This window comes from Protomyctophum bolini (genome assembly GCF_963924005.1).
Source record: "Protomyctophum bolini genome assembly, chromosome: 1".
In the NCBI taxonomy this organism is placed as follows: domain Eukaryota; kingdom Metazoa; phylum Chordata; class Actinopteri; order Myctophiformes; family Myctophidae; genus Protomyctophum; species Protomyctophum bolini.
In genome coordinates this window covers 7,840,389-8,090,314 of record NC_137862.1, presented here as the reverse complement: position 1 = coordinate 8,090,314, position 249,926 = coordinate 7,840,389, and the positions used below count along the sequence as shown (strand labels likewise).

The window sequence follows — 249,926 nt, the reverse complement described above, 5'->3', positions numbered from 1 at the left end:
AGTGATTGCTGATGCAACACACTCCATATTTGGATAGCGGGACAGACACACGGACACACGGACACACAGACAGACAGACAGACAGACATGATCTGCTAGGTCTCATAGTAAGTGCTCACTGCGTTCGCAATAAAGTGCTATGACTACATAAAATGCAATTCTAGTGCTGTCTACGTAACGAGCTATAAGTCTGTCTAAAATACTATCTAAGTCGACATAAAATTCTATCTAAGGGGCTAAGGCAAGTGCTACAGGCCATGGTGGAGTCTGAAGAGGTGGGTTTTCAGACTACGGCGGTGTATGTATCTGTTCTCACAGTAGTTGATTTTCTATTTGTAGCTGATTGAGCATGACGTGTTCTCAATATCTTAAGTTGCATCTGATCAGCTTTTTATGGGAATGGTGCAGTATTCCGTGTTTATATCTCCATAGAAGTCATTTGATAATGTGTTTGTCATTTGTTACTGTAGTTCATTATGTGGTATGGTTTCACCCGTTTCATTTCATTCTGAAACAACAAAAAGGTAATACAACCAATTTTCAATGTATGGTCATTTTTCAATGTCATCTGCGTTAGGTGATTGCTCTAATAGTCTTGCTCATTATATTTCCCTGCATGCGTGAGATGAAAGCATGATGGAGGTACAATGCTATTACACCCAATGACAAAGAAAAACATTAATCAATGGGAGTATGACAGAACTTTTCTCCATACTATTAAATACAGCAAGTCTATTATCATGCACGCACGCACTCACTCACTCACCCGCACCCACACATTTAACATAACATTATTGGACACAAACAATACAGATGCTCAGACTTGGGAGGATACAGACTGAGATAACGGATGCAGGAAGCATCATTTCCTCCATACTGTATGTGGCGACTGCCAATTATCACAGAATCTTGCCAATGGTCTATAGCTTTCGGCTCAGGCGTTCCTGAAATCTGCAGGCATCTCACAACAAATTCATGAACGTCACTAGGCTTCCAAAATATGAACATAAACAGTTTACAGAGGCTTCCAAATATGAACACAAGCTGTTTACATTAACCAAGCTGTATAATAGCATCCTTAAGGGGTGAATTGAATTTAATTCAAGGATATCTTTAGTTTTTGTATAGCATTCCTAAGCCAAGAATGTGATAACCGCGGCAGCTGTTCAATAGACATAATAGCATCCTTCTTCACCTGTACCACTCGATATAATAAGATCAGATTATGGTAAAAGGGTTAGAAAATGCTATTATGGGTTAAAAAAAAGTTTATTTAAAAATTAACAGCAACATCTGGTGTATTAGCTGTAACATCTGAAAAGGCATCATTTCCATTATTGCACAATGGCATGGCAGTTACAACATGAGTGCTTACATTTGACAGATGGAAACATATAACTTGTGTCCTTACCTAATAGATCAAAATCCTGTCATGTCTATAGAGTATAGCGCATGCACTTACAGCTTTACAGCTTTTTATTGTATAGCCATCATCTCAGCCCTGAGACTATGGTTCACGAGAGGATCACTTAGTTCTTTCTAAGTGATCCTCTCACTGTACATCAGGTCACCATGATGTGGTCAGTCCTCCAATCTCCTCCACTGTTGATTGGAGATGTGGAGAAACTCACATTGCACGCACGCACGCACGCACGCACGCACGCACGCTCTCTCTCTCTCTCTCTCTCTCTCTCTCTCTCTCTCACACACACTCACACTCTCACACACACACACACACACACACACACACACACACTACTAACGGCCGGGCTACACCGGACGATTTTGGGCGCGTTTGTGCGCGCAGTGCGTATGCGTTTACTGCACGCGTATACAGTGCGTTTGGATATAGGACCAATATGTCAATGATACCAGCTACACCAGACGCCACGGATACGCGTGTTCTAAATTTTTCTCACGTGCGTATGCCCCATAGACTGTAAAAAAAAAATAGGGTATGCCCCCATGCGTCCTCCCGGAAGGTCCCGCACAAATCTGCCGCGCGACACAGATCTGGTCACTTCTGGACGTAGCCGGGGCATTTCGCACGCATACTTTGTGCGCGCAGTGCGCTTATACGTCAAACGCACACATGCCCGTACTCTTGGTACCACAGCACCTAAAACAAGGCTCCAGACCTCCCAAAACAAACTGGACAGGCTCCTACTTGGCCTCACCCCCGGAACCCACCTCACCCCTGCCCACTTTGACAAGCTGGAATGGCTTAGGGTCGACGACAGATCGAGTGCAGAATCTTGCTGCATGGTCCACAAGATACCCATGTACCTGTCTAAATACTTCACTAAAGATACCCATGTACCTGTCTAAATACTTCACTAAAGATACCCATGTACCTGTCTAAATACTTCACTAAAGATACCCATGTACCTGTCTAAATACTTCCTTAATGTTAACGACTTCCACATCCACAACACCAGAGGGAGTGCAACAAACCATGTACAACCCAGATTCGGCACAAACAAGGGACTAAATTATTTTCGCTCCTTGCTATGCCACCAAAATGTGGCACGCCCTACCAACAGTCATTAAGACATGTGAATCCCTTGACTCCTTCAAAACAGCTCTCAAAGGGCACCTACTGCTGGCTGCAATTCGAAACTGGCCCCCGTAAAATCTGAATTGATTAATTGAACATGGTGGACCCTCTTGTAAACAAGTGTAATGCTTAATTGGGTCGTCCACTCACAGTTAACAGTCTTTGTATTGAGTTTGTGCTTGAAATGTACTGTAATTCTGCAAACTGTTAATAAATATTTCAATCAATCAATCTAGAGTAAATATATCAAACAACCTCTAGTCCTCTGCCCTATACAGTATAATGTCCTCTGTCCTCATGGGAGAGTGATGTTGGTTCCTCAGATGATCAATGAAAGAGTGTCCTGCTCATTCCTCTTTGCTATAACAGGCATGCATAGTGTGTAGGTTGTCTTTATGATTTACAGGGAGAGAATGCTTTTAGTGTAAGGTTTCTGGGATGTCTACAAAATGCATATTTCATTTAGTCAATGAAAATCAATAATGCTCGATGACTCCTGTAACATTATGCTGTCAGCTATTCCTTGGATTCCGTTGAATGGCAGTAGCCTACTGTAGGATGTTAGAATATTGATTCAACAATATCTTTTTTTACCTTTTATTTAACCAGTAAAATCACATTGAGACCATAGTCTCTTTTACAAGTGCGCACTGGCTAAGAGAAGAGGCAAATAAATGTTACACAGCTCTGCCAGTAACAACAAATACAGGACATGACAAACATTATGACATCTGTAATACCAAGAACCTACTACCAGGGAGGCTCAGAGAGAGTCTAAATAGCTATAACCAAAATACAGACAAAAAAAAAAGACTAATAAGAATAATACATCATGAAACTACTAAGCTAATATAAAACTAAGATCACAGCTACTCATCAAAGCAGGATCAATGGCTGGAGAGTGTGCCAGAGGCAAACCTCTTAAAAGTCACTAGGGGGATCAAGGAAGCCAATTTTTATCTTGTCTCTAGATCGTTCCACGCCCAGGGCCCAAAAAACACATGTTTTTTTTTCCCCCTGCCTCAGATTTGGTGTTGGGTACGACATAGCACATCCAGGCGTTTGATCTGAGGTTAAGCGAGTTTTGGACTAGTTCAAATTTAGAACTAATGTAAGAAGGGGAATTACCAAGAATGACTTTGTATATAAAAGTGTACCAGTGTAGCAGCCTGCGAGATGCTAAGGAGGACCACCCTACTAATAGTCCTGTGACGAACAGCTAAAAAGTGCTTTAGTTTTCGAGATACCCCTACCGGAGGTATAGAACCAGACACAACATAGTTTTCCCTCATCTCTAAGGCCTCCCACACAAGAAATGGATTCTAGTGAAAAAATATTTTGCTGCAAAAGTGGTGAAATTGATAATATAGCAGCATGAAAAAGGGGATCAAGTCTGCCCAATGCAGAGGAACAGGCCAATCGGTACACAACATCGCCGTAATCAAGTTGCGACATGAAAAGGCCAGTGAGTGACCAGCCTTTTCCGTGAGGCAGAAGAAAAACAGGACTTCATTCTGTGAATTTTATTTTTTCACAATTTAAAAAAGAATAGCAGACCTACAAGCTCGTAGCGTGGCACTCTGTGCCGCACTTTGAGCTTGTAGATCTGCTATTTTTCAACAGCTTAAAAATAACATTATGCTAGAAACAGCAAAAGGGATTCCCACCCTGAATGAGATAAAATAGACAAAAAAACAACCGTCTTTGTCCTGTGGCTTAAACCTCAAATTATCTTAGCTTCTTCCCTTACAGATCAATTTGTTTCCATGAAATTAAAGAGAAAAATATGTTCCAATGGACTAATAGTAACTCTTAGTTACAAGCTCTAATTGTTGTTTTGAGAATTGATTTTTAAAGTTATTTTACTTGTTTATAAAGGTTTAAATGGTCTTTTGCGCCCACCTATCTCCAGGACTGCTTGCCCAGGTATGTCCCAAACCGCCTCCTTAGATCCTGGCCTGCTTGAAGAAATATTTAAGAAATCTTTTTTTCAAAAACTTCAACATTTTTCAAGACCAGTAGATTTGTTTTTGCAAGGAAAGCGGTAAAATGAGACTTTCATGGTTGTCTCAGATTTAGTCTGACGGAGGGACACAGTATAACTCTATGGGGACACAAAAGCGACACAAAAGTGTGACCCGGAAGTATCTCTGGAGGGGGCGCTTATATCACAGCTAAAATACAGAATAGGCTGCCTCTAATCCAATGGGAGACATAACCAAAAGACTAAAGGACTAAAAACCCATACTCTGAAGTCTGAACGCCACAACGTGAAGCCGTGAGCTGAGGCAAAGGCTGCGACATACAAACTGATTATAGATGTTCATTATTCATAAACGACAGCTTGCTCCACCTATAGCAGTTATGACTGAGTCATTCTTGTTATTGAGTGCTGTGGGAAGGGGTTAAATAAGAATACGAAAATCAATGAAATCATGCTGAACACTCACTCAAGAGTCAAGACAGATAATGGTCTAAATAATTTAGACATTGACCTAAAGCTCCGGCTGTGTGAGCTCGTCTGTGTGAATGTGAACCCAATTACTTCGAAATGCATGGGCGGATTTTCATGAAACTTATGAAAGTTATTTATCTCTTCTGGGCACCCCACTGCTCTGAAATCAGAAGACATAAATATATTCATGGGTGAAGTTACTGATGTTGCCATGGGACTATTGAAAACTGTTTGGAAGTGTGGCATTTACAAAGAAGACGAAGAATATATAATAATATAAATCTTTTCACTGTTACAGTAGTGCAGTCTATAACACATTCTGCTGACCTATTAGATGGGTGGCCATGAGATGTGATAATATTAGAGCGGAACAAAGATATACAATTTCAAATCCCTGCCATCAGATTACTGCAGAGTATATAAATGACCTCAGAGGATTGTTCAAAACAGAGGGAACACACGGTCACTATAGGTCATCATGGATTGCTTCTATTTTCTCACAGTGCAACATGCTGGAAAAGAAGGATTTAGTTACATCATCCGACTGCCATCAGACTGTTGACCAAGACATGACCATCCAAGCATCCAAGCTGGCCTTGGACTTTTTCTTTCCTCATGGACCTACTTGAGGATTATACCAGTAAAGCAACCTTTTGTGGACTATGTGGTCACTTGCCAATACTCTGCATGTACAACACACTGACACTCTTCTTGCACTAGTGTGTCAGGACTCATGAACAGCATAGCTGATATGCTCATGTTGTCTCTTTTTGATTCCTTAAAGCTGCCAGACCACTGGCACGGTCCAGTGATTCCTTTACAGCTCTATGGCCATTGGTCACAGCATTCTGCTTCCTGACACACTGTCTGACATATTCAATAAATAACATACACAGAAGGAACATTCACCATGTCATAGTTCACAGTCATATTTATGTCCTAGTAAGAGATGAGTGAGGACTAAGTTATGCTCATCATGGCATAACATATTATACTTTGACCTTGTAGATCAGCTATATAATTGTATTATTATTATTATTTATTTTTGCCCTTAATGAGTGTTCAAGTTTCTTCATTATAATAAACCCCTTGAGATGTACCATCTCATTTTAGAGGTGATCCCAACATAAAGATATGTCACAGTCGGATGTACTGTACAGAGGAGACAAAATCAATTACACATACTGTACAATGACCATGTGTGAACCTTGAAAAACATCACAGCCTTAGGATGGCATGAAATTAATCCAGTAATTGAACACATTTTAAAACGCTATGTTCAATACAGTGTGGAAATAAAATAATAAAATAATATATGATGATGGTATTATGGCAGGTTTAACAATAACAAGAACATCTAAGTAAGCAGTTTGTGCACATTTAAAAACTGGGAATGTTGGGTCTGATGTTAGCCGGTAAATGATTCCAGTCTGAAGGAGCTTTGAAAATAAACTAAAGGCATGTTTACCTATTTATTAATTTAATACTGAACAAAGGATCAGAAAAATCTGACACCTGAGAGTATCTGGTTGTGTTGTAGGAATGGGGACTAATAGCGTTTACAGAGGCTAACTGACATTATGAATACATGTTGAAGCCAGTGTGTGTGTCTTCTTATGGCCATTGAAGTATGTCATACATTATTCAATGATGCGTGAGAAAAGGACAACCAAGGACAGATCTGCAGTGTATTGTATGCTGTGTTAACCCATTTTGGGGCGGGAACCCCTTTTGGTGTTAGCATTATGTTATGCTTTAGCTATTGAAAAATAGCAGATCTACAAGCTCATAGCGCGCCACCGAGTGGCGCGCTACGAGCTTGTAGGTCTGCTATTTTTGAAAAATCGAAGAACCACTGACATAGAAACATAGCTTTTTCAGAAAACTGTCAGGATTTAGAAGACATTTTTAGAATCTGATCTCAGGTGAAAATGTGTTAAGTGGAACAAGATCTGATTTCAAGGCACTTTGATAAACCATGTCACAATAATCAAACAGAGTATTGATTGCAAAGCCAGTTACTTACGGACAATAAGTGAAAAGCAGTTTCTAGATAAAACATTTATTCCCAAACTTAATAATTTAAATGTATTAAATTAAATTAAATTAATCTGAGATTTGAATGTGAGTTCTGGGTCCCAAAATAGGGGATGCCAGCTTGAAATTGTTCTAAATGTACATCACAGATCTTGATCTGATTGAACTCCATATAAGGAAATAGATTATAGTAAAAAGAACAGCAACACTTGTCTGACTGCTGTTACTATCTCAACCATTTTCCCACAAGGGACAGGTGTGTTTGTATGGAAATGGTGTCTGAATAACAATAGCCTAGTGGGAATATACTGTATGCTGTTATTGTGTAGTCTGTAAAGATTAAGTGGACATGGATATGATAAAAGCCATGACAATAACTCAAGTCCTTATTGCCACATCAAACTTTTTTTTTTACCTACCTCTACACACCTAGAGCATCATTTGCTGAATGGATTTAGCGGTTAAAAAGACAAGGCTTTTAACAGCATTTGCTGACTTGTCTGTTGCTTAATCTCTCTCTCTCTCTCTCTCATTTGTCACTGTCACTTGTTTTCATGTTTCTGTGTAGGTGACAGGATGTGAAATGAGGTTTTATCTCTGATGTGATTATATATATATATATATATATATATATATAATTTTTGGGGTTCCTTGACATGAAAATGTTTGAGAACCACTGACATAGAAACATAGGGTTTTTCAGAAAACTGTCATGATTTAGAAGACATTTTGTAGAATCGTTCTCACGTCTAAATGGGTTAATGTATGCATGTCTGAGTAGAAGAAGCTGCATTCATGTCCTTTGCTGTATTGTGTACTGTACTAAGCCTGAGGTTAATGAATTGAAAATGTGTCATGTTTTCATTAATTTCACACAGAAGTTGTTGATGGAAACTACAGTTTAAGCCTATATCCCAGCCTCTTACTGCCATACTCTTTTACATAAAGAGACATCACACCTGTGTGAAGTGAGGGGCTAGCACCCCTCATAAAAACAATAAAACTAAATCATTCATCCTCTCCAGACGACAGTCAAGTAGGATTCGGCATGATTACAGTCATGTGATAGGATTTACTGTACCAATATTCCACTGTTAGGTTCTTAGCTTACGTATGATATTTTTTATGTATTTGATGAATTACGATGTTTTGTTCTTGCTTTACTGTAAATCGCTCTGGATTAAGAGCGTCTGCTAAATGCCTACATTGTAAATTGTACCAATGATGCTATATATTAAATAAATATTATCAGTGTGCCAAAGACCAAGATGTCTGACCAGAGCCACAAATAATACATGGGTCAGGAAAATGTAATGCGTATTCTAGGGGGTTGAGTCCACTGTCGTCCATTTACAGTGCAACAGAGAATTAAAGGCATACTAGGTAGAATCCCAGATCACACACGCACGCACGCACGCACACACACACACACACACACACACACACACACACACACACACACACACACACACACACACACACACACACACGGTGAGGACAGTAAAAGCCAATAGCCATGAGAAAGGTACTAAGGTACAGTACAAGCCTATAATCCCAGTTTGAATTTAAACCCTAAATACTTGACCAGGGTCTCCCAGGGGTCTAAACTGCACAATGGGAGGGGTGGCAGTGGCTCAGAGGTAGAGTGACCGGATAGGAACAGTAAGGTTCCCAGTTCAAACCCGGGCCAAAGTGTCCTTGAGCAAGACTCCGAACCCCTAATTGCTCCCGATGTGAAGGTTGGTGCCTTGCATGGTTTCCTCTGGCATGTGTGTGTGTGCGTGTGCGTGTGCGTGTGTGTGTGTGTGTGTGTGTGTGTGTGTGTGTGTGTGTGTGTTAAATTTACCATTTAAGGGGGGTTTCACCGCCCCTCAAGCCAAGTTCAGCCAAGTTTGTTCGGTCCAGTCAAACTCATACAATTGATTCCAATATTCACAGGGTGTATAGGCAAATATAACACTACAATGTTTCCATGTCAACACCCCTTTGTCTGGTCATGTATTGACAAATTTGACATCGACAAAGATGCAATAACGGTTTATACATTTTGATGTTTTTGCATACTACTGTATATTTGTATGTCATTTTGTTCAGATGAATGTAATATAAATATTTGTAAATGAGACAAATGATACACTGTAACTGCAAGGACTATTTAATGTTCTGTCAGTTACTTTAAGTAACACCTTATTAATGGATGAGATGTTAGAACCTGACTAATGAAATACAAAGACATGGAGATATAGTTTAAGTTTGTGCAAAGTAGGCCTACTGAAAACAGTAAGTAGCTCTAAAGACAGATAGCTAAAACATATTTTAGACATTACTATAGTGTTAGTAATGCGTGGTGCATTTGTAGTATGGAGTTCTTGTTGTCAATGGCGTTTTCAAACTTCCAGAGGATGATTAATCTCTTTTAATGTCTCTACTAATGTCCCTCTGAACATTTGCCGATGATTGTATACAGTGAAAAATTAGAACACCAGGTGGTCCCAAATTGTGTGTCAGATACGTTTATGCTGGAGACCTCAGACAGGTAATGGTTTGCAAGCAAAAACGGAGACAGTCCAAGTCTGGCTGGACTGTCCCCACAAAGGAGACAGTCCAAGTCTGGCTGCACAGTCCCCACAAAGCCTTACTATGAATATGTTTCTTGTTTTTGTTTCATACTTTCATCATGTTAGGTTGACCAATGGAAAATGAAAAACCAAAGAAGAAAAAGAAGAAGAAAAGGCTTGCTTAAATGCCTGACATTTGGTGGTAGTTTATCACCGTTTATCCAATAGTGCAATAACGTTATAGGCACATTATAATGAGGCAATATGATTACGTTCTGATCAAGCAGCTATAGGTCACCAGTTTATTGTTATAGAACCTTGGAAAAAAATGCATTATGCATTCAGAATAATATTCTCTAGACAGCAGACACAGCTCTGCAAGTGGTGGTAGAGGTGAGTTACAAACACAGCATTGTGATGAAAAGTTCAGAATCGGTTCACACATTCTACAGTATCAGTGCTGTAGACTCTATAGTGCTGTAGACTCTACAGCACTGATAGCACCTGTCATATTGATGCAATACTAGATAGCCATGATGAATTACTGAAATGTATCTACTATCTACAGAAACAAGCAGCTGTGCCAGTGACAAATAAATACAAAGATATTCAGGAAAGAAATGAATTATCTTGTGCATTAGAAGAGTGCATTTCTGTCTTTGTCAAAGGCTTGAATAATGAAACCCCCCTCCCTCTCTCTCTCTCTCTCTCTCTCTCACACGGTAACTCTGTCATTTCTTAACCGTTTCGGACGCAGGGTGGCTCGCCTGAAACGGCCCGAAAACCCGTCCCGTGTGCAGCGACCTTAACTCTGTCATTTCTCGACCGGCCGGCACCCTGTTTCCTCTGTATTGGCAAGTACACTAAACCTCTTCCAGAGTGACAGATAAACATTAGAAACTCTGCTGGACAGTGCCATTGCCCTTCCATATCACCCCACTCCTCCACGCACTTCAATGGCTTGTGGATCAGCTGCCCAATTCAATTGATCTGATTTCTGATTGAACTACATTCATTGTAGAACACTTTCCCTGCAGCTGCGGTTCACGAGTTGCCTGAGTTATGTTTTCATTGTTTAATCGATGTTTTTAATCAGTTTTAAGTCAAAGGGTTATGGGAAATTGAGTCCCTATTGTTTACAATGGAGAAGCTGCCAGAGGAGGAAGCTCTGTTGTTGTGGTCGCCACTATGGAATACTTTTCTACACTACAAGTGATTACACCGTTTTAAAGTGGATTTTCATGACTCAGCGGTCGGTGCAGTGGCTGTTCAAAGGTAAATTTAACCAACTCAGCGGTCGATGCAGTGGCTGTTCAAAGGTAAATTTAACCAACACAGCGGTCGATGCAGTGGCTGTTCAAAGGTAAATTTAACCAACTCAGCGGTCGATGCAGTGGCTGTTCAAAGGTAAATTTAACCAACACAGCGGTCGGTGCAGTGGCTGTTCAAAGGTAAATTTAACCAACACAGCGGTCGGTGCAGTGGCTGTTCAAAGGTAAATTTAACCAACACAGCGGTCGGTGCAGTGGCTGTTCAAAGGTAAATTTAACCAACACAGCGGTCGGTGCAGTGGCTGTTCAAAGGTAACTTTAACCAACACAGCGGTCGATGCAGTGGCTGTTCAAAGGTAAATTTAACCAACACAGCGGTCGGTGCAGTGGCTGTTCAAAGGTAAATTTAACCAACACAGCGGTCGGTGCAGTGGCTGTTCAAAGGTAAATTTAACCAACACAGCGGTCGGTGCAGTGGCTGTTCAAAGGTAACTTTAAACATAGGCAGTCTAGCCTGAAAGACGGCCGCAAATGGTCCGCAGTCAACCTGTTAACATTCTTTCATACTAAAAGTAAAATACATCGCATGGATGTACCTGGGACGTATCCTCAGTGATGTATCCCAAGGTCAACAGGGTTTCGGGTCTCCCAACATCATACCCTTCACTCAGGTGACCCAGCCGGGGTGATCAAGTCCCGACTTACGTCCCAGTAGCTACCCTCGATCAGTCCCATTAGGGAAAAACCATGGCCGCACAATCCGCTCTTCTGGAACTACTCTGCCGGGACTGGGTCCGGTTCCTCCTACGTCTCACCAGGTCCACTCCTGCTCTCACCAGGTCCAGCACCTGTAACGCACAGGTGCTGGACCTGGTGAGAGCAGGTGTGGACCTGGTGAGACGGCACCAGATTCCCAGCACCAGGCACTTCATTCAAGAGTGGTGGAAATACACTGAGAACCACATTTTGAAATGTTGTGACTTTGTCTACCTTTGCTCCCACAATTTCCTTCCTCCACTTTGTGACACGTGGCGCTAGGATGAGTGTACCGAAGGTCTGCAAAATTCTAGTGTGTATATATATATACGGTATATAATATAAAAAAAAATCTTTAATATTTTTCGGGGGCCCACCCTAGCCCAACGGTAAATCCGGCTCTGGGGGTCCACCTAGGGCGCTATATACTCGGTCCACTATCCTTTTTCACCAAATCTCTTTTTCAAACTATATTCACCAAATGTTCGTCTGGGTTCATGTGGTTAAAATGTTACCTTTTTTTGTGAGCGTTACATATACGCCAATGTGTGACATGGAAACTGAAGTCCACAAGACCCCGTCCAAACCACTTGAACATGGTACAGGACAGGTACAGTATGACATACTGCACATGTCATACTGTAAGTGGGCCATCAACCTTTAGAGCAATTTTGTCAGTTCTATGAGCCCTGGTATAGAGCGCCGCAGTCCCTCCCCTTTTCAGAAAAACGAGTGGCCCAGGAAATGAAACCCCAATGCATTCTCCCATCGGCACTTCTAATATAATTTATTTAAAGACGGTTACGCCGCGGACAAAGCTAACTCGGATCGTGACAAATCATGACAATGAACACAATGTTTTGGGCCGATCAAATCATTAGAAAGAAGAAAAGAAAGTCAGGAGACAACACTATTTGTTTTGTTTTTCGTCTTATAAATTATTTGATCGGGCCAAAACATTTTGTTCATTGTCATGATTTGTCACGATCCGAGTTGGCTTTGCCCGCGGCGTAACCGTCTTTAAATAAATTAAATAAAGAAGTGCCGATGGGAGAATGCATTGGGGTTTCATTTCCTGGGCCACTCGTTTTTCTGAAAGGGGGAGGGACTGCGGCGCTCTATAGCCATTGACCTATTTTGCAGGTCTCTATGAGTGGGAGTGGTAGGTGTGTCGGTGCATGAGGGCAGCAAGGTGTGAATGCAGTCCAATAACCTTTGGATGGGCATGTATTCAAATCCACAACATGTGCAGACATTCACCGCAAAGTTCAAAGGACCTTCTCTGCTTGGCTGGCTTTAATACTCCAGACTCAGGTCAGGGGATTCAGGATTGAAGAGGAGAGGGGAGTAGCCAGGTAAATGAGACCGTGAAGGTCATGGAAGTTCAGAGCTGAACAATACACTGCTCAGTCAGACACAGGGTACTGGCAGGCAGTACACAGACGGAACAGCTAGTCCTAGAGGAGTATCACTGGAGTCCTGGTAATGTAAGACTGCGTATAGATAAGCCGGTATAATGAAAGATAGTGAAGACAGTTTTGTTACTATAGGAACAGCAGCAATGTGAGTTTTTGATATCCTGGACCTGGATTGTGTCATTCCAATTCTATGGCTGTGAATTCAATAGATTATTTGTCAAATGTAAATGGAGTAAAATGGCTTTAAAATAATATTTTTTCATCAATAAAAGTTAAAAGAATCACACTCTTGTGAAGTGAGGAGCGCCGACTCTGGCTGCCACATGACGTCACTGCTTAAAGCAAACATTAAAGTCCATAGACTTGGCTGCCACATATGACATCACGAGTAGTGCTGTTTTTTTATACCTTTTCTTTTTCAATAGACTTGGCTGCCACAAGACATAATTTATGAAGTCAAGTTTTGGAGAGGCTATAGCGACCCTCAAAAAAGAAAGAAAAAAGAACAATTATACATGCTAAGATAATACAACGGTAATAGATTAAAAGAAATGCAGAGCAGGCTATACTGAAAGCATTTTTAAATAAGTGTAAGAAAGAATGTACTGAGACTGAGTTTCTGCCGCTCTGATATTGCCTGATAGGGTATTCAAAAGCCGAAGGGCAATGGAATATAAAATCTGTCTCAACATTTCTCTTGATCAAAAAGAAGAATGTAATGACAAAATTATGCTGAACAGAAATTCAATGTTTGACCCCACTGAGAGTAATATAACAAGTTAAACAATCAATTTACTTAATAGTGATATCATATACTATAGGCTAAATGTCACTAAGGGAAATGGTGAGATGTACCTGAGGCAGGAGATCAAATATTCAGACCATTTACAAAGCTTTCTCTAGAGCTGCTGTGTGACAGGATGTGACAGGATGTGACGGGATGTGACGGGATGTGACAGAATGGGACAGGATGTGACGGGATGGGACGACCCAGAATCTCAGACGCCACACACTTTCTGTTTATGATTGACTATTAACGTTTACATTTCTGCTTCATACATATCCTAGGAAAATCACAATGCCTACACATGCCCATGACTGTCGGTCAAGTGTGTTCATAGATGATAGATGGCAGAGCAAAGGTGGTGATGAACTGTTGACTGTACATTGATATAATGTTGGTCACATTGTTTAATCTTCATGAGCTCACTGCCAAATACTAGTATCATGTTGGGGGTCCTTGGCACAAACAAACGAATTTGTAGAATCAGCTATCCCTCTATTTCTGGGAGATTTGGTGAAGAGGGAGGAAAAGGAGGACAAGTATAGACCCCATGTGGGTCCACAGTCAGCTCACTGTTAAAGTGGTTAATGACAGAGCAAAGTAGCAGGTCTGCAAAACCACTGAAAGAAACTGTTAAAGAGGAAAGAGTATAGAGAACTGTGCAAACTAAGCATCCATGAGGAAGGGTCAAGACTAAAACTGCCACATTTTGCTGTCAAGCGTTCTGAACAGTGCCAGCCAATTTCATAGTCAACGAGACAGCTATACCACTGGCTGAGCCAACTGGCCCCGTGCAGAAGGGCTAATTGGTCATGGTTCCAAAGAGTTATAATAAAAGCATCCCTCCTCACTAACCTACTCAGCAGAAAAAGTGGCTCATCTGTAAAGAAATACAATGCAGGCTATAAATGTGAAAATGTCAAATATAGTCATTCACTTTTTCATTTCATATACTGAAATGCATCCACGGCAGGTTGATGGTTTTCTGGTTTCTTTTTTTTTTTCCTTTTTTTATCAGCAATTCTATATGGATATAATACTTGGTTCACTGTCTTCTACTACCCGGCTGGAAGTGACATGTTGATTTATGGGACATGGAGAAACAATAATGGATTAATTAGGTTCTGAAGATGTACTGTTCAAGGTCACTGTCCAGTGTTTCCATCTAACTGCAGTATACACTGCCCTAGTGGAACTATCCATGTGTCACTGTCCAGTGTTTCCATCTAACTGCAGTATACACTGCCCTAGTGGAACTATCCATGTCTCACTGTCCAGTGTTTCCATCTAACTGCAGTATACACTGCCCTAGTGGAACTATCCATGTGTCACTGTCCAGTGTTTCCATCTAACTGCAGTATACACTGCCCTAGTGGAACTATCCATGTGTCACTGTCCAGTGTTTCCATCTAACTGCAGTATACACTGCCCTAGTGGAACTATCCATGTGTCACTGTCCAGTGTTTCCATCTAACTGCAGTATACACTGCCCTAGTGGAACTATCCATGTGTCACTGTCCAGTGTTTCCATCTAACTGCAGTATACACTGCCCTAGTGGAACTATCCATGTGTCACTGTCCAGTGGTTCCATCTAACTGCAGTATACACTGCCCTAGTGGAACTATCCATGTGTCACTGTCCAGTGTTTCCATCTAACTGCAGTATACACTGCCCTAGTGGAACTATCCATGTAGTGTTATGCTATTACAACAACTGAGAAGAAGAAATCAGGGTGCAATTATTGTGATACAATTAAACAGTATTTAAGATTATCTGTCAATCAATCAATCAATCAATCAATCTGTATTAGTGTTGGACAGACAGAATGGCATGCCATCCTTTGTGGGGCTTAAAACACAAGTTGGACTGATGACTTTAAACAAATCAAATGCAGCTCATCGTTAATGCATTCCTGAAATCAAGAAGAAGATATGATATTTTAATGCTTTACTTGTTTCATTGCAGGATCTATGATAGATTTTTAGTAGTAGTAGATTTGATTGTCTCAAAATGATGCCCATACAGGATGTATTATTTTAATACATCTTAGTGTTGAAAATAATAACAGCTTTCTCTTCGTTGCGGCAAACCCGTTGTCCTCCTACATTAATTTGACAGCCATGCCGTTGGGAAATGAGAAATAAGGGGTGTTCAGGTCTGTTGCTCTTTCATTCTCTTCTCCCACTAGTGATCCTTCCACTCCCACACGTTACCTCTCCAGGAGAAACTGTCACCACTAGTAATCAGTCCACTGCCACAGTTAAAGAAAGATCTAATGGCTGTGGAAATCTCAGTGACAAATTAAGACCTACTGTAGGAATACATGAAGACTTTAGTTTGATGTCTCATCTCTCTCAGTGAGCCATAATATCCCTCCTGCAGATGCAATTTGCACCCTGATCTTAGGAAGCATGGATACTTGGATAGGAATGTCTTCAGGGGGGCTGAGAGAGAGAGAGAGAGAGATGGGTCTGGTTTTAAATACATGTGACCTATGCTGTCCAGTATTTGTGCTATTGGAGATGCTCAGACGTTGTGCAACACGTCTGAGTGACCCAGCAGGGTGCTCTGAGGGAGAAGCTGTTTAGCTGGCACAGCATGTCTACCAAACAGCCACCATTACATCCCATTTGTAAACACAGGCACTTGGAATTGATGTTGTTATGTCAGGGAGCCAATTTAGCTCGGCTGCAAAGTGTGCCTCAAGGACAATACCATTTAGTTTGTCGACATGGATGTCTTTGCTATGGCTTTTCCGCGGCTGTATTTCTGTGATGTTTTTATTTTTTTCCTCCCTTCAACTGTTCTGTGTGAATAATGAGCTATCAGTTGCCCTGAGGACAACATGAGCCAAGCAGCTAAGACTAAGAGAGGGGTGAATATTCATCTGAGGAAAGAGACAGGGATGAACATTACACTCTGCCATCTGTAACAGTGGGAGATGCTTATCCGAAGTGCTGTCCTTGATGAAAGGCGATTGTGTCAGCGTAAAACGGTCCTAATCAACAACATTTCCAGAGTGTGATCCAGGATGAGGCCTCGACCAGACAAGGCTCTGCACAGGGAGGCACCACAGTGGAAAGGAGCTCCAGAAGCTGGCAGGGTAATTGAGAGTCCCTCGGTGGGCTGAAATGTGAACAGAATTACATTTCTGTTGTGATTTAGAATCCTCTGTTGTGATCCTGATCGTCCTCTGCTATAGTCGGAGGTGGTGACTGGTCATTCCATTGAATTACCCTTCTGCAAGCAAGTGTGAGCTTGAGGAACAAGATGACAGCAACATGGCAGTGTTACATGACATGATATTGTTGAGGGGCTCCTATGTCCAGCTTTGAGGGTTTGTGTAAACACAAACATTGAATGCCACATTGAAATTGAAATCAGACCTGTCTGAAGTGAGTGGTGCTGTACTGTACTGTACCTCCTCCCTGGCCTCTGTGTGTGTGTGTGTGTGTGTGTGTGTGTGTGTGTGTGTGTGCGCGCGTGTGTGGGTGCCTGCATGTGCAGTTCACATATTCACATGTGCGGTCGGGGTCATGACTTGCCCAACTGAATTGCGCACAAAGTGTTCACTCACAACTTATTAACTTATCAAATGTAATAATATATATAGAGCTAATAGACGATCTACAAGTGCACAATGTGTCACATCTGCTATTTTTTACAGTTTTTCAGACATTTTCTCTATTTTCTGAAAAAGAAAACTTCCAGAAAACCAAATCTGATGTCCTATGTAATGTAGGAACAATATGTTTCCAGTATTATTTGTATCATATACAGTATAATATCTTGGATTGACAAACTAATGAAACCATTGAACTTCACCTTCCAGTCCAGGCTTGTGTAGAGACATCTTCAGATCATTACTTGAATCAGTTATACCTTATATTCATTATTCAAATCACACTGTTACTGCCTTTGATTTACAAAGACCCTACTGCCTTCTATCACTACCTCTTAGTCTTATCCCACTCTAAAAACTCAATTCAACCCACTTATCTTTGTCAACCAGTCGACTTTGAGGCTGTAGTAGCCATGGGTAATCTAAGTGGTGGACATTGCTGTTGTCTTCATGTCTTTATGTATGTAATATTGCTTTGTTCTTTGTGCTATGTCAATTTTGTCAAATGTGTGTGTGTGTATACAGTGTATGTGTTCTATACTTGGTTGCTGGGTCGACAATTTTCAGTGTGAACTGACAATAAAGTACTATATCATATCATATCATATCATATCATATCAACAGAAACAGAATAGAAAAGGTACTCGTAGGAGCACAGGTTTCCGCCAGGTCAGGTAGGTTATTGTGGGCCAGCAATGTTTGGAATATAGAGACTATAGAGATATTGTGTACTGATTCAGGTGATGTTTAAATTGGACAAAATCTGTAGGAGTAATTTAAAAAACATTGTCTTGCAAAGCGCTATAACAGGACAATGTGAAATGTGTAATAGTAGTGGAAATGTGCATGCGTGCAAAGTTTCAGAGCAATCGCACACCTTTGAAATAGAAGCGAATCTTAGGTAATTAGGATGAAATGTTCCATAAAAGAATACATCGACAAGATCACGTCAGTACTGAAGAGCTGCCAGAAAGAGCTGAGATGAAACCGCTGAGTGAGGAAGTGAAACTGCCTAGATGGAAGATGACATACTACCACAACACAACAACGACTGCAACATAGCATCAATAACACTTCTGGCACCAGAAGGGGAAAAGGAAGACCAAAGGCCACCTGGAGGCGTACCATTAATAAGAAAGAGAGGATGCGGGATGGATCTTTCTCTATCTCTCTCTCTCTCTCTCTCTGCATGCCAGTAAGTAAGTAAGTAGCCTTGCCGAGCCATGAGGCCCATAGAGGCTGGAGCCTATCTCCTGTTTCTGTAGCGTGAGGCAGCTTGATGATGAAGTACACCCCCTGGACATGACGCTAGTAGAGTGTCAAGCAGGGAGGCACTGGGTCCCATTTTTAGAGTCTTTGGTGTGACCCGGCTGGGGACTGAACCCCAACCTCCCAGTCTCAGGGCGGACACTCTAACCACAAGGCCACTGAGCTGGATGCATGCCAGCACCAATGTGAATAGATGTAGTTTCAGTGTTTGAATGGCTCTTGCTAGTACTGCGGACGGACGGACGGACGGACAGACGGACAGACGGACAGACGGACAGACAGACCAGACAGAGCTACTCCACCTTGCCTTCAGCCAGGCGAAGATATGTCATTTATGTACGCTTATCAATTTAGGTGACATAATGACATTAAATAGCTTGGGATTCAAATTGGAAAATCTTGACGGTAAACATGCTCAATGGATTCACCTCACCAGCACTAAATTGGAACATGACAATGATGCTCCAGCAGCTCTTAAGACATTAAACTGTGGGGATGTTGTGCCAGAGGAAGCACAATGTGTACCTTTACTTTTATTCTGGACAATGAGAAGCTTACAGTCATTACAGCAGCATTCTCTAACTTTTCAATAATTAAGCCCAACAACAGACAGACAGAAGCCCAAATAAAAAAAACTTTCTGAAAGATATACCTATTCAAAGATTTGTGCCGCATTTTTACGATTTTTCAAAAATAGCAGCTATGAGCTTGTAGTTCTGCTATTTTTCAATAGCTAACGTATAACAAAATGGGTTAAAGTGTAATGTCACTTATTTGTCTTATAAAATTAAACAAATTGCCTGTAAATGAGCTTATAATGGCAATATATATACAAGTTAGAAAAAAACGAAATCTTGATGAAAAACAAAAACAGGTATGTTTAAAGAACATTGGTAGTACAAGTATATCCATAAAAAAGAGGGATGTCATTAAGGGAGTAAGGGAGGTGGTCAAATGGAGTTGTTTTGGAGTTGTTTTGTAAAAACTGTAAAAACTGTTAAATGCCCGGATGCAAACTGTAACCCAGATGAAACCATAGAGAACCTGCTAGTGGACTGTCAGAGGTCTAGAGATGTATGGGAGAAAATGCCACAGATCGGTTTTTAACATTAACGTTATACTTATAATGCAGTATTGTATGGAGTCTTTGATGAAAAACATGTCTGCTATGGAACAAGACTTTTATTGGGCTGTGGTTTGCACTGTGGTCAATAAGATCTGGAACACCAGGAGTGATCAGGAGGGCCATCTCTGGAGAGGTGGTCTTCATACAAATAGTAACTGAAATGAAAAGACAGAGAACCCTGGACTCAAGACAGAAAAACTGATACCAACACTCTGTGTGTGTATTGCAATTCCTTACTACTGTACTGCCAAACTCAATGTAATATGAGTGCCATGAATAATTTAAATAAAGCATATTTAAAAAGGAAAGCAGGACATGGGTTTAAAATGTATTTCGAAACTTAATTGTAGGATGGCATTTTGTATTGCCGCTATGTTTTGTATGTTATTTCTTATTCCTCAGGTACCCACACTTTCTCTCCATAAGGACACACGCTCTTACACCAAATGGTAGGGCTGTAACGATTACAAATATAAGTTTATGATTAATTGTCACACATAATTGGGTGCTTGGACATGTATGAACTCACGCATCACTAACATGTCCTACACATACAAGACAAAGGAAGTGTCCCTCTCTCACAGAGAGAGAGAGAGAGAGAGAGAGAGAGAGAGAGAGAGAGAGAGAGAGAGAGAGAAGGATGAGGCTACATGCTTGGCAGGACTTAAGAAAAGGCCTACATTGACAGAGGTGTTGACACAAGCCAGCGTCATATGAACCAACCAGAGAGAGAGCGAGAGCAAGAAAATAAATAAATAATTATGGCCACGGCGGGCCATGAGGAATTGACCAGTACATAGAGATAAGTTTTGCCAGTCATTAAACAATAGCCGTCACAACACACAATCTTCAACACACCCACAAGGCCACAACACAGCAGCCACACACTTAGTAACACTAACTAACTATCTACTAACTGTAGTGTAGATGAACATCAGTCTTCATTTTTAAATGATGTGAAAGCCCAAAACCTCTAGCTTGAACTTAAAAGGCTAATCGAAGTGGCCAAGATCCACATGATAATACTATTCTCTGTTCCAACAACTCAGTTTGTTCAGTGGCAAACACAACACAACACAGACTGCAGCATCCACCCAATCCCAGAGCAGACACAACACAGACTGCAGCATCCACCCAATCCCAGAGCAGACACAACACAGACTGCAGCATCCACCCAATCCCAGAGCAGACAACACAGACTGCAGCGTCCACCCAATCCCAGAGCAGACAACACAGACTGCAGCGTCCACCCAATCCCAGAGCAGACACAACACAGACTGCAGCATCCACCCAATCCCAGAGCAGACACAACACAGACTGCAGCGTCCAATCCCAGAGCAGAAACACAACACAACACAGACTGCAGCATCCAATCCCAGAGACACAAACAGTCACTGACTGAACATGTTTCATTAATTGCCACCCAATCATTGCGTCCTAAAATGACAGCAACAGCTTGAAGTGTACACACAGCTTAATTTGCTTACAACACAAGCAGCAGCAGCAAAGATGGGGAAAAGCGTTCGTACCTTGAGCTGTCTTCTACTTCAGTTGTAGAAGAAGGGATGGCGGCCAGCAGGGTCAAAGTTTGGAACCCACCAATGGATAGAGAGAGATAGAGCAGTCCTCTTTTAGTTGGTCCTCAGATGAGCCCTCCAGCGGGGTCTCCAGTCCTCTCCATCCTCCATACATCCCGACTGTGGCTCAGGAGGTAGAGCAGGTCCTGGGCAAAATGTGCAGGTTGGTACCTTGCATGGCTTCCGCCGCAATCAGTGTATGACTGTGTGTGTGTGTGTGTGTGTGAATGTAATGCATATGTAAAGCGCCTTGGATAAAGGTGCTATATAAATGGCACCGTTTACCATTTAATCCCAGTGTCAATGGCACCGACCAGCCTCATTCTCCTCCTCCTGGAGGCCATCTTCTCTCACCCACCCTCGGTATCACTCCATACAGATGCATGTTGGTAACGTGTTCATCCTGGTTGGTGTTTAGCACTGCACGTAGCATTCTGGTGTAGCACAGTGGGGCCAGGGACGGTAGAGGAGGCTTCAGGGTCCAGCATTCACAGCTATATAGGAGAGCGGACATCATGAATGGTAAATGGTGCATTTATATAGCGCCTTTATCCAAGGCGCCTTACATACCGTAGATTGTGCATTACATTCACCCATTCACACATACATTCATACACAGGTGGCGGCGGAAACCATGCAAGGCACCAACCTGCACATCAGGAGCCATTAGGGGTTCATAAATCATAAATAATAATAACTTGAATTTATATAGCACCTTAAAAACTTTTACATCAACAGAAACATGCTATTTTCTTCATGAATATACTATACAGTAGTAGAGTTTTTATTTATTTACATTGTATGGTTTTATTACTGTACATTGTTTGACATTGACTTATAATAATAATTATAGTTGAATCTAACTTCAGTTATTGTTATTTTAGTATTTAAAAAAAACATTTGCACATAGCTTGTAGAAATGCCTATTCTCATACTTGTGTGACAGTCTTGTATGATGAAGTATAGGGCATTAAGCCATTTTGGGGCGGGAACCCCTTTTGGTGTTTTAAACATTAGGTTATACTTTAGCTATTGAAAAATAGAAGATCTACAAGCTCATAGCGCGCTATAAACTTGTAGGTCTGCTATTTTTGAAATAAATAGTGAAAATTTGCCTCAAATCTTTGAATATATATTCTTTCAGAGTTTCAGTTCAAATCTTTGCTTCTGGGGGGTCCCTGGAACAACATATTTTCAATGGGGGTCGGATGGCATATTACATATCATTTTTGGGGTCCTTGACATGAAATATTGAGAACCACTGATATAGAAACATGAGGTTTTTCAGAAAAAAAAATATTTTTTAAATTTTAGGCCTAAATGGGGGATATGATATTTCTGCCTAACAGCAAACAAACACAATATTATTCACTTCACAGGCACAGCACACAAACAATGCTTTATATCCGGACTAGTTCTTTCATTTTACTTTTTGTAAATATAATTAGTGACATGACATTACACACAAACGAAACAAACAATTCACCTCTATTAACCATGAACGCTAAAGCAGCTAATTAACTGTAGGTATAGCTAGGTAAGCTAACGCACCTGTGTTCTAGTTTGTCATCAGACCATGTCAACTTCAGGGGAATGGACTCCCTTTTTTTCCAAGGACGATAATTAAACTTCTCCTCCTGCTGTCACCGTCATGTCTCTGGGCAGTTTCCACTCCCTGACAACACTGACAACTCTCCTCATCTTCCATGAGGTGAAAGGGTACGTTTTAACTTGTTTATTATTGCACTGTTTTACTAACAAACACGAAGGAGTTCGAGTCGGTGGCCAATTACATATTTTTTTTTTATAAAATTGTATTGAAATCCAATTGACCAATTCAAGTGAAATGTGTGTATAGTTATTGTATTTACAGTGTCAGTAGTTGTATTATGGTTAATAATAAACCATTGAGAGCTTCTGTCTGCATGGCCTGTATGCACTGCAGTGCTCACTGCTGTGGGGTTAGGGTAGCTATAGCCGTGGAAAGCCTGATCCGGTCTAAAGCCCGCCTACTGTCTGTGTCCGCTATGAGGCCCACCCCCCCCCCCCCCCCCACACACACACACACACACACACACACACACACACACACACACACACACACACAACAACAGCAGTGACGCCACCATTTCCGTATCTCCACCCAGACCCGGAGGTGAGGTCAGTTCACCTGTCATTTAGGCGCGACATCTGTCTGTCTGTTGTGAATCTTGACTGACAATCATCATGGCGGATAATGCTAAGAAGAAGAAAGACAATGAAGGTCCGAGTCGTCCTCGTCCAAGTGGACGCCAAAAAACGAAAAAAGAAAGAAGAAAAAGACGAACGTGAAAAGGTCACACTGAGCAAAATGAGGAAACTTACGGGGTTCTTCACACCATTGAATTTAGCGACAGCTTTAGCCCTAGAACGGCTCTTGTTGTTACATACTTCAGCGGCTGTCGCTGAAGCCGCTTCTGAAGCAGCAACACTGCCGACAACAAAGCTGCATGAACGGGTGACACTGAGCAAAATGAGGAAACTTACGGGGTTCTTCACACCATTGAATTTAGCGACAACTATATCTCCAGTGACGAGGTGGAACTGGGAACAAGTCCCCTATCTGCTCCCGTCGTTCCCGATGAAGATGATGAGCAGGTCGGTGTCTATAAGTGTCTAAACCTAAAGCCTTGCTCAGAATTGTTTTGATTTGGAGCCAGGCCTGTAGGCTAATAAATGCACAAAAATGACCATTTAGGTGGCGGTGGTGGTGAATGACTCCAGCGGTGAAGAGGTGGAACTGGGAGCAAGACGACAAGTCCCTGCTTCTGATGAAGATGATGAGCAGGTTGGTGCCTGCTGTCCCCCGGTCAACTAACTACTGTATATTGTTTAAGTGATTCAATATCTGCATTGTGAGGGTATTTTTCTAGCACATCTGAAAAATTCCAAATTCATATTAACATTTCCCCCTGAATGTTGATTATAAACCACACCCTATACCATTGAAAGGTCCCAGTTTTGAGATAATTGATTTTCCAAATGATATATTGATTGTATTCTCACAAACAATCAATATGGATCTAACTTAAATGCTTGTATTGTGTGGAAATGAGCTGCAGGGGTCAACATGGAAGATATATAACTATTATTATAATTATTATTATTATCATCAACATAGAAGATATATAACTATATGGAAACAGATATTTAACTATATGGAAAGAGATATAACTACCGGTATATGGAAACCGATGAGATGCAGGGGTCAACATGGAAGATGTATAACTTTATGGAAACAGATGAATGGAAGATATATAACTGGATATACAACATGGAAGATATACAGTATAACTATAAACAGATGAGATTCCTGCGATGGGAAGAAGAGGAAGAACACTTTTAGACAATATGAAAACTGCATTTATACCATTTCACATGAATATACAGAGCTTAATTACAGCAGTCTGATAATGAAGAAACATCAACTAGATGAGCTGAAAGAATGAGCAGTGTAAGAAACTAATGGGCTATGCTGATAATTGAGGCATTTCTGTATTCATTAATTATAACTATTTTCTGTGGGAGTCAGGCTAATTAGCCATTACTTTGTAGAGGATGTAGCTGTCTTGTGTTTGGTTCCAGCACAAATTGTTAACAGGCCCTAGCTGAGCTGCTTCCCAGGACTGCGATAAAACATGACAACTATTTGATCATTATGAAGGGACCTTAGTATAACCGGGACAAACATTTTGGTTGACCATCCAAATGTTGACAAGTCGAGCCTACATTTTCAATAGAGCCACCGCTAAAAGGATTCATACCATCTGTTAAATGATAATCTCCAGATGAAGATGATGAGCAGGTCAGTGTCTAAACCTAAAGCCTTGCTCAGAATTGTTTTCATTTGGAGCCAGGCCTGTAGGCTAATATATTTGTCACACTCTGTCCTAGTGTGAAGGTAGTGTGGGCCCAAAAATGGCACTGAACCAGCTCAAAAATAGTGAAAGGTACTGAAAACAAGTCTTTTGATGAACAATCAATATGTTTTTATTCACCTTGCAGAGTTCACATGAAAGAGTCGTTCCAACAAACAGCATGCAAAAAAAAAAAGTATATACAGCCCACTGGCCAGGTTGGCTCTATCTAGGTCTGCTCTGCACCCTGTGCAATCCTACATTGATTGCCCGGGCAGTGGCAGGTGCTCCTTATAAAGGCTAGGCCCCTCCCATGGACCAAACCAACCCTGGATTGATTCCACAATCATACCAGTGCAATTGATTCCACAATCATACCAGTATACCAGTGCATTCCCAATGTCCAGAGACATCACAATTCATAACATATTTTAGTGTTCACATTATATTATAAATGATCTACATAATATGATTAAAGAGTTCTCTAAACAAACCCTCCCACTGTTGGCATGTTCCCCATACCCCACAGTAGTTGCTCCCTTCAATGAAGTCAACAATCAATTATCAATCAACAAATGCACAATAAATAATGTCAAACTAAACTCATTTTCTGCAAATTCAAACTCTGTTATCTTCAGTCTCAGTGGCAGGGTGAACTGCCACAATATTCATATAAATATTTTGGAAATGGGAAAGATGAATGGCCTATTTTCGAGTGGCACCACAACATGGCCTCCACTGCTGAAGAGGAGGAAGCAGGTTAAAGAAGGATTTCTAAACCACGAGACAATTATGATTTCTCTTCCTCTCACAGGATGAATGGACAATATACAAAGGATTTAAATTCCTTCAGACATGTGCTATAGCAGTAGAGACGAGGGAAATCATTTTATTTTGCGTGACAAATTGTCTTCCAGTTTTCTTTCCCATGTGTATAAATAATGGTCCAGCAGCTCACCAACGTCTCTCCAGCCTTTGGCAGGTCAGAAAAACACCACATTGATGGAGGAGATTAGGGGATATTGTTGTGAGTTGTGCTTGGCAACAGATGCGATGAAGCGACTTCAGAGTAGGCTACCGACAATTGGTGAAGCAATCACTCAGCGAGCTATCATCCGTGAAAATAAATAAAATTCTGGCTGAGCCGATTGCAGTAATTGGTCATTTCTCGTGAAATATTAAATATTCTTGTCATGTCTCATTATTATTGACTGCTACTGAAATTTGCCAATATTTAATCTCACCAAGTTTTGCAATATAGGCTATTGTGCATTTTGTTCATTTGAACGGTCAAAAATTGTGCCATGAAGGAGCAAGATGCATAGACTGTGCAGGAGGACAGCTTCACAATCCTGAAATCTGGCAGACAATGGTAAAATATTTATATATAACTGTGCTGTTTTGACATATACAGTACTATATCGCAAATACAATATGTAATTTATCTTGTTTGTGAGCAGTGCTGCTGGACACTAGGAGCTGCATGGTAGCAAAAGAAAAAAAGGTCTTTGTTACTTATCACCCAACTGAAGGATACTTTCTCCTGCTGCATGAATGAAGGGCTCCTCTGAGGCAGCACATTCTTTTCTATAACAGAGTTCAAATTATTTTTGCTTAATTGCATTCAAGGCATTATTGTTGGGCTGTGTGTTCAATTGTATCTGCGGTTTTTCTCTCCTTTTTTAATTCGTCCTACACCAGCTCCACAGACATGACTGCGCATTAACAATATTTATAACTCAATAAATGGTGCAAATTAGCTTTTTTGCGGACAAAGCAACGTCCGATATGGTATATATATAAACACAAATTATCTGTGTAATGGGAAACGCAGATTGATATATTTAATTTAATAATTTTCATTGGGGTCAGTTTTATGTCTACAACCACAGATTGATATGAACGTTTCCCATTAATTAAATAGCTGCTGGTAGCATCACCAGGTAGATATAGTATATACATCACACCTGAACAGGAATAACTACTGGCAAGAATACTGACTCATATTCAATTTAATATATGTCCTTGTGGAAATGGGCCATAACATTTAGGTCTGATGTAACCCAGCCTACATGGCAACCCAAAAATGGCAACCCAGTTCCTACACTCCCCACTTCAATTCAAGATGGTTGAATTGTTTTTCTCATGGCAGCAGCAGGTTCCTCTACTGTGCTAGATCCTTGGTACTCATCGGTGAGTTATTGAGGCTTGGTGTCATGTTCATTTGGATCAACTGGTTAACTGTTTTATTTGAGTTTGTATAGATAGAGGGTATGCGCGTGACGTCATCATCAAACCAGGAAGTTATGCAGGAACTACTGAGCGGCAAAAAACTACTTTCTGGCCTTGACAGCCCATACATCCAAACAGAAAAGTCCTGTCTGATTAGTGATTGCATTAAACAACGTTAAACAATGTTAAACTCACTTTGCATGTTGCTTTGACACTCGATTTGCCACTCTATGTGCCATTCACTTTAAGCATTTGTGTTTGAACTTTTGGTTGAATAATTAAGATTGATATTATAAAATACTTTGAAAGCATGCATGTAATGATATATAAACTGTTAATAGAAAAATGATTAAAGAGGTCGATACTGATCACATCGAACTCTTTACTCATTAATATTGTTATTTTATTTAAAGTTGTACAACAATGATTTTTGAACAAAAGACTGATTTAGACACCTGGCCTAGTTGCAGGTCAGGTTTTTGTGTCCTTGAAAGGAATTCCCTTTGGATGGTTCTGGTACCTGGACCTGGCGAGCCGACCCGGAACCAAAGAAATAAGGAGGCAGAAACTGGAGTTAAAGGTAAACTGAAATATTATTATTGACTTCAAAAACAGAACTTAAACAACTTGGAACATTTATAGAAAAAAAAAAAAACACAAAAAGGGGGTCCCTTTTAAAGGTGGTGACTTTGAGAGTCCCTGTTGAGTTCCTATGTTTCTAAGGGGGGAGTTGAGTGGGGAGTGTAGGAACTGATCTCATTTTTATACTGCTGTGATTGACAGTTTGACATGCGTTGCCATTTTTGGGTTGCCATGTTGGATGGGTTACAGTACACCGAGGACTCCATGGCATGCCATTTTTTGTCAAATGGCTTATGATTTTTGGAGCCCTCGTTCAATGCCACTTTCACCTGCTGGTTCTCCAACATCTCCAAGTCACTAACAATTTACAATTTAGGCATTTAGCAGACTCTATTAATCCAGAGCGAATTACAGTAAGCAAGAACAAAAAACATGGTAATAAGTCATATTCATAAAAACGTCATCATGAATCATACAGCTAAGAACAGTGGAATGTCTATATAATGAAACTATGTATATAGTGCTATGAAGTTACATAAATTGAGTGTTTGCATACCTGTAAGGTCGTCGGGGCTAGGGCAAGTTCTACGGGCTAAAATGGAGTCTGAAGAGGTTGGTTTTCAGCAGTGGAAGATTGGGAGGGAGTCTGCAGTTCTGACTGCAATGGGGAGTGCATTCCATAGTTTTGGAGCCAGAAGGGAGAAGAGTTTGGGACGTGTGGAGCGTTGTCCCGGCGTTTTTAGTGAAGGTACCTCCAGCTTCCCTGCGTTGGCTGATCACACGGGAGGTTTTGTAGTATTCAATCATACTTGAAAGATATGGGGTACCATACCTTTGAATGACAGCATCAGAGTTTTGTAGGCCTACTCCCGGTCACTGCAACATGTGCAGGCAGTGACCGGGAGGTGATGGAGGGAGTGGAGAAGGGGGGGAGACACTAAGGGCTCTGGCGGCCGGGGCCCTTTTTCATTAATTTGGGGGTTTAGTATTGTGTAAGAGGCGTTCCCCCGTAACAAATGCTATATTGTGCCACCACCTAAATCCTTAAAACACCTTCGCTACTATACATTATGCATAGGTGTGGTTTGGGCGTTACGCAACTTAAACCAATCAGTGTGCCAGGCATGCAGTGTTGTCCTTGAACGCGTTCTACAGCACTGCCATCCAAATGTGCAACACCCTGACACCATCATCCCTTAAAAAATGTGGTTCACCTAACGTCCTTTAAAACATGCCTGAAAAAGGTGACCCCACCCCCCCTCGGCCACCTCCCTCTTTCACCCATCCCACCTTTTTTCCCTACTCTGTACTAATCTGATTTCCCAGAAGTTTTTGCCGCAGCTCTCACATTACAAACAGGAGGGGCTTTACATGTTATGTTGATGAATTGAATACATAGGACCTCAATGGAAACAAGCAAGGAGTTATTTTGTGTAAATCCTTTTATGTATGACTGTACTCGTGCTGTTTTCATTGCTGTCTAATAAAGTATTCGATCAGGGGCACGGTGGCGCAGTCGGCAGCGCTGTCACCTCACAGAATAGTTCCCGGGTTCGATTCCTGCCGGGGATGCTGTGGGTGCTGGGGCCGTATTCTCTCCTCCACGTCATCAGCGCCCATGGGTGGGGTTGGCGAAAGGGCCTTTCTGTGTGGAGTTTGCATGTTCTGCCCTTGTCCCCTAGGGTAGGTGCCCTCACAAAAAACATGCAGTAGGGTGGCCTAGTGGCGCATGCCACATACAGGCTCTTGCCTGACAGCGTGTTGAGTCCCGTTCATGACGACCTTTTCTGCATGTCTCTCCCCTCCTCCCTCTTTCCTGTCCGTCTTCACTGTAACTACTGTATCAACTAAAAGTCTACCAAAATCTACTCCCCAGAAAGCCGTCATTATCAAGATGGCGTCCCAGACGGAGTTTAAAATGGCCATATCTCAAATGGGAAAACAGTGCTGTGAGTGGGACGTTTTAAATATGAACCTTTCCATACTGTGAGAGTGGGACGTTTTAAATATGAACCTTTCCCTACTGTGAGAGTGGGACGTTTTAAATATGAACCTTTCCCTACTGTGAGAGTGGGATGTTTTTAAATTAACCTTTCCCTACTGTGAGAGTGGGACGTTTTAAATATGAACCTTTCCATATAGAGAGTGGGACGTTTTAAATATGAACCTTTCCATGCTGTGAGAGTGGGACGTTTTAAATATGAACCTTTCCCTACTGTGAGAGTGGGATGTTTTTAAAATGAACCTTTCCCTACTGTGAGAGTGGGATGTTTTTAAATGAACCTTTCCATACTGTGAGAGTGGGACGTTTTAAATATGAACCTTTCCATACTGTGAGAGTGGGACGTTTTAAATATGAACCTTTCCCTACTGTGATAGTGGGACGTTTTAAATATGAACCTTTCCATACTGTGAGAGTGGGACGTTTTAAATATGAACCTTTCCCTACTGTGAGAGTGGGACGTTTTAAATATGAACCTTTCCCTACTGTGAGAGTGGGATGTTTTTAAATGAACCTTTCCATGCTGTGAGAGTGGGATGTATTAAGGAGGGGGAAGAATATTGCCATAAACCAGTGGTTCCCAAACTATTTAATGTCAATGACCCCCAAAATGACACAGCGGAACTCCCCATAGGGGAAGATTTGTTTCCCGCTCTAGCAGTGATTCTCAACCCATTTAATTTCAGGGACCCCCAGTTTGACATGAATTAGGCTACGGACCCCCATTTAATGGCATTTCTATCTGAGACCACAATTCATATTGTAAAATCAATGTTAATTTAACTCTGAGTGTACTAATGGAAACAAATGGACCCGTTACGGTCCATTTGGTTCCATTTGTACACTCTCAGAGTTACAGACCCATAAGGGTGCATTTGGTTCCTAGTTATGATTTAGCTGGGGACCTTAACTAGGGGTCCCGGGACCCCACTTTGGGAACCACTGCCATAAACCCTAGACACACACGCACACACACACACACACCACATTAATATTATGTTATGAAGTACTGTAACTACAGACTCTACAGTAAAGGTTGATTTGGTGTGTTTTCAGATGCAGTGGTATAGAAAGACCTCTACTTTCCTTGACGGCTAAAGAGAATTGAATTATTATCACGCTGAGTATATATTTACACCCTGATGTTGGGACCACCTCTGCAGTTGTCACAATAAACAATGGCTGACAGAGTGTCCTATCGTTGCCATTGCACCACTGACCTCAATGTCAACTTTCTCTATATGCTACACACAAAGTCTCCTCTGTCTCCCATATGGATCCACACAGACTAACTCTCTGTTCTCTAGCGCACGGTGGAATTCTGGAGACATGTAAGATAAACCGCCTCGATCCTCCTTAATCGTGCTTGGTGCAGGTGCAGTAACGTGATGCACATCAGATTATCCTTGTATTCCTAGCATGCATATGTCTCTGATATCACACAATTGTGCTATTCATGGCGTGGTATATCCTTATGGAAGTGGTGCATCATTAGTCAAATCTGTTTGAAAATGGCAAGGAAGGATAGACACGCACACATTTTTGCATGTGTGCACGCACACACGCACGCACACACACACAGTCAAATCTTGTTTTGGAGCACATATTTAACAATCAAAATTGACCAAAGTGCTGTACATCTCAACGGAACAGGCCTGTGCATTACAACCACATTGTCACATGCAGGACTTAAAAAGACTCAAACAACATTAAAACCTAGAGAAAAGAAATACGGTCTTGAGGAGAGACCCCGATAGTCTGAGCCCTTCTAATGGGAAGGGGTCGGCTGTTCCAGAGCCCGGGGGCAGCAGCAGCAGCAAAGGCACAGTTTTAATCTAGTTTTGGGAACCACTGGAGCAACTTGTCAGATCTCAGACTCGTAGCCGATGTATAAAAACAAATAACAGGACCATCCTTCACATTAATTCTGAAATGGGCAGGGAGCTAATGGAGCGCAGCTAAGCAGGAGTTATAGGGTCTCGCTTTGTTTTTTGCCAGTGAGAAGAATTAAGGGTAGCCACATTTTGCACCAGCTGACAGTGAATACCTGTACACGACTGTACGAAAACGAATTTCACCCACTCTTTTTTTTTTAACCATAAACCTGTGTTATGAGTCTGACAATAAACCTGATTCTGAGAGAGAGAGAGAACAATAATCAAGCCTAGAGGGATATGAATGCATGGATAGCCATTTCCAGTCAGACATGATGGAAAATAAAATAAACAAAGGATTTGAACAGGCAGAAGTCGTTTTTGGAGGTAATCCAAATAAAAACTTGCCTTCATCCACTTTCAGCCTGGCATCCCAATGTCATTATAATAAAAACATAGTGGGGTGGGGGGGAAAGAAAAACAATCTGTGACAACAGGTACTGCACTAGTGACAATAACGTATCGCCCTCTGCTGGAACAGGTTAGCATATCCAATTAATTTGGTAAGAGAATCATCAATCCAAAGTACAGTGTTCCATGTAGAAGCGCCTCACCTCTGACCTCATTATATTATGACTGCAGCCAGATCTGTCACAGGTCCCTCAATTACTGTAGAAGCTCTTCAATAGGCCCACCCATGAGCCTGCCAAGTAGGAGAATGACACAGAAGGGTACTTTAACCCATTTTGGGCGGGAACCCCTTTTGGTGTTAAGCATTATGTTATACTTTAGCCATTGAAAAATAGCAGATCTACAAGCTCAAGCTACAAGCTTGTAGGTCTGCTATTTTTGAAAAACCCGTGAAAAAGTGTGTATTCAAATCATTGAATATATATTCTTTCAGAGCGAAAGTTTTTAACTCAAATCTTTGCTTCTGGGGGGGTCCCTCATGGAACAACATAAAGAATATATATTCAAAGATTTGTGCCACATTTTCACGATTTCTCAAAAATATTTTTGTATATCTGCTATTTTTCAATAGCTAAAGTATAACATAATGCTTAGTTAAAACACCAAAAGGGGTTCCCGTACAGAATGGGTTAAAGAGTATACCCTTTTATGATGGTAGCTTACAGCAAACACACATCATGCCTCCATGGCCCTTCATTCACCCACGCATGCTGACATACCAAGGCACTGAAGGCAGGCAATGACTGAGACTAATTATTCAAGTTAGATGATGCACGTTTCTGTACATGTTCGTTGTACTGTATGATCATGCCTGTGCACTTATAGATTCTTATACTAAAGTGTGCTCATTTCTGTGATTTCCTGGGAACTACATTGAAGTGTGAACGACTTCAATTATTTTAATTGTATGCATTTTTGTAAATGTAGTTCTTGGATGTGTGCGCTTCGCTTGCTTGGATAAATGAATGCCGTTGATCAACACAGTGAGGCTCTGACAGCTGAATCTATGATCAATGTTCCACAAACGTTAAGTTCTTGACTGCCATACAGAAGACCGTGGCATTATAACGTGTGGGTCAGAGCTCCCAAACGTTGCTCAAACCTGTGATGCATGGATGGTTCTAATCATAGCATGTCACTATTTAAACCTGTGATGTCATGGATGGCTCTAATCATAGCATGTCACTATTTAAACCTGTGATGCATGGATGGCCCTAATCATAGCATGTCACTATTTAAACCTGTGATGCATGGATGGCCCTAATCATAGCATGTCACTATTTAAACCTGTGATGTCATGGATGGCCCTAATCATAGCATGTCACTATTTAAACCTGTGATGCATGGATGGCCCTAATCATAGCATGTCACTATTTAAACCTGTGATGTCATGGATGGCCCTAATCATATAGCATGTCACTATTTAAACCTGTGATGTCATGGATGGCCCTAATCATAGCATGTCACTATTTAAACCTGTGATGCATGGATGGTTCTAATCATAGCATGTCACTATTTAAACCTGTGATGTCATGGATGGCCCTAATCATAGCATGTCACTATTTAAACCTGTGATGTCATGGATGGCTCTAATCATAGCATGTCACTATTTAAACCTGTGATGTCATGGATGGTTCTAATCATAGCATGTCACTATTTAAACCTGTGATGCATGGATGGTTCTAATCATAGCATGTCACTATTTAACCTGTGATGTCATGGATGGCTCTAATCATAGCATGTCACTATTTAAACCTGTGATGTCATGGATGGCTCTAATCATAGCATGTCACTATTTAAACCTGTGATGTCATGGATGGCCCTAATCATAGCATGTCACTATTTAAACCTGTGATGTCATGGATGGCCCTAATCATAGCATGTCACTATTTAAACCTGTGATGTCATGGATGGTTCTAATCATAGCATGTCACTATTTAAACCTGTGATGTCATGGATGGCCCTAATCATAGCATGTCACTATTTAAACCTGTGATGTCATGGATGGTTCTAATCATAGCATGTCACTATTTAAACCTGTGATGTCATGGATGGTTCTAATCATAGCATGTCACTATTTAAACCTGTGATGTCATGGATGGTTCTAATCATAGCATGTCACTATTTAACCTGTGATGTCATGGATGGCTCTAATCATAGCATGTCACTATTTAACCTGTGATGTCATGGATGGCCCTAATCATAGCATGTCACTATTTAACCTGTGATGTCATCGATGGCTCTAATCATAGCATGTCACTATTTAACCTGTGATGTCATCGATGGCTCTAATCATAGCATGTCACTATTTCCGCCACAAACTTGAGTAAAGGCATAGAGTGTCGCAGTCCCGCCCCCTTTCATGACGACGCCAGGCCCAGTCCCGCCCCCCTTTCATGACGACGCCAGGCCCAGTCCCGCCCCCTTTCATGACGACGCCAGGTCCAGTCCCGCCCCCTTTCATGACGACGCCAGGCCCAGTCCCGCCCCCCTTTCATGACGACACCAGGCCCTGCAGGAAATAATTCCCAATGCATTTTTCCCCATAGACATTTCAAAAAGTATTTATTTAAAGACCTTTTAAGCGTCGTACAAAGCCAACTGGAGTTGTGACAAATCATGACGGTGAACACAATTTTAGAATTTCTATCTAACTATAAATGCACCACATCTCTGTGTGTTTGTGCGTGTGTGTGTGTGGTACGGTTGTGATGCACGTAACTCGACATATAAATGCACCACATCTCTGTGTGTTTGTGCGTGTGTGTGTGTACGGTTGTGATGCACGTAACTCGACATATAAATGCACCACATCTCTGTGTGTTTGTGCGTGTGTGTGTGTACGGTTGTGATGCACGTAACTCGACATATAAATGCACCACATCTCTGTGTGTTTGTGCGTGTGTGTGTGTGTGTACGGTTGTAATGCACGTAACTCGACAACCGTTTGCCCCACCGCGTACAGCACGTGCGCACAATTTGGGCCATTTTGGGTCCTTTTTTTATGCTGGTATATTGGCCTATTCCCGGTCGCCTACCCCTCCACAGAGTGACAGTCAGGCAGTAACGAGCACATTATTTTTTATTTCACCTGCACATAGTAAGCAAATGGGTGAGAGACTCCGCCAGTGTATTTCAGTGTTTTTACCTTTTCTGTTGAACCACCTGACACTATGCAGGCATAATGAAAGCAAAGCAATAATTGATAAAAGAATGCGCTCCTGATTTGGAGCTGCCTCGATGCAGAACATTCACAGTTCAGAGGTCTCGTTCTGTCTTAAATCTCTACAAATCTCTGTGATTGTAATTGTCCTATAATCAGCAGAGTGTCAACTCCTTGTGCTCATTGTGTTTAATTGACAATTAATCTTAGTCTATAGTCGCATTGTGGGCGATTCTCTTGTTCTGTTTCATCAGCTCATCACCCCTAAACGCAGCAAATATTTAATGAATAAAAATAATGTAATATTCCCCATAATCAGTAACACGTAGCTCATACAATGATATTTCCCTCAGTTCAGTGGAAGTCGGTTTAATAAATCCGATTTCCCGAACTTCAGTTTTCACTTGTTACCGTTTCGTACAGAGGCAATGCACCGCATGATCTATATACCAAATGGAAAGAAAAAAATACTGGGTTGCAAAATCGTGGGATAAAAATTATTTAAAAAAATAATAATATGATAATAATGATAATATAGTAATTATTGGCTCCACATCATATGTTGTTTTTGTCATGGACACTTGTACAGTTACATTAATAATTCTACTTGAGTTGAAAGCATTAAAACCCATTTTAACCCTCAATGGCTTCCTTTCTGAAAAATAAATAACGATTCACGCATTCAGGAGAAGCAGACGGGAGCTGGTGCCACTTGGACCCGGACGTAACGTACTGTAGGACTACAAAATGACGGCGGAAGTAAATACCGAAAAGGTAGCGGAGGTGTGTTAAGGATTTAGGCCTATTACACAATAGTAAATCCCAGAATTAAGGAAAAAGTGCCCCCTTAAAATAACCATTTCACTTTCACTGCTTTTCACAAATAATTTGGAACTAAAAAAATGACATTTAAAGCCTAATTTGCTATGTGAAAGGGCTTTCATGTGAAAGGGCTTTCATGATATTAGGCCAATATTACAGGATCTTAGGTGATCAGTTTCAGTTGTCTGTCTCAATAAATCTCAAGTAATGCTTAGATCTACAGTAGCTAGTTTAAACCACACAGACAAAAAAAAAGTCCCATGCACGTGCACGCACGCAAGCACACACACTCTTTTCATGTGCATAGCTTAATCTGTGTGTAGTACCCCCAGCCCAACCAAGATCATTTGAAAGTATTTAGCGGTCTTTGCCATATGTTATACATTAACATTTTACCCCAGTTTGTCAATTCTGTTTTAACTTTGTGTGCAAGCCTAAAACATTAGCCTAATTACATAATACATTACACTATGATTCATAACCTTAAACTTAAACAGCTGCCTGTGCTGCCAGTCTCATAGTCTCACAGTCTCATGTTATTTTCTAGTATTATCTATATTTTTTATTTCCACCTATGTCATCATCATTAGCCTCTATGGACTCTGAAGAGAGTAAAAGGAAGCAACTGTCATTGTACAAGTTCATCAATATTGTCTATGTGCGACTACAAAGGTTGCCTGGAGGCAGGACATATATTTTTGCTGACGGTTTCACAGCTTTGGCATTTTTCTGAACTGGGACAAGAGCCAGGGAATCTCTTAGCCTCCAAATCTCTGTCAGAGTCGCAGCATCAGTACACACAGCTAAGACCTGCCTGTCACCATCTGCATGTTAAACCCACCTAGCTACGGGTTCCTCTTTGCACAGAGACATTTTGTCTGCGGCATATAGGCTTTGGCCTAACAGCGCGTCGCGTGTTCGATTCCCGTTCATGACGACCTTTTCTGTGTGTCTCTCCCCTTCTCTCTCTCCCTCTTCCCTGCTATCTTCACTTGATACTATCAAGAAAAGCCAAAAACAAATAAAGTGCACAAAAAAAGATTATATGTTCTAAAGTCAAGGAGCCCTGTCTGGAAAAGGCCCGATTGCCTATAATCACCAGCCTAGACTTTGGAACAACCAGTAGAGCTGAATCAGAGAACCTCAGGGTTCCAGAAACTCAAGTAGATATCTAGGGTAGATATACCCTGAAGAGCTTTAGTAAAATCTTAAAATCAATTCTAAATGTGACTGACAGAGAGCTAGAACTATGTGTTCTGTAATACAATTCAATGCCTCTTCGGTGGCGTAGGGAAGGCTGCATCAGCGCGCGCACACACACACACACACACCATACGGCTGCCGTATATATTCAGATTGTTTTTCAAATTACAGTGCTCCAGTTTTAGTTTTGTGATTATACACTCTGGGCAAACTAACAAGATAAATAAATAAATAATTCAATACAGTCAAGCCTCTGCTTTAGGGTTAGGGGTTGATGGCTGAATCAGCATAATATTCCTTAGCCTCCAGCATGCTTCATTTGCTGTACAGAAATGGTTCATACTTTTGTCTCCTGTGGTACTGTAATGTATACTCATGAATACATCTTCCTTTCCATCCCTATTATCAATGAGACCTCATCAGGTCTTTGACACCGACCTGTTATAAAAAAACATTTTTGAAAAGTACAGTATCTTGCCCAAAAACACTATAGAAACTATAGAAACGGATTGCAAAACATACTCTCCCCATCCCTTCAGCCTGGTGGAGACTTACCTATACGGTCCAAGCCTGCATGGGCAAAGCTCTGTCCATAATCATTGGTGCTTGCATTCAGATCCTCATCATATTTATGCTTAGAAAACACATACCAAAAAGGCCTGTCTGCTGATGTAACCGCTGATTTTACGGGGGCCAGTTTCGAATTGCAGCCGTCCGTAGGTGCCCTTTGGCTTTGAGAGCGGTTTTGAAGGAGTCAAGGGATTCACATGTCTTAAAGGAGAATTCCATACTAAAAGATTTTATTACCTTTCTTTGTAGTTGTTACGTCCCCACCAAAGAGGTCCAGGTGTTATTTTGTGCAAAAGCTCCTTATTGGCTATTTCCCCTACCATAAGCCCTAAATGAATTGCATTGAATTGAATGGGAATTGATTGGGGCTATGGGGTGTTGTGCTAATTCGACAACACCCCATAGCCCCATTCAATTCTTATTCAATGCAATGCAATTCATTGAGGGCTTATGGTAGGGAAAATAGCCAATAAGGAGTTTTTGCACAAAAAAACACCTGGACCTCTTTGATGGGGACGTAACAACTACAAAGAAAGGTAAGAAAGATAAGAAAGCATTCTAGCATGGAATTCTTCTTTAATGACTGTATGCAAGATCAAACCATTTAACATGTGTTCATCAAGGGGTCTTCACACTGCAGAGGATGAGAGGAGAGCAGTTAAGGTGAGGTTACAGGTAAAGTGCAGTGCTAGTTGGGGCCTCAAGGTGAGGTTACAGGTAAAGTACAGTGCTAGTTAAGGTGAGGTTACAGGTAAAGTACAGTGCTAGTTGAGAGGAGAGCAGTTAAGGTGAGGTTACAGGTAAAGTACAGTGCTAGTTGGGGCCTCAAGGTGAGGTTACAGGTAAAGTACAGTGCTAGAGGTCAAATGGTACAATAGGGTACCAATATAGTACCATCAACATTAGAGGATCAATTATATGAAGATAAGGTTCAAATATAGGTGAAGTGCTACTTTAGGGCAGAGGCTGAAATGTATTGAATCAATGATTGTAATTTGTAAAACATGCCCTCTGATGGGCAACAGCCTGCAGGTGGAGATTAAAACTCCATAATAATGGTTATTGTTATTGAACTGACAGAATGACTCATCTCTCCACATCCTTGGCCAAAAAAATGTAATGGCTCTATTACTGTGTTCATTTGATAAGAGACAATTCAACTCAAATATCTATTTTAAAAAGAACTCCCTTCCTGCATGACTAATAATGCCAATACACAAAGATGATTACAGACTATCACTTACACTAAATCCACACTAAATCCTTGAATGCCGTTCTGATCGTTTGTACTGCAATATTGTAACATTTTGAGGCTAATCTCTTAAGCAAGACAAATACCACATTAAAACCACTGAATGTCTGGAGTTTGTAAGGAATTCTTCTGTCATCTCTGAGAGATGTAGAGTGCTTTATCTTTCTCCACTAAAGGATACACAATGAATAAATCCATGAGAGTTAAAGGCCTATTAAATCAAGGGCACATAAAGGTGAGGGAGATTTAATATCACTTCTCAGAGGCCTAAACATAATACATTAAAAAATATTCAGAGAACAAATTAACTTCTGCATGTTGTTGTCTATCTTGCAGTGAATGCAGTTCTTGATATTGTGTTGCAAATCTTTGCTAAGCTTTGAACAATGTAACAATTCTTAGTTTAAACTGACATTTATTAACCAGAAAGTGATGATATAATAATAGTTTGATATTACACTTCTAGAAATGATTCCAGTTTTTCATATCCTGGCAGCCTCAGGGACAACCATAACCTCATGGCCACTGAAATTTAATTCCATGCTGTCAAGTGGCCATTGATTTATTTGATCAGTGGACCTAATCTCATGGTGGTACCTGAAATGTGGGTATTGATGAGGTTGATGTGAAAGCATAGCAGGATTTCTGAGTGCTTCTGCGACTGTCTTTGGGCAAATATTATTCGTGTTCACAAAAATTAAATGTAGGCCTAATGTCCATGAGAATTACAATTACGAGTCACTATTTCTGAACAGATTTATCCCTTAGAGTGCATGCCATAGTTAATACATGACTGAGTTAATTAAATCCATAATTAACACTGCCATGTGTCCTGATTTCACTACGGCTTTGCACTGCATTGTCTGTGCTAAACCTCAAAGCAATAAGCAAATCTAAATGCTACGCTTGAGTATCAATGCAACTCTTCTCTCAATACTGAAAGTTGTGTTTTATCTTTCTCAATAATGACATTCTCTAAACATGCACTATGGTATAATGAGTATGCTGCTGCTGACTGCAAACCTATATTGAGGTTGCAATCATCTTGCATTGTGCATCTCAACAGTTTGTGCACATAAGATCTGGTAGGTGAGTTCAAACTAAAACTAATCATGACAGAGTGTTAACAGAGTATTAACTCGAGAGTGTACAAATGGAACCGAACGGACCCGTAACTCTCCATTTGGTTCCAACACTCAACTACATTAGATTAGAACTAAGGATTTTACTGGGCAGCTACCCAATAATTAAACAGTAATTAAGGTCACTTCAAAAGCTTTGGTATGGCAAATGACCTGTTATAAAACCTGCTATTATTAAAGACCAAAGACTCGAATAAAGCCTTTTATACTCTACAGCTATTCAGAATAATGTCATTGTTGAACATAATTATAGGATACAAGGTTTCTGCACAACTGTTCAAGGAAATGCAAAAAATAACCTGTGTTCAAGGATCACATGTAGTTATTATTTAGTCACAACAAAAGCTCTGATTAATACTTTACATTGATTAAATATTTATAAAATAAAATAAAATATTTTGTTTTATATTTTATTCTATTTTATATTTTGTTTGTTTTAGTTTTTCAAAAATGTAAAATATTACTTATTTTTTATACTGAGAAATTCAGATTTAAAAGCTAGATTGGCTACTTCCACTACTTTTGTAATACAACACATGCATAAGTATGAAATAGGACTTTATATAATATCACATAAATACAGAGATACCTGTAAGTTCCTGCCTGACAGCAACAATATGTGGTATTATTGTCTCCACCAAGCCGAAGGCATGGGGAGAGAGTATGTTTTGCACTCCGTCCGTGTGTGTGTGTGTGTGTGTGTCCGTCCGTCCGTCCGTCCGTCCGTCCATCCTTCCGTCCGTCCGTCCGTCCGTTACCAGCTAATCTCCGCCACCGTTGGCCCGATCCATGCCAAACTTTGCACACACACTCCCTGGATGCCAACGACGAACCTCTGCCCCAAATATTCTTCAACGGCCTGTTATAGCGCCACCAAGAGGCCGATTTAGGCAAAACACATTTCTGTAGATTACTTGTACACATTTTATCCATACATCACACAATTCGGTATACACTATGTCCATAGTCATTTTGAGGAGGGTGGTGTGTCTTCTGCAGCTAAAAACAGTGTTTTGAGGGAATTCGTTTGCTTTCTGTACCCAAAAACTGTGTTTTGAGGGAATTCGTCTGCTCTCTGTACCCGCAAACTGTGTTTTGAGGGAATTCGTCTGCTCTCTGTACCCGCAAACTGTGTTTTGAGGGAATTCGTCTGCTCTCTGTACCCGCAAACTGTGTTTTGAGGGAATTCATCTGCTCTCTGTACCCGCAAACTGTGTTTTGAGGGAATTCGTCTGCTCCCTGTACCCGCAAACTGTGTTTTGAGGGAATTCGTCTGCTCCCTGTACCCGGAAACTGTGTTTTGAGGGAATTCGTCTGCTCCCTGTACCCGGAAACTGTGTTTTGAGGGAATTTGTCTGCTCCCTGTACCCGGAAACTGTGTTTTGAGGGAATTCGTCTGCTCCCTGTACCCGGAAACTGTGTTTTGAGGGAATTCGTCTGCTCCCTGTACCCGGAAACTGTGTTTTGAGGGAATTCGTCTGCTCCCTGTACCCGGAAACTGTGTTTTGAGGGAATTCGTCTGCTCCCTGTACCCGGAAACTGTGTTTTGAGGGAATTCGTCTGCTCCCTGTACCCGCAAACTGTGTTTTGAGGGAATTCGTCTGCTCCCTGTACCCGGAAACTGTGTTTTGAGGGAATTCGTCTGCTCTCTGTACCCGCAAACTGTGTTTTGAGGGAATTCGTCTGCTCTCTGTACCCGCAAACTGTGTTTTGAGGGAATTCGTCTGCTCTCTGTACCCGCAAACTGTGTTTTGAGGGAATTCGTCTGCTCTCTGTACCCGCAAACTGTGTTTTGAGGGAATTCGTCTGCTTTCTGTACCCGCAAACTGTGTTTTGAGGGAATTCGTCTGCTTCCTGTACCCGCAAACTGTGTTTTGAGGGAATTCGTCTGCTTCCTGTACCCGCAAACTGTGTTTTGAGGGAATTCGTCTGCTCTCTGTACCCGCAAACTGTGTTTTGAGGGAATTCGTCTGCTCTCTGTACCCGCAAACTGTGTTTTGAGGGAATTCGTCTGCTTTCTGTACCCGCAAACTGTGTTTTGAGGGAATTCGTCTGCTTCCTGTACCCGCAAACTGTGTTTTGAGGGAATTCGTCTGCTTTCTGTACCCGCAAACTGTGTTTCTATAGTTCTATCTGTTCTATAGGCTTAAAATAATTGATATAAATAGGCTATATTTGTCCCATATGATATATATATATATCTCTATGGGGAAAATTAATGGCCGATTCTTCAGTGGAACCAGAAAACCACGCCCACTGCTATGCCCTGCTTGCAGTGTATCTTGCACTAAATGTATTCACTTGATCTCTAGACTTAAACTGGATCTCAGTTAGCTCTGTATTTGGATGGCTTTTTTACACCCACACCAAATCTCTTCACCAAAAGTAGCCAATATATAAGTTCACAACACATTGCAATTTGATGCATTGTGAGTTGTAGATTGCCCCCTCCCCCAGAATATAGATACTGGGTCTCAAGTTCATAAACATAATTGTTACAATTGTTTGACCCCAAATGGAAGTCAAGATGCGGGAATAGTTGTCCCCGATTGAAATTAGCTCTGATAGCTCTGACAGTGTGTAACTGTTTTACTGTCTTCTTGTGCATTGTAACTTTCCCCACAGCTGTTTAATTCATCCTAATTATATTAGTGATGGTTGCTCCAGGCCACAGCCACACTGCTATGTTAAATGCTAAATAGAAGGATTTGTAATACCCGATGGTTTAGAAGCAATCGCGAGGACTAATGATTTGTTTTCCATATTTAAGGGGGAAGAGTGAGGGTAAATGAATAAGTTACTAAACGTATGCTCTGGTTTTCCAGGTCTTGGTATTCCAACTTGAACAACCTGGTCTGAGATTGAAATTAAGAAAGAAAAAGCAAATCATGATCTTCTCTTCAAGGCATATTCAGATTATGAGATACCAGCTATACTGATATGGAAAGTTCCCGATTCTGTAAAATGTTGTTAGAACATTCGATGCACCTCACTGTGTATAGCAATATATGTCTATCAGTGGATTTATGACATCTGCAACAAGTTTAACATTGTCTGCATAAGACTTTTGGAACACACCTCAGTTAGTCAGTTATACAATACGTTTGTATTATACATTCTTTCCTAAAAACAACAAAATATATTCTTTCCACTGCATACATTAGTCTTAAGGTTGAATTTAATGAATGGAAAAACTGGCACTGAAAGCGGAACAAGCCTTTTATCCCAAACAATGAATTTTTAATGGAGAGAAAGGTTGCTTTAATAAAATACTATACAGACCAGTCAAAGAGATGTTGAACCAAAGAGTCTTCTGGGAGGCTGCTGCCTTTCTGAAAGAAAAATATCAACCTGTGAATAGTAAAAAACATAATAATAAAATAATAATGACAATAAAGCAGAGACAGAGAGAGGAGAAAGAGAGCGATAATTTACTTTACATGTATGGGGATTGGGGAAGGCTTGAAATAAACTATTTTTTTTTTTTTGCTTAGTCTATTGCGAGAAGGATGCAATGAAATTAGTCACCTGGTAAACAGTGCATTTATATAGCGCTTTTATCCAAAGCGCTTAGATTGTGCATTACATTCACCCATTCACACACATTCATATACACCAATGGCGGAGATAACCTGCATGCAAGGCACCAACCTGCACATTGGGAGCAATTAGGGGTTCAGCGTCTTGCTCAAGGACACTTCGACACTAACTCTGGGGAACTTGGGATCGAACGATTCCCATTCGGCTTTACAAAAAAACTAAACAAAAAGCATATCACTTACAGCACCTTAAAGTAGACTCAAAACACTCTAAACTCCACCTGAGCATGTACTGTAATCACAGATTCAGTATTAGTTCATGATGTGTTTCCAAACCTTGTTTCTCTGTGCATAATTAATTTGCCACCAGGAGATGACAAGCCTTGAAATGAGATGAAGGGGGATTATCTCATGAAAGGACATGCATATTCCTGACACACTATTATTGAAAAAGTATATTTTTGCACTTGGCATAACATCAACGATCATAGCATTGGTCATGCATGCTGCCTCGCTCTTGTTCCATGAATGTTTCACTAAAACCTATGAAACAATTTTATCACAGCTGTCAGAGAGATTATTATACATTCCATTTGATGGCAATCCTGGCATCTGTGATGAGCTGGGTTTGTGCTGTAACTATGATGTATATTTAATAAAGTGTCCTTCGTCAAATACTGGGACACTACATAGTTTTACAGCAAGAGAATACAGCAAGGGGATTTATTGTGCCAATCAGAGGTCTGTGCTATTGGTGGGTGATAAAAAATGTTTCTCCACATGAAATGTATACTGACTCAATGTTACTTAAATGTGGATTACTGTTGAGTGTTTGTTGACACAGCTCTGCTTAATGACACAGCTGGACGGTGACAGGAAAGAGAGCCTGTGGAAGGGATTGATTGATTGAAATATTGAAATATTTATTAACAGTTTGCAGAATTACAGTACATTTCAAGCACAAACTCAATACAAAGACTGTTAACTGTGAGTGGACGACCCAATTAAGCATTACACTTTACAAGAGGGTCCACCATGTTCAATTCATCAAAACATTTAGAGACGTATAAATAGACACTTCTATATAGTTAAAGAACAGAACAGGAATTCATCATAAAGGAAGCAAAAAGGGAAAAGAAACATATACAGTGAGGGGAAAAAGGGGGGGGGTGGGGGGGGGGGTTCAGATTTTACGAGGGCCCGTTTCGAATTGCAGCCGTCCGTAGGTGCCCTTTGAGAGTGGTTTCGAAGGAGTCAAGGGATTCACATGTCTTAATGACTGTTGGTAGGGCGTTCCACATTTTGGTGGCATAGGAGCGAAAATAATTTAGTCCCTTGTTTTTGCTGAATCTGGGAGGGGATGGGATGTATCACAGATCATGGACACATCAATATATACTGTGATTTGAAGATTGCAACCATTGCCCAAAGATGATGTGTCAAAGATGTTCATAAATAGCAAAAATAGCTGATCTATAAAGCTCAACGCGTCACAATGTCTATTTTTGCCTATTTTTGCTCAAAAGATCTACCGATTCATTCATGAATAATGGGAAGCGAGGGAAGAAAAAAAATAGAGGAATTGTATTTCATTATAATTTCAGGGCAATCATATACAGTAGATGCTGAAAAACTAAATAGCTCATACAGTAAGTATGAATATTTCTGAATACCAGCTTGAATTTTGGTTCAGTATATGCTCAGAGTAAACAAGTCTGTTTACTGTTGTTGTAGTGTACAGGTTTGTGTAACTGTAGACCGATGCAAGTGATACTGTAAGAAATCTGGGTGATAATAATGACTGTAATCTGTTTTGGAATGTCCATGTGAACTCTGTATGCACTACAATCCAACAGTGCCTCTACTTCTTGGGAAGACGAGTGTTTGGGTTTAATTGACAGTAGCCTTGCCGAGCCATGAGGCCCATAGGGCAGGAGCCTATCTCCTGTTTCTGTAGCGTGAGGCAGCTTGATGTACAAGTACACCCCCTGGACAGGACGCTATAGTATGTCACAGGGACTTACCCCCAATCCAACCCTTGATGCTGAGTGTCAAGCAGCGTCTTTAGAGTCTTTGGTATGACCCGGCCAGGTATTGAACCCCGACCTCCCAGTCTCAGGGCGGACACTCTAACCACAAGGCCACTGAGCTGGTTTAATTGTTTAATTGACAGGTAATGGTGTTATTTTATCATGCTGTTATAGAGTATATTATAGGAATATATATACATTATGGAATTTCAGCTTGGTTTTGGTAACATAACGTATAAGTCTAGTTTAAGTCACAAATAACTGGTCAACACAGCAGCGAAAGTGAATGGCGTGAGGGAGCATTCCTCCCTAAATGCTCTTCAGGCTAGGAAAAGTATTGCAGACTACTCCAATGTCCTTTCCCAGCATCTGAGCTGCTCCCTACACTCTTTTCTCATAATTCATTGGAACAACGTAGTGACTACAGGGTTATACTGTAAATACCAGTAAGACGCCCTGAAGGTGATGTCGCGCTGAGAGGTCTGGGGATGCCCACATATATATGGATTTATTTGGGCCGGGTAGGGTGATAAAAACAATAGACATTTTTGAGGGGCTTAATGTTTGTGTTTAGTTCAATGTTTGTTTTAAAAACGCCATTGACAATGAAGGGAACATTTATGTCGTCTTGTCCCTAACACAAACATTAAATGCCATTAACTTTGAATGGACAGGTATCAGTCAAAAGGGAGACATCGAACAGGAAGGACGGGTGGGGTAGGATCAACATATCGTTATTCCATTTTGGAGGTTTTGGAAATCAGTGCTATTGAACACCCTTTATGTCTGTGTGTTTCGAAATTTGTTGTTGTGAAAAGTCACAACACCAACTTTGATGAGGCCGTATTGCTTTGTTTTCAAAATATACGATTTTCTTAATTTCCCGAAAGATGTATATTTCCTGAAAAATTTACATTTTGGAGTTAGGTGGTTTCCTCCCGACAGCAGAGATATGGAATGTCAGAACAGGTCAGCTCCATGGAGATCAACGGTGGCTCTGGTCTGGATGGCACGCTTCCCCTCTCTTAGTTAGCCGCACATTTTAATTGTATTCTGCTCATATTTTTTCGTATCGCCACTTGGTTGAATTAAAGGCACTCCCAAATGATTGATAAGCTAATAAGACTGTATTGAAGAAACTATACCTCATGAGCTTGGCCACTCTCCTGTGTTGACGTTTAAAAGAAGGATATTTAAGTTCAGTTCTACCTTAAAGCCTGTGAATGAAGACAGAGACTTTGGTTCATTGTCCATAGCCCACCTCTGAGACTCAGGGTGAGTATTGTGCACAATACTAATAATATAATATCTAATAATGAGCATCAGTGAGGACCACAATGGTAACAAGCCATATAGGCTTTCTTGGGTTTTAAATCCTCTTTAGCAGACCTTGTATTGAACTGTACTTTCCTGTGCTTTCTTTTCTTCAAAATGTTAAAGTGTTCAATCAATCAAAGAACTATAATGAACTGAAACAATGTCAAGACAATTTATTCATCACTTCATCCCAATTTCAAGAATTTGTAGATCCCTTGTTATTACCAACTTCCCATCACCTTGTGATCAATCAAATCAAATCTATAATTTAATACTTATTCAAAGACTGCACATGAAGTTTTTGAGTATGTCATGGTAAGAGTAAAACATGTGTCTGTAGGATACTGACCTCTAGTGGAGAGAATATGAAGATCACAAGGCACAAATAATTGTCAGTGATGCACAAGTCGTTGTGGTTATCTTTAATTTTCTCAATGTTTTAGACTTAATCAGGGCCTATACCAAATTAACTTAAAGGAAGCTAAATATTGACCTCTAAATAGCCTCGGTACCCATAGGCTTGAGTGATAGGCTACAGCAACTTCTGAGTCTGACTTGTGTGTGTGTGTGTGTGTGTGTGTGTGTGTGTGTGTGTCGTGACCCAACCAACCACATATAGTGCTACAGAACAGAGCTTAATAGTTTCATTAGTTTTATAGTCTATGCCATTGAACAGGTTGTGAATTGCATCTACCCAGTGATCATTTGTGTTTACAATAGAGTAAAGATATTAAAGAGAACCGCCATGGTTCAGAAAAGAAGAAAATAAGCTCCAGCAAACAATGGCTTATCATATTAGCATATGTCTTATCATATTAGCATATGTCTTGTTCAACAATATAATCTCTACAGATCAACACATTTATGATTTCTGAGCCTCACCACATATGTTTTTCAAATACAATTGAGACTTTTAAGAGAGTGCCACAATTATTTTTATTTTTCCAGTTTTCCATGTGTCTATGAGGTGACAGCAGAGGCTAACTAAACAGCTGTTTAGTTATTGTATATTTATAATTATGGTTAAAACATTGAGAGCTTCTGCTCTGCTGTCTGCACTGCAGACATGAGTGACGCTGTGTTGAGGCCGGGTAGCTGTGTAAAGCCTGCCATGCATGCACAGCTGTCTGTCTGTCTGTCTGTCTGTCTCTCTCGCTCTCTTTTGGGGGGCTGGGTACCTCAAAATTACACCAAAATACCCCCAATATTTTTGCCGTAAAGCTGGCAACTGCATTAGTGCACTATTAGTGGCTTTACTCTTTATTTATTGCTCATCTCTCTTACTGTGATTTTATAATTAGAGCACATTGTGAAATATTTTGCTGTAAAACTGCATTAGTGCACTACTGTCTGTCTGCCTGCCTTCCTCTCTCTTTTGGGTAGCCCAAAATTACATCGAAATTAAAACAAAATTCCCCATTTTTTTCCAGCCCGCACCGCATCGTGCAGCCCAAAGGGTCCCTGAAATGTTATCTAGCCCGGGGGCCCTTGGGAGGGTAAATCCGGCCCTGGGTGACAGTACTTCATTAGATACCCTGGAGTCGTTTTTATGTGCAATGGTTTTATAATATATAATATATATCAAATAATTTATAAGACGAAAAACTAAACAAATAGTGTTGTCTCCTGACTTTCTTTTCTTCTTTCTAATGATTTGATCGGCCCAAGACATTGTGTTCATTGTCATGATTTGTCACGATCCGAGTTGGCTTTGTCCGCGGCGTAACCGTCTTTAAATAAATTAAATAAGAAGTGCCGATGGGAGAATGCATTGGGTTTTCATTTCCTGGGCCACTAGTTTTTCTGAAAGGGGGAGGGACTGCGGCGCTCTATTAACTTTGTATTTAGGGTTTCTTCCTAGAGGCTGATCGAACCTTTGACAGTCAAACGGGCCAATGAAATAAACAGTAATATAGTGACAGCACACTAGATTAACTCACCTCTGGGTTTTAGGACTATAGGCCTGCAAACTGTACTCCATCTCTCTTGCCCACACATGCAGTATGCATGAGTGCATGCACAAACTCTAGATGTCTAGAAATGCTGTAGAGATGGAGTAGAGATGGGCAATCAGCTCACTCTGAGCTGATTGGGTGTTCTGTATAATGTTTTCCTTTGGTTCCGTTATTCTTTTTCCAAAAAGTGAACATCAAATCATTAATGGCCTGGTTATACACCATGTGTGCGTGGACCGGTGCACAAAGATTCTAATGTGACACCACTGCCACCACCTGTGCTGGGTAGTCAGAGGGGCATCACAAAAGTACTGTAGGCCTATGTGATAGATTGATGTTGGTGTAGGTACATTACATGATGACATTTATGAGACTAGCTGTTTGAGGAGGGTTAAGTCATGACATGCTGTTGCCTAAGGGGGGTAATACCGCCACGTTCACATGATTTATTGTTACAATGGTCATTCATTCTAACTGGGGCTAAAGCTATAAATATTAATTTAAATTATATCTTGTTTGTTTGATGACAGATAAGGTGAGGCAACGAAGACACTCTAAAAATATCCTATTGTGTTACATGATACTGTATATGATACTGTATACCGTAAGTCAAGTGACCTCATTTCATGAAAAAAAGTTTAACTCCATTTATAGATGTCGAGGAAAGCATTGCTGCTGTGACCTTCCATACTTTTAAACACACAGATCCGGGTTAAAGTAGTGCATTCTCCTTAGCATTCTCCTAGCTCTGGTCCATAGCCCTAATGCTAATTCTGCCCTGCAGATATCATTAGGGCTATGGACCAGAGCAAATTCTCCTTGTGCAACATGACAATATAACGGTAAGAGAAACAGCATTTCAGATTATGAAGGAAGGCAGTGCGCACACTGGTCTAGGGCTGTATTTTGCGTGTCTTAAGTACCAGGTCTTATTCCCTAACTTGAGTAAACTAAAGACCTGGAGGCGTGATCAATGCCATTTGGATATTCTGAGTGTCCAAAGAGCATTGATCACGCCTCCAGGTCTTTAGTTTACTCAAGTTAGGGAATAAGACCTGGTACTTAAGACACACAAAATACAGCCCATAGCTCCAAGAACTAGAAATGTTATTGGTAACAAGACAACATTTTGGGTCTTTGTCAGTTCACCTGATGAAGACACAAACATTGTACACAACAGTAGAATGTCTTCTGGGAGCTATAGACCAGTGCAGTGTGCGTACTGCCTTCCTTCCATCATTGTACGTATTTTTGTTCAGCTCCTGTAGATGTGCGTGCTTCCCCCTTGGACTTTTTCCATAATAACAATTATCTCATTATGCCTATTTAGTTTAAAGAGACATGCATTAATTTTATGTGCATTGCTTACATTATGACATGGGGGTGACCCATGTAAATGATTTGTAAGCGATTCCTAACATGAATGCCTGTCGAGTTCCCCTGGCTGGCATCCTAGCAACATACCATTAGTGACATGGTTAACATTGTGACCACATGAGATAATCAGTGCGACTTAGCTGAGCATGCTACAGTATGTGCTACAGTATGTGCATGCAAACATCTTTGTCCAGCAGAAAGCCACAGGTGGTGCAAATCCTGTTTACATGCCTGATTAATAGGACAGAGAGACAGACGAGTCAGCATTGGCAAACTATATTCATAGGCGCTTCTCCCTTTGCATATATTTCCGCCATTATCAGCATGACCTGCTCCAAGAGTTCCGCACAACCTTGCACTCTGACCTCTAGATTTGCATATGTATGCATTTGCATTTATTTTGACCTTTCAGCTTTGAGTACAATTTAAAATATTAAAATGTAAGAAACAAAAAGTAAAAAGGTATTTTGATTGACAATTTAGGGACTGCGTGGCATCTTTCCTGCCTATTCGGTGTAAGGTTAACATTGTAGAAACAAACTGTTTAAGGGGATGTTAAAGGGCAGAAGACACTGTAAAAACATAGCATGTAATGTTGGGGCCCTTTATGACAGCAATATGTAGGTCCCTCTGTGGGACATATTCCTTCAGTCATGGCATAGCCATTCCTCTGCAGCCGCATTTAGAAAACGTATCTCATGGTTACCTCATGCATCTTGTGACAGTATGACAGGGTTGTCCACTACCCATACATCATCTAAAGAACAGGTAGGCCAAAATATAATGCTTCTAATACAGACACAAATGGTGTCCGTATTAGAAATAAAACCATACGGAACCTGCTCCATGTTTTCAAGTGGTGGTGATTAAGTTTTCTCCACTGACAATGATGAGTGAAACTATTGATGAAACCACTGCAGAAGTCACAATGCACACAGGTTCCTTGTTTGGAAATATGAAGCAATCTACAATTAGATTAGATATGCAGTTGCAATGGATACTGCTGCTGAACAATAGCAATATGCATGACAGGACTTCAACAATTAATACTAGTGAATACTACTAACACTAACCCTATAGTACACATTTTTGCTATCATTGCCGAGAAATTTGGAGTGATGGCACTGAGATAACCCTTAATTCATATCTAGACTATGTCATCTATTAAAAGGCCTAATTATCATTGGCTATCTCCAAGGTGATGTTCTCTGGCCAATGGAATTATAAATATTAACTTTCCCTTTGAGTTGGCCCAATGGCACTTTTTCGAGACCTTATATATTTGGCAAGCTTGCAGGACACGAACAATGAAATCAACAATGTTATTGAATTGAAGTTCACTGAATTTATTTGACAAGTATTGTAGTAGGCTTATGGCAATTTCAAATCTCACCATCAAGTATAATGAACAAACATTAAAAAACAATCAGCACGCCAGCCAGGAGCCCTGTGTTGTTCTGGTGTCTGAGGTGATGAAAGCTGAATTAGTAGTGAGTTGTGGTAGAGGTGCCGTCACCACATGCCTGTCCCCATCGAAGCATTGAAAGGGTGACATCACCATCAATAATGAAAGTGGCTCATCGATGACCAGGGGAGGGCTATGACATATAAAAAGGAAGGAGACTTTCTCAAAGTGCTCACACTTAAAGTCTGATCAACAAGACTTACTCCATTTCTACATCCAAGCGACATTATTCTCAACAAAATCTGGTAAGAATACTGTAGCCTGTATTGCTTTGTGTGTGGAAATGTTTGTAAATACACATAGTTTGATAAGATTTACTGGAATATATATATATATGTTTTAAATAATTAATTCTAACATCCTCCTTTATTTTGCAGCTGATCAAGATGTTTTGTGCCAGATACTTGAGCACGGTCCTTTTTATAGTCTTCCTGTCCAGTTTCCTGCACATGGAGGCAAAACCAGTGAGGTAAATGACCTTTTAAATTTGGAAAAAAATAACATCATATAGTAGGCCTACAGTAGAATACTCTGTGTTGATTTGCCCATTTGTACATTCTCAGAGTTACATTTATATGAATGATTTTCAAGTGCAACCTACCATTATCTTCAGTCATGTTGTATATAGTAGTATATTGAGTGTGACATGTTTTGTTTGTTCCGCTGTGTGTAATTAAGTGTTTGTCTATTTGGCTTACAGAAAGAGGTCAATCAGTGAGGTGCAGCTGATGCACAATGTTCGGGAACACAAGCAAGTGGGAGAAAGACAAGAGTGGCTTCAAGAAAAGTTAAAGGACATAACTGTCACACATGTTAAATCACAACAATCAAGGAAGATCAGAGACCTGTTTCCCTTTGATCGTTCAGGACCTGACATTAAGTGAGGTTGAACATATTATTCTGGTCCATATCGACCAGCTATGGACCAGAGCTAGGTTGAACACAACCACGGTTATCTGGTAAATAAATGGTAAATGGTGCATTTATATAGCGCCTTTATTCAAGGCGCTTTACATAGATTGTGCATTACATTCACCCATTCACACACACGTTCATACACCGATTGCAGCGGAAGCCATGCAAGGTACCAACCAGCACATCGGGAGCAATTTGGGGTTCAGTGTCTTTGCCCAAGGACACTTCGACATGTAGACAGGAGGAACCGGGATTCGAACCGCTGACCCATGGATCATTGGACGACCTGCTCTACCTCTTGAGCCACAGTCGCCCCATATTCCCACATCGCCCCACAGTCGCCACATAATTGCATTCTGCAATTATGTCTTACACACAAGAAAAGCTGCTATAACAAACCTGACTGTGATGAGATGAGCTGTTTGTCTTCATGCATTGAATATTTCTTTGTCTCGTTTTTGTCAATGTATTTATTTATTTTTATTTATGTATTTATTAACATTTTTTTATAAATGTTCTAGTGTTTATTTTATACATTTGGCAATTTAACTTTTAAGCAAAAGTTTACATTGTTGTTTGGTCTGTAAGTAGCTCTTTTGCACTATAGCTACAGATAAGGGCCTGCAGCTACGGCACGTCATCGTGTTTGTGTCCACTATTATTTATTTCTGGGTCTTTTTTCTTCCTTTTTGTAAGTACCCCCCCTCATGTTGTACTGTATAATGTTTTGAAATAAGGACCAATTTTAGTCTTACAGTAAATGTGCCTGTTCTTCTGTTCTTCACTTGTACATAATCTTTGCATTATTGTTTAATACTGCAATTTAAAAAGGAACAAATAAACTCTTATTTTTAATTACAGCATCGATACTTTTAATTTATATACCAATATTAATAATATTACATTTTACTGAATAATTGAATCAGTATTTAATTTTACATAATTGTTGCAAACAATTTCAAACATAAACACAAAACACACAAAAAAAAGCCCACAGCAGGTGATCACCGATGCGTTGTAGGCTATGCTAATACTATTGTTATTATTATTATTATTACCCTTATTATAATAATATTATTATTATTCATAATATAAATAATTATTTTTAAATATAAATAACTTGGGAAAAGCATTATAAACAGGTTATAAAGGGAGCAGCCATATAATATAAGTGCCCTTTTACAATATGGACAGTTGCAATTCGAAACTGTAAAATTTGAATCCTCCACCCCTTCCCCCTCACAATTTTGTACCTCCTCTATGATGATTTTCCTGTTTTGGGCTTTATAAAAGTGTATATTTGTACAAAAATGTTATGATGAATTGAACATGGTGTCGGCACAGACGCACATAACAGTTTTGTATTGAGTGATCGAGTTGTAACCTCGCCTCACCCTCACCAGGCTTTCCACCACCCCGGAGGAAAATTGAGTTGTGCTTGAAATGTACTGTAATTCTTCAAACTGTTAATAAAGTTACAAGCCATGTAAACACATATAGATACAACCATCGCGAGATAAGCAGAGAGTACCAGCTGCAGCTATACAAACACTAATGTCCTTTTTTGGACAAATCTAAAAGGAACGGGCCGTCCTGCCGTATACTCTAAGGTGTTTACACACTTTATATTCCTCCCGTTGCATTTATTTTAGCGTAAGTTATTGTAGTTATTTACTGTTTACTTGAATCATGTTACTTTTGTTAGACGTCAGCTGGATATATAGTGGGTGTTCCCTAGCCTAGCTAACACTAGCCGACTGTTTAAGTGTTTAGCAGGTTGTTTATTAATATCAAAGTGAGTTTTGTTTGTGTTCTGTTAGTTGTGAGGTCTATAATAAATAACGGTAAATGTTAGAACGGACTAGTGTTAACTGACTGCCCGCGTACACAGTTTTGTAACGAAGCTCTTCAGCCGTCATCGTTAACATGACTCAGAAGTCAGAATGTAACATAAGGTTATGATGTTACTGTAGCATAGGTTGACTTTAACAACGCTTAGCCTAGCTCTGGTCCATAGTCCTAATGCCCTTTGCTGCCGTTGTAATGAAGGCATTAGAGCTATGGAGCAGATCGCTTAGCCCAACGTTCATTGCGTTAGTTAAGTAAACTCTAAGCTTATATTTGCTCTTTGGATGTTCTCTATTATTAATGTTTGCTAGTCATCCCATATGGTTGTCATTTATATTGTAATTCATTATTGAAATTGATTGATATGAAATAATGCTTGTTGACAATGGTGGAAGAAGTACTCGGATCCTTAGTAAAAGTAGAAATACCACAGGGTAAAAGTCCTTCATTCAAGCTCTTACTTAAATCAAAGTATGGGCTACCAATACAACAGTATTGGTACTATAGCCCCTTTCGAGAAACTTGTTTACCTTTTCTGTATTTGGGGAGATCGACGTCCCAAATACCAAAAAGGTACACAAGGGTGCCCAAAGGTTCTACACTATTGGCAAAATATGAAAAAATATATAAATAAGAAGCTAAAGTAAATTGTACAGAATGCCCATTTTATACATGGGCTATTAAAAATAGCTAATTTACAAACTCGCAATGCTTTAGATGGAGACACATTGTGGATTATGTGGAACTTGTAGATCTGCCACTGTATTGCCAATTTGGTAAATCTAGGCTACATCGCAAAGTAATTGCAGTTGTCAAATAAATAGAGTGGAATAAAAAGTACATTTGCCTAGTCTGAGATGTAGTGGAGTAGAAGTAAAAAATATATATCAAGAAATGGCAACGCTACTAAAATAAATGCTTTGAACGTTTTGACCAGAGTTCAAGTTCGGTACTTGAGTTAAGGGCCATTCACGCTGAGCAGCACTATGACGATAACTATAAAAATGTAATTTTAAAAATAATTCTATATCACGTGGATGGCATAGGTCACACCAGCTTTATAAAAAAATAGAATGGTGAACAATGTAGTTATAGTTTAATCGTTATAGTGCTCAGTGTGAATGGTGCGTAACCCATTTTGACCTGAGATCAGATTAAAAAAAAATTCTTCTAAATCCTGACAGTTTTCTGAAAAAGCTATGTTTCTATGTCAGTCGTTCTGATGCTGGTAGATGATGAAGGTTAATTATTCTTTACATGATCACTGCTTGTGGATGATGCTGGTAGATGATGAAGGTTAAATATTCTTTACATCACTGCTTGTGGATGATGCTGGTAGATGATGAAGGTTAAATATTCTTTACTGTGGATGTTGCTGGTAGATGATGAAGGTTAAATATTCTTTACTGTGGATGTTGCTGGTAGATGATGAAGGTTAAATATTCTTTACTGTGGATGTTGCTGTTAGATGAAGGTTAAATATTCTTTACTGTGGATGTTGCTGGTAGATGATGAAGGGTGAACGATCCAGACTGGACTGATGGCAGCACGTCTACGGTCATATGATAGCAACTCCAGTGACACTGAGAACTGGACTGAACACACAACAACAACAACCAGCCGACCTCGCAAACTCTGCAGGCATTCGAGGTGAGCCAATCCAACACATGAATCTCCCTGCAGAAGGCTTGGAGTAGTAGTATAACTATTAAGTAGTAGTAACCATTGAACCAACAGAAATGAATACATTATGTACATTTACAACATTGTGACTGATGACTAGGAAGCACACGGTCTGCTGCTAACCCGTGATTCTGCTGTCGATCAAGATGTCCGTTTGGGTTCAGATAACTTGTGACCTTGGCATTCGTTTTGGACTGTATTGCCTTGTTTTATGGTCCAAATTAAACTCATACGTTAATCAAATATTTAATAATTGATAATGAAAATTAGTGTTAACCCATTAAAACCGGGAACGCTTGTGTCATTTTAGATTTAAAAATGTCACTTTGTACATCTGCTATTTCTTATATTTTTAAGATATGTTTTGGGGGATATTTCTGCCTTTATTGATAGGATGAAAGTAGTCTGACAGGAAATGGGGGAAGACACGCGGCAAAGGCCATCGGGATCGGGAGTCGAACCCGCGGCACTTCGTCAGGCTGGCTAGGTGCCCAGACGGTTGAGCTAACCGTCAGGCTGGCTCAGCAGCCTAAGTGCCCAGACGGTTGAGCTAACCGTCAGGCTGGCTCAGCAGCCTAGGTGCCCAGGCGGTTGAGCTAAACGTCCGGGCCTACATCTGCTATTGTTGAACTTTTTTGATGAATGAATCTTGAAAGTGCTACTACTACTGATTTAGAGAGGCATTTACAGTATAAAGTATAGTAGTTTAGAAACATAGGGTTTTGATTCTTGCAACCACAACATTATGCAATGACGGAGTAATAATAGATGTTTTACTTACACAAATATCCATCAGCCTTTTGCCAAAACTGGGTCCCATAGACAAAGGTTTAGTTTCCTCTACTTGTATTACACGTAATCACCATGAGGGGGCTGCGGTGGTCCATTCTCGGTGGAAGAAAGCCATAGCAAGCCAAGCAAGGATACAAGTCCAACCCAGTAAGGTGCCTCGAAAGAAGACTTTAAACAGATGATGGTCAATTAATGTAATAGAGGGTATGCGCGTGACATCATCGTACCTGGAAGTTATGCGGGAACGCCCACTGAGTGGCAAAAAACTACTTTCTGGCAATGGCAGCCCATTCATCCAAACAAACAGAAAAGTCCTGTCTGATTGCATTAAACAATGTTAAGCTCACCAACATTGCAGCTGTACGAAAAGCTTGAATTATCCTCCTTTCTCTCTGCAAAGTTTTTGTTTCATGAAAATCCACTGTAGAGGCATTCGATATCCAAACCTCTAACTCCACATGGTGCGGGCCCTGGGGTGTTTTGACTCGTACTCCATCCAACAGAAAAAAGGTGCAGAGAAGAATTGTGGCTCAACTGAAGAATATTTATTAACTCCAAATATCTACAAACAAAACATGAAATAATAAGTATATGAAATAAGTAAGCAAGTGCGGTCAAAAACTGTATGCCTTCCCAGCCTCACCAAACATTTCCTATTGTTCTCTAAATGAATGTCAAGTGACCTTTAACAAGCTACGGCCCTTCCTGGCTCCCAGTGAACCTTTCAAAATAAAAGTTACAAATCACTGCAGGGGAGCTTTTACTTTGAAGGGGAGAAATTATACAGGAAGTGCAAAAGGGCTCACTAAATTAACATGACATACCAGGGAATCTAATTTGAGGTGGAGGCTTCTAATAATCCAAATTATAACATTCTCAACAAATAAAGAAAACATAAAACTGGCTCCAACATCCACCATTATGAGCTACTTTCTGTCAAGAAATGCCCTGCATTTGATTATTTTTTAGTGTCAGAGAAGTGCTTGTTTTCAATAACACAACATTTTGCTGCCTCCTGCATTATGTGACATTTAGAAGCAGGTGGTACGCAGGACGGTTGAGTGATTTCCAACGAGCGATTCCAACACTCCATGCTGATCAATGTTTTGCCACTGTCAGTCGTTCTTCGATTTTTCAAAAATAGCAGACCTACAAGCTCGTAGCGCGCCGCGCTATGAGCTTGTAGATCTGCTATTTTTCAATAGCTAAAGCATAACATAATGCTAACACCAAAAGAGGTTCCCGCCCAATTAATATTGAGTATGTCCAGCTCTGTGGTGCATTCTTCTCCTCCACAGTGCTCAGGCCCGTTAATATTGAGTATGTCCAGCTCTGTGCTGCATTCTTCTCCTCCACAGTGCTCAGGCCCGTTAATATTGAGTATGTCCAGCTCTGTGGTGCATTCTTCTCCTCCACAGTGCTCAGGCCCGTTAATATTGAGTATGTCCAGCTCTGTGGTGCATTCTTCTCCTCCACAGTGCTCAGGCCCGTTAATATTGAGTATGTCCAGCTCTGTGGTGCATTCTTCTCCTCCACAGTGCTCAGGCCCGTGCATCTCGAGTGGAGGAAGACCAGGAGAAGATGAGCCTGCATGGCGCCAGCGGGGGCTGTGACCGCTCACGTGATCGCCGGCGCTCCGGCGACCGTTCCCGGGACTCCTCACACGAAAGAGAAGGCCAGCTCACCCCCTGCATTCGGAATGTCATCTCACCCACCCGCCAACACAACAGCGGTGAGTAAAGTGAACTGAATGAATGTTGTGGGGAAAAACAAGTACTGATCGATAGACATACAGTATGACATGTAAGATGACGATGGGTTTTTGCCCATTAGCCTATCATAGAAACGACAGAACCTTTCTAATAAGCACAATATGAAAGAGCTATTTTACGTAAAGGACAACTTTAGTTTTTTTCAACCAAGGTTCATGTTTTAGGTTGTTATTAGAGAAAGTAAAACATGAGTGTACATTTCTTTTCATTTGCTACTTTCTTTCGTTTTAGGGATTTGATCTGTTTTTGACAGGGGGGCGGGGGCATTCGAGCATGGGGCTAAATATGTATATATATATATTTTTTTTTAAACAAAAGATCACAGGATCTACTGAATGTGAAGGTAGCCTACTGGGGGAAGGCTTATACTGTGTGTGTGTATAGGCTCAATATGTCAGTTTGTCACATTCAATAGAACATCGAAACCATTAGTCTTTTCATTCGACCATTAGCCGTCAAATTCTTTCTGCATTTTTGCAAAATGTCACACACGGTAGTAAGAAATAGGATAAGTTATGTGTTTCACTACATTGGCTGTGTACACTCGGTCTTTCCGTAACCTTCTGGTTGTGCTTGTCTGTGTCCAGACCGTGACAGCGGCCCACCGTCCAGGCCCAGCAGCCCACGGCCTCAGAGGGTCTCGCCCAGCGGCTCCAGCAGCAGCGGAGTGGTCAGTAGTCGGAACAGCAGCCTGTCCAGTTCAGAGGGCACTGCCTTCAAGAGCTTAGGGGTCGGAGAGATGGTTTTTGTATATGAGAACGCTAAGGACGGAGGAGGAGGAGGAGGAGGGAGCGCTGCCGGTGGAACCCGAAGTATTAGGACCTCGGAGAGGGTCACCCTCATTGTTGACAACACACGCTTTGTGGTAGACCCTTCCATCTTCACTGCGCAACCCAACACTATGCTGGGGAGGTACAGTACGGTGCATTCGAATATTCTTTGTCGTTACATTCATCTACAGCAGAAGAAAATGCAGAATAATATGACATAAATTATACTGTATCCTGCTTTACCTTTAACAGAATGTTTGGATCTGGAAGAGAACACAATTTCACACGGCCCAATGAGAAAGGGGAATATGAGGTCGCAGAGGGCATCAGCTCCACGGTTTTCCGTGCCATTTTGGTCAGTCCCACACACAACCTTCTATCTTTTTTACCACGGATCATTATTTATGTACAAGGGCACTCAAGATCAGAGTGCATGTTGACAATCTTAGGTGTGTGCATAAGCTGCTAAGCAAGAGGGCCCATTATAACATGATTTAAGTGCTATTTTCCATTGTTTTGGGGCAAACATTTTTTCTAAATAGCCGGTCTACAGTCTGATAATGTCTTCATTCACGTTTTGAATGTTGGTCACTATTTTGGCAGGTCATTTTTGCCTATAATAACATGCCCAAAATAGTGAGGCCAGAGTCAAAATGGTGCAATAATCAGCACAGGGCATAAAAGGATGCGCTACTGCAATGCAATGCGTCTTCCATGTGTACTGTGTATACACAGTCTGCACACTCGCAATACCTCAGCACATATACAGTACATGTATACTGTATTATGCAATTTAAAAGGCAATACATGTCAATGAACTGTTACAATATCCAGTGTTCAGCTGAACTGTGCTTGAATTTCTAAATTTGTACAGGATTTACACACAATTATCACAATAAAATGTCAACTTTATGTCAAGGTTGTATCAATCTGGGAACTAATTTGGTGAAATAACACCACTGTTAAACATTGGCCATTTAACAACAAAATATACATTTTTTAGCTAAATGTGATTTTTATACTGCAGTATAAATAAACCTTAATGATTGATATGCCAGAACTCTTACAAGGAAATTAAGATGAAAATAATGATGTACAAAATGAATACTAGCAGATTGGAAGCTAATGCAGGTTTAAGCTAACGATGTCATATTTATACTTTGTCAACAATTGGCAGGATTACTACAAATCTGGTATGATCCGTTGCCCTGATGGGATCTCCATCCCGGAGCTGCGGGAGGCATGTGACTATCTGTGCATCTCATTTGACTACAGCACCATCAAGTGTAGAGACCTTAGTAAGTATCCCTGTCTGCATCACGTCATGTTTTCAATCAACGTCATGTGTCATTTTATTTAATAAGACAACATTTCCTTATGAACCAAGTTCAGTAAAGTAATTTTGTCCCTCCGTTTAGGCTACTGAGAGTCTCTGTAGGAGCAGTCATGTGACTCATGTCTTAGAATGCAATTACGGTCGAGGTGTAGAGAATCTTGTGGCTACTATACTTACCTTGGACTTATTACTGCAACTGCCTAAATCTTTCTTTTTTTCTAAATGTTTTTTTTAACTGGACATCCTTAGGGGGCCTTTGATAGATATGTCCCTGCTTCCCACCCTTTAAGGTTAATTTGCCTAAGTATAAATGCTTGTTCTGATCTTAAATCCCTTTTATTTTAGTTTTTTTGTAATATATACTAAACATAAACATTACAGAAACTTTAAATGTCACTGTACAATACTTAAAACAGTTGTCATGCCTAGAATTGGTGATATTTGCGCTATATTGGTGCTATTATGTTTGTAACCGTTTAAGAAAAGCAATAAGCCACTCGACCAGCTTATCGGGTATTTTACAATGGCTGGGGGGTAGAAGACTTTCTGCTCCACGTCGGCTCTGCCTACACCCATCTACTTGCCATTATTAAATCCCTTATTGGCCTAGAGTTTCCTCCTCCACACTGGCCTTTAATAATAATAAAAAGGCAGCCCAAGTGGCCAGTGGCCTTATAGGTTTCTCAGATCTGGACTGGACACGACAGCGTTGTATTTATTTATGTTCTGGACTTCGCAGACTCCATATACAGTAGCTGTACTAGGTAGACCCGCAGATTCATGCGTGCAGATCACGATGCGTTGTTAAATTCATAATTAAGCCTACAACAATTTATTTGTATTGTTAAATGTTGCTTTTTTTGTTTGTCTTTTAAAAGGAGCATACATAAATGTATACCATTCGTCTACCAACGTTAATTATGTATACGTGCATATTACATTTGGGGTATTAAAAAAATAATAATATCAACAACGGTTAATTCATAATGGATAATGCTATCGGCTACCCGGCTGGGAAATTAACCGCTACCCACACATCCCTAATTCATAGTGGCGTCCCTCCTGATATAATCTGTTCTTTTACCAGGTGCCCTGATGCATGAACTGTCTAATGATGGTGCACGTCAGCAGTTTGAGTTTTACCTGGAAGAGATGGTTCTACCTCTGATGGTGGCCAGTGCCCAGAATGGAGAGAGGGAGTGTCACATAGTGGTGCTCACTGACGACGACGTGGTGGACTGGGATGAAGAGTATCCCCCACAGATGGGTGAAGAGTACTCACAGAGTAAGCATGTTTTCACTTTCATATACAATCTGTATATGCTGACAATGAATAGCACGTTTTAATGTCCTGCTGCACCTTTTTTCTTTATCTCTTTGCAGTCATATACAGCACAAAATTGTACAGGTTTTTCAAGTATATTGAAAATCGTGACGTTGCCAAATCAGTCTTGAAGGAGAGGGGACTGAAGAAGATTAGATTGGGCATCGAAGGTGAGTCGCACCATTAAATAACCACATACTTTTATGATCCTAGGATAGAGTCGGCTTACTTTATGTAGTTTCTGTTGAAATGTTAAACGCCTGGAAGATCCATCAGCCACCCTTTATACTGCCCCCTCCAATGTTTCTTTAAAACGGGGATTATTTTCCAAATCAATCTGTGCTTTCAATTTGATCAAAACACAACAATTATGCAACTTTGACTAAAAGGAAGTACTTTGGAAGTAAAGTTTAGCATTGGTTAAACATACACTACCAGTACCTACCTGGTATGGTGACTTCATATCGATTGTCATGTCCTTGTTTACATGATCTAAAATAACTATTCACTCAACTAGACTCCTACAGTGTGGCGGTCACATCATCACACAGTGGTTGTTCCTCTCCCCGGTCACACATGGTCTGTCCTCTCCGCAGGCTAACCAAAGACCGTATTGTTGCTCTCCCCGGTCACACATGGTCTGTCCTCTCTGCAGGCTAACCAAAGACCGTATTGTTGCTCTCCCCGGTCACACATGGTCTGTCCTCTCCGCAGGCTAACCAAAGACCGTATTGTTGCTCTCCCCGGTCACACATGGTCTGTCCTCTCTGCAGGCTAACCAAAGACCGTATTGTTGCTCTCCCCGGTCACACATGGTCTGTCCTCTCCGCAGGCTAACCAAAGACTGTATTGTTGCTCTCCCCGGTCACACATCGTCTGTCCTCTCCGCAGGCTAACCAAAGACCGTATTGTTGCTCTCCCCGGTCACACATGGTCTGTCCTCTCCGCAGGCTACCCCACCTACAAAGAGAAGGTCAAAAAGCGCCCCGGAGGTCGTCCAGAGGTCATTTATAACTACGTCCAGAGGCCCTTCATTCGCATGTCTTGGGAGAAGGAAGAGGGTAAGAGTCGCCACGTGGACTTCCAGTGTGTCAAGTCCAAGTCCATCACCAACCTGGCGGCGGCAGCAGCGGACATCCCCCAAGACCAGCTGGTGGTGATGCACCCCGGGCCCCAGGTGGACGAACTGGACATCATCCTCCCCAACCAGCCCCCCGCTGGGGGTCACTACACTGACCCTGACTCCCCCTCCCCTGCCCTTTGAGAACAGACTGGCGGCTTTGATCCGTACAAAGTTGAGCGTGGGTGTCATTGAGAGCAGATCTACACATTTGCAACATGCATTGGGAGTCTGTAGATCAGTTCTATTTCTGCACGCAACTTAAGTATAGATCAGGCTTTACTCTTTACTTTAGCCCTCATACCCCCAGCATGCTGCAGCATGGAGCGCCAGGGGCAGCATAACCATATTGCCTTGACACCTCCTTTGCAGCCTTATCAACAACCTGGTCAACTGCACCGAATAATGAGGGACACAAGACTTGGAAAGGAAGATTTCTCTCCGTTTTCCCTTTTTTTTTTTTTTTTTTTTTTTTTTTACTTGACCAAAATGATTTATTTTTCTGTTCGTTATTTGAATGAAACTGGAGAAAAAAAACACAATGTATTAACCCATTTAGGCCTGAGGCCGATTCTAAAAATGCCTCTAAATCCTGACCTAAGTTTTCTAAAAACTTCAAATATTTATATAGCAGCATTTTTACGTTTTTGAATACTGTACATAGTACAGAACCCAAAAATGGGTTCCCGGCCTGAGGGTGTAAAACACCAAAAGGGGTTCCCGCCCAGAATGGGTTAATATTATTATAATTAACGAAGGTTATTGTAAATTATTTGGCGCGATTGGGCTGTGCACTCTTGGTGGTGTCACACTGTCTATTCTCCTTGGTTTATTTACCCTAACTGGACTGTACATGGATCGTGGGAGGTCTAAATAGTGAATTGAGATAGTGCTTTAAGAGGAACATCAGAGATTTCTGGCCATAGAGTAAAGGTGGTTGCACACCGGCCGCGTTTTTCTGAAAACCGATGGAGAAAAGCCACTTAAAAATCCGAATTCGTGCCCAGTGTGGAGACCTTAAAGCCTCTGGTATTGCTATCAACATTCAGTGTCGTGATTTCCAATCAAACTCCCCTGAAATGAATTTGTAACGGGAGATGGTCATTTGCCGGGTCTGATGCAGTTTTGCGCTGTTTCTCATAGCCAAGTACTTCAGGAGAAAACAGGATGTTGTGGTCAGAAGTGCTTGAAATCAGGTTATAATGAAAAATCCTAAAATAAAGAGACAGAAATTATGGCCTCTTGTGGATTTGTTCATCATTAATCTAAAACCTATTTTCAGTTAATTTACATAAAAAACGATATCAGAAGTTTCCCCACTGCTTGCAATAACCGTAGTTTTAAAGGCAGGGTGAGTGATATTTTTATATGGGTAAAGCACTATTTTCTGCTGGTAATCATTGGTATAGATCCAATTTATATTATATTATAATTTATATATATTTGGTTCGCACATTTCTTTGTGTCATCACTTCCAATTGAATTTGTTTAATCTGTATCCTGTCTGAGTTCTCTCCCCTGGATAGATGAAATTGGTATTTCAAGCTCTGTGACCTAGTGCTCTGATCACTAGATGTGAAGGGTATGTATAATGCCATGTATGTTTCTGCTAAGGTGTAGTGCATTCAAGTTTATTTTGCATTTGTAGCTGTACTGTACTGTACTGTACTGTACTGTACTGTAATAGCCATTTGGTTTGCCATCTGCTGCCTCTGCCGTTTGAGTTCCTCTGACACAGCTGCGGGAAGCAGTCGGAGTCGGATATAAGGTTCAAACTTCAAGCACATTTATTGTGGAGATGGAAACGGACTCTCATGAGTATGTGGGGATGACTGATTTATCCTGTGTAAGTCCGTTTGGTCACACCACTGGTCATACCTAGGATGACTGATTTATTCTGTGTAAGTCCGTTTGGTCACACCACTGGTCGTACCTAGGATGACTGATTTATCCTGTGTAAGTCCGTTTGGTCACACCACTGGTCATACCTAGGATGACTGATTTATCCTGTCTAAGTCCGTTTGGTCACACCACTGGTCATACCTAGGATGACTGATTTATCCTGTGTAAGTCCATTTGGTCACACCACTGGTCATACCTAGGATGACTGATTTATCCTGTGTAAGTCCATTTGGTCACACCACTGGTCATACCTAGGATGACTGATTTATCCTGTGTAAGTCCATTTGGTCACACCACTGGTCATACCTAGGATGACTGATTTATCCTGTGTAAGTCCATTTGGTCACACCACTGGTCATACCTAGGATGACTGATTTATCCTGTGTAAGTCCATTTGGTCACACCACTGGTCATACCTAGGATGACTGATTTATCCTGTGTAAGTCCATTTGGTCACACCACTGGTCATACATAGCTCAGAGTGTCATTTGTTTGACTCAGGCCACATGTGGCCATCACTCTCACCACAGTGTTGTCTTCACCTTCACCACCTGTACTACACTGACCAATTCATTCATCCCACACCTCTCATTCTCATTCGTACCCCGGAGCAAGGTCTGGGCAGTGATAGGGAAGCCGTAGAAGTAAAAAAGTAAGACATGCCTTCAAGCAAGTGGAACTGCACCAGAAGGCAGGAGCTGACTACGAGAAGCGTAAGTAATATATTACTTTCAGTAATATTACTTTTTTCCAGTAATATGTAACTTAACTAGTTACTTTCACATTTTGAGTAATATTACAGTTACTTTTTTCCAAAAGTAATATTATTACTATTTTCATGAGCCTTGGTGGAACTGTGTGTTTGAGTGTTTATTTATAATGGTAGACTAGGTTGGGGTGGAGTTGCTCTGCAGACTCCTGATCCGCTCTAGATGTAGACTCTAGAGTGGATGTGTGAAGTATCGGATGCAGAAGGGAGGGCCTTAAACCGTCCGGAACACGGAACAACAAACTAAACTAGTGTGTGTAACTTGTTAAGGCCTATTCATAGTCTGGATTTTCGGTGGTGAGGTGACCACCGCTCCGGTGGTGAGGTGACCACCGGAGCTGAAATAACGTTGAGCGGTGGTGAGTAAAAACAGAGAGAAGGGCTGGGGCGGTGGCGGTGGTTTGCTCTTCACCGCGGCTCGTGACGTCATGTTGTAGTTCGGTGGTCACCTCACCACCGAAAATCCAGACTATGTATGAGCCTTTAGACTGCACTGTTAGAGAGAAGAGACGTAAACAAACTAACCATGGAGGAGGTCAAGATGGCCAAGATTATATATATATATATATTCTATCTATTATATTCATTATGATCAGTAAGAATAAAGAAAACTTCTTCATCCGAGAGTATTTCATGGATGTTCAAAGCTGAGCTGTTTTGTTTGATCTGTTCCAGGACCAGGATCAGCACTATAAGAAGATGGTGAACAAAGATGGTAAGTTTGATCTGTTCCAGGATCAGCACTACTCAGCACTATAAGAAGATGGTGAACAAAGATGGTAAGTTAACTCATTGCTGGGCTTTCCTCCCAAATATAAATTTTATTGGATCCATCCATCCACTCAATCACTTTGTCCGGGAGGAGATGATTTGAGGTTTAACCATATCAATAAACACAACAGCTATTTTTAATTACAAAAAAATGTCCCCCTAATTTACAACCCATTTTCTTAGTTTAAACCAATTCGAGTTTAACGTCCTTAGTTTACTGTTTAACGTGTTCTCAGACTCAGGCCTATCTTACAAGGCTTAGATTTAGGCTTTTAAATTCCTTTAATGAGGTTTCTGCCTGATAGCGACTTTAGTAAACATGAATATGCCTACATAAGATGTGTGTGCATTGACATGCATGTCAATGTGAAGCTACTCCACTGTAGGCAGAAGCACATGCATATGATCTGTTAATAATCGGTTTATAAACCTACACAGTTTAGGGAAGTAATCACTAATACAGATATTACATTATCGTCCGCTAAGCCTCTGTTTTGAATTCACGCCAACAACAAAATGTTTAGCTTTTGTTTTAGTTGCTCTTCATATTTGTATTTGTTTTGAAGATGGGTTGTTACCTTTTAACTGCAAATATGTGTGTATCCTAGGCCTACATAGGGCAGCCTATGTGTATAGAGTGAGAACATTTTCTGGATCAAAGCAATCAAAACAATTGTACTTCTCACCACAGGCTGGCGGTAGAGTACAACAGAAAGCAGTTGACATTGAATTTTCTTTTACTACACACTCACACAGCTCATATTTGGTTTTAAACTAAATTAAAACGATAAATGTGAGCAATAGTCATTCTGAATCTGTTGCAAATGAGTAATTTGTTAAGATGAGGGAGGGTTTATTATTATATCTTCTTCCCAAAAGGACTTTCAAACAAGGAAGGGTGTGGCCTGGTCAGCCTGCAATGACATCTATCTATCTATCTATCTATCTGGAGTGTATGGCCTGGTCAGCCTGCAATGACATCTATCTATCTGGAGTGTATGGCCTGGTCAGCCTGCAATGACATCTATCTATCTATCTATCTGGAGTGTATGGCCTGGTCAGCCTGCAATGACATCTATCTATCTATCTATCTGGAGTGTATGGCCTGGTCAGCCTGCAATGACATCTATCTATCTATCTATCTGGAGTGTATGGCCTGGTCAGCCTGCAATGACATCTATCTATCTATCTATCTGGAGTGTATGGCCTGGTCAGCCTGCAATGACATCTATCTATCTATCTATCTGGAGTGTATGGCCTGGTCAGCCTGCAATGACATGCATAATATCTGGTCATCCCAGTTTAGTAAGATGTTAAAAGTAAAAAATATTTAGGACGACCGTTGAGCCGATTCTACTCTATGGCTCCAAGACATGGACACTTTCAAAGACACTAGAGAAACGGTTGGATGGCACTTTACACTACCCGCCTTCTAATGAGAGCAACATCTGTCTTGGAAGAGAAGAGCCACCCATCGACTGATCTAATATACGGCAACCTTCCCTGTGTTTCTTCACTAGTCCACCCATCGACTGATCTAATATACGACAACCTTCCTCGTGTTTCTTCACTAGTCCGATCCAGAAGAACACAGTTTTCCGGCCACTGCTACAGAGCTGACAATGAGGTTATATCTTCCCTTCTTCTCTGGAGTCCTGCCTCAAAGCAGCGTTGAACCAACGTTGAAAAAAATATCATGGCACTCTTTCATCGATCCTTTGTGGAGAGTGCATTGACATTTTGTTTTGTTTCATGGTATGGCTCATTATCATTGGTTAATAAGAACAAACTCCATAAAATCATCAGCGTGTCCAGCAAAATTGCTGGGGTACGATTTGAGAGTATGACCTCAATGTATGAGACCCGTTGGGTACTCAGGAAGGGGAAAGCTATTACTAGGGACAACACACACCCGTTACACAGCCAATACCATCTGTTACCATCAGGGCGACGGTATATGGTACCTTCCCTGCAGGCTAGGGCCTCAAGATCGATTCGTTTGTTCCCATAAGTATAGGACTGATGAACAAGCAGGCCCGTCTCAGTTCCGTGCATAAAGTGTGATGTGATGCCTCTTGGAACTATGACTGGTGGCCTTCTGTTGGCATTGTTTATTTATTGTCTATGTACCGTGTGATCTGTTTGTTTGCATGTTTTACGTATATCCTGATGACTGCTGTGCACAAAACAAATTTCCGAAAGGACAAATAAAGTATCTATCTATCTATCTATCTAAGCAGACCAGAGGTAGAAAACTGTCGTTCCCTCTGATGTCATCGCTAGGGACACATCAGCATCAGTAAGCAGGAACTGGGGATGGCAATGAAGGACCGGAAAGTCTGGCGTGGCATTGTGGAATCCATGATCTCGACCGCGGTCGAAAAATGTGGATTATTATCGTGAAAATTTGTGGAACGTTAACTTATCTCGGAGAGATTCCAACAAAAAATATATTTGATCAAATATATTTGATCTGACTATCAGTTAAACTACATTTACAGTATGCATTTTGACCTATACTTAGAATTTACTTAGTAATGAAAGATATAAGTCTTTACTCCATCCATACACATGAACAAAAGGGTATTAAAGCTGGAGGAAATATAGTACTCGTCTACCATGACAGATGTCTAATGAGGTTGTTGGTTGGTGGATATTTCAAGCTTTGAACATGAATGTGACAATCATTAGTCTAGCTTATGCCCCTGGTTCCTATCCTTTGCTGATTGACAGCCTAATAAGAGAGTTAAGCCAACGACACCCAGTATAAACTTATAGCTGTATCCATCATCAGCCATGATTCAGCATGCCTCAATTAGCCTTGAGGCTTTTCTTCCCAAATCGTTTAGGAAGACTTATGTTGACGGATTACCTGAAATGCCTTAATGTTAGCATGCATTCACTATTTAAGCTCCTCTCTACCGCTCTGCCCGCGACGGTTTGTCCCATGTCCACACCAATACCCTGAAAACCACATCACACATACACACACACACACACTTGCACGTGCACAATTGCACACAAACACATACAGATGGTGCATCATGTGTGAACGTGCCTCAATATCTGACAAGTGAAGCAATGGGAAGCGTTTTCACTGTAGATGGAATGATAACGAAGGATGCCAGGTTAGGTGCTGGATCCAAAAATATAGGGAAATGGAGACAGAAAAGCCGTACACCAAATAGCATCCCTTAAAATCTGCAGGAATGGTGACATTTTGAGCAGTGAGACTGAGGAAGAGCCTGGTTGCTCATGCTCAACATTAAACTTATTGTATGTTCAAAGTCCTTTTAACCCATTTTGGGCGGGCACCCCTTTTGGTGTTTTAAACATTATGTTATAATTTAGCTGTTGTATTGTAGCTATTTGAGCTTGTAGGTCTGCATCACGTCTCGTCTGCATCACTTTTTAAAGATTGTCTTCTTTTTGCATGTGGGCTTTATTGCAGACACCACAGTGCCCTAGAGAGATTGATTGATTGAATAGTTTATTGAACATAAATGTAAAAACGGCAACAGAGTACAGTCAAACACGCATTTCAAAAGGCGTAGCACCAACGCGGTCTTGTTTCCATTTACGCCCTCAGAGAGTCAGAAGAGTGAGAGTTGTTATTGTTGTTGTATAATTATGTTACTTGTTATAATTCAAATAATGTATGTGCATTAGGGGTGCACGATTATGAAATTATGACCCATATCGATGCATCCCTAATGTCTCTCTCTCTCTCTCTCTCTCTCTCTCTCTGGGACATGACAGGCTCTTGTATCTTCTAATTTAATATTGTTGTGAACAGGAAAATAATACCACCCATCTGCTGTTTTTATGAGATAAAGTTTCATTCTACCACTCAGTGAAATCCAGTTAAAATTGTGGAGCTTCTGTCAATATTGGATTAGCTATATCCTAGAATAACTCTGCTAAATTACATTAACAGTTAGTGCATTCCCTCAACCTGAAAGAAATGTGCAGATCAGGTCCAGTCACTTTAAATTCATGTCTATAAATTAACCTCTCAATAATAGCCCTATTTCAAATTGCAACTGTAGCTGATCTACAAGCTCACGATTCACAATTTAGGCTATAACAGTCGCTGCTAATCCAGAGCGATACAGTAACGAAGGTAAACAATGCATCATGTTGTGAGCTTGAGGATCTGCAATAGTTTTTGATTGATTTTGTGAATTATTTGACTGACATGCCCAAAATGGGGATGACATGTTAAAGTGGTTAAAGAAAGGTACATTTTTCAGTCACTCAACGATCTTCATGTGATCCAAGAGTAGGCAAACTGTTGTTAGAGGCAGTCAATTCAATTCAATGCAAAGGGCTTTGGGTTTGGTTTACATTGCCAAAGCAGAAAGAACAATAATACAGTAATACAATCAAAACAAAAATGATGTACATTTGAAAGTCAGAATCTTCAATAGATCAATTTCTATGTACCAAGATCACTCGATGCAGGTATAGTGCAGGAATATACACAATGTTTAGTCTTTAGGGTGGTTGTGTTCCATTTGATATCCTTCTCCTATCACAGCAACTCACAAATCTTGCTGCTGTGTTTGCACATTGTTGTACTTCGCCCAGCAGATATGGGAGTTTTTTGTCATGTTTTCAAAATCTCCGTGTGTGGTTGTAATCTGTGGGAAGTATGTGTCTCTGATGTCTTGGTACAATGGACAGATGGTTAGGAAGTGTAGCTCGGTTTCCACTTCATTTAGTGTGCAGTGGGTGCATAGTCTGTCTTCTCTTCGGGATACAGGTCCTCCTATGACGGCCTTTCTCCATCGCGAGACTGTGCTCGCTGAGTCTTTACCTAGTTAAGATTTGTCTTTGTTTTGTGTCGGTCACGGTGCTCAGGTATTCTGCCACTGTGTATTCTCTGTTTGTTTTGTGTCGGTCACGGTGCTCAGGTATTCTGCCACTGTGTATTCTCTGTTTTGTGTCGGTCACGGTGCTCAGGTATTCTGCCACTGTGTATTCTCTGTTTAGGGCCAGATAGCATTCTAGTTCTAGGCAGTCATTGCAGCGCTGCACAACGTGTAACCAGAGAAGAGGCAGGAGCAGAGAAGGTCAAGTGTTAAAGTTTGACAATGGTAATCTGAGACATATTCTCCTGTTTAGAATGGTCGTCTTTGCAGAGAATGAGTTGACAGAGTCAAACACGTTGAGCATTCAGGATGTCCTTTCTCTTCTCTATAAGGTTGTTTTCGTGAAAGGGAGAGAAGCCTCTAGAGGGACAGACAAAGATGGCTCTGTATGCACGTTTATTTGGTAACACCCAAATCTGAATAAAGGCTTGGCATAGTGTTGCATCAAATTAAAATAATATCCATAGTGTTGATATAGTTGATGTCAATCTCTGCATCATGTTTCATGTATTATTTATTATTATCATCATCCTTTGCCTGTATGAATCTGGTATGAATGTATGTAAAATTCTCTTGGCATTATTCAGAACAATCCTTTGTTCAATTTTGATTGATTGCACAAGCATGCTTTAATGCTTTAATGAAAGTACAGCATGCATTCCTCCATCTTTATTAAGGTGAAGTAGTGTTCCCTCATGCATGAATCATACAGGTGCATCAATAATAGTCTAATTTTAATTTTATGCATGATCCATGATGATGAAGAGATACAGGAAAATACAAGTGCATGGCTAAAATTGCATATTGTCAATATTTTAGAGACAAACGTACCTTTCACAATAATTGACATTTTAACGTGAACTCCTCCTGGCTCCGCTGTAGATCTCACCCTGGTCTAGATCTCATAGTTAGTTAGTTAGTTAGTTAGTTACTTTATTGACACAAATGTATAAAACATTGGGTCCAAACAATAATAAAAAAGCCATGAATCAAAAACTTTAAAAATGTACAATACATTAAAATATACAATACAGAATCCCTTTACAACAGGAGCTTTCTATTGCTCGTGACAGGCAGGCATGTAGCATATGCAAAGTCTCTCTGTTAGTGCCCACAAAGACTGAGCTCAAATCAATACCCTCATGTTCATATTTCACTCTGATATCTTGAGTGAGGGGACACACCAGTATGTGCTGTTCGTTTTGTATACCAGTCTCACACTGTTCAGGTATACCACCTGAACAGCGGTGGAATACCACCATCTTCCCATTTCCACACGCAGTCTATGAGCGGACAACCGAAACCGTGTAAAGGTTATCCTCAAATACATGAGAGATGGTGTTATGTCTCACAATATAGAACTAATGTATGATCAAATGCATTCTATTTATAGATATCTGCATTAACTGTGTTTTTCTGTCTTCTGACTGTGTCTTGTGTATTCGTCTGACGGTGTCTTATGTGTGCCATTTTCGCATTGCAGCACTGTATGAAATATGCAATAATAAGCTATAGAATTCCTACGTTTGTGTTTTTGCTATACCAGTAGTAGGCTAAGGTCTACTTACTACTGGTGACTGGTACTGGTTACTTACAGTAACTTTGCCCCGTCTTCTGAGCTTGTTTGCACTATTAGTTGTCAAATTGATTGTATCTAATCAACCCAAAGACAAACATTCATTCAGGGGAACCCCCCTCACTTCAGTCTGTTGAATTCCTCCTGATATTATCTTTGCTTCAGCATGGCTGTCATGGTGCATGCATTGTCTGGCTGCAGTGAGTAATCGCCAGACTCTTATTTTGGGAATTATCCATAATCCAAGGATATGTTGGGTTTTTAAGAGTAACCTGAATTTGAACCTACAGTATACCTGCCTGCTTGGTCAGGTGTAGAAATGTAAGTTTGACCTTCAGGTCAAAAGTAGTGTTAGACCAGAAATAGTTTTGTGTCAACGGTAGTTAATTGTCAAACCAGACCCAGTATCCAAATGTCTCAGTAGAAGAGCAGGATGACCAAATACAATCACCCCAATTGTGGACGAAATACAATTTATTCACAAAGAATCTACATAATGCAGCTTTAATAAAATGCTTAAAATGTGTTATAAGTTCTGCAACCGAACATATGAGGATATGAGCATACATGGTCTTTTTCCTCTTCAGTCAAAAGATACAAGACAGCAAAAAAAATTACTTTTCAGATCAGTATATTCTCTACTTAAAAATACTATATATTTTTTTTTGCGACCACCACAGGTCGCATTTACTATAAATAAAAATAAAAGTGCATTTCCCGTCAGTCGTTTGGTTGGTTGGTTGGTCCGTCACTACACACAGATGCAAAGGGTGGTCAATAGCACTGATTTATGCAAAGAAAAAAAATCTCAAAAATTGAGTTAGATGGTTTTCTCCCCACAGCAACGAATATAACTGGTGGGATAATGCTGGGCTGAGTGGGCTCCTTACACTTTGGCCAAAAGATTTAAACCACAAGTATGCAGCAATGAATGAGTAAGATTTGTCTCAATTATTATGTCTAGCTTTAGATCAGATAAGACATACACATCACCAGGTTTCCTAAAGTAGACAATAACTTACTAGCTTATGGATAATACGATGCGAGTATAAAGCAACGAATGAGTAAGATTTGTCTCAGTTTATAATACAATGTACAATTTTTATACAATGTACAATTCATTGTTTTTCATCATTATGTTTCCTAAAGTAGACAATAACATATCTTAACATGGTAATTTATACTTTGTCATAATTATTTATAATGGTTACTTATTTGTCTAAAATAGTCCTTAAATGTTATCGGAAATGTGTCACTGAGGTTTTTAACTGAAGCAAAGAATAATGTAAAGGTCCAGGTCCAAACAAGCAAATGTAATTTAGCTTGCCAAGTGGCCCGCTGGCCAAGTGGTTCATATAGGGCAGGCTTTGGCCTGACAGTGTGTCGCGTGTTCGAGTCCTGTTCATGACGACCTTTGCTGCATGTCTCTCCCCTTCTCTCTCTCCCTCTTTTCTGTCTATCTTCACTTGATACTATCAATAAGGCCGGAAAGGCAAAAAAAAAATCTAAAAAATATAGATTCAAGATTCAATTCAAGATTCAATAATTTATTTGCCATGTCAACAAGTTGATAGGAATTTGTCTTGGTTCATACTCAACATATACAGACAACCATAGATACACAAACAAGAAGGACAGTACAATACAAAAACAAAAACCAGCAGCATAGGAAGTTACATTCAGTTTTGCTATATATATGAGTTCAGATGTCTAATGGCTACGGGGTAAGTGCTATCCCTGAAGCGACATGTTGAGCTCTGGATACTTCTATATCTCCTGCCTGATGGGAGGAGATTGAAGAGGTGATGTGCAGGATGGGAGTTGTCTGCAATGATTTTATTTGCCTTCCTAATTATTCTGGTGGAATAGAGTGAGGAAAGTGTAGGGAGGCTGCATCCTATGTTTTTTGATGCGCGACGTACTACTCTTTCCAGCTTTGATTTGTATATCTTTGGCCACTCAGAATAGCCAAATGGCATTGATCACTGACTCCAGGTCTTAAGTTAAGTAATAAGACCTGGTACTTAAGACACGCAAAATACAGCCCGAGGTGTCTTCTTCTGTATTTTCTCTATGGATGGCCCTGGTGGCAGCTCATATATTTCTATAATCATACAATATGGGCACTTGTGGACTGGGAATCAAATAATAATGTAACCTTTTCTCCATTAAGTAATGCCTACATTACGATAATGTTTGACTTGAAAGAGCTTCTTCATCAGATCGCAGTGGTTCCCAAACTGTGGTGCGTGGCACCCCTTGTGGTGCGCGACATGAAAAGGCTGATGGTGGTGCTATGGTTTTATTTTAAATATATTAACATATTATGCCAATATATGGCAAGTATATGCAGAATATAGCCTATGCTGCATATATTAGGCCATATTCAGGTTCATATATGTGGATAAAAAGGAAATAAATGTCTATACAGCTTATGTTGGGGGGGGGGGGGGGGGGGGGAGTTAACAGGGGGTGCAAAGGTTTGGGAACCGCTGAGATAGAGCAGCAGGGAGGCCTACTGTAGATTGTAGCCTATCGAGTCCATCAAAGAACACGTGTGAAATTACAGTCATATACTTTAGAGGGGTGCCAAAGGGCTTAAATTCAACCTTTCTTTGGTTTATTTTTCGGTTGCTTTCTTTGTCATTTTTTTCTCTTAGTCATGGGCATATAGGTATTCACTTGCACTTACAGTATACGTCAACGCTTTTGAATTGCTATCCCCTTTGTCTTTCTGTAAATGCAGGATTTAGGTCAAGATGGCTGTCATTAATCGACCACCAAATTCAATACATCCCACCCTCCTATTCAGTCGTTAATAACCAGGAGTAATTTTACAACTATTCCATTTTGTTATTACTGTATACATCCCTCCCTCTAGCTATAATCGCTGAATGCCACAAGCATGGTAACTCCCCTTCCCCTCGACACACACACACACACACACACACACACACACACACGCAACCATAAGGAACTAATCCATCTAGACTTCGTTCTTAGGCCTTATTTGTTCGACAACTTCAATGTGTGCAACGGATGTGTTGATTAATTTCACGAACCCCCAGTTTGAAATGCAATAGGCCACAGTCCTGCATGCATAGTTTGATAAAAGTTTGTCTCTGGGAGACTGGGACCACAATCCACAAGTTAAAATCTTCAGTGTTCATTTAGCTCAGTGTGTACAAATGGAACCAAAATGGTTTGGTTCCATTTGGTTCGGGAGTTACACACCCGTAATGGCCCTTTTGGTTCCTGTACTGTAACTATCAATCATTTAGCTGCGGACCCCCACTCTGGTTGAGAACTGGTGTTTTAAGGAAAGAGATCATTGGGTGCAACTTTGGATGTCAAAGGTCGCCAAACATCAGCCATCCTGCATAGCTGCAAGACGGCTGAAGTACCGTATATCTCCTCGCTTTGCTATCTCCTCCTCCTGTCATCCCGTTAAAACCACAAAGATAAATATTTTGATGTTAGCTCACTGCTCTATGTGTAGGGAGTATCATTCCAACATGGTGATGTCAGATAACTAAAGAACACATAGTCTGACAACATGGAAGAATGTCCACTTTGTTAATTTATAGATATAGTATAGCCATGTTTTGAATGTGCTTTATTATTATTATTATTATTATATCAGCAAACGTTACAAAGGAAGGCAAAGATTTTTACGGGGGCCAGTTTCGAATTACAGCCGTCCGTAGGTGCCCTTTGAGAGCGGTTTTGAAGGAGTCAAGGGATTCGCATGTCTTAATGACTGTTGGTAGGGCGTTCCACATTTTGGTGGCATAGGAGCGAAAATAATTTAGTCCCTTGTTTGTGCCGAATCTGGGCTGTACATGGTTCGTTGCACTCCCTCTGGTGTTGTGGGTGTGGACTTCGTTAATATTAAGGAAGTATCTAGACAGGTACAGTACATGGGTATCTTGGTGCCCAGTGCAGCCTTCAGTCTCCCAACAGTGATCTTTGTTACTGGCTCTATCTGCTGTTGCCCTTAAATGTTATTTAGCATACAGTTGTCAAACGCCCCTCTTTGCGACACAGAAGGCTTTGGTTTGTCATTTCTCTTATCACACTGCAGGGGCCATCGCTTAGTGGGCAGAGGCTGTCTGGAGATCAGAAGGTAACCGGTTCACCTCCCAGGCCCACCCATGTCTACATGTCAAAGTGTCCCTGTCTGAGCAGAAAGACACTTAAGCCCTAAATGCCACACACCCCGAGCGCTCATCATGACCATCTGAGCAGCATCAGCTGGGTGGAGCTGAAACTGGATTATGGTCACCTCACCTATCATGTCCCGGCTATAAGATGATATAGAAACCTTTCAAAGCCGCTTATTCCTAGTACCATTACAGTTTTGTAGTTTGTTACATTCAATTAAGAATGTATACTAGCTGGTGATTTAGACAATTATTTTAATATTGTTTCCGACAGTTATTGAAACTGTTCCCCGTGTATATGTGGCTGGTCCAAAAAAAAAAACCTAAATACTGCTAACAACTAAAATGATTCAAGATGTTCAATGTTTTATTTCCCCAAAAATAATGACAGAAGCTTAGAGGCGTTTGTTGGATACAGCATGTCTCGCAACACCCGGGTTGACTGACTAGAGAATAATATTGCCATTGAGACTTGCCATTAAAAGATAAAGCAGGCGCCTTTAGTCTGGTCGACAGGAATCTGTGCCCTGCCCTGAGTAACACCAAGGACGAGGATGACCAGATAAGAAAAGCTGTGACTCACCCACACAGTCACAAGAGCCTCTTCTACTGCTTTTCTGTTGTCTTCTTTTGATGAAATATACTGATATTGAAGTTTGGGAAACCACCCATTTAGGCCTGACGTCGAAATTAAAAAAAACGTTCGCTCTGAAAGAATATATATTCAAAGATCGGTGCCGCATTTTCACTATTTTTCAAAAATAGCAGACCAATCTGCTGTTTTTCAATAGCTAAAGTATAACATAATGCTTAGTTAAGACACCAAAAGGGGTTCCCTTCCAGAATGGGATAAGTTAACCTGAGGAGAGTGTAAAGTGCATGGCATTTTAAGGTTTTGTGCTTTTATAAAAGTGTTTATAATAGTAAAATATATAAATCATAAAAACATAATATGTTGTTTTTATGATTTATATATTTTATGTGCATACTACATGTAAGTATCAACATGGTGAATGTTGAATACTGTAAGACATATATAATCCTCAAATGTGGTCATAAAATATTTGTTCAACTGTAGTCTTGTGATGTGACTGGCAATATTAGTCTCAATAAATTATCATAAATAGCTCAATTAATAATAATGCTTCTCTGCCAAGAGCTTTATTTTGCCTCCCCAAGCAATTTGAAGTACATGTTTCATACGGATACGTACCTGAATGCATACACCGGTAAAAAGTTTTTAAGCATTATCTTGGATGCATGATCACAAAGGCGCATACTTCTATTGTGACTAAACACATTAAAAGATGCTTCCATGATCATTCTTTTCCCCCCCATTATTACAGTTATGAACAGTTTCAACATTGTGTGTGTGTGTGTGTGTGTGTGTGTGTGTGTGTGTGTGTGTGTGTGTGTGTGTGTGTGTGTGTGTGTGTGTGTGTGTGTGTGTGTGTGTGTGTGTGTGTGTGTGTGTGTGTGTGTGTGTGTGTGTGTGTGTGTGTGTGTGTGTCTCTGGCTGTGCACACGCGTGTTCAGATCAGGAAAGAGAGTGACCCACAAACTCCTGCAACATGATCCACGTCTATTGTACGTGAAACCAACTTTCCCATTAAGTGATAAGCAAGGTGCACTACACTGACTACAGCAATTGTTAAGAAAGCGAGATCTTGTGAGTTTGGCCTCGGGCAGAATCCATTCACTTTTATGGAGAGGAAGATAATTCTATGAAGATTCAGAAACACCCAGACATTTTCATGGTGTTTTGTAACTGATCCTACCCATTAAATCCTCTGTTATGCATGATAAGAAGAATGCCTCTGCGTTGTTGGGGGAGATAACTGAGACGCCATGTGCAGCTGTAAAATACTACAGCCATGCCTTGTCTTTTTTTACTCATGGGTGTGGTACAGGTACCTTTGGTTTTGTGCATCTCTCAGCTAATTATACACCTTCCACATAATAGTTTGTAACGTAACGTGCATACTGTACGTTCAATAGAGCTCCATAGTTTTCTGTTACTGTTCTCACACTAATAGAAGCTTAAGCGGATGCAGACCGTCATGCAGACCGTCTCTAGCCCATTGGGTCACCAAAACCAGTTGGCTTTATCCATGCTGAGTGCATTTCATGACACTCTGCCAATTGACCACACATGGGTGTGTCTGTGCGTGCGTGCACCGTAGGGGGCCGCCATGATTATACCCGTGATTATTATTATTATTATATGATTATAATTTCACTGTACCTGTATCAGTGAGTGACATATAAACCCTCTACAAAGGGTTGTGTAGTTGTCTGTTGGTTTGTATCATTTATGTTGTTCTGTAAAAGTGGTGGTATTATTGTTTGTTTGTGTGTGCCTCGACGGAGCGGGCGGTAGAGTTTCTGCTATCTGCGCGCTGGTTGTGGTGGGCCGGTCTGGGCCAAATTCAATTTTTGTCCCAGTCCAGCCCTGTATGTATGTAATTTATAAATCTCTGCGTTACACATGCAGGTTTTCCATTTCTCTCACGTTAATTAATCCTCTCACACCACAGCGGAGACATGTCTGTGAATGGAGAATAAACAGAGTGGGGTTTTTTTATTTTCTTCTTTGGTAACAGAGCAACATTCCTGACGCGCTTGCTTACCCATCCCCGCATGTCAACGTTTGGGTAACAGAAATGTCCCAAATGGGATCAGGGGTCAGGGTCCGACGATAACTGCAATTTAACATGAAGATAACAAAGATTTAGCTCCTGTCCAGTTTAATGATTGTTGTAGTGGAGCAGAGAACTTAAAGATAGACTTGTATTGATCCCGAGGGTAATTAAGGTGTCTTAAAAGTACCCCAGTACGCATGGAAAGCAGATAAGATAAGCGCACACAGATAAGTGTAGAGAATAGATACAACATTAGTAAGAATATCAAAGAAAACGTCTAGCCTAGTATGGCCATCGGCACTTGACTAGTGCACTTGTGTTGTGCTTGTACTTATGTTAGGTTGAGAGTTTTTATGGGTAACCATTGATTATCCATTTCCATTACCCATACTTCTAAAGACTGTGGTTAGATATAGCTGCAGCATACTGATCCTGTTTTACTGTATACTGTACAGTAGCATGTTTGAGGCTATAGCCATCTCTTGTAATTACAAGAAAAACAACCTCCTCCAGTGGGGCCCATGCGAGGGTGATAAGCCTTTTTGTGGCAGGTCTGGGCAGTGCCTGCTAATGAATGTGACAGCCCCTGTGTGGCTGGAGGCGGGGCTGTACAGTACCCCACAGGCACGGGTCAGGGGTTGCAACCCGGCCATGAAAGATTAACACACCTGCTGCAAGCACAACAATGTCTAATGAGAGCAATCTACCGGCCCCGGTCTGTTATTGGCAGACTAAGTGCTTTCTGAGTGGCTCACTCACACCTCAGCGCTGTTATTGGACTTGAACTGAAGGTCCGGCTCTCAATCCAAAACCTTCATTAGTGACTTCATGGCAGAATTCTTTCCGATTCCTGACAAAGGCACCCGAGAGTACCAAGTGACACATTCCCGGGAGGCAGAATGTACCCTTGAAAGATGTGCAATTTAGTCTGACACACAAAGAGCTCGCTTCAACAATAGAAAAGTATTATATTTTTATACTATTATACCGTATTTTCATTAATTTGAGGAAACAGCATTTCCCCTTTCTACTGCCGTTTGAATAAGGTTAACACAACATTATGAGAACATGTGTTTTATGAATGAATCTTTATCAGAACACATTTGTGCTCTTGATAGAGGTCTGTGCAACTGAGTGCTCACTAGTGTTTAGTGGTGTGTATGATATGATATGATATCGTTGCTGTCTGGAGGAAACTTCATAACTCAATTATTTTGGTTTTTCCGTAAATCAGTGCTATTGAACACCCTTTATGTCTGTGTGTTGTTTGGGAAATATTGAACCAATGGAAAGTAGTAAACAACGCATTGGACAAAACCCTCTTAACTCCATTGGACCCTCAAACTGTCTGCTGAAACAGCTAACTCCACCACCTCTCTCCTTCTCATGCAAGTCATTGACGATATCTAAAGTCACAACACCAACTTTGATGAGGCAGTATATTGCATCGTTTAAAAAATATAAGGTTTTATAAATTTCCTTAAAACTTATATTTTTAATTTCCTGAAAAATGAACATTTTGGAGTTATGAGGTTTCCCCCGGACAGCAGAGATATAGTACTTTATTGTCAGTTCACACTAAACAATAAACCCATGCAGTAGCATGCTTTCTGTCCCCATGGGCACATTATGAGCAGACAGCCGCGGACAGAACAAGCTGCGTTTTACGTCATTTCCGAGTTTTTAGACAGCTGGTGGATGGAAAAGAAGCTCCGCCCCGCGGCTAACTGCCGCGACGGACAGATTCCCGGAAACGAGCTGTCTAAAAACTCAGAAATGACGTAAAACGCAGCTTCTTCTGTCCGCGGCTGTCTGCTCATATGTGTCCATGGGGACAGAAAGCATGTTTGGCTGCTGGGTTTATTGTTCAGTGTGAACTCACTCCCAGGGGGAATCACTGTATCTTCAGTCCTGTCCAACAGAATGCAGGAACACAGGAATTAGGAAACCTGTCCGATTAGGGTGTGGTCTGTGTGAAGGTTTCCTTCTCATCCTCACCTTTGTTGACAGCAGGAGCGCAACGTTGGCCAGTGGTTCTCAAAAGGACCCTCAAATTGACACTTATTAGCCCACGGACCCCCCCCAAGACATGTGCTGTTTTTGAATTGGAATCCTGAAAAGTAATATTTTTTTATTTAATATCAAATGCATTTCGTTAGTTATGTTAACTTGAACTATGAACTAAATACAAATTGGACTGACATAAAATAGACAATAACATTGTAATACTATATAGTCATTATACATAATTATATAGACCGATGTAATTAAAGCGTGTCATGTTTGCATGTTTGGAATTGTATTCTGATATTAACACGCGAGCCACATTAAGTGCATGGTGTACAGCATCTAGGCTAAGTGAAGAAATGCCACTTTTATAGATTATGCAGTGAAAGTCTAGAGGATATTCTTTAACCACTTTAGCCCTATACTTGTCATGCATAGCGAAGATCGCTGATTTAAAGGCTCACATCGCAAGTCAGGGCTTAAATAATTATTCTTATATTGAAAATGATGAAATTCTTTGAAATCGTCTCAAGGGTTTTGACTTTGTTTAAGATTTCTCCCATAATGGGGGAGCCCGGTTAAAAGTAATGAAGTTGACCTTTCCGCCTTAGACAGAGTAGTAGTGCATAATGGTGGGGCTCTCATTGCGGGAGTTGATCGGGGCGACTGTGTCTCAGGAGGTCGTCCAATGATCCCGGGGTCGGCGGTTCGAATCCCGGCTCCTCCTGTCCACATGTGTCCAAGTGTCCTTGGGCAAGACACTGAACCCTACATTGCCTCCAATGAGTCGGTCGGTGTGAGCTCACCACCATTGGTGTGTGAATGTGGGAAGTGAGAACGCTGGCGTCAACTGTTCGCCGCTTCACCTCCCAGTGTATGAATGAATGAACCATATTGTAAAGTGCTTTGAGCACTTGGAAAAGCGCTATAAAAATGCAATTCATTCATTATTAAGGCGACATGATGATGTAGTGGCCATGTGGAGACGTGTGGTCCCCAGAGTCCAGAGGCGTCAGTGTTCATGCAGGATGTCCATATGCCCGGCCCACAAATAGCCAGGGCGAGGGAGAACTGCCCTGCAACCCAACTGTTGGCCTCTATGACCACTCTGCATAATGAGCCAGAAGGAAGTAATGGATCATTACTATTAACCTGTGCTAATATGAACCCTGACCCCAAGAACAAAAGCCAGCTGGCTTGTTTCCTTTGTTAATTTCTTCCATGTGTTTGTTTTTGCGATGGTCATTGTGCACGTGTGTTTACTTATGAATGGAAAGTTGGTAGATTTTTCCACTTGAGCCTTATGCTGTTTGACAATTGGCTCACAATGCGTATAGCTCCTTCATTTTAAAATCTATAGATGTTTTGAAACTTTTTCCATATCTTGACTTCCTGTTTTATCAGCACAAATAGAAGACATTTTCTCCAAGCTTTCTGAAAGCTCTGGGGGCACATTTCTCCCTTGTGTCACCTCTGAACATCCTCTGGGTGCACCTACGGTCTAATTAAGGCCCCAACATCTATATATTTATAAACGACGATTCAAGGCCTATGTGCAGTACAGTACTTATTGTACTTATTATACCTATTGCCTGCATGTGGTGTAGGTAATATTTAATTTCTTAATATAGCTGTCTGTGTCCAGTACACTCAGTTTAACTCTTGTGCAGTTTCAGTCCGCGATTGAGGATGGTGCACCATAGATCGTTAACTAGATGGACCTATATTGGTCCATGACATTCCCTTGGCAATGCATGGCAATTGACAAGCTAAAACACACACATATAGAACTAGAAAAAGTGCTCCTCGTAGCATTGGTCTCCGCCAGGTCAGGTAGTTTATTGTGACCTCCTGGTGGCGCTATAATAGGTCAATGTGAAAAGGGTGGCATTTCTTCCTCGTCCTAGTCTAGTAGTGGGAATGTGCGTGCAAGATTTAACTGACATTTCACATGATTTGAGTGCAAAACGACTGCATGGTTAAGCCAGAACTGCAATTTTGGGCGGAAGAAGAAGGAGAAGAAGAAAAAAAACAGACAAATACAAATAAATGAATCACAGACTGGTACCATATTATTGTTGTCCACATTATTTCGGAGCTTATAGAAGATGATCAATGAAGAAACTCAGCTTTAGGCTGTTTGGAAGGCGTCTTGCCTCACTAAGAGAACAAGTAAGAACATGTTTAAGTCCATGGTTCAGTGGCGTTGCCATTCAGCTTTTGTGCACCTTTGCAGTTTGTCCTTGACTGTCCTGAATCTTCGCATAGTATTTCATGGCCAGCCATATCGTCACCGCGGGGAAACAGAGCCACCACATTCCCTGGAAAGGCTAGAGTAAACAACTTTTTCAGAAATAAACACTTCTCCCCCATTGACACAAAAGGTGTCCATCATCACCATGTTTGTTCTCAAAAGGTGGGGTGCCTTGGTATGTTCATAGTTATATCAATCATGTTATTGGGACAGCCAGTTGCTTCATGAAAGTAAACTGTATTACTAAGTCTCCCATGCAAGTAGACATGAAATTCAGTCGAGTTTACAAGCTTAACTGAACTCAAATGTAGAGTACAGTTAAGCAGACAGTAATTCTGGTCTGATTATTTAACTAAATAAATATTTCATGTTGCTTGTATTATATTTATATAACCTTATATTAATAATCTTAATAATTTCTTCTCTGTCTTTTCAAACCAATATAATACAACATAGACTACGTGGTTGCAGGTTGTTAGAGTATTTGCTGTTGCTGTTCATTGACTGGAAACTGATGAGGAACATGGACTAGACTAGAGGTAGGAGATTGTTGTGCCCTGGCTTGAAAGCAACCATAATGATATCCTCCCCGTATGGCTACTCGGCTAGTAATTGGGCCCCGACAAAGTGGTTTGAGGACTGGAGATATTACATGATGACGTAATTGCCATTATGCTGTTGCCATGAACTACAGTTTTATATGCTGTTTTTGACTCCATTACAGAGCTTTGTGTGTCCATCCCTGGCTGGCTGGCTGGCTTGGTCTGTCCGAACACGAAAATTGCGTTTCGTTGGTTTTCACAACTAAGTGTCACTGTTGCGCAGCCTAACACACACACACACACACACACACACACACACACACACACATTAACTGTATATATGATGATTTCGGGTGTGACAGTGACAGTACAGTACAGTAGAGGGACCCCCTGGGGACCCCCACACAGTAACTGTCATTTCTCAACCGTTTCGGACATGGGTGGCTCGCCGGAACTGGCCCGGCCCCCTGGGCGCGTTCCTGGGGGTCTGGATGTTCCAGGGACCCCCGAGGACCCCCACATGGTAAACTCTGTCATGTCTCTACCGTTTCGGACGCGGGGCGGCTCGTCGGAAACCAGGCACCCTGGGCGCGTTCCCGCGGGTCTGAAACTTCCAGACACAGAGTTGCACCATTTGTGTGCCTTTCTTTGAACGTCCCAGCTGTCTTAGCCAAGCTTCAGAGAGATGCACAGAGCATCTTGGTGGCACCACTGAAAGCCTCTGGCTTTCATGAAAGTGTTTAGTCTCCAGCTCCCTCCACCTTGCACTTGCCTCTGGCTTTAATAAAGAAAGAGCTGTTTGTCCTTCCCTTTATAGGTGTTTTAAAGAGAGCCGTCGCAGAGACATCAGCTGCCAAGCAAGACGTGTTTTGCTGTCCTAAAACCTGAAGTGAAACAGAAATGGGTTCCCTCGCCAGATGTCCAAAGCTATTTTGCACGGTCAGTAACACATACTTCAGGCTGAGTGGTTCTGAATTTAAATGCAGCTGATGCCCATTCACATCTGTCTCAGACTTCTATAAAGCTTTTGAAATTGTAAGTCCATTAAAGAATACTAATGGATTTTCTTTTCTTTTTACCACATGCAATTAATACCACTTTGGCTTTGTAGCAGAGGTTATTAATAGCGTACTGAAGACTGACAAGCTAATCAAATCAGCAAAACAGTACACCATGGTAATACTCAACAATAATATTTATAGGACACTGTCACAAATTTCAACTTTATCTCTGTACATCTGGGCTAATGTATTAGCAGGCTCCATACAACTGATACGCCTTCTGCGTGAGCTTGGCTCTGAAACACTGCTGAAGTTGTGATCTGCTATAAAATGACTAACCTTCTCTTATGGGGTCCCAGGCACATCTTTTCAAATAGGCCTACATAGCAATTTGGGGGTCCTTGACATGAAAATGTATGATAATCATTGTTTTCGCTGCTGCCCTTAGTGACCGTGGCATTGTCCTAGTTCAGTCTTGAGATCAGAAAATGTGAATCAGGTTGATGTAATTAATCGACAATGGGCATGCCAGTTTTGAACAAAACGCATTGTGAAATTTTAGGAACACGTGCTTGGTCAATTATGGATTGCAAAACACATATTGTAGTTTCTACTACAGACTAAATGCACATCAAAAGTGCTATAGTGATTTGTGCTGCCAGGGGGATGTGGGCGGGGGGGGGGGGGGGGAATATATGTCAATTGTTGAAAATACTTATTTGTACTGTAAAGAAAATGAATAAACATATGTTAAAGTGCTATAGTGTCCCTGGGACTGTTCTTACATCTGGTTTTACCTTTCTCCCTGGTCTCAGTCTTACTTGCTCCAAAAGTATCAGATCTCCTGTCATCTTTTTGACAACAGTTTTATAACTACAACTCAAGGGTCATGTTCTGTGAGAAGGAAACATAAAACTGTTCTGATGTCCCCATCCTTTGATATATATATACAGATATGAATACTGCTGTAAAATTACTGCAGTGAAAAGGTGAGACCAAGGAGCAATTTCATTGAGTAAACAGACAACACCTATAGCAGCCTTTGGGTAATATGGTACGCTTGGGACAGAGCTTATGCCCTAAAGCTACTTTTCTATTTATACAGTATGTATCTACACGTCACAGAAAGACTTTGCACCTGCAACTATCATGTCAAGATGTCTGCAGCTAAATTGTCACTTTGTTTTAATTTGTACACATTCTATGTAGGAGATGACAGACTATCAGTCATTTCTATTGGTCTCCTGCTGTACATGACAAACAAACGCAGGTTCATCATTGGTGGATCAGTGCCGGTGCTCATGTACAACTAAGTACTTTTTTCCAAATTTCTGTACTTGTAGGTCTACTTACTCTACTCCACTCCATCTCAAAGGCAAACATTGTACTTCTTACAGCACTACAATATTTGAAAACTTTAGTTACTAGTTACTTTGTAGATTAATACATTACCCACCCGACACGAATCACATGATGTGCCGCATTGTGACCTTGACTTGTAGATCAGCTATTTTCAAAATATTTTCCTACATTTTAGATGAGACATTCTGCATACCGGTAATATAGTTTACTTTTGTAACTTTAAGTATATTTTGATGCCAATACTTACTTACTCAAGTACATTTTGATTACCGGATGTTTACTTGTAAAGCCAGTGCTTGTAGTGCTTGTAGTCCTAACCTGGACGTGAGTCCAGAGGGTTCTCTAATCCCACAGACAGATTTCCAATGCTTTTCGCTTTCAGATTCTCTTATATTTTAGAATACTTTTGGGCTGAATAGATCTAGTTTATGTTTCCAAAAGCAATGAGGCTTTGCATTATGTTCAAACCGCATACGGCAGCAACAGTATGCAATGGAATGTTGAAATAATGGCATATGCAATCTCCCCTGCAGAGATATCAGAGGTCCCCCTTCCAACAGCCTTATTGAAGGTCATCACTATGTCAGAAAACCTATTAGTGGGGTTGGATGGAGTTCAAGAGCAATCAAAGAGATGGAATTCATTGTAAGATGAATGACTGTCACTTTGACCCAGTTTTCTGAGTAAGACATGCAATGTCCTATCAGGTGAAGAAAAGTAGAATTTAATTCGTCAAGAATTGAATTCCTCAAAAACAATCAATTATATTTTTCTGTTATTGAGGTATAACGGCCTATTCATGATTGCTATTGACAATTAATCAAAATACGATTCTGATATTGGTATTCGATTTAATAATTTAGGTCCATCCCCCCAGTATACTATACAGCGCATGCTTACTATGGATTACATAATGGTTTCGTATGATTTGTGTGTTTAAGATACTGTATGTTTTGACAGGCATCAGATTTCAATAACACCCATGAAGAAAATGACAAAATGCATCTCAGGACCAAGTTGACCAACATATGAAAAGGTCTGATGGTATCATCATCATTTGTTCTTAATATGAATCATTTCAGTAATCATTTGCAGTATTTGTCACTGTATATTGTTGTATGATAATTTGGACTTTATAATAATAATTTCAGCACTCATTTGCAGTATTTGTCGCTGTATATTTGCATACAGTTTTATTCATTTAACCCATTCTGTACGGGAACCCGTTTTGGTGTTGGCATTATGTTATGCTTTAGCTATTTAAAAATAGCAGATCTACAAGCTCATAGCGCGCCACCGAGTGGCGCGCTACAAGCTTGTAGGTCTGCTATTTTTGAAAAATCGAAGGAAGACTGACATTTTTAGAATCTGATCTCAGGTCAGATTGGGTTAATCAGACCAGTGGGTGTCCAGTGGAAACCTCGTATGAATCTGATCTCAGGTCAGAATGGGTTAATCAGACCAGTGTGTGTCCCGTGGAAACCTCGTATGAATCTGATCTCAGGTCAGAATGGGTTAATCAGACCAGTGTGTCCAGTGGAAACCTCGTATGAATCTGATCTCAGGTCAGAATGGGTTAATCAGACCAGTGTGTGTCCCGTGGAAACCTCGTATGAATCTGATCTCAGGTCAGAATGGGTTAATGGAGCTGATAGCTAAAGTTCAGGATCAGGACCACACCTCCAATGCAGCTATAGCTCCACCTCCTATCAAGCCACCTCCGATCTGTTAATACATTTCATTAAACTTCATTATTGGATGGTGTGGTCCTTGATAGTGAAACACATCCTATAAGTATCAGGAGTAGTGGCTGCTACAGGAGAGCGGTTAAGAGTCTGTCTCATTTCTCTCCAAAAGCCCTTGAATATGATGGAATATGATTATGATGTCATTATGGTAATCTCACAGACCATACCCATTCAGCTATATGGCCACCCCTCAATGAAGGACGTGTCCATTAAAACCCCATTTATCACAAAAAGCAGGTGATACTGTTACTCAACTTTCAAGTATGTATATTTATTAAAAAGATATCAAAAATCTTTATACCATATACACTTTCTCCTTTTATGACTTCGTCCTCAGTCAACAATACTAACATGACAGAAAGGACAACTCATTTGATGTGCCATGTGTCATTTTAAACAAACTTAAAGAAAGGGTAGGTAACAATGTCCAAAAGTGCAACTAAATGCTTACTATAATATTTTGATGAAACCTTTGCATTTAACTTGCTAAATGCTCATTATCCAATGCATAATAAAATCATAACCTATTCCAAATGCAGCCTATAAAACCTACACCAAATCCTGAGAGTAAAGTTACAAATTCTGCAAACCTAAACAATTATCTTTCATGAATATAACAAAATATTTTTGCTAGTGAAATACTATTCGTGTAAGGGATGGGCCATATAGACAAAATATTGCTCTATTGATATTATTACAATATTATCACTTTTCATTCTTTCAGAAAAAGAGGAAATACCCAATCTACAAGTTCATATGTCCCGAGTTTGAATACTGGCTATTTCCGCTAAGTATAAAATAAGGCTTTAGTGACAATAGCAGGAAAAGACAACACATAATTATGCCATATCCAGTCTCATAGCACAATATTGATATGATATCATCATCACTATAATTGTCCAGCCCTGAGGCTACACTTGTGACTCACAGATGGTCAGGTTATCTGAATCCTGACTGTGCAGGGAACTCAAGCCTGTGTCTGATGAGTCATCATCGTTAACATTACAAGTCTTTGAGAGACCTCTGGCTTGCTCTACCCATTCGGTTTTGGTGTCTAAAGTGCATATAAGTTCTGTCTCAGCAGCTAGCAGGTTGCCCTTCTCATTCCTCAATGTCCCTTCCTGCATATCCAAAGTGGTGACTTTCTCCATCAACTCTGTTATCTCCCTCTCCTTTTCCCCACACATCTCCTGGATCAGGTTTAGATCGTTCCAAATAGCTTCTAAATCTGTATTCAAGCGAAGGCCGATGTATAAGCTTGTATCTAGTTGTGTTTTGATCCTCTCTTCTTCCAAAAGCAACTCGTTTTCTGGTGGAGTGTCTGTCCCCGGGGTTAAACAGTCAATGTCTGTGCTTTGGAGTGATGATGATGATGATGATGATGATGATGCCCTCTCACAAGTGTTTTTGCCAGAGAGCTCATTTTGCCTCCTCTTCATCCACCGTTGGTTCAATTCCTCCTGGATCTCCACAGTAATTTTCTCCATGAGCGCTTCATGTTCGTTTAGCTGCTCTTGCAGTTGGACCACCTCCTCACATCTCTGGACATACTCTTCAAATCCCGCAAGACCCCCCGCCGAGCACAGCTCCTCGAACTCACGAGTACAGCGTGTGTCGGTGGCGACATCCACACACAAATATGTGTCTTGCACATAATTAACACCATGTCGCTTAATTCTGTCAAAGTGAACTTTTGCCTCGCACCTTTCAATATCCGTATCCAACTCCTGAAGTCGCTGGATCTGTTGACGGACAGCGTGGTCTTGGGAAATCACGAGGTGAACTAACGTTTCCATCTTTTCAGCAGACGACGTGTCCCTGGATGTGGCCTTGGCCCTCTTCGTGTTTATCTTATCCAACTTCCTGAAAGCTTTCCTGACAATGCGACGTTGCTTCTCTTGTGAGAAGCCACCCATGGTGGCCCTCGCTGTCCCCTTGGGGACACACGGGCTCTCTTTGCTGAGCACCACGCGCGCCTCTGCGCTCCGAGGTCCGTGGCTTGGTAAAGACGCCTCGTTTTTAACCAGGACAAATCTCACGTTATTCTGCTCCTCTCCCCATGCACTCCAAAGGCGCAAGATTTTCGTTTTGTGTGGCAAAATCCTCTCGAACCCTCTCCATTTCTCCACGATGCAACACGAACGTGGCGATCCAGAGAGCGTGGCGGTTGAAAGGTTCTGTTGCGCATTCTGGTCCTCCAGAAGCACTCGCATCACGTCAGCACAGGTGGTGCGTTTGGACAAACCGGAGACAAGTTTTTCTTCTCGGCAAAACCACACCGATATCTTGCTTTCTTCTGCTTCCATCTGGAATTGAAGTCAAATCGTAGGCCCACTTCTTTATGAGTTATGGTGAGAAACGTACACAGCCATCGCGTGTCTGAGTATGAGACTATGTTGATTTTACGCACGGACATATGTGTGACCAAACACCAAGTGTCCTATAACCATCACCCTATTGGATGCTGCTGAGACTGAGAGCGTGAGGACTGACTGCCTTTGCTGTGGTCACATGACTGCTACTGATGTGTCCCTGAAGCCTATTTATACCCTGTAGTACGACGGTGTAGCTCTGTTCCTTTTTGGCAAGACATTTGTTTGGGGGGGGGGGGGGGGGGGGGGTTATTGGGTTAATAATATAATGATCATGCTAATTGTTTCTACATTTGGGTATTTCTCCAAAATAGAAGCTATACTTTAATAATGCAGGTTATAGGCCACATATATTATTGTTTGTTTAATGTAAATCAATGATATTGTCAAAGAAGATAGTGTGCACAGGTTTACCAGTAGGATAATGTCTTTATTCATTTAGCACTGGCTCCCTCTGTTGTTAATGTCCAGCACTGCAACTCTGTGCATTCGGAGGCTGCGAGCAGCAGGATTGGGATAGGAAGGAATGGTGTAGGCCACTGGTTCACAAACCTAAAACCTTTTCATGGCAAGGACCCCCAAATTGACACTAATTAGCCCGCTGACCCTCATTTGAAAAGATATGCCAGGGACCCCCATAAGAGAAGATTTGGCAATGATTCTCAGCCCGTTTAATTTCAAGGTTTGACATGCATATTAGTCTACGGTATGAGATGATATGGTATGGTATGGTATGGTATGGTATGGTATCAGAGCCGAAGAGTTATGATGATCGTCATGGGGGCTCCCCGCAGCCCCGCCTCCCCGACTGATGTCCGACTAGCTCCCAGGCTATCTAGATTCCGTCTATCGCGATTCGCTGTAATGGCAGCTCTGCCAACAGAAAGAAAGGTACTTTATTATTTGTTTATTGAACCCTGCGCTCGTCTGTTTTTTGAGACCTTTATTTAGTTTATGTCTGGAGCCTGTTCTTGTTTTGTTTGCCCCGTTTATTTTGAAACCATTACACTCACACGACACAAACTCCTACCATAATATCAACCTGTTGCAGTGTGACAGTGTGACCCCACCCTGTCACTGTTTGCTGCTAGTGTACATGCCTTTCAGTAAGCGCGCACTGTTAGGACATGCAAAGACTACTAAGAAGCAGCAAACTGAATAAACACACACACACACACACACACACACACACACTGCTCTCTAGATTCCTGTCTCTTTAAGCAGCTGAACTCTATATTGGGCCAAACCAACTCCCCTTCCAGGGAGGGGGAGGATTGCCTGTCACAGAAGGACATCAAAGGATTAAAGGACTTTTGGGAAACCTAAAAAGACTTTAAAATAGAGCTACAAGCTCAACTGAAATGTGAATATGAATATAATGTATATGAATGTGTTTTGTGCCAAGCCAGGCAGAGTTGACATGTTGTGGATCATGTTGACCCCTATTCAGTTGGTCCAGTCTAGTGGGAGGGGCCATGGGGGGTATAAAGCTCAGAGACTGAATATCCAAGTCAGTCTGTCTGCACACTCTGCTGCTGTTGGTCGGGGAAGGAGCTGTCTCTGAGGAGGTGATGTTATTTTGTTATTATTTAATACCATGGTTTACATAGATCTATTACTGTGATGTTTATTATGATATATATATATATATATATATATATATAGATTATAATTATTTAATGTACATTTGAAAAGGCTGGATTTATAAATACTTATGCTTATATCATATGATAATGATTTATTTGGAAATGAGTTTGATTTATGTGGTTATATATGATATGCAGTACTTTGTTTTGAATATCTTTTTATTTCTATTTTGCAGACGTTTGGTCTCCTTTGTTGTTATCACTTGTCTGTCACTTGGGGTTAATAAATCTTGCTTAAACTCTGCCCAACTGCGTAGCCGTGCCATCCGTTTGTTCATACTACCCTAGCCTCAGAGAGGGGTGTGACATGCAGTCATCATCAATCACCATCGACAAACGGCTACAAGTGAGTAAACTACAAGACGCCCAAGTCCCAAAGTGTGAGCACGTTGTTAAACCGTATATCTCTGGTGATAAAAGAAAGAAAGGCATATTGGCCCTACATTCAAGTTGAAATCTTTACTCTGATACGGACACAAGTATTGAAATTGGATCGATTGGAAGGATCTAACCATAATGGCGTGTCACGCTATTGAAGCTAATGAAATGAGCGATACCATACGGATGAATGAACGCGCAGAGCGCGACATTTAATGTGGATTGGAATGAATTGATGTCGCTATTAAGCAAGCTTTGTGCAACGCTAAGTTTGGATCTGGAAAATAAGCGCTGCTGTTGTATTTTAAATACGGACGTCATGTCACGTTTTACTGATGTCTGTAAATGAAGCGGATGAATTACTCCAGTATGAAAGAGGCCTGTCCGTGTGTTTGCTAATACAAAAACAGCTTAATTGATATAAGCATCAAAGCAATATTTTAAGTACTTTTTATTAGCAAGTGCATTCCATAGCGCTGGACCACACATGGACCTGCGACGGGAACAGTTCCTATGTAGTAAAAGATTATATGAAAGAAATAAAATATTTAACTGGTTTATATTTTACAATTTTAGTTATAGATGGCAAGTATAATGTTAAGGAATATTTGTCTTATTAGCCAGAGATCCTTTTAAAATGTTTCTATTACTGTGAGTGATATGGTCCGCTTCTGATGTCTTTCTTTCTTTCTAGATGTAGATGGAGATGACCGTAGATGCTGCTGGAACACTGAACCTGGTCTCCTGTGTGAACCACCCCATCATGGCTGCTATGTCCATGTGGACATTATGAGTGTTTGTATAGAGAGAAGCATGGCTGAAGAGCTTTGCATATCAGTCGTTTCTTGCTGCTGCCAAAGTCAAATTGTGATATCTGTAGTGTTTAGTTCATGGCCGCTTATGAGATGTAGATATAAGTACACCTGACTGGTGGAAATAGCCTTGTGATACATACTGGGTGTGCTCTTTGGTTGTTAACAAAAGTAAACAAAATGCCACAAACTCACTAAAAGCTGGACAAAATCACACAAATCAAGGGATGTCCGACAGTCCGTGTTGGATATTGTCCAACTCCTAATTGCCGATATCAACAGATACATATATATATATATTATATGCAGGCTTTTTCCAGTGGTGGAAACATAACTCAAACTTTTTACTTAAAGAAAGTAGGCAATACTGCAATATAGAAATACTCCGTTACAATTCAACATGTACTCGAGTAAAGGTACAAAGGTTTTGGTAGAAAATGTACTTAAAATACCAAAAGTAATTATTAATAATTACTCATTATGCAAAATGTCTCATCTAAAATGATCTAATCTCTCATCTCAAGATTTAAAATGTATAAAAATCATTTGAAAATGGAAGATCTACAAGCTCTCATGTGTCTTATTGTATTGTGAGCTTGTAGATGTTTTTAATGTAAAATAATAAATAAAGTAAAATTAAGTTATTAATTTTTAATGCCTTTATCGGCCGATAATATCGGACATCCCTAACAAAAACATATATCAAACGTGTCAATACATTTCAAAGAATGCCACAAGTGGCACTAAAACTTCACCAATAAATAAAGAAACATCCACATGTTCCATAAATTAAATGCCACAAAGGTTTGCCGAAAAAATGAAGAAATTACAAAAATGCCGTATGTCCATAGAACTTCAGCTCTGTTGCAGCAAGCCAGTACAATGTGTCATTGTCTAGGTCACCTAAGCCACGATCACCATTCGGTGGCCGGTATTTGGGGCAAATGGTCATTACGTGTTCCACAGTCTGTAGTGGATCCTCGCATTCACAGTGGGCACTGTCCGAGATGTCCCACTTCTGCTTTGAGGGTTGTCCACTCCTTGCAGTGGAGGTGCTGGCAAAGAACATATTTGGGGTCCTCAATGTATTCCACTGGTCCCTCTGTCTTGCCTTCACCCAGGATGCCTTGGAGGTGTCAGCTGGTGTTGTGTGGAGCAGTTCCTGGGCCTGTGTGGCAAAGGGGCACAGTGACTTGAGGCACGTGTGCTGTGGCAAAGGTCGCCGTGACTTGGTGTGTGTGTGTGTGTGTGTGTGTGTTGTGGCAAACGGCACCGTGACTTGAGGCATGTGTGCTGTGGTGTCTCTGACGACCTTGTGGAGGAGATGGCTGGGATTCACTCAGCTGTGCCTTCTCAGTGAGGGCCAGCGTGGCTGCTTCTCGTCTGACCTCTGTTGGAGTGATTCCAGCGAGAACAGGCAGGCAGTTTGTTTGGGGTGGCCCATCCGGTGTTGAGGGCAGCATCCAGCTTCTTGACATGAGAGCTACGGCTCCAGACTGGGACACAGTAATCGGGTCGTCTGCATAGCCATACTTCACTGATGTTGTTGCAGGGAGGTCGTGGATGTAGCTGTTAGTGTTGAACAGCAGTTACTAGTTTATTTTCAAATAAATTTGTTTTTACTGGTTTGTGAAGCAACTTTGGGTACCTTGAAAAGTGCTATATAAATTGTATGTATTATAAAAAAACAGACAGACCCAGCAATTGTCGCCACACAGACATCACAAATTCCTATTGGCAGCAGCAACGATGTGCAAAGCCATTCATAGAATATAACCACCATGTATTCATTCCAGATGCTGCGAGGCTCAACCGGAGCCCCTACAGGTGGACATCTGCAGTTCTCGCTGTCCATGGATGAATCTGCATGGGGGGGCTCTGAAGGCGGCTCAAAGTAAGAAACCACTTAGACTTTTCCATTACTGCGAGTGGTATGGTCGGCTTCTGTTTTAAATGTTCTCTATACATTTTGTGTATGATGTGAAAGGACACAATGTACGTATATCTGGCTCTTGGTCACTTAAATTAATCTTTCGTTCTTTCTTTCTTAGGGTGGATGGGTCGTGGTAGACGTCGTGGAAGGACAGATCCGTTCCAAAGCTTCCCTCCTGGAGGACTTCTGATGAGCTGTGAGTAGGAATATTTCTTGTTGGGATGGATATCTGTTGTACTGTTATGGTACGAAGTATAGCATGGCAGTATGATTCCTCCTAGTGGCACTATTTACTACAGTCATCCAAATGTTTTAAATATTTTATTATAAATCTAAATGACTCTGCACAATAGTTTGAGAGTCAATATCTCATCTGCTTTTAGAAGCACTTGAATAAAAAATGACAAAAGATGTTGAGGACTGTACATGTGTTGATGCCTCCTAGTGGCACTGTGGTTGAATGTCTGTCAGCCTTCCAAGCTAATCAAAGTCTTAAAACCCCAGCATCCCTATTCTGGGGGGAGCGTTCAGCAAAAAATAGCAGCTCTACAAGCTCACACCGCGTTGCAACGTGTTGTGAGCTTGTAGAGCTAATGCTTTCTTCTTTCTCTCTCAGGATGGAAATGGCAGACGCAGCTGAAGCCTCTAGAGATCTGCAGGTCTGTCCATGGATGGATGGGAGGACGGAGATCTGGGTAGACGTCGCTGGAACGCCACTGCTGGACAGGGTACACGCACACACACACACACACACACATGCACACACAGAGCAAAGCTAATTTGGTGTGTTTTTTTTCTTTTCTTTCTTTGTTAGAATGGAGATATCGATAGACGAGCTGATGTTCCCGGACAGAGATCCGTTCCAAAGCCCCCCCGGGGGCTTCCTCAGAGGACTCTGATGAGCTGTGAGTAGGAATAGTTATGGCTTGTTTCTGAGGATGGATAACTGCTTTTGTACTGTTATGGCACGAAGAATGGCATCATTTACTACAGTCATCCAAATGTTTTAAATATTTTATGATAAATCTAAATGACTCTGCACAATAGTTTGAGAGTCAATATCTCATCTGCTTTTAGAAGCACTTGAATAAAAAATGACAAAAGATGTTGAGGACTGTACATGTGTTGATGCCTCCTAGTGGCACTGTGGTTGAATGTCTGTCAGCCTTCCAAGCTAATCAAAGTCTTAATGACACTACCACTTCAACCCCAGCATCCCTATTCTGAGGGAGCGTTCAGCAAAAATAGCAGATCTACAAGCTCACACCGCGTTGCAACGTGTTGTGAGCTTGTAGAGCTAATGCTTTCTTCTTTCTCTCTCAGGATGGAAATGGCAGACGCAGCTGGAGCCTCTAGAGATCTGCAGGTCTGTCCATGGATGGATGGGAGGACGGAGATCTGGGTAGACGCTGGAGGACTTCGGGCCTGGATGGATGGGAGGACAGAGGACGGAGATCTGGGTAGACGCTGGAGGACTTCGGACCTGGGCCTGGATGGATGGGAGGACAGAGGACGGAGATCTGGGTAGACGCTGGAGGACTTCCGACCTGGGCCTGGATGGATGGGAGGACAGAGGACGGAGATCTGTGTAGACGCTGGAGGACTTCGGACCTGGGCCTGGATGGATGGGAGGACAGAGGACGGAGATCTGGGTAGACGCTGGAGGACTTCGGAGAGGAACTCAACATATACGAACCGCTTCGGTGAGGAACTCGACAGTACGAACCGCTTTAGGGTTGGGGCTTTTTTATAGGCTTTATAGTAAAAAGCCAATAATCGTCCGTTGCCGATAATCGGTCAATCCCTATTCTTAAACGTTACTGTAAGTGCATGTGTATGTTGTGACAGGACACACACCCACAATTAGCAAAGCTAATTTGGGGTGCGTGTGTGTCTGTCTGTCTGTCTTTCGTTCTTTGTTAGAATGGAGATCTCAGCCGATGCCCGAGATCCGAAGCTTTCCTGTTTCCGCTGAGGACTTCTGGGAGGCTCGGATGGAGCTGGAAGGTTCGGTAGACATCACTGGAACCCGTTTAGGCCTGTCGGAATTTGAGGTTTTATAATGGCCGATTTAATTGTTTCTCAAATAAATTACTAGTAACAATTTAATTGCGTCATAACATAACATTCTAAATAAAACTTTGGCTTTTGTAGGCTTTGTAAACAAAGCTGCACATGGCATAATTCAACAACTTTATACACTAAAAGAGAAGAAAATTACAAAGTGACACGTTTAGAGCTTGTAGATCGGTTGCTTCCATTATTTCTTTAAAATGTTTGACAATATATGAACATTTTCAACATGGAGACGATTATGACTAATCTCTAAAAAAGTATCTCAAATACTTGGCGATTAGGTAATTGTGACAGGCCTAAATCCTTCTAGTTGTGTTTTTTTATATCCTGTTCTGTAATCAGTTAGGGTTGACTATAGACTTTTTTTTAGGAACAAGATCATCATGCCGGTGAAGAGCACGTTTCTAGCCGATGGAGCAACTATTTCTGATCACCTTTGGAGTTACATCACAGCAAGGTAACTATACAACACACGCACACACTATGATCATGACATGACATCAGCTTGTGACTGCAACTTGTTCCTGTTCGCAGATGACTCGGCACTGCTAGTCTCGGACAGGAACAAACTGCAGGTTGAAAAGGCCCTCAGCTCTGAACTCGGTAGAATCTGCACCTGGCTCGCTGATAACAAACTATCTTTACACCTGGGAAAAACTGAATCCATTCTCTTTGGATCTAATAGTAATCTCAGCAAGGCAAATGGCTTCTTGGTTAGAGTTGGTGACAATGTTATCACACGTAAAGATGAAATTACCTACCTAGGTTCCATCCTGGAGGCTAATCTTTCCGGTGATAAAATGGCCACCAACGTAATCAAAAAAGTCAACCAAAGAACAAGATTCCTTTACAGGATCTCCTCACTGGTCAACAAAAACACCTTGAAGACCTTAACAGGAGCCCTCGTACAAGGTTTCTTTGACTATGCATGTACCACAGCACCTCAAAGGCCCTTAAAACTAGGCTCCAGACCTCCCAAAACAAACTGGTCAGGCTCCTACTTGGCCTCACCCCCCGAACCTACCTCACTCCTGCCCACTTTGACAGGCTGGAATGGCTTAGGGTCGACGACAGAGTACAGCATCTTGCAATGGGTCTGGTCCACAAGATTCGATACACCACCAAGATACCCATGTACCTGTCTAGATACTTCCTTTATGTTAACGAAGTCCACACCCACAACACCAGAGGGAGTGCAACGAACCATGTACAACCCAGATTCGGCACAAACAAGGGACTAAATTATTTTCACTCCTATGCCACCAAAATGTGGAACGCCCTACCAACAGTCATTAAGACATGTGACTCCCTTTTTCCCCTCACTGTATACGTTTATTTTCCCTTTTTACCTCCTTTATGATGAATTCCTGTTCTGTTCTTTGACTATATAGAAGTGTCTTATTTGTACGTCTCTAAATGTTTTGAAGAATTGAACATGGTGGACCCTCTTGTAAACAAGTGTAATGCTTAATTGGGTCGTCCACTTGCAGTTAACAGTCTTTGTATTGAGTTTGTGCTTGACATGTACTGTAATTCTGCAAACTGTTAATAAATATTTCAATCAATATTATTTTATGAACAAAGTAGTAATGAGCATTTCTTTCTTTTCTTTAGGACGTTGCTGGTCTCCTGTGTGGCTCCATCTGGAGGTCACCAGGGTTCTGAGTCACTCAGATCCTGACTGGTAGTGGTGATATGTAGATGTGATCAATCAGGGCTCTTTGAAAATAATAAACAATAAAATAATAAACCAATATAAATAACTAGATCATAATGTAAATAAATGGATAAAACGAACGATAAAAAAATAGATTATAGTAAATTAAAATGGTAAAATAAATGTAAATTAAAATAGTAAATAAAATTAGTAATACATAAAATAAAATTAGTAATAGCATAGTAATGGATAAAATAAATATAATTAGTAATATAGACAATAATACATAAAATAAATTAAATTATCAATATAGTAATGCATAAAATTAGTAATAACAGTAATACATAAAATAAATAAATGCATAAAAAATAAAATTAGTAATAACAGTAATACATAAAACAAATACAATTTGTAATGCATGAAGTAAAATTAGTAATAACATAGTAATACATCAAATAAATACAATTAGTAATATAGTTATACATAAAATTAGTAATAACATAGTAATATATAAAATACAATTAATACATAAAATAAATTCAATTACTTTGTGTTATAGAATGACTTAAAAAAACAAACAAACAAAAATATCAATCACATCTACATATCACAACCAGGCTATATTGCCAGCAGGCAGGTGGACTGTAGACTCACTACAGCTGTCACAATGTGATATACTTTGTTTTGACCCAACTGGCCTCCAAGGAGAGGCGAGCATGGAGCCGGACATCTGATGATACACGAGAGAAGACGCCATAGTCAAAAAAAATTGTAATAAAAGTAATATGTTGATTGTTGATTGTAATTTATGCATGATGCCATATATCTGTAAATATTCATTATTTTCTTGTTAATAAATTATTGCATTTATACCCGGGTGTCCGTTATGTGTCCATTACCCTTAGATCGCGCCGCTGTGGATTTATTTATTTCCCAAATGGTCTAAAAATGAGTTATTTAGCACTTTTACCAATGAATTGGCCTATACACAGACAACGACTGATTAGCCTATTTTGGACGATATGGGTCTTTTCTCTCGAGTCAGTGTGTAGTCTCACTATAGTCTGCATGTGTAGATTACCCGGCGGTGTTTCTGCCCCTCCCGGGAGTCGCGGCTCATGGCTCTTCACAGACGGCACAGAGACAGCAGTCACTCCGCTGAACGTGTCAGTGTTGCTGCAGTGGTGTGAACTGTGAACCGTGCGGGCACTGGTGGTGGTGCTGAGTTCCGAGTCACAGCTTCTTCTTCTGAATTACTTTATCTTTGCCTTGGAAAATACATTTTGCGTTTTGCTGTCTCCCAAAACAAACCAGCGCGCGCTACTGTTTGCTACAAAGCGACTGGAAGCGGACGAGCTTTACAGACATACCAATAGTAGCCAATCATATGCTGATTAGGCCAGTTGCTGTATAGCCAGCCTACCCGATCACCAGGGACCAACAACACACACACACACACACACACACAATAGCCTTCTATATAATGCTGCGCACATATATTATATATATTAAAAAAAAATACCCAGCATAATTTTTGGGAAGGCTAAGCCTTCCCTAGCCTTATACACACCCGCCGCCTATGGGCACTGTACTGTAGGCATATAATACCTGGCTAGGTGAAAACAAAAGAAACCTGATTAGCATTTGAGTACTTTTAACACCTCTGAACAGCCGGCGGAGAGGTTCACATTTTCGGAATTTTGCGACAGAGTCACAGAGGGTCAATAATTCCCAGAAAATCTGTAATGTCAATAAAAAATGTCCACGAAAATCTTCATGGGGGCTAAAAGGGGCTATTTAATTCTTCATGGGGGCTACAGCCCCATAGCCCCCACAGACTCGACGTCGTTGTATGGTATGGTACGGTACGGTACGGTATGGATATGGATATGGTATGGTATGGTATGGTATGATATGGACACACACACACACACACACACACACACACACACACACACACACACAAACATGTTTAAATTACTCCTAAACATTTTGCCAAACATAACACACTCTCCTATCCTTTTCTAGTTAATTTCTGCATCTCTTATGGCCCATTTAACCATATAATGCATTTGGATGGCAAAAATGGCAGATCTGCAAGTTCAGTGTCTTGAATGAGATGTGCTGTGAGTTTGCATATCTGCTATTATCCAGCATAGGACCGTTGCACAGTGAAGTATAAACAAGGCTTTAGGATTTATAAGTCGTTTTTAGAATCCTCCTCCTCAGGAGCATTCAAAGTATCCCGTTTTGGAAAACCATGAAAACAGACTAAACAGTACTGTACTGTACATAACATTATTATTTGGTACCACGCGAGGTTACTTTGGTTCAACATAGATTAGTTCGTCCAGGAGAGGGCGGCAATGTCTGCATCCAAACACGCAGAAAGATAAACTATGACCGTCCCACGGTCCCGACCGTCCGTTAGTTTATCTAACACTTTGTTCTGTCTATTGTCAACATACATCGCTTCACTGTCAACTGACTTTACTGCCAACAGCGGGGAAATGCATACAAACAATTACACTCTTAAAGCATAGAGCCTAATATCGCGCAAGTGAGTGTCGCTTTTGAAAAATAATAGATCTACCAGCTAACTGCGCGTTGCGATGCAACGCGTAGTTAGCTTGTAGATCTGTTCTTTATTTTGGCAAGCCGGATGTGCCTGTTGTCCTACGTCATAATACTGCGACACCGCGACTGTTGTTTTGGCTGTATTTCTATCTGAGGGCATGACTTTTAAAACCGCTAATCGATCGATAGTGATGTTTTAATGCTGCGCAATTGCAGTTGCATTGTTGCATAATATTGACAGTTTGTGTCGAAAACAGGACGTGGTTGGCTGTAACTATGATGTCCGTTTCTGGATTTCTTCGCATCAATCAAGTAAATGAGTTAACGAAACTATATTCATGCGACGCACAGACAGACTAACCGTTGCAACGACATATCAGACTTGATATTTTGTAGCCATGAAAGCCTTATTTCTTTCATTTTCATCATCACTTTTAGTTAATTGATTGTGTCGTCCCCTCCGCCCCCCACCCCCCATCGAAGGTTGTTCTTTCTAGGTGTTTGCAGAGATGTCTGTCTTCACAAACAGATGGAGAAGTCCGCATTGTACAGATACTCAAAGAGAAGTTTCCCTTAGCCTCGTCGCTCAAAGTTGTAGATATTTCAGGTAGGTCTAATGTCGAAGCATTATTTCATTTGTGCAAAATAGATGAATGCTATATGTATACATGATTCATGATCATATGTTATAATGCTGCTGGTATTGTTGATAAGGAGAACTTGACAGCTGTCTTTACAAATGTTGACAAGATAATGTAGCTCAACATATTAGCCTAAGATTTCGACTCTTGTAGATGTATTTATTGATTCTGACATTTTCAGAATAGATAAATACTAGCTCTGTTCCATAGCTCTACTGCGCAGGGCAGAATCGTAGAAGCAGTAGAAGGTTATGGATCAGAGCTAGATAAATACGTCTGAGTCTAAATCTTAAGCTAGCACAACATCATTATTGAATAACTGAATTCTAATGGAATTTATAGTTTTTCATCTACTCAAGAGTTGCTCCAGAAGTGCTTATGACTGTCCTAATTAGATGATCTAACAACCACCTGGTTCAGCATGGTAAATTCAGGGGTTGAACTTTGGGGTACCATTGAAAACCTATATAAGGCAAAAATATGAAATAGGGGTTATTCGTGATTCTGAATCAATTGCAAGCATTCGTTTTGCAAGTGGCTATGGCTGTATGGGTGTCTGCCGTAGTCTGAAAAGCCACCTTTTCAGACTCCATCATGGCCCCTTACCCCACCCCCTTAGCTAGCACTTTCTAGACTTAGATAGCATTTGAAACAGACTTATAGCATGTCATGTAGACGGCACAACATGCATTGTATATAGTCATGACTCATAGCACTTCATAAATACATATGTATAGCATAGTATAGTAAATATGTACTGTATAGTTCATAGTGTCATTATGTAGATATGTTCTATTTTCATGATAAATGCATTTTATATATGTGATATATTCCCTCCCATGCTTTTTTGTTGTTGCCTAATGTAAATCGCTCTGGATTAAGAGCGTCTGCTAAATGCCTAAATTGTAAATTGGTGTAATTTTGTTTTGATACTCTGTATCTAAACGCACTCAAATCAAGCATATCACACATTCTACATTTCTCAAAAGGAAAGGCAAGACAGTCTGACCAGAGGCAGGGATAAAACATCCCCTATGATGATAACATTATTAATGTCCAGTCAGAGCATATCAAAGAAATGGCTATGGATTTCCCCCCAGCAAATGTAACCCTGCATGGCATGATACCACTGATGTTTATCTGGTCCTGTGCTGTCCTTAGGTGGATGTGGTGCCATGTATGAGATCCATATAGAGTCTGATGAGTTCAAAGGGAAAAGAACCATTCAACAACATCAACTTGTCAATCAGGTAAACTCATCACAAAACCTAGCCCAGTGTAGCCTGGGCACCATTTCATTTCGGTATATGATCTGGGAGGGGACGGATGATATCGTTACTTCATGTTGTAGTATTGTTTTGTAGTCGAGACAGACAGGAACAACAGGCGGCAGCAACTTCCTTTTCCCTCTCAATAAAAGCTACAGGCTACGAGAGCTTTTATTGAGAGGGAAAAGGAAGTTGCCGCCGCCTGTTGTTCCTGTCTGTCGACTACAAAACAATACTACAACATGACGTAACGATATCATCCTGATGACTACAAAACAATACTACAACATGACGTAACGATATCATCCTGATGACTACAAAACAATACTACAACATGACGTAACGATATCATCCTGATGACTACAAAACAATACTACAACATGATGTAACGATATCATCCTGTCGACTACAAAACAATACTACAACATGACGTAACGATATCATCCTGATGACTACAAAACAATACTACAACATGACGTAACGATATCATCCTGATGACTACAAAACAATACTACAACATGACGTAACGATATCATCCTGATGACTACAAAACAATACTACAACATGACGTAACGATATCATCCGCTCCCGCCCGGATCATACAGACTTTTGAAACGGAGACCAGGCTTTCCTCCGAGGTGGTGGAAAGCCTGGTGAGGCGAGGTTAAGCCCAGTGTAGTCGACATAGCATGAAAGAAAAACACATTGCATGCGTTTCATTTTGAATGCATTTTTTTCTTTATTATTTTGATTAAAATTTCTATTAGTTCTAGTCATTATTCAGTCTTTCTTTATACAAACCGTATACATACAAATTAATTGGTCAAAAGTATAACAATTGATTCATATGCCTATTATTATTATTCAACAACTATTATATTTTCTCACCCACAGGCACTCAAGGATGAGATCCAAGGAATGCATGGATTGCGAATATTCACAGATGTTCCACAATGAATAGAAATACCACAATGTACAGTATGTGGTATTGATAGATTTTCATGTTAATTGCTATACCCTGACTGAGGATCATAATAGTGTTGCCAGGTCTGTATTTTACAAAGTCAATTGTGTAATAAAATGTAAAGATTATTTTACTTTCTAAAAATAATATTGTAATTATTTGAAGCTCTGTGATATGTCTGAAGGACAATAAGTTAAGCTGCCTGTGATGTGCAGACAATGAGACGAGTCATTGTCCAATCAGGTAGGGTCCCCGTTAGTCTAACTATGGACTAAGCTTAGCATGAACATGTCTCATGATGATGTTGATTACGCTGACCTGCAATTAGTGTTAGGATCAGTATATATATACATATATACATATTAATAGTATACAACCTTTTCTTCACATGTTTGTTTCTTTGTCAGCAGAAAATACTAATTATTGTAACTTTGACAAAAGGGTGGCAAAGGCTGATGTATCCTCTTGCTGTCAAAGTTACAATTATTTGTATGCCCAGATGGTGCAGTAGTCTTGGATCAAGAAGACTATCATAGATGTATTTAATCGAGTCTGACTTTGAGAGACTGATCTTTTAAAAGTTCACACAATTCACCAGCAGATGGTGCTGTATGAATGCATGCAATCAATATACCATATCACGCTCACTCACATTCTGGGTAGCCTGCCCCACTACACTATATTAATCTGCAAGCTGTTGGATAAACTTTTCAACATGGGTGATGTGTTCAATGTAATTTAAAATAATTATACGTAATGCGGTAGGCCTATAGTGGTTATTAGTGAAGAAGTGTAGGCCTAGTCATTTTGCTTTAACCACGTGACGTGAGGAAACAATATTCATATTTAGTAAATAACGCGGATGACGATATTGATCCGTTTCCATTGAGTCCGACGCACGCCCGGTGTTGCTCAGTCCGTGGGCCAGCTGCAGTTCTGAACGCACCAGAATATTCTGATCCCAGAAGGCTGTGAAGGACCAGCTTATTGCCGGCATGGCTACAGAAGCTGTCAACGTGACGGAGGAAACCGAACATATGTTGGAAAAGAATTTAAGAAAAGAAACAGAAAATATGACCTCTTCTTCGGATGCCAAAGAAATGCGAGCGGTGATATTAACGGGCTTCGGCGGTCTGAACAAACTCAGGGTGACCAAGAAGGCGATGCCTGAGCCACAGCAGGGAGAAGTGAAGATCCGCGTCAAAGCATGGTAAATGTATTATGCTGATGCACAATGTATGGAGTGTCTTATGTCTACTACTATGTAATCATTTGATACTAGATCGATGTGTAAATATATTACATCTGCAGATAGGTCTAGTATGAATTCATTCTCTGATTCCACTATTCTGTCATTGGCTTTTTTATGCCCATGCAGATATAGGCTATAATTTCTTTGATAGCCTATGAAGCTACAGGTCCTTTCAGGCTGCTGGTTGCCTAGAGCATCACAGATGTTAGCAATACTAATTAATAGCATGAACTTTGCTTTACTGTTGAGTTGATATCATGTTTATCTTTTCGGTGGCCTGTGCTTATAGTCATTGGAATGTAGCAAAAAATGTAGGTGGTGAAAACATATTATATAATGCATCTATAGACACATTGGAAAAAATATGTATGGTTGATGTGATACTTATACTGTACATAACAGTAGGCCTACTTTGCCAAACACATTAATGTTCAATGTTGTTCACCAAATTGTAATTTTAATCATAAAATAATAAATTGTTTTTGTTTTACTTAATGGTCTCTCATTTTGAACCAGTTTAGGCTACTTGACACCTTTTTCTGTTAAATTCTCAAAAATATATAGACAAAAGACAGACCAAGATAATACAGATTTGCATTGTGCCTATACCTCGTAAAAGTGCAATTCTCTTAAAATGATAACTCATGGCATTTGTGTTTTATCATTGATTTATTATAGATGAGGTCTCGGGTGGATATTTTAGCTAAATAAAAAACAAAACACAATCTAAAGGAAATCCTCTGTTACAGCGGTCTGAACTTCGTGGACCTGATGGTGCGCCAGGGAAACATCGACAGTCCTCCAAAACCTCCTCTTGTCCCGGGCTTTGAATGTTCTGGAATAGTAGAGTCAGTGGGTGAAAACACTAACGGCTTTGAGGTCAGTGAATTTAAGGATTAAAACACTGCGGTGATATGCATTGATGTGCAGCTAAATCATCCACCCATCCAATGCTTGCCATTTTTCTTTCAGATTGGAGACCGAGTTATTGCTTTTGTGAATTACAATGCCTGGGCAGAGGTTGTTTGCACACCGGCAGAGTTTGTCTACAAGATGCCAGATGAAATGACTTTTCCTGAGGCGGCAGCCTTTTCTTTGAACTTTGTGGCTGCTTACATGATGCTCTTTGAAGTTGCCAATCTCAGAGAGGGGATGTCAGTATTGGTCCATTCAGCAGGAGGTGGTGTGGTAAGTCCATTCCTTGAGGGAGACAGAGGGAGAATGTGTAGGAGGGGAAAAATGTTTTCAGGGCTGTCTGCGACCCGTGGTGTTTTTTTTAGCCTTCTGCCTCCAATGACGTGGCTTCGAATTTACCGGGAGGTCAACAAAAGTCATTTTTATTTTGTATTAATTATTATCATTAGTTTTGCTCTGTTTTGCTGCACACTCGAATTTGTTAGAAACAAGTGAGTGGGCGGTCACAAACGACTAGAAATGCACTCTCTCAAAATGGCAACTTGTGCCTTTGCACACAAGTAGGCTACCGTTGAGCCCTGTGCGCTCCCCAGGGGCCACGTCAGCTCAGGGGCCACACACGCACTGTTCCTCCGATCCCCACCAAATTTGGCACAAACACTGATCAGGGATCTGCCATCAGAATAGTCATAGCAGGGGTACATGTGGCCCCCATGGGGCCACTTCAGGGCCCCTCAGGGGCCAAAGTCCCACTAGGGGCCACGTGCCGACCCGAGCGGCCTCAAGCGGGTCCCCCGGCGGCCACAGGCACACCGTTGCTCCAATTCTCACCAAATTTGGCAGAAACACGGTTTTCGGGGTTAATGGAAGGTGTGGCTTTTCAGAGTAAAACCGGCCTCATCTGCGTGGCACTCTAGCACTTTTATTATGAAAAATTCCCAGGCAAAAGAAGTTAAATTTTACAGCCATTCAGTAAATTTCAGTTGCAAAAACTCCAGAAATAATTTGGCGACCCACATGTTGAGAACAATGGTCTAGGGGGGGCGGATTCTATTGGTTCACCATCCTCCTCCCCTCCTCTCCCCATTAGAACACAGCAGAGAAATACAAGGTTCACTCCCACTCCAGCTAGAACAGATTCCCTGGCTTGTTTTCCCAGGCTTTTCCCCCCCTTTTCTTTGGAAAACAAAACAACTGCGGTCCCCAAGGCTAGTAGCTAATAGACAATGACTTACAGTAAATGGAACTTGTAGTGTGTTGTAGGTAGAGGATTTATTATGACAAAACAGTACACGGTAAAGGTTTATGCGTTGTGTGCTTGTAATAGTCAGTGAATATTATCCAATTATCCAACCTGGGAATACATTTCTTACCAATACATTTCTTCACCAATGTGTTTGTAAAGCTGTCTAGTACTACTCACAGAGATTGAAATTCAGTTTCCCGAGGAGAATCTGTGACGGCTGCTGAAAGTTGGTAGCCTGCATGGCTCCAGCCCTGAATCACTAGCCACGCCCATTAAAAAATATGTTCAAAAATAAAAGCTGTTACATACAGCACTTCACTTCCTGTAACTCAGTGAGCATTGCTTTGATCAAATCAAATCAACCTTTATTTATATAGCACATTTAACACAACTGAAATTGACCAAACTGCTTCACAGGAAAAATAAATACGTTGAAGCAAACTAATCAAGCAGAACAAGAAACATATAGCATATGAACAAACATGATACATACATGGACAATAGGAATACGTAAACAAATTAAAATCAGATAACATTAAAAGCCAGGGAGAAAAGGTGCATTTTAAGTAGGGACTTAAAAATTGTGGATTGAGCAGCTCTAATAAGGGGGGGGGGGGGGGTTGGGGTTGTTCCATAGCTCTGGGGCCGCCACCGCAAAAGTGCGGCCACCTCTTGTTCTGAGGGCGGGGGTTGTCAGCAGTCACAGTCAGCAGTGACTGGTCAGCAGACTTCAGAGCTCTGGGAGGGTTGCAGCGCTATATAAGTTCAGCCATATAAGGAGGGGTGGGGGGGTCATTGAGAGATTTTAAAGTAAATAGTAGGAGCTTAAAATCAATTCTTTGTTTTATTGGGAGTGATATTAGGACAGGTGTGATGTGATCAAACGTTTTGGTGCCGGTAAGGAGGCGGGCGGCAGCATTTTGGACTAATTGGAGACTTCGGAGTGAGGATTGGTCGATGCCATGATAACAGTGTTGTTTTTGGCAGCAAATTTCTATTTTAGTTTTAGTCATAGTCTCTTGAATAGTTTTCACTTAGTTTTAGTCACATTTTAGTCACCTGGAATGTTCTAGTGTTTTAGTCTAGTTTTAGTCGACTTTATGTCATACGATTTTAGTCTACTAAATCTACAGTTGATTTAGTCGACTAAAATGTGTTTTGACAGGCCTTGATGTCGTTGTAATGACATATTTTACACTTTGAGATTGTATATCTGCTATTTTCAGCATGCAACCCAGCATAAAACTGGATCTCTTGTCCACTAGTCCCTTACTAACATTTTAGTCTAGTTTTTTTTTGTTGACGAAATTGTCAGTATATTTAGTCTTAGTTTTAGTCATCATAGATTTGTTTTTATTTAGTTTTAGTCAGTGAAAAAAGGTAGTCGACGAACATTTTTCGTCTTAGTTTTAGTCGACGAAAACAACACTGCGTGATAGTATAGTGCGTTACATTAGTCCAGCCTTGAAATATTGAAATATTAGGCCTTCAAGGTCAAATGTTCAAGCATTTTCAAATTATGTATACAGGTATAATTGAAATTATTTCAGACCATTTTCCAAAGCATGCATTTATTCTTTATCTTTTTTGTACAAAAATTGTCAATGTAACATTGGGTCCTAACCAATGTTCAAAATATGAATATGAATCAATACTTTATCTTAATTGCAAATGTGTATTTTAATGTGAGAATCTGTATGACTTTCGTAATAGCACTGGTGTTGGCAAACCCTTATAACTTGTTCTTCTTTGCAGGGTCAGGCTGTGGCTCAGCTGTGCTCTACTGTACCCAATGTCACCATCTTTGGCCTCGCCTCATGTTTCAAACATGAAACCATCAGAGACTCTGTGACCCACCTCTTTGACAGAAATGTTGATTATGTACAAGAAGTCAAAAAGTAAGGACAGAGGTTTTGTCTGTAGTGCGTATTACATCATGTTTTCTTCGGGTATCCATTATTATTATTTGACTCATAATTGTTTAGCGGACATGTCACACTATGGTAAAAGCACTGGTACCGTCACACTGTTAATGTGATATTAATGTGTAATGGGTTGAAGGCGCTGCAAAGATGCAGATGTTGTTCTGTCGTGAGTGGCCTTGGTCCCCATGGAAACACAGCTCATTTCAAAAAGCACTTGCAGTTTGTGGGGGTGGAGCCCTAGAGGCTCTTAAGGAAAATGATCTGCAGACAATGTACCAGAGCCAATAGGGACATGCTCTGATACCTCACACATCTTAACCGTTCACAACACTGCGTGTTGTCAGAGTGTCCAACGGCAAATAGTCATATCCACATTCACCAACCAATTTGCTGGCAACTTTTATATAGGCTATAAATAGGTTCCTAAGTTATGAGTAGATGTCTTCTCATTTATTTTGTTTGTAACAATCACTGATGGAATCCTCAAATTCAAAAAACACTAATACATGTTACTTGTGCTGATATTAATGTGGCTATTGCACACACAGACGCGCGTGCGCGCACACTAAGTGTAAGTGTTCTTTCTTTTTGAGGGGCGCTAGCCCCTCCTATGTCCAGCTTTGAGGGTTTGTGTAAATACAAACATTAAAGACAAAACTGTGTAAACACAAAACATTGACGACAAAAGTGAGCACCCAAATTGTGATTGTCCAGAATGACATGATGTATGATGATAAGAGCGCCCCTCACTTCACACGGGTGTGATTTTTATTTTACTTAATACTGTTGCCGTAGGTTAATACGCCGCTTTATCTCTTTGGCCCACACATTCTTCTGAGGATCAAGAGCAAAGTAAAATTAAATTGGTCTTTTTACAATAGGCGAATACCATGGCCATCACAAGACCGCCAAGCAGTTTAGCCAAGCAGCCTTGTGCCCAAGGCCTCAATGCAGAAAGTAAGGAATTAGGACCCCCCCGATCATTACATGCCTTTCATTCTTTCACATTAGTAGTACCTTAACCACTATATACTTTGTTGTACATCAAAAAGCTAAAATATCTGATCTATCTGTGTTTTTTTGTTTTGTTTACCTTTATTAACCCGGAGGAGGTTCGCTGAGAACAAATTATCCTTTTCAGGAATGCTCTCTTCACATTGATATACATGCACACACGCACGAATGCACGCACGCGCGCACACACACACACACACACACACACACACACACACACACACACACACACACACACTGCCCAGTACAACCACTGTCTTTATACTGTTGGCCACGAGCAGCTCCACTGCAGCAGTTAGGGGTTCAGTGCCTTGCTCAAGGGCACTTCAGTGGGGCGGGGGGAGGGGTAGGGTAAGTAGCCTGTCCGGGAACCAGACCGTTTCAGTCTCGAACACGCTCCTCCAACTAACCTTTAGGCTCTACAAGCCCATAAGCTCTACAAGCTCTCTGATGCGCTGTGAGCTTGTAGATCAACTATTTTCGCAGAATGCAAATAGAAAAAAAAGAAAGGTCAAAATAAGAAAACAATTCTCTCATATACTACCACAGAGATTGGAGCTGCTCCACTGACATAATTAAAGGCCATATCACTTTGGGTGATATTATTAGAACTTTAAATTCAGCCTCTTCACTTCCCACGGGTGTGATTTTTATTTTACTTACTGTTGCTGTCCAGTGTTACTGTCTACCCACATATCACAATGTTAATATACTGTCAATGGAGCTTAATTAATGACGGACTTGTTTGTATCTTAAAGGGATAGTTCTCTCCCAAAATGACGGTTTCTCACCCCGTGGAGACTTGAATTCATGGAGATTTTCTTACATTTTTTGTTGGATTCTTGAGCCAATATTTTGATGACTGGCAGCGGCTCTGGTAGGAAACTCAAAGAGTCTCCATTGAGTCTTATTGGCTCAGGAATGTGAGAAAAAATGAATGAAATAATTCAGTGCTCCATTGGGGTGTGTAATTGATAGAAAATAAATTATACATTAATACTTATTCATGTTGACGTGTCTTGAATACATTTTCCACAACTTCTGTATGTGAATTATTATAATGTCTTTCTTAATAATTTTAGGATCTCTCCAGAGGGAGTGGATATTGTTTTGGATTGCTTGTGTGGCGAGAACACCGGAAAAGGACTGGGTTTGCTGAAACCACTGGGAACATACATCCTCTACGGTGTGGATTATACTCGCCTCAAATGTGTGATTGTAAACATTATTTAAATCTGTTTATTCCAAACATGCCATGACTTGCTATGTTTTAATCAAGCTTTGGTCACATAGCCTACTATTAAACTCTGATGGCCGTCAAGCAATAGGCTATTTTCTGGCACAAATGTTTCATCCTCTCAAGTCTCCCATATGGAAACTGCCCATAGATCCGAAGTCCCGTTAGTCCGAACATGCACTGCTCCCGTGCTTGCGGTTAGGTTTAGGTTTGCTCCCGTGATTGCGGTGAGGTTTAGGTTAGGGTTAGAGATATAGGGATAGTAATTTTGGAACAATGAACCTTCTGACTAATGACACGGCACCTCCCATATGACAGTGCTGGGAATTAATTTGATAATTTGAATAGATTTGTGACCTGTGGTGACCATCACATTTCTGGTTTCCTCTTAGATTTTGTCATTGGATTCTGAATTCATTAATATAATTACAGACTAGACATGAATTCATTGTTGTGATTAATATGTGCCAGTGTATGCTTGGACAGTACTAAAGGTCTAAAGTGCCAATAATCCTTTCTAACCTTTTAGCTATCATGATTTTTACTCTTTTTTTTCTCTGTCTTTTTCTTTTCAGGTGCATCTAATATGGTAACTGGGGAAACAAAGAGTTTCTTCAGCTTTGCAAAATCTGTGAGTCTGAGATGCAAATCTGTCTATCAAGATTAGAAGAACAGATGATGAACATGTCATGACACTGAGAGACAAATTGGATCCCCTGATGATGAATAATGTGTGTGCCTTTTGTTTGACTGTAGTGGAACCCTATTAAACTATATTTATTTATGTTTATTCTTTTGTTTGACTGTAGTGGTGGCAGGTGGAGAAGGTGAACCCTATTAAACTATATGAGGAAAACAAAGTCATCGCCGGATTCTCGCTCCTGCATCTCCTCTTCAAACAGGGAAGATGTGGCCTGGTGAGGACTGTGATGGATAGACTCTTCTCACTTTACAACCAAGAGAAGATCAAGCCGGTAGTCGACTCCCTTTGGGCCCTGGAGGAGGTAAGAAACTATCGTTGTACAGTAGATAAATAATAAGTAAGTAAGTCAGAGAGGCTTATTGTCGGTATCAGCCAGGGTGTGGGAGTCTATCCCCGTTTCAATGCGCTAGATAGACCTCTGGGAGATGGAACGCAACACCTTCCATCAGCTCCCATGCAGTACTTAACCGCACGGCATCAAGCCCTGCTACTCATACAGTATGCTGAGGTGGCGGTGCCTCCACATCTCCATCCCTGATGATGTCACATGATGTCAGTCCGGGACCTGGGTACCACATATGGTGCCCGACACACTGACGAAATTGCAAAGAAAGAATAAAACATAAGTTGATAATAAAAGGCAGAAAGGGAGATTTGATTAGAGTTAGGCGGGGAAAGCGAGTCTGAAGAGGAGGGTCTCGAGGGAGGCTTTGCTGTGAGGTCAGACTGAGTTCCAGAGGCCTGGGAGGGAGCGGGAGGGGGCGTGGTGTTGGAGGAGGTCAGAGAGGTTGTTGATCGGAGACTTGTAGGAAGCATTGGAGGTTGTGGAGGACTGGGCTGATGTATGTCGGAAAGGTAGGATGTGAACCAGGAGAGGGCAGTCAGTGGCCATTGATTCCTTAGGATGAAATCGTCACAATGATTGATTAGTGATTCTTAGATCATGATTATTGATTTTAGAGGAGGTGATATGTGAATTTCCAGAATACAGTACGAGTAATCTGTTGTTTGTCACTCTTCAATGTAAAGTGTGTTGTCGTTCATGCACATTGTGAGGCAGATGGCGGATGGGTTATCTTATCTCCCACACTGGCTTCACGCCTTCACAGCCCGTACAGTACAATCAGTCAATGTCTCCTTTTTTTCCTTTTTTCACTAAGCACATTGACGCAAACTTCACTCAATCCACCTATTTCTGCAAACACATTTGGCACAAAGGTTTCAAAGCCTTCAGTTTTATCCATTGGCACAATACTATAGCACATAAAGGAGTATAGTTCACGCAATAATTGAATGACCGGCGGTCATCAAAGTACTGGCTTATGGATGCGATAATTGTTTTTTGTGTGAACTGCTTGCACTACAGTTAGGCTAACTTAACTTAATATGTCATAGAATTTGGCATTGTTTCCTGTGCATATTTTGACGGAGGTGCTCCTCCGTATTACGTAGTACGGAGGTACTATCGCTTGTTGCGAACGCAGTGAGCACTTACTATGAGACCTAGCAGATCATGTCTGTGTGTGTGTCTGTCTGTCTGTCTGTCTGTCCGTGTGTCTGTCCCGCTATCCAAATATGGAGTGTGTTGCATCAGCAATCACTCAGCTCCATATATGGGCACAAAAGGGGCCAGGTCCACTCAGCTCCATATATGGGCACAAAAGGGGCCAGTGATTTGTTTGTTGTGGACCTGGCCCCTTTTGTGCCCATATATGGAGCTGAGTGCGTTCGCTTCCCGCGTTCGCGCGTCTTACTCGTTACCAGGCTGGTCTTGGACTTCTGCTCTTCCTCTTGTAGCTGTGGATTATACCAGTGAAAGTGACCTTTTTCTGGACAATGTGGTTGAACCTGACATGCGCTGATACTCTGCACCTTAATGTCATACATGCACAACGCGCTGATAATCTTGTTGCACCTAATGTTGTACTGTACAGTATATATTATCTACTGCTATTCTTATGCACCTTATGTCTAACCTCATGTACATACTGGATGGATATGCTTTGTGTAAATGTGTAGATACCATAGATGACATTGTTTTTGTGCAAATGAGGCAGATGCTTCTTGCAGCAGATATAGAATCACCTGCAAATATCAATCATGTTAGTACATGATAGTACTGTCGCAGCGGCAGTGGAGTGTAACCGTAGTCATGTACAGTGATAATGCCTTCGTGACAGCCTGTGTCATAGAGACTGACATAATGACAGGCAGCACTTGTCATTGTCCGTTGTACAGTTGGCAGAATGGAATTGCACAGTGACACACACGTCACAAGTGAAGGACGCTTTGTCTAGAAGCTCCTTGGTCCCTCAGAATGGGAAGATAATAATTACCCCTAGTACCCCTAGTAACCAGTAAGACGCGCAAACGCGGGAAGCGAACGCAGCTGAGACCCTGCAGATCATGTCTGTCTGTCTGTCTGTGTGTCTGTCCCGCTGTTACTGTATATGTGGACCTGGCCCCTTTTGTGCCCATATATGGAGCTGAGTGGACCTGGCCCCTTTTGTGCCCATATATGCAGTGATTGCTGATGCAACACACTCCATATTTGGATAGCGGGACAGACACACACACACAGACAGACAGACAGACATGATCTGTTAGGTCTCATAGTAAGTAATCACTGCGTTCGCAATAATAGAAGAGGGAGTCTTCTATTATTACTAGGGGTACTAGGGGTAATTATTATTATTAGGGGTCACGAAGCATCGCTCTACTACTCCATGTTGCTGGAGAAAGTCAGCACTACTAGTGCTCTGAAAATGTTATGGGAAAAAGACATGCGAACTACTTTTACAGAATACAAAAACAGAATGGGTCAACATTACATACTAGGTAATTCAAAGCACATGTCACGCAATATTATTCGCACTAGGCTAATTCAGTTCAAAAATCTTTAATAGAATGTATTGGACCCCTTCTAAATTACACAGAGCAAAGCTCAAAAATGATCCAGGATGCTGGAAGTGCCCGAGTGCCCCAGGGCACAAGATGTTTGGACACAAATACATGATTTCATTGAGAGAATCATTGGTCAAGATATCTCTCTTGATATCCGTTTATTGGAGATCCTTCCATTCTTAGAGATATACTGACTGTACTGTTTAGTAAGTTATGCCATTCTGTGATTGATGGTACGTGGGCTGATTTCCATGATTGGACTAGCAGCCTCCTGCCCAGCATTATGGCTGTTTGAATCCATTCCACGTACAGTATGTGGAGGGGGTTATATCATTCTCTATATAAAATAGGAAAGAACATTTCAGGACAGATTCCTTCTGTATGATAGCACTACGTAATTATTGCCCCCCCCCCTACAGTAGATCTCTGCCTGCTCACATGTCTTTATGGAGAAGAACACAGCCTCTCTCCCCTTCCTTCTTTATGGAGAAGAACACAGCCTCTCTCCCCTTCCTTCCTCCTAGTTGGGTCTTTTTCTTCTGTTCCTGTGTGGGTGTTGTGTCCAATATCCAAAATCCAATAAAATACTAATCACAAGTGAAGGAAGCTGCTAGATGTACTTACATACTAACTACATTGACAGTAGCTATACTGTATAGCATTCAAATCAGCTATATTTGCAATGCTCTGGAAGCCTCTCTACTCTAACACGTTAAATGAAATGTATATTGATTATATTAGTATCCTTGTATTGGTTTTAGAGCGGCGTTTAGGTGACTTTACCAGGGTGGACGTATTCCACAAACCTGCTCAAATGCAGATTGTTGAATGTTGGGGACGGGCAGATTTCGCTGTTCAAATACCCTTTTCCAACATTTTTTAAACATTGCAAAATTATACGAATGCCACATTTTAACATACTAGAGCGGTGCCCGTTGGGGACTGGCCTACATGGAACGATGCAAGTTGGAAATGAATGCCCCACCCAGTTATTATGTCGGTGTCCCTTTTATGCCCATATATGGAGTTCTTTGTCAGGAATGCCCAAATATGGAGTCTATGCAGATACCAGAACAATCATTGTGATGTCAAAAAAGGGAGGGGGGGGGGTCAGAGACTCAGAGTGCGGCGGAATGAGGCTTTGTGATGACACAAACCGTCTTTGTATCGGTGAGTAGCGAAAACGTTCTTTTTCTTTTCGCTACAGTCGAGAGGCTGGTTTGCAACTCGCCATTTCATGTGAGTGCAGAAAGACTAATGCACATTAGAGCTATGGACCAGAGCTACATTAGAGCTGTGGACCAGAGCTACGTCGCTTGAATTTCATTGGCTATCGCCCACTATCGCCGGGCGACGTCGCCCAAAAGATTCTTTATCATCAATTATTTGCAAATGTTATAGTCCTATCTGTAGCCTACGTCATTGTCTCCACCAGGCCGAAGGCATGGGGAGAGAGTATGTTTTGCACTCCGTTCGTCCGTCTGTCCGTCCGTCTGTGAACAGCTAATCTCCGGCACCGTTAACCCGGTCGATGCCAAATTTTGCACACACACTCCCTGGATGCCAACGATGAACCTCTAGAGAGACCAGAATTTCCAGAACGGCCTGTTATAGCGCCACCAGGAGGCCGACTTTTACTCCTCCAGATTCTGCCCAAACATCCCGCAAATTGTTACACACTATCTCTATAGTCATGTATTCAAGACGGATCTGTCCGATAACATTGGCTAAAAGCCAGCGTGCAATTTACGTAAAATTCACATTGGCAAAATGCCTCAAATCATCCAATTGCCATCAATGGTGTAAGAACAAATGACACCCTTTTCAGATTGGCCTATTATAGCGCCACCAGGAGGCCACAACCTGACCTGTCCTGGTGGAGACCTGTGCCCCGAGGGGCACTTTTTCTAGTTTAACTTATTATTCTACCCCCTGCTGAGTTCATATTTGCTCAAATATGCAGGGAAACAGTTGGCAAGAGAGTGAGCAACACAGACAGACAGACAGACAGACAGGCAGGCAGGCAGACAGACAGACAGACAGGCAGGCAGGCAGGCAGGCAGGCAGGCAGGCAGGCAGGCAGACAGAAAGACAGAACGACAGGCAGGCAGACAGGCAGACAGACAGACAGACAGACAGACAGACAGACAGACAGACAGACAGACAATGAATGGCCAGTTTTTAGTGTTTGTCTAAACGCAAACATTGAAGACAAAGGTGATTGGCCGGAATGAGAGGATGTATGATAAGAGCACCCCTCACTTCACACAGGTGTGATTTTTATTTTATTAAGTAGGGCCTAATTTATAAAATAAATCACACCTATTGAATTGAGGGGCGCTCTTATCATTATACAATATACATCCTCATACGTCATCTCATTGACAACTGAATTTATGTGATTGGTTAGCCAATTAGCTCGACGTCTACATATGACGTACGTACATTTTCCCTTCTCTTTGTGTTGCCACAGATTTACGTCATATTTGACGGACATATGACCTAATTTCTCCTTTCATTGTCAAATATGAGACGTGTGTGACAAAAGCTGTATAGGAAAATAATATGATAATAATAAATACATCCCCAACCCTACTCCTTGACTGATGAGGTAGAATGGTGTGTACCATCATTATTATTATTTATTATTATTATTTCTAGCTATAATCAGAAATATGTTCTCTTCAAATCTGCCTTTTTTCATGGGAAGCTGCCCTCATATATTGACAGCAGAGTTTGGCAGAATGTCCATGCATTCACTGGATCCAACGCCCATGACAAACCTCATTAAAAGTAGTGGGGAGGCAATGCATGCCAAGGCCCGGGAAGCCTCCAATTGCTTGTGTGCATGGCAGCTAAATCTCGGGGGTGCTGGTTAGCCTAAATGTTGACCCTGAAAACTATTTAGCCAGGAATGAATCATTGGGAGAGGTCATGTGAGTGGGAGTGAATAAGGGGAAATTCGCCTGACTACTTCATTCTTAATAGCTTTGACTCAGAGCAAACATGCTCGTGCTGCCTTCCCAATGTAAAATAATTGCCATTTAGTGTCTAAGAGTTAGCCTATCATTCTTATTTATGGTTATACGATTAGTGCATCAACTGCAAAACAAACAGCACATTCAAGCTTCCATTGCATCTACAATGCATTGGGTTCATATTTTCTCCTATTCCTCATTGCTAGAAAGCAATGAGATGGTCACAACATTGAACAGTGTCTGACCTAATTGTTGGTCTATGCTGGGCTTGCACGCATTTTAAACAAATGAATGCTCATGAAACAATGGGCTGTGCACAAAGAGGGACATTCAGTTATGTTTCTGTGTCGACTCCAATGAGAACGGCAGAAAATATGAAATGGTTATATTATTATTGGTTAACACTGATGCAAGGATTAAAATATAACATCAAGGTAAACACAAAATTAAACAAACTAAAATATAATATGAGATTTAAAAAAACAAAACAAAATGATCATACTTCATCTCATTCCAGCCAATCACAATTTGCGTCCTCACTTTTGCCTTCAATGTTTGTGTACAAATTGTGTTTCACACTCAATGACATCCAATGTTTGTGTTTGCACAAACACTCAAAACTGGCCATTCGTTGGCAATGGCTTTCAATGTTTGAGAGCGGGGCAGTGGTCAGGGTCGGCTGTGGCTCAGGAGGTAAAGCAGGTCATCCAATGATCCCTGGGTTGGCGGTTCCAAGTGTCCTTGGGCAAGACACTCTGAACCCTACATTGCCTCCAATGAGTCGGTCGGTGTGAGCTCGCCACCATTGGTGTGTGAATGTGGGAAGTGAGGACGCTGGTGTCGACTGTTCGCCGCTTCACCTCCCAATGTATGAATGAATGAACCATTGTAAAGTGCTTTGAGCGCTTGGAAAAGCGCTATAAAAATGCAATTCATTATAATGTTTGTGTTTGCACAAACACTCAAAACTGGCCATTCATTGTCAATGGCATTCAATGTTTGTGTTAGGACAATGTTTGTGTTTATGTAACGTGTGATCTGCGTTGTGTTGTGGAATAATGAAGTTCCGGACGACTTCTCTCTTTGACAGTTTAATCTGACGTATCTGGTCAGTTTTTTTCAACCAAGGTTGAAATGTCCCATTAACAACAGTACCTCTCTCCACACTGTCTAGACTCTAGTCTAGAGACTCTCTAGACAGTTAAATGCAGTCTGGCCTGAGATTGCCTTTCTCTGTGAAAGGCAATCACGCAATTTATGTGAGATCTGGCTGGCTCAGTTCTGTGTGTGGGCTAAAATATTGTGGTGATTTGTTATACAGTAACAAAACATCACAGAGTAACAGATATGGCTCCAGCTCAGAGAGCGACAAACACCAAAACTAACAACACGGGGCAGGAAGTTCGAGTTTTGAAGTTCCAAGTCAATTGTTTCAACCGCACTAAAACAATAATCAATACAAGCAGGAGCAGTGGGAATCAGTTGGGTGGGGGAGGGGGGGGGGGGGTTCTCTGAAAATAACTGTATGATCAGAGTCATTAGTGCCACAGATTCCAGCTTTGAAATCCACTTTAGATCAGAATAGATATTCACTCATCTTGCACGATGGAGGAGAGTGCATGCGTCCCTTTCATAGGGGTCCAGATGGCTGCATATTCTGAACTGAACCCATATACACTTTCCCCTCTGCTCATCTCTGCCTCCAGGAGGAATGGCTTCTCTGCTTTGGTCTTTAAATAGGGACAGAGATCAAGCCATGCAACAATAGGAGACTGGGTGTTGTTACGTAGCTCATATCCTGCACCTGCTCAACAATAATACTCGTTTGGGAGTTGTTGCTGTATTGCTGCTGTGCTGGTCTTCCCAGTGACTACCGGTACACTGGCATTCTATACACTGTTAAGAAGATCATATACATACACACAAATCTATAAAATATCAAAAGGAATTAACACAAGGCCCGCTCTTAATTCAAAGGCAAGGGACTATATAACTTAAGAGGATGTGAGCACGAATCAAGTTTCAACATCTTTGCAGGTTTCAGAAGAGTTATTCACAAAGGAAGAATCACCACCAACTCACAGAAAGGACAACCTAAAGTGAGTTTACCTACAGTAAGGGCCCGGGGGTGACTATTGATTTGGGACAAAGCTCTGAGCAAACAAATGGGCCCTTAAACATCCAGTTCTCAGAGTCTCTCTAACTTGACGGGATATTCCAAATTCATTCGCAGTTTTCCAGTGTCTTCCCTCATTATTTGCTTGTAGACCTGAAACCCATTTGTACTTGATTTTTGGAGAGAGGTGTGTACTTTAATGCTTGATTATTCTTTTTATCTTTATCATTATTTCAATTATTATTTCAATATATAATATATTACTCAAGTGACATGCACTGCATGTTACAGTACATTTGTACATCCTGTCTCCTGCTCATACAGTAGACAGTACTAACTACTGCTACTATAAAATGTAGAATGTAACTGCACAACAGCTGCTAGTCTAGACAACAAGGTCAGCAACATTATCCAATGTTGAATTAACCGCTAGTAGTCAAGATGTTCTTTTCTTCTGGGTAAAGGCAGGGTCACGTGTTGCGGTTGTGATGAATATGTGCGAACGTAGGACAATGAAAACAGTACGGATGTAGGCTACTCTTGTCACTTTTGCAACACAAAAACACAGGAACATTTTTTCTTTAATATAAATGAGAATTTTCATAAATCTTTAGCCTGCCTTTAACATCAACCTGCTAAAAAGAAGTTGTTTCTCACATAGAAACACTTCTCTTCTCTTCTGTCGTCTTCTCATTAATTTTATTTTCTTTATAAGTACACACAGTGTACTGCTTGAATCTTAAATTCAGCACCTTGACATCCCAGACACATAAGTTCAGTTCAATATTGGTGGTTGTGTTATCTGTTTTGTCTTATTTCATTGTTATCGTCATGTTACATGATTGCTTATCATTGCTCTTTGTCAAGATTTGATTAAGCCTGAGAGGATTTTAACCCACCCTGTCTGTTAGCATCAGTCTTGTTATCTCATTAAGTAACTGCATGTCACTGACAGGGTTTCTGTTGCTTCTCACTCATGTTTGAACTGAAATGGTTTCTGGTGTGATTCTTGGCTGCTTGTCACTCTACTGCCACCTAGGGTGCATTTCACCAAACTGCAACTACTGTGAACTTAAACTGATTCGGTCTGGCTTATTAGCCAGGCTAAACTTATTGTGGATCGTAGTCCACATGTGACTATATGGTCTGGTTTACTTGGCATTTGCTCTGAAAATGTGAACGTGTGAACATACAAATTAGGGCTGCACGATTAGGAAATTATAACCGATATCCCATCTCCGATTATTTGCAGTGTCAAATACCGATTCTGATTCGATTCCAATATTATACAGAGGACCACAATGGAACCAAGCCTAGGCCCCTAGGGGCTGATTGGCCCAAAGCCTGTTAATAAAGTATTCAATCAATCAATCAATAAATAGCCTATACTCTTTGCCAAGTGTCTGTTTGAAACTGAATGACATAAGAACACAAATTAAATGTAAAAAAAAATTAAAGTTTATTTTTACTTAAGAATTTACATCATATTTGATTTGGCTTTTGTTTTAGACTAGAGGTACTAGACACTTTTGTGTGTATTCTTTTTTACATTTTACAGAATAAATAATCAGGATTATTTTGAGACCAATCCGATAGCTATATGGTATTTTTATGGCCGCTTCCGATTCTGCTACCCATTATATTGTGCATCCCTAGTACAGTACATAGTAGTATAGTACAGTACATAGTAGTATAGTCTAGTACAGTACATAGTAGTATAGTATAGTACGAGTAAGACACGCGAACGCGGGAAGTGAACGCAGATCGTAAATTGCAATAACAATTAGAATAAATTACGAATTAGTGTCACTCAGCTCCATATATGGGCACAAAAGGGGCCAGGTCCACAACAAACAAATCACTGGCCCCTTTTGTGCCCATATATGGAGCTGAGTGATTGCTGATGCAACACACTCCATATTTGGATAGCGGGACGGACAGACATGATCTGCTAGGTCTCATAGTAAGTGCTCACTGCGTTCGCAACAAATGTCATCACAGGATGTTTTTGGACAGAATGAGGTCTCTGCCTATGCTTCATAACATGTGTAAAGGCCTATTCATAGTCTGGATTTTCGGTGGTGAGGTGACCACCGGAGCTGAAATAACGTTGAGCGGTGGTGAGTAAAAACAGAGAGAAGGGCTGGAGCGGTGACGGTGGTTTGCGCTTCACTGCGGCTCGTGACGTCATTTTGTAGTTCGGTGGTCACCTAGCCACCGAAAATCCAGACTATGTATGAGCCTTATGGTTATGTTAGCCTATCAGTGAACACTGCTTTCAGTGTTCTTTGTAGGGGATAAAACTCATACTGTGTTAAAGTACATTGCATACTCCAGCTGGACAGCTAGTCAGAACACATGTTCTGACTACCTGGAGTATAGTTCGGCTACCTACTGTGGTTTGGTTGGTCAGAGGTTCGTCACACATTCAAGGTTTAGGTTTAGGTTTATTTATTTAGCATGTAGTACAAAAAATAGACAATAACATATCAAAGAACAAAAATACAATGCAAGGAAGGGAAGAAGCCAGCTGGCTTATTTGGAATCCTTTCCTGTAGGAAGAGGTCATTGATTTAAAAAGATTAAAAGTTCATAAAGAACAGTACAAAAGTCTACAAGTTGGCAAAGGGGGGGGGGGGGGGGGGCAGCTGTGCAGTAAAGAAATAAAAACACAGACTGCACAAAAAACGGAAATAAACAATACAACAACAAACACACAAAAGAAAATATAACGCATCAAAGTAAAACATGTAATCTACAGAGAGGAAGAAATAAGATATTTCTTTAGATGTTTTTTGAATATTGAATATAAGGTGGGTGTGATAGCCCGACTATATTACTAGTTTTGAAGAGATGTTGGCTGAGGAGAGGTACTATACTATAGTCAGTCACACTGAGGAGAGGTACTATAGTCAGTCACACTGAGGAGAGGTACTATAGTCAGTCACACTGAGGAGAGGTAGGCCTACTATAGTCAGTCACACGAGTCAACCTCCAGGAGGTCTAGCTCTTTCTACCTGTCGCAGGAAATGGCTAAATCGCCATAGGGCAATCTGTGTATTAAATCTGCAACTTTCCATTGCTAGATGTACACTGCTTCAGTAGACCAGTAGACAAAGCAGATTACTGAGTGGGCACTAGGCAGGGTCTGGTGTTCAGAACTCACAAGAGTTTGGTGGCTGTATTGGCGTTTTTTTTGGTTCAGCCACCTGAAAAACGAAACTTGTTTGGTGGGAATCTCTTTGATGTATGTAGCAGTACATATAGTCTGAATAGCTGGGTCGGTAATAACTACAAAATGACATCATTCAGAACCTTGGCTGGGTATCTCAGACCTTATGTCGTTTGTTCTTGCACCTCAGAAGAGTTTCTGAAAAAGCAAGGAGAGAATAGGCCCAATTATCTAATTATTAAATGTGCCAATTTATGTGCCAAAGAACCATATTATCTACAAAGCGTTTGTCTGTTTGCCTCTGAGGAACATGCAAGTCGAAACGAAAGTCACCCCTGCAAAATAATAAAACACTACTAGTATGTCAAAAGATCACCTTAATGGTATTCTATTGTTTGATGTGCTACTAAACAGTTCCATTCATTTTGATTGTTTAATCAGGTAAAAGAGGCCATGCAGAGGATCCACGACAGAGGCAATATTGGAAAACTTATCCTGGATGTGGAGAAGTCTCCGACACCATTGGTAACGAGATGATTGTTAATGTGTTTTATTTTAGTTCACTGCGGCAAACTGTATATCAGCGACTGCAGCAAAACCATCTGTCGCACAGCACCATAATTGTGACTCATCTACTTAATGTACACTAAGTATCGAAGTCAAGTAAATAATGACACTTTCAAAGATTATAGCATATAGCATTATAATATAATCTACTGTATACATATTCTCTGAAAATGTTATATATTGTACACACACACATGCACGCACACACACACATGCACGCGCACACACGCATGCACGCACACACACACGCACGCACGCACGCACGCACGCACACACACACACACACACACACACACACACACACACACACACACACACATACTTACATGCTGCATAGTGTTCTCTTGACAAATTGTTATTCTTACTAAGTAAGTCTTTTTTCTTATCTCTTTTTCACAGTGTTGAGGAAGGCCTATTGTAGGCCTACTTCAATTTCACTGCCTGCAACAGTGCAAGCAGCAGTATTATTATGCTTGTGACAATAATGTACTTTGAACTGTGCAACTTCATGAATCTCTGAAAGCAGAATTGTTTTCACATTGCCAGGCGGTAGGAAACAAGCACAGAGAGTATTATGAGATCATTATCTATCTTGTACAAGGGTTTCCATGGTGACCTCACAATCTAACATTAAAAGTGTTTAATAATAGATATTTGGACAAATTCATGTTCACTGCATGATTTCAAGAGGTAAACAAACATATCCAGTAATAGGAAAAGACACGTTGATACTGTACATTGTTCAGTGGTTCTCAAACATTTTCATATCAAGCCAGTCCCCCCAAATTGATATATATATTTAGCCATGAAAACCCATCTGAAAAGATTTGTTGCTGGGGACACCTAGAAGTGTGTATGTATCATATATATATATACCAGGACACACTGCATATATATATATATATATATACTTCTCCTCAGGGGGTCGCCAAAATATTTTGGGGGGTCCCCAGATTATTACATTTTCATTTTGCAGGGGTCACAAGACATGGCCAAAGCATTTCTGGGGGTCCACAGCTCAAAACGTTGAGAACCCCTGCCCTAGTTTGTGGATATATAAATAGTGTAATGTTCTCATTAGATGGCCAGTGACAGCACAGAAACCAGTGAGGCAGGAGAAGAGGAGGAGGAGGAGGAGGAGCCGGAAGGGGACAACGATAACGATAAGGAACGCATGCCCTTCATCCAGTAGAACTACAACCACCAAGGCCAAGGTCATGTCCTTCATCCAGTAGAACTACAACCGCCAAGGTCATGTCCTTCATCCAGTAGAACACACCAAGGTCATGTCCTCTACACACAGAACCAGAACTACAGTATGTACACTAGTACCACTGCATGTACTGTATACAGTATGTGTGTACTGCCGTCTGTCCATGGTTTTACATTTAATTGGTTATAGGTATACTTGTAATCACCTAAGATAAATTACTGAACTCTCATCATAAAATGACCACTCAACTGAAGTGCCATTATTAAAACAGTGTTATGAACATTGCCGTTTTTAACCATTAATGGAAATAGCTTAGGGGTGTAACGATATAGTAACTGTCAATGCATTGATTTGAAATGCGATGCATTTCAAATATCGATATGTAAACAGCAAAGTATTATTTGTGTGAATTGCTAAATCATATCGCCTTGCAAAGAATCGATTGTATCGATGCTAAGAACGTGTGCCTTTTATTTAGAAATGTTAAAACAAGAGGGCTTGATTACTTCATTCTAAATTCCATATCACTATATATCCCTTTACATACGTGGAATATCCCTTTACTGTACATACGTGGAATATCTGCATGCGTGTGAAGATGTGGGTTTGTCCATATTTGGTCAAATACAATGTCTATATTTGCCAGTGTTTACTTATTTATACCCGTAATACCTGTTTCCCTTAAAAGACAAATCCTGCACTGTACACATATACATTTCCCACCAGTGTTAATTTTGTTGACTAAGACTAAAAGACAATTTCAGAAGACTACAGTATATAGGACTAAGACCAAATAGGAGTTTTGGCTAGTTAATGTATCGATTTTAAATCATTTTATCGTATCGCTATAAATGAACAAATATTGCCTATGTATCGTCAACCATGTATTGTGATGCATATAGTATCACTGTTAAATGTGTTGTTACACCCCTAGTTCATGTCAATGTTAGTTTTTTGACAAGCAACCTCAACAAATAAATATTGTATTGTATCATTAAATGAGTTGTGAATGTGTTTGTCTGCTTGTATAAATATAAGCAGACATAAGCACATCATTTGTGATAAAGTTCAACCAATTCACGCTGCATGGTCATCGCAGCTAAACATGTAACGTCTTTAAATTAGCAATGTTAAATTCTGCCGTTAAATTTTCCACCTCCAATGAAAGGTTAGGGTTAGTCAGTGCTACTCAACCCCTGCTTAATGTACCTGCGGCCTGTCACCAATAAAAACATAGTTATTTTCATTGTTTTGAACAAGATTGTAGGTATAGCATTGTTTGTTCCAAGAGAAAGTGATATGGCCTGATTTCATTTGAGAATTAACCACTTACTTATTTATTCACCTGTGATATTATGTTCTCTTCACATTTTGTGACTGAAGACTCATTTTGTAACTTCATCACTAATCACTATGTTTTTTTTTTTTCATTGGGGTTTGGTATTATAGATAGTATTATATATATATATACTATTATATATAGCTTTTTACTGTGTGTTTCCTTTTTTTTAGACTAGTCGTGTAGTCTGTCACAAAATACATTTGTAAACATTTAAAAAATAATACTGACATTTTTAGCTTGCAGCCCTTGGACTTTTGACATTTTGGAGTGGCCCCTGATTCATGTTAAGTTCAATAGCCCTTAATTGTATAGTGTATAGTGGAAGTGCAAATCTGGAATCATCCCTAGGTTTTCTTGCATCTGACCATGAGAATGAATCAAATCTTACTTTATATAAAGGAAGAAATGTCCGCAATTCTGTGGCTCCCTAAACATGTGTATATAATTATGTACTATAACAGCATTTTGATCAGGAAGATCTTCACCAGGTTCTGCATTCTATCACACGACAGCTCCTTATGTACCTGTGGGTCTCTGGGTCGTAACCACTATACAGTTAGGTTATCATTCTAAAGGTGAACAAATGTATTGAGAAATTGATAAATAAATCCAATAAATATACAATTATCTTAAGATGTAACACACATTCAACACGTAATAGGTGAAAAATAAAGAAATTAGTATAAATGTATCTATTTCATATTTTTGTTTCAATGAAAATATACTATACTATAATCACCAGTGCCTTTGGCTTTGACATAGAAAGTGAAACCATAGCTTTTCTATATTTGGAATATGCTCCTCTGACAAATTGTATTCATCTGTGGATCATGATATTGCTGCTACAGAAAGGAATGACAGAATTACTTTTATTTTGACAAAGTATTTTAACTACAGGATTGTGCTCTGTTAATACAATGTCCTGCATTGTTAATGGCCTTGTTTACATAATTAAGATTTCTTTCTCTATTATATGACAGCCTAAAGGTCCCTTTTCGTTTATTTTGAGGCAGTGAAAATGTTTACATTTGTGATAATGTTCGTAAATACTAGAGTAACATTTGTGCTATTTACCATTATACTACATTGAGAAACTTACGGAAAGCTCCAAGAACATAAAAGAATGGATGAATTGACATAGGTTGTCAGGAAGGGTTAGTACAGTGTTGAGTACTAGTAATTTGCTACCATGGACATGGGGATTCATAAAGTGGGATAAAATGCATCTTATGTTTTATTTTAATGTCCACTTGGTTTGTGGGTGTGCCCAAGCGCGTGTGCCGTGCGCTCACTAGCTCGTAGTATATACAGTATGCGTGTGAATATCCTGTCTGTGCCTTTATCCTAGTATAAATATTTAAAAAAAGTATATTATTGGAATTACTGATTATGTAATTAAATAGACTATACTATATTGTTTATCTGTGATACTATTTTTTATTACTTTCTATATGTTTTGGTTATCGTGTACACAAATCTAGTGTTGTTTACTTGAATAAATGTGTCTGCAAAGCATTATGGAAATGTGTGCAGGCTGTGCTTTAAAGAAGAAACATCAAGCATTAACTTCTCCAAGTAATCCCATCCCATCCCTTAGAGTAATTTAGTAGTAAACATCCTTTAAGCCCGATCTAGATTGGCCTCCAGTGCAACATTGTTATTTAAATGTATTTAAAATGCCTATTACTTTTGAGAGTTTTATAATAGAATAATATAATTTATACTTTGATCGATTGTATTTTGTGTATTTGAAATACTATACTTAATTATGTCAATTTATTGTCAAATAAAATAAGAACCTTAATCGCCAGACTAGACAAAATGCATGTGAATGATGCATGAACATAATTTATATTTGTACATATCTGTCTGTTAATTAGGCTCTAAAAATCACACCCGTGTGAAGTGAGAGGCGCTCTATATGAAGTAATAATGACAACACATTATAACTAACTTTAACTGATCTTATCATGATTATGTAAGACAGTGATACTCAACCTCAGGCCCGCGGGCCACATCAGGCCCGCGGGACCATTATGACTGGCCCACCAATGAAAATCTAAAAAAAAGAAGAAAAATAAATCTGGAAAATTAAATAAAAATAAATAAATCTGAATGAAGTTATCTTTAATTACAATTAAAGTTGCGGAAATTGCGGAAATGGAAATTGAGGAAATTGTGGAAATGTAAATTGTGGAAATTGCGGAAATGGAATTTGCGGAAATGGTAATTGCGGAAATTGCTCTTCACTTATAGCTATCTATTTTCAGGTAGATTGTTTTATTTTACTCAGTCAGCCATATCACTACTCATTTTTTTTCATGAAATAGGTCATAGCTGGGTAATCTATTTTCAGGCAAATTGTGTTTATTGTATTTTATTTTACTCAGCCATAACAATTTATTTTCTGTTAACCAACTTGCTGGCTGGCAGGCAGGCAGACAGCTACTCATAGACAGGCAGACAGACAGACAGCTACTCATGGAGAATTGGACAGGCAGGCAGTCAGACAGCTACTCATAGACAGGCAGACAGACAGCTACTCATGGAGAATTGGACAGGCAGGCAGACAGCTACTCATGGACAATTGGACAGGCAGGAAGGCAGACAGCTACTCATAGACAGACAGACAGCTACTCATGGACAATTGGACAGGCAGACAGACAGACAGCTACTCATGGACAATTAGGCAGGCAGGCAGACAGCTACTCATATGCAGGCAGACAGACAGCTACTCATGGACAATTAGGCAGGCAGGCAGACAGCTACTCAGACAGGCAGACAGACAGCTACTCATGGACAATTGGACAGGCAGGCAGGCAGACAGACAGCTACTCATAGACAGGCAGGCAGACAGCTACTCATAGACAGGCAGACAGTAAGACAGTACTCATTGACAGACAGACAAATACTCTTCACATACTAGAGCATGTCTGAAATAAGTATCAGAGCTGAAATCGACATGTAAATATGAAATAAATGCTTAAACATGTAGCTAGGTGTAATGTTAGAGACAACAGAAGTGAACCTTTCAAGCCTGTTTTCTCAACTCGCTGTTTTCTGCAAGCCATATCTCCAAAACTGGTGGGTCAAACTGAACAACCAATATGTCAATTTGAAGCTATGATTCCCTGCTTTCATATGACATGAAAAAACAAAATTTCAAAAAAATCCAATGGCAGTCTCTCAGTCAAATTTGGTCACACCTTTATTCTCCTTTCATTGTCATTTAATGTTTGTGTTGAGTCATTGTTGACAAAAAAAGCCGATTTGTTCAGACACACGTAAATTCTCTTTTCATTGTCAATGGCAAAATGTGACATGATTGTGACGAAAGGCTGTAGGAGGGGCTAGCACCTCTCAACAAACATTAAACGTCCATTTGACTTGGCTGCCACATGACGTATAATTTCGGAAAGCTATGCATTGGAGGGGAGCGCCCGTCAAAAAACAGTATTGTGTCGAAATTACAGAAGAACATATTGATGATTAAGTATATGTGATTACTTAAAGGCAATAGGCTAACCAAAAACAGTAGCCTATACATTTTGAAGGCCAATAGAAACGGGTTCTTTTTAGATGTTTTGAGAGTTGTTTCTATGTTGAGCCCACGTGTCCAAGACATCAACACAATACTTCAGGTAGACAGCAGAGTTTTTCTTAATCCCCTCTCCCATCTGTCCAAACTCCACAACATCACACTCTAAAAATAGAGCTGGGAACTGGACTTCCTCTCGTCGAATAATAGCCTCTTTATTTCCAAAGTTCTGTAAGTCAGTTTTTTTCATCACACTTTGAACTGGTCTTCTATATTCAACGCTGTGTGTTTGTTAACTGTGAATTAATTAAGTTTTTGTACATAAATGTGATTCTGTGACACGGATCATTTCATTCTTCAAATTTGAAGAATCTCCGTTGACAGAGATGGTGATATTGGCACTTTCCCCTCCAGTGTAGACAACGAGCAGTCACACCATTTACAGTATCACTTGTATACAGTATTCATTTAGCAGGTCTGAAATAGCCACACGGTGGAAGGGAAGGGATGGAATGGAATCTACTACAGTATAGAGATGGTAACATTTTCTCATACAGAACACTCTGTAGCAGTCAATGAATTTAAAGCTTGTTTGTGAAATGAAAGGGGGGAAACTGCTTACTGAACTGCAACCTTGTCCCAAGTAAATATTTATGAATGGCCAAAGACAGGGAAATCACTGTCTGCCACTCCCCCTCCTCCAGAAGTTTGGAAAAAAATAAACATAGCGTCAGCCGATGGAGGGGAGGTATATAGAGGGGCATACAGAGGGCCTGTATATAGGCAGGTCTTTTAGTTCTTCTGTCAGTGTCTCGTACAGGATCCACTGATCTGAGAGCAGGTCTTTTAGTTCTTCTGTCAGTGTCTCGTACAGGATCCACTGATCTGAGAGCAGGTCTTTTAGTTCTTCTGTCAGTGTCTCGTACAGGATCCACTGATCTGAGAAATGGCACGTCTGTTCCAGCCCATCTTTCTGCTGCTTTGCCTCTCCTTGCTCCATCATTGCTACAGCCGACCATCTCGAACCAGGAAGGCGGTGCCAGCTCGACAGACAGGTAACTGTACCCAGCATAAGATCTACTGCCGTGCACGCTGCTTACTAACGTTGCGTACCAACGCTGTTTTTATTTTTATTTATGGATACAGCTGCCGATGGAGATGACGTGGAGTCCCAGCTTGAGAAACTGTGGCAGGAGGTGAACTCGCTGAAAGAGATTCAGGCTTTGCAGACAGGTACAGCATGGCACACAAAGGCAGATGAAAGGGTCAGTGTTTCTGAGAGGACCCACACACACAGATTCAGAAGAGATTCCGATGCTCATTATACAACAATGTGTTGTATAATGAGGATATTGTAGAAATTGTAATGATCTTATAGACCCATGGTACAAGACTGACATAGAATACTAGGAATGTTTCTATAAGTCACCAGCAAGAATATACCAATCAAAGTTAGATAGAGGAATTTGGAGATTTAAAAAAACAACAAAAAACAATTACTATAATATATATGGGGAGCCAAAATATGCTTTATTGTTTTTATTAAACCACTTTTAATATCAGATAGTTTGTTTTCCAATATACTCACACATGGAAAATATCTTATTTTCAGTTTGCCTTCGTGGAATCAAAGCTCACAGGAAGTGCTACCTTACTATTGAGGAACCCAAACACTACCATGCAGCAAATGAAGACTGCATTGCACAAGGGGGCACCCTAGCCACCCCACGAGACGTGAATGAGAACAATGACCTGAGGGACTATGCCAAGAGGAGCGCTCCAGGCACCAAGGACTTTTGGATTGGCGTGGCTGATATAGGGAAAGAGGGCCTATATATCGACGTCAACAGCGTGCCCATCGGCTACTTCAACTGGGACCGCTCCAAGAAGCAGCCCACAGGCACCAAGAGGGAGAGCTGTGTTGTTCTGTCAGTGGCTGCACATGGAAAGTGGTACGATGAGGTTTGTCGAAGCCTGAAAAAGTACATTTGTGAATTACTCATTCCCTAACTGGGATAGCACTAAGGGGGTGATTTACGGTATACTGTACATACACTGTTGTATGACAAAGTATAAATCAGTCTTAACGAGACCAAATGGTTGTTGACAACCTGATGGTCATTTATGCTGGTCATTAATTAAAACCATGCAAAGCACAAGTATTGTTTCTTTTTTTTTTAAGGAATTCCTTTAGAAATTCAGTTTTCAGGTATTTGTTGCATTTGTTTAAAAATTGAAAGAGTTAGTGATCATTAAATATAAAAACAATGTGTTTTTTTCTTACAATACCACAGAAACTCATATTATGATTATGATATTACAAATTGGATCCTGCTCTTCTGTGTCAGATAAACATTCCACTCACATTAGCCATGCGGATAAAAGCTGAACTGCTTAAGTAGCCAGTGAACATCCTTGTATTTCTATTTTCCAATAAAACTGGAATAACAAAAAGGCCAGTGTGACTCGCAACCTTTGCTGCAAGTAATTATTTCTCTCTCTTCCAGTTTTCCGATGATGCACCGCAATTATGTAATGTATTGAACTGTATTAAGCACCCTGAGCTAATTTCCAGATTTTACGGGGGCCAGTTTCGAATTGCAGCCGTCCGTAGGTGCCCTTTGAGAGAGGTTTTGAAGGAGTCAAGGGATTCACACGTCTTAATGACTGTTGGTAGGGCGTTCCACATTTTGGTGGCATAGGAGCGAAAATAATTTAGTCCCTTGGTCAAGGGGGAAATCTATTTAGCCTACATTGTATACAAACAGTATCAACAGCAACAAAAACAACAAAATATATCAGCTATATATAATATTACTATGGCTGTTTGGATTCCACTACACTTAAGTTCATATTTCATAATAATATTCATATTATTAGATTGGAAATATCATCATCCACATAACATAATGAAAATGAGATGAATGAAAAAGAGGAAAATGTGCACTCGACTTACATAATTCATGTTTAGGTTCCTATTGTAAATGTATACTGGGTGTGCCCTCTACTGGCTGTTATCTGTATTTCAGAGAAACTGAACGCTAGCCTACAGCTAGTAATCGAAGCGCAAAGACTAAAATGTCTATGACTATAAAATAATATCCTACATCTTAGCAGATTCATTATGCTCCTCTGACTGTGAAATGGTTTATGCTGTGATGAAGATTGTCACTTTAACTTTAGGCTACCTTTTCATTGCAAGGCTAAATCAAATGTGTACACTACACACTCACTTTATCCAATTTTAAACCCTTGGGAGAACAACTGTGACTGTGCCATCCATGAGCACTTGTTACGCGTGTAGTCGTGTACACTTGTTATTATAAGTTAGATTTGAAGTCTTGCAATAACAGTTATTGTTATTACAAGTGTTACTACTACTAAGTGCTCAGGCACTAGTACAACTGTACAAGTGTATTGTAAACATGCACGTGCCACCCCCCAACACACACACACACACACACACACACACACACACACACACACACACACACACGCACACACACACACACACACACACACACACACACACACACACACACACACACACACACACACACACACACATACATTTAATAAACCTTACAAATACAAACATTATTGTTTGTATGTAGGCTACCCAGATGATTAGATGAATGTGCAACATTGTTTCCTCACTCAAAATCAAATCAAACCATCATACAATACACAGGTAAGTGTATGCACTATGCAGCAGGACATGTGGATACTACATAATAAAACAATACAAATATAGTCATTGTTATTATGAACTACTATTTTAAAACGTTATGTAATATGTTGTAATGTACACTATATTGTTAAACTTTATTGAACTGTGTGTCTGCATGTGGTGATGGTGGTAATCACTTGAGTGGTTACTACTGCTTACAGACTATTTTTAAATTCCTAAAGTTTTAAGTTTCAGTTAGTTATGTTTAGTTTGTGAATAAATAGATGATTATTAATCAACAACAGCATAGCTCTGTCCCCTATTGCACTCAACCCTATTTTTCTCATCATCATTCTCCCATCCAATAATAGTAATTTTGTTATTTCAAGTTCAACCATATAACTCCCCTAATGAACATTCTTCAGATAGCAAAAGTAAAATAACAGCTTACCTTTAACAATGTCTTATAGTCATTTATAGCCTATACTGTCTTATGTGGTCGGCAAATATTAAGGCGAGCTGTCCGTGTCTCTTGGGCGAGCACGCGTCCGTCTTTTCCCTTTACCAACTCGCCCCCGCGGAAAGTACAGACAACTCACCCCGCCATGTCAGAAAGTGAAGACAACTCACCGGGGTGAGTTGTCCAGTATTCGTGACGCTGTCTCGTCTCGACACCGTGACTGAAGTCTCGCGGAGTTGAGCATCGGCCATCTTTCTCCATTGATAGCAGCAGCCGGGGTTTAGGTTTAGTATACTTTGTGCTTGTTTGTTTGGGGGAAGCAGAGTGAGAAAGTGTGTGTCACTTTGGTGAGCCCGCCGCAAGTTAATTACCAAGTTGTATTCGCCCGACCAGAACGGGCAGAACCTAGACCCAACAGAACACCGCACAATGTCGGTGCCTTGCGCCGACGTATTGTCCCGTTGACATTGTTAACCTGGATATATTAGATGTGTGTGTAAAAAGTGTCGCCCTAATGGAAATGGTGCCCAACGAAGAGAACCAGCTCGTACCCAGAGAGGTGAGAGACATTATTGTTTAATTATATCATTACTATACGGGACTGATTGTGGAACTGACAACTGGACACGAGCACAGCAATCATTCCTGACAGGAAACACGACACAAAAAATATTATTATAAAAAACGCGGTCGCGATTAAAACATTTTCAGGCCAACTATATGAGCAAACAGGAGGACTATAAGCGATCAGAACGGCCTTTCCGTGACAAGGCTAACCGCTAGCGTCTATAGTTTGACTGGTTTAGCTCTGAATAAGTTTTAGCTCGGATAACATTTAGAAGATGAATGCCTTTTAAAATGTAATAATATGAGTAACACCTGGCTCGTCACCCATATACCAGATAGCAACTATATTATGGTCATGACAACCATTTACCTATATGTCATCATAGCTAGCTTTAGCAGGTTAACGCTAGCAGCTGGTTGCTAGCTAACGTCGCCTGTCCAAAAAGAGAAGATCTACAAAAGCTATGAAGATAACAACGCGTCGTGGAAGCAACGCATTGCTAGTTTGTAGATCTGCTCTTTTTGGACACGCGACACCGTCGTACTAACTATATACGGAGTACAACCATTAAAGACAGCATCGCTGTTTTGATGTAGCCAAAGTCTTCAACTTTTTTTATTTGTTTCGTTTATTAGCGAATGTTAACTTGTTCGTGCCAAACATTCTCTAAGTGTAAACGCACTTAACGCAGATTGTTGTCGTTATCCGGTCACCATATCAGTGGTAAACTTATCTGAATAAGACAGGCCTTTTCTGACAAAGATGATAGTGTTGTTATCTATCAGAATTGTGAACTCTTGGGTAGGCCCGGTTCGTTTTCATGTTTAGCACAGTTTTGGTTATCCTCGACAAACTTGTGTTAAATGAGTGACGAATTTACATCGTGTATGACGTGGTTAAACCGTCAACACTGGGAGATGCGTCATTTGTTTTACGGGCATATAGATGCATTTATTATTGTGAGTAATCAGTGGAGTCAGGATATTTTTAGATGAGATTTAACACTGTATGCTATTCCTGCCCAGCAATGAGCATGCCTCTCACACATATTTTACATCTATTTCCCCTAAATGTGTGCATAAATATACATTTATTTAAGATCCGAAGTGTTTAGATTTGCGCTATACTAAACGCCATTCATGTTGAAAGGGTGTACAAAATTACAAATACACTGACTCGAAAGTGGCTGCATAACTGTAATGAATCCATGTGAAAAGTATACTACCTTTTACTATTTAATTACTCTATTACTCTGTGAGACTAACATTACAAACTAAATATATAAAATAAACTCCATGCAATTTATCCCTGCTGGGCGACACATCAATGACACTACAAGCCAAACAAAACAAATGTCAATGACCAACCTGGCAACCATGCAGCATAGAAGTAGAATAAAATAATGAAATTCATGGCTCTACTCCATCCTGTTTACTCCAGGTCAGTGGTTCCCAGGGTCCGGGGACCCCCAGGGGTCCTTGAGGGAGTTCCAAGGGGTTCCCCAGCTAAATGATAGTTTGGAACCAAATTAACTTTGATTTTACAATATAAAATGGGGTCCCAGAGATAGAAATGCCATTAAATAGGGGACCGTCGCCTAATTCAGGTCAAACCTGGGGGTCCTTGAAATTAAACGGGTTGAGAATCACTGCTAGAGACGTAAATCTGCTCTTTCCTTGGCATATATTTTCTAATGGAGGGACCGCGGGCTAATTAGTGTCAATTTGGGGGTCCTTGACATGAAAAAGTTTGGAAACCATTGCTCTAGGAGTCTAGGTTGATGTAAGTGGTATCAAGTTCAAGTGGCACTCAGTTTATAGGCTTCAGCAAGCTCAATAACAAGTGTACTTTGTGTTTGAAGTTTCCAAGTTTGACTGGAATGGCACACAGTCACAGACACTGAGTTTCTTGTTGGTACATTCTCAAAATAAGTTTTGAGTTGTTTTAAACTTTCAGCCAATCGTTCTATTCTTTGGTTCTGCCCTTTTGGGTTGAAAGTCCAAGGTCATAATAAAGGTCAAATTTACATAATTGGTCATTGGAAATGAACACACTCCAAGTGTATTATTTGTTTATTTCAAGATCGGATCATTCAAACTATTTAACTTGGAATGGTGGTAGCATTTTCACAGTGACAGGACCTACTCACTCGCCTCTCATCCAATCAGACAATGGGTTATATGTTGTAGCTATGATTACTATAGAGCTTTAGCTTAAAAATATATGCTTTAACAAAAAACCTACTGCACATATGGGACGATTCATTCACTTTGGGACAGTTCAATTTTTGTTTTGGGACGGTTCTGGGATGGTGGTGAAAAGGAACCATGGTATCCTCCCACCCCTTGACTCACTGTAACGATGATATTCACATTTCTGCCATTACGAATTTATTTTTATCATCCCATACATTGTGTTGCATTTGTGGCAAACTGGCAGTACCTGGTTATCATCCATGAAAATAAACCTTTAATCTAGTCTAGATATTTCTAGCAAGGGATGGTCTGAACGCTTTTATTTCCCTCTGTTTTAGGTCTTTACAATTTTATATGCTGTTGATGTTGTACAGATTATATTCCGGGTGTTTCCAAATTGAATTGACAATATTGTCATTTCCCCAACCTACTCCATATATTAGGGTGTGTTTTGGACTTGCAGACAGAATATTTTTGATGAAATGAAGAAAAGATTTTCTCAGGTAGCTCGACCCTATTGTGCCTGTGTGTGAAGGAGAGTGTATCTGTAGAAGCATTGCATGAATAACTTCATAGTGTTGGGCTGTAACTCCTAATATGTTTTCTTTTAAATGTTTATTTGAGAGTGATGCAAGTAAAAATATATCTAACTGCATCAGAATGCAGGACATGCTTGGTGCAGAGGAATGTTACTGTATTGGCATGAACAACGGTTGTCAACTGGTTGCAAAGATCAAGGTTTTATATCTACATGTTATTTAATAACTAGGCTACTGATTTTATAATATCTTACTGCATCTAAGTGGCTTTCTAGCATGATGCAAGTTGTTTTCCAAATTATGTATTGGAACACAATGGTCTGAGACCAGAAAATCTTAAAAGTGAATCTTGTAATGTTTTGGCTGTGCATGATCGTAAACATAAATTTAACTCAACTAGACCCGTGTCAGAGTACCCGTTCCACCCACCTGTCTGTGTCCCTTTTATGCCCATATATGGAGATTTCTGTATCTATCTCTCTGTGTCCCTTTATTCCTATATATGGAGTTCTGTGTCAGCCATGCCCTCTCGCTCCCTTTCACGTTATCTGGGTATCCGAGAGATTCCCAGTGGATATTCAGTCTCCATACAGTACATGGAAATATACGACATATCTTACTAATTTATCCAAGTCTAATATTACCAGTAAGACGCGCAAACGCGGGAAGCGAACGCAGCTCGTACATATTTGGGTTTTGGACGTATAGCTGCTTTGGGGACTCCTTATATGCTTATGGCTGAGTCATGGTGACGTAATCACTCAGCTCCATATATGGGCACAAAAGCGGGACAGACAGACACACAGACAGACATGATCTGCTAGGTCTCATAGTAAGTGCTCACTGCGTTCGCAACAATCTCCAGATTTGACCCGGGCTGACCTAGAGCTCCATGTATGGAGACGACAGAGACATCTAGTGCTGACATCATGTCAATATAGAATGGCACCATCATCGTGACAAGCATCCAGTCAAACCCTGTATAAAGAGTAACTATTAACAATATTATGCTCTGATGTGATCTTGAATGAGATTATAAACGGAGTTCTGGTAATCAAAATCAGCTGTGTTTACCGTTGGAGGAACATGCAGCAATGCTACCGGTAATCATTCAGGTGAATGAAATCAAGAAAATGTTATTCATGTGGGCCTCAAGCCCTCAACATGTCATCACTCAGCACGTTTTCGTTCAAAGGAAGTGATTCAAATTGGATTTGTGGACATTTGATATAAATATACACAAATGGAGGTTTTCCGATTGTTTTGGCAGCTATTGTTAGGTATGACCATATGATGACCACGAATATTCTCTAAAAGTTATTCCACTACGTCTCTACGTCTTTAAAAACCGGCTAGTAGACCACCATGCAATGTGCATCATAATAAGTAATAATAACAACCTGGGATCTCTGGGTGTGTCTGTGTGAGCATGAATTTGAAGTTGTTGTTGATCTGATGGCATGGTTTTTAAAATCGGTACATGGGCACATTTTTCACGTTTACCTTTTGACCTTCCCTGTGATTTGCAGATAGAAAATGCGGCCGAAGAGCCCAGAGTGCTGTGTATCGTTCAGGACACCACCAACGCAAAGACGGTCAATGAGAGGCTGACCTGCAACCTGCCTGCTTCCACCTCGCTCTCCAAACTTCTTGAAGATGTCGCCCACAAAGCTGGCTACGTGAATGGCACCTTCGACCTCATTTGGGGCAATGCAGCTGACATGGTTAGTAATTACATACGTCCACCTTTTTGAGTGGTGCAACCACTCCAAGAAACGGCAATGTCCGTGTCCGTCTATGTATGTGACGTTAACTTATGAGCACGACTATGACTATTAGCTAACAGCTAAGTGAACGCTAAGCTAATATGTCTGCAGAGCGTAGCATACGGTAGCCGAAAGGCAAACTGACAAATATAAAAAAAAGGAAGAAATTCATAATATTCCTCTCTCGCCCGGTATCATTGAGGATGCGGACACGTCCTATGGACGGAAACGGTTAACTAGACCAGTGTTTCCCTATTGTGTGCCGTCCGCGAGAAGTCCAGTCTGTGCTCGGTATATTGAAACAACCACACATTATTAGTATTTAAATGTCGTCATTAACAAATTCCCCAAAAATATATTTATATAAAATATTAACAGTAGTGTGTTGAGAATCAATAACATACTCGGTGATTCTCAACTTTTTATTTATTTCAGTGACCCACAGTTTGATATGCTTTACTTTATTTGTTTATTTAGACACTGTAAAATCCTCAGTATTCATTTAACTCTGAGAGTGAATCTGTAAGGGTTCATTTGGGTTCTGCTGGTCCCTGGACCCTACATTGAGAAACGGTGATCTCTAGACAAATAAAACATTTAAGTGAGAGCGAGAGCTACACTCTTGACTAGGAGTTTGTTATTGTGCATGTGCTTATTATGTATGCATGCATTCTACTCCTTTTTCTGTACTGAGCCTTGGCTAATCCTGCTGCTGACCCAGCCTAGAGAGCCCAGGTGCCATGGCTGCAGTTATCTCACTGAGTAGGTCAGTGGATTAGGCACTCTTTTCACTGCAGTCTTCTGCATGCTGCCTTCTCCTCGCTCAGCCAGTCTAGTCCTGCTCTGTTGCATATGCTGCGACGTAGGGGCATGCGTTCTCTGGCTACTACTGCGTAGGGGCATGCGTTCTCTGGCTACTACTGCGTAGGGGCATGCGTTCTCTGGCTACTTCCCACAAGAAGAAGATATTCAAAATTAATTAATTGGGAAGCTGAGGTTGTTTGTAAGCTGATTTTGTTTTTCCGTGAGCTGATTTGTAGACAGTAGGTTTGGAAAATCCTACACTGTCTTCATTCTAAATTCTTTTTTTTTGGGAAAACCTTCTTTTCTTTGTGGTTTTTGTTTTGTTTTGTTAACTGACTAAATAGAATGTAAATATAGTTATTTGTTGATGACATATTATTAATGTGTTAATATTCTATACGACCTGTGGTCGTTTTGTGTCTTAATGGTATTCAGTCAATCAGAACTACTTCTCACAATCTAGGCACCACTGGACCACCGCAGTGAAATGCCCCTCTCTGAAGCTGGGTTTGAGGCCGGAAAGAGGAACTTCCTTCAGCTCACAGACAAAGATGGAGAACAGCCTCAGATTGCATCGGTGAGTGGTAGAAGAATAACAAGCTCTTAGTTTCCTAGACTTCATGTGTATATTTGTATTTGTTTAGGTTGAATGCTGTACTGGGATTGATTTTCTGTAGCAACAGAAAGAGGTTAAATTGCGTGTAATTCTAGATGTATGGGATGTAATGAATTGATAGATTCATCGTCGTAGCAGCAAAAGCATGACGTGTGTGTGTGATACATTAGGATGTGTCGGGAACAGCAGAGCGCAGTAGACTTGATGACAGCTCCCAAGAGCGTTTTATTGGACCCCTGCCGAGAGACAGCACTGCGGGATGTGGTAGCGACTATAGCAGTCCCTCTTACTCCTACTCTTCCATCCTCCATAAATCTGACACAGGTAGTTCAGTTCCTGTCCTTTTCCATATAAATGAAAGCATCTCCTGATTTCCCCCACAAGCAGTCTGACTCCTTCTCTTGTTGTTGTTTAGGATACGTGGGTTTGGTTAATCAGGCCATGACCTGCTATTTGAACAGCCTTCTCCAAACACTGTACATGACACCGGAGTTCAGGAATGCACTATACAAGTAAGTGGTACAATTTACAATGTAGGCATTTAGCAGACGCTCTTAATCCAGAGCGATTTACATTAAGCAAGAACAAAAAAGCATGGGAATACATCACATAAAAAGCATTTATCATGAAACATGCGTAAGCTAAGAACGTAACAGTGGAATATCTATATAATGAAACTATACATATATACTATACTATGCTATACATATGTACTATGACGTGCTATGACTACATACAATGCAATTATAGTGCTGTCCACATAACATGCTATAAGTCCGTATCAAATGCTATCTAAGTCTACAGAAATGCTATCTAAGGGGGAAGGGTAAGTGCTATGGGCCATGATGGAGTCTGAAAAGGTGGGTTTTCAGACTACGGCGGAAGATTGGGAGTGATGCTGCAGTTCTGACTGCAATGGGAAGTGCATTCCACAGTTTTGGAGCCAGAAGGGAGAAGAGTTTGGGACGTGTGGAGCGTTGTCCCGGCGTTTTTAGTGATTTTTAGTGACCATGGAGCCTTTTATTTTTGCAGCCTGCATTCCATCACAAGACGACATTGTAACTCTTGGCCTTTTTCCTCCAGCTGGGAGTTTGAGGAGTCCGAGGAGGACCCAGTGACCAGCATCCCCTACCAGCTCCAGAGGCTGTTTGTTCTGCTGCAGACCAGCAAGAAACGGGCCATCGAGACCACCGACGTGACCCGGAGCTTCGGCTGGGACAGCAGCGAGGGTGAGGACTCTATGGCTATAACCCAGATCAGATCGTACAGTGACCAAATGTCCCTCCTGCGTCCACACATTAATGTCCCTGCGTCCACACATTAATGTCCCTGCTGCGTCCACACATTAATGTCCCTGCTGCGTCCACACATTAATGTCCCTGCTGCGTCCACACATTAATGTCCCTGCTGCGTCCACACATTAATGTCCCTGCTGCGTCCACACATTAATGTCCCTGCTGCGTCCACACATTAATGTCCCTGCTGCGTCCACACATTAATGTCCCTGCTGCGTCCACACATTGATGTCCCTGCGTCCACACATTCATGTCCCTGCTGCGTCCACACATTAATGTCCCTGCTGCGTCCACACATTAATGTCCCTGCTGCGTCCACACATTAATGTCCCTGCTGCGTCCACACATTAATGTCCCTGCTGCGTCCACACATTAATGTCCCTCCTGCGTCCACACATTCATGTCCCTGCGTCCACACATTCATGTCCCTGCGTCCACACATTAATGTCCCTGCTGCGTCCACACATTAATGTCCCTGCTGCGTCCACACATTAATGTCCCTGCTGCGTCCACACATTAATTTATATTGTTTGATGTATGGTTTCAGCCTGGCAGCAACACGATGTCCAAGACTGCAAACTGTCAGGATGTGGAAGACATTTTTACAGATCGTACAGTGACCACACATTAATTTATATTGTTTTATGAATGGTTTCAGCCTGGCAGCAACACGATGTCCAGGAGCTGTGCAGGGTCATGTTTGATGCCCTGGAGCAGAAGTGGAAGCAGACGGAGCAGGTAAGAGAAAGTTGTCCACTGCTCTTCTTACAACAGTAATCCCAGCAGCCGGTCTGAATCATAGACTGTAAAATAAATATGGACAAAGCGTTCTCCGGGTCTGATATGGACGTAAGATGAAGCCAGTCAGTCCTTGAATTGTAAATCGCCTTCTTTTTTCTAGATCCGTTTGGGCCCACAAACAGCGCCACAACAGGCCATTATATGAACTTTCAGGAAGTCCTGATTTCCTTAGTGGCTTCACAAAATATCGGTCTGACTGCCCCCCTGGTCTGACTGCCCCCCTGGTCTGACTGCCCCCCTGGTCTGACTGCCCCCCCTGGTCTGACTGCCCCCCTGGTCTGACTGCCCCCCTGGTCTGAATGCTGTCCCACTGTCTGAACAAGAGGCCTACTGTGGGAACAGAGGAATGGGGCCAATAAGCCTCAGGGTTTTGCTATTTCTGATCTCAGGAGTTTGCCCTAAACACTAAATTCCCTGTGTCTATGCACTCTGTGCACGTGAAGTCTGGGCTAACGTTACTTATGAAAAATAAATGCCTATTTGATTGAAATGTACAGTTAAGGGGTTAAAAGATTATAAAAAAGTATGATACTTTGCATAGTACTGTTTGTGCGTATGCGTTGCATTGCGTGCATGCATGCAGTTTCTGGACCTTCCAGGAACTTTGGCCAAAACAATTCTAGGGGCAAAGCCTGGTAGGTAACGTTGGTACCATATGTGACTAAATTTGACTGAGGGACTGCCATTAGATTTATTAGAATTTTTGTTTTTTTCATGTCATATGCAAGCAGGGAATCATAGCTTCAAATGGACACATTGGTTGTTCAGTTTGACCCACCAGTTTTGGAGATGTGGCTTATAGAGTAATGTCTTGCAGAAAACAGCGAGTTGAGAAAACAGGCTTGAAAGGTTCACTTTTGTGGTCTCTAACATTACACCTAGCTACATGTTTGGGCATTTATTTCATATTTACATGTCGATTTCAGCTCTGACACTTATTTCTGATATGCTCTAGTATGTGAAGAGTCTGCCTGTGCTATTCACTCATTTTGGGGGAAAAAAATAAAGTTTTTCTCCTCTGGTGAAAAGCTGTAATTTGCGAGATGGCAGTCTCTTAGTCAAATCGGGTCACATATGTAAAACACTGGTAGGTAACGTTGGTACCATGTAAAACACTGGTAGGTAACGTTGGTACCATGTAAAACACTGGTAGGTAACGTTGGTACCACGTAAAACACTGGTAGGTAACGTTGGTACCATGTAAAACACTGGTAGGTAACCTTGGTACCATGTAAAACACTGGTAGGTAACGTTGGTACCATGTAAAACACTGGTAGGTAACGTTGGTACCATATGTAATTCTAGGGGGAAAGCCTGGTAGGTAACCTTGGTACCATAATCTAAAACACTCACTCTTAAAGCCTGGTAGGTAACGTTGGTACCATATGTGAAACACTGGTAGGTAACGTTGGTACCATGTAAAACACTGGTAGGTAACGTTTGTACCATATGTAAAACACTGGTAGGTAACGTTGGTACCATGTAAAACACTGGTAGGTAACATTTGTACCATGTAAAACACTGGTAGGTAACGTTGGTACCATGTAAAACACTGGTAGGTAACGTTGGTACCATGTAAAACACTAAAAGGTAACGTTTACTTTGTACCATATGTAAAACACTCACTCCTGGTTTGCTTTGTCCGCAGGCTGACCTGATCAATCATCTGTACCAGGGTAAGCTGAAGGACTACGTGCGCTGTCTGGAGTGTGGCAATGAGAGCTGGAGGATTGACACCTACCTGGACATCCCTCTGGTCATCAGACCCTTCGGAGCCAGCCAGGCCTTTGGCAGCGTGGTGCGTTTCCTTCTGCATCCGACCACTCCTGGCAGCTTCACACAGAAAAAACAAACATGCATTAAGCTTTTCTTTTACTGATCCTTTTAGTTTCACGCTGACATTGACTTTATTTTTGACAAAAGGCGGCGGTGGTTCAGGGGTAAAGTGCCTGGATGGTAACCGCAAGGTTGCCATTTCGAACCCTCTGGGCTCCCCCAGAGTTACTGTCGAAGTGTCCTTGAGCAAGACACTGAACCCCTAATTGCTCCCGATGTGCTGGTCGGTGCCTTGCATGGGTGCCATCGGTGTATGAATGTGTGAATGTAATGCACTGTAATACACAATCTATGTAAAGCGCCTTGGATAAAGGCGCTATATAAATGCACCATTTACCATTTTGTGGGATTACATGTATTGCATTGTATGATGAATATCTCTACCTATATCAAAAATGTAACTAATTGGTCATTATTTCCAATAGCAATAGCAGTAATCCTAATGGCAGTAATAGTATTTAATTTAAATTGTGTTATTCTGCTACAACAGGAAGAAGCTTTGCAAGCGTTCGTTCAACCAGAGACTCTGGACGGGGCCAACCAGTACTTCTGTGAGCGCTGCAAAAAGAAATGCGACGCCCGTAAGGTGAGAGAAAGGAAAGGAAAAGGCCATGAAGCCATGTTGAGTAAAGATGGTGCGTAACCATTAAAGGGACACTTCACCCTTTTTGCAAAAAAATATATGTTAATGACGTTTAGAAGCTTTAGATCACTTTCCTGGGGGTCTTTATGTGTGTAATATGTGGTTTTAGATATTTTAGATTGTAGCCGTGAGCCTGTTGTCTCTGATGTCATGGACACTGGTCTCACTACCTTCCTGGACTACAATTCCCATAATTCTTTGGTGCACTGCTCCTCCTTGTGGATAGGGGGGAGAGCTGTCTTACTGAGACAACATGTAGTCCAGGAAAGTGTTCTAAAGCTTCTAAACGTCATTAACATATATTTTTTTGCAAAAAGGGTGAAGTGTCCCTTTAACCTCGAAATGTTCAAAAGCACACTCAAAACCCACCTTTTCAAACTGGCTTTCCCTACATAACCCCCCCCCCCACACACACACACACACTGACACACCCCTTCTTGTTTGTCCCTCTTTTGATTTTGATTTCTAGTTTTTAACCTTTTAAACCTTTTTAAATAGTTTTCTAATAAATATGTCTGTACTCTTTCTGTAAAGCGACTTTGGGTACCTAGAAAAGCGCTATATAAATCGTATATATTATTATTATTATTATTATTATAACCTTACCTCTGCCCTGACCGATGCACTAACATTTTGCACCACAGGGCCTGAGGTTTCTGCACTTCCCCTACCTGCTGACGCTGCAGCTGAAGCGCTTTGACTTTGACTACACCACCATGCACCGCATCAAGCTGAACGACCGCATGACCTTCCCCGAGGAGCTGGACATGGGCCCCTTCATTGATGTGGAGGATGAGGTGAGACGCACCCGGGCACCACAGTAGGAGTACGTAGAGCCTGGTGGGGATTAACCTATTTAGGCCCGACGTCCATTAACCCATTCTGACCTGAGATCAGATTCATACGAGGTTTCCACTGGGACACGCACTGGTCTGATTAATCCATTCTGACCTGAGATCAGATTCTAGAAAAATGTCAGTCGTTCTTCGATTTTTCAAAAATGGCAGACCTACAAGCTCGTAGCGCGCCACTCGGTGGCGCGCTATGAGCTTGTAGATCTGCTATTTTTCAATAGCTAAAGCATAACATGATGCTAACACCAAAATGGGTTCCCGTTCAGAATGGGTTAAAGAAATAGGCTTCTAAATCCTAACATGTTTCTATGTGTCAGTGGGGCTCAACCTTTTTCATGTCAAATAGGACCCCCAGAATTATCTCTATTGGGCCACACGGACCCCCCCATCTCAAAATATGTAGTTCCAGGGACCCCCCCCCCCCCCAGAAGCCAATAAATTAGTGTTAATTCTGAAATATATATTCAATGGTTTGCGACACATTTTAACGATTTTTCAAAAATAGTAGACCCACAAGCTCGTAGCTATGAGCTTGTAGATCTGTTATTTTTCAATAGCTAAAAGCATAGCATGATGCTAACACCAAAAGGGGTTCCCGCCCCAAAATGGGTTAACCGTGTTCCGAGTTAGACCACGTTCCAAGGCCTTCAGCATAGTGCTACATAGTGCACGAACACACCTCAGGTTTTTCCTATTAGTCACCACAAAGTCCTTAATTATTCTTTCATGGGTTACGGTTGGTTGTCCTAACCCCGTTGTACTTTGACCGCTACCTACCGCTCATTGTGGTGAACGGCCTCGTCCACCTTGTAGAAATCACCTCAGACGGAGAGCTGCACCGACAGCGGGGCAGAGAACGAGGGCAGTTGCCACAGTGACCAGATGAGTAATGATTTCGCCACCGATGACTGCGTGGACGAGGGAATCTGTCTGGACAGCACCAGCACCGCTGAGAGAGTGTTGAAGCCAAAGGTGAGGCAGGTGTTGTCAGACAGCGTATCGAACAGTGAAAACGGAACATCATCGTGAATGCTATTTTAATGCAGATGGTGGTCTTTGTTGTTAATGGCATTCAGTTGCTTTGAAGTGTTCAACGGGATTTTGGCTTGGTTGTTGAGCTCAAAGATAACGGTTGGACATAACGGTGCACTAGTTGTTTTGATTATCGTCTGAACGCCAGTGGTGTAATGTAACTGAGTACATTTACTTAAGTACAAGTTTGAGGTAGTTTACGTGAGTATTTCCAACTCCCATTACCTTTACTTCACTACTCCACTACATCTCGGAGCTATTTTTTTTTTTTAACTTTTACTCTACTACAATAATTTGAAAACTTTAGTTACTACCGGGAGTTACTTTCAAGATTTTCATTTTGATTAGAATACATACTTTAACAACTTAAGCCCTATATACATTTCACAATTGTGAGCTTGTAGATCGGCTATTTTCAAAAGATTTTGTAATGGGACATTCTGCAATATGAGTAATTTTACTTTTGATTTGATTTGATTTACATTTTGATACCGATACTTTTGTACTTTTACAAAGTACATTTACATTTTGAATTCAGCACTTCTACTTGTAACGGAGTAGGTTTAAACATTGCAATATTGATACTTTTTACAAAACATTTGAGTACGTTTTCCACCAATGCTGAACACACTGTTTCCCTCTCTTCTCTTCTCTTCTCTTTAGAACGTGTTGACCTTTGAGCTGTTCTCCGTCATGGTCCATTCTGGGAGCGCCGCAGGTGGCCATTATTATGCCTGCATCAAATCCTTTAGTGATGGCCAGTGGTACAGCTTCAACGATCAGCATGTTAGCAAGGTTAGCCTCAGCTTTCTGTACACCTACACACCCACTAAACCACCAGGCTACACAAAATAATGCTAAGTACCAGGCATTAACCCATTTTGGACTGAAGTCGATAAAAAAATGTCTTCTAAATCCTATTTTTTTCCTGAAAAACCCATGTTTCTGTGTCAGTGGGGCTCAACCTTTTTCATGTCAAGGACCCCCCAGAATTCTCTATTGGGCCACGGACCCCCATCTCAAAATATGTAGTTCCAGGGACCCCCCCCAGAAGCCAATATTTTAGTTAAAAATCACACACGTGTGAACTGAGTGGTGCAATTCCCCCCCCCCCCCTCTCTCTCTCTCCCCCCCCCCCTCTCTCTCTCTCTCTCTCTCTCTCTCTCTCTCTCTCTCTCTCTCTCATTACACAGCACTACCCCTCCCTCTGTTTCTGCCGCCCCCTACTGGTATAAATCAGTAACATACTCAGGCTCATGTGCACAGGTACACACACAGGTAGGTAGGTACATGGACATTGCTGATTGTAGGAGTGGTTGCACCACTCAAAAATGTTCGCCCTGAAATATATATTAAAAGATTTGTGCCACATTTTCACGATTTAAAGAAAATAGCAGACCTACAAGCTCGTAGCGCGACACTCGGTGGCGTGCTATGAGCTTGTAGATCTGCTATTTTTCAATAGCTAAATTATAACATAATGTTTAAAACACCAAAAGGGGTTTCTGCCTAAAATGGGTTAATATAAGTTTTAAATAAACCAAGACAATGAGTTATTCTTTTATCCATGTCCTTTTTAAAAGCTACAATTACCTTTTAGCACATGACTACTTGGTTTGACATAGTAAATGACAGTTGTCCTGTGGTTTATCTTGGTGCAGATCACGCAGGAGGACATCAGGAAGACTCATGGAGGGTCCTCGGGGAGCAGGGGCTATTACTCCAGTGCCTTTGCCAGGTCAGTTGTGTTGTGTGCTTGCTCTGTGTATACGTGCAATGCATGTCAAATGGTAAATGGTGCATTTATATAGCGCCTTTATCCAAGGCGCTTTACATAGATTGTGTTACATTCACCCATTCACACACACATTCATACACTGATGGCGACAGAAGCCATGCAAGGTACCAACTACCAACCAACACATCGGGAGCAATGTGGGGTTCAGTGTCTTGCTCAAGGACACTTCGCATGTAGACAGGAGGAGGAGCCGGGATTCGACCGACCAATCGGATCATTGGACGACCTGCTCTACCTCCTGAGCCACAGTCGCCCATGTAACCACTTCCAACCTGGCATCCCTAATTTGGGCATGTCATATAGGCAAAAACGTCTACCATCTTTCAAGATTTTCTAAAATGTTGAAATATTGCGTCATAAAAATATTTATAAATAGTGAAAATAGCAGATCTATAAGCTCTGAGCTCAACACACCGTGAGCTTGTAGAACGGCTATTTTATCATGCCCATGGGCCTATGGAGAAATGAGTTCTGGTCACATGCATCATGAAGTTCTAGTCGTGCTCTACTGTAATGTTTTGTATGCAGGTTAATTTGAAGGAAAATAGTTTCTGGGATAGTTTAAATGTGTTTTGGCTTGTTATGGCCTTCAACAGGGTCATGTTATACTTATTTACATATTTCTACAGCAGCAAGTCTTCTGTAAGAGGCTTCCGAGTCACACAAATCTGTGTTGTAAAATGTTTGCTCTGTTAACAGAGTTAAATGTCAGTGTGTTCAAACGTAGATATTGAGGACATAAACAAAAATCTAATGGTATGGATCATATGTTGTTTTCTTTCTGTCCGTTTATCTATTGAAATGTTATTTTCTCTCAACAGCTCTACAAATGCGTATATGCTGATATATAGGTTGAAAGATCCGTCAAGGAATTCAAGTAAGGAATTTGTTCCGTCTTCTAAATCCTGACTGTTTTCTTGAAAAAGTGTCTATGACAGTCGTTCTCAAACGCTTTCATGTCACTTTACACGATTCTTCAAAAATAGCAGAACTACAAGCTCGTTGCGCGTCACTCTGTGCCGCGCTATGAGCTTGTAGATCTGCTATTTTTCAATAGCTAAAGCATTACATAATGCTTAAAACACCAAAAGGGGTTCCCGCCCCAAAATGGGTTAAATCCGCAATGCAATGGTCAAAATGAAGGAAATATCACTGTAATGCTTTTTGATGGTGACTCTTGTTTATAGTACTATTGTGGTCTAATCAATGAAACGTTAAATAAGTAGGATGCCCACCTGACCTGATGACCCCAATGAATGACCCTCCCTTTTCACCACTCTACTCTGACTGCTACTTTCAAGAGTGCCACCTTACCATAGCTATTGGCTTTACTACAGCCTGTCATGCAGATTATTGAGTTAATATATATATATATATTGTTAATAAAACAATGGCCACACTAATATAGAACTATTACAACCTGCTATTGTTGGACTTGTGTTGCTGTTTCCTATAGTTTTACCATAGTTTGTAAATTGATCATTATGTATTAATCTGGGGTTTTACCTACACTGGTCTGTCTCTGTCTGTCATTCTCTGTAGAGTACTTGGATCTGGAGGACTTCCCAGAGCATTGATCATTATGTATTAATCTGGGGTTTTACCTACACTGGTCTGTCTCTGTCTGTCATTCTCTGTAGAGTACTTGGATCTGGAGGACTTCCCAGAGCATTGATCATTATGTATTAATCTGGGGTTTTACCTACACTGGTCTGTCTCTGTCTGTCATTCTCTGTAGATTACTTGGATCTGGAGGACTTCCCAAAGCATTGATCATTATGTATTAATCTGGGGTTTTACCTACACTGGTCTGTCTCTGTCTGTCATTCTCTGTAGAGTACTTGGATCTAGAAGAGTTCCCAAAGCACATCAAAGGTCTAGTCCAGAAGGAGAAGGAGTCCGAGGAGCATGAGAAGAGACAGCGGGAGATTGAACGCAACACCTGCAAGGTGGGCTTCTGGTTCATGATCCTTTTGTACAAGGATCAATTGCTTCCAGACAGACTGCAGGCAAATCAGATTTGCTTCACAAATAGCATTTTTAGGGACTGACAGTAACAGTGTAGTGTATACACTGTTACTTGCCAGTGATTCAATCGGCTTTGTGTATTTAGACATCCTCAACCTATCTGGTGCATTGGTTGCTGTGGTAACTACATGGGCACGAGTAATGCTTAATGTATACTTTTGTATGACCGTGTTTGCTGTTTGCCGAAAATGGCCGATCCGCTACTTTTGGTGAGCGACACTGTAAGACAAACTATACAGTAAGTCAGGCTTCAGTGTCCAGACTGAGAACCATCTCATCACACCACCACCTCCTAGTAATGTGTTTACAATCTGATTAGCCAAAAATCTGTTTCCATGTTGTTGCCGTTCAGACCAGATATAACATAACCAATGTCATTACAATCTAGAGGCCAAAAGTTAGATGTTGTCTGCCAGTCTAAATATAGCCTTTGTCTGACCTGTTTGTTTGTTTGTTTCCATTCAGATCAAGTTGTTCTGCATGCATCCTGTAAAGATGGTGATGGTGGAGAACAAACTGGAAGTGCACAAGGACAAAACACTACAAGAAGCAGCACAGATGGCCTACAAGGTACTGACTGGAACCTGGAAAACACAAGGGAAAATGTATTGTAACTGTTGCATTAACCCATTCTGACCTGAGATCAGATTCTAAAAATGTCAGTCTTTCGATTTTTCAAAAAATAGCAGACCTACAAGCTCGTAGCGTGCCACTCGGTGGCGCGCTATGAGCTTGTAGATCTGCTATTTTTCAATAGCTAAAGCATAACATAATGCTAACACCAAAAGGGGTTCCCGTTCAGAATGGGTTATTATAGAATTAATTAATTCAACCTTTTCTATTTAGAATGATCTGAGAGCTCATTGAGGGACCCTCATTTACAATGATGCAGAGATTACACACGTACTGTACAAACAACTCTGTGCCACTTTACTCTGTGCTGTACACTACTGGCAACTTTAGGTGTGGCAGCTTTCCGTGCTCGGACATACATATTGTACATGCATACAGACACACTGCTACGTAATGGAGCGGTTAGGTACGGCTAAAAATATATATATTTATAGCCACATTGAAGGCATCAGGTATGCACAAATAATCACAACACATGACGTAACTAAGTAGTCAAGAGAACACAAATGTGCACATTTGAATTGAACTGAAACTACACTGTATAAAAGTTTAAATGAATTGCAACAAAGTTACACAAGGCAATGAAAGTTTATTTGTATCGCACATTTCAGCAAGGCAATTCAATGTACTTTATTGTGCTTGGCAGAGAGCCAAGAATTTAACAAAATTACATTCATTAAATTGACTGAAATTACATTCATTAATTTATTGAACTGTTAATTAAACTTTTACCAACGTTTAATTATTATTATTATTATTAAACCAACAATAAAAAGTTTCTTCCCACAAACCCCTTAGAGGCAGCTCAAGCACCCACGGGGTGCACAGCACACACACACACACTTTGGGATTCCCTCTCTGAAAGTTTCATAATGACAGTCTTGAAAGATAATTGTAAATCATTTCCCAGATACTTTCGGTAGGGAATGGGATCTCCCTTTTTTATTTGTAAACCACATCTTGTGTGTTCTACCAATATGGTGCCAAAGCCAGAGTTGTTTATTTTTTTATTATTATTAATACCCAATGTAAGCACGTCTTCATCACTCAAAGATACATTTTGTCTGCGTTTTGATTTGTGCCTTAACCCAATCTATACGGGAACCCATTTTGGTGTTAGCATTATGTTATGCTTTAGCTATTGAAAAATAGCAGATCTACAAGCTCATAGCGCGCCACTCTACGAGCTTGTAGGTCTGCTATTTTTTGAAAAATCGAAGAGCGACTGACATAGAAGACATTTTTAGAATCTGATCTCAGGTCAGAATGGGTTAATATCTGTGCTCTCTCTCTCTCTCTCTCACTCAGCTGATGGAGTTGGAGGGCGTGGTCTCGTTGGACTGCTGTCGCCTGGTGAAATACGACGAGTTCCATGAGTACCTGGAGCGCTCCTACGAGGGAGAGGACGCCACCCCCATGGGCCTGCTGCTGGGAGGGGTCAAGTCCTCCTACATGTTTGACCTCCTGCTGGAGACGCGCCGGCCGGAGCAGGTGTTCCAGCCCTACAAACCTGGCGGTCAGCATTACACCGTTATTATGAAACCGTTTGATGTGGCAATGCAACAGTTATAATCAAAGGATTATAAAATAAATAAAAATTCTATAAATGTTCAGTTAATGAAGTAAAGTCGTTTGTACAGGTTCTTTACATTTTCTTTGTTAATATGTAATAGGGATTAATAAACTATCAGCTTCTGACCTGTACCTTTTCGATCACGTTAAAAAGAGTAATATTTTTGTAATCTAAAGGCTTCTGCCAGTATCAAAGATGTTTAATCAATGTATTTAATCAATGATGTAGTAACTGCTCAGATTATAACTTCTCAAAGTGGTTAGTGTTAAGTCATTTAATGGGTTTGTTTTGCAGAGGTGATGGTTAAGGTACACATAGTGGACCTGAAGAGTGAGAGCATCGTGACTCCAGTCAGTGTCAGGGCTTACCTGAACCAGACCATCACTGAATTCAAACAGCTCATTGCACAGGTAGACTCATTAATCATTTTGTCTTTCCCATATAATAGTATCATGCAAGTATTGGCCCATTTAGGCCTGACGTCAAAATTAAAAAAAACGTTCTCGCTCTGAAAGAATATATATTCAAAGTTCTTTGCCTCATTTTTACGGTTTTTCAAAAATAGCAGACCTACAAGTTCATAGCGCGCCACTGAGTGGCGCGCTATGAACTTGTAGATCTGCTATTTTCCAATAGCTAAAGTATAACAGAATGCTTGATTGAAACACCAAAAGCGGTTCCCGCCCAGAATGGGTTAGACTCCAGGAGACAAACACATAACACGATATATTCTAAACGGGATGCAATGGGCAGCCATTTAGGAAAGATTCCACTTGCTTACCTATTTTCACACAAACTGGAAATACTGTAACTTGTTGTAAATACTTGCATTTTGAAACATTTCCATTCTAAAAGACAATTGTACCTCAAGTTGGTTTCATTTGAAGATTTCTAGCACCACTAGGAGTCTATGAAATGGACTAAACGGATACTAGTTGTAACGGGGCCTTATACATATTTTGTGCGACACAGACATTGTGAGCTTGTAGCAGATCTACAAGCTCACAATGTGTTATGAGCGGCTGTGGCTCAGGAGGTAGAGCAGGTCGTCCAATGATCCATGGGTCGGCGGTTCGAATCCCGGCTCCTCCTGTCTACATGTCGAAGTGTCCTTGGGCAAAGACACTGAACCCCAAATTGCTCCCGATGTGCTGGTTGGTACCTTGCATGGCTTCTGCCGCAATCGGTGAATGAATGTGTGTGTGTGTGTGTGAATGTAATGGTAAATGGTGCATTTATATAGCGCCTTTATCCAAGGCGCTTTACATAGATTGTGCATTACAGTGCATTACATTCACCCATTCACACACCGATGGCAGCGGAAACCATGCAAGGCACCAACTAGCACATCGGGAGCAATTAGGGGTTCAGTGTCTTGCTCAAGGACACTTCGACAGTAACTCTGGGGGAGCCCGGGTTCGAACTGGCAACCTTGCGGTTCCCACCCCTGAGCCACCGCACAATCTCTGTAAAGCGCCTTGGTTAAAGGCGCTATATAAATGCACCATTTACCATTTCTGCGACTCATGAGCTTGTAGGTTGGTTTGGGTGTGTAACTAACGCTGCATACGTTCTGTTTGTCCCTCTAGGCTACCGAGCTGTCGGCAGAAACCATGCGCGTGGTCCTGGAGCGCTGCTATAACGACCTCCGGCTCCTCTGTGTCCCCAACAAGACGCTGAAAGCTGAGGGTTTCTTCAGGAGCAACAAGGTTGTGAGATTGGTATTGTTTTGTCTGATTAAAGGGATATTAATATTTCTAAACGGATAATAATTGCCCTTTGTTTGATGCTGTTGCGTATGTGTTTGTATATATTGATTAGAAAAACAAATTAGTTGGATTGTCCTATCTGTGATGGAGCGATTTCTAACTGTTTTTCTTTTGCAGGTTTTTGTAGAGAGCTCAGACTCACCGGATCAACAGCTCACTTTCACTGACTCTCTCTTGTGGAAACTGCTCGATCGACACGGGAACACAATCCGACTCTCGGTTCTGCTGCCTGAACAGTCTCCCGGTACCAACAGAACTGTCTGCCAAAAACCTGCCGGTGACTCTGTGTCAATAGAGGGCTCAAAGGCTAACGGGACGTCCGTAGAAGCTGTCCTAGCAGAGGGCACGGAGAAACTAAAGAACCTGTCTCTCCTCCAGCAGCAGCAGAGCTCCAGCACCAGTGACAGCCAGAAGAGCTCAGATACCAGTGACTTTGAACATATTGAGTCGCCTTCACAGGAACCCGACTCCGCCTCCTCTGCCTGTGTAGCCGCAGATAACCGGGAGTTGGAGAACCGGATCGGGGCAGACGGTGCGGGTGCAGGCGGCGCCGGGGCCTCGTCTGACCCGGAGAACCCGTCTGTCTGTGAGGACAACGACCGCAGCACCAGCTCAGTGGACAGCGACATCCTGAGCTCCTCCCACAGCAGTGACACGCTGTGCAACGCCGACAGCGGGCCCATCCAATTGGCCAACGGCCTGGACTCGCACAGCATCACCAGCAGCCGTCGCTCCAAGGCACACGAGGGCAAAAAGGACACCTGGGACACCGCGGAGGAAGACTCCGGGACGGACAGCGAATACGACGAGAACGGGAAGAGCAAGGCGGACGCTCACTACCTCTACTTCAGAGCAGAGTCTGCTCCGCGGGACACCTCGGCTGTGGATGCACCTAAATGTACGGTTCCATTTACACACAATGTACACAATGCTAGCAATCTTTATGGATGTAAACGGTTATTCATTTCAGTTCATTAGCATCCTATAATGGGAGGTCTACTAATTCAAAGAGGGAGTGAGAGAGAAATAACGTGCAAATTGTAGTTCGGTTTGGGTAGCATTTCGTTAAGAATGACAAAACTCTATGTAAACTTTGCTCGAATATAACGGCAACACGAGCAACATGCTAATCACTTACAATACAAGTAGCTGCGAGCTTGTAGGTCTGCTATTTTTGAAAAATCGAAGAAAGACTGACATTTTTAGAATTTGATCTCGGGTCCGAATGGGTTAATCAGACCAGTGTGTGTCCTAGTGGAAACCTTGTATGAATCTGATCTCAGGTCAGAATGGGTTAACAGCCTCCATGATCTCATTGTCCGTCTCTGCAGTCTTTGGTTCCATTGTTACGCTCACCTGTACGGGCCCATTTGGAACCCACTCAAGGACACCTTGAGACCAATAGACCATATTCGCACGGTGGCCATCTTGCCATTAAGTTAATGATATGCCACCCTGCTTTTTCAATGCAAAATGCCAACATGGCCACTGTGTGAATATAGTCTATTGGATATAGGATATAGTTGGAGTGTTTCCAGTGAGCCAACATTCACAATAGCAGCACCTTGACCCTGTTTGACCAGAATGGAACAGAGCCTTCATTAGTATTAAGACTAACCAGCTCTGCTTGACTAGCATTACTCACTGACTGCTCATAGACCATCACACCTACGTGTACAATTTTGGGAGGGGGATAGTGAATTTTGCGGGTTGTTTCCGAATATTTAGCATCATCACCTTCTTAAAATAATGGACGTAGCGGTATTGCAGCCCCTGTACCGCGCTTTTGTTGGCGAAAGGAGATTTGCGCCAGAAGGCAAAGCTCTTATTAGCAAGCAATCTTCTTTCTCGGGATCCCCCATGAGGAAGTTGCTAATCTTGCTCTGGAAAGGGAAGGCCGGAGCGCTCTGTTGGAACTGTTACCTCCTGTCCTGTTAGCCCCGTGACCAGATTACGAATAAGCGGTTGAAGAATGATGGATAGATGCATGGTACCTTCCCTGCAGGCTAGGGCCTCAAGATCGTTTGTTCCCATAAGTATAGGACTTATGAACAAGCAGGCCCCGTCTCAGTTCCGTGCATAAAGTGTGATGTGATGCCTCTTGGAACTATGACTGGTGGCCTTCTGTTGGCACTGTTTCTTTATTGTCTATGTACTGTGTGATCTGTTTGTTTGCACATGTTTTATTGTATATCCTGATGACTGCTGTGCACAAAACAAATTCCCGAAAGGACAAATAAAGTATCTATCTATCTATGGATGGAATTTAGATTTGAAATCAGTTTATTTAAAATAAAATAAACACTTGACAATAGGCCATTATCTTAAGAAGGTGGTGACAATAATGAATAAGTAATAATTAAATAGTAATTTAGCACTGACCCAACACAACTGAAACGGAAGGAAATTACTTAATTCTTTGTTGCAACAGGTTTACTGGTCCACGTGGACAAGAGGATAACATTGGCCGCGTTCAAACAGAACCTGGAGCCCTTCGTAGGAGTCCCCTCCACCCAGTTCAAGGTCTTCCGGGTCTACGCCAACAACCAGGAGTTTGAGAGTGTACGGCTCAACGAAACACTGTCATCCTTCTCAGATGATAACAAGGTCTGGCATGACACATTTGCTGATGGCTTTTGTTTTATTGTGCGTGTGTGTGTGTGTGTGTGTGTGTGTGGGGTATATAATTTGTTTTGGATTCAGTGTCTCACATGCAGTCTATTGATAATAATGTGGCCAATCCCTTCACTTTTCATAGATAACTATTCGACTAGGAAGAGCACTGAAAAAGGGGGAATACAGGGTGAAGGTGTACCAACTACTAGTGAACGAACAAGAGGTAAGACTATTATTGCCCCCCCGTTTTTGCCCATGTTCAGTAACACTTCTTGTAACTAATAGTTATTCTAACCCTAGCTCTGGTCCATAGCTCTAATGCTCTGGTCCATAGCTCTAATGCTCTGGTCCATAGCTCTAATGCTCTGGTCCATAGCTCTAATGCTCTGGTCCATAGCTCTAATGCTCTGGTCCATAGCGCTAATGCTCTGGTCCATAGCTCTAATGCTCTGGTCCATAGCTCTAATGCTCTGGTCCATAGCTCTAATGCTCTGGTCCATAGCTCTAATGCGTTGCATTTAGAACTATGACTCTCGACTTCCGCTCGCATGAATGCAGACCAGCCTCTCGTCTTTAGCGTAATTAAAAAGAACGTTTTTGCTACACTCCAAAACAAGAAAGCCAGAAAGGGATTATTTTTTTCACCAGAGGAAAGATATTCTCTGAGGCAATTCTCTGGGCAATATCGGTAGAAGACGCAGTGGAGTAACTAAAAGTATTTTTTTCCCGGTGGAAACAAAATCCCCTTTTGGCCAAAAAGTACCGTTTATACGTGTGGTGGGGGAGGGGGGGGGGGGGGCTCAGAGTGCTCCCACTAAGGAGAGTAGGCTTTCTAATGACGCAACCTGCCTTAGTATTGGTGCGTAGCAAAAACGTTATTTTTATTTACGCTAAAGACGAGAGGCTGGTCTGCATTCATGCGAGCGGCAGAAGTCGAGAGTAACATGGCTCTAAATACAACGCATTAGAGCTATGGACCAGAGCATTAGAGCTATGGACCAGAGCTATTCTAACCCTAACCCTGTATGAATAGTTGGGAGTTATATTATGTGAGAGTTGAGTCTTTACTTGAAAATGTCCTTCAATATTTAAGTTAATCCTGGAAGTATTGAGTTTGATAAACCTTTAAACAAAATGACCATCTTTGGTGATTGGCTTATAGTGAGAACAATACTACAGAACTTGAATGAATTGTATTTGAGAAGGAGCAACAAGTGCTGCTTGTACATTGTTTGTACATTACTTACTGTAAATTGCTCTGGATTAAGAGCGTCTGCTAAATGCTTACAGTAAATTGTTTGTATAGGCTTAGCCTATGCAAACCATTTACTTAGCCGGTTAACATTTAACATTAGTATTCAGAATTTGTTCCTCTGTCATCAGTTTTATTCAACTTCTGAGGTGCCTGGTGGCACAAAATAAATAAATAGGCAACTTCTTTCACCTGCACACAGCTTCGTATTGCATATTCAGTGGTATTATAAATGAGATTGCATAATTTGATACAGTGTGTAGTGTATGTGTATTCCTTAAAAAGTTAAATTGTATTTTGTTTTCACTGTATGAGATCTTATTTTAAAAACGAGTGGGGTTTATCTTAGTTGGGCCTGTGAGGATATTGTTGTTCTTATGAGAGTTCTGTAAAACAGCAGCGTTTGTGTGACTGACATCATGCCTTGTCTTGTTTGCCAGCCCTGTAAGTTCCTCTTGGACACTGTGTTTGCCAAGGGCATGACTGTCAGACAGTCTAAAGAGGAACTGCTCCCTCAGTTAAAAGAACAGTGCAAGCTGGACCTAAGCATCGACAGGTGAGACATTCTATATGTTCCACACATCAGCCATTTACTACATTAAAACCTGGCTTCCCTATTTTGGGAATGTTATTATAGATGCAAAAAAAAAAATTAATAAAAAAAAAACTAGCAAATTGTGAGCTTGTAGATCTTATATCTTTGCTTAAATGAGCTTAAATGGTTCAGCGTTAAGCAATGCAACCAAATAAACAAATTAAGCTATTTGCCATTCACATCTATCAACATACATATACCAGTAAGACGCGCAAACGCGGGAAGCGAACGCAGCTCGTACATATTTGGGTTTTGGACGTATAGCTGCTTTGGGGACTCCTTATATGGTTATGGCTGAGTCATGGTGGACGTATAGCTGCTTTGGGGACTCCTTATATGGTTATGGCTGAGTCATGGTGACGTAATCACTCAGCTCCATATATGGGCACAAAAGCGGGACAGACAGACACACAGACATGATCTGCTAGGTCTCATAGTAAGTGCTCACTGCATTCGCAATCACTGCGTTCGCAACAAAGCCTTTAATTATTGAAGCTGATTGGTGGACTGGCCTCATAGCTATATTCTTATTGTAACACTGTGTGTGTGTGTGTGTGTGTGTGTGTGTGTGTGTGGTGTCAGGTTCCGCCTCAGGAAGAAAACATGGAAGAACCCAGGTACGGTGTTCTTGGACAACCATGTGTATGAAGAAGACATCAACATCTCCTCCAACTGGGAAGTCTTCCTGGAGGTTCTCAATGGTAACACAACCTTCAAAATAAAAGACCTGTTTGTCTAAATAATAAAGGCCGTTTCTGACGGGGGGGGGGGGGGGGGGGGGGGTTGCACTGTGCCCTCATGTGCAGAAGGTCAGGGGGGGTTGCACTGTGCCCTCATGTGCAGAAGACGCGTAGTTTGGAAAAAGAGATGACCACAATCCTGCTCTTGCCGCCCACGGGCGTGTGCATGAAATAAGCGCTAGAATTTCACGGGACCGCTTCCAGCTTGCCTCTCCGCATCTCAACTTCTCTGCGCGGCCCAAATAATTGCCTGCCTCTCATTGGAAATGAATTACCAAAGCGTATCGCTTCCTGTCTGAAACGGCCTTTAGCCTTGTGTCTGTTTATGCTTCTTTAGACTTATAAAGGTTGTTGTTTTATGGGGCAATCTTGGTTAATAGACATTTCAGTGGTGCATTTCCTGCTGTTTCTATGTCTGTCCACTAAATGGCATCTTTGTTCTTTTTCACCTGGTATAGAGGGTATGCGTGTGACATCATCTTACCCAGAAGTTATGCGGGAACACCTACTGAGTGGCAAAAAAAATCTACTTTCTGGCCTTGACAACCACATACATCCAAACAAAAGTCAGATCTGATTGCATTAAACAACGTTAAACTCACTTTGCCACTCAATCAAGGTCTAGTCTCCTGGGTGCGTGCACAAACGAGCACGCACGCACACAATTCCAGGGGACCACGCCCGTGAAAATAGACATGCGTAAAACGCGCCTCAACTTCTCTGTGTGTCCAAAATAAACGCGCGCCTCTCATTGAAAATGAATTCATGAGGTGCGTTAGTCGCTCCCTGTCTGAAAAGTTAGTTGGATCAGAAACATTTCAGTTTGATGCAATTAATTTATATCCACTAAGGGCCTTTCTGTGTGGAGATTGCATGTTCTCCCCGTGTCCCCTAGGGTAGGTACCCTCACAAAAAACATGCAGTATTCCTGGTCACTAAACTGCCTCCCCCTGGCCAGCCGGGGCGCCTGATGAAGGGGAAAGGAACTGGTTGGAATAACGTGTTCCTTCCACGCGCTACGTCCAACCAGGGAAACTCCCCCCTGTCAGGTGTAAAGGAGCGACTTGGACACTCAGGCATGAAGGAAGCATGAGTTAAGTCCGTTGCTCTCCCCTTGTCCCCCATATATGGGGACTAGGTTGGTGGAGGGTGTGTAGAGCCCAGGATCACATTAGATGATTGACACAGGGGTGAAAAATGGGTTACAAAATCGTGGGATAAATGATTGGTGACCAGAATGTGTGGTAATTCTCCATGGATTGAGCACCCAAAAAAAACATGAAATTGCATAACAGCTGTAGAAATGGCAAACTGGATGAAAACATTGCAGCGTCCCTGTATCCGCTGTGTTTAAAAAAAAAGACATCTGCTTTAGTTTGCACTATGCACTATTTAAATTTAAAAAAAAGTGAAAAGAATAATAATAAAGCTTTATTCATATAGCACCGTTCAAAACAAGAATCAATGTAATGGCCCATGGCTTCCTGTGTCCTCCTCAGAACCAGAGAAGATGAAGTCCATGTCCCAGCTGGCTGTTCTGACCCGACGCTGGAGCCCGGCGAAGATGAAGCTGGAGCCCTTCCAGGAGGTGGTTCTGGAGAGCAGCAGCGTAGATGAACTCAAGGAAAAGGTTCGTATCTCTGCTTAATCTGTCCATTAAGGTTATTATAGTCTTGAAATTTTCACTTTTGTTTTGTTTTGTTTTAAATAGTTTTTTATAACAGTGTGGTATTTTCTTTTTTTTTTCTCTCCAAGAACTGGCTCAGCTATAAAAATTGGAAAATAGATTTCATATTTTTTTTTTATCTAGTTTTCATTATTATTTCATTGCTTTCTGTTAAAGCTACAATCTAGAATTGTACTTGAATAAATAAAACGTTATAACCACTTCGTATGGTAAAGTAGAATACATTAATACAATGTAAGTAGCACATCTGCAAGTGGTCTCCCTATTGTCCCTTAGGGGAATCAGACCCTGGTATCGGGTAGGACACCTACTAGCTGATAAGTAGTCAAAGTCGTACGATTTGTCACACACGTCACCGCAGTGAAATTTGTTCTCCGCTGTTGACCCATCTCTCTTGGAGCGGTGAGCTGCATCTGTGCCGCGCTCGGGAATCATTTGATTAGTAGATTTGACTCCCAAATCCAACCCTTGATGCTGAGTGTCAAGCAGGGAGGCATTGGGTCCCGTTTTTACAGTCTTTGGTATGACCCGGCCGGGGATCGAACCCCGACCTCCCAGTTTCAGGGCGGACACTCTAACCACAAGGCCACTGTCTGGTTATCAGTAGTGCAATCAGTCAAGCGCAATATATCCTCACCAGTATTGCCTCTTGATTAACAGTACAAATATGAACAAACTAAAGAGGTAGGAGGTTCTGACCATGACAAGACTTGGAAAAAAGAAAGATCGCACAGCTTGTAGTCACGATGCAAAAAACATTTATATCTTTGAAAAACTAAGAAGGGTTTTTGCACACCGTCAGAAAACTTGCCAAAAATGTTCTTTATTCAACGTTTCAGTCTATTCGACCTTCATCAGGACAGACAATACTTTAGCTATTGAAAAATAGCAGATCTACAAGCTCATAGCGCGCCAATTGAAAAATCGTGAAAAAAACAAAAACAAAAAAAGAACTGGAGGATTTAGAAGATTTCTTTTAAATGTCGAGGTCAGGCTTAAATGGATTAATATGAATCCAACAGAAGGTAACAAAATGCCTTATTGTGGGAGACCAGGGTTTGAATCCCAAATAGGACATAAAAGCTTTAACTAGTTTAACCTTGGTCCAAACCTAATACCAGTGTTTAAATGTACATTCAGCGATGTGTTTGACCTTGCGTCTCACATTCCTACACTACTGACTGACGCACTCCTTGTCCTGACCTGACCTTGTTTTCATCTCTTAACATTCTCACCCATGGACAGCCAACGGTATCTGCATTGGTGTCATATTTCCTCACCGAGTATCACACGGAAAACATTGCTGTTTTTATGCATCACTTGAGAATACAGTTGACACTTTGGTTCCACTCATTAGAACCAGTGCTTCCCACAGTAGAGACTCCAGGCCCATTGTTATGGGTGAGGACTGGAGTAAATGATCCCCTTTTCCCTACTTTAAAAAAAAATATTTCATAATATCCCAAAAGTAAAAACATTCAACAGTTGTTTTTTTTAAGATAAAGCTCTATAAATGTAAAAAATTTATAAAATAAACAAAATAGTGAAACTAGCACTTTTTTATTGTCACTTTGAAATAGGTGGGTAATTGGTGTATCTTTGTACGTTTAGATACTTTGGAGAATTTTGGGAACCTATTTAGACTAATATTGAGACAAGTTGGAGTAATATTGAGACAAGTTGGAGTTATGTCCATAGTTTATTCTGACCCCTTGTCCATAATGTATACATCATGAATAATTATTATGGACTTTGTCTTCGTCTCAACTCATTGTCATGATGGCAGCAATGATTGTATTGATTTCTAATCGATTCGATTGATATGAAGTCCATTTACGATTCATTCTTGACACTCCTTCTGCAGCTCAGGGAAATAAGTCTTATTCCTCTTGAAAACCTGGAGTTTGCAAAGGTATGTAAGCTTTACCTTTACCTTAGCTTTACATGAATCTAACCATACATTTCTAAACTAGATAGTTTAGCAGATGCTAAACGCATTAAAGTATTGACTGAGCATATTTCTGCCCGCAGGGGAGAGGGACCTTTCCTTGTGATATATCTGTGTTGGAGATCCATCAGGAGTTGGACTGGAACCCTAAGGTGTCGACGCTCAACGTGTGGCCCCTTTACATCTGTGACGATGGAGCTGTGGTCTTCTTCAGGTGAACCGAGCGAGAGTCACTAATCTTTCTGTTCCCACTAAAATAAACGTGTGCTAATGGACATAGTTATGAATGGTGATTAATAATGTGATAAATCTGATTAGAAATGCTAATAGTTTGGCTTCCCGTACAAAATAAGCTGGAGATAATTTCCAAAAATGGGTTTTCTTTTGTATTTATGCTTTTTAGTATTTCAAGGTTTCTTTTATAGTATAGACTCCACTGATAGAACTAAATACCACGTATATTCCACAAAACAATCTCAGTTATACTGTATTGTGCCATATTATGTATGTAATGTAATTTTCTGTACAGGGATAACACTGAAGAACTTATGGACTTGTCTGAAGACGAGCGCAATGAGCTGATGAAGAAGGAGAGCAGCCGCCTGCTGAAGACCGGACACCGTGTCAGCTACTCTCCTCGCAAGGAGAAAGCCCTCAAGATCTACCTGGACGGAGGCCCTGCCAAGGACCCGGGGCAGGACTGAGGCGCAGCGCACTGGGCCTGGTTACCTTAGATCACCCGCCTGCTGCAACGTAGCATGGCTGACCTTGAGGAGCCCTGTCTGAAACACAGACAGGCTCTAATAATGGACTTGAAGGTCAAAGCAGTGCTGTGCGGCCCGACTGGCGCTCTCTTGCCCTCCACTCTGAGCTCCAATGGGGATAGAGATTGGCACAGATATTGTGCACGATAGTGTCTTGTACTGTAAAAGTTGAAAGGGAAGTACAGAAGCTATTGATTAAGAGACTAATCACATACTGTATAGACAAATCAGTTGGATGTAGTGTTGCAGGGATGGATGCATGGATGTTAGAACTGTGAAGCTGGAAGTGGAAGACATCCGTCAGTGTCTCTTTGTGTCATCTGTCTCCCCTCATGTAAACGGCACTTCCCCACCTCTGTCCCTGGGTATCTCTCTTACTGTTTTGGGCACTGTTAACCCATTTAGGCCTGACGTCGAAATTTATAAAATGTCTTCTAAATCCTGACAGTTTTCTGTCAGGATTTCGACCACATTTTCACGGTAAACAAAAAAAGAACTTGTAGATCTGCTATTTTTCAATAGCTAAATTATAACAATGTTTAAAACACCAAAAGGGGTTCCCGCCCAAAATGGGTTTTAAGCATCTGTCTGTTTCATCAACATTCATTGTCCAAATTCAATAATGTTCATTCCTGTCTCATCAGACCAGAGACCTTATCCTAACATTGTCCCCCATTTTTGGGACAATACAATTAATAGTATCTGCAGCTCTTTTTCCAGTCCTCAATCCTTCTGGTGAGTCAAATGGGATTATTAGATAGGAAAATTAGATCATTGATTAAAAAAGAAATCATCTTTTTGCTTTTGGCTGTTTCTGCCTTTCTACCAGAAAGCCACAGCGTAATAACGTGTCATGGTGGATTGTCTTACTGCTGCTTCCATCATGCTTTAGCAGCCTTGCTTCACTTACACAGGATTATCTGGTAGGCCATTGGTCTTTTGCTGTCAAGGACAATAAAACAAAACCATGTTGATTACCGGTATGTTTAAAAAATATATATTTTGTTTTTGTTTATTGTAAATTATTATTTTGCTCCAGACTTAATTATATATTGGGTCTTATGAGAATACGCGCACACATTTTGTCTGTTTAACCATTTTGTTTTCATTTAGAAATGTAATTGTTTTATTCATCACATTATCGTGTCCCTTGACAAAAAATGGCACATTTTCAACTGGAAAAATATGCCATTTTTCTTGAGGGACACGTTGGCCATACAACAGAAATAAGAAAATAAGCCCTCGGTGTGTTTGGGTTGAGGGGCGGGAGCCCTCAGTGTGATTTTGGCAAAGAGTGTGGTTGTTTTGGCCCTTCTACCTACTGCTGCTTGATAGACAGACCTGGGGATGTAGAGAGGCCCTTGGACGTGCTAAACGTTGGGTCCTCTCTACACCTGTTCAACGTTGGGGCATCTGTTCTGCACACTGGAGAAGAGTCCGCCGAACCCCTCTGGGCTTTTAATGCTGCCACCAGCTATTCACTGTAGGAATGCCAATATATGAAGAAGAACTTTTTTTTTTTTCTTTTCTTTTTTTTCCTTTTGTGGTTGTTTATGTTTATTCCTTTGAAATTGAAATCCTGTGTGAACATAGTTTAAGATGATTTTAGAAACAAATAAAAATGCTTTTTTCCATAACTGCAGTTTCCTGTTGATGTAAACGACAACTTCATGAATTCTCGTTGCATGTAAAGAACCACTGACCCTGGTAAAACCTTTAAAATATTTTATTTTCCTCCAAAGCAGAATTAGTACAATGTGCAAAGCTGCAGGCCTTCATAAGATGAACGAACTCAGGTTACATAATGATAGTTGCATGCAAATTCTATCATCCAGCACCGGTATAGATGCAAAATATGCATTGCTCTTGTATCTTTCACGTCTGAGACAGTCAGAGATACTAGGATAGGATATAGCCTAGTGTACCTACATGATATGAACAACTGCTGTGCACATGAAACACAAATTGATGGCTCAGAACAATTGGTTCAAATTTACATTGAGGTTAAATGAATACCGCTGTGTGTGTAAAGTATAAAAGCTATTTTTGGGTTAAGTGTGGACACTTGACTCAGTCGTGACTACTGTCTTATTACTCGGGACCAAACAGGACAACATGTCACTCCAATCTAGAGGCACCATCAGGAATTCTGTGATATTGAACCATTGTTTCAATAGCATTTGAACAAATGAGCAAATGTAGTTACAATTTACTAATATTGATTAGTAAATATTGATTAGATAATATCGGTACCTTAACTTTAATATGAGTAAGACAAGCACAATGTTTTAAAGAAATAAATGGGTGAGGTTAATATTGTTAAGGATAAGATTATTGCAATATCTGTCCTTCATGGCATAGTTGTCATGGGACAATGTTACAGTATAATACCACATGCCTTCTTTATACTAGTGTATGAAATAAATGATTGTCATGAGTGTTGCATGTTAAACTAACAGTTGTTGACAATGACAAAAAGGTAACTGGTAGTATAAATCGCTGAATCTTTTAAAAAGAGATATATTTAACCATTTCTATACCTGACATTTTTAAGTAGTTTGCACTTTCTGAAGTGGCGCCTGAGATTCTTTTGTTGTAATGCTGAGCATATAACATAGCTGAAAATATAGTATTGCTAAACACATTGGCATTCATTTGTCTGCTTCATTGTTGCTCCAAGACTGAAGTAGTGTCCTGCACGTTCATGTTAGTTACATGTTTGTGAACATCTCTCATGGGATTTCAATATTTCAGCAAAGACAAAGAGCACATACACTTCTCAACACATTTCTTCAATAATTCAGGTTCCATGGTGAAAGTTCCACCACATTGGATCAAGTTAACAAATTGGAAACGCTACTTTTTGCAACAAAGTACTGGCTAAGGCTTAAGCAATGGGCAATAGAACAACTCTTTGGGTGTCATGGACATGGGATGTACAATACTTCTTCAGTTGGATTTAATGGAGACCCTGCTGTCTGGTAGTTTTAAGGCAATCTGAATTGACCCATTTCTAGACTATGTAGTCTATCTCTGAATACAGTGTATCAGTCATCTCCTCTTCACTTGAATTCTGCTCTTTAAGACACATGGAGCCTCGCCTGTCAAGAGGGAATAATGCACTTTTTAGTGTGGCAAAGCTTTGTGCAGTGTGGCATATGGACAAAAGGCTTTTTAGTATTTAGTATTTTAGGCTTCACAGTATTCAATACAGACCCAGTGCCTTTTAACTACAGAGGGTAAGCAAGGGCAATGCCATTGTTTGACAAGAATAGCATATGAAGCAGGGTGCAATATAGGCCTACTTAAAGGCCACTGTACTCACCCCAGTGGCTGGCACTCCAGATTCCCTGCACATGGGCAGTGTTCCCTAGGTCCCTCACCTTGCATGTCCCAGGACAGCAGCGCCATCAGGTGGTTAGGAGAACCATAGCACCGCTCACGTTCAATGGGCTTAGCTGAGCATACTGGGAAGAGGAGCGCTGAACACACACGCACGCACGCGCGCGCACACACACACACACACACACACACACACACACACACACACACACACACACACACACAGTCAAAACCTGTGCTTTAGTAGACGTGTGATGCTACTGCATTAGCATAATAGTATACCTTTATGGAGAGCACAACAGAGGTCTGTACTGCAGTCAGTCTGGTACTGGCAAATATTGCCAGCCTCACCCTTTGTGGCGTTCTGAGTGCACTGACCCCACACACACAGCTGTCCAGAGCAGCACTCCTCATCCTTGGTGCAGGGCTGAAACACAAATAGAGAAACACCAACTGCATGTGTTTCTAAGAAAAAAGAAAGAAAGTGTAAAGTGATTCTCAAGCACTTCAAACTATGCATCTGGCCGTAGAGCCCCGTTCCTGTGCCAGGGATCCCCATAAGGCAAAGATCTGTCCAATTATTTTGGAAATAGCCGGTCTATATCTGAGGGTCCCCAGACGCCATTTGAGAACCAGTGGTTTATACTACAATTTTACTAAAATTAGATTTAAAAAAGAAAGAAAGGAAAAACCACAATATATTGCCTTGCTTACAATATGGATTCGTAACATATCACTATTGAATGGCGGCCCCTGTATTGCGATACGTATCGCGTTGCCAGATTCTTGCCAATACACAGCCCTATGGTAAGCACTGCCGTCGTGGTTTTTGTCAATGCTTAAAAACAGACTTTCCTGAAGGTGGACGGTGGCGGTATCACTGTTGCCTCACAGCTAGAAGGTCCCGTGTTAATTTCCCCGCTGTGGGCGCTGGAGTCGTGTGCTCTCCTCCGCATCATCAGTGCTCATACCCTAGGTGAGGTTGGCCTTTCTGTATGGAGTTTGTATGGTCTCCCTGTGTCTCTTAGGGTAGGTACCCTGACTATACCCTCATAACAAACATGCAGTAATCGTCCTTGTCTCTATACTGCCTGCCCCTGGTCAGCCTGATGGAGGGGAAAGGAACCCCCCCCTGTCAGATGATAAGAAGTGCTCACTCCTCAAGTCCTCATGCATTGAATGAAGCATGAGCTCAGTTTGGTGTCCCTACAGTTGGCAGATGAAGAGTAGTGCCCAGGATTACAGTTTAGTAATTGGCACTGGGTGAAAAATGGGTTACAAAAATAGTGGCATAAAACAACAATGGGTTCTGTATTTGAATCTGGGATACAAAATACAAATAATGTAGTACAGGCTGACATGAGGACTGCCTTGTGGATAAAACAAAACGTTTATAAAGTGATAAAGTCAAAGCTCTACATTTTGATGTTCGCAGGAGTGTTTGCTCAGTTACATGGGTCTCTCTGTCTCTTCAGCACTTTATTAAACAGAAAATACATTTTCAGGTAGATATTCACTTCAGCCAATCGGGAAACCCATTTATCAGCTTAAATTCTCCAGTTTCAGTTGCGTTAGTTCATTTATTTTAGTCGTCACTTTCACAATTTCACATATCCTGTATTCTGTTTAAGAGCTGTAAAGGGTAAAGATAGGGAACACTGAAAAAGAAAAGAAAAACTATATATATACTGTATACTGTAGCAATGGTTGATTACTATACGAATATAGCGCTATTTAACAAATACATATCATATCCCCCTTTAATATATTCCTGTCACTTCCTGTAGTGCACAGTACACACTACACACACCTGATGTTGGCATTACTGTAGTCCAGTGTCTACATCACCAACATTACCTCCTCCATTACTGTAGTCCAGTGTCTACATCACCAACATTACCTCCTCCAAAGCAGGCACTTTGGGGTTAGCATGACTCTACAGTAGCTTAATCTTAAATAAGACAAGAAAGTGTGTCTCTACACATGTGATTGTCATTGCCTGTCACTGTAATCACTGAGAGCAAAGGACGAAGGAAGAGGTCATATTTAACCTTGACACACATTGTCCTGTAAAATAAAACCCAGAGCAGCTGCTGTGGCTTTCAGAATTGATAACACTGACTCTCCGATTACACTTGTAGGCCTGCTGCAATGCAGTCACAGCACAGTACTCAACTATCAATAATACACTATTAAGTACACTCTGAATCAATTCTAATACACACTATGTATGTCATAACATCTTACAAATAACAGTATATAAATATAGGACAGATAAATATAGTATACAATGAGAAAAATAATTACAACAGAAAACAGTGTGTGTACGTGTGTGCGCGCGCGTGTGAGTGTGTGTGTGTGTGTGTGTGTGTGTGTGTGTGTGTGTGTGTGTGTGTGTGTGTGTGTGTGTGTTGTGCGCGCGCGTGCATGTGTGTGCGTGCGTCTATGTGTTTCTGTATGAATTTAAACCCTATATACTGCCTTTGCAGACAGAGTTTTTCGCAGTAAATAAAATGCAAAATATTTGTCTGCAAATTAAGGCCTTTACAGTTCAACCAGGTTATTTTTGTGAATGTATAATCTCTACAATAAATCTCTTCTCTGAAAATAGCTGATCTTCAAGCTCACAATGTGTCAAAACAAATGTCTGTGAATATTCCCCCAAAAATTGGGATGTCATGGTGCAAGTTGTTAATTTCTATAATAATAATAATAATAAGTTGTTAATTTATTTCACCTACCACATCTATAGCCTTGCAACGTAGACACTTGTGTTTGTCAAAGAGGCAGTACCTCCCCTTACCACAGTCCTCATCAATGATGCACTCCTACAGGCAAAAAGGACACAGAAATACCCAGGGCTGCTATGAGACTTCACATTACAATTGTAAGATAAATGATTGATTGATTGATTGATTGATTGATTGATTGAAATATTTATTAACAGTTTGCAGAATTACAATACATTTCAAGCACAAACTCAATACAAAGACTGTTAACTGTGAGTGGATGACCCAATTACACTTGTTTACAAGAGGGTCCACCATGTTCAATTTATCAAAACATTTAGAGACGTACAAATAGACACTTCTATATAGACCAAGAACAGAACAGGAATTCATCATAAACAGGAATTCATCATGATTAGGTAAGGAGCATTGGGAATGTGGCGCATACAGATGGGATGTTCCCTACATGCTACAATTACTTACCATCCTAAACCTTTAATACTATAAACAATTAAACACGTTTATAGTATTCTTCTTGCCTTGGTGTTAGTTACCTAACAGTAGGACAGACAGACATGTGCAGCTTGTCCTCCAACTACATAATATCTAAAATAATGCCACGCAAATCACTTTGCCCTGTCTCTGGGGAATGTATATACAACCATTCCAGGATTTACAGTAAAAACAGTTAAGCCCAGGAGTCAGGAGTCACACAGTGGTTTAATTATTGTCTTTCTTTTCTGTTTAATTTATTCATAGAAATACGTTTTCCTCTCGACTTGAAGGTACTATAGTACTGAAAGTACTTTAGCCTATACCAATTTAAAATGTTGCACCATTGGCCATGTGCTTCATTAGCCATGCATTTCGTTAATCATTATTTTAGTATGCATAAAATATCTTCCAGAGTACTCGGGTGGCACAGGGGAAAAGCACCTGTCCACCACTGCAGAGTCTATGCCAGGGTTTTGAATCCACCGCGATGCATGGCTCAGCCAAGTGTCTATACTGTATACGAACACAATTGGCCATATAGTTGGGGGAGGGAAGGCAGGCAGAGAGTAGCCTTCGGTCCCACTAGGCTTATTACTCATCTTCTAAGAGAAAAGGGCAGAGAGGGTCTTGTATTGTTGCTGAGCAAGCAACTTCTACAGGCTGGGAGGCGGAGCCTGTCAGTGGGGAGGAGGAGGGGGGGGGGGGCTCCTCACTGGTAGGTGGGCCAATAGAGTGCAGTCGCAGTGACAAGACAGAAATGTGTGAGAAGGGTTAATTGGCATAGCGATTAATTGGGGGGGGGGGGGGAGGAGTACAAATAATACAAATCAGTTGATTCCTTTACAGACATCCTGCCTAATCAGCAGATATATGCTAACATTACTATGCATTATTAATGGCCAGGATGCCTTGTTATCAAGTCCCTGAGGTTTCAGTCATTTTTGACCAAATTAGAAAACTAAAACAGGAAAACCAGAGAATACAATAGTGACATAAACAACACACTATTACACAATGAAATCCATTTAACAATAATCTTTACACAATATTTAAAATAATGTGTTGTGGATCTGCAATGGAATTATTTTAAAAGTATTTGTTAATTATTTTAAAGTTATATAGTAGGCCTATGGCTATTTATTTAATTAACGTTGTTTGCTCAAAAGATAATAATAAAATAAACTTTGGACATGACCTTTTCCTTCATTCAGACTTGATGCATCTGCATGGTTTGGGTGAGTTTTCACCACAACGGATAATATGCATTACAAATATTCAGGAGCCAAACAATACAGTATACAGTGTTCACTTATACTTACATGATTGATATTATTTTCCTTGCCACTGGGTGGGATGCTGTTAGTTGTAAGGTGAGGTTCTGTTTGTCCAGTAATGTTGTCTGTCTCCTGAAAGAAGGGGAACAATGTAATATCACAGGAAAACAAAGAACTGCACTGCTTTTTAGTTTGTGCTTTTGTGCAGTGGTTATTTATTTGTGCGTTCCAACTTGCAGGGTGTACCATACCAGCATAATTGGTTAATAGCAACAAAATCAGTTTAATCACTTTAACTCTATATGCATCAGCTATTTGGAAATAGTCAATCAAGCTCAAAATGCATTGTGATTTTTTTTTAAATAAATACTGTATATAATATTTTGGTACTATTGTAAGTGGCACTGGTACCTGTAACCTGCCACTGTAGGTACATTGATCCTACCTTATCCACGGCCTCCGAGGGAAGGACAGTTTGATTGTCAGTCACTTTGTCAGAGGCATTGTCAATTGACGGAGCGTCACTGGGCTGCGGTTCTGATTCAACACTTTCATTGTCAATTGATGGAGGATCACTGGGCTGCGGTTCTGATCCGACACTTTCATTGTCAATTGATGGAGGATCACTGGACCTGGGCTGCGGTTCTGGTTCTGATTCAACACTCTCATTGTCAATTGATGGAGCGTCACTCATGGGCTGCGGTTCTGATTCAACACTTTCATTGTCCATCTAGAAATGATTGACATATTGATTCATGCTAATAATAATGTTATGTGGAAATTAAATCAATCAACCTATTCCTGCATAATTATCCTACATGTAACATGTTAATTAAGTGTGTAGGCTAGCTATATAAGCCAACTTGTAATCGAATCTTGTGGTTCAATTTTCAAACATTGTAGGCCTAATTATGAACACTTGGATTATTCACTGATCATTGGAGACTATACTGTTGTAGGCTGCCTATACCTATACCTATGCACATGTTCTCTGACACTTAGGGGACAGCAGCTGCGTGACCCAGCTTCTTTCTATTTTTAGAATGTGCGGGATGAAATCAATTGTTAAGATTTAAAATATTTAAAATAGTAGCGATCGGTAATTTACTTGGGGCTTATTTGCAATAAAACACACACTTAAAATGACGATAACACAGAGATGCTGAGACATGGATATAGCGGGCTTACTTGGAGGACCGCCGTATCCTCCTCCTCCTCCTCCCGTTTCTTCTGACTGTCCTCCACTTCCACAAACACGTTGTTTGCGGAATAATGGTCACCCAGAGTCACAGTAAAGTCCGAACGCACTAATTCAGGAAGAATAGCTTTGACGACGGGTGTTGTCGTGACAGTGAAAGCCAGAACTAAGGCGAGGAGGAGCAACATCGTGCCACCGATGTCTGTCTGCTGCTATGCCGCTGTTGCTGCTGTGCACCACTGGGTGGGTGTGGTGATGGATGATGCCTGGACTCCGGAGAAACATCGGCAGCATCATCATCACAGCTGATGCCAAATGCACCGTCAGAGGAGGCGACGCGGTGTCGCTTGCCGACATGCTATCAACGTCCTAATGCAGGCGACTGTTCGTCAGCAAGTCGTGACTCGTGGGGTAGGCCTGTCTGACCTGACTCCCGAGTCCCGACACACGTCACGTCACACACCTCTTTTTCTACTAATGATCTTGCGCAGACAATTATTTTTTATAGGCTATTAAACTTGGCAGAGCAGACACATGATGCAGGTAAATATTAAATAACCGTCCCCAACAACTACCCTTTCACAGAAGACAGTGGAATTTAAATTCTGAATGCATGTTTAGGAGTAATGTTAAGGAGTAATTTAAACGTGTGTTTGGGTTTGTGTGTGTGTGTGTGTGTGTGTGTGTGTGTGTGTGAGACGCAACTTGGCCTGTTGTAGCGCCACCATGAGGCTGATTTGAAAACTGTCAAGTTTGGAATATCCGTGGATATGCACGGCTGTCTTCCTTCTCAGAATGCATTTCTTTCATGTGGATTCCAAGGGATTCGATTTCCCAAAAGTTGCGTAACTGATCTGACAGTGGCTGTTCCTCTCCGACGCTGATGTGCATCACTTCAATGTCCACAACTTCAGTTATGGTGACTTCTCCTTGCACCAGCCATCCAAATACAATTTCCAGTGCAACTATAATCCTTCATTAAAAAATAAAAAATAAAAACTCAATTTTTCCTGTGACCATTTTCCAATATTGGTCTCCGCCGGGGACTCCTGATCCATCCCTATGATGGGTACACCTGCTATGGGCATTCCTTTTGCTTCCAAGTCCCTCCTTATCTTTCCGTTTGGCGCTTTAATCATAGACGAGCTCAACTTGGGTGTTTCCAATAAATGGATGATGAATATTTTGTGTCAAATGACCCTTGTCTTGTAGCAGCGAAACGAGCCTTCACTTTCCTGCAGGTAATTCTCTGGGGTGTTTTGGAACCAAAATTCAAAACCAAAAACCACATACTCAACATTTCTTTACCTATAACTGGAAGTTTAAGTGCTCTGGAAATATCCTCTTTAATGAAACTGCGGGTGCTACTACTTGGCTTTGCGTTGGTGCATCTATCCAAATGGTATAGCCTACACCTAATTCTACCTTTTAATGCTTAGTTTTAATGCTTTATACTGGCTATAATAGACATCATTATTTGGCATGTCTTTAATGTCCTTCACCAACAGGTGGCAGAAAATCCCCCAAGGTCAAGGTAAACAGCAGTGGCACAGCTGCACCCAGCATTTTAGAAAGGAGAGAGCCTTTCTAAAGCCTCACATTGGCCAATTATAGCACCACCAGGAGGCCACAGCCTGACCTGGCTCCTGGTGGAGACCTGTCCTATTATAGCACCACCAGGAGGCCACAACCTGACCTGCCCTGGTGGAGACCTGTCCTATTATAGCACCACCAGGAGGCCACAACCTGACCTGCCCTGGTGGAGACCTGTCCTATTATAGCACCACCAGGAGGCCACAACCTGACCTGCCCTGGTGGAGACCTGTCCTATTATAGCACCACCAGGAGGCCACAACCTGACCTGCCCTGGTGGAGACCTGTCCTATTATAGCACCACCAGGAGGCCACAACCTGACCTGCCCTGGTGGAGACCTGTCCTATTATAGCGCCACCAGGAGGCCACAGCCTGACCTGGCCCCTGGTGGAGACCTGTCCTATTATAGCGCCACCAGGAGGCCACAACCTGACCTGCCCTGGTAGAGACCTGTCCTATTATAGCGCCACCAGGAGGCCACAACCTGACCTGCCCTGGTGGAGACCTGTCCTATTATAGCACCACCAGGAGGCCACAACCTGACCTGCCCTGGTGGAGACCTGTCCTATTATAGCGCCACCAGGAGGCCACAACCTGACCTGCCCTGGTGGAGACCTGCATGCCCTCTGCCCTTTATCTAGGCTAGTTGAACCTACAGTATTTCTCTTTCGGGAGTGCATTCTAGTTCTCTGACCACAAGATGGCCTTGTTTTCACATTAAACATATAGATCCCTATACAGCTGAGAGAGTTCACACACACACACACACACACACACACACACACACACACACACACACACACACACACACACACACACACACACACACACACACACACACAAACACACACACACACGCGCGCACGCACGCACGCACGCACGCACGCACGCACACACACACACACACACACACACACACACACACACACACACACACACACACACACACACACACACACACACACACACACACACACACACACACACACACACACAGAGAGAGGTTGTGTGTACCAGTACATTCCCACACTGAACATTTAAGCCCTATACTTTCAAATGATGTCATGCATTAAAATCATTAAAAGTGGGAACAATAGGTGATATAACTGCACCCACTTCCCCATGCAGTAAACTACCTGTCAGTGCTGTCACTAACCCTGGGGCTGACAGGGCATAATGTGACAGACAGGGCAGGGCTGACATGGTGAGTACCGCCCCAAACAGTAGAGGCATGTCCTGCACTGTATACTGCACCCTATCCACTGTATACTGCACCCTATCCACTGTATACTGCACCCTATCCACTGTATACTGCACCCTATCCACTGTATACTGCACCCTATCCACTGTATACTGCACCCTATCCACTGTATACTGCACCCTATCCACTGTATACTGCACCCTATCCACCTACTGAATCAGGCTGAATGAGTGACGGAGACACTGACACAGTGTAGCCTACTGTATGTGTACATATATATGTGTATATGTGTTTCACGTGTTTATGTATATGTACGTATGTGTTTAATCAACTGTATTCTAATGCTGACCAGCGGAAGTGACAGTGATATCTGACAGAACAATTGGTCCATCTCTTTGCTATTGTGCTTGCATATTGTATAGGCCTAATACCCTGTTATTGTGTTTTGTGTTTGTTTGTTTTGTTTTGTGTTTTGGTTTTCTCCTTTTTTGTGTATCGTATTGATTGTAGTTAGGACCCTCTCGGAAATGAGATACTGTATCTCAATGGGGTAGGCTATTCCTAAACACAGACACAAACACAAGAAAAAGACTAAGTAGATTCCATACCTTTGATTGCTTTTCATGTATTTATTATCCATGAATATCCAATAGGCTAAATAGAACGAATGCTGTCTGAGTTAACTTGTCATACATCTGGATATTCTGTCCAGATGAAGTCTGGAAGCTACCGGGTTGTAACTAACCGGGGTTGCGCAAGCAGCATTTTTGTTGCAACTCTACTGCTTATGTGCCTGCACCTGTAGGCTACTATTTAATCAACTCTTTCAGTTTGAGTTATCTAATCCACAGCTACATACCTGAAGGCTATAATCAATCTTTCTCATGCAGGCCCCACCGGCTTGGCAGCTGCATCTGGTGTAAATATGAGTGGGTGGGGTATGGCCTTGGCCTGGGGAGATTGGGGACACACAAGCAGCAATACATACAGTAGGCGTGGTGTTGTGTTGACAGTGTATGTGCTTTGAGATGAATGTTAATGCGGCCTTTATGCTGGGATTAGTTTCTGGCAGGTCAGTGAAAGAGCAGCTAGGGGAGAGAGGAATAAGCTAAGGAAGTTCAGACAGATAAGACTCACTTCTTTGCTTTTTAAATTCTTTATGTAACCAAAGGTAAGTCACACAGTTTCCACTTATTTTTCAAGAGGGACATTTTTCAGTTTATACACACTGCTGGTCACTGAACAGCTCAGGTTCAGTGCCAATTGTTCAACACACTTCAACAGTGGTCCACTTCCCTGCTCCGTCTGGGTATTGAACTGCAGGTCTTTTTTTTACCACAAGGGTGCTCCTTTCTGTCCAAATTTAAACGTTATCCATTGTGATATGATTGATTGATTCATTCATTCATTGATCGATTGATTGATTGATTGATTGATTGATTGAGGAGTGCCATATGTCACTGTGGCAGATCACATGATGATGTAACAATACAGACTAAACAATAAACATGGAAGACACAACAGACCACACAGCATGCACGGGCAAAACGATCAGAGCATAAAGATTAGCATTTAGCAGAGCATATAGCATTGGTCCATATAGACATGAGCAACACATTAAGAACGATGATGCAGATTATGCATTATTGAATTTAGCCTGGCTAGTAATAATAATTAAGCCAGCTAGACTCATATCACTCTGTCGCGTGGGGGCAATTATTGTTTGAATTGAATTGTCACCCCTGACATAATTAGTCTGTGTAGGCTATACATTCACAAAAAGTAGGATATGCGACTACCGCATAGTGGTCGACTGGTGTGTGTGTGTGTGTGTGTGTGTGTGTGCGCGCGCGCGCGCGCGCGCGCGTGCGTTTGAGAGAGAGAGAGAGAGAGAGAGAGAGAGAGAGAGAGAGAGAGATCGTGTGGCACTGTGGCTGTGCGAAGTGCGAATACGTCTTTATGATCACACCATAGCCTACAGTGTTTTCCCCCGACATGTTGAAACAGTTGAATACATTAATTTTAAATGTAGGTAAAAAGTTTCTAGAGGTAGTAGCCTACGTGTCTCCACTCTCTGGTTTGAGTGGTTTCTCTATGATTGGATGTGATGCGTTGAGCGCCGCCCTCAGTAGCCCAGAGGCAGGTCCGACCTACTGCTGCATCACACTGAATGACTGACAACAAAACGTGCGTTCAAAGACACGCTTCGAGCAAAGAAATTGGACGAATTATTGCTGCCCTGCCCTCAGCCTGCCCTGTGTACATATATATATTCATTATCGCTGAACAAATGAAGTAAGTAGGCTATAGTTTTAATTCCTTGCTATTTCATGGGTCCTATAATTGTTGGTTATTTGTTTGTTTGAATTTGTTTGTTTGCTTGCTATCCGTGGATACTATATAGTCTGCAATTAACTGTGGGGACACTTTAGTGGCATTTAATTTGTAACGTTATTATCACATTTTGTTCATCTTCACGTCTGATAAGTTTCGTGTCTTTGACTTGGCCATTTTCCCAACAGTGATCAGGTCACGTTAGAGCGGCTATAATGCACCATGCTGTTTTGTTTTGAATACATGTAACACATTTGTTTTGTCAATTCTCAAATCAATCGTAAAGTATCTGAAGCAGCCATTCCAGTTTTTTGAATGGAATTAATAGTAGCCTACAATTGAAGGATATACTTAAATTAAGGAAATGATGGAAGACTTGTGCTATCAATTCATTAATTCAATTCAATTAATTCAATTGATTTAACTTTTCTAAACCTGGTTGACGTCAGTTAGCCATGGTTCACATGACGCTCGTACTTGCACGAGCAGTCATGTTTCAGGTCTAGTTGACAGTATGTGCTTTAAGACCATAATGCAGCTGCCAGCTGCCTAATATGCTGCCTTATTATTAGTTTGTCAGGTCACTGAAAGCGCAGGAGAGAGAGGAGGAATGATGGATGAAATTCAGTGACATGTCCTCCATTGTGACATAATGACCACTGTGCAGTGTGTACTTACTGTGCACTGATGTTTTTTTGCTCCAATCACTTCTGGTTATATAAACCTTAGGTTGACAAAAATATTGACTCCTTTTTGGGACTCCCTGCGTGATGCTTCCATTGTCTGTGAGACGTCAGACAATAGATCAGAAAGTCTTCTATGGTTGAAAAACAACAACAACAACAACAACATGAGCATCAAATGAAAGAAATCTGCAGGTTAATATTACAAGAAGATCCGTGATTTGTTCGGGTTAGGGTAGGGGGGTGTGTGAAGGAAACCTCCCTCCACCGGCACTGTGAATGAGTAATTTCCTGTGCATTATGTGACTTGAATGTGTGGCATGTCCTTAGACAGCTCTAAGAATGGGATAGTGTGCTATGATCCACTACAGTGTGTACAGTGTAACACCTCCTACAACTATACAGTAGCATCTAACTAACATCTAAACGCTTCCCCGGAACGCTCTCTCAGTCACAGGCAGTCCCAGGAAAGATTTCAAATGTTTGTAGATTCCAATAGAATAGAGTATGTCTAAACAAAACATTCAACTGCAACCACATTCTTCTTATGTCTTGCCGGAATTTCCTTTGGAATGTGCAATTTTGTGAGTCATTCATGTGCAGTTCATGTAAAGGCAAGGTGAACAATATTGCTTAACAATCTAACTGTATTCTCTTCTGGCCCATTATCCACTCATTTAACACAAGTTTATGGTCTGTTTTGTTGTTGTTGACAAATATTGACTTATTTTCAGAACATGAACATGTTTCATATAACTGTGGATTACTTTTTTCCTCCTAGTCCAACTCCTTTACCCCCATAGTCTTAAAATAGTAGGTAGGCTATACTACAGCATGAATTCAAGTCTATTTGTTTGGCTCTAAGAGCGATGCTTAAAATTCTGAAGTGTAATCTTTAAGGCCTGACTATACCTGAAACACAGACTACAATTAACATATAAACATTAATTTAGCCCTCCATCGGAAGTAGGTCTAAAGTTAACTAACTATACAACACGTCTAAAATTGTTTATTATTTGATACCCAACTGTTTCAAATCTATCCTTACTGAGGGTCTTCAGCCATACTGTGCTGATGTCTGTGGCTAATCACTGCAGTAACTTACACAACTGCAAATGCCTCTGCCAGTCTCTTGTTTGTAGTTTGCAGTTAGTGGTTGGGCTGTAGCTTAATTTTAGAACGGTGGGTATAGATAGAAACAGCATTCCAGAACGTGGCACAGGTCCCTATAATTAATTATGTACCCATATGTAGGCCTACATCGTGATCTTGACCTTGAATTGACATGTACTGTACAGTACAGTACAGTACATACTTTGGGTAGGCCTATTATAGTGTAGAAAAATAAAAAAAATTGAGCTGAGATCAACAAAATATCGATTTAAGCCAATTCGTAAGCACCCTGAGGTGCGCGGCCAGTTGGTAATGCCTTATATTGGGCACGTCTAAACCACCATCTGCGCCAACCATTTGAAGTTTGGCCAATTTTAGCCGAGGCTTCTTCCCATTCCAAATGAAAGTACTTAACCAGCCTTCTAGTACCTTGATAACCTTGTTTGTCAACAATACAGGAATCATTTGCAATGGATAAAGTATTCTGGGGAGAATATTCATTTTGATAAGAGCTATCCTACCTAGCCAAGAGAGGGGTAAGGGGGCCCAACGATCTAAGTCTGCCTTTATAATATCTAAAAGAGGAGGGAAATTGGCCTTGAACAGTGTATCATAAGCAGGTGTTATAGTCACTCCCGAGATCAACAAAATATATCAGTCTCTTAGAAGTTGTGAGCTGAACTAAAGCTGATGGTACACTGAAAGTACAGTATATAGCATGTTAACAGACTTTATTTATTTATTTTTATTGTCCAATACCTGCCATTCTATAAGATATTTCTATGAGACTTCCTGCTATATTTTATGTCACATTGTCATTTTACTTCAATATGGATGAAATGTAGGGCCTAGTATCAACTATGAGATAGCTAACAACATATTCAGCGAGAGTAGCTTCTCTTTATTATGGCTTGTGGAAAGAGCTGTGGACAAAGACAATGGAAAGTGTATTGTGCTGAAAGGTCGTGAAGGTTAGCACTCAATATTCCCAGAGAGAGGTTGTAAACTTTCTTCTTCCTTTCTGCTGCATATTTCCTTCCTACTGTAGCTACAGTGAAAATGGACACGTGCTTCCTAGAAATCAGCCATACAACAGATCTGCAGCTGTGTAAAAACTTCCCTTTTAGTAGGTAGACAGTGTATCAAAATAACATTTTGTCTGTGGACAGAAAATGTAAAAGTTGGCCTACACAAATTGTTGTGCTAGTTTGGAACCCCGATAGGGTTAGAACTCTGCATTCACTGATCCTTACTGGTCGTCGTCAATCATACAGTCAATTCAAATGGCATGCCATGACATTATTGCACACATTAGACAAACTGTATAATTTAACTAATTATGACACATTTTATTTTGTTACTTCTGTGAGCCTAATAGATTTTTCATTGGTCACTTCTTAATACATTTTCCATGTGCATTATAGCACTTGCAGGGATCAAATTCCCTTTTTTTTTAACATGATAGAAATGAAAATAATGGAATTATGTTTTTTGGGGGGGTTTTGCAAGGTGCTAACTAGGTGCAACCTTAGAGTATATATTAATAGAGACGTCACCGGATTTCTCCTCCCATCCACTTGCATTGAGTTGCTCACCCCGCGCATGAGGTGTTCTTCCGGGTTGGAAACAGTGCATTCTGGGATTGCTTATGGGCCAGACGTGAACGCGCTCGGCCGTTGACTATCATTGCGAGCGTTCACGTACAGTATGAAACATGAACGTGCGCAATGGATAATGCTGGCTCGAGCTGCAATACCAAATCCGCCGTAGACATGTTATGAGCTACTTCCTGTAAAAGAAATTAATTGCAGGTGATTTGTTTTCAAAGTGTTGGAATTTGGAAGTGGTCGTTGCATATCGCTCAACGGCCACCGTTTTGAATTTGCAAATAATGGAGAAGGATGTTGTAGTTCAGAACATGTGTAGTAGTTCAGAACATGTGTAGTAGTTCAGAACATGTGTAGTAGTTCAGAACATGTGTTGTAGTTCAGAACATGTGTGTACGGTGGCTTTCTATGAAACAGTTTGCAGATAGAAAGAGGATAATTCAAGCTTTTCGTACAGCTGCAAAGTTTGATGTTGTTTAATACAATTAGATAAGACTTTTCTGTTTGGATAAATGGTCTTTCAATGCGAAGTTGCACCTAGTTAGCACCTTGCTGGCAAGATGGCAGCCATGTAAGTAAGTAGCCTTGCCGAGCCATGAGGCCCATAGCGCAGGAGCCTATCTCCTGTTTCTGTAGCGTGAGGCAGCTTGATGTACAAGACAAGTACACGCTCTGGACATGACGCTAGTATGTCGCAGGGACTTACCCCCAATCCAACCCTTGATGCTGAGTGTCAAGCAGGGAGGCATTGGGTCACATTGTTAGAGTCTTTGGTAAGACCCGGCCGGGGATCGAACCCCGACCTCCCAGTCTCAGGACACTCTAACCACAAGGCCACTGAGCTGGTGGCCATGTGCAGCCATGTGCATATCGTCAATGGCAGCCCTCCTCAATCCTCATGGCTTTGATCTGGACAGGAAACTAGACCCATTCGACACGGACATTGTGCTGTAGTCCTACATGTCACACAGCCGATGGGAGCTTTGCAAGACTGAGCTGAGCCACAGAGATTTATGAAATGTAGTTTGAATGTCTGTCTGTCTTACAACACCACAATCATTTTATTACCTGCCAAGGATTATATAGACATGTCAACTGTCAACCAAAGCTTAGCCATATACACATATTACCACGATTTGTAACCATTCGTTTGACGAGTAAAACTATGGTTCGTGTTGGTCTCCAAGAGTGAAGATGGACCAGAAGTCATAGAGCTGTTAGTCTTGTTAAAGGTTCCTATCATGGCCCTCAGTGTCATGTGCTGTTTTCCTCTAGAACAGAACATGATACTTTGTCTATTCTGAGAACTAGAATTTCGGCCCCCTTCGGGGGCCTCATCCCAGTGTCGTTGCAGCGCAATATGGGAAGAAGGAGTTGACAGACTCCACTTCATGTTTCAGCTGTGTTTTTAAACTCAGTAGTGTGCCCTGCACATGTAGTAACGGATGGGTTATAAATTATTATAGTACTGTACTGCACTCCTTAGTATTGCACTGTACTGTAATGTTGTCCTCTGTACTGTACTTTACTGTACGTCGTTACTGTACTGTACTGTACTGTACTGTACTGTACTGTACTGTACTGTACTGTACTGTACTGTACTGTACTGTTGTTAGTGTTGTTATTGTTGTTTTTCTTATAATGATTATTATTATTATTGTTATTATTATTACATGCATTATTGTTCTGATGTGAGCTTGTTTGTAAATGAGTGAGTTTACAAAGAAGCTTATTGTTAGCTAAGCTGGCCACTTAAGCACCCTGACCACACCCAGCACAATGACATTAGCACCCCTGGCTAGTTACAGTAGCTGGCCACTTAAGCACCCTGACCACTGCAACAATTACATTAGCACCCCTCCCCACCCCAAGGATGGCCTATAGGTGAGGAATGTTGTTTTTCCAGTTGTAGATGGGAGATCATTAAGATGCTGCTGGATCCTGTATTAAGATGCATCCTTACTTCCTTCCTTTCAAGCAAGGGAATTTAATTGAATGCCTGGAAATGTACCTGTAATTGTTTTGTCTGTAACTGTAGAGTTTTTTCCACTTTTGATGTAAGGGGGCAGAGAGGTTGATTTAGGGGGGCAAACACCCCTCCCCCCCCCCCCGTGGCGCCAGGCCTGCAAATCCAGAAGTATAATTTCCACTTTTTAAAGTCCATGCACTGTAGTGAATAGCATTTATCCATTTAGATATATTGAATTACTTATTTTTACACAGGAACATAATGTGTGTCTTTACAATAACTGTAATGTAACAATAATACTAATAATGTAATGTAATAATTATGTAATTAACGAATTAAATGACCTTATTTTATTCTGAAGGCAACCGGATGTCTTAAATTAGCTAGCTCTCAAACAGGAATTTCTAAATTTGCTTATTAGACGGAGCCAACTCGCAGGCAGTGCCTCAGCCCAGATGCAAGAGAGGATCGTTACAGGATTGTATAGGACACCAGTTTTGGTGTGACACAGACGGCTACCACATATAGCTTCATACTGGGTGAAAGTGTCCTTCCAAAAATTATTTTGTCGCTCGAAATTCTTATTCACAATGACATCGAGTTGATGTGTTTGTGTTTTTAGGGTAATTGTTGCATAAGCGCTATTTCGCACTCGAGACCGGGCCATCTCCCTCCCCTGTGTCTGAAGCAGCTAGCATGGAAGCTATATGGATTATGGAAGCTTTCCCTCCGATTGCACACAACCATGCCGTTATCCACGCGTCCATCCGATTGCTTTTAATGTAAATGTCCCATCCACTGAGCAAAAGCGATATAAGCGCCTTATTCATTCATTCGATTCATTTGGGTGTGTGACATGTGTGGGGCTGTGCAGTAGTGCTGTGGGCTTTCGGACGGAGCTGCTGTTCGAGTCGCTGAAAGGGGGAGGGGACTTGGGATGGCAGTGTAGAGTAGGCACGACATTGAGGGGTAGAAACCATCCCGGTCGCGTGGTTCATCTAACGCGTGTGTCACTGTGAAGGACTGGCCCCATTAAGTGAACGTAGTTGGCGACAAAGGAGCAGTGAAAGGGGGAGGGGGCTTCGGATGGCAGTGTAGAGTAGGCACGACATTGAGGGGTAGAAACCATCCCGGTCGCGTGGTTGATCTAACGCGTGTGTCACTGTGAAGGACTGGCCCCATTAAGTGAACGTAGTTGGCGTAGTAGACGCCAACATGACGATTCTGACGTAGGCTGTAGAGGTTGAGCAATAATAGCGTGTTTGACAAAAGTAATATTTAAACAGTAAATAAGACATTTTTGGCGAATGCAATGTAGTCTATATGTTTTCTGGGAGTGTGCAGGTTTTATTTTGCATATAGAGATGTGTGGTGAAAGTGTGGTTCGGTGGGAGAAAGCTGTTGGATAAACGGCCATGTGCTTATGTACCCCTGTCTATTAGGGTAGCAGGATACTGTACTGCACTCCTTAGTATTGCACTGTACTGTAATGTTGTCCTCTGTACTGTACTTTACTGTACGTCTTTACTGTACTGTACTGTACTGTACTGTACTGTACTGTACTGTACTGTACTGTACTGTACTGTACTGTTGTTAGTGTTGTTTTTCTTATAATGATTATTATTATTATTGTTATTATTATTACATGCATTATTGTTCTGATGTGAGCTTGTTTGTAAATGAGTGAGTTTACAAAGAAGTTTATTGTTATTATTATTATTATTATTAGTATTGTTATTGTGATTATTACATGGATTATTGTTGTGATGTGAGCTTGTGGCTGACTCACTATCTAGAAATTAAAAACATGGCACTTCATTGAAAATAGGTTACAGACCCCTGTTATATGCGCTTGTTTTGGGATTATTTTTATAGACCTATTTACTTGTTTCTATGAGACATGGCAACGCCAACAGCGCAGCGAAAGGCATCCACGTCTTTCTCTTGTGAAATGCTGAGATTAGAAACGACCATAATTATTTCATTTCTCAACCTTAAAAAAAATATAAAGACATCTCCATAATCCTTTGGAAGTGTGTGTAGCAAAAGTAGTCGGCATTGTCATGGTTGAAAGTATTCATGCAACACTGACGCTGTAAGCTGTGTGATGCTAACGCGCTAACACCGTTAGCATGGTCTGTGTTGGTCAAAGGAAAAAGGATAGATATGAAACTACTGGTCAAAATGTCATCCAAAACACAACACCTAAAATCGGAATGTGATGGTGACCTATTGAGCACAAACAGACAATCATGATTTGCTTGCTGGACCTATAATTAATTTATGTGCATTACATTTCCACCTCGCACATATAAATCAAAAGCAAGATGGATGCTAACGCGCTAACACCGTTAGCATGTTCTGTGTTGGTCGGAAAAAGGATAGATATGAAACTACTGGCCCAAATAAATGTCATACAAAATACAACAGCTAAAATCGGAATGTGATGGTGACCTATTGAGCACAAACAGCCAATCATGATTTGCTTGCTGGACCTATAATTAATTTATGTGCATTACATTTCAACCTCGCACATATAAATCAAGCCACAGTGCAGTCAGAGAGTAGTTCACAGGTCACACACAGGAGCAGTGAAAGGGGGAGGGGACTTGGGATGGCAGTGTAGAGTAGGCACGACATTGAGGGGTATAAACCATGCCGGTCGCGTGGTTCATCTAACGCGTGTGTCACTGTGAAGGACTGGCCCCATTAAGTGAACGTAGTTGGCGTAGTAGACGCCAACATGACGATTCTGACGTAGGCTGTTGAGGTTGAGCAAGAATAGCGTGTTTCAGAAAAGTAATATTTAAACAGTAAATAAGACATTTTTGGCGAATGCAATGTAGTCTATGTCTTTTGTGGGAGTGTGCAGGTTTTATTTTGCATAGAGAGATGTGTGGTGGAAGTGTGGCTTGGTCGGAGATAGAGCACGAATGAACGGCCAGGTGCTCATGCACCCCTTTCTATTAGGGTAGCAGGATGGTTTCCCTGCAGGGCTCATGGGCTTCACTATGGATGCCTTGCAGTGGCACAAACTGTCGTCAAAAACACTATTTCTCGGGACCATGTGGTGGGTCACAGGATGTGCCGACAGGGTTATACAGAGACACAGACGGAATGTTTTCATACTTATAATATAGTGGATCCCAATATTAATTAAAAAAGTAAGCATTTCTGTAGCACATTTGATACAAAATGCTTTAACCCATTCTGTACGGAAACCCCTTTTGGTGTTTTAACTAAGCATTATGTTATACTTTAGCTATTGAAAAATAGCAGATCTGCTCTTTTTGAAAATTCGTGAAAATGCGGCACAAATCTTTGAATATATATTATTTCAGAAGACTTTTTTTTTTAATATTTCGACATCAGGCCTAAATGCTTTAAAATGTGTGTTTACATTCACCCATTCACAAACCAATGAGGCAACCATGAGAGCAGTCAGCAGTTCAGTGTCCTGCTCTAGGACGCTTTTAGACATGAAGACGAGACGGTCACGGACCCTTCTGGCTCCAAGATGGCAGCTCTCCCTCTTGAGCCACTGTCACTCACTCCATGGTCAGTGTACAATAACACTTAACAGGTCCTGTTTGAGATTTTGCCAATGCTTTCCAGTTTTTTCCATCACTTATTTGCAATCCTACATTAATTTTATTTATTTTTTATAATTTATTTGGCTTTCGCCTGTATTTTATATATATTTTATGTAGGGACAGACAGTAGGCTGACAGGAAATGGGGAGAGAGATGGGGGGGGGGGGGGAGACGTGCAGTGAAGGCTGTCGGGAACGGGAGTCGAACCCGCGGCACACTGCCAGACTGGATTACCAGCCAAGGTGCCTGGACCGCTGAGCCACGGCCCAGACCTGCATGTGCGCTTTACGCCAGTTGCACATATTTCATTCATCCAGAAGTCTTGTGTGATAAAACCAGACAGAGTATTCTTCATCTTTATCTGTTCGCCACACACTGTGACGATAAGCAGTTTGGTTGACTACTTACTTCCTCTCTGTAACAAACGAGGCAAAGAATGTGTGACTGTGCAGGATCCAAATATTTGGTTAAGTGGATTATTTATGTCTGACTCTGAATAACCAGGGAGTAATTCTGTGTGTCCGAAGTCTCTGAAGTATGTCCAGAACAAACCTCGGTCCAAAAAGGACATGTGGCGAGCATGCGGCCCGTGGGGTTCAAATGGACCTGCTGATGACTGGCTGTTGTCTTCAGAAGCCAACATGTGGATTTACCCATTCTGACCTGAGATCAGATTCTAAAAATGTCTTGTCTATGTTTCTATGTCAGTCGTTCTTCGATTTTTCAAAAATAGCAGACCTACAAGCTCGTAGCGCGCCACTCGGTGGCGCGCTATGAGCTTGTAGATCTGCTATTTTAAAATAGCTAAATCATAACATAATGTTTAAAACACCAAAAGGGGTTCCCATTTATTTATTTATTGTTAATGCCTGACATTAATTGGGGCAAGCCTAGCCTCTGTACCCAGGCTTTTATTTTAGGGCATTGATTGATTGATTGATTAATTGATTTATTAACAGTTTGCAGAATTACAGTACATTTCAAGTACAACTCAATACAAAAACTGTTAACAGTGAGTGGAGTGGACGACACCATAAAGCATTACACTTGTTTACAATAGGGCCCACCATTTTCAATTCATCAAAACATTGACAGAGACGGACGTACGAATATACACAACTATATAGTAAAAAAAAGAAATCATCAGGTAAAAAGGGAAAAGAAACATACTGTATACAGTGAGGGGAAACGGGTGGGTGGGGGATTCAGATTTTTACGGGGGCCAGTTTCGAATTGCATCCGTCCGTAGGTGCCCTTTGAGAGCAGTTTTGAAGGAGTCAAGGGATTTGCATGGCAAGCCAGATAACACTGCGTTTGACCTCTTGTGCTTTGGCACTGATGATACTTGGAAAAAGCAGCCGCATATATTCAGAGATGTGAGATAACTATGGTGTTCAGGGGCCTTCTGAAGGGCTAGATGTCAACTGGACTAGACCGTTTTCCTGCTGAAGGGCTGGATGTCAACTGGACTATAGACTGTTTTCCTGCTGAAGGGCTAGATGTCAACTGGACTAGACCGTTTTCCTGCTGAAGGGCTGGATGTCAACTGGACTATAGACTGTTTTCCTGCTGAAGGGCTAGATGTCAACTGGACTAGACCGTTTTCCTGCTGAAGGGCTGGATGTCAACTGGACTATAGACTGTTTTCCTGCTGAAGGTCTGGATGTCGACTAGACTGTTTTCCGAGGCCTGCATGCTGCCTGCTTATCGAGGGGCAGAAAGTTCCTTCCTGGTTTCCTTCAGTCCAGTCTAGTCTGTAATTACTGTAACTTGCTGCTGGCTGCACTGTGTCATTCCCAAATTCCCAGCACTCCCACTGTTTTCCTCATGTCGTCATGCAGCTTCCTATTGTTTTTCTGATAGCCTCAGGCTATGTAAACACAGCACCGCTGCCGCGCCAACGGACGGCAGACAGCATGTCATTGGTTGGAGATGAATTAATGGTTAACCCATTTTGACCTGCAGATCAGATTCTAAAAAATATCTTCTACATCTTGACAATTTTCTGAAAAAGCTATGTTTCTCTGTCAGTGCTTCTTCGATTTTTCAAAAATAGCAGACCTACAAGCTCGTAGCGCGCCACTCAGTGGCGCACTATGAGCTTGTAGATCTGCTATTTTTCAATAGCTAAAGCATAACATAATGCTATAACACCAAAAGGGGTTCCCGCCCAAAATGGGTTTTAAAGGGCCATACCAGTGTCTCTCAATGCATGTCAATATGTGTCTATTTAGAGCTTCAGACTTGTAGTGTGGTGTATTGAAAATCAAACAAACGGACCACAATGTGCTTTGGTAAATGGACAAGACAGTAGTAATGTACTACAGTGAGTCAATGTGCTGTCTTGCTTGATATTGACTTGGCATCTGGTAGTATAGTGATCAGGATAAGACGCCATTGAGAACGCCAAATGTCGTTCTCAAAGTTGACTTACTGAGTATTATCAATAGATTATATGAGATGATGTGTGTGTGTGAGGTGAGTGTGTGCGACGTGCTGTGTGTTTTTGATTTGATTCTCCGGGACGCCAGGTGTAACAACTACATATTTCACATCCCTGAAATTCCTCCGTCTTACTGGAATCTGATAGCATGCCATTACCTTCAGATATGCTTGCCTACCTGTATCCTGTATATGGAATGAGGCTACGGCTGCATAACACAGATGATTGCATAATTCTTTTGAAAAGTGTTTTCACAGTGTTCGTTTTCACAGTGTTCATTTAACTCTGAGAGTGTGAAGATGAACCTGCACTATCTGCAAACTATCATTAGTACTGTTAAAACACGGTTGACAGTGGGTGCAGTACAGAGTTCAGTTGGTAGTCATTATTTGTTTAACCCATTTTGACCTGAGACATTTTGACCTATGTCAGTCGTTCTTTGATTTTTCAAAAATAGCAGACCTATGAGCTTGTAGATCTGCTATTTTTCAATAGCTAAAGCATAACATAATGCGAACACCAAAAGGGGTTCCCGCCCAAAATGTGTTAAATGGTTAAACAAACATTAATAACAGTTCACTGATTTATTCGTATAAGCCAGTGTTTAAAAATTAACTAATCATTGCCTCAGACTGTCTCAGATTCTCTACTTCTCATTCAGTCACAGTCAGATTTTCTAAACAGATAGGGGTGTGGGTGTGTGTGGGTGTGTGTGTGTGTGTGTGTGTGTGACTGTGTGTGCGTGTGCATGTGCGCGCACGCGCTCGCGCTCCGGCGCAATGTCTTTTTTTACAGCCGTTCTGTGGGTTGGTTCCGTCGTCTGCCCACAGCTGACTTTCCATTCTGTCAGACTAAGATGGTGAAGTCATAGGATTCTGTCTGGGACAATAACGTTTGGAGCGCTGAGCGTGAGCTTTGCTATGACAGCATGTGGTACCTTTTCATTAACCCACACAGACTTCTCTACCAGATGGTTCCAATAGTGCTGCCTTTTTTACCGTTCACTTTAAACGCAATGGCCATTGCATTAATCTAGTCAGCATGTCTACATTTTGAACATTCCAACGAGATCACTTATGGCTATTTGCAGTTTGTGTCCACTGCAAAGATAACGTTGAAAAAAGCATTGCGTTTACGTTTTTTTGGCCATGACCACTTCTTAGTGGTTCACCGAGATGGAAGTTCACCACTGACTGGCCTATACAATTATTGAATAGACAACATGTGTTTCACATTAAGTCACATCTGGCAAAAGAAGCTATTGCAATTATGACGTTAGAGCAAATGCTATTTATGTGCCACACCTTTTCCAGGTAAAAAAAAGAACCCTCACACCAGAATAACATAGACTCATTCATTACATAGTACAGTATGGGCAGCAAGTCCTGTCTTCTTCATACATGACTGCTGCACAACATGCCACTTCTCACTCATTAACCCATCTAGGCCTGACGTCGAAATTTAAAAAAATGTCTTCTGAAAAACCTTATGTTTCTGTGTCAGTGGTGCAGCTCAATATTTCATGTCAAGGGAAAATTATATGTAATATAACTCCAACCCCCCCATCTGAAAATATGTTGTCCCAGAAGCAAAGATTTGAGTTAAAAATGTTCACTCTGTAATAATTATATTTGAGGCACATTGTCACGATTTTTCAAAAATAGCAGACCTACAACTACAAGTTCATAGCGCTGCACTCGGTGCCGCGCTATGAGCTTGTAGATCTGCTATTTTTCAATAGCCAAAGTATAACAATGCTTTAAAACACCAAAAGGGGTTCCCGCCCAAAATGGGTTAAAAATAATACAAAACTTGACTGAATCCTACGGAGTGGGCTCTGTGGCAGAAGAATGCCACCAGCCATGGTTGCGGTTGAAGCAGTGCATGCGTTCTGCATGGGTGTTGCCTGTGGTTACATCAATGCTGATGGAGCAGTTCAGAGCTACACTGCAGCCACGTGGCCAATGGTATGCAGACACATTGAGTACTGTGGGACCAACTAGGGCTGGGAAACCCAAAACATATAAAAAAAACGATACTTGGAAGCAATAACCAACTTAATCTTGCTCATCATATCATACTATAATTCACTCAATGTCTGAAACACTGTCGTAGCTCCTCACTGCCTGCACCAATCGCTCCGACTTTTCACGCAGGCATTGACCATAATAATATGGAGGTCTTAACTAAGCCCTTTTTTCACTTTAACAAATTATTAAGTGCATTATAATTACCATCCACTTACATGGGAAAATGCAAAAAGTATTTTTCTCTCAGAAACCGTCGGAGCTACAGTCACAACACTTGGACGGGAGGTTCATAATGATTATTAAAATTAATGTAATAAATAATTACATTAGTCGGCCTCATGGTGGGGCTATAACAGCTCACTTTACATTGTAAAATCAAAATGTCACTTTCCCTAGATTCCAGGGTCATGGCGCATCCGATTGCATCAGGATAGATTTTCCGCCGTTTGGCCACCGCTGCCTCGAAAGCGGCCCTATGTAACTTTCATCTCCTCCCCCGCATTTGAACCCGGTTTCCTGGGCGTCGAGTGCTGAAACTTTCACCGTTTTACCATTGAGCTAAATTCACTTTGAATTGCACTTGTTTATCCTATATGGGAGTTCTCTCTGCTGATTAAATAAAATTGTGAATCATCAGAAAATGCATTTTGTGCTTCCTAAAGAGCTAGACAGACGGGGAGACTCCCGTTACTGAGCAAACTCTATATATCAATGATTACTATCGGAATATAAAGCTATTTGCACTACCTTTTAAGCACTATATATTAGTGAAAATAGCCGATCTACAAGCTCAACATGTTGCATCGCAATCAATTTAATTTATTTATTAGAAAATGTCTAAAGTTGTTGGGACCCATTGTTTTGGAAACATTGCACTAAAGCTGGCCCCAGCCTGACCTTCCCCTGGCCCAGCCCATTGGCCCAGCCCAACCAGTCTGACCTTCCCATTGGCCCATCCCATTCCTTTCCACAGGACACTGGAATATCAAACGCAGACAGTTCTCAAACCGACAACGGAAACCATGGGCTCCACCCAAAGGAACACACACATAATTTAAGTTAGAATATTACCATATTTGGCTGTAGTTCTCTGCTGGCACAGATTTTTCTAGCTTGGTAATAGTTGCTGATTTGAGTAACCCTATAGAACACTAAATATTTATCATCAAAATATATTGAAGTACAGCAACTTGAGGTACTCTTCTTTAATATTTCATAAAAATAAAAAAAGCCCTATCATAGGAAGAAGAAGAATCATCATCCATTGTGGGTGTATAGGATTTTTGAGTGGTGCAACCACTCCAAGGAACAGCAATGTCCGTGTTCACCTATGTGTTACTGTTCACCTATGTGGCCATGAGCACCAGTATATGACTGAGTACCAGTAGGGGCGCTGTTGTGCCAGAAACAGAGAGAGAGATGGTATTAGTGCTGCACTGTTGCCTGGTAAATGGTAAATGGTAAATGGTGCATTTATATAGCGCCTTTATCCAAGGCGCTTTACATAGATTGTGCATTACATTCACCCATTCATACACCGATGACAGCGGAAACCATGCAAGGCACCAACTAGCACATCGGGAGCAATTAGGGGTTCAGTGTCTTGCTCAAGGACACTTCGACAGTAACTCTGGGGGAGCCCGGGTTCGAACTGGCAACCTTGCGGTTCCCATCCAGGCACTCTACCCCTGAGCCACCGCCGCCCCAATATGTGCCTGCTAATGAGAGAGAGAGGGGAGAGGAGGGGGGAGAGAGAGGGGAGTTGCACCACTCAGTTCACACAGGTGTGATTTTTCTCTATCACTGAACACGGGTGAAATGTCAGAGTGCCGCGCTACGAGCTTGTAGGTCTGCTATTTTCAAAAAATCACTATGTGAATATATATTCTTTCAGAAGGCTTTCTTTTTTTTTTTCATTTCGACGTCAGGCCTAAATGGTTAACAATGGTATTTGTATGCATGCCTGTGCTGTAACTAAGTACTATATAATTATGAATTATGAAGATAATGTTAGGGTGGAGTACTAAGCAGCCATTCCAAATTACCAAGAGTAATGTAGGGTTGCATAATTCCAACTAATTTTAGAGAGGTGATTTGACTGAAATAAAATCCCTTTGTCTGTCTACAACACTACGGTACACCATGAGAGCAAGACATACTTGCTCTGCCTGCTTATCCACAGCCAGAGATACACGCTGGGAAAAGAATGCTGCTTATCTCTAACAAATAGTGGTGTTCTGGGTTGTAGTAATCATTGTGGTGGTGCTTTACTGTACTGTATGGTGCTTTTGTAAGGTTTGAGAACTATTGTCACATGGAATGGAATTACAGCGAATCATTCCAATTGTTGTTTATTCTTTCTTAAACGCCTAAATCCTATATACTTTGTTGCTCGTCAATAGCAAAAAATTAAAATAGCCGATCTGCAAAAGCATGCATTCTGGGCTTCTGCTATTTTTGCTGAAGAGTATGTTTGTCCCTATTATAACATGCCCAGAATAGGGATGCTAGGGTTCACGTGGTTACATGAAAAACTTCAACTACTATTTACGTATATAATTGTTTTGGTTTCAATTTGATTTCAAGTGAGACACAATACTGTACATGCTATATAGAGCAGCAAATGGCTCTTTACAAGTTAAGTAGTTCTAGTAGCAGAGTCTCCATATTAATCCATTTTGTGCGGGAACCCCTTTTGGTGTTAGCATTATGTTATGCTTTAGCTATTGAAAAATAGCAGATCTACAAGCTCATAGCGCGCTACGAGCTTGTAGGTCTGCTATTTTTGAAGAATCGTGAAAAGTGACATGAAAGTGTTTGAGAACGACTGACATAGAAAAACATAGCTTTTTCAAAGAAAACTGTCAGGATTTAGAAGACATTTGCAGAATCTTTCCCAGGTCAAAATGGGTTAAAAGTCCCATTTACTGTAGGCTAAAAACAGCCTGCCATTTAAGATGCTATTAAACATGCATGGGAATGGTTTAACCACATCAAGTTTTCTCATGTTTCCTACTTAATTATGTTCAAGTCTTGACGTCTTTTAGAATCTGTCAGTTACAGTGGGTGTGAGTTTGGTGTCTGTTTACACATTGAGATGTTCAAGATCAGTCGGGACTCGTAAAGAGTGCCATCTGTAAATTCCTTAAATTACACCAGACAAATGTGTTGTTTGCAATATATTATTACAGGATGCAGCCATTCATCAAGAGATGAAGCACAGCTATGCTGCATTTTGCAGATCCAATATGCAATACATCACAAGCAGTATCAAATAGCCACATGCTGAATGATCCAATGAATTGGCCTCCCAACAAGTAAAATGATCCAATGGATCTGGAATGGTCCTCTGAAGCTAATAATAGACCGGAGAAAACATCAGTTGCCAAAAGCCATATGTGAACTAAAGGATTCCTTGCTTTTTAAGGATTACATCAGACCCTTTTATTTTCTTTTTCCCCGCAGGCTGGGCATGACTGGAGGGGCTACGCAGAGGGTGTAGCTACCAGCTACAGGGACAGCTGGTGGAGACCGCCGACCCAAGTCTCACACAAGTCTCCAAAAATAATACTCCTCGGCTGTCCTTCTCTGGTGAGATGGGGGAGATGGAGGAGGAGCGGGAGGAGAGGGAGCTGTTTGAGAACTTCGTCCAGGCCTCCACCTGTAAGGGCACGCTGCAGGCCTTCAACCTCCTGTGTAGCCAGCTGGACCTGGACCCTCTGGACAACACCACCTTCTACAGCACGCTGAGGACCAGGGTCACCTCCTGGAAGGCCAAGGCGCTGTGGAGCAAGCTGGACAAGAGGATGGGTCACAAGGAGTACAAGAAAGGCCAAGCTTGTGTGGGAACCAAGGTGAGCAAAAGTGATCTCTTGTGATGTGAATTATACACAGTAAACGATACCCTGTTTTTAAGGGGTCCGGGATGGGTCCCACGAGCTCACAAAGCGCTGCGACGAGTTGAGAACTAGTTTGGCTATATTTCAGCGAGTCGTTCAGTCATACGACAAAATAGGTTATAAAATCAGGCTTCAGTGTCCGAATGTCCAGACAGAGATACATCTCTAGAAAACCTATTCCCATTTGAAACCACCTAGGGATGTGTTTCAATTAGGCATGTAACAATTTAATCGATTTAAAAAGGGGGCTAGTAAATTATGGTGTGTCCGTGTGTGTGATATGAAATGTGAGCTTTAATCATTCCATCATATTCAAGTGCTTTTGGAGAGAAATGAGAAATGAAAACAACCATGCTATTTTTGTGCTCAGACCCAGCACTGTTCTACGGTAATTGTTGTACAGGCTATGAGCCACAACTTGATGAAGGATTTATGTCTTCACACAACCCAAGGTTGTTGAACTAGTTTGGCTATATTTCAGCGAGTCGTTCACAGTCATACGACAAAATAGGTTATAAAATCAGGCTTCAGTGTCCGAATGTCCAGACAGAGATACATCTCTAGAAAACCTATTCCCATTTGAAACCACCTAGGGATGTGTTTCAATTAGGCATGTAACAATTTAATCGGTTTAAAAAGGGGGCTAGTAAATTATGGTGTGTCCGTGTGTGTGATATGAAATGTGAGCTTTAATCATTCCATCATATTCAAGTGCTTTTGGAGAGAAATGAGAAATGAAAACAACCATGCTATTTTTGTGCTCAGACCCAGGCAGCCACCAGGCCAGCCACACACATAGCTCCGTAAGGGAGTGATTGCACCACTCAATTTTTTTGAATAAAGCTCGGGTATTGTGAACCTCATACCGTGATACGTATCGTATTGTGAGTTGAGTGTATCGTTACATGAGTAACGCGTTGAGTGTATCGTTGCATTACGTTCAATTGATTGGAATCAGAATGAACAGCAAAACTGATTGCAGCCAATAGTATTTGGGCTGCAACTCTGAATAATTAATTATAGCCTTAAAGTCTATAGGGTAACAGATCGCGTTGCTTCATCACTTTAACCTCTAGCTGTCGAGATGCATCAGATCAGCTTCAATCTACTCACTCACTACAGCTGGCCTGTTAACAACGTGAACCCTAGTGTCGTTGCTCTGCCGAGAATGTTCTACGAAGATAGCCGATCTACAAGCTCACATGTCGCAGAGCTTGTAGATAAACTGTGAGAGATATGGTGTAGAGCAGTGGTTCCCAAAGTGGGGTCCGGGGACCCCCAGGGGTCCTTGAGGGAGTTCCAGGGGGGACCCAGCTAAATGATCATTTGTGGATAAACTGTGTTCACTGAAGAGATATGGTGTATAGAGGGGAAACCGGAGGGGTCCTATAGACCCCTGGGGACTCCGGTCAACAAAGTGTATAGGGTAAGGTTTAAGTGCCATACAATGCTTTGCACTGACACTGCAGTTCACTGGCAGGCGCAAAGCTATACAGTTCCCTCCGTCAGTCAAGCTGTGTTTTTATTGCACGGAGAAACAGACAGCATCACTCAGCAAGTGTGATTATTTGCCCTAGGGTTGTCCTGCTGGTGTTTTTTATGGGCTACTCCTCAAAGGCTGGAGCCGGGCCCAGATTGTTATATTAACATGCATTTTCAGTGCCTCAGATAGAGCTATGTTTTTACAAGTCTAGCTTGATTCAAGCCACAACAAAGTTGTAATTAAGCTTTCAGTAGAAAATGCGTGATAGTACCAGTGCCAAAGTAACAATGTACCATTGTAGTAAACCTGCTGTTAGCTGGATAGGCACTAGTGTATTACAATTGTGTACAATTCTCAGATTTACTGTAATTGTGTTACATACGTGAATGGATATTCTTTTTTTTCCTTCAGTTTAGGAGCACTCTAGCACTGTTCTACGGTAATTGTTGTACAGGCTATGAGCCACAACTTGATGAAGGATTTATGTCTTCACACAACCCAAGGAGAGGGTGACGTAAATGATGGCTCATGTTTTTATTGGCGCTGTGCTTTGTTCTCACAGTGAAAGATGTGATATCATAGGGTTAGCCACACAACCTCCAAATTCCTGCTGGAACAGCAATCCGTATAGGATGTGATGTCACCCCTGCTTTATGACCTGATACAGCTGGCTTTAATGCCACTGACGCACACCCGGTAGTTTTTTGAATCACGAGGTTTTATTTTCATTTGTAATACTTATACTTGTGATATTATTAACTTATATAATCTTCAAAATGGCATACCGGTAATGCTTCAGAGGCGCTGAGTGATGCTCAGAAGACCCAGCATTTGTTTTCATTACTCTGTAACAGTGTGTATGCTTTTGTAATAATGTGCTCTGCAGCTTTGAGGTCAGGGAGAGAGTGGAGAGAGAGAGGGGGAACGTTTCCAGGGCGGGGCGCCTGGGGGCGGGGCGCCCGGGGATGCTGGACAGTATCAGACAGTGCAAGGAAACTATTTGAACCCACTCACTCCTGGAAGCCATTTGCAATGGAGAGACAGTTAATTCCAAGCCAAACATCTTTGATGTTTTGTCATCTGCCTTACATGACGTGTGCATACTACAGTAGTGTGAAATTGCAGTTTTGAAATATCTCAAATTCTTTTGTGTAGGTTATTAAATACCGCGTCTAATACTTTCCAAACAAGAAATGATCACATAGTGATATTTGTCAGGTGAAAGAAGCGCTGTCTCCTCCGTATGATTATTATTTTAGTAACGTGTGTGTTTGTGTGGCACAATCTAGCGAGACTCGCGCCTTGTGGCCGCTGTTGGCGTTCGTTTCCGACGTTCTTCTGTGCGTGGTTCAATGACTGCGTTTTGTCGTGGCTTTACGCTGCGGCTGTTTTAGCCGCGTTTGGTGTAAATAACTGTAGTACGCGCCGTGTCGGGTTGAGCTCTTCCTTCACCGTCGCCCCGTGAGTGTGACTGTGGTCAGGCTTCTCTGCTGCGTTGCTGTCTGCAGCCCGCGTGGATGCCTCTCCCCTTCCCATTGGCCAGAAGCTGTCCCATTGGCTAGAAGCAGCCAATCACGACCTAGTATAGGTGGCGATCTTGTCGTCTACATTCACTAGTAAGGTTTCACCTGACAAAAAAGATACTTACACTGTAGATTCCTCTGAGCTAGGACCTTCCTGTTCATATTGAGCTTTCCTCAATGGCTCTTTCCATGGCAATAAATCTCTCAATCTGGTGTGTTCAACCAGTAATTGAAACAATATGTGTTATCAAAATAGTACAGTATACGTAGTACAGTATAGTACTACTAGGGCCCTTACCCGTTCTATATGAACAGGAAATGATGTGCAGTGTGGTGTAATGTGATATATTAATGATAGATCACATTGTTTGGGAGGGAATTATTAACGGATGATGTTGGGAAGTTGGGTTGAACTTGGGCACTAAATTAATGTTACTAAGAAAGAGATAGATAGATAGATAGATAGATATCTGTCATTAAACTGTCATTGCATCTCTGTATGTATTAATCATTTTTATTTTACCGACGGCACGGAATGGCGGTGCATGTCTTGACGATAACGCACCGGGCTGAACGGCCATGGTGTGATTCACCATTAACATGGTGAATCTGTCATCAAGATGTGATTCACCATGTTAATGGTGAATCTGTCATCAGGATGTGATTCACCATGTTAATGGTAAAGGTTATGTGGAGTGGCGTTGGAGCAGCATGGAGTCGTAGATTGCAGTGGTGGTAGAAAGAAGCAGGAGAGAAGTGGTAGAGGCAGCGGTGGCCGAACGGTTTGGAAAAACTGTGACCCATACATTAATCTGTGTCCCTCCAAACATGCATTTCACTTGTGACGCGTGATCTGCAGGAAGATGGTGGGTGCTACGAGTTGTTTGTGTCGAAAATGAAGTAAATTAAAATAGTGGAAGCAAATTGGTTTGTGTCTGCAAGCAGTGGACAGTGAGTGTGGCTGGAGGACAGGGCTGTGTGGCGCTAGGTTCCTTGAGGCTGTCCATGCACCGTGGCGTTGTGAGACGGGCCCCAAAGCGCTGTGGCGTTGTGAGATGGGCCCCAAAGCGCTGTGGCGTTGAGATGGGCCCCAAAGCACCGTGGCGTTGTGAGATGGGCCCCAAAGCACCGTGGCGTTGTGAGATGGGCCCCAAAGCGCTGTGGCGTTGAGATGGGCCCCAAAGCGCCGTGGCGTTGAGAGATGGGCCCCAAAGCACCGTGGCGTTGTGAGATGGGGCCCCAAAGCACCGTGGCGTTGTGAGATGGGCCCCAAAGCACCGTGGCGTTGTGAGATGGGCCCCAAAGCACCGTGGCGTTGAGAGATGGGCCCCAAAGCACCGTGGCGTTGTGAGATGGGCCCCAAAGCACCGTGGCGTTGTGAGATGGGGCCCCAAAGCACCGTGGCGTTGAGATGGGCCCCAAAGCACCGTGGCGTTGTGAGATGGGCCCCAAAGCACCGTGGCGTTGTGAGATGGGCCCCAAAGCACCGTGGCGTTGTGAGATGGGCCCCAAAGCGCTGTGGCGTTGTGAGATGGGCCCCAAAGCGCTGTGGCGTTGTGAGATGGGCCCCAAAGTGCTGTGGCGTTGAGAGATGGGCCCCAAAGCACCGTGGCGTTGTGAGATGGGGCCCCAAAGCGCTGTGGCGTTGTGAGATGGGGCCCCAAAGCGCTGTGGCGTTGTGAGATGGGCCCCAAAGCGCTGTGGCGTTGTGAGATGGGGCCCCAAAGCACCGTGGCGTTGTGAGATGGGCCCCAAAGCGCTGTGGCGTTGTGAGATGGGGCCCCAAAGCGCTGTGGCGTTGTGAGATGGGGCCCCAAAGCGCTGTGGCGTTGTGAGATGGGCCCCAAAGCACCGTGGCGTTGTGAGATGGGCCCCAAAGCACCGTGGCGTTGTAAGATGGGCCCCAAAGCACCGTGGCGTCGAGATGGGCCCCAAAGCACCGTGGCGTTGTGAGATGGGCCCCAAAGCACCGTGGCGTCGAGATGGGCCCCAAAGCGCTAGGTTCCTTGAGGCTGTCCATGCACCGTGGCGTTGTGAGACGGGCCCCAAAGCGCTGTGGCGTTGTGAGATGGGCCCCAAAGCGCTGTGGCGTTGAGATGGGCCCCAAAGCACCGTGGCGTTGTGAGATGGGCCCCAAAGCACCGTGGCGTTGTGAGATGGGCCCCAAAGCGCTGTGGCGTTGAGATGGGCCCCAAAGCGCCGTGGCGTTGAGAGATGGGCCCCAAAGCACCGTGGCGTTGTGAGATGGGGCCCCAAAGCACCGTGGCGTTGTGAGATGGGCCCCAAAGCACCGTGGCGTTGTGAGATGGGCCCCAAAGCACCGTGGCGTTGAGAGATGGGCCCCAAAGCACCGTGGCGTTGTGAGATGGGCCCCAAAGCACCGTGGCGTTGTGAGATGGGGCCCCAAAGCACCGTGGCGTTGAGATGGGCCCCAAAGCACCGTGGCGTTGTGAGATGGGCCCCAAAGCACCGTGGCGTTGTGAGATGGGCCCCAAAGCACCGTGGCGTTGTGAGATGGGCCCCAAAGCGCTGTGGCGTTGTGAGATGGGCCCCAAAGCGCTGTGGCGTTGTGAGATGGGCCCCAAAGTGCTGTGGCGTTGAGAGATGGGCCCCAAAGCACCGTGGCGTTGTGAGATGGGGCCCCAAAGCGCTGTGGCGTTGTGAGATGGGGCCCCAAAGCGCTGTGGCGTTGTGAGATGGGCCCCAAAGCGCTGTGGCGTTGTGAGATGGGGCCCCAAAGCACCGTGGCGTTGTGAGATGGGCCCCAAAGCGCTGTGGCGTTGTGAGATGGGGCCCCAAAGCGCTGTGGCGTTGTGAGATGGGGCCCCAAAGCGCTGTGGCGTTGTGAGATGGGCCCCAAAGCACCGTGGCGTTGTGAGATGGGCCCCAAAGCACCGTGGCGTTGTAAGATGGGCCCCAAAGCACCGTGGCGTCGAGATGGGCCCCAAAGCACCGTGGCGTTGTGAGATGGGCCCCAAAGCACCGTGGCGTCGAGATGGGCCCCAAAGCACCGTGGCGTTGTGAGATGGGCCCCAAAGCGCCGTGGCGTTGAGATGGGCCCCAAAGCACTGTGGTGTTGTGAGATGGGCCCCAAAGCGCCGTGGCGTTGAGATGGGCCCCAAAGCGCTAGGTTCCTTGAGGCTGTCCATGCACCGTGGCGTTGTGAGACGGGCCCCAAAGCGAGCAGCACTCTTGCTCTAAGGAAGGGCTTAGACAGCTTCCACTTTTCGACAGTTTTTCTTAAATTTAGAATAGATAGATAGATTCTGCTCAACTGTAAGATGGAACTGTAAAAATGGATCTATAAGCTTCACTGGATGGTTAGTGACATTGTTTACAAACAATATTATGTTCAGAAGTTTGGGTTAAAGTCTACAGTAGGTCTCCAATGCCCATACAGTAAAGTCCTCATTGTTAATTTAACACGGCATGTACAAAATGTCAATAATAAACCTTTTACAGGTTAATTTGGTTCAATTATTACACTCTTGAGTTAAATGAACACAGTTCATTTCACTGTGTGTGGACTCTGGGTGATGTATTAATCACCATCATGACATTCTAAATGCCTGTCTTTGTGGACGGATAGTTGCCTCTTGCCAGTTCATGTTATGGCAACCCAGATGGTGTTATACCGCTGATTGACTAACTACCGGTGCCTTAGGCACGGCTGCTTACTTGTAGTTAGACAAAGGAAGGCATACCATCATCATCATTATCAACAACAAAAACGGCAGCAACAAGTCAGAATACACATTGGCCCAGAGTTTAGTTTGGTTGGTCCCCTGGCTGTCTGTGCTTTGATATAGGGTTGTGTAATTAAACGGAGATGAGGGGAAAGGTGACCCGGGGGCAGGCAGAGCCGTGCCGTCATAAAGGCCACAGGTGGGGGAGCTGATAGGATGTGTGTGTGTCCTGACTCAGCAGACCGCTGCGGAGCGAGCCCTGACAGGAAGCCCTCATATCTGGAATAACACATCAGAGCGTGGAACCCGCCTCTAAAAAACCAACGACTCATTTCTGGTCGCACCATGGACACGGATTAAACAAACCCAAACATTGGGCATTGACAAATCCACAACATTGTGAGATTTATGGTTTTTGGGAACATTGTTTTTTATCTCGTCTTCACACGCCAGATTGTAGTGCACGGATAATCACCCTGAGCCGTACTTAGACAGCAAACGGCCTGTCCAGGTAGCGCGGCCTGCAGCACCTGTGTTTGGCTGACACCTGCCCAGAAAGATGATAAATACCCCATCTGTCTACTACGGCTACGCTGCAGCTTGAAATGTTCAAAACAATATGTTCTTCTCCATCCCTGACGCCATCCTCTGATAACACACACACACACACACACACTAGGGTTTTTATCATGCTCACAAAGTAAGAATATAAAATGACTTAAGCCCAATTTATTTTTATTGCTGGGTGCAGCAGACCATGTAGGGAGTGATCTGGGATCTCTGTCAGCTGGCAACACGGTGCTCTCTCTAAACCCTGGAAGAAAGCCCTCCGCTGGGAGCTGTGACTCACTTAGCCCATTCTGGGCGGGAACCCCTGTTGGTGTTTCAACTTTCAAGCATTATGTTATACTTTAGCTATTGAAAAATAGCAGATCTACGAGCTTGTAGGTCTGCTATTTTTTTTGAAAAATCGTGAAAATGCGCTGCAAATCTTTGAATATATATTTCAGAGCGAACATTTTTAACTAAAATATTTTGCTTCTAGGGGGGGGGGGGGGGTCCCTGGAACTACATATTTTGAGATGGGGGTCCGTGGCCCAATAATAGAGATAATTCTAGGGGTCCTTGACATGAAAAAGGTTGAGCACCACTGACATAGAAACATGGGGTTTTCAGAAAGATGTTAGGATTTAGAAGCCTTTTTTTTATCCACCTCAGTCCAGAATGGGTTAGGGCCCCGATGGAGGGGTAAGCAGCGGAGAGGAGAGCATGAAAGGGAAGCTGTGGGTGCACACAGGACACCGCGTAGGTCTGCACAAGCATGACGAGGTCCCAGAGGCCACGGCAGGTACTGAAACATGAGTTGAGTCACAATATTGACACGGCATAGCGGGTTCCATGGAGTTCCCATGTGGCCCCTCCAGGCAGATGTACAACAGGGTGACAGGAAGTGAGTCCCACTGTTTTAATGATGTTGCCAGCCCTTTTATCTATCTGCATGGCAGCATGGGGGTGCATTTAGTTGTCGCACCACCAGTGGTATATTAAGCTCTTGATTCTGTTTCACTGAGTGAGTTTAATGAATTCTTTTTAGGGAAGGACACACGATTGCAGGAGTCACTCCTGGAGAAAGTTAAAGGGAAACCTGAAGGTTTATGGAAACAGAAACCCTGTGTTGACCACAGCATGTACTGTCTGGTTTAAAGTGAATCTTCGAAAGATTAAAGACACATCTATCCATCTATCTCTCCCTCTCGCAGCCCCCAAAAAATTGTTATACATTATTATATCTTTATTTTCCAACCAAGGTTCATGTTTTAGGTTGTTATTGGAGAAAGTAAAAGATGAGCGTTCATTTTCTGCTTTCTTTCGTTTTAGCGATTTTACAAAATAGTTATTTACTATCTAGTCCTACTAGACCCCAGGAAATAACAGATCACGGGATCTATTGAATGTGAAGGGGGAGGTGACAAACCTATGACACAGAGTATGGCAAACCGCTTCACATTCAGTATAGATCCTGTGATCTTTTGTGGCCAGATGCAATTTCCTGGGGTCTAGTAGGACTAGATAGTAAATAACAATTTAGTAAAAAGACATATTTAGCCACTTCGAATGCCCACGCCTGCCTGTCAAAAATAGCTAAAATCGCTAAAACGAAAGAAAGCAGCAAATTAAAAAAATAATTAAAGGACGACTTTTCAACTTCTCTTCCTATAATTGGTCCCAAGTACCGTAATGTTCATGATAAAATACCACAATCTTTTCCTACTCCGTCTGTAGGAAGGCTGTGGGCAGTTCAGAAACCCAGTGACATCATCGATGGTGAATCCAAGCTAATAGAAACGACAGGCTTTCTTTTCCTGAAAAGTTGCAATGCAAAAGTTGAAGCCATGAAAGGGCCTTTCTGTGTGTAGTTTGCATGTTCTCCCCGTGTCCCCTTAGGGTAGGTACCCTCACAAAAAACATGCAGTAATCCTGCTCACTAAACCGCCTGATGGAGGGGAAAGGAACTGGTTGGAATAACGTGTTCCTTCCACGCGCTACGTCCAACCAGGGAAACTCCCCCCTGTCAGGTGTAAAAGGAGCAACTTGGACACTCAGGCATGAAGGAAGCATGAGTTCAAGTCCGTTGCTCTCCCCTTGTCCCCCATATATGGGGACTAGGTTGGTGGAGGGTGTGTAGAGCCCAGGATCACATTAGATGATTGACACAGGGGTGAAAAAAATCGTATAAAAAATATATTAAGAGAAAAAAAAAGTTGAAGCCATCGTTCTCACGATAATACAAATCTAAATATATTTTAAAACAAATCTTGTTTAAAAAAACATATGCCTAATGATGATGTCACTGGTGGACGGGTGTCCGGACTGCCCAAAGCCTATGAGACACAGACTGAGTAGGAAAAAATGGTGGTGTTTTATCATGAACATTAGTGAGGACCAATTATATGAAGAGATGTTGAAAAGTGGTGAAGTGGTCCTTTAACACTCATCTTTTACTTTCTCTAGTAACAACCTAAAACATGAACCTTGGGTTGAAAAAACAAAGTTGTCCTTTAACCTGCTGGCTCAACACCAAACACTGCCTAATCCTAAAACACTTTCGCGATTCTTGTAAACCTAACGCTGGAGAAACGATTTCTTAACCATAAAAAGCCTCACTATGTCCATTTCGTCAAATTCTGCTATTACTGGATTCATGATGAGTACCATCTATTTATACAAGTGAGAAGTGGTACCCATACTCATTCTTTGTGCTCTATCTCCGACCGAACCACACTTTTACCACACATCTCTATATGCAAAATAAATTCGCCACGCTCCCCGAACTGACATAGGCTATTTTTTCGCCGTTCAAGTGTCTCATTTACTCTGCAAATATTACTTTTATGAAACACGCTGTTATTGCTCAACGTCAACAGCCTACGTCACAATCGTCATGTTGGCGTCTACCAAAATCGTCATGTTGGCGTCTACTACGCCAACTACGTTCACTTAACGGGGCCAGTCTTTCACAGTGACACACATGTTACATGAACCACGCGCCCGGGATGGTTTCTACCCCTCAATGTCGTATTTGCTGCGCCCTTGGCTGTTGCCACAACACGCGAGAAACAAGGACTTTAACCACGCTACTTGCATACACTGCAACTCGCTTACAATTCGCAAACCTGGCAACACTGCCCTCTCTTACCAGCCCCGCCCCCACACTAGCTTGACTATGTCATCTCGCGCAGCACAGAATCTGCTCTCGCGCAGGACATTGATGAGAGACAGAAGGAACAGGAGAGATTATACGATCGCTATTTCGCTTATTCCATCTAAATCTCTTTATTTACAAAATAAATGACTCGACGATTCCCTTAGTTACATCAACATTGTTCTTTGGCATTCATCGGATTGTGCCCAAATATCACCCTTACACCGATCACTTTGCCTATTTTCGCCACACAGCCAATTTACTTCCGCGAGCGGCCGGCCCATTCCGCCCATGCGAATGCATGGAGAGAAAAAAAAGACGAAAATCCAGCTGTATCGGAGCAGTGCCACACACACACACAGTCAGTCACACACACACACACACACACACACACACACAGAGAGGAGTTGACAAGTGAGAGAACGAGACGGCTGTTGCGTTTCACCATGGCCAGTGCTGTTGTAGACAGCGACGACGATGATACACGGAAATAAGTGTGGAAAAGAAAACGAGTGCCATATCCCAAAGGCAACACGTCAAATATGGGCCAGCATCTTAGCAGACATCACAAAGAAATCGATCTGTCCAACGACGATGGTACAAAGACAACAACACAGCCAACTATATTCTTATAGAGAAAAGCTCTCAGCTAATTCGCCCTGTGCAAAACAATTAACGCACGGAGTTGCGGTCTGCATAGCTGCAGACATGCGACCACTATCAGTGGTGGAAAACGCTGGCTTTCAATATTTAATGAGAGTTGCAGAACAGCAGAACCACGTTACAAAATGCCATGCAGGTCACACATGTTTTCACTCCTAAAATGTATAAAACTAATAATACATGTGAAACGTTGCCCGTTAAAATCGTTTTGTGTAAAAGATCGTCAAATATATGGCCGTTAGTACTGTTAATTCAACATCCGGTGAGGGGAGGATACGGATTGTGTATGGAAATCAGCGCATACAGTGGGTGGGCTTTAGACCGGATGTAAGCCACATCCACTAAATGTACACTAAATAGAAATAGTATAAAATACTGCATCAAATGGTGTAGCCTACTGCAGCTATTTATAACCAGGTAGTGTATAAGTGAAATTGAACACTTAAATTAGTATTTAATACTTGAACTAACAACAGATGGGTCTATATACTATTTGTCTTTTTTTTTTTTTCTTTCTTTTACTTACTTAGAGCTTAACAAGAATATTACAAGTCATCTCATCTTAAAGAAACATTTAAAAAATGTTAGGGCATAAAACCCAAAGTTGTTAAACCTTTTATTATTCTCATTCTGATTTGTTATTTATAGAAAATAAATGTGACTTATTGGGAAACAAGTGTTTTTCTTTACAAACCAAGATATTGGCCTAAATTATAATGAATATAGCCCTCAATGCTGAAAAAGAAGGTTTTAAAAAAATAGATTGCAAAAATTTAATCGAACATCGAAGCAAATCGTGAGCTTCAAATCGAAAATTTAATTGAATCGTGGACTAGGCGAATCGTGATAGCGAATCGAACATCCAATCGAATCGTGAGCTGCAAATCGAAAATTGAATTGAATCGTGGACTAGGCGAATCGTGACAGCCCTAATGTATACATACGCCTGCACGCACACACACGCACATGCACGCCTGTAAGGCCCCCCCCCACACACACACACACACCAACATGCGATTCATTAAATAACTATTTCTCCGCACGCGCGCACACAACATTATTCACGTGAAGCCTACAGGGAATTACCGACGGAATGTATATACACACACACACACACACACACACACACACACAGTCCCGGCTCACACGCTTAGAATTTATAGATGCGCGATTACATAACAGCTGGGCGTCATTATAGCCACACACGTCTCTAACTTGCGGTCACAGTCGCGAAACTTTTCAGTTGTGTGGTACTTTTATATTGATTTAACTGCAACAGAAAGTTCCCATCTCCCAGCCACGGAGCTGAAACAAAAAGCAACACTGTTTGTTTCTGGCCAGTGTTGCCAAATAAGCGATTAGTAAGTAATGTAATTTAATTTATCAGCGATTTTGGGATTATTTTTGTAGATTGAAAAAATATTGGGGGTCCTTTGCTCTTGCCATGACAATGTTTGAGAACCACTGCTCTAAAACAATATTAGACAAAGTTTGAGACACAAACACATTGCTCTCTCTCTCTCTCTTCTCCTTTTGTATAAATTAAATAGGCCTATTCATGATTCTGCTTATAGAGAAGTAGCCTATGTTAGTTTGTTTTATGGACTTGAGAGCTACTTTCAAAACCACCAGCTCAACATACCCACCAAATAAAACTATCATCCCATTGCTGCAAATAGTGACAAAATGTAATTGAGGGGCCTTTCATATAAACGCACATGGAATGGGAAATAGAGGGGGAAAAATGCAAATCGTAGGCTTTTATTTTTGTTGGTATTTCACTTTGCTACTGATGATTGTAAGCAAGTATTGCATTGTGTGTTTGAGCTGACAGGCCCTTTTTGATGTCAATCAATCAAGTCATCTCAGGTCATCTAAAGCGGCAGATGCAAAAATCGTTTTTTATATTAAAATTAAATATATTTTTAGTGCCATGTCATGTGGTCTACCTGCAAAGCCTTTGTAGATCCTGATCTACCATTTGGGCACTTAACGTCAGATCAGGGGTTTTTCTCGGCCAGCGCCAAAAATGCTCCCCGAAAGCATAATCGCAGCAAATACCGGCCACTGTGTACGAGCCTTAACATGTTGACTACACTACACTACACATAATAACTAATAACCCGTTTTCAGCTTAAAGCAATTATATTTCATTGAAGCAACTCCTTAGCATTGTTTTCATACCATGGATGTGATAAGAAAATGTATCAAACATAAGGGAAATATTAAATAGTATCGGGTGTACCAGTTTGGCCTTTTCTTTTTTTTCAATGGGGCAATACATTGATTAAACAAACGTTTGTTTGATTGATTGAGTTGTACAATGTTATACAACCCTAAACTACTTTTAGAATACACTACACAATACAATACAATTTCAGAACATAGAATATTGGCCAATATGTCAAATATGTAAATATTACATATCGCATTGAATGGAAGCGGACCATTTCTAACACATGTTACAAATGACCCGCTTTTGCAAGTTTTCTTTGCAGTTGCTTACAGACCAGAATGAACGTGAATTCCGTCTAAACACGATGCAAACTAATGAAGAACATAAGCATGAACACATCCATGTGGATTTTTATTCACCAACACCAAAGACAAAAATTGTAGCACACATATACTCCAGGTGTAAAATTATACGCATTTTGAAGGTAAACACTTCAAACTTCAAACTCCTGGCCACGTAGAGTACGTTGCTGTACACATACTGACGCGATGGCGTCATGGTGGCGTTGACCAATCAAGATATAACGTCCATGTTACAACCGTGAAGCGTTACAACCTTGGCGGCTCTCCCCTACATTTGTTACTAACATTAGGTTGTGGCGAAGTAGAAACGTGGCCAGCAGATACTGTGTTTTGGACAAACAGGCTAGGTATTGGTGTTGATTTGGGTCAACTGGACAAACAGCGTGGTGTTGTTTTGTGTCTGTGTTTGTGTTGGAGCGCCTCAGTGTGGCCGTACAGGTCATGTGCAACCTCTTCCACAGAGAGATGGAGACACTAAATCTCAGCTGGACAAACATGTTTGCATGCATGCATCGCTGCCTTGCATGCTGTGTGCTACTGTTGAGTCTGTCACTTACTTTGACTGATTTATGGCATTGTCTTTCTGTTAAAATCCAACTATGTTAATTTAAGAACTCTGGGCATATAGGTCATTGTTTATTCACTGTGCACACGTGTAGCCTATTGTATGTCAGACTGTATGTCTGTCCCACAGTCACAATCCTTTAGTAATTAGGCTGTGGAAATATTCAAGACAAAACAATGCTACATTTCCAATAACCCATCCGTTACTACATGTGGAGTCAACTCCCGCCATTTATTTCTTCCCATAGTGCGTGGCGAAGTAGCTCTGGGATGAGTGCGCGCGAAGCGCGCACGAAATTCTAGTTGGATACATATGAAAAGAGAGGGTTGAAGGAGGTATGCTGCTAATTGATTCTTTTATTCTCCTTTCCAAAGAATGAAGTCATATTTGAATCATACATTCTCAGACAGATGTTGTAACCACCAAAAACTGACTTCATGCATATTTGAGGTAGACCGATGCATGAGTAATGCTTTTGATATGGAAGGACTATAATAACAGTTTTAGGTAATTAACCCATTTAGGCCTGACAGTTTTCTGAAATACCTACTGTATGTTTCTAGGCCTATATCACTCAATATTTCATGTCAAGGACCCCAAAAATGATCTGTAATTGGCCTCCGACACCCATCTGAAAATATGTTGTTCCAGGGACCCCACCAGAAGCAAAGATTTTAGTTAAAAACGTTCGTTCTGAAAAAATATATTCCAAATTTGAGGCACATTTTCACGGTTTAAAAAAAAAATAGCAGACCTACAAGCTATGAGCTTGTAGATATGCTATTTTTCAATAGCTAAATTATAACGATGTTTAAAACACCAAAAGGGGTTCCCGCCCAAAATGGGTTAAGCCGGTATGGGTAACCATACTTCTGCAAAGAGGATTTGACTTCACATCTATCTTCACCACTAATAATTTAAGCTCCCATTACACTTATTCATCTTCCCGACCAAAGCAGCCAAGAAGTAGCTTTGGTCTCTGTGACAGGTTCACGTTTTGTGGGAAGTATTTTAAATGAATTATGGTCGTAATATAATTAAGTCCTAGTGCAATAATAAATCACTGGATTTAAAAGCAGTTCTCATTTTATCACCTATTTTAACCCATTCTGACCGGGAACCCATTTTGGTGTTATAGCATCATGTCATGCTTTAGCTATTGAAAAATAGCAGATCTACAAGCTCATAGCGCGCCACCGAGTGGCGCGCTACGAGCTTGTAGGTCTGCTATTTTTGAAAAATCAAAGAACACCTGACATTTTTAGAATCTGATCTCAGGTCAGAATTTGGTTCATCAGACCAGTGTGTGTCCTAGTGGAAACCTCGTATGAATCTGATCTCGGGTCAGAATGGGTTAAATCACCTACAGCAGTGGTTTTCAACCAGTGGTCCGGGGACCACTAGTGGTCCTTGAGTGGGTTCCAGGTGGTCCCAAAATAGACCCTTTTACGGTATATCTTTAATGGGTCTTTAAAGATATATTTTATTATTTTACAATGATGTAAAATAATTGTTATTTCAACTGCCTGTTATCTCTCCTATAATGGTACCAACATCGATACATCGACAACATTTTATCCAATGAATTCTTTAGTTTTGGGTGTGTACAGTAAGTCAGAATCTCATCAAGTGGTGGTTCCGTGGCTCAAAAGCTGAATAAATAATGGGCCTTGATATGAAAACCACTGACTTACAGTATTTAGGTGACAAAGATGTTCCTATCTGAAGTTTGATAAAGATTGATCCGACCTGTCCCTCCACAACCTGCAGTAGAACATTGCACTGTGAAGAAGAAGATGATATCTCCAAAGCGCCTCCAGCAAATAAAACCCTGTTTGTGGACCGACTGGACACGGTTCCGTAGATCAAAGTCCTCCATAAGTCTGTAGCGTTCTCTGTCTGGCAGTGCGTGCCACTCGGCAGTGTGCAGTAATTCCACACACGCAGTTTGATCATCCCAAAGCTTGCGGGGCTGTAACCACGGTGACCATGAATCCCATGGCCCGAACTCTGATGTTACATAAAAAAAATCACACCCATGTGAAGTGAGGGGCGCTCTTATCATTCAGCCCTCAAGCACCCCCGTACTCCACGCCGCTGGCTCCAGCCACTGAGGAGACGGGGGCAGAAATGACATGTTTTGAGGACAGAAATTCTGAGGTTTGCTTATTTATTGTAGGATTGTGGTTGCTGTGCATCTGTCTCTTCTTTCACTATCTCTCTCTTTCTTTCAATTCGACTACCTAGAGCTAGGCTCTGTTTCTGGATTCTTCCTTTAAAAGAAGAGTTTTTCCAGTAGGGTCTTGACCTGCTCTATTATGTAAAGTGTGATTGGTTTGGAGCTATATTAGAACTCAAATTGACACATGACTTTTGTCTGTTCTTCTCTTTTTAGTGCCTGGTCATCGGAGGAGGCCCATGTGGTTTGCGGACAGCCATTGAATTGGCCCTAATGGGGGCCAAAGTGGTGGTGATTGAGAAGAGAGACTCTTTCGCTAGGAATAATGTGCTGCACTTGTGGCCCTTCACCATTCAGGACCTGCGGGGCCTGGGGGGCAAAAAGTTCTACGGCAAGTTCTGTGCCGGTACCATCAACCACATCAGTAAGTGTCTCCTCTCTCCTTAACTTACACTTAATCATTACAAAACTATTTTAGTTACTTCTAAGCTATAGCTGGAAATGGGTTGCTTACAGTATGCTCTTCTTTCATCTTAAACTGACCTGTGATCATAATCTCTGATAGGTATTCAGCAGCTGCAGTTGATGCTGTTAAAGGTTGCCCTCCTTGTCGCTGTGGAGTTTCACGTCAATGTGGAATTCATCAAGCTGCTGGAACCTCCAGAAGACCAGGAGAATGAAGGTATGAATTATTTGCCCATGCAAATGCTAATTCTGAATGTAGCCTTTCTTATTTTTCGTCTTTGATTCTGTACCTACCTCCACTAGATGCGCCCAGACCTCTGTTTATGCTATGTTGTCTCATGTCTGCTGCTGTCCTGTATTGTTTGTATTGTCGTAAACCACTACTCTTGCTGTAAACCTAATGGCCCTTCTGGGACATTAATAAAGACTTTGAACCTTGAACCTTGAACCTAATGCTCTAGAACTGACAGTTTTATGATACAGGAATTTGTGATTTATTTAAGGTAGAAACCTCACAACTAGTTCCTATCAGTTAAATAGTTGGACATTTCATTTCCTCTTATACACTTCCCTAATAGTCTCAAACTTCACCTTTTGCACTAACATGGAACTAGCTGTTTGATTTGCACATAGCCACATACTGTAGAATAGATTACCTGAGAGGTTAAATATGCATTTGTCTATTAATAATTACCATCCTCGATAAGTTAATTTTTTTTTCTACATTCCCGATGTTAACATTATATAGCTTGGGAACATGTATGTCATTAAACTTGGATGATATTAGCTCTAATAGTTTATTCTGACCCAATTCAGCAACGTTTATTGCACATTGTAAGACATTAGTTGCAATACCTTTTATTGCACTCAGGGTAACATTAGGTTAAGTAACCATATAGAGCCATTACTGTTTTGCTGTAGTAGAATTATTTTTATCAATTATTGTCAGAATGGAGATGTTTGAAATGTTAATGTTTTGTATTTACTGTAAACCGGACTCTGGTTGGCCAGCTGAACTGCAGGGAGAGGAGAGACAGAGAGAGAGACAGAGAGAGAGAGAGAGAGACAGAGCTTTGCACTAAAGTTCACATGCTGCTGTCTAGTGTTGTCTCAAACGGCAACGTCGATTCAAAGATACCAACAAGAGCCTTTCCTATATTTAGAAACAAACCTTTCTTTTTTGCTGTGACAGCCTTAGCTGTGGCATGACGGAATGCATTGTCCACGGGGTGATATTACACAACAGACTACAGTGCAAATATAGTTTATTGTAGGACATTGGCACATATGGGTGCAGACTTTAACCACAAGCACGACGTAAAGCATGTCATACCAACGCATGTCATACTAAAGCATGTCATACCAACGCATGTCATACTAAAGCATGTCATACCAACGCATGTCATACTAAAGCATGTCATACTAAAGCATGTCATACCAACGCATGTCATACTAAAGCATGTCATACTAAAGCATGTCATACCAACGCATGTCATACTAAAGCATGTCATACCAACGCATGTCATACTAAAGCATGTCATACTAAAGCATGTCATACCAACGCATGTCATACTAAAGCATGTCATACCAACGCATGTCATACTAAAGCATGTAATGTCAGCGACGGGTGATTTCAGCATGTCAGACCTTTGGTTTTGTCGGATAAGCGTGCGCACCCCGCCCCCGGCACATATCCCACCACAGCATTAAATATCTACTGCTATAGAGCGTCGCAGTACCGCCCCCCTCGAGAGACCCGGAAAATAAATCCCCGTTAATTTTCCTCATAGACTTTTCAGAAAGTATTTATTTAAAGACGTTTACGCCGCGGACAAAGACAACTCTTGTCGTGACCAATCATGACAACAAACACAATGTTTTGGGCCGAACAAAGAATTAGAAAGTAGAAAAAAAACGGCAGGTTACAACACTTTTTTTTTGTTTTTCTTCTTTGTAATTATTTGTTTGGTCCAAAATATTGTGTTTGTTGTCATGATTTGGCTTCGTACGACACTTAAAAGGTCTATAAATAAATACTTTGTGAAATGTCTATGGGAAAAATGCATTGGGATTCATTTCCTGGGCCTGGTGTCGTCATGAAAGGGAGCGGGACTGCAGCGCTCTATAGTACATACTAGCATCTCAGGATTTTATTTGGTAGTGTGGTGATTACATTATGCGTGGTGGATCGTAGCAGGTTAATGCTTTATTTATAGTTTGTTGTTGTTTGAAGATTCATAAATCAGTCTTCTATATGCTGACCTACAGTATTATGTAACTAAATGTATCCAGATGTCTTGGTTCCATCCAAGGCCATTTCTTCTCTTGCGTCACACGGTTGTTACGTCTTCAAAATGTTTATGTTGTTCTTTCTTTTCTTCTGCTTTTTCTCCTAATGAATGTAAAGCCACTTTTTACTGTAGTGTAACTAAAGTCATAACAGGATTCATTATTTTTACTGTAGTGTAACTAAAGTCACAACATGATTCATTCCAAACAAATATAACTGCAAAACAAATCAAGATATGCAATCCGTTTACTTGTACTGATTGATTGATTGAAATATTTATTAACAGTTTGCAGAATTACAGTTACATTTCAAGCACAAACTCAATACAAAGACTGTTAACTGTGAGTGGACGACCCAATTTAGCATTACACTTGTTTACAAGAGGGTCCACCATGTTCAATTCATCAAAACATTTAGAGACGTACAAATAGACACTTCTATATAGTCAAAGAACAGAACAGGAATTCATCATAAAGGAGGTAAAAAGGGAAAAGAAACTTATACAGTGAGGGGAAAAAGGGAACTTTGTACTTTGTACTGCCTGTGCTGTGTGCTGACAATAATGTGTTTGTCTCTCTCTCTCTCTCCCTCTCTCTCTCTCTGTCTGTCTCTCTCTCTCTCTCTCTCTCTCTCTCTCTCTCTCTCTCTCTCTCTCTCTCTCTCTCTCTCTCTCTCTCTCTCTCTCTCTCTCACACACACAGACATTGGCTGGAGGACAGAGATCCGACCAGCTGATCACCCGGTGTCTAACTTTGACTTTGACGTGGTGGTGGGGGCCGATGGGCGTAGAAACACCCTGGATGGTGAGATGAATGGAGAGACTGGCCAAAGGGCGTGTACTGTTAATACAACTAAAGTTTTCATATAAGTAAAAGTACAATATTTACCTCTGAAAGTAAAAATATTGGAAATTGGAAATACTGTATACTACCACCACTGTTAACCAGTGCTTAATTTCTAACTCGATGGATGGCCGCGCACAGTGTAAAATCGTTTTTTCGTCGGAAGGGTATTTATGCCAGTTAGCGATAGCGCCGTTTGGAACCTAGTGCCACCCCTGACAATAACAACAAGTAACAACAACCGGCATTCACAGCACAGGACAGTGAGGACACTGCAAGGCCTGACTCACACCTTCACAACAGATTGATGTATAGCTGATGCATGAGACTTATTGACTGATGCAAGCTCGCAACACAGCCGAAAGCCGTACAACAAAAATGTTGTGTGAAACCATGTGACATCTAGCATGCATCAATGTTGTATGCTAGATCGAAAGGTGTGAGTCAGGCCCAAGGCTGCAAGTTGACATGTTTATTTACCTAATTGCTGCTGCCGTAGTTCAGTCTGATGCCTTTTCCTTTTCTTTTTTCATATCCTGAACAGTGTTGGGCAATTCTTTCTTAATGGAGTAATATGTTTACTTTACTTATTAATTACTCTTTAGAAAAAGGAATAACATTACATTACTTATTACTTGGAATCAAGAGTAATATAGTAACATATTACTTTTCACCCGGGCCCCTTCCACCCGCAAGATAACACAATCTGTTTAGCCAGCTCCTTTTAGAACTGAATCCAATTCATTACAATAAGAAGTCTCCAATCAGCCAAACTGAATAATTGCAGGAAACAGTCTCTCATCAGTCATTTTCTGCTGCATATTCCACATTTGGAATTCAACATCAACAATATGAGTAATATCTTACTTTACTCGTTACTGGGAAAAGTAATTATATTACAGTAATATCTAACTAGTAACTCGTTACTGCCCAACACTGATCCTGATAGATTCCGTGTGTTGTTGTCTAAAAATAAACTCTCCCGTCCGAACCTGAAGCGATTACACCGAAGCAAAAATACTTTGAAAGGTGGAAATAACTACTACGGTGTCAGCACGTCTCCGATTATGATCACTAAGGTACGCTGTTGACGGAAGATTTCACCCTTCTGAGCAGCGTACACTCACTGCTCAAAGAACGTAGTTTTACGTTCTTTGAATGTATTTCTTTGCGCAGGGCGGGTGGAGGCCTTTTTGGGAATCGAGGGGGCCCTACGCAGCCTGCGTAGTCTGCCTATTCAGTCCGACGTCATTTTGTAGTGCTACAATACGTCCGGGTCCAAGTGGCACCAGCTACCGTCCACATTTCATTTTCAAATAGAATATCATTTTCAAATAGAATATCATTTTCAAATAGAATATCATTTTCAAATAGAATATCTAAAAGCGTGAATCTTTTTACAATGATGTTATTTTTCAGAAAGGAAGCCATTGAGGGTTAAAATGGGTCTTAATGCTTCCAACTCGAGTAGAATTATTAATGTTTTGTACAAGTGTCCATGATAACAAAAATATATGATGTGGAGACAATAAAAACTATTATTATCATTATTATTTAAGGTGGCAACAGTCCATTTGCTCTGTAAAATATTTCGGGGGCATATTTAGAATGTGTGTTTGGTATGTTGAATCTAGTTTGCATTAATGAGGTTTTAGTTGACACAATAAAATAAAATGGCGATAGTATTCCATGTGGGGCAGACGGCCTGCCACAGCCAGATTTGGGAGAGCAGCGCAGCTTTGTTGTTGGTAAAATGAGACTTTCGTGGTTGTTTTTGTCTCGGATTTAGTCCGACGGAGCGTCACAGTATAACTCTATGGGGACACAAAAGCGACACAAAAGTAGGACCCGGAAGTATCTCAGGAGGGGGCGCTCACCTCACGGCTAAAATACTGAATAGGATCAATCTGCTCCTCTATGGGAGGCTCCCATAGCGGAGCGCCCCCTACAGGTAGGTACCGGAGCTGCCTCTACACTTAGGGGAGCTGAAGTGATAGTCACCGGCTGAAATGAAGCACTGCTGTTAACCGGACCAAAACATTGCATAAAGATAATTCATATAGGACTTAAAGGTCTTTAAATATACCATTGTAACATGCATCATTTGATAGGCTGGTGTAAGGCAATGTTTTCTTTAACATTTCATGCTCCTTGCTGGTTAAATGCGTGAAGTTCTCACAGCTTGCTCAGTGTGTTTGCTCAACTCTTTCTCCCTGCAAACTGAAGGTCTGCATCTTAAGTTCATCTGCATATTTATTCTGAAAGCTTACAAGCGCCATATGAAGTTATTCAATGCCATGTTTAGGTAGTGGCTTAAGTGTGATGAAACACAGGACACCTTTTGTTTTACTGAATGGCAAATATAATCAAGAGAAACCACAAGATTGCTACTTGGATGCTTTTTTTGGTTAATTTCAAATGCATAACAGATATCTCGTCCAAGATTTTTTTTTTTCAATGAAGACATTTAGCAGACGTTCTTATCCAGAGCGACTTACTGTAGAGGATCAGAGAGAATGACATGAACCCTGTCAACAAACAAACTATTTAAACGTCACTTAAATAGAGTGCAAAGAAGAAAACAATGAAGTGCTGCAAAGTAACTAGGATACCAGGTAAACATGAGACCTAGCATCTGTCTAAACAACGTGCTATCTAAACATTGCTTTAGATAGCACGTTAGCAACGTTTGTGTTCAAACTGCAAACAGAATGTATCTCTAAAATAACATAACATGTGAACATGTAACAATAGTGTAGCATCTATCAAAAGATAATTGGTTATGGACGGTTATGCAGGCTTAAAGTTGAACCTGTCTTTGTAATGATATATTCACGTCACTGAATATTCCCTGGGGATCGGTTGCACATGCAACCACCAAAACACTGCATGTAAACAGAGAGGTGCTAGGGTCCAGTGGTGCTAGGGTCCGGTGCAGAATCTGGAGGCCGTTGATCGAGTATTTTTAGATGACAAAGATGTGTGACGATCAGTCGTTGGCAGACATTGATACAGATTGATAAAGAGCCTCCTACTTTGTTATTATTGTGGTTGATATGCATTTCTGCCCCCTAATCTCTGAAACGAAACAATTCACATGCAATATGTTTATTCCTAATAAGGATATTTGGGGACATTATGAGGTTTATCTCATTGAACAATTATGAAGAAGCCTCTGGGAAACTATTTTCCCTTCAGTGACACTGCTGTTGTTGTCTAAAAGCATAGTTGGAGATCAGCTAATCATCGCAGCATTTGGAACAGTGCAGTAAAATGACAATTGTAAAAGGGAGCTCTCGCCTCATATTTTATTTTATGGCACTGAGACTGACATTTATTACCCAAAATTGGGACACCAGGTTCAAATTGGTTAAAATGTATTCACAATGTTGTCTTTTGTGATTAAATTAAAATTTGCCAGCTTACTGTATATCACAACATCTAGTGAGCAAGAGGAGCCTACTCTAACTGAATCAGTCTTGCGGTAAAAAGGGCCCTGAACCGAGCCCTAGTCTCAGGTTCAGGACGTTTAGTCTTTTAAAGAACTTAAATAAGTTTCCCAAATTCAATTTTGGCTTCTGTTTCATTGGTTTATATAAAGGCTTCCTTCAGTAACTGCCCTGTGATTGTAGGCTATACTTTGAAGGCTATAATTCCTTTGGATTAACAGACCGCGTGTGTGTGTGTGTCTCCATCCCTCTCAGGTTTCAAGAGGAAGGAGTTCCGAGGTAAGTTGGCGATCGCCATCACAGCGAACTTCATCAACAGGAACACCACTGCGGAGGCCAAGGTGGAGGAGATCAGTGGAGTGGCGTTCATCTTCAACCAGAAGTTCTTCCTTGACCTCAAGGAGGAGACAGGTGGGTGACCAATGATGGATGACCAATGATGGATGACCAAGTGGATGACCAAGTGACTGACCAATCAATTTGGTGTGTGTGTGTGTGTGTGTGTGTGTGTGTGTGTGTGTGTGTGTGTGTGTGTGTGTGTGTGTGTGTGTGTGTGTGTGTGTGTGTGTGTGTGTGTGTGTGTGTGTGTGTGTGTGTGTGTGTGTGTGTGTGTGTGCGTGTGCGCGTGCGCGTGTAGGTATTGATCTGGAGAACATTGTGTACTATAAGGACAACACTCACTACTTCGTCATGACAGCCAAGAAACAGAGCCTTCTGGACAAAGGAGTCGTCATCCATGTAAGCAGACACACTTTACTGTCATCCATGTAAGCAGACACATTTTACATTGATATTATTGCCAGCAGCATGTGGGTCAGATTGTAAAGCAGGGAATGTGTAAAGGGCAGTGTATATTATAAGACTGCATTTCTGATAAAGTGTAGCTGTGGTTTTCAAACTTTTTTTGTGCCCAAGGCAATGAGCAAGTCGAAATCTTAAAGCATACCTGTATTTAAAATACATTTGTGAAAATGGGGGGGAGAGGGAGGGTTATTAAAATGAAAGATAAAATGAAATAACTCCAATTTTAAAGTGCTTAAAATATTATTAGGGTATAGAATTAACATCTCCTCCACGTCATCAGTTCCCATCGAAAGAGCCTTTCTGTGTGGAGTTTGCATGTACCCTTTTTTGATTGATTGATTGATTGAATAGTTTATTGAGCATAAATGTAAAAAAACGGCAACGGAGTACAGTCAAACACTCAAAGGGAATAGCACCAAAAGAAGTCCTTGCGGTCCTGTTTCCATTTAGGCCCTATGCAATCAATTCAGCGGCCTGCTCACTCCTCATGCATTGAAGGAAGCATGAGCTCAGTGTGGGGATCTCCCCAGGTTGGCAATATTGTCACCGGGTGAAAAATGGGTTTCATAAAGATTAAATAAATTATTAAATAATAATAATGAATTAAATTAAAATTAAATCATAAAGATTTAGGGACATTTTTTATTTGTAGTTAGTTTTCATTATTTTTGTTTGTCATTAGGACCCTTATGTAAACAAGTCTTTGTGCTTTTTCTGGTTCTATCCTCAAGTAGCAGTGACCTGTACACTTTCGTTTGAAATGTACCCATTCTGCATACTGTGAAATCAAGTTTTCTTTTGTTTAACAGGACTACATAGACACAGAGAAGCTGCTGAGCAGTGAGAACGTCAACCAGGAAGCTCTTCTGTGCTACGCCCGCGAGGCCGCTGCCTTTGGCACCAACTACGAGCTTCCCACGCTGGACTTTGCTGAGAACCACTGTGGGCAGCCGGACGTGGCCATGTTTGACTTCACCAACATGTACGCCTCTGACAACGCTGCGCTGGTCAGGGAGAGATTTGGACACCAGATATTAGTGTCTCTCGTTGGAGACAGTCTACTAGAGGTAAGAAGATGGGATTATCAGTGTGTGAGTCACTTTTATTAAAAACTAAGATATAGCGTACTTATTATTGCAAGCAAATCATGACTTTCAAATGCACAAAAGCTGTCCACATAGTTTTCCACAGTACCATAACTACTTAACACTTCCTGTGTCCAAGACGTCCACAGACGTCCTGGGAATTACCGCTATGCGGTGTCCAGGACGTCTTTGAAAAGAAAGAAAATGACAAAAATAACATTGGGCACCCTGGGTCACTATTTTGAAAGTGTTGTGTGGGCACAAAATGTGTTGTTAACTGAGACCAGATTCTACAAAGTGTCTTCTAATCTAAATCATGACAGTTTTCTGAAAAAAACAATGTTTTCTATATCAGTTGCAGTTGCTATATCTGCAGCCCTTCTGGCCTATGGGGTGTAAAGTGGTTTATGTGTGTGTGTTGATCTGCAGCCCTTCTGGCCTATGGGAACAGGGTGTGCCCGAGGATTCCTGGCTGCTTCTGACACAGCCTGGATGGTGAAGAACTGGGTTCAGGGTAGACCAGTTCTAGACGTTCTGGCTGAGAGGTGAGCTATCTCTCTGCTGTCTCTCTCTCTCTGCTGTCTCGCTCTCGCTCTCTCGCTCTCGCTCTCTCTCACTCTCACACACACACTCTCTCACACACTCTCTCTCTCTCTCTCTGATTCACATTGACGTTCATTAGGGTGTGATTCAGACGGTGTAAAGCTGATGAATGCATCCATTTTGCAGACTGAGACATGTTACATGTATGCATATTTATTTAGGTTGCACCTTTTCTGTCAAATATGCACTCTTAACACATTTAGTACCGGAACTGCATCAAAATAAAGGCGCTGCTTGCGCCAGAGTAATCGCCAGAGTAGTGATCGCTTCTATTTTGAAAGCCATGAACCGGAAATACGTTCTTAAAAAAGTTGACTGACAAAGTGACCTCAAAATCTCCGATCATCTTAATATATTTATATACGCTCCAAAAATAGTTCATATTTTGCGGGAGAGACGGATGAGGAGCAGAAACGCAGCACCAGCATATCGATCCATTCATCACCACGGAGAGCGCCCTGGATCAGGAGATACGAGTCATTCTTTCCGCCGCGCTAACATGGGAGTCAATGACAAGCTAATATTTGCACAGAGCGTTAGCATACGGCAAGCGAAAAGCGAAATGCCAAAAAAAAAAAGAAGGAATAATTCTGAATATTATCATCTCGCCCCGCGTCGTTTGGACGTCGCTAGGACGTCCACAGACGTCTAAGGCACCTCTCGGTTCCAATCCTTATGACGTTTCAGGACGTATTATGTACAAAATGTGTTAATAGTGCATGTTGTCTCACTTGTGGTTCCACTGATTTTCTTAGCTCAAAATGCATTCATTTGGGTACGTTCATTGTCAAAGCACTTACCCTAGCTTGTGACTCTACCTTGCATATCATTGTTGTCGGGTGGAAACTTTGTATTGCCATATTTCATCTTTTTATGGGTTTTTTTTCATAAATTAAAGCCCTATTTTATACTTTGTTGTGTGACAGTGTCACACAAAGTGTAGCAAACTAGCTTACAGTTTTGTTGACATGCCCAAAAAATGGATGTCATGTTGAAAATGGTCTTTGGGGTTTTATAAATATTTAGCCAATGAAAGTATTAAAAAGAGCGTGTGATCAAATAATGACTACATTGGAACAACGGTTATTTTTTTTCCATTTCCTGATCAGTGTTGGTGTGTTGTGCCAAACTGTGAAGTGTGAATCATTCACACCCTCATTCATTTTCTTCTTTCTATTTGTGTCCACAGGGAGAGTATTTATAGAATACTTCCACAGACAACGCCTGAAAACCTAGCCAAAAACTTTGAGCAATACACCATAGACCCCGGGACCAGATACCCTAACCTGAACTCCTCCTGTGTCAGGCCACATCAGGTGAGAAGACGCCACTCTGAAGCAGCTTGCAGAGCTTTTGTTGTTACAACTGGATGCTCTCTGTAACTGAGAATGCCTATGCTTATAGGGGTTTGTCAGTAGGATGTGTTGGAGAGGCCTTGTGGCCTTATAATTTTTTGGGACTTGTATCTTGCCTTAGGCGTTGGGGGAGGGAGCTGGTGAACTAGTCAATTCTCAATACTTATATGCAATATGAGATACTTAGTAGTATGAGATATTTACCTGTGGTATGTTGTTCAGGGCTTCTGAGTGCCACACTTTATAGGGAGACATGACGTCAGGCCATGACGTCATGTCTCCCTATAAAGTGTGCAGGCACTCAGAAGCACTGAACAACATCCACCATTTCAGTGACAACACTCATATCATTTTTCACCTCTCACTGCCTTTTCAATACATTAAAGTCTTTGTCTCTCTCTAAGGTGCGTCACTTGTACATCACTGGAGAGTTGAAGCCGTGCTCCCTGGAGCGTTCCGCTACTATACGGCGACCTGTCAACCTGGCTAGACACGGTACGTGTTTAATAACCCATTCTGACCTGAGATCAGATTCTAAAAATGTTCTTCTACATCCTGACAGTTTTCTGAAAAAGCTATGTTTCTATGTCAGTCGTTCTTTGATCTTTCAAAAATAGCAGACCTACAAGCTCCTAGCGCGCCACTCGGTGGCGCGCTAGGAGCTTGTAGATCTGCTATTTTTCAATAGCTAAAGCATAACATGATGCTAACACCAAAAGGGGTTCCCGCCCAGAATGGGTTTTAATAAGCGGAGAACTTGCTGATATTTCAACGAGCCTGCATCTATCCATGAGTTCCCCAGCCTGCCTATTCTGGCATGGAGGGGAACATTCGCCTAAAATAGCAGATCTACAAGATCACAGCATGTGTGAGCTTGTAGATTGGCTTGTAAGATGACTATTTTTGTTGAAGAGATTTGGTGTAAAAAAAAAAGCAATCCAAAGTAAAGTTGTAGCTCAGGTCCGCACTTGGAAGGATTTGGATCCGAGGGTTTTACTTTATACACAGCTCACACATACATACATACATACACATACATACTTAAAGGAGAATTCTGCACCAGCGCTTTTCTCACCATAATCTGATGTTATTATATTAACAACCAGTGGTAGAGGCAAAAACTAAAAACCAACATCCAGAGCAGATAAAACGCTGTGCAAGGTCTTTGGTCATTATGAAAGATGGATGTGTAAGAAAAATGTGTGCGAACAAAATAGACCCAGCGCTCTGGATGTTATGTAATGTTTCACCAGTGCTACTCGTTATTGGATAAAAGCATCAGATTATGGTAAGAATTCTCCTTTAAACCCTGCTACATAATTTGTTGTACGTCGAATAGCAATAGCCAATGTACACATTTATAACTCATTGCATCACAATATGTTCTGAGCATTTGCTTTTTTTATGTGAAAAGTTTGTTCTTAATCCATAAAGAATGTAGGCCAAAGGGGACGCCAGGGTTAACGTGGTTAAAAACATCAATCTCTACATAAATACACTGTATAGAATTTCTACAGTAGCCCAGTGACAATATGTTTCTGACATTCAAGAAGTTGTGAATGCATGTAAAATCCGTCCGTGTACTTTTGTCCGTGTACCTGTGTACCTGTGTAAGTGAGCACGAGTATGTGACTTATTAATACGAGTAGGGGGCGCCAGAAACAGAGAGAGAGAGATAGTGCTGTGTCTCTAGAGAGAGAGAGAGAGAGAGACTCAGTTCACACGCGTGTGATTTTTTTGTCTTCATTTAACTAGAACATACAATAAAGACACACCTTCTACAGTACATGCTGAACTAGGCCCCCCTGTTAGGATAAATAAATATGATTTATATTTGGTTGACACCGAATTTATATTCTGTGTCATGCACCGAAAATACTAGTCAATCTACAAACAATAATAATAACTTATATTTATATAGCGCCTTTCAAGAAACCCAAGGACGCTTTACAAGACAAAAAAACAAACAAAAAACAAACTAGTTGCCAAAAGCCAAGAGTGAACAAATGTCTCTTCAGTGCAGACTTGAAAGAGTTCAATGTAGGAGTCTGACGAATCTCCAAGGGGAGAGAGTTCCAGAGGGCAGGGGGCTGCCACGTAGAAGGGTCTATAGATCTACACTAGAGAGAGAGAGTTCCAGAGGGCAGGGGGCTGCCACATAGAAGGGTCTATAGATCTACACTAGAGAGAGAGAGTTCCAGAGGGCAGGGGGCTGCCATATAGAAGGGTCTATAGATCTACACTAGAGAGAGAGAGTTCCAGAGGGCAGGGGGCTGCCACATAGAAGGGTCTATAGATCTACACTAGAGAGAGAGAGTTCCAGAGGGCAGGGGGCTGCCACATAGAAGGGTCTATAGATCTACACTAGAGAGAGAGTTCCAGAGGGCAGGGGGCTGCCACGTAGAAGGGTCTATAGATCTACACTAGAGAGAGAGAGTTCCAGAGGGCAGGGGATGCCACGTAGCAGAGGGTCCGCCTTTTTGCGTGACGGATGATGAGGAGTTCCATGTCCGAAAACAAGTCGCGCTGCGGCACGTTGTGAGCTTGTATGAATCACTCTTCAATAAATGACCCTTCAGAAAACATTCTTGTAGTTATTCTACAAGAATGTGTCTGTAGTTATTCTACACAGGTAGTGAGAGGTGGGACATGTCTGTAGTTATTCTACACAGGTAGTGAGAGGTGGGACATGTCTGTAGTTATTCTACACAGGTAGTGAGAGGTGGGACATGTCTGTAGTTATTCTACACAGGTAGTGAGAGGTGGGACATGTCCTGACAGAGATGTGTGCATTCCTCAGCCTCCGTTTCAGTTCACAGCGGTATCCGTTTGAAGCTCATTTACTGTCAGCATGCTGGTTCCTATCGATGACGCCATCGCCTCTTTAACATGGCCTGTAATTTCTGGATGCCTGAGTGACTGATTCTTTTTTTTAATGGTTTTATTCCGGTGCGCCTCTCTTTGTCTCTCTCTCTAGAGTCAGAGATCAGACCGGGGAGACTGCTCACCTGGTGTCAGAAACAGACGGAGGGCTACAGGAACGTGAGCGTGAGCGACCTGACATCCTCCTGGCAGAGTGGCTTGGCCCTCTGTGCGCTCATCCACCGCTTCAGACCCCAGCTCATGTATGTAGATAACATACTGTACATACAGTCAGTGTCACCCTGCGACCCCAACCTATAGAATACATTGCTCATGACGTCAACTCTCACACTGTTATCAGCCCACTTTAAGATAACGGTCGGAATTGTACATAGCAACATGAAGCGTCCTGGCCCTTTATAAAAGCTGCCTCGTTAAATACTGTATGTAGGGCCGACATTGAAATGAAGGCATAGTTTGTTGCAACACAAAAACCCTCCCTGTAATCTGTGCAAGTCCTACTAAAAGGGATACATGTTTTATGGCCTGGGTGTGTGAAGTTGCTGAAGTATGCCAGGCCCAGGCGTGGGATATATACAGTATGCATGCTTTATGATGTATTATCTGTACGCATCGCCTCCTCCTCGCCACTTGAGTGACACTTGACCCTTTCTAGAGGCTCTGTTTGCCTTCTCTATCTCACTGATGGGTGCGACAGAGCACAGAACACATAGTCCATTTTCGAGCTACTTTGGAGTACAGAAGGACATTTGATTTAAGCTAGCAGTGCTGTGTACCTACTACCTACGACATTTCACAGTTTTTTTATTAAGGATCCTTTTTTTCCCATGGGCTGAAAAAAAAGTAATGACTCACAAAAAAGGCTAACTCCATTTTAAGAATTGAGCTGGGATATGTTTTGGTAGCTTACTATGGGCAGGATTTTATTTTTCTTTTCAATCTTGAAAAATAGAAATAGTACCTCAATAACATAATTTGGAACCATGTTAAATTATTAGAATCTCGCTTCATTTTAGATTTAACATTTTCAGTCCCGGGAAATTCATGAATCCAGTGACTACTGATAGCACTATCTCTGTACAGTATGCCGTAAAGTCCTCAGTGTGAATTCATCCACTGTTTGTAATGCCACCCAACGGTCTCATTTCACCATCAGAGATATCGATTTACTCAACGAGGAGGACTGGACCGCTAATCTCCAGCTGGCCTTTGACCTCGCCGAGCGGGAGTTTGGGATCAAGCCGTTCACTTCCGGGGAGGAAATGTCTGCTGGCGTCGAGGACCTGGATAAAAGCACCATGACCACGTACCTGTCCAAGTTCTACGAGCTGTTCCGCGGCACGCCTCTACCTGCCTCAGGTAGAGTCTGTTCTCTCTCAAAACGGCATTTCCCTCCCCCCTATAGCGGACAAAATGTTCATACCAGAGCTATCTCTGTCATGGCCCGCGGCCGTCCCCTCTCCAATGTATCCTCCATTATGAGCTCACTCTCAGCGTTTAGCCGTCCCCTCTCCAATGTATCCTCCATTATGAGCTCACTCTCAGCGTTTAGCCATCCCCTCTCCCATGTATCCTCCATTATGAGCTCACTCTCAGCGTTTAGCCGTCCCCTCTCCAATGTATCCTCCATTATGAGCTCACTCTCAGCGTTCACGCTTTCACCACATCAGCCTATTTTTGGTTTCTGCTTTGTTTCTGGGTTGGTGCCTCATACCCTTATTTATGGTGTGGTGTTTTTTTATTTTATTTATGTTCTGTAATACACCCTTTTATTCACTGAAAGAAATGGTCTTGTCAATAGATTTGTCTGTGGCACTGAAGCCGTCTGTCACATCAACATGGAATTAATTCTGTACTGGCCATATAAGGAGCATGTCTTGTACAGTGTACAGGGTTTGATGAGGTCAGATCAACATATGGAATGTCGGAACAGGTCAGCTCCATACAGTATATGGAGATCTAAGGGTGGTAGCGGGGACATTCTCTTGAGTGTACAGGGTTTGATGAAGGCCCAGGTAGGCCCGGGCCTTAATTTTGAGAAGTCTAGTTTTCGTGGGCTGCCGGGCGCGGCTGCACTAATAACTTTGGGGCAGGCTCGTCTAGAGTTGGACATTTGAATGAACGGGTACAGTATAAGTCAAAAGGGAGACATCGAAGAGGAAGGATGGATGGGGGAAGATCAACATAATGGAATGTCAGAACAGGTTCTGAAATATATCCATATATGGAGATCTAAGGGTTAGAGGTCAGATGTAGAGTTGCTGGCCAACAGTGATGACATCAGGGATCTCCATTTATGGGCTTAACCTGCGACAGCAGGTCGCATTTACTATGACATCAGGGTCTCCACATCTCCATCCCTGATGATGTCACATGATGTCACGAGAGCTGCAGTGTGCACCATATACATGTATATGGTGCACGAGTGTTGATCTATACTTCTGTAGAACCCTATTCTACTGTGTCTGTAGAACCCTATTCTACTGTGTCTGTAGAACCCTATTCTACTGTGTCTGTAGAACCCTATTCTACTGTGTCTGTAGAACCCTATTCTACTGTGTCTGTAGAACCCTATTCTACTGTGTCTGTAGAACCCTATTCTACTGTGTCTGTTAGGATAATGTTATAGCTAATTCAACAACATAAACAAGGCGGAACAAGTCAGAAAGAGCCTGCTGGTTAGTCAGTCAGGGACCAATCAGAAGTCTGACAAAGGGTGAATTGTGGGCAATCTGCATCAGATTTGGCTAATTACCGGTATAAATGTTTTAACTTGTGCCTTTAATTACATTTGTACATTAAACACTCGTGAATGAAATGAAGTGTATTATCTCTTCTCATAGTCCTCTGTGTTTGTACACTGTTAATTGCTGCTAGCAGTTATATAACATAATAAATTAAAAAGCACACTCCGTGTGAAGTGAGGGGCGCTCATGTCGTCATAAATCATCATATATCATCTCATTCTGGCCATTCACAATTTGCGTCCTCACTTTTGTCTTCAATGTTTGTGTTTCCCACAAACCTGGAAAGCTGGGGGAAAAGAATGACTAGAAAACTTTTAACGCAATCACTCACAAATTCTGTTTCAGGTTCCAGAGGGACGGATGAAAACAATCCATCAAAGTCATATTTTAGGAATATGAATAAGAGCCTCAGTCTTACACTGCCAAGGAAACGGATACCAAAGGTAATTCATTCCAGGCTGACTTCACTAGAGAGCAATAGCCAAAATTTCCTTGTATGTGCAAACATATTTATTAGACATGTCTAAACAATTATTTCTGATTCTGGTGTACTTACTGGGTATGGTAAATCTCCCTTGTATTACTGTTAAAAGTAAGCTATTATTTTTGGATGTGTTGACTACCATTAACCAGTCTCTCCAGAACATATTTTTTGACACTATCACGTCTCAAGAACTCTCAAATACAACAAAAATGAAAGCATAATACGTCATCTTAGGAACTATTTGCAATGTAAACTGTTGAACATGTAAATATCCCATCACAACTGTTATTATTTTCACTGCTAATTAACAATTATATAAGTTATGGCTGTAGGCTATACCAATAAAAGCCGCTCTCACAACACTTGGAGTTGCACTCTTATTATATTCGTTAATTTTGACATGAATGTATTCATGAATTCTTCCCTCGTCTGCAGGATGAGAAGAAGATAGAAACAACAGACCCCATTTACAAAAGGAGGCGTTATTTGGAGGAGGTTTGTTGAATTGTTTTCAACTTCAAATTCCTCATACTGTACTGTACTGTACTGTACTGTACTGTACTGTACTGTACTGTACCATGTATTGCCATTCTCACAAAAATGACACTGTTTTCACAATGTGTTCAAAGTTAGCATACACTGTAAATGTGTGAGGTCCCCAACCGACACATGTGATGGAAATGACACATTTCAAAGAGTGACCGATGTGACATTAGTCATTTTCTTGTCTCCCATCATCACCATAATAGGCCACCAACTTCTCAACTCAGAATGGCTCCTCTGTGTGTGAGGAGGAGGAACCCAAGGTGAACCGGGTACGCTCCATGGCAACCCAACTGCGGGCCAAGTTTGAGAGCAACTCCACCTGCACCTTACGGAGACAGGTAGGAACCCCCCACCCCATTGGCCTACTTTTATTATTGTATTTGATCAAAGCGGTCGACCTCCTTCTCAGAGTTCACCATACCGGGAGGGATGGTTCATTTCTTGTCATTGCTGACACGTACGGATATTAAAGTTGACTTTGCTTTGAGCCAGTGTTCCTAGGGAGGTTTGTATAGTTTCAGTCACAAGCTGTGGTGTTGCTTTAATTAATGCCAGGATGTCTGCACTTGTCTTTTATCTTAGCCACTTTCCAGTTCTGTCCTTATTTTCCTACTTTAATTTCTTCCTGTTAACTTTATTCTTAACCTTTTCATTGGGACTTTGAAAATCAGTCTGATTCTGAGATGTCCTCTGGGCTACACTCTGCTGACACGACTGAGCCTCTGTTCATCAACGGCAGGCTAACCGTTTCACCTAAACCTTCCCCCCGGACACAGCAGGTACACTGGAGCAGCCGTAAACATTACAGGGTATAAAAAGGATACTGAAAAATGCACAACACAGATAGTAGCAAAAGCTGTGGGACACAGTGTGCATGTCATACATTTATACTGACATAAACACACTCATAATATGCTGTGTGTGTGTGTGTGTGTACAAGGCCAAATGAACAGGAGTAACAATGTGGACAGTTTTTCAAATACACACACGTACAGAACATCACAGCTCTATGCCCCATTGTCAGATTCATTCATATTGCCTGTACAGTACAGTACAGTACAGAACATCACAGCTCTATGCCCCCTTGTCAGATTCATTCATATTGCCTGTACAATACAGTACAGTACAGTACAGTACAGTACAGTACAGTACAGTACAGTACAGTACAGTACAGTACAGTACAGTACAGAACATCACAGCTCTATGCCCCGTTGTCAGATCAATTCATATTGCCTGCTCAATGGGAAGCTGTTACGGTCCCTGTATGTTTACACTTCCAGTCTGCAGCCTGTGTCAGTTCTGCAGCGGAGCACAGACTGCCACCCAAACCTCAGCTCCAACCTCGGCTCCACACCCAGCCCCGAGCTCCCCCCAGAGCTCCCCCCAGAGCTCCCCCCAGCCCCAAGCATTCTCTTAGGGAATGCAGGCCTGTTGATCAAACGCTCAGCGCTCAGTCGAGGCCCTGGCCTCAGCCCGAGAGCACAGACCCTCCGGGCTCTTCGTCTCCGGCGTGCCACTCAGCGGTCCACTCAGCGGGCCACTCAGCGGGCCACTCAGCGGTCCGGACCATGACAAGAATGCTGCAGCGCCTCAAGGAGGTTGATTTTCAGATCTCAGAGGTGAACACTATCTCTTCTCTTCCAGCTTTTATCTTTTTTTCCCCCCCTCTCTTCCCACATCTATCTAATCTGTTGTGATCTTTATGTATTCTGCATTCCCAAAAATCCCCAAATCAAGTTGAACCTTTTTATATACTTTTCGTATGATTATGATGATGAAGAATAGCGGAAATAGTTGATCTATAAACTCACAATGTGTCACATCGCACTGGGAGGTTGTAGATCTGCTATTTTTCCCCATTTCTGGATTTGTCTTTAAAACAAATGTTAGTGCAACCTAAAATAGGTTTTAAAGTTGTTAAGTGATTGTTGATTATATATCATTTAGTCATGATTATACATTTAAATGTGTGTAATGCATTCTCAGATGGTGAAGTCAGCCCCAAATGATCCTGCCTAACCTCAATGGCAACAGCAGACCCCGAGGGGCTGAGGCAGATTAATGGCTGTTCTGAGAACAGCTTACTGTAGGCATATTTTAGTTTCCAATATGTTCAATATTCACACAGAGCCATGTGTCTGTGAATAAGCAACTTTTACCTGTGGACTTTACTACTGTCTCTACTGTCCAGTGGTGGAAAGTTATTAAGTAAGTGAGCTTCTTGTGCCTTGAGTATTTCCATAGTTTGATACTTAATACTTAGTATATTTAGATTTTCAAATAATAAATACAGGACTTATACTTGTAACAAGTATTGATACATTGTGGTGCCATACATTTTAATCTTCCACCACTGCTGCTCTCTGTGCCAGGTGTGTGTGGTTAGCTCAGTCTACTGAACCTAGTATGAGCAAGTCGTATCAAGTGAGGTGTGAAATGAATGCAATAAAGCAGTCTCTGCCTTCCACAAGAACACTATTGTTCTCCACCCTACAACACACACTTGACTGTCAAAGCTGACCTTTCACAGGGGAAAGCCGAACAGTAAGCGCTTTCAACAGCGTTTATTGTTTTCCTTGTTATGTGGTTATTAGTCCACCTAATTATGTCTCTACTGTTACGTTCATGGACTGGTGAGAGAATGTCTTACTGTACTGATGGGGTTAGTCTCTCTCTCTCCTGACATCTGATGCCTGTTCTTTGTTTTCCTGTCGTCCTGCAGAGGAAAGCTCAGACAAACCACGCTAGAGATTTTCAGAAAAAGAGTATAAAGGAGAAAGCGCTTCATCTTAGTGGGTTAGTCTCAGGCGACAACACCTCTCTAGTCTCAGGGGACAACACCTCTCTAGTCTCAGGGGACAACACCTCTCTATCCAAGGTGACTATCAGACGTTTGACCCCCCTCGCCTGCCACCTGCCTTGCTTCTTAGAGCAATATATATATATGAATAGAGACGGCACCCGGATGGACATAGTGGCCGAATTTGGTATTGCAGCGCTGGGCCCAAACACATGAACGCGCTGGTCCGTTGACTATCATTGTGCACGTTCACGATGACACGTGAACGCTGTTTCATACGTGAACGCGTGCAATGATCGTCAACTGCAGCGCGTTCATGTGTTTGGGGCAAATCCATCCCAGAATGCACTCTGTTCCTACCCGGAAGGAGGAGTGAAATCGCCTCATGCGCTTTTTGAGCAACTTAATGCAAGTGGATGGGAGGAGAACTCGGGTGCCATCTCTATTCATATATACTGTCTAAGCCTTGCTTGCACTGCCTGCCAAAAACTCACTGTGTGTTTAGTTAAGTGGTTCTCAAACGTTTTAATTACAAGGAGTTTTCTATGCATTAGATGCATGACGGTGTACAACTGAAGCCAAGCCAACCTAGCCTGACAGCGCGTCGCGGGTTTGGATACCGATACCGACGACATTTACTGTGTGTCACTCCCCGTCTCTCTCTCCCCATTTCCTGTCAATCTACTGTATAGAGTAGAGCCCAAATAAAGGTCTCTAAGAGTTAGACACCTGCATGGGTCCATTTGTTTCAGTAACCTAGCTCGGGACCCCCTGGAACCCCCTCAAGGACCCCTGGAGGTACATGAACACTACTTTGAGAACCACTGGGTGTGCTGATTGCATGTTCATATCCCCTTCCCAGGCTTCTTATTCAGTAGTAATCAGTAACCATGATCACATCTTGCAGAATACCTGCTGAATATGACCGGTTATTTCAGGTTTAGGAACAAATACATTTTTTTATTACTTTTTCTCTGGTTGTCTGTTAGCTGACTTCATTACATTAAAATAATTGTCCCTTTATTCCACGTCATGGTGCTATGTTATGTTGGAAATACTCTCTCAAGACGAGACTCGACTTGTTCGCTGCAAACATTTTGAATTGATTGAGCCTAGCTGTCTGTACAGTAATTCAGAAGCTCTGACAATGAAGGTCTCTGCCAGGCCTACCCAGGACCCGCAAACTTTTGAAGTCAGTAATAGTTAATTGGAAACTGAACAATCCGACTGATTTGTCTTCATCACATGACTCCAGAGATAATGTGCACCGATTTGTGTACTTTTGGACATCATTTTTAGGAGAGATTTAGTTATAGACCTAACGGTGAAGCGGCATGTTATAGCACCACCATGAGGCCAATTTGAAACATTTGGAACAGAGGTTCTTCCTTGGCCTACTGGGAGTGTGCAAACTTTCACGCTGACACACACACCCCCTCTTGTTTAGGTATTTTTTGTTGCACTGTTGAATGTTTAATGGACCACAAAGTAAAAGCCTCTGGCTTTTTGTGTCATCCATTTAGCGTGTACTGCCTGTAGCTTCAATATTCGTCAATATTCAATCAATCAGCCTTTGGCCCCATCTGGCCTTGGTCTGTCCGGCCTGGCGGATTGACAGAAATGTCAATTCCAAAAGATGTTTTTGATTGAACTCTTTCTGAACTTTCGCAAATTAAAAAAAGGAAGCGGAGTCATCCGATGACCGCTTCCTCTTTACCAACTGGAATGTTGTGGCAGAGATAGGCTGGCTTGAGAGAGGCAGGGCCTCATAGTGCCTAATGTATGCTCCGTCGTACGACTGCTTGTGACTTGTGAGTTTATAGCACGGCTATTTCTGGCACGACGCTATAGAGCGCCGCATTCCCTCCCCTTTTCAGAAAAACGAGTGGCCCAGGAAATGAAACCCCAATGCATTCTCCCATCGGCACTTCTTATTTAATTTATTTAAAGACGGTTATGCCGCGGACAAAGCGAACTCGGATCGTGACAAATCATGACAATGAACACAATGTTTTGGGCCGATCAAATAATTTATAAGACGAAAAACAAAACAAATAGTGTTGTCTCCTGACTTTCTTTTCTTCTTTCTAATGATTTGATCGGCCCAAAACATTGTGTTCATTGTCATGATTTGTCACGATCCGAGTTGGCTTTGTCAAGTGCCGATGGGAGAATGCATTGGGGTTTCATTTCCTGGGCCACTCGTTTTTTCTGAGAGGGGGCGGGACTGCGGCGCTCTATAGAGAGTATGCACATGCATGATTTTCCCATCAGGACACGCCCCCCCTCATCTAGACTGAGTGGCAAAACATTGAGTGTTGGAGTTTGGAAGTGCTCGTTGGAAATTACTCAACCGTCCTGCCGTACCACCTGTTTCTAAATGTCACATAATGCAGGAGGCAGCAAAATGTTGTGTTATTGAAAACAAACTTCCAAACTCTGACACTTAAAAAAATAATCAAATGCAGGGCAATTCTTGACAGAAAGTAGCTCTTAACGTTTCTATGGTCGATTTTCATGAAACACAAACTTTGCAGATAGAGGATAATTCAAGCTTTTCGTACAGCTGCAATGTTAGTGAGTTTAACATTGTTTAATGCAACCAGACAGGACTTTTCTGTTTGGATGAATGGGCTGTCAAAAGGCCAGAAAGTAGTTTTTTGACACTCATTGGGCGTTCCCACATAACTTCCAGGTACGATGATGTCATGTGCATACCCTCTATTCTACAACAAAATGTAAATCATCATCAACAGTAGTGATCACTGTGTGTACTGTGGATTATACAGCAATAGAACTCCAGGTCGGTTAAATATGTAATGTCATCGGGGGTCATGTTCAAAGAGCCTTCACAGATTCTGTTGACACAGTTAAGTTTAACAGTGTGTGGTCCATCCAGCCACATTGTGGCAGTTAGGAATGGGATGTATCAATATTAGCATTTGTATATTATTAGTAATGTTAAAGTCATGTGTGTTCATTTCTAGAAATTGAGGTTAAAGCAACAATCCAGATCTAAATTGAATGTGTAGCAGGCGACACTAGATGTGCCACCATCTTTATTGTTGCAATCAACAATGGACATAAAACGTATGGATTGTAGCTTTAATGAAAAACACATTCTCTTTGCCCATACCCGAAGGCGGGGTTGGCGAAAGGGCCTTTCTGTGTGGAGTTTGCATGTTCTCCCCGTGTCCCCTAGGGTAGGTACCCTCACAAAAAACATGCAGTAATCCTGGTCTCTAAACTGCCTCCCCCTGGACAGCCGGGGCGCCTGATGGAGGGGAAAGGAACTGGTTGGAATAACGTGTTCCTTCCACGCGCTACGTCCAACCAGGGAAACTCCCCCCTGTCAGGTGTAAAGGAGCAACTTGGACACTCAAGTATGAAGGAAGCATGAGTTAAGTCCGTTGCTCTCCCCAGGTTGGCGGAGGATGTGTAGAGCCCAGGATCACATTAGATGATTGACACAGGGGTGAAAAATGGGTTACAAAATCGTGGGATAAAAAATATATATAAAAAAAAAAAAAAACATTCTCTTGGTTTAAGATATACTGTACAGTACAGGTACTATTTAAAAAAAAAAACAGACCCTGGCATGATTGTTTATATTTGATCTCCCCTAATCATCAACCCTCATGATGTCTGTGTATACTCACGGTCACCAACAATGCTCTTCTCTGGGAAGACTCTTCTCTCAGAGTCGGATCCCATTCTCTCTCCTCCTGTTTCTGAATCCACTGAGCTTCACCCGCTTCAGCCTGGCTTCAGCCTGGCTTCACTTCCATCTTCCATCTCCATTTCACCTCCTCAAACCTTCTCATCGGTCATACCCTCATTCTTTCTACAGCTGCAGGTAAAACTAATAGTCCCTTCTTCTGGCTTTCACCTTTCTTCTGTCTCTTCAATATGTACAGTATGGCATGCTGTATCCTTCTTCTTGTATTTGAATGTTTTCAAATACAAGAAAACATGATTTTCCAGCTCTGCCTGTCATGCCCACTTTTAATTAACCCAATGTTCTCTTCTCTCTTTCATCTTACTTTTATGTCCACCTGGACAATCAAAGACGTGTAAACTACAGGAACTCAACCCACAACTTAATAAAATGCAAATGCATAGCGACTGTACGAGTCATAGCCATGTGGTGAGTGGCCTCTTCTGCACTTTCACATTAAGTGGCAATTATTTGGGCACTTATTCTATGCAGAGAGTCACAGAGTCTGCTTCTAAAATGGGAGCTAGGATGCATCAAATATTTATGGTTTGTAGGTTGTATACAACACAATAGTGTTTATATTTCAACAACAGACAGAATTCTGTAAATAAAGAAATACTTAAGTAGTACTGTACTGTACAAATAGACAAAACTATATTGCATATAGCTCCATTATTATGCTCCATTAAATACCCTTTTTTAGTATTTTAGTTGCTGTGGGTATTTTTGTGGTTCAGCCTCCTCAGCCCCTCCCATTCCAGAGAATCTGCTCCATCTCAAAGGCCAGATGTTGTAGTTGGAATGTTTTTAATGTGATGGGCAGGAACCTCTCTCCCTTTGCTCAGCAGTCAAATAATCAGCGCTCCAAGTAGGAAAATTGCTATTTACACTAATTGCAGACCAAACTAGACTGAGCTGCCAACTTGCGCTTCGCACACAAGTTGGCCGTGAATGGCCTCAACCAAGTTATTGAAATATCTGAGTTATACCATGTCTGTATAAATCCCGTTCGAGATATCCACTACAACGGGTTCTAAATGTTTTAAGTGTCCTATATAGTATAAGTTTGAAACTCAAATTGGTTACGTCATCCACATATGTATACATATTGTGTATTTAATATGGTGTAGTTTTGGTGGCTGATGACGTAACTATGTATGCTTACGTAAAAAGGGTGGTTCCTGCATGGCCGAGGGACAACACTGACATATGCTCAGGGATTGGCTGATGATGTAACTATGTATGTTTATGTAAAAAACGGTGGTTCCTGATTGGCCGAGGGTGTCACCAAAAATTCACTATCCCTGATTGGTCACCGACATACGCAGGCGAAAACAGTACTCGCGCCACTCTCCTCACGCAAGTAATAATTAAGGCCCAACACTTATTATTGCGTTCTTCTTGAGACACAATGTAGTTTGGCTTTAAATATTGAGTATCATTTTCCTTTACTGTTACACCTCTGTTTTCTTACCTAATCTCTGTCTATAATATATACAGTATTCAAGAGGATACCTGTCACCTCTTTCTGTCCTGTTTTTCCTGCTCGCTGTCTTCCTTCACGGTCTCTGTTCTGTCTGTTCTTCTGTGCTGAATGCTAGCGGACAGTTGGGAAGGTGTCTATGGCAGTGAGAGCTAAAGCAGAAAATGACCACATGTCTAGGGTCCCCCACTGTTCACCCCCAACCTCACCTCCTTTATCGCCCCAAACGTCACCAACATCGTCTCCGGTAAGCAGGTCTGTCTCTGAGCAACGTGATATTCAGGATGTGACAGCCTGAAATGAGTGTCATTGTCTGGAGTGTGGAAGAAGGTAGATCACCGGTGGGTTTCCTTCTAGGATCCTAGTAGGAACCTCTGATCACGCTCATTCATTCATTCATTCATTCAACCCTTTATTTATTCTAGAGAGACATTGAAGCTTCCCTCATTTGCAGTGTCGTTGAGATACAGTACAACACAAGACAACATTTTCAAAGCAATAAACAAAAAAACAACCAAACAGAATAGCAACATTTCCTCATTGTGTGATCTAATACAAACAGGTGCAGACACTTGGGGGTAAGTCCGCAATCAAAGATTTAAATAAACCGTATGTAATGGGAGAGCAGATCTTTAATTTAAGCTGTAAGTCATTCCAGCAAACCTTTATATGTTTGATCCATTTGAGGTAGTGATATGCAAGTTATTATAATCAATTCCCTTGGCCCTGGAGAATACCATGAATTTAGTTTTTCCAGTTATGACCAAATATACTGATGACATCAGGGATATCCATATATGGGCATAATAGGTACATCGACTGACAGATACAGATAACTCCATAATGGGCATAATATCAGTCGGATTGGCGGTGAAATGGCTGTGTATAGATACAAACTCTAAACTTCTAGTAAATGTATAAATATCATTGAAAAGTACAAACAAGAGCCTGTGTCTAAAATAAATAACTTCATGTTTTCCACTTCCTGAAAAGTACAGCCTGACTTCTTTGACGATGGGTCCAGGATTATCATTATTATAATGTCTCGTCTTGTTCCCGACTACATTCTTAGCATGCGTCTCCTTTTATCTTCCCCAGGGTGGCGTGCGAAGGGACTTCCCCGTGTCCAGTGATAAGTGTCACTCGTGTGACAGGCGCGTGTACGCAGCGGAGCGCATATGTGCCGAGGGCCTCTATTTCCACAGGAAGTGTTTTCAGTGTCATACGTGCGGCAGCGCCCTGCGTCAAGGAGCACATGCGTTTGACTCTGAACAGGGTACGTCATTAAATATCAGCTCTTTTATTGTTCTCTTCTGTACGATTCCCTTTTTTAAATGATTATTATATTATGTATCTATTTTCTCACTGCGTCCTGCCCCCATACAGTATCACATTAAAATCTAGGATGGTAATTGTTGTCATCTCACAGGTAAACTGTATTGCAAACCTCATTTTGCTCAACGTGAAAGTGGAACAAACCTACGGCGGAATCATTTCAACTTGCGCTCGGTAGGTTCTCTCTGGAGCGTCTTGTCATGCAGATTGTTACTGGTAGTTCATTAGTACTTAAAGCCCGGTCCACAGTACATCTGGTAGTTCATTATTACTTAAAGCCCGGTCCACAGTACACCAAAGATTATTATTACTGGTAGTTCATTATTACTTAAAGCCCGGTCCACAGTACACCAAAGATTATTATTATTACTGGTAGTTCATTATTACTTAAAGCCCGGTCCACAGTACACCAAGTATTCGCAATGCAACTCCTTGCAACTTAGTTGTAACCAGTTTCATCAGCCTGAATTGGGTCGGTGCAGACAGTCTTGGCATTCTGGAAGCAAAGGGGTTGCAGTTGCAGCAGTTGCGAATCATCAGTAGTGACTCGTGAGGGACTGGGCTTTTAGATTTACACCGTATATGACCATATGTTTTTAACCTCTCCCTCATTCAGAATCACAGTGGAAACGACGTGCTGCAGGATGAATCTGCCACCTCCCCGGCTCCAAACGGAGACACGGTCGGACATATTGCCACCGACGGGCAGCCATCGAACCCGTCGGCAACAGCAGCAGGTACCCTACGCTCGTTTCTGAAGAAGGGTTTGAGCTGGCCTCTGAGCGTGACTCGCACGGTGTGTAATTCCCCCCGGCGGCTGTCCCACTGGGTGCGTGGCACGGCCACGGCGCTAAGCCTCCACCTGAGGGACAATGCCCAGGACTATGCATTGCTGTATGAGGTGCTGAGCCTGGGTCTTCCTCTGCTGCTCATGTTGCAAGAGATGCTGGTGCAGATGTACGCAGAGGAGGCTGGACCTGGACCTGTGTCCTTCTCCGTCCAGCCTCTACTGCTGTGGCTGGAGCAGCATGTGGGCCTGAGGCTAATCTAGACACTCGACAGGGATCCATGTCCACTAATCCCTAACCGAACGCCTGACGTGTTTTTCAACTGAAACTGAAACTATACACAGTTTAAGTCCTGAGTGTTTATCTCTTTATTTGTCAGTTTTGACTCTCTCAGAGTTAAATGAACACTCTGGATTTTTACTGCGTAGATAAAGCATTTTGCTGGCATGTTTTTTTTTTGTGTCTTGCCATATAATGGTGGCCACATGCACCTTTTTTAATGTTTACTTTAATACATAATTATTTTTACGGTGATATTGAATGTGTATTGTAGCTCTCAAATGTTTTAGATGTCCTTCTGCTAAAGCCAAAGAACAGACACTGTATGTTGTTTTCATTGACAGTGGCAATGCAACTGTTTGCAGATCTTTTTCAGGGTTATTGTAGCCGCATACAAACATTCCCGTGGATTTGTTGAAAAGGCTTTACGATGGTGTTCAGGGTTTTTGATAATAGCCTATTTAAATCAATTTAACGGCTACATTATAAGATATAATGAAATAGAAATGAAACAGTAAAAGCCTCTTGAGAGAGGGAAAAAAACCACTCTCAGACTTAAATTAAATTGGGGTTTTACTGTGCAGGCGTTAGTGAAAACAAAAGCAACATTTTACACGACCGATGGGCTATAATTGTCAGTGCAATCTGGGCTGTATCAAGACTGCTGAGGTTAACAAATCTCCATTGCTGTAGAATCTTCTGTTTATAGAGAATGGCTTTGAAAATGGAGTCGGCTTTTAAACTGTTTTAAACTCGGGTTAGGACTGATTTCTTTCATGGTTAAAGTAAGTGATCTATATGTCACTAACTTGAAGCACTTTATCTTTGGGAACATTCTGAGACCATTTCTAATGAATGGACTGGGTCGGCAAAGTGTTGTATTAAACAAGGGCCTATAGTCCCAGTCTGAGACTGCATTAGCTTTGAGTCAGGAATGTGACCTGCTGGTTCTGTTTCACTATCTGTTTTAAATATGTTTACTTGTTTTAAATTGTTTTAAAAATAGGCTACTCTGTCCACAGTTAATGTTTACTCCCAACATTACAATACTACACTTTAGTCTTGTTTTATACAGTATGTTTAAGTGTACTAAAGTTTTGTACTGTGTTGTCTATGAGAACAGTAGGAACACGCAGATCATTGGATTTCTGCTTGTTTTGTTACATGTTGCTGCCACCTACTGTCTGTATAATGTATTATGTATTGTTATACAATAATACATACAAAGGTTCGAAACAAACTAAACTAAACATGTTGCTGCCACCTACTGTTCACAATCAGCAACATACTGCAAAAATACTGAAATGAATACTAATATACTATGCATGGCTATTACTGGTCAACCAAAGCATCTTATGCAGCACTTAATGCTTTAGTCTGAAATAGGCTTTTATTTAAGAAATAACCTTTTGTTTAAATGCTGGATAAAATGCTCTGCATTTGCATCTGAATGCTGTTGTCTTTTTTTTAAACATGTGTGATGTTGTGAATGTTCCCCTGACCTATTTTAAGCATGGTGTAAAACTCAACTGCATATCTCTTGTTCAGTCATACACCGTCGTACACATTGGATACAGTCATACACGTACACATTGGATCTTGCTTTTGAAGCACTTTAGATTTGGAATATCTTTCACCCTTTCCTCAACAAATTAAATGCAATAGTTTTTTTTCCCCACTATGATATTGATATTTTGGGCAAGAAAGAATAATGCTGTTTTACTGGTTTTATTTTATTTTTAATATATCGTTTTCTTTTCTTTCTTTCTTTTTTTTTTAGAGGAGCAAGTCTTCCTGTTTACAGTACTGATCAAACTGTCTACCCTAAGAGACCTAACGTGTTTTACAAACCTAATCTTGTATAACCACACAAACCTTGCTGTTTTATTTTAAAGAGGTTGGGTCTTTTACTGTATCTTGATAGCTATGTGCCTTATAATATATCTTGTTACCCTCCTTGTTTTAAGTGGCCTGTGTTTCAGATGATTTTCTTTTTTTGTCAACTCTTTCCCCTCGTTCACCTGAAGCCTTTTATGAGGATGGTGATGACCCACCTGGATGGATGGATTAAACAAGGATTGACATTGAAGGTGATCACCTGCATGGTTCATGATGTGGACATTGTTGTGTGGTTACTGCTACTAACGTGTATTAATATTACTCACCTTAAAGGTGGTTGCACACCGGCCGCGTTTTTCGGAAAACCGATTAAGAAACGCCGCTAAAAATCCGAATTCGCATCCGATTTGCGCGGTCACATATCGGTATGGGCCCATATTTGCTGTTCTCGGTCGGTATCGGTATATCGGCAAGACGGAAAATAAAACGGACATTAACCGATGGCAGTAGCCGATCTTTATCTGTTGATAAGGAATACTGGACATCTCACCCCGGTGCTTGCCCGTTTTTCCTCCCGGAATTTTCCCCAGTGATGGGGGATAACTGCTACAACTGATAATTGCTGTTTGTATTCTTTTTGGAAAAATATAAAAAGATACTCCTATGGAAAGGCTTTATCATTTTACTTATATTGACCCTATAAACAATTTAGTATAGGCCTAATGTAAGGTTTTGACCATTCAAATGGTACCTCGTCAGATAATCCCCACATATCCTACAACAACTTCCGTGAACCGACTTCACTGTAGTAGCCTTTTCATAAATCATATTTGTACTTAGGCTGTTCTGCTGTTGTGAAAGTTTATAGTTGGAGATATTCAAAGTCCAGCCGTCTGCCGTCCATTCTCTCCCACCCCTCACTGGGGAAGATTCCGGGAGGAAAACAGAAAAGGGGTGAGTTGTCTTGTCTTGTTACCTTGATAAGCATACATTCTGCGATGGCTATGTTGATGTGTTGGTTTTCTGCAGCCTGCCAAGCTGTAGAATAGATTCTGAACATTTATTTCTTGTGTTATAGATGATATTCCATGTGTTTGAAGTGATACTCGGCATGCATTGCTGTTATGTGCATGCACTGATCCTCTGCCAGGTGTTTCTATAAATAGCCTAATTTAAGTGCCGTTGTACAATGGTGTCACTTGGCAAAAAATAACAGATCTGTTCCATTTGACAATGACAAGTGACATCCTTGTGCGATGGAGTACAAATTTAGTTTAACCGCACACTGAGGGCTGTATTTTGCGTGTCTTAAGTACCAGGTCTTATTACTTAACTTAAGACATGGAGGCAGTGATCAATGACATTTGGCTATTCTGAGTGTCCAAAGAGCATTGACCACGCCTCCAGGTCTTAAGTTAAGTAATAAGACCTGGTACTTAAGACACGCAAAATACAGCCCAGGATCTCTATTCTGGGGTGAACATTCAGACAAAATAGGCTACATCTACATGATCTGCAAGGTCACAGCACGTGAGCTGGTAGATCTGCAAATTAGCTACGATTTGTATTGTATGTTTGATTGAATACTTTATTAAAAGTAGACAATTCCATACAAAAAGATGATAAAAGGACCAACGATAATATACAATTCTATGCAACAACATCATATAAACGAGTAGTAATCAAAAAGAGAGAAAAGACAATTCTGGTTAAAGGCTTTGACTTTTTACAGAGGCCAGTTACAAATTGCGGCCACCAGTAGGCCTAAGTATTAGTGTGCCTTCAGAGCGGTTTTGAAAGAGAGTAAGGAGTCCAAAAAAATTCTGACTGTTGCAAGGCTGTTCGTTCCACATTTTGGTGGCATAACAGTAAAACGAATTTAACCCCTTGTTAGAGCCGAATCTGGGTTGAACCATAACGTGATGTGTGGCGCTCCCTCTGGTGGTGTGATTGTGAACGCCTTTAACATTTTTTTAAGTGGTTTGTCTTTGTGCTGGAGAGCTGTGTAGTGTATACCTTGTACTGTACTCTGTCCTCTACCCTGAGATATCTGTCCCACCTTGTAGCATGATGAGTAGGGAGAGGTTCAATGAGTTGTACTGTAGGTAGCCTGACCAGTTTGTTTTGGGATGTCTGAAGCCTTGTTTTTAAAGCCTCGGGTTTATGATTACAATAATAGCATTGACTTGACGAGTATAGCCAGAAACCAAAACAAAGCAGGTTGTTATTCTTTGCATTTATGCTCCAGGTATCTCCTAAATGGGAACATTGTCATGTCTGTATTCTCTGTGATTAACTAATGTCTAATGTGTCAGAAAATCCACCATAGGAAGTCAAATACCAGTAAGACGCCCTGAGGGCGAGAAGCGACGTCGCGCTGAGGGCGAGGTTCCGCTGAAACTACAGATCTGGGAATGCCCATATATGGACACTTTTTCCCCCACTGGAGTCACTGGAGTCAATGAGAGCTCAGTGACCAGCTCATGAACAAACATTATTTATGAATGACTGAGACCTTTTGTAAATAAAAATAACAGAAGACATGTAACACATTATTGTCTGCTGTGTTGCTTTTCGATGTTTACACTGTATCTTTTATTTTATAGAGGTATGGTATCTAAAGAGCACAAAGCACCTTTCTGAACGTACCAAGTATCGCGAGACTTCCCACCGTTTCCTGTCTGTCAGTCAAATCTCGCGATACCTCCAAGCCAGAAACAATACCTGCTGTTTAGAACCTCAAATAAAATTATATAGCTTACTGTGCACTCTGTGCAAATAGAAAAGCAAGTGATTAGAAAACAACCTGTGATACCCGGTATGTCTCCTTTTATATTCCTGAACCGATTATATGACAAAGGTCTCAATTGTTCAGGCCGGCTCCATTCACTGCCATGTATTCATTGAACTTCCGGTGTAGTTTGGCTCACCTGAAATTGTCCATGAAAGTGTCATGGCGCAGCCCAGTCACGAGACCAATTCCTTTCCTTCTTTTTAGAGAACTGGTGGATGGAAATTAAGCTCCACCCTTGCGGCAGAATGCCGCTGGGGCAAGCTTTTCCTGGAATCTTGGCAGACAGCGGCTTTTGGCCGTGCTTGGAATCCTAGGTGTGCTTACACCCTCACTGAGACAACATGTAGTCCAGGAAGGAACTGAGGCCACCATTGTCCATGACATCACTGGTACTTTGAAATACTAAAATATCTAAAAACACATATTACATCATTAAAATAAGATCTGGTTGCAAAAGTGGCCCTTTAATAGGCAGAAACTTAAGCTATTTTTACGATTGATAACAGCAATGTTTTGTTCGTTCAAAAATGTGAGATATCAAAGAGAATCCACCGCAATACCATTTGGTTTTATATGGTGCAGCTGTAACAGTGATGAACTATAGAGTTCAATTGATTTTTCAAATAGCATACTAGGTTCACGCAGTAATTTATCTGGCAAAGACCCGTGAAAAATAATATCTGTACTACTGTATATATACAGTGAAGAAGTTGCTGGCATTTTCCACCGCCGTATCAGCTTATTTACTGAACAGCACTCATACCTTTAATAAACAACATAGCTGACATTTCCTTTGAGGTCTACTTTAGAGCGAAATGGACTCATATTGAGTAGATTAAAAGATTGCCCAGGAATGCTCTTAGAGCTCTCAGCTTGGAAAGCAGTACCGCCACTGACCTGAAGGACCTGAAGGACTTACTGTAAACCGACCAATGACCAACTTGACCATTTGTTCTGTTGCAGAGCAGAGCCATAGAGTAAGACAGAGTTACGCAAACTCCGTTCACGTCTTCATGGGGCCAGTTCACATAGACTTCTATTGGCTTGTCCCTGTTTGAAGGCTTCAAATGGGGACAACCGGAAGTTTACGGAATGCATTGGAGTCTATGGGCTCGCGCGAGTACATGAACCACGTGACCGTGCTGTTTTCTGGCCCCTCAATATTGCAACTCTTCTATTAAATGGCTCTGGTCTGTTGTAGTCCGGGCCCAGGGGCCATCTCTAGAGCCTTGCCACTAGGGGTCTACAAATGTCAAGTTTGGCAGAAGGGCCTTTCTGTGTGGAGTTAGCATGTTCTCCCTGTGTCCCCTAGGGTAGGTATACTTCACAAAAACATGCAGTAATCTTGGTCCCCTGGCCAGCCGGCCGGGGCGCCTGATGGAGAGGAAAGGAACTGGTTGGAATAACGTGTTATTGGTAACGTGGTAAAGGCCACCAGGGGTAATGTTCTGACTGCGTGAGTTGCGTAGAGGATCCGCTGTTGCGTTGCGTCGGGTTTAGGATCATTCCTAACTGAACGGATGACATAACATAAGGCACAGACTGAACGCCAGACCTTTCTCTCCCCCACCGTTGCTTAGCACTTTCTGCGGCGATAACGACCGACTTCCTTCCACGCGCTACGTCCATCAGGAAACCCCCCTGTCAGGTGAAAAGAAGAGGCTTGGACTCCTCATGCATTGAATGAAGCATGAGGTTAGTCCGTTGCTCTCCCCAGGTTGGCAGAGGGAGTGTAGTGCCCACGATTACATTAGACAATTGACACTGGGTGAAAAATGGGTTACAAAAATCTTGTGATATTAAAAAAATTAAAAATTAAAGTTTGACCTGAGGGTGGTGCTTGAAAATTGGGGTCACCCAAATCAAAATAGTGTTAGAAGTGTCCTTATTGCCCCCAATGTGCAGGTTGGTGCCTTGCATGGTTTCCACTGCTATCGGTGTATGAATGGGTGAATGTAATGCAATCTATGTAAAGCGCCTTGGATAAAAGCACTATATAAATGCACCGTTTACCATTCATGAAAGTTTCATGGCAATCTGCCATTTACATTAATATGAGATATCTTTGCTGTAAAGTTGACATTGTGGCCTGAGAGTGGAGATGGAGGAAAGGTCACTCAAATGGAAAGATTACATCATCCGGAAAGTTTTATGTCCATCTTTCGTCCATTATATTTACAATGCATTATTTTGTCATCAATCTCATTTGATAATGAATTGCATTTTTATAGCGCTTTTCCAAGTGCTCAAAGCGAAATTACAATGGTTCAATCATTCATACATTGGGAGGTGAAGAAGCACAGAGCTTGTAGATCTGCTATTTTTCAATAGCTAAAGTACAACAGAACGCTTACAACACCAAAAGGGCTTCCTGCCTTAAAGGCAAGTCATCTCTGCAGTGCTCGTCATGATGACTATCCGAGCTTGCGAGATTAGCTTTTTTCTTTTTCATCCCACGATTTTGCAACCCATTTCTTTCACCCAGTGTCAATTATCTAATGTAATCCTGGGCGCTATACACTTCCTCTGCCAACCTGGGGGGGGGGGGCAGCGGACTGACCTCATGCTTCCTTCTGTGCATGAGGAGTCCACGCTGCTTTTCACCTGACAGGGGAGAGTTTCCCCGGCCGGACGTATAGCACGTGGAAGGAACACGTTATTCCAACCAGTTCCTTTCCCCTCCATCAGGCGCCCCGGCTGGCCGTTTGGAGACCAGGATTACTGCTTGTTTTTTGTGAGTGTACCTACCCTAGGGGATGTGAGTGTACCTACCCTAGGGGATGTGAGTGTACCTACCCTAGGGGATGTGAGTGTACCTACCCTAGGGGATGTGGTGTACCTACCCTAGGGGATGTGAGTGTACCTACCCTAGGGGATGTGAGTGTACCTACCCTGAGTGTTCCCAGCGCCTACGATTCGATTCCAGCGGGAATCGAACCCAGGACCTTCTAGCTGTGAGGCGACAGCACTACTAGACTACTGACTGTGCCAGTGCCACCATGCCCCCTCATGTTTACATTAGTGACGTGACAGTCAAGTATTTTGGAAGTCCGTTGTCACCAATCTCTCTT

General features: G+C 41.5%; 8 protein-coding genes and 3 long non-coding RNA genes across 25 annotated transcripts; 9 read left to right on the top strand and 2 right to left on the bottom strand.

Moving 5' to 3' along the window:
* Positions 1 to 54,747: 54,747 nt before the first annotated feature.
* Positions 54,748 to 65,120, top strand: btbd10b (BTB (POZ) domain containing 10b). 2 transcript variants are annotated; one of them, XM_080773173.1, is made up of 9 exons: positions 54,748 to 54,848; positions 56,595 to 56,736; positions 59,100 to 59,293; positions 59,921 to 60,245; positions 60,356 to 60,458; positions 61,281 to 61,401; positions 62,527 to 62,724; positions 62,823 to 62,933; positions 63,714 to 65,120. In XM_080773173.1, the coding sequence occupies exons 2-9, from the start codon at positions 56,627 to 56,629 to the stop codon at positions 64,025 to 64,027; spliced, it is 1,476 nt and encodes a 491-aa protein (XP_080629299.1). In that variant the 5' UTR covers positions 54,748 to 54,848; positions 56,595 to 56,626; the 3' UTR covers positions 64,028 to 65,120. The 2 variants fall into 2 exon arrangements, with proteins under 2 accessions (XP_080629299.1, XP_080629298.1); XM_080773172.1 differs by having other exon boundaries at positions 54,761 to 54,891.
* A 25,285-nt stretch (positions 65,121 to 90,405) lies between these two features.
* Positions 90,406 to 91,800, bottom strand: rassf10b (Ras association domain family member 10b; the record flags this gene model as incomplete). The annotated part of the gene is made up of 1 exon (XM_080759660.1): positions 90,406 to 91,800. One exon carries the CDS (start codon positions 91,798 to 91,800, stop codon positions 90,406 to 90,408), a length of 1,395 nt encoding a protein of 464 aa, XP_080615786.1.
* Positions 91,801 to 93,152: 1,352 nt separating this feature from the next.
* LOC308313654 lies at positions 93,153 to 95,078 on the top strand. Its single transcript, XR_013963905.1, has 3 exons — positions 93,153 to 93,434; positions 93,770 to 93,858; positions 94,585 to 95,078. It is a non-coding gene; the product is annotated as an uncharacterized lncRNA (long non-coding RNA).
* A 1,403-nt stretch (positions 95,079 to 96,481) lies between these two features.
* On the top strand, positions 96,482 to 97,483 carry LOC308322431. The gene is made up of 3 exons (XR_013964716.1): positions 96,482 to 96,596; positions 96,754 to 96,831; positions 97,252 to 97,483. It is a non-coding gene; the product is annotated as an uncharacterized lncRNA (long non-coding RNA).
* Positions 97,484 to 98,090: 607 nt separating this feature from the next.
* Positions 98,091 to 101,116, top strand: LOC308310857. Its single transcript, XR_013963547.1, has 4 exons — positions 98,091 to 98,338; positions 98,559 to 98,642; positions 99,082 to 99,168; positions 100,326 to 101,116. It is a non-coding gene; the product is annotated as an uncharacterized lncRNA (long non-coding RNA).
* Positions 101,117 to 103,073: 1,957 nt separating this feature from the next.
* On the top strand, positions 103,074 to 105,956 carry bola3 (bolA family member 3). Its single transcript, XM_080761359.1, has 4 exons — positions 103,074 to 103,257; positions 103,429 to 103,552; positions 104,748 to 104,836; positions 105,749 to 105,956. The coding sequence occupies exons 1-4, from the start codon at positions 103,222 to 103,224 to the stop codon at positions 105,809 to 105,811; spliced, it is 312 nt and encodes a 103-aa protein (XP_080617485.1). The 5' UTR covers positions 103,074 to 103,221; the 3' UTR covers positions 105,812 to 105,956.
* A 793-nt stretch (positions 105,957 to 106,749) lies between these two features.
* vat1l (vesicle amine transport 1-like) lies at positions 106,750 to 129,867 on the top strand. The gene is made up of 9 exons (XM_080766766.1): positions 106,750 to 107,028; positions 107,820 to 107,949; positions 108,043 to 108,258; positions 110,987 to 111,129; positions 113,253 to 113,356; positions 113,983 to 114,038; positions 114,217 to 114,411; positions 125,722 to 125,805; positions 126,929 to 129,867. Exons 1-9 carry the CDS (start codon positions 106,814 to 106,816, stop codon positions 127,037 to 127,039), a joined length of 1,254 nt encoding a protein of 417 aa, XP_080622892.1. The 5' UTR covers positions 106,750 to 106,813; the 3' UTR covers positions 127,040 to 129,867.
* Positions 129,868 to 132,729: 2,862 nt separating this feature from the next.
* Positions 132,730 to 134,410, top strand: clec3a (C-type lectin domain family 3, member A). Its single transcript, XM_080765657.1, has 3 exons — positions 132,730 to 132,995; positions 133,087 to 133,173; positions 133,553 to 134,410. Exons 1-3 carry the CDS (start codon positions 132,887 to 132,889, stop codon positions 133,948 to 133,950), a joined length of 594 nt encoding a protein of 197 aa, XP_080621783.1. The 5' UTR covers positions 132,730 to 132,886; the 3' UTR covers positions 133,951 to 134,410.
* Positions 134,411 to 136,351: 1,941 nt separating this feature from the next.
* usp47 (ubiquitin specific peptidase 47) lies at positions 136,352 to 168,059 on the top strand. 2 transcript variants are annotated; one of them, XM_080765103.1, is made up of 29 exons: positions 136,352 to 136,629; positions 139,277 to 139,336; positions 140,902 to 141,096; positions 142,406 to 142,519; positions 142,729 to 142,882; positions 142,974 to 143,070; positions 143,642 to 143,787; positions 144,512 to 144,591; positions 146,303 to 146,452; positions 146,981 to 147,076; positions 147,778 to 147,930; positions 148,801 to 148,959; positions 149,683 to 149,814; positions 150,681 to 150,757; positions 151,639 to 151,694; positions 152,654 to 152,766; positions 153,311 to 153,415; positions 154,787 to 154,994; positions 155,346 to 155,461; positions 156,641 to 156,760; positions 156,938 to 157,718; positions 159,252 to 159,427; positions 159,579 to 159,659; positions 161,129 to 161,244; positions 161,866 to 161,984; positions 163,523 to 163,653; positions 165,575 to 165,622; positions 165,742 to 165,872; positions 166,188 to 168,059. In XM_080765103.1, the coding sequence occupies exons 1-29, from the start codon at positions 136,585 to 136,587 to the stop codon at positions 166,360 to 166,362; spliced, it is 4,134 nt and encodes a 1,377-aa protein (XP_080621229.1). In that variant the 5' UTR covers positions 136,352 to 136,584; the 3' UTR covers positions 166,363 to 168,059. The 2 variants fall into 2 exon arrangements, with proteins under 2 accessions (XP_080621229.1, XP_080621230.1); XM_080765104.1 differs by lacking the exon at positions 139,277 to 139,336.
* Positions 168,060 to 168,160: 101 nt separating this feature from the next.
* On the bottom strand, positions 168,161 to 175,695 carry dkk3a (dickkopf WNT signaling pathway inhibitor 3a). 2 transcript variants are annotated; one of them, XM_080784318.1, is made up of 7 exons: positions 175,451 to 175,695; positions 174,708 to 174,992; positions 174,308 to 174,394; positions 172,506 to 172,592; positions 170,047 to 170,191; positions 169,748 to 169,904; positions 168,161 to 169,523 (listed from the first exon to the last, which is right to left on the bottom strand). In XM_080784318.1, the coding sequence occupies exons 1-7, from the start codon at positions 175,646 to 175,648 to the stop codon at positions 169,436 to 169,438; spliced, it is 1,047 nt and encodes a 348-aa protein (XP_080640444.1). In that variant the 5' UTR covers positions 175,649 to 175,695; the 3' UTR covers positions 168,161 to 169,435. The 2 variants fall into 2 exon arrangements, with proteins under 2 accessions (XP_080640444.1, XP_080640445.1); XM_080784319.1 differs by having other exon boundaries at positions 169,748 to 169,889.
* A 4,729-nt stretch (positions 175,696 to 180,424) lies between these two features.
* mical2a (microtubule associated monooxygenase, calponin and LIM domain containing 2a) lies at positions 180,425 to 246,607 on the top strand. 12 transcript variants are annotated; one of them, XR_013963980.1, is made up of 28 exons: positions 180,425 to 180,550; positions 197,493 to 197,881; positions 214,483 to 214,690; positions 214,832 to 214,948; positions 217,723 to 217,824; positions 221,568 to 221,723; positions 221,950 to 222,050; positions 222,926 to 223,183; positions 223,631 to 223,746; positions 224,994 to 225,120; positions 225,564 to 225,654; positions 228,137 to 228,284; positions 229,199 to 229,401; positions 231,135 to 231,232; positions 231,709 to 231,768; positions 232,023 to 232,157; positions 232,491 to 232,598; positions 233,100 to 233,438; positions 234,542 to 234,697; positions 238,308 to 238,475; positions 238,689 to 238,766; positions 239,939 to 240,067; positions 240,919 to 241,096; positions 241,250 to 241,329; positions 241,772 to 241,892; positions 244,250 to 244,312; positions 244,930 to 245,015; positions 246,377 to 246,607. XR_013963980.1 is itself a non-coding variant. In XM_080762239.1 (27 exons), exons 2-26 carry the CDS (start codon positions 197,624 to 197,626, stop codon positions 244,291 to 244,293), a joined length of 3,579 nt encoding a protein of 1,192 aa, XP_080618365.1. In that variant the 5' UTR covers positions 180,425 to 180,550; positions 197,493 to 197,623; the 3' UTR covers positions 244,294 to 244,312; positions 246,391 to 246,607. The 12 variants fall into 12 exon arrangements, 3 of the variants coding, with proteins under 3 accessions (XP_080618365.1, XP_080618364.1, XP_080618363.1); XR_013963981.1 differs by having other exon boundaries at positions 244,923 to 245,015; XR_013963983.1 differs by having other exon boundaries at positions 241,772 to 244,312; positions 244,923 to 245,015.
* Positions 246,608 to 249,926: the final 3,319 nt, after the last annotated feature.

Bases quoted from the DNA above. Each gene is read 5' to 3' on its own strand.
- btbd10b (XM_080773173.1), top strand. From the start codon at position 56,627: ATGGCAGCACGTCTACGGTCATATGATAGCAACTCCAGTGACACTGAG. The intron at 56,737-59,099 runs GTGAGCCAATCC...TCTCCTCCACAG, and splicing joins AAACTCTGCAGGCATTCGAG to TGCTCAGGCCCGTGCATCTC. The intron at 62,934-63,713 runs GTGAGTCGCACC...TCCTCTCCGCAG, and splicing joins GATTAGATTGGGCATCGAAG to GCTACCCCACCTACAAAGAG.
- bola3 (XM_080761359.1), top strand. From the start codon at position 103,222: ATGATGTCCGTTTCTGGATTTCTTCGCATCAATCAA. The intron at 103,553-104,747 runs GTAGGTCTAATG...TGCTGTCCTTAG, and splicing joins CAAAGTTGTAGATATTTCAG to GTGGATGTGGTGCCATGTAT. The intron at 104,837-105,748 runs GTAAACTCATCA...TCTCACCCACAG, and splicing joins AACATCAACTTGTCAATCAG to GCACTCAAGGATGAGATCCA.
- vat1l (XM_080766766.1), top strand. From the start codon at position 106,814: ATGGCTACAGAAGCTGTCAACGTGACGGAGGAAACCGAACATATGTTG. The intron at 107,950-108,042 runs GTCAGTGAATTT...TTTTTCTTTCAG, and splicing joins AAAACACTAACGGCTTTGAG to ATTGGAGACCGAGTTATTGC. The intron at 114,412-125,721 runs GTAAGAAACTAT...TTGTTTAATCAG, and splicing joins CCCTTTGGGCCCTGGAGGAG to GTAAAAGAGGCCATGCAGAG.
- clec3a (XM_080765657.1), top strand. From the start codon at position 132,887: ATGGCACGTCTGTTCCAGCCCATCTTTCTGCTGCTTTGCCTCTCCTTG. The intron at 132,996-133,086 runs GTAACTGTACCC...TTATGGATACAG, and splicing joins GGTGCCAGCTCGACAGACAG to CTGCCGATGGAGATGACGTG. The intron at 133,174-133,552 runs GTACAGCATGGC...TCTTATTTTCAG, and splicing joins GATTCAGGCTTTGCAGACAG to TTTGCCTTCGTGGAATCAAA.
- usp47 (XM_080765103.1), top strand. From the start codon at position 136,585: ATGGAAATGGTGCCCAACGAAGAGAACCAGCTCGTACCCAGAGAG. The intron at 149,815-150,680 runs GTTAGCCTCAGC...ATCTTGGTGCAG, and splicing joins ACGATCAGCATGTTAGCAAG to ATCACGCAGGAGGACATCAG. The intron at 159,428-159,578 runs GTCTGGCATGAC...CACTTTTCATAG, and splicing joins CCTTCTCAGATGATAACAAG to ATAACTATTCGACTAGGAAG.
- dkk3a (XM_080784318.1), bottom strand. From the start codon at position 175,648: ATGTTGCTCCTCCTCGCCTTAGTTCTGGCTTTCACTGTCACGACAACA. The intron at 170,192-172,505 runs GTAGGTGAAATA...TTTGTGTTTCAG, and splicing joins GTTGCAAGGCTATAGATGTG to CCCTGCACCAAGGATGAGGA. The intron at 169,524-169,747 runs GTGAGTACAGTG...CCCTCTTGACAG, and splicing joins CTGGAGTGCCAGCCACTGGG to GCGAGGCTCCATGTGTCTTA.
- mical2a (XM_080762237.1), top strand. From the start codon at position 197,624: ATGGGGGAGATGGAGGAGGAGCGGGAGGAGAGGGAGCTGTTTGAGAAC. The intron at 197,882-214,482 runs GTGAGCAAAAGT...TTCTCTTTTTAG, and splicing joins AAGCTTGTGTGGGAACCAAG to TGCCTGGTCATCGGAGGAGG. The intron at 232,158-232,490 runs GTAGGAACCCCC...TTTGAAAATCAG, and splicing joins CCTGCACCTTACGGAGACAG to TCTGATTCTGAGATGTCCTC.